Raw genomic sequence first — 288,358 nt, 5'->3', positions numbered from 1 at the left:
TTCTCTTCTTAGGCCATTAGAGTTATGCCTTTGAAGGGGACATGGGATCCAGCCCCTTCCTTTTATTTATTTACTTATTTTGCTCCCCAGCCATGAGGTGATCAATGTTGCCATACATGCCCATCATGATTTGCTGGCTCACCACAGGCTCAGAGTAACAGGACTGCATAGACTTCAATCTCCAAAACTGTGAGCCAAAAGAACCCTTTCCCTTCTATCTCTTGATTATCTCAGGAATTCTTTACAGTAATAGAAAGCTGACAAAAACAAGGAGGTATATCTATGTAGATCTCAGCATTCGGCAATCCCCAAAGAAAGGAATGTGATACAAAAGGAATGGCTTTCAGATAAATGTTTAACATATGGGCAATATAAACTTTCATCATCTAGAATACTAACAATGAAATCTAACCTAGTGGTTTTCAAAAATTCAATTAGAATTGAAAAGATTCAGGATGCTTATACTGTACTCATATAATTCAAATTAATCAAAAAAGATAACTCAAATTCACAACTGGAATAGGAAGGAGAAAACCATATAATGAATTTACAATTATATTTAAAAAACAAAAATCTATATTCTCTTCTGAAGAACAATATCTGCGGTAATCAAGAATGTGATCTTAAAGTAAAAATACCAAAGTAAATTATTGGTTCCCTAGATATACTGAAACTTGCAACTAGTCATGAAATCATCCATTTCTACTCCTATTCATATGAGACATATTTTAATGCAATGGTGGTAATAAATATAATTCATATTATATGTTTATATAGGAGTGAAAACATTTTCCCCTGAATGTTCACTTTTTCTTATGCTATTTATTGATAAGTACTTAACATTTCTAAAGTTCTAGAAATAATTCCTGAAAATTATTTGAGGAGCAAACTTCTAATTAGAACTCATAGATGGCAAAATGAATCCACAAAAAGGAGGTTCAGAACAATCTCTGTGAAATGAAGCCTGTAAGTTTTGCTTAAACTAGTTCAGACAAGGTTCAGATAAAATCTGAGCTCATGGTCTCTAGCCAAACCAAATAAAAGATCAGAATTTTGATGTTTTCAGAATATTCTTAATAATTTCAACATCTGTTGCTCCATACTCTTCTGACTACAAACTATGAGAGAATAATTAATGGTTTCTTACCCCAAGTGCATTGCCTTTGTGATTGTTCCCATGTTTGCTATTCAGAAACTATCAATAATTAATGCCTTTTGAAAATTAAAATTGTTTCACAGAATCAAAATTTATACCCCAAATTCCTTAGTATTCTGGGGGCATAAACATCAGTAATGTTTTCTAAGTTGAAAATACTGAGAAAAAGCATATCTAAAGTACATCTTCCTGGAGTGTAGGTACTTTGCTGTTTTAAAATAAGTCTGGAAATTAACAGGAAGTGGATGACAATCTCACTTTAGCATACTCATAAGAGGGATTATATATAAGGAATTAATTATAGTGGTTTAAATAGTGACTAGAGGAAGTAAAAGGGGTAGTACCAAAGAATGGCTCTAGCAGCAACAGGCTATTAATCTGCAAACCCACGGACAGACTGTTGGAGACTGGCAGGAAGAAGACCTATATAGAGCTGACCTTGTAAAGGGGAGCAATGGTCTTCCTTTCCTAGTCAGTCCTGGTGACATGAGGGGAAACAGAAAATAGATACCTGACTTATCTCTTCTCCAAGTGTATTGATGACTCACTCTCATCATTGACAACACAAAACAAAGGTAGAGGGCCCAGACTACCAGGATGTAATGTACAAATTCCAGTCACCTCCCTGGAGATTCAGTATCATCAGGGGGAGGGTGGATTTCCAGGTGAAATAGGAAACTCAGAAGAACTATAATTTTCTGGATTCAGGAAGATACATTACAGCAACTAAATAAGAGCTAAATGTTAGTTATGTTATGCAAATTTTCTAATTTAAAACAAAATCACAAAAACAAATACACACACAAAAAAAATCACAAATTTTCAAAAGGCAGTCAAATGCCAGTGATAGCCTAGAACATAAGTTAGTTGTCCACTTCCTTCAGTGTGCATGTGTGCATGCATTCATATTTTTCTTCTGAATTTACTCAAATAATGTTAGTAAAATCTTTGAATATATAATAATTTGATACTTATTTAATGTGTAATATTTAATAATATAATTTCAATACTGAAGTATTCTTCTGTTAATAACATTCTATTAATGGACATTTCCCAAATAAAATGAAATGTGACATTTTTTTCTAAATAAATGTCCATAGTTGTTTTATATGTATTTTCCAAAATTTTCCTATTATTTTTGTAATAAAATGTTCAGATAAAAAGCAATTAATATTAAAACCAGAATATAAAAGGCCATTATAAGATGATAAAACTTTATTTCTCCCCTTACAGAGCAAACTAGGACAACTTTTCAAATGATATATTTCCTTGTAATTTCACTTAATAAGTATCCCTTCCTTTTTTGCTAAAAGAGAAGCAAAATCAAAATAAGAGAATTTTGTTTCTTGGTAACATATGACTATGTGGCAAAGTTCCTTGCTTTTATTATTAATTTGGTGTGGCTGTTGAAAAATATTATCTCTCTAAACACAGACTTTGGTATAAATACTGATTATTGCATTTTTTGCTATATAAAGGAAAGATACTTAACCTCCATAAATTTAGCTTCTTCACCTTTTAAATGAATAAATAATGAATATTCACATCAATAACAAAAACAAACTCCCTATCTTATAAATATGTAAAAGAAACCAAAACACCAAAAAAAAATCACACAAGTAGACAGTACTGTTTAAACCCCAATCTCAACAGACATGACAGTTCTTAACAGCTATACATCTAAACAGGGAAAGTTAAGCCGGTAATTTCTTAAAAGAAAACATCCCTAAATTCTTCCTTTGAGATAGATGCTCAGCCTGCCCTTTGAATGGAATATGACACCAGAGCAAAATACTAAGAAAGAATTACATGTTCAGAATATACTTGAAAAAAAGTCATATACAATCAGAATTTATCAAGAGCCCATTATCAGATCATCTGAAATTATTTTTTATGAAGCATAAAGCATATCCAATTTCCACTTCCACCAATGTTATGCTCTTCCAAGGCAAGATCAGTGTTGGAAGAATTATTTCCATGGATGCCTCTATCAATTTATTCACAACACAGCATATGAAGTTTTTCACTTAAATTGTTATGTCAGTCATGTAAGTTCTGTGCTCAAATTCTCAACTAGTTTCCTATCTCACTCTAAGTTAAAGGCTAAATTCTTTACAGTAGCTCTTAAAGACCTGGACTTTATAACTATAAAGATAGAAAATGAATTAGGAGGTATCTATCACTGGGAGGGTAGGGGGATGGCATGTGATAGCTATACCATATTGGGATTCATTTTGGGCTGATAAAATGTTTTAAAATTGATTCAGATAACAGTTTCACAGCTCTGAGTTTCCTCAAATGGTTGAATTAGACATTAAATGAATTCTATCTTAAACCTGTCCCAACCCTGCCATAGCCTCCCTACTGTACTTCAAACAAGTCAGGAAACTTGGAATTGGTTTTTGGTCTAGCCATCTGTCTATGATGGTCTTTCTGATGCTTAAAATTGCTGATGTATAACATTTTAACTTACATACTCAGTGTAAAGAATTTTTCAAAACTGTTAGGCCAGAATTTCACAAAGTATTTTCTGTGGAACCCTAAATCGATGAAATCTTTCTTGAGAATATGTTATTTGGTTCCATATGTTTGAAAATGCTATGTAAAACTTTACCTCTTTTTAAATTCATTAATATAAATGTCTGAAGAAGCCTAGAGAATGATCTAATTTACCTTCAATTCTTCTGTAGTTCCAAAACATATAGTTAGACAAAGGGAGGACATTCATTTCTACATTACATTTCATACAATATGTCCTAAAAATTTCACTTTATAAGAAAATTAGATAAAGCCATTTTCATCCCATTATGCAGAAAATTATTGATAAATCCAACTTTGAAACATGATCAACTACTTTAACTGTCCATCAAACTTTTTTTAGGTAAGTTTAAGGAATGAACTTCATTTAAAACCCTTTGTCTATAAAAGCACAGCTTTTTATTTTTGTTGAAACATTTGTGATGAAAGTGTCAAAGAAACTGTGTAATTCTATAAATGAAACAAACTTTCCTACAGAATTCTTGGGATTGTATTGTGTTGCACTATGGATCATTTGTAAAAACTATTTTCTAGGACAGAAGATGAAATTTAATTTTAATTAAAATTATATCTATCTACCTTAAGAGACACTTTAAAGATATATAATTTTACTGAAGAAATATATTTATTTAGGTACTAAATATTAGCTTATATTAGGTGAGAAAAGAACTATATCCTTACACTGAAAATTTGAGGTTGTGTCAGAGATTGGATAGAAATTTTATTATGAGATATCAGTTCAAATTATTTTATACTTCAAAACAAATATCTGAGTATGAAGCATAGAGAAACAATCTAAAATTTCTATATTTAAGAGTCTTTTATCTTTATTTTTCCTGAATTTAACTACTCTAGCAACTAGTTCTTATCCATATATTTCTACACATTATGCTAGTTTAGAAAATGTACTCATTACATAGGGACTAAAATATCTAGGTTTGGTTGGTAAAGATTTAGAAATATTAATACATCACATACTACTGTCAATTTTCTTTTCTTATACATCCTCATGCTATGGTCTTTTTTTTCTCCTTTTTAAAAATTTATTTATTTATTCTAATTTGTTATAAATGACAGCAGAATTCATTTCAATTCATAATACACATATGGAGCACAATTTTACATTTCTATAATTGTACAAAAAGTAGAGTCACACCATTTGTGTCTTTATACATGTACCTAGGTTAATGATATTCATTTCATTCTACCATTTTTCCTACCCCTCTGCCCACTCCCTTCCCCCACCTCTACTTTGCCCTATCCAAAGTTCCTCCATTCCTTCCATGCCCCCCGCCAACCAATTATGGATCAGCATCCATTTATCAGAGAAAACATTTGGCCTTTGGTTTTTTGGGATTGGCTTACTTCACTTAGCACGATACTTTCCAACTCCATCCATTTACATGCAATGCCATGATTTTATTCTCTTTTAATACTGAGTAATATTCCAGTGTGTGTGTGTGTGTGTGTGTGTGTGTGTGTGTGTGTGTGTCACAGTTTCTTTATCAATTCATCTATTAAAGGGCATCCAGGTTGGTTCCACAATTTATCTATTGTGAATTGTGCTGCGATAAACATTGACGTGGATGCATAACTGTAGTATGCTGTTTTCAAGTCCTTTGAGTATAAACCAAGGAGTGGGATAGCTGGGTCAAATGGTGTTCCATTCCATGTTTTACAAGGAATCTCCATACTGCTTTCCATATTGGTTGCACAAATTTGCAGTCCCACCAGCAATGTATGAGTGTGCCTTTTCCCCTACATACTTGCCAACACTTATTGTTGCTTCTATTCTTAAAAACTGCCATTCTGACTGGAGTGAGATGAAAAATCTTAGTTTTGATTTGCATTTCTCCAATTGCTAGAGATGTTGAACATTTTTTCATATATTTGTTAATTGATTGTATATCATCTTTTGAGAAGTGTCTGTCTCAGTTCCTTAGCCCATTTATAAATTGGGTTATTTGTTATTTTGGTGTTAAGTTTTTTGAGTTCTTTATATATCCTGGATATTACTGCTCTATCTGATGTTCATGTGGTAAAAATTGGTTCTCACTCTGTAGGCTCTCTCTTCACCTCACTGATTGTTTCTTTTACTGAGAAGAAGCTTTTCAGTTTGAATCCATCCCATTTATTGATTCTTGATTTTACTTTTTGTGCAATAGTCTTGTTAAGGAAGTTGGGGCCTAATCCAACATGATGAAGATTTGGGCCTGTTTTTCTTCTATTAGGCCAGGGACACTGGTCTAATGTCTAGGTCCTTGATCCACTTTGAATTGAGTCTTGTGCATGGTGAGAAGTAGGGGCTTAATTTCATTTTGTTGCATATGGATTTCCAGTTTTCCCAGCACCATTTGTTGAAGAGGCTGTCCTTTCTCCAATATGTCTTTCGCACCTTTGTCTAATAGGAGATAATTGTATTTATGTGGGTTTGTCTCAGTGTCCTCTATACAAAACCATTGTTCTACAAGTCTATTTTAGTGCCAATACCATGCTGTTTTTGTTACTGTTGCTCTGTAGTATAGTTTAATGTGTGGAATAGTAATGCCACCTGCTTAACTCTTCTTGCTAAGGATTACTTTTGCTATTCTGGGCCTCTTGTTTTTCCAGATGGATTTTATGACTGCTTTTCTGCTTTTTCTATTTCTATGAGGAATGTCATTGAGATTTAGATTGGAATTGCTTTAAATATATATATATATTGCTTTAGCTAGTATGGTTATTTTGACAACATTAATTCTGTCTATCCAAGAATAAGTGAGATATTTCCATTTTCTAAAGTCTTCCTTAATTTGTTTCTTTAGCGTTCTGTAATTTTCGTTGTAGAGGTCTTTTATCTTTCATTAAGTTGATTCCCAAGTAGTTTTTTTTTGTAGCCATTGTAAATGGGGTAGTTTTTCTAGTTTCTCTTTCACAGGATTTGTTACTGATATACATAAATGCATTTGATTTATGGGTGCTGATTTTATATTCTGCTACTTTGCTGAATTCATTTATTAGTTTTAGACGTTTTCTGGTGGAATTTTTTTGGATCCTCTAAATACAGAATCATGTTGTTGGCAAATAGTGATAGTTTGAGTTCTTCTTTTCCTATTTTTGTTCATTTAATTTCCTTCATCTCTCTAATGGCTCTGCCTAGACTTTCAAGGACTATGTTTAATACAAGTGATGAAAGAGGGCATCCCTGTTTTGTTCCAATTTTTAGAGGGAAGGTTTTCAAACTTTCTCCATTTAGAATCATGTTGGCCTTAGGGTTAGCATAAATAGCTTTTGTGATGTTGAGATATGTTCCTGTTATCCCTAGTTTTTCTAGTGCTTTGAGCATGAAGGGGTGCTGTATTTTGTCCAATGCTTTTTCTGTGTCTATTGAGATGATAATATAATTCTTATCCTTAAGTCTATTGATGTGATGAATTACACTTACTGATTTCCATATGTTGAACCAACCTTGCATCCCTGAGATGAACCCTACTTGATTGTGGTACATAATCTTTTAAATATGTTTTTGTATTTGGTTTTTCAGAATTTTATTGAGAATTTTTGCATCTATGTTTATTAGAGATCTTGGTCTGAAGTTTTCTTTCTTTGATGTATTTTTGTCTGATTTTTGAATCAGGGTGATACTGGCCTCATAGAATAAGCTTGGAAGTGTTCCCACTTTTTTCTATTTCATACAATAATTTGAAGAGTACTGATATTAGTTCTTCTTTGAAGGTCTTGTAGAACTCAGCTGTGAATCCATCTGGTCCTTGGCTTTTCTTGGTTGGTAGACTTTTGAAGGCATCTTCTATTTCATTGCTTGAAATTGATCTGTTTAACTTATGTATATCATCCTTATTCAGTTTGGGTAAATCATATGACTCTAGAAATTTGTCACTCGTCAATATTTTCTATTTTATTGGAGTACAACTTTAATAATAATTAAGTAATTTTAAATTATCTTCTGTATTTACATAGTGTTTGTTGTGATATTTTCTTTTTCATCACGTATATTAATAATTTGAGTTTTCTTTCTTTCTCTTCATTACCATTGTTAAGGGTCTGTCAATTTTATTTATTTTTTTAAAGAAACTTTTTGTTCTATCAATTTTTTCAATTATTTATTTTGTTCCAGTTTCTTTGATTTCAGCTCTGATTTTAATTATTTCCTATCTTCTACGGCTTTTGGTGTTGATTTGTTTTTCTTTTTCTAGGGCTTTGAGATATAATGTTAAGTCATTTATTTGTTGACTTTTTCTTCATTTTGTGAATGAAATCCATGTAATGAACTTTCCTCTAACAACTGCTTTTATAGTGTCCCAGAGATTTTGATATGTTGTATCAGTGTTCTCATTTACATATAAGAATTTTTAATCCATTATCTGTTGTCTTCTGCAATCCTTTTTTCATTCAATAGTATATTATTTAGTCGCCAGGTGTTGGAGTAGATTTTATTCTTATTTTATTATTGATTTCTAATTTCATTTTACTATAATCTGATAGAATGCAGGGTAGTATCTCTACTTTTTTGTACTTGCTAAGAATTGCTTTGTGGCCTAATATGTGGTCTATTTTAGAGAAGGATCCATGTGCTGCTGAGAAGAAAGCATATTCACTCGTTGATGGCTGAAATATTCTATATAAGTCCATTAAGTCTAAGTTATTAATTGTATTATTGAGTTCTATAGTTTCTTTGTTAATCTTTTGTTTGGAAGATCTATCCAGTGGTGAAAGAGGTGTGTTAATATCACCCTTTATTATTGTTTTGTTGTCTATTAGTCTCTTGATTTTGAGAAGAGTTTGTTTAATGAATATAGATGCTCCATTGCTGAGGTACATATATTTATAATTCTAATGTTTTGTTGATGTATGGTTCCCTTAAGCAGTATGCAATCTCATTCTTTATCCCTTTTGATTAACTATGGCTTTAAGTCTACTTAATTTAATATGAATATTGAAACCCCACTAGCTTATGCAGTCCATATGAGTGGTATGTTTTTTCCCAATCTTTCACTTTCAGTCTGTGGATGTCTTTTCCTAATAGATGAGTCTCTTCAAGGCAGCATATTTTGGGATCTTTTTCAATCCAATCTTCCAATCTATTTGTTTTGATTGCTGTGTTTAGGCCACAAATATTCAGGAGCATTATTGAGACATGATTTGTATTCCCAGTTATTTAAGTTTATTTTTGTTTTTTTAAGTTGACTTGGTTATCACTTTGATAGGTTTTAACTTTAGTGTAATAGCTCCCTTTGCTGATTTTCATTGTTGGTTTTCATTTCCTCCTCATGGAGTGTCGGTATTAGTTCTTCTTTGAAGTTCTTGTAGAACTCAGATGTTCTGTAGTGCAGGCTATCTAGTTGTAATTCTTTTAACTTTTGTTTATCATGGGAGGTTTTTATTTTGTCATCAAATCTAAAGCTCAGTTTAGCTAGATATAAAATTCTTGGTTGGCATCCATTTTCTTTCAGAGCTTTGTATATTTGTTTCAGGATCTTTTAGCTTTCAGGGTCTGGGTTGAAAAATCTGCAGATATTCTAATTGATTTTCCTCTATATATAATCTCATTCTTTTCTCTTGTGGCTTTTAAAATTCTCTCCTTATTCTGTATGCTAGGCATTTTCATTATAATGTACCTTGGTTTAGATGTGTTGTGATTTTGTACTTTTGGTGTCCTGTAAGCCTCTCATATTTGATTTTCCATTTCATTCTTCATGTTTGGAAAACTTTCTGATAATATTTCATTGAATAGACTCTTCATTCCATTGGTTTGTAACTCTATGCCTTCCTCTATCCAAATAATTCATAAATTTGGTCTTTTCATATTATCCCATAATTCTTAGATGTTCTGCTCATGATTTCTTACCATCTTCCAAGTATGGTCAACTTATTTTCAAGATTATATATTATGTCTTCATTGTTTGAGGTTCTCTCTTCCCAGTGATCTAATCTGTTGGTGATGCTTTCTATTTAGTTTTTAATTTGGTTTATTGTTTCCTTCATTTCAAGGATTTCTGGGTTTTTTCCTCCTGAATCTCTAGCTCTTTATTGATATAATGTTTTACTGCCTGTATTTGCTTATGTAACTCCTTATCAAAATGATCTTTTGCTTCCCATATTTGCTGTCTTACATAAGTCATCCTTTAATTCACAGAATATTTTAAATATGTACATCCTGAACACCTTCTCTGTCATTTCTTCTGCTGTGCTGGCCATGAATTCTAATAATATAGTATCTTGATTTGTTTTGGGCACTTTCTTCCCGTGTTTTTTTTTTTTTATGTTGTTCATGTGTCTTCCCTTGTAGCACTGCAGATCTGATGAATTACAGTTTTTACCCTATAGTCTGATAGTGTCCCTAAAAGCTTTAATATCTCTCTTTAAAGGATAAATCAGTATTAACAAATCCCAATACAAACAATACAACCTTAAACAAAATAGCTCCTATTAAAATATTTATGGTTTTGTTACACTATATAGAAATGGTGAGCTCAGTTATTATCCATAATATAAACAGTAAGTTTGCAAAAGGATCTACATCTTCTGATGGTGGACAAAGGGAGAACTGGGGCTGGGGTGTAGGATGAGATGTTAAGGAGGAAGGAGGTGAGTATAAAGAGTTATTAGATCTTAGGAAGCATGAAAGAGGAATCAAAGAATTTGGCTAATAGCAGGATAAAAGAAAGAAAGTGATTTCGGGGAGACAAGTAGGTGGAAAGACAATAGAATGAGTACAAAAACTAAACAAACATAAATGTTAAGAAAAATTAAAAATGTAAAAACAGAAGATAAAAGAATATACAACACAACAGTAATTTACTATTTAAACATATCAGACCTCTTGGTTTCACAAATGTTGGGGATGTGAGAGGGTGGGAGAAGAGAGAAAGAGAGAGAGAGAGAGAGAGAGAGAGAGAGAAAAAAGACAAAAGAAAAATTTTGAAGGAAAATTCAAGGATTGTTTTATTAGAGTTCAGCAGCTTTCCTGCTTCCCTTCTCAACAAATAAGTGAGGTTTCCTGTTGCTTGCTGGTATCTCCATCCTCAGGATGGTGAAGGTTATTAGGATGGGAGGGTTGGTCTTGGGGCAGAACTACTGAATGTGGGATAGAGCACTTGCCAGTCCTACTTTGGAGACTGAACCCCAAGGATCTCCTTTGGGGCCCCCTTGTGTGATGTGAGCACCTAGTCTTATCTCCTTATATTCCCTATGGATCTCACAATTCCTTGTCTCCACTTCAGCCACTAAATTGTATCTCACTCACCACCTTCCTTTCTACTTCCCAATCAGGAACCTCTGTCTCTGGAGATCTTCCCAATCAGGAACCTCTGACTCTGGAGGTCTTGTGGGCTGCTCTCTGGGGCCTGTATACCTGTCACAGAGAGGTGAACTATGGACCAGCCCTGAGCTGTAAGCACTGTGCTGGGTTAGTGGCTGTGGGAGAGAGGGGGCAGTTGGGGGACTTTAGGTACCTTGATATTGCTTCTAGGCCCCAGCCAGTATCCCAAGATGGAATTTGCCCCAATGAAAGATGGTGATGGTGGTAGCAAGGATAATTCAAGTTGGTGAAAAAAGTGTTCCAAGATGGAGGCGACTGCTGTCAGAGATGAGGTGTTAGGTCAGGCCAGGCAGTGGCATTGGGCAGCATGTACCAAGATGCAACCCTGTAGCATGCAGTGTTATGGCTGGCAGTTGTCTCAAGACCATGTCCAGTGTCCCTAGGTGCAGGCAACTATGGCAGAGATGTGGATGCCCCAAGATGGAGGTGATCAGAGGTCCACACTGGTAGATGGAATGCCACATGGGAGCAGAAGCTGGGGGTCCTGCATGGTAGTAGGTTTTGGAGGTCCTTTCAAAACTCACAGAGAAATAGTATTCCCATTGCTTGAATCCCAGGTCATGGAGCAACAAGGAATGCAGTATCCCTGTAGCCCAACATCTTGGATCCTTCTTTATTGTCTTCTACCTTTTTTTGTGTGAATTTGAAATTGTATATATTCTTCCAAGTATACATTTTCTCAATATATTCTCTTCAATTAAAAATATTTAGTCATAAAATATAGTTAAATCTAGGCATTTTCCAGATTGCTTCTGATTCTTACTAAAATATAAAAATGGGCAGGAGAAAAACAAATTTTTGCAAATCAGAAGTAATTTGGGTATCAGCTTTTAATATTTTTTAAATTGCAGAATATCAATTTGTAAATATTAAACTAAGGAGCACCCCAATTGTCATTTAGTATAATTTCTTCTAGGAATTTAATAGAACCTAAAAATCATAAAGACCTACTAATTTCTGCCATTAAGAAACTTGGAAAATAGTGAAAATCTACATAATTTTAGATTTTTCTCCTAGCATAAAATGAGTGTTACAAATATGCTACTTTTATGAGAATTGAAGGAAACAGCCTATGCTAGCAATCTACCCCAAACTTCTGGATTCAAATGACAATCTTGTTTTTGTTGTTCTCCCTAATTCTGTGAGTCAGTGATTTGGGCTGAGTTTAACTGAGGCTTTATACTCTGGGCTGGGCTTGTCTAGGTGCCTGCAGACAGCTGATAGACCACTTGGGTCTTTGTGTATCTAGGATGGCTTCACTCACATTATCCAGTGCTTTGCCAGGGTATTTGTCAAATTCTCCTCCATGTTGTCTCTCTAGACAATTTAAATCGATTACAACTTATAGCAGTATTCCAAGAGGAAGACAGGAGTAAACTACAAGTCTTTTTGAGCCCAAAGCTGAAAATATGCATAAGTTATGTACATCATATTCTTTTGGTTAAAGCAAGTTCTTTTCAGCAAGACCAGACTTAAAGGGAAGGGAAAAGACTCCATCCCTTTCTGGGGAATATTGAAATACTGAAATGTCGAAATATTTAGGTGTTTTTAGATCTGACAAAGGTATATCATTAAACTAGCTTTACACCCTCCAATCCTATTGGCTGTAGCTGTCTGACTGAAATCTAATTTATGAAGTGGTATTGGGTGTCTTCAGACTTAGCCAATTAAATATCACGTGGGTAATATCCATATTTTCTCCAGTTCACTTGGATTTCATGGCCTAGGGCATAAAAACCAAATAATGAGGAACAAACTTTACTCAGCCTGAATCTTTGAATGACTGTGTTAAGACAGAGCCTCTCCATCTACTCTCTTCTTTTCTGCCCTCCTAAAATAAGCCTACACTGCATGTGAATACAAAATAAGCTTACTTTATATTATGCTATTTCCTAATATGTTTTTAATAGCTTAATTTATGTAATCAAAACTGGAAATTTACTTATTTTCTTTATATTTGTCATTTGTATTATGAGCATTTGAATATTAGAATTGCTTTTCTTGAAAGGTATTTTTATTGATTCATTTTAATGACACAAGATAATAGAGTTCATTTTTTTTTATAACTGTACAAGCATGGACTATCTTATTCTAGTTAGGGCCCAATTTTGTGGATGTACATGTTGGTGGGATTCGCTATGTTTGTATTCATATAAATTCACAGGAAAATTATTTCAAATTAATTCCACTATCTTTTCTTTTCCTGTTCCCCTTTCCTTTCCTTCCTTCCCCTTTGTTTAATCTACTGAATATCTATCCTTCCCCTCTCCCCCTTATTGTGGATTAGCTTCCATGTATCAGTAAAAACATTAGACTTTTGATTTGGGGTATTTTTCAGAGCAAGAAGTTCTTTGTTAAATAGAAACTTCTACATTTTAACTAAACATAATTTCTTTAGATAAACTTGAAGTCTGTTAAAATTAATGCAGATATGAGAAACAGCTGCAATATTTTCAAATAAGCTACATAGTATTTAAAGCATTTATAGAGTAACTCCTTAAGTTTAGAATTTATTTATGTATGACTCCATCTAATCTGTAGCAGAATCAAGGGATGCTGAAAAATCCTATATGACTTGCATTATGTTTTAATCAAGAAATTCAGAAATAACCATTTCAGGAAAAGATTAATAAAAAAGTTGAGTGAAATAGAATCCTTATAGTATATAAAACTGATTTCTTGCAGAAACTTTTAGTAATCTTTAGAAGAATTCAGATTACCTGGAATTACTATTCCTAAAAGAAAATTTCCCAACACTCTAAGCAATTACATTTTCAGCACTGAATATTTTTGGAAGGACTATTCCAAAAATACTCCCTAGTATTTTTTTTCATGTGTAATGCATTTTAACATAATCATATAGAATAGTGTTAATTAATATATCTACAGATTTTACTTTTAAAGTAGTGCATGGATATGTTAAAATCTATATAGCACAAAGGATAAACTAAAAATCAGGGGCCTTTCTTCTGTATTCCAAAACCATGCATTTCCTCCATTGCTGAAAGCTAATAACTATTCATGAGTTATTTATCCTATAGAAAGTTTTTCTTAGTCTTGTTTTTCATATTACTTTCCTCTCCGAAAAGAACGTTTTAGTTAATATATCTTAGAAATATTTCTACTTAAAATATGTATATATCTTTCTTTTGTACATTTTTCTTATTTTGGTTGGATTTGTTGGCTCTGTATACAAAATATGTAGAAGTTATCATATTTACACATTCCTGTCATTTCCCTTCACCAGCAAGTTTTTATAGTCAGTCTCATTTATGTTATTATTTTTTGTATTGTCAGTATTTAAGACCTTCTGTTGTATACATAACTTCCCAGAAATGTTTATAACTTTAAATTTAAATACCTTTCATGCTTATTCATAATTTTTAGTGTCTTCAAAACTGAATCACTGTTGTTATCACTATCATCATTATTTTGATGCAGTTTTAATTGACTAGATTTCAGCCACAAAGTTTTATTAATTTAAGTTTGAAATGATATAATTAGGCTGGGAATAAAATTTAGTTATATCATCTCTCTCAAACTCATATAGGTCTAACAAATTTATTTTCTACTGTTGATTAATTAGCTGTATGCAAAAGATTTGAAATCGAATTGATGTTTTGTTGTTTTCACTAGTAAGTGAATGGTGTTTTATACTTAGAAATCATAGAATGAAATGAAAAAATTAAGAAAAAATTGATGTCCTGTAGTTGATGATCCTGCATGAGATTTCTTGGAGCTGGCTTTGTATCTTCAGTATAAAGATGCAGATTGCAGAAATACCATAATACACTTATCTCATTTCAAATACCTGTGTCACTTCCCTGTAAACCAACTTGCAGTGCTTTAATTGCAACAATGATTGCTGGAGTCTTTGTTAGAGGGGTGTCACAGGCTACCAGACTCATTTTGCCTGTTTGGAAAGCCAGAAGACCTGGGAATTTATATCCCCACCTGGTCTGGAAGCAGCTTTTAAACAAGGACTGATGCATGCAAGGCATAAATGTTATAGGTCCCTTGCCTCTGCTGGGACAGCTCTCACTCATGAGCCATGCTGTCTCCAGAGCAGTCCTGGGGGAGTAGACTCATGGTTTCTTCAGGTTTCTTTACTAGGTATCATACCATTGTTTGGCTTCCTTCCATTTCTGTTCCCATTTCTCCACTCCCCTGCTGTTTTTACCTAGGAAAATTTCCTAATCCCTTTCTCACATTCTTCATCTTGGAATGTGCTTCTGATGTATTCCTTTATTTCAGAAAAGTTTTCTCTTTTTTATATCAGAGTACCTTTTAATTAATTAATTAATTAAATTTCATTCTAAGAAATATCAATTATGCTTATAAATTTTTTTCTTAATTATCTATCATCATTTCTTAAATGTTGGTCTTTTCCATTTTATTTTCCATTTTGGTTTACATAATTTCTTTAAGCTTATAATACATATTCTGATTTTCATTAAATACCTATTTTAAATTTTATTTTGTCTACTTTAATTTTTAATTCTAAAACAACTTCATTATTATAGTCCATTTATTTTCTAATCTCACCCAAATTACTTTCCATACTACTTTTCATTGGGGGGGGGTGGAACAGGGTCCTTTCTTTCTGTTTCTTCCTCTTTTTAAAATTTATTCTCATTTTATCTGTTCCCTACCTCTTCTTCCTTATTGACATTCTCAGAGCTTATATTCTCTCCATTTCTTTCAAAGTGGGGAATATATTTTTATGTAGTGTTCTTTCCTTCCTAAAGTACTTGATGTTGAATATGGTCATGTGCTTTCTATTTATTGGCTTTTTTCTCCTTTCTAAACATTAGTTTGAAGAGATTCCTACTTATTTAGAAATATCCAGGGTGAATAGATGAATATTTTCAGGTGGATTACAAAATAACGTATTGGTAAATGCTATACATGAAATATTTTACTTGATTTTGTGTGTGTATGTATGTGTATGTATATATATATATATATATATATATATATATATATATAATATCATATAAATCTACTGTTTCCAAATTTATAGATGAGAAAATTAATGTTAATGAGATTATATATATATTGATGTTGAAAATGATTTTCTGAGTATTAGTCATTTTTGTAGATTTATTTTATATTTTTATAAGTTAGATGTTGTGTATTGTACTCATGATCACAAATTATTGTTGACTAAACACAAAAATACTATATTATAAATAAATTATAAAATCTGAAGAGGTCGGAGAGTTTTCCATGACTGAAAATTGTTTTAAAAATCACTTCATGCATATATGTTTCAGAAAGGATTGTTTGGTTCACATCCAAAAAGAAAGAAAGAAAAAAAAAACCTTGGCATATTCATTGATATTTCTATTTTTCACAATATTACTTAGCAAGTTAGAGCACACATAAGAAAAACTGAATATTTTTATTTAGTGTATGTGACATAATTTCATACCAAAAACACCTTGCCAAGCTACCGTGATGCAGAACCCAAAAACTATAAAGTAATTTTTCCTACTATTTAACAATAAAAATATATATTTTATTTATGGCATGTCTGACAGTACAATCAGAAAGTCAATAAGCAATGTTTATAAAAAGAGAAAAAAATATAGAGAACAAAGGGAAGAGGAAAAGAAGGAAGAATAGAAGGAGAAGGGAAGAGAGGAAGAAGGATGGAAGGGCAGAAGAAAAGAAGGAAGGATGGAAGGATAAAATGAGAGGGGAAAAGGAAGAAAAAAGAAAGAAGCAGAAAAGAAAGAGAGGAAGGAAGGAAGAAAAGTGGGAAGGAGAGAAGGAAGGAGGGAAAGAAAGAGGGAGAGGAATGCCGCTCACTTCTTCCAGGAACACAGGAAGCTCCCCATTTGGAAGCTGCTTGTGGCAATATGGTTTACTTTGGCTAATAAATGTGAATTAAAGTGATGTGCACTTCTTAGCTTCTCCTGAGGTACATTGGCATGCAGTAGCAATCAAATAAGATTTGTAATTCTTGGTTCTCTGCCTTGTGCACTGCAAACAATAGAAATATTGTTTTATCTTCTCTTTCAGTAGATCCATCTTGATTTTTTTTGTAAAGCTCACATTTCTAGCTGGATAGTTTTGGGAATTTTTCCCCCAATGAAATTTATTAATGCCACCATCATAAAAATTGTTAGGAATTAGACAAATTTTGTAGAAACGGTGTGCTTTCTTTTCACATTGTTTGGTGTTTTCAACTGTTTGTTGAGTTTTACACTTGGGGTGCACTCCAAGAGGGAAGCTTAAACTGTTCCACAAGGGATGAGAAGATAATATTGGAGCCTGCACTGTTTGTAGTAGAAAACATGGGCTTTTTGTACAGATAACTCTTTTCATATAGCTGAAAAGTAAATTTGTTGGCACTACTTAACCATCCCAGTCAGAATAATAATTCAGGAGAAATAAAATGAAAAATATAAACCACACAATTTCTTTTCAAACACTGTTTCCTCCAACTGCAGTGCAATAATTAACTCCAAAGGATTCATTTCAATCTTAGGCATCTTAAAATTTTGATTTCCAGTCTTGCAAGAACTACTCTAATTATCAGTGGGAGGACATAGTTGAAAATGCAAAATCTCCCCAGGTAAAGTGGTGCACACCTGTAATCCCAGCAGCTCAGGAGGCTGAGGCAGGAGGATTGCAAGTTCAAAGCCAGCCTCAGCAAAAGTGAGGCATTGAGCAACTCAATTAGACTCTGTCTCTAAATAAAGTACAAAATAGGTAGCAGAATGAAATTCAACTCCTTTTTCTTACCCTTCACAAAACTCAACTCAAATTGGATCAAGGATCCAGGCATTAGACCAGAGGCGACCCTGCACCTACTAAAAGAAAATGTACGCCCAACACTCCATCATGTTCGCTTAGGAAGTTATTTCCTCAACAAGACTCCTAAAGTGAAAGAAATAAAATCAAGAATCAATAAATGGGATGGTATCAAACTGCAAAACTTCTTCACAGCAATGGAAACAATCAAAAGTATAAAGAAAGAGCCTGTAGAATGGAATAGATCTTTGCTACCTTCATCTCAGATACAACATTAATCTCCAGTATATAAAGAATTTTCAAAAAATTTAGACTTGAATTTTTGGTATCTCCTGGTTTGCAGGCTTTCAGATTAAGACTGAACTATAGTACATCATCTTGGGTATTCATCTTGGAGACTGCAGTTTATGAGAATTCTTGGCCTCACTAGCTGTATAAATTGATTCCTCATAATAACTATTTCTCATGAATATATAGACTAAAAGACAGATAGATCTATATATCTGATGCTTCTGTTTCTCTGAGTATGCATATGTGCATACTCATACATATATTCATATATCCACACACATGCGCACACACACACACATACACTTACATACACATGCACACCTTGGCAGGCTGCTAAATGACATCACCTAGATACAAAGACCCCTGTCTGATTTTTCTCTTAACTTCTCTTCTTGTGGGTAGTGGCCTCTGCTATGGTCAAAGGCTTGATCTCCAGGGGTCATATTGTGAAATGGTGGAAAATTTAGTAGATAGGATAGTGGAAGGGTTGTATATAATTGGGGTGAGTCCTTGGGATGAATTTTAGGACCCCATTTGTCCCCTGTCTCCTCCACCAGGCTTATGCTGTGAAATGTTTGCCCCATCATACATTTTTAAACATTGCTATCAGGTGATGTTATGGTTTAGATATGAGATAGTCCCCAAAAGCTCATGTGAGACAATGTAAGAAATTTTAGAAATGAGATGACTGAGTTATCAAAGCCTTAACCTTATCAGTGCACTAACCAACCTGAATGGATTAACTGTGGGCAGGTAGGATGTGAGTCATTAGGAGAGCCTTTGTAGTATGTTTTTGTCCTAGTGAGCTGAGCTTAGTCTCTCCCTGTCTCTCTCTCTCTCTCTCTCTCTCTCTCTCTCTCTCTCTCTCTCTCTCTGCTTTCTGATTATCATATCCTGAACTGCTTTCCTTCTTCATACCTTTCTGCCATGAAGTTCTGCCTCACCTTGAGCCCAGGGCAACAGAGTCAGCCATCAATGGACTGAGACTTCTGAAACCTTGAGACCCAAATAAACTTTTTCTCCTCTAAAATTGTTCTTGTCAGGACTTTTGGACATAGCAGCAAAAAGGCTTACTAAGACAGGTGACTTTACCAGAGTTCCTATAAACTGTTTCACACAGTCTTGGGCTACAACCTCTAGAATTGTGAGCTATGTACACTTTTCTCTTGGGCATTTTGGTGTGAGGAATCTCATGCTGTGAGGAACCCATCCGCCTTTCCCCATGGAAACCTGTAAACATGTGGCCTAAATAAAACTCACTGTATACTCCTATCAGTGTGCAGTAATATTTTCCTTTGATTAGCACAAGAATTCCTCAAATTAAGTGTAAAAGTAGAATATAGGGTTTTTGTATGTTTTGGTGGTGCTGGGGATTGAACCCAGGGTCTTGTGCATGTGAGGCAAGCACTAAATGGTAAGGTTACCAGTTATCTTTGCTTAGGAGCTACTTTGAATTCCATACTTACTTCGTAGTGAATATTGTCTGATTTTTACTATATTATAATTGAAAGCCATTTTCTCATCTGAAAGTCAATTTATTCTAAAATGTATAATTTATATCACACAATCACCTAGAATTTATTTCAAAGATGTCTGATGCCTCATGTTAATTCACTATATATTGATTGGATAAACATTTTTCATTTGACATTGGCTTGAATTCCATATTTTTTCAAACTTTGAACAAGAAAGTTAGCTTCTGTAGGATTATTACCTACAGACTGTGTGAAACATAAAATAAGAAAGATTATCTCTGACTTAGACACTTTTAGTGTAGATCAAAACAAGCTAATGCACATTTAAGTAGTATATTACTATATGGCATATATTTTGTTAGTGTTTAAATTTGCCTTACTTTTAAGCCATTATTTTATGCCTTCTACTCTAAGTTATCAATAATGTAAATGAAAAAGTTGTCTACAGATTTTAATTTCAGTAATATAAGAGGATCTACCTTTAATACTGTATAATGAAAAATAATAATAAAATTCAGGATATATTAAATTTTTCTAGTTTTTAATTTGTTCTAATTATTTTTTATTGTTCTAGAAAAACATAACAATTAGCTGTAGGTGATAGAGACAAAAAAAAGGTTTACACAAAATAAAAATAGAAGACTCAAAGTGTTGAGATAAAAGGAGTACCACAAAAAAAGAATCAAAACTTCATTATATTATAACTTCCATGACATATTGCTAAATTAGAAAGAGAAATAAGTCAAAAAATAAATAGTATAAAAATTTATATAAAAAATAACTGAAGAAAATGCATAATATTAACTTTTTTTTTTTTCCCATTTGATTCTAGAGGTTAAAATTCTGGCTTGAGCTCCCTTAATTAAAAAGAAGGAAATTAATTTAAAGCTTATTAAGTTTTTCATATACTAAGTAAACAAATAGCACAGCATCAATGAATATATTTAGAAATACAGACACATGGATTCAGATACTAGCATGCTCTCTCTTACCCCATTACTTTCCTCTCTCTACTGCTATCTGCATATCACTTTCATCCTTTTCTACTTCAAATCACCTGCCAGTTCATAGTTCACATTGTGGCTACCAACAAATTTTATATGACATATATTCCAGAGTTAGGTAAGTCCTTATTTTTCTAAATCCCTTATAAAATGTACTGGCAGTGAGGTTAGGGTAGGAAACATGTTAGTATGCATAGTGCCCTAGGTTCAACTCCCCAGTACTAGAAAAAAAAATAAGTACTAATGAAGAATACTGAAAGTCTCAACTAAGTGTTTGCCTAAAGATCATAAGCTGAGTATGAGAAGGTAGATGAGTCAGTATAGACACGGGCACTGACACATCATTCTTTAATTTTAGGGTGATTCCAAAAAAGTGTGAATCATGACTTGATAGTTTTTCTACAGATATATACAGCTGAGGCATACGAGAGGGAGAAAGGTGGTCAGGGAAATTGTAACAGACAGGACATTTACTTTTATTTACTATCCTTATTAAATTAAGATATTACATATATTATTTGAGGGGGTCACATAGTTTCTCATAAATTATTTTGTGATTGTCTCAAAAGTTAATAACATGCTAGACTCAGGCTGCTTTAATTGACATAGAGTCTCCAACATAATGGAAAGTAATCAATTTTAGATTAGTTAGATGATTTTTAATTAGAAGATATTTGAATGTCACTTTAAGTGCATGTAATCAAACATTGTAAATCTATTGGAAGTGTATCAACAAAGATGAAGTAAAACATCATGAAAAAAAAGGAGTTTCCCATTAGAGGAAGCCAAAGTAAAGGCCATTCATTAAGCTGCTGTAGATGATATTTGTGTATCAGAAAGAGACCTATTAAATCAAATCAATATCTATCAAACTCACAGCTGAGCTGAAATAGCCTCAATAATACCAGCTGTGCTCTTGTCTCTTTATTCACATTTGATATAACAGTAGATCAAATTTGCTTTAAAAGTTTGAAAATTCCATCATCTAAGATTCCAAGTTATTTTTTACTCTCAGATTCAGTTATCATCCCTTTGTGGCAACCATGGCTATAAACAACCTGACTCAGTTCTGAGGAAAAACTAATATGAATAATAATTTAATTTACTGTCACTGTTACCTCATTATGTTCTATGGGTTTATGTTATTTTGTTATGGGTTTGACTTAGTACTGTTATAAGTTGTTTCTTTTTAAAATTATATTATGAGTCTTTGAAGTAATATAACATATTTGTATAGTATGCATAATGAATTATTTGGTTGTATAATTTACCGTCTTTTATTATGGTGGTTTCTTGAAACTGATAACATCCCAATGTCTGATAAGTATGACTTTCGATAAAGTAATGCAAGGTAAAAAGTGAATTTTATCAGTTTCATTTTGCAAAACAAAAAACAAATAAAACATAATATATATAAAATATAGCAATTTTCTATAGCAAAGTGCATCTATAAATGGGAAATTATAAAGGTATTCTCAAAGTTTGTGGCACATTATTTTATATTAAGCACAAAGATAAAATGAAATTTTGCCTACATCTAAGTATCACATATTATTTCACTGTGGGTTATCTTGTAATTTTCACTTAGATAATATCGTTTTGTCTTAAAGAGAAGTAGGAAAACAAAATTAGAGTATTATTATTTGTCAAAGCCATTCCTTATTTTTATTGTGGTATAGATTATTTCGGGCTATGGATTATAGGTAATTTTTGGAGAAGTAATCTGAAAACATACACAAATAAAATAGATTATGTTACAATTAATAGTAAGTTAAAACTCAATAAATTTTGTCAGAACTGTTTTCTTGTCACTGAATGGAAATGATGGAATAAATAGTTTCTAAAAATGTATCACCAACTTCCAAGATGTCACATTTGTCTTTGACTCACATGAGTCAGGTAAACATTTCCATTCCTAGAATTTATTTAAAGTTTATTCCTGCAAATAATAAATATTTAGAAAGAATTCTCTTCTCACTCAGTTTTGTTTCAAGAAAAATGAACAAGAACATTATAAAAAACAGTTATAAGTTAATATCCTTGATGAATATTGATGCAAAGTTACTCAAAATTTATCAGTAAACCAAACTCAATAGTTTATTAAAAAGATGATTCATTATGACTCAGTGAGATACAAAAAACTAGAAGGAAGCAGTTTGAATATTTTCATCATATGGACAAGATTAATATTCGAGGAGACATGTTTAACTTGATTCATTACAAAATGGGTAAATGTATTGAAATATCAGAAGGTACCCATAAATATGTATACTTTTTGTTTGTATTATACAAAAATAAATTTTAAAAAATTAAAACTAAAAATTATTTTTAAGAGGGCTCTGTATGAATCTGTATTCTGTGTTCAGTATTACATACTTATAAATGCCAGCAGCAATAAAAGATTATGAAAATAGCATGTTATTTTGTTTTCATTGACAATGTTAGAAACATTAAAATATTGATTTAACTACTTAAGTGAAGAACAAACATCACAACAACAAAAATTTGACAATAGAATACAAAAGAATATAAGCTTGCCTGAAGACAGTTTGTGAAGATAATCTGGAAATTTAAATAAAGGAAAGAAACACTAAAAATTACAAAAATGAAATAATTGATCTTGTAAATGGTTGCTCTTTCCTTTTGGGGGTAATCTGGGGTAAAAAGAAAGCTCTGAAATTAAAGCAAATGTAAAATGGTCTCCATAGAGATTCCTTCATCAACAAAAATCGTTGTCATGTATGAATTATTTTTTAGAGCAAGAGTCCTAAAGTTGGAGGTTTTGTAGAGTTCAATAAAAGTAGATATCAGATAGCACCATACAAAAAAAAAAAATAAGCATGAACGTATAACCATGAAGACTACTTGACATAAATGTATTTGACATGGGAGAGTCAGAATGATTGTGCAGTGTTCTCCAGATGTCTCCAGGCAGTCCAGAATAAGCAGGTACAAGGCAGATTTTAATTGAACCAAGTTTGCAAGTGAGAAATTCAAGGGAGTTACGAATAAGTGAAGGAAGATTGAACACATAAAACAAATCCATATACTGTATCTAGAAAAGAAGGAAATGATCTTTAAAAATAGTGAAAGAGGTTGGACTAATGGATTTTAGTTCTTAATGCAGTTGAAGAGTTGTTCACATTGGGTGTCCTTGATAGAGTGAGCTAGACTAGTGAACTAGACTGAAAGACTACTCCTATCTCACCACTGACCTAGATCTCTTGCTATTTAAGTAAGTTCTCACTGTCATTACCAGGATATGGAAGGTAGGTTCAGGAATAAAAGGCCTACAACATTTACCTCTACACTCCTTCTGAAACATATCTAGTAACTATTTTTTTAATCATATGGTTAGATATGAAGTAAATGTTTTTTTTTTTTCTTTAGTGGATTTGGAGATTCTGAAGTATAAGGTTACATATGCACCTAGATAAAAGCTGGTAGTAGTTATGGACTTGGTCTAAGGATTCATGGGTGAGAAACCTTTCCTTGTCCAACTCCTGAATTTTAGAACTTGAGTTTTCCACTAACTTCCTGAATCGTCTTTTATCCATCTGTATAATGGAGATATTTGTCTATATTGTTATATTGTTTTAAGTGTTTTTTAAAAATAATTCATGGAACTTAACAGAATGTTATATAATGAGCATTCAACAAATGTCACCTCTTATTCAGATTGCTATATTCATATAGGTTCTCTTTACAAGTATTCCATTTCCAGTGTTCAGACAAAAGTCTAGGGTTCCACTTATAGTTAGAATAGTAACCATGTTTGACCTTTGCCCAAAGACCTACTCAAGTACCCCAAGCTCTTTCATGAGAATTACCTAGAAGTGATTCATGAAAAATGTTGTTTAATTAAAAAAATTATGTTGTTTTTTCCTACCACATCACTTACTTTACCCTCACCCCCACTATGTCCTTATGCATTTATGCTTAACACTTTCATTTCTAAAGCACTAATTAGTTTTCTTATGTGTTGTAGTTATTATCATTTCTCAAATCATTTAGAATGAAAATTTTGTGAAGTAAGAAAATTTCCCCCTTTTTTTTCTTTTGTTTATTGATTTTGCTCTTTGTTTCACTGGTATGTCTCAGCAGGCATGAAATAAATATATTTTGAAATATGTAATGAGTCCAAGAGAAGTTATTTGTTTTTATTCACCCAAGCCCAATATAGATTAGGGAATATAATTTTAAAAATTAAAATAAATTGAAGGTTATTTACCTACTGTTTCAGGCTTAATTTTTTTCTGAGTTTAACTCTTGCATAATTTTGAAATTAAATTTGCCCTTTTTTACTTATAGCTCATTTTATTCCTCAAATAAGTTTTTATAAAATTGAATAAATAAAATATAGAACTTTTATTAGTAATTAGTGATTTTAGAAATTTATTAGAAATTAGTAATTTTTTCAGGGTCTCTTCATGGTGCTATACAGCGTATTCCACTATTCAACAATCATCCATAAGCTATGGCAGTTGAAGGTAACTAAACATAAGTTATAGTCAAAGTCAATGGAGCAAGGAGGATGTCAGCAAGATGGTAGGCCTGGATGCTCTTCACTTTCCCTCTTTTCATGAATGCACCAAATAAACATCTAGGTACAGATCAATTCCTTCTGACAGAATGCCAGAAAAAGGTTGAGAGACTCCTACACAATGGAAAATTGAGAAAATATTCATATCAGAATAGACAGAAAAATATAGGACACAATCATGTACAACCATCATAAACTCAGGAAGCAATTCCCAACTTTTAGGTTCTTTTTGAGAAGTGAAGAGACTGGAACCATATATGGCATGACCTCATATTTATAGAAGATTTCATTCTCAAATCTCCTGGGTATGGGAAGAGACTCAGAATTCATGAAAATCCATAGGCCACAGAGAGGAAAGAGACAACTTAAATGGTATATATGCACTTCTGGTAGCTGTTGCTGCTGTAAACAGTTTCAAGAGAATGGGCTTTAACTCTTCTTGATGGAAGGACCCTGCAACTTTCAAGCTACTATATAAAAGGGTGCTTCTAACTAGTCCGCATCTGGCAGCTGCTGGAGTATATCCTCAGAGCATTTCATGAATCTCTCCTGACTCGCTAAATCAATAAATCCAGGTCTGCAGTTCTCCTAAGAAGTCTCTGAACATATTGAGTCTCCAAACCTTTATATCTAAGGACTGCCTTTTAAATAACCTAGCTCTGGGAATGGAAGGGACTATACATTCCCCAAACTCCCTAGGCCATAGAGAATAAAGATAACCCCCAAGTTCAAATCATGAATTTGAAAAAAAAAGTGCAGGGATTTGCACTGATCCACTCTCTGACCCACTGAAAAGTAATTAGAAAATAAACTCCAGATTTCAAATTTTCCAAAAGGATAGAAAGAACTGGAACACATATCTGATACTCCCCAATTTCTCATATGCACCTGAAAAAGTTGGTGTCTATCTTGCCTATCTTGGGACACTGATTGAATTTGGCATATAGAGCAAATACAACGGTTTGAACAAGCACAAAAATTTGAGAGGGACCTGTATTCTTCTCTTGGGATGATTCTAAATTCCATCTCCTGCAAAAGTTTAGTCTGACAAGGCAGGATCAGGTGTTGCCTTACCTAATATGCAGAAATTAACACAGAGAGTCAAGATAAATGGAGAAAATATATAGAAATAAAAGAAGAAATATCTCCAGAAACTAACTCTAACTTAATGGAAATATGTTATTTACACAAACAGAAACTTAAAAAGAATGACCTTAATATATCAGGAAAGTGATGTAAGGAAAACTTAATTTTAACAAGGAATAATTTTTTTAAAATAGTTCTAAAAGTAGAAACATAAGAAATAGAACTGAAAATGCAATAACAACTTAAAAATACAATAGAAGAGTTCAACATAGTACATCAGGAGAAACAAAGGCTCAGTAATGACAAAAACAGGCCATTGGAAATCATCCAATTTGAGGAGCAAAAATAAAAATGAAAGAAAAGAAAAAAACAGTTAAGATAGCTTAAGAAACTTATGGAACACCATGAAGTAAAACAATATGACCAGAAGGAGAAGAGAGAGGGGGACATAAAGATGTTCTAAAAGATAATGATAGAAAACTTCTCATGTTTTTGGAAGGAAAAAGAAATTCTTTGAGAAGCCCAAAGAAATCCATACAGCGCAATAGAAAAAAACAAAACTTATTCAAAAGTGGACAAAAGATCTGAATCGGCATTTTTTTCCCCAGAGAAGACATAAAAGTGACCAGGAGATACATGAAAAATGTTCACCACCAATAATAAACAGAAAAATATGAATGTTAATCAAAGCCGCAATAAAATACCACTTCAAAACTATTAGGATGCCTTTCATCTTATGATTAATATAAGAGATAATTGTTGGTGAGGGTGTGGAGAAAAAGGAACACCTACACACTGATGATGTAAATGCAAATTGGTGCAGTCATTGTGGAAAACAGTTTCTAGATTCCTCAAATATTTAAAAAAGGGCTACCATATGACCCAGTAATCCTTCTTTTAAGAATATGCATGAAGAACATGAAAATCAGCACCTTGTAGAGACATCTGTTCTCTGCATCTGTTCTCAGCAGCATTATTCATAATAGTCGAGATGTGGAAACAACCTAACTGTCAATAAACTTTTTTGCCATTTGCAATAATCTGGCTGAATCTGGAAAACATCATCGTAAGTGAAATAAGCCAGAAACAGAAAGAAATCTGCAAAATCTCACTTGTATTTGGAATTTGAAAATGGTTGAATACATAAAAATGGAGTAGAATTGTGGTTATTAGAGACAGAGAAGGAAAGAAAGTAGGAAGTTATAGGTTGAAGATATTGTGCTTGTATATATATCTAATTACTGCAGGAATATTAAAGTTAATAATTTTCATTGTTTGTTGAAATTTTACTAAGAGAGTAATTTTCTGTACTCTTACAACACAGAAGTGTGTCAAGTTCCTTTACCTGCCTGTCAGACTCAATTAGTCCATAAAGTGTTTAATGGTAAGAATCATTCATTATTTTTTTTGTTTTATTATGCCTTTTTGATAGTCAAAGAATTAATATACCATGTTATTAAAAATAATTGTTAAGGTTTTTAAATTTCTTCACATTTATTGATTGCATGTTATTAAAAATAATTTTTTAGGTTTTTAAAATTTTCTCACATTTATTGATTGGTGTTCAATGCTGCTATTTTTTAATTGTTGTTGTAATTACTCCATATTAATTGTACAACTTAATGGGTTTATTGCAACATATATACACATGCATGTATTATGCCTTGGTGACATCCACATTCCCTTTTGCCCTCTCTTTCTCTTTCCCTCCTCTCTTCCCACACCCTCTGTCTTTTTTTACTTTCTGTTTAATGTCTGTCTTCTATTTTCTTATCATCTTTATTTTTTTCCACATATGAAATAAAATATGTGATACTTGCCCTTCTGTACTGGGCTTATTTTGCTTATTTGCATCATTTTGATATCTTCTGATTCCATCTGTTTTCCTGCAAATGGCATGTACATGTATACCATATTAATGGATAAATAGATAATTTGCAATGTTAATGAGAAGTCCTAGCTCTAACATTGACCACAGACTTCTTTCAAAATACATTTAAAAAATTTAGTGTAATAAAAGCAAGAATTTTGATTGTCAAGAACTAAAATTCTAAAATTAAATAGAACTGAATTTGCATCTTCATTATGGAATTTATTACAGGAGTTCAATTCAGAGTTCATTTCATTCACTCTTAGGTTCAGTTTTCTCATGCCTAGAAAAAATTGAGAGTACTGTCCTCATGGGATTGTTTCTAGTACTAAATAAAATAACAAATATAAAGCATTTCACAGAGTTTCAAGGTCATAATGAATGTCTATGTGCCCCCCTCCCACACACACATCTTAAGTATTTTGGTTAAATAAAATAACACGCCAGTAACTAACAGAAAGGAAGCATTAAGTTTATTATAGTATGACATTCCTTGGAGATAATTCACAGTAAATAATAAATAAGATGATAAAGATAAAGAAATATGGAATTGAAGAAATGAGAAAAGGATGGAAGAGAAAAGAGAAATGACATAAAAGGAAAGAAAGAAGAAGATAGAAGAAGAGCAGAGGGGGAATAGAGTTTGATCATCACACTTCAAAGATGTGGAAAATGCCAATTTTACATCAAAACCCAGTCTTACTTTCATTTTTTTTTGACTTTTAATTTATTTTCCCTTCATCACCATCTGCACATATACTGCTTAATAGATTTGAATTAAGACTATTCCTTTGGGATGGGGTTGTGGCTAAGTGGTAGAGTGGCCTGCCCAGCACATGTGAGGCACTGGGTTCCATCCTCTCAGCACCATGTAAAAATGAATAAATAAATAAAGTTATTATCTCCATCTGCAACTAAAAATGTTTTTAAAAAGGGTATTCCTTTGATATTATGACCATTAAAGAAACACCAACTTGAAAAAAAAAGGTCAAAGCAAAATAAGGAAATCATAATCAAATGGTAAAATTTAAAGTTACTCTTAGAGTTATATTTTGGAAATCAGGACATCACAACAGGACTAGAAACCCCTAGGTCATGTAGCTACAAAACAGATGTTTAATGTGCAAATTGAGATGAGCCCATATAGTGGCATAATATTATCCCTTATGTTAGATGACTTGTTTTTCCAATTGACTTTTTAATTTAATGATCTTAGTAACCTTGTGCTAGACGTGATAATTTCCTAAACACCGCTTTCTTCATATGTAAAACATGTGTGCCATAATTTCACATTTCCCAACAACACCTTCTTTGTGGCTCTCAGTGAACTTCCCTCTGTTCATAGCACTGTCAGTATTTCCATTCCTCAATGGTCCTCACCTTCTCAGAGCCTTTTAAGTGACAACCTCCACAAATTTATTCACTTCCATTTCTAGAAATGTTTGCATTTCATATCAGTCTTGCTGTGAATGTTTTTGTTTTATAACTCCTCCCATCCTATAATTGAGAAAGATAGGAAAGAGTGGTGAAACAGCAGAAGACATATTCTGGTCATGTTTTTAACATTTGCTGTATGCTAGGCAGTCTGCTAGATACATGAGATTCAAAGAAGGAGAAAGCAAAAATAATCTAAAGGAATAAACAGGCACAGAAAGCATAGACTAGGATAAGATAAAAGTTATGAGAGGCACAAACAGAAATAAATAAAGCTTATCACTGGGGATTTATGATTTCTCTTAGAAGAACAAGCCACATTGTTTGTTCCTGATTTCTAACAATAATAATGTTTGAGCTCAAGGAAGGGAAAAATTAAAACTCTTTTTTCCCAGTATATTCCTTGAATGTTACTGGATGTGTATATTACACACACACACACACACACACACACGCACAGCAAAGTTCTCAATCAAATTTTTATAGCGTGACAGTTCATTTCATAGGCACATTAAATATCCAAAGAGTATCAGAAAAAGTAGAAGAAAACATGACACTTCCTTTCAAGATTGCAATGATTGCTTTATTTTTTAATGTCAGCTTACAGAGCTTACATTTTTCTTATTGAGCAACCATCCCTGATAATTACCTACCTCAACACAAATTTTCTCTCTTGATCACTTTCTTAAAATTTATTCCAAACTGAGGATTTCCAAACTCACATAAATTGTTGTTCATTTTCAAATAATCCACCCTTAGTTATTTTTTCCCCACTAGCTTTGAAACCAGATATTGGTTTCAATTTCAGATTTGTCAGAAGTGTGCTAGGAAAAAATCAAGAAGATGATTAACTATTCTGATTTATAAATACGGGACATTGTATTTGAAATTTAAGCATATGCATGGTGCTTATAATTTCTACTTGATCAATTATAGGTATGTGGTGAGAAAATCATGGAAAACCATCTTGGCGTTCACAACTCACTCAGTCATATCCAATCTATTGTAACACAGGGTTGAGATGAAATTCCTGCCAGGTTATCACTGCTTGCAATGGAAAAATACAGGAAAAATATGCAGTCTGATTCTGCCCTAATTGTGTATTCTTCTAATATTTTCTATATTACATCTGATTCAACTTTTGAAATGAAAAGCCACAAATTTATGGTCATGAACTCATTCTCCTATTTGGGCATTAAAAAATGCCTGTTAGGAAAATGGTGGTTTCCTATGGATGAAATGCAGAAGGATAGAGCATTAAATAATTTTGAGGGCCAGAAAGGTATCAGATAAGCCTTTACCATATGGCCTCTCTTTCCCAAAAGGTCCCTTGCTCTTTCATGGAAAAGTTCTTTAACCCGGCTTACTGCCAGTCCTCTCATGTATTAAACACAAGTCCCGTTTTAGAGTAGTTTTTACATGCATATTTAGAAACTTCTCCCTCCCCCACCAAAAATAAAAAATAAAAAAAGAAGAAGCAAAATTGCACTATTTGTGTGTGACCAAACTGGCCTTTGGCAACTTATCTAAATACCAACTTAATTTTTGGAATTTTTCATTTATGCACAAACTATAAGATCAGAAAAGAAAAGTATAAATGATATTCTGGGTCAAATGAATTTGACCTTGTAAGGTGAAATGAAACCAGCAGAAGGTTTATTACTTAATGTTGCTTAGGATGGAGCATGCCTCCTCAGTCTGAAATGAGATCCAAATATTTTTCCCTGAGACACGATCAAGTAACCTTAGGAATAAGAATAAATATATTATTTTAATATAAGTCCAATTTTATAATTCTTGTGAAGACTATCAAGTTTTATTCATGATATTTTTAAATCTATTTAATAGTCCCAATACTATTTTATATTAGTGCCATAGTTTTACTAGGAATTGAAGTGGGACTCAGGGGAGTATAGTTTCCAAGGGCCTGTTTCATGGACCCTCTCTGGCCTCACTTTATTAGCATTTTTAATATATTGGCTATGTTACACTAAGGCTCACAGTGGACTTCAAGTCTTCTTACAAAAACCCTAAGTTTATATTTACTGCACTGTAAATTACAGTGCCTAAAGCATTTTAAGGGTCTTTGTAGTTCTAATAACAATGGAAGTTATAAAGTTGTTTGAGGAGGAAATGGATATTACTATATTAATTAGCATTAACATATGGACTACATATTTATTTTAAAATTATTTTAGCCTGAGTCCACAATGACTTTTACACATTTCCACATCCAACAAGTTCTGAAACTTAAAGGATTTTCCTTTTAAATTTTTTTGGAAGTTTGATCCCAAATCTTATTTAGCAGTTAAACCTGACACAAATGACAGTAAATCCATGATAGTTTTAATTTCTCTGCTTTGTGTGAACATTCATTTGTTGTGCTGTAGGTATATCACTTTGGTTAGGAAGTGTTTCCCTAGGCTTTGTTGATAATTACATAGTAATTACATAGTAATTTGTCATAGTATATTAAAAGAATTTAATATAGAATAGTATGTGTAAAGAATAATAAAAACAAATATTAGATTTTTAAGACTGCCACAACAAAATACCACAGATTAGGTGGTTTACACAATAGAAATTTATTTTCTCACATTTCTGGAGACTAAAAGTTCAAGACTTAGGCATTGGTAGCTCCAGTTTATTCTAAGGCCTCTCTCCTCGGCTTGAAGATGACTACCTCCCCATCTCCTAACATCATCTTTCTTTTATGTGTGTATGGTCCCAGTGTCTATGTGACCTAATCACCTCTTATTAAAAAAAACCTCAGTCCCACTGGATGAGAGTCTACCTTAGCTTCATCTAAATATTGTTGCATTCTGAGATACTGGGGTACTCACAATGAGTACGAGTCCCCATACTGAGGTACTTTAATTACATGTGAAATTACATATGATTTAACATTTCTTTTTTGAAATTATTAAATGTTCTGAGATTAGATTAAAATGATTGTCTACATCTTTAAATAAACTAGAAAACTTTACATTGTACCCTTTAAGTGGTTGAAATTTATACACGTAAATTATGTCTAAAGAAACCTGTTAAAATTGCTGTCTATAATTATAATTTGCTTTATCAAAAATTGTCTGAATTGTGAAGAACTTATTTCCAAAAGTTTTTAAAAAGGAATTTTAAACCCATATTTATGAAGAAGGAAATATTTTGTGTCTCATATATATGTGTATATACATATATATATATATATGTATATACAGATATATTTTTGTGACATGATGAGGAAATTATTGCTAAAATGCCAATAACAGCAAAAAAGGACAAAAAATAGATAAATAGATATTCTTTCAAGATGCACTGTGATCATATAAATTTGTCTCTTCTTAATTATCCATACTGCTGACCATAATTTTGCTTATGCACTTGTTCCTTTTCATCTGGTAATAACTTCTCATACCTTAATTAAGTAAATTATTTTTGTAAAATGCCAAAAATCTACCTATCAAAGAGCAGGCACTCAATATTGGATTGGAAGTCCTTTGATCTTCTTAAGGAGTAGGTTAGATTAATACACCCCCACTCATGCTTATCACACTGAAGAGGCTATACATCACAGTCTGAAGTGATGAGATTGCTAACCCAAATTATAATTATAATAAATTGTTGATCAATTGTTCATTACTATAATGTGAATATATGTGTATATATTTATACAGAAATTTATCTTTTCAACAGCCTTATAATGTAGCTTTTATTAACCCTAATATTCCTATGAAGAGACCCAAAATCAGAGCTCTAAATTTACGCTCCCATGATTGCAAATTGATTGGAGCACTGAGCCAGGTTTATAGCCTAGATGCACATGGTTCCACAGCTTATTATATTTCCAGCTTTCTACATTGCCCTCTCCCATGAGTTTTGGTATTGCGTAACTGATATATGACCTGGGATATATTCATGTTCCCATTGGACAATATGGGGAGTAAGAAACTTTAAAAATATATATATCTACCCCATTGAGATAATTTATGTAATGACTGAGGTAAGCAAATTGGAGGAAATGAATGTTTTGTTGTTGCTTTCTCACTTATCTCTCTTTTCACCACCCAAAAATGGGTGTTTTTGAAATTTTTACTCTGAATTAATCTCATTATAATGAAAGATTTTCAACTTTTTCCAGAATGAGCTCAGTTATTCATGCATATTTTCCTGTTTTGCAAAGAAAGATACTCGAGAATCAATATAGGAAATCAGAGATGATAGAAAGGAAATAAAAGCCTTTAAATATTATTTTTGTTTTGTATTTTTTGTATTTGTATTTGTAGTTGTTGTTTTGGGTATTGGGGATTGAACACAGGGCGATTAACTGCTGACCTGCATCCCCAGCACGTTTTTACATTTTATTAGAGACAGAGTCTCACTGAGTTGCTTAGGGCCTGGTTAAGTTGCTGAGACTGGCTTTTAATGTATAGTTAATTTTAAGATGTGACATATACATGAAGTAAAATTAGAAAATATTTGTATACAAACACTAAGAAGTCAAGGATAAAATAGACATGCCTACTTTTTCATAATGACTTTTTTCAATGGACAGGATCAATGAAATCAATTTTAATACCAGATTTTAAAATGAAAGAAGAACTGCAAGACTGAAGGACCCATGATTAGACTATACAGCTGATTACTAAGAAAAATTATAGGGTAAGGCAATCTTTTTTTCTAGAAACAATAGTGGTTTTAAGAAAAAGGCTATGGTGGCATCTAAAGAATGCTAATGAATTAATATTGAAGAAAGGTTATGACAATGAGTGAGTTTGACATTTCCCTGTTTGCTTTCAATCCACTCCCTGAACTATTCCTGAGGTAATTTACTTTTATGGAGTTATGAATTCTTCAACTTACCTTTCCAAGGATCCCATGAGAAGAGATTCTCATTGATCTGGTCAATAGAAACACAGTCAAGAGTTTATAGGTTAAAGAAAGAGAAGTAAACACTGTCTTTGTTTCTCTTTCGGTTTTTCAGCTCTCATTAGGTAGCCTTCAGTAGATTTCCAATTTCCATTAATTGGTCCTGATTGTGGTTGCATCATTCTCCTCCTTATCTAAAGATAATAATGTTCTACAGATGTTACTTGTTGTTGGTTGCTTCACCATCCCTTCTTACAATCTCTTTTAAAACAGCATTGCTCTATTGAACCACCTAAAATGGTGACTTTTTTTTTTCTTAAATCATATTAAACAGTCAATACCAGGAATGGTTCCATAAAAGAATTTCAGTACAAGACTCAAGGTTTGTATTACTCTCTTCTTGGAACTTGATCACACAAAGGCTATTTTGCCAAGGAAAAATAAATGTGACACTAGTAATATATGGCACGAAGAGGCATCAGGATTATTCATATTATCACCTTTGGAGTAAAATGCAAATTCAAGAAAAGTTCAAGATGCCAAGTGTTTGCTGGCTGCTTCTCACCATTGTGTAGAGATTGAAAAAAATAAAAGTTAACAAGAGGCTTAGTCTTTTAAATTTTCATCTCAAGAAATCAGAGAATGAGTGAGTTGTCTTTATGACCTTAAATAGCTTTTGAATTTTTGGTAGCTATAAGTAAGAAATGGCTAAAAGTTTGACCTAAATCTGATTAAGTTGGTTGTAAAATTAAAACACAAATATGTAACACTCACTTTTTTTTAATGACATGATTTGGGCATTAGTTTGGGAAGATTTAAAACCTAAGATTGGAATGGAAAAAAAAATGGGAAGACACAGATAGGTCTCTTGAGAATAATATCCTGTAACACTTTTGCAATTTTAAAAGGAAACATCCCATAAGTTTTCCCCAAAGGAATCTGCAATATATATTCGAACATTGTGTGAATTGGTAATCACTGGCTCTGAATTAGCTGTAATCAAAGAAAACACAAATTCAAATATATTCAGACTCAAAGCTTACTGATTTTTAAGTTGGTAAGTATAATTTTGACCCAAGCCTATATCACAGTGGGCCATTGAAACTTCAAGCTCATTTTATAGTTAGACCTCTCACTTCTCAAGGCATAGTTTATTAGATATATTTATCAAATGGAAATATCACCATATTAACTCACTGATCTGTGAACTACATGTTATTTTGACAGGAAAGGCCAAATGGAAGTCTCTGAAAGACCATTTCTCCAGTATCACATACCAAAAGGAATACTGTACCCCTCAGGGAACTGGTGAGATTAGTGTCAACACTGAAGTATTAAAGAATGATGGACCTGAGCAAAAGCCAAATAGATATTGGAGAATGACTAAATATTCTGCAACTTAATTATAAAGTAAATAGCTGCTTTTCTAGATATGGATTCTTTCCTGAAAAAAAAATGTAACTGGACACAAAGCATTTAATATGCATTTATTTATCAGACATAAGTTGTTCATATTTTATTCATTTGTTTATACTATATCAATTAGCAAGGAAAACTATAAACCTCCTTTTAGCTGGCAGGACAGCATTTATACCTACACTGTCACATCTTGTGCCTATGGGAAATGTCCTTATTGCATCATCAAGTTCACAAGTCTTTTAATTATCTTAAAATGCTACAAAAATCAAACATCGTGATCATTCAAAACAGTGAGCAGTAATGAGTACACCTTATGCTTTAACAAGATACATGCACATCTGAAAGTGATAAATACCATGAAAGTTCAAGGCAAAAGTTCTAGAAATTCAGCAGTCTGTGGTATCCCAGGATACCAAAGGGAGAAAAAAATATGCTCTGTCCATCACAATGACGAAGACAAATGTTTGACGGGATTCTTTGGATTTTGGATAGTTTATTTAGATTTCTCCATTTATCTAGGCACTTATTTTCTAGGTTTGAGAAGACAGAGAGCAAGGGAAGGCTCTTTGGCAGGTTTAGGCTATAGTGCTACCTGGTTAATGATTCATTTTTTGTTGCTCCGCGAATCCTACTGTAGCAAATACAAATATTGAAAGGGAGCTTCCATGAGCCACACTATAGTACTACAGGCAATTGATTAGTTTTGGAGAAAGCCCTACTTCAAATTGATAATCATTTTGTTTTCATTAAATATGTTTTGGCTTGTAACTTCACCTTACAAATATAATTTTCATTATTACATTTAATAAATCATTGTAGTGTTTTTACTCATAATTTCCACTTTAAACTTAGGAGTCTGTTAGTTTAGAGAGCCAGGTTTCAAAAAAAATTGCTTCCATCAATCAAAACATTGTTTTCGTTGAATTATATTGAAATTACATCTCCGCTCATGTTGGCTCCTCCCACCACTGATGAGCAGGCTGTGAAGGGGGTTATTTCTTGCCTGGGGAAATTGTTCTTAACTACAGAAGAAAGAATGGAGTGTTGCTAAACAAAGAGAACATGGACACCATTGTCTACAACTCAGGGGATTCATTGGCTGCCTGTTAGTACATCCAATAATAGATGTGAACAAATGAACTCAACAACTTAATAAAAAATGGAGACTTACAGACTGAGATCTTTTAGGACTGTTTTCTTTAATTCAACCAAGCTAATGGTCTGGATCATTCAGTCATATAAATTATGAGATGCTGAATATGATAATGGTGAGCACGGGGAGCAAGGGTAACATGCAATTGGTGGTGGAAGACTAAAACTCATAAATGTCAATCATAGTTCCATGATCTACTGATCATAGAAGATAGAACTGTAACAGGTAGGTAGATAAATAGACTGAATTTTTCTCCCTACTATCCTCTTGTTCTTTTACTATTTTAACTGAGTATTAAACAGGAATATCATGAAGAATCATACTAGGACTTTAAAGATAATAATGTGTTGAGCTTGGAGATTCTGGACTTAAGAAGAATACAGAGATTGTTGGGACACAGTCTCTCTTTTAGGGGATCAATTCACAATATCTTTATATGAAGAACAGTTACATCATGGGAGGCTGAAGTATCACATTACAGTTATGTGAACATTAGTTATAGAGAATGGGTGAGAATGGATACTGAGCTGAAATGGGAGAACTGTGTGTATTCACTTCCTTTCTTTTCAGATTCATTCCCTTCTTCTCTCTGGCTCTATTCTGTATTGCAGGGGACTAATTCCTGGAGGCCCAATTTCCCAGTTTCCCTTACCAATGGCCTAGGAATTGCCAAAGTGAAGGATTAGAGAGAGGCAGCAGAAAATTTGCAAGGTGATCCTCCCATATCACAATTCTAGAGGTTAAGTTCTTCTATGGTTCTAACCACACTGTGGTTCTAGTGTCCATGGCCCTGCCCCAGTACCTGGTGGCTATTACCTCTCCTATTCTGGTTTCTCTAGCACTAAGTGAGTTTATGTTTTCCCATACTTTTTAATAAAAATCTGTTTGACCATCAAATTGTATTTTCAATTCACTCCATATTAGTTGTAACTAGTTTTCCATTCTAAATTATTTCTATTTAGTACCTGGCATGGATTCTGTTTCCCTGTCTAGATCTGACTAATGTTATTTGTGGAAATGATATTAACTGTGACTGAATGACATAAAAAGTAAAAATTTTGATGCTTGTATCCACTGATACATTTATGTGGTTTCCAGTATTGTTAATACAGGATTGTCTATAATTTTTCTATTTAAATAAAATTATTTTCTAGTATTTCATACTAGTTTCTAATTTGAGTTCCTGGTATTTATAACCATGTATGGCAAAAAAAAATAGCTATGCAAAAATGTTTGCCAAGTTAACAAATAGATTATTTTTCAGGGCTTACCGGGAAAGAAACAAATATATTTCATTGGACTATATTATTTTTATTGGCAAATGTCTATTTCATCTTTCTACTCACAAGCCTTCCATTCTTATCCATAACACTCATCATCTTAAATGAATCACCCTGAGTTTTATTATCCTCATCCTCATTTTCACCAGTGTGTCTCTTGCAAAATAACTTATCTGCCTTCCTAAACTTCTGTTTTTTCTGTCCACATCACCAAACTACACTTTAAGTAGAAATGCACAGTTTCTCATTCTTTTAATGGCAATCAAATGAATTTTACACAATTGTAAAGCTGTATGTTTTCATATATTTTAAGGAAGTATTTTCATGCCTGACTTTTCTTAGGGAATTGGGAATAACTTAGAAGGATGAATCTATTTCCAATTGCCTTGGGCCTAATAGAGTGCTCAATAGTCAATGAGCATATGTTGAATTGATGAATGAATGACTTCTTTAACTCTTCTTGGCATAGATACAAAATGAATTTATTTTTTGATGATCTGTAGTATTGATAAATGCAAGTCATCTTGATGCATTTATCGTTAATTTACAGGAAGTATAATTTTCTTGCTCAATGCAAAAATTATTAATCTAAATGTATAACTGTTTGAGTTAAGCTCTTGATTTTACTTGGCATTTAATAAACCTGAATACATCAAAAATTATATTTTTTCTGGAAATTTAAATTATTGTTATAAACATAATCATGAGTCATTATATTAGTTATAATTTATAACATAAAAATAAGGAAACAGGATGAAATATTTTAAAATGGCACACACGATCATTGATCTTTAAAGTATAATTTTCAATAGCATTTCACTTTTTATGTTCCATTAGATTCTGCTTTTATACATTCATGTTATGAAGAAGATGCATATCATTCATTGATGAATGATGCTCTGAAATAACCTACTTACTCCTTAAAAATTCACAAGTTGTTTGTATCTTCCACATTACTCGTCTCACTCTTCAGTAAAGTGAACTTTTATTTTGGCCATTACCTCTGTTTTCTGATAGCTCTAGTTTTTCTCCATCATGGCATATAGTAGGGTTAGGTTTCCTTATCTCTTGAAGACTGTCATGATTATGTAACTTATTTGGGCAATAAAATATCGGCAGAAGTGTCTTGTCATTCCTAGGGGTGAAGACTTAAATCAGCCATGAATGAGTTCACATATATCTTTTTCTCTGAGAGTAAACAGAGATGCTAAAGATAGTCTCCAAATGTGACAAAATGGAGCACCATCCACTGTTAAATATGCAGCACAGTTTAAGTCCCTGAGATTGGCAGTTGTATATTAACTTGCCTTCCTGGATATCTTTGCTGAACTGACTTCTTATTTCAATTTTCCTTTACCAAGTACAGTAGCTTTCAGCTCTATTTTAACTGTGAAATCTTTACTTTTTTTCCAAGTAAAATCCTATGCTAGGTAATAACCCTTGAAATTGAAGCTATTCCAGGGAAGGGACGAAGGTCTCAGTGTCCAGTACACACTGACGCTCCTGCCTCATGTGCTGAGCTGTTTCCAGGCATCTGAGGCTCTACCAAGGCTCAGTTGAGTACAGTTAAAACATTTGGTTGTCAGACAAGAGGTGTTTTTTTTTTTTTAATTTCATAATTGATGATTGATGACTTTTTCTACTCCTTGTCTTCTAAAATATTTTTGAGAGTCTATTTCCTTAAAAAAGAAAAAAATATATACGTACTACAGGCATTATTCCCAAAACATATTTCATGTTTATCATAGAAGAAGATTTGAATCATGGGGCAAAAATAATTGATTTGATTATGTGGGTGTGAGTATGTATGTGTGTTTAAGAAATCCTATAAAACAGTAAAAATATACAGAAGATTGAACCTTTAACTCAGATCAGATGAATTTTCTGAATCATAAAGCACCAGGAGAATATAAAGTGTTATTATTTTAATTAGAAAAATTAATCTGGAGAGAACAAATTCAAACACTATTTTTTTGAGATGATAGCCTCTAATCTGTTAGTTCCAATTCAGGAAAAGAAAACTGTGAATGATTTTTGGCATTTTTCCCATTTAATGTGCACAAAAAGACTAAAAATGCTGGGTAGCATTAGGAAGGGTAGGAAACTAACATGAAACATAAGCTTATCCTACTGTGAAATTATGGTGAGGCCCCATCTGCAATCTTCTGCAGTTTGATTGCTAGTGAAATGAAAGACACAATGTAGATGGAAAAAGCTCAGGAAGGTATAATTTAAATGACCAAGATGACGGAATGCCTCCATGAATAAACCCTAAAGATTAAGGCTCCTCACTCTGAGAAAATGGCTGTGGAGAGGGCCATAATTAAAATCCATACTGTGTCTAAAAAGCCCCTTTTAGTAAAAAACAACAACAAAAACAACTACACACACACACACACACACACACACACACACACACACACACATATATATATACATATATATACACATATAATAAATAACAATGGTAGCTAATATTATTGAACAATAACAATTTATTAGATATTGTCTTGAGGGGTTTATATATATGCTAATTAACTTATCAAAACAGTTGTATGAAGCAGGTGCTATTATTTCCCCACATTGCACAAAAGAAAACTGGAGGTTACTTAATTAACTTATATAATAGCATGTTTAAAAACAATTGGATAGTTACAGTTTACATAATGGAATATTTTTCAAATTGCAATGTGTATAATACTCTTCCATACTATTTGCTAAAACTGTGGATTCCTGACCCCATTCCAAACTATTCTAATTTACTATATTTGGGATGAAATCCAGATACAAATTTTACAAATACCATAGGTACTAAGGCTAGTGTATCCATGTCCCACATTTAAGAAATATCAAGTTGATTAGATAAAATTTCTAGAAATCCAGTCAATAGATCTATGACCTTCACCAAATTATTTAAAAATCTCTAGTTCCTTGATTTCCTAATATGAGAAAGAGATATAGTAACAGGATTGTTAATGTCACTAACTCTCTCAGCATAAAACATTTTATTCATTAACACTGCTAATCATGAATAATTTATAAATATTATTTATTACCTTAAGCAAAGTCTATATGGCTATAGACAAGTCATAATTATTCTACTGTGTAAAACTGCTACTGCTTCTTACATAAAGTTTTCAGAAACATAATCATGTTAATTTTTATCGAATTTGCCAAGCTCACTATATGTCCCATTCTCTAATTAATCTGAGTACTTTTCTGTTCTTATTGTTTAATTGTCTTTGGTTTGGGGGGGCATTTTGCTGTTTTCTTTTTGTTTTTAATGTAGCTTTTTTTTCTCTCCTGTATAAAATTTCCCTTGACTATTCTTATAGTTTTCTCATGATGTGGCTGACCAATTTTAACTTCTGTTTATCAATTTTAGGAGTTGTTACATCTTTATGAGTAAGTACAAAAAACTAATAATATTAGCTTTAACCCTCAGAACTATGTAAATTTGATACATTTATTTACCCAAACTCTAAAGTCACAAAGATTACAGATGCAGGATATGAAAATTTGAGCACTGGTACACGTGGAATCAAAGTCTACTTTTCCTCCCTATTCATTCAAACATTCAGTTATTTCTTCAAAAATTATTTATGGGGTTCTTTGCAGAAGCCAGGGTTTATAAATAGCTTACAATATGCTCATGGACTTTGAAGAAAATCCCCTGCCCTTATAGATATAAAATTCTTTTGAAATGTAGTTTCTCATTCTTTTTTGTTGTTTTTCTTTTTAGATATACATGACAGTATAATGTGTTTTGGCATAACATACATACATGGAGTATAACTTATTCTAATTAGGATCCTATTCTTTTTTTTAAAACTAAAAGCCCTTTTATTTTTATTTTTTTATTAGTTGCTCAAAACATTACAATGATCTTGACATATCATACATTTGATTCAAATGGGGTGTGTAATCTTATTTTTCCATGTGTACAGATTGTAGGATCACATTGGTTATATAGCCACGTTTATACATAGGGCCATACTAGTGTCTATTGTATTCTGCTATCCTTCCTATCCCCCCTCCCCTCCCATCACCTCTTTCTACCCAATCTACTGTGACATGTTTTTCTCTCTCTCTTTTTTCTTCCCCCTCACACCATCTTATATGTAATTTTGCATAACAATGAGGGTCTCCTACCATCTTCCATGCAATTCCCCTTCTTTTGACTTCATTCTGAACTCCTTGAAGGCAGAGGCCAATTTGGTAGATCAACAGAGACAGATGCAGTATTTCTCAAACAGAGCTTCCTAAAGCTTATTTATTGAACTTATTTGCTGAATAATCTCAGAATTGATTAACTCATGTGATTAGAGCACACTACTTATTTGGTTGGGTTAGAAATTAGCTTTACTCCATTCCAGGACTTCAGAATAATCTCTCCTTCCAGATTGCCACAGTACAAGGAGTAATGGACACCTCAGTGTTCTCATAATCGTTTTTAATTGTTAGCAAAATACTTATCCCAAAACATTACAATTGATTGTTTGTTGTCTTTCTTTCTTTATTGTACTTTGAGGTCCTTGAAGAGTAGCTAGGTTCAATTTTCTTTTAAAGTTTTGTATGTGTATTTAATACACATCTGGTAAATAGAAGGAAGTAGAAATATTTCTCTTGAAACAAAGGGAAGATACCTCACACAGTAACATTGTGGACATATGACATTCTCTAAACAAAGAAATACACTGAAGCATGTATATGAATCAATATAAATTGAACAGATCATTTGAGTAGAATAATAAACCATTCAAGACATAAGTAGTCAGAGGCTTCAATTTAAGTTCAATTTCTTATTGCTATTTGATCTGAAAAAAAAAAACTGTCTAAACTTTATATATTCAATTGATTTTCAATACTATATTAGCTAATCCCATATTGTTTTTATACTAAAATGAGTCAATATATGTTTAATTTCATTGTATGTGAAGGTAATAAAATGTAATGATGCCTTTTATTGACATCTCAGTGTATTCTTACATAAAAAATATATATATAATTCTGTGATTTAGAAACTAAACTCCCAAACCCAAGACTAAGATTAAATTTCACCTTTACCAATTTATTGAAGGGTGATTTGAAAATCTTTAAGCCTCAGTTATCTAAATGATAAATGGAAATGTGATTATTTTACCTTATAAGTATATAATGTATTATGAGAGTTAAATGAAAAAATTCATATAAAAGTTTGAGTACAGTGCTTTGAAATTAAGAATCTATGCAAAAAAATTCAATATTTTTAAATATATGAAAGTATAATAGTAAACATATCATATGCTCTGATTTCCTGTTAAAGGAATATAATATTTGTGTGGAAGCCAATGACTAAGATTTTCAACTTCTAATCTTTGATGATTATATGTTATTAATATATAGCTGTTTCTCTATGGGACTTGTATTTGCTTTTTCTGTTTGTTTTAATATGATCAGAATTTTAAAATATAGAATGTAATTACTATTTTAACTTGAAAGTTAATTATTTTCCTCGAATTGTAAAAACTATAAAAAAATAAATATTGATATACTATTTATTCATATTTAGTAATTCGAGCAAAAGTATAATCAAGGTTTTGGATCCAGTGTTTTTCTCACTCCTTCTAAATATGCCAGACCATGCAAAATCTGTATTTGGTTTCCCTTGCACATCTTGAATGTATTTAATGTATTTTTTAAAATGTTTTCTTATGATCTATTTTCTCACCAACCTTCACATGCCTGATGGAAGATGTAAAAAAGTTATTCCATATGCTTTTTGTAAAATATGTTGAATGGAGAAAATTGGGCATGAAACTGTCTACTTAGAGAAAAAAAAAGTGGGCTGAACAATTGCATGGTTTTTTCATCCATAAAGGGAAATTATATTTAGTTGGTGTTTTTGGCTTTAAGTTTCCAAATTTAAAATTCTGGCAATTTAAAATTTAATAAACAATTGCACATTTGCAAAATTGGTGTTTTGCTATTGAGTTATAAAAATAAAATTGTTTTATTAGGAGTATGTACATCTTTAACACTAACAAACCAGCTCTGCAATAGCTTGTTGAAAATTATACAACTAAGTAACTTTCAAGAATTTAAAACAGTTTAAAATAAAATCAGTACATTTAGTATATCCAATAATTATCTGTTAATGAAACAAACCATTCACCAGATTTATCAGAATTGATGATTTAGAAGTAAATTGAGACCTAATCTTTCCATGCAAGAAATTTAGAGAAAATTTAAAATTGAAATAATATATTCTATAACCTACAATGTAATCATTGCTCCCCTGTACTCTGGGCCTCATAGTATTTCATTAGTCCCTCCAGAGTTGAGACAATGGTTAAAAAAAAAATACAGTGGAAAATACAGAATGATTCCATACGATGAGAGAAATAATTTATTTTCAAATGTTTTGTTTTTTAATATGCCCATTTTACTAAAACCAATAAATGATAAATTGTGTTTGAATCACTGATATCACTTTGATATGACTTCGTTAGCTTTTATTTTAATGTTAACCTGATGTTGTTTATAACTTGTGGCCAATCAAAATTTATCATATATTTTTGAATAAGACATAAGAAGATGGAAAGACCTCCCATGTTTGTGTATAGGCAGAATTAGTGTTGTTAAATGGATGTATTACTAAAAGCAATATACAGATTCAATGCAAACCCTATTGAAATACCAAAGACATCCACACAGAACTATAAAAAAAAATGGTCCTGAAATTCATTTGGAAGAATGAAAGACTCAGGAGAGCCAAAGCAATTTCAAGACAAAATAGCAATGCTGGAGGCATCACAATAAATACTTCAGATTATACTATATTTTGGAGGAGAAAGATGGCAGAAATAGAGAAAGGAAGTTCAGCAGTTGGTCAGCATGAGACTTAAAAAAATGGGAAAACTTCCCATCAGCAAGATGAATAACAAAGGAACTTTACAGAAACATAATACCGAACTGTAATTAAAAAAAAAAAAAAAAAAGAAAAGAAAAGAAAAAATTCATAGAGTACAGAGAGGTGGTAACTTGAACATAAGAAATAATGCCTTAGAAACATACCAGCCAGGCGGCCAGGAGAACGGAGAAGGGAATACAGACAAAAGGGACTCATGGCCTGCAAATAAAGAAATTTTTAAAAAATTTAAAAATCAACCTAGGGAAACGTATGGTTTAGGGTGAAAAGTTGACTTTGATGGACACAGAGTTGGTAGAGTAAGAAAACAAATCCAGAGCTGTCTGCGGAGGTGAAAGCCTTCTGGGGGGGGGGGGAGGTGGCGGTGAGCTCCTGACCCCCTTCCCCATGGGCAGCCCTCTGTGATTATGGAACATGCTGGCAGGTAAGGTAAACATTCCCAGGAGCTGAAAACTGTCCTGGTGCAATGTGCATACCTATGAACAGAGATAGGGGAAAAGGAATTCATAACGGAAGTTAAAACAGCTGATAAAAAAAAATAATTCCCAGGCTGTGACTGAACCAAGAGACTGAAACAGGCACAAAGAAGATTTTACATGGAACATTCAGCTTCTGAATCCCAACAGAGAAAATGCCCTAATAGCTGGCATTCCATAAGAGTTCACTGCAGCCATGCAAGCACATTTGTATTCCAAGGTGGACACCCAGATTATACAGCTCATCAGCACTCTCCAGTCAATACTCGGAGATTGGAACCTGAGAGCTACTATACCTGGATGACAGCTAGAGGAGGATCACAGGAAAGTGGCCAAAAATACAGAACCAAAAATAAAAATGTGAAATATCCATCCCTGCCACCACATTTAACTAGCACAATAGAAGCAATTCCTCTTTCATTAAGATTTCTCTTGCCTTTTTTTCTTTTTCCATATTTCCCCATAGTCCCATTTTTTTCTGTTTTTAAATTTCAACAGTTTTTTCCAAAATTTTCAAACCTCATTTTATTGTATTGTACTATTATTCACCTGTTTTCATTATGCATGATTTTGTGTGTGTATGTGTAGTTGTATATGCTCTCACTAGACAGATAGATTTGAATATATAAATATGTATAATATGTGTGTGAATAAGTACAGATATATTCATATGAATGTTACTTAGAAACACATCATATAATGTTACTCAAACATTAATAGCTCTCTTCTGGATATGTTAATTATTTAGCCTAGATTAAACTTAAGTGTGGTGTAATTATATGAGAGTTTCAGTTGTTTCAATCTTAGGCTTGCTGCTTCTTTTTTATACCTACATTCTGGTCTCTCCGATCTCTCCTTCTTTACTGTCTTTCCCCAGTAACAGCCTAAATCCCCTACTCCTACTTTCCTTTTTTTTTCATTTATTTATTTTTTCTAATTAGTTATACATGGCAGCAGAATTCATTTCAACTCATTTTGCACAAATGGAACTCAGATTCTCATTTCTCTGGCTGTACACAATGCAGAGTCACATCGTTTGTGCAATCATACATGTATATAGGGTAATAATGTCAGTCTCATTCCACCGTTCTTCCCTCCTGCACACCCCCTCCCCTCTCCTCTCCCTCTCCCCATGCCCATTCCAATACTTTCCTTTTTTCATTACTTTCAGTTTACTTATTATTACTTCTACTTTATAGCCAATACCTGCTCTCTGTGCCCTGCCATTCCTCTGACTGCTTTTTCAAACACTTCAAACTTTCTCTTGCCTTCTATTATTTTACTTATTTCCTTCTCCTATTTTCTCTTATTTCAGAAACTAATCCCACTCAGAAATAGAAATAATATAGACTATATAATTCCTACCCTATTTAAGTTGTTGCAATTATTAATGTAATGGACATAGACACCTGCTATTAAAAAAAAACAGATCTAGTTCCTGTTTTGTTTTTTTTATTTTTGGTACTGTGGTTAAATGATGATCTCGCCATTTCGTTTTTTTTTTTTTTTTTAAAGAGAGAGGAGAGGGAGAGAGAGAGAGAGAGAGAGAGAGAGAGAGAGAGAGAGAGGGAATTTATTTATTTATTTATTTTAGTTCTCGGCGGACACAACATCTTTGTTTGTATGTGGTGCTGAGGATCAAACCCGGGCCGCACGCATGCCAGGCCAGCGCGCTACCGCTGAGCCACATCCACAGTCCTCTACATTTCTTTATACGTGACAAATAGTGTCATTGATGTCAAAAAATACTGAACATGTACACTAAAGCTGTACATCAAATGCTGACATTAGTGCTATTCTTGGGTTTCTTCTCCCTCTAAGAGGAACTGAAAGAGACTGGGCCTCATCAAAATCAAAGAGTAGAGATACTGCAGCTGAGAAATACATCTCAATCAAGCAACAGTGAATCTTACCTACACACAATCTAACCCTACCTAAGCCTGAACATTACTCCAACTCAGAGAAAAGAAGAGACTAAATCCCCAAATCAACAAAAAGGACCTAAGACAGAACAATTATAGAAGAACTTCAGATCCCACCCTTTGACATCTACTCATATATCAAAAACAGAGAGAAGTCCAGAACAAATAAAGTAATTGCACACTAAAGAACACACATAAAAAGGAGGAAGAGGAATTCATCTCAACTGATACACAAGTCAAAGCCTTCTGAAAACATGAGGAAACAGACTAATAACCACCCCCTCCAAAATTCAAAATACCCCAACAAATTACCCCTCTGATATTGATGTGGATGAAATGTCAAAGAGGCATTATTAAAAACTGATTATTAAATTTTTCAATGGACTAAAAGAAGACCTAAGGAATGAATTAAGAGAGCAAATGCAGAAGATGAGAGACCATTTCAATAAATAAGTAGAAACAATGAAAATAAGATATACATAACTCATAGAAATGAAATATGCAATCAATCAAATAAAAAATTCACTGGAAAGCATTACAAACTGATTAGATTGCAAACTGATTAGGAAATAGAACTTCAGACCATGAAGACAGAACTTCAGGCCTTAAAGGAAGAACATGTAAACTTATAAAAATAAATAAATAAAATAAAGTTACTGTGTCCAACTACAACTAAAATATTTTTAAAAATTACACAAGATGGAAAAAAATATAGAACATGATCAGAATATACAAAAACTCTGGAAAAATATCCAGAGAACAAACCTGAGAATCATTGGGAGAAAAAATATGGAGACACAAGCTAAAGGTGTTAAAAAGGTGTTCAAAATATTTTCAATGAGATAGTCACAGAAAACATTTCTCATATCAGAAATGAGATAGATATCCACATACAGGAGATTTTCAGGACCCAAAATGAATCAAATGAGAAGCTCTCAAAGATATATCAAAATCAAAATGTATAACATAGAAAATAAGGGAAGAATATTAAAAGCTGCAAGAGAGAAACATCAGGTCACATTTATAAACAAACAAATAAGGCTCATTCTGATTTTTCCATTCAGACCCTAAAATCAAAGAAACACCTGGAATGAGATATCACAAGCTCTAAAATAAAACAACTTCCAGTCAATATTACAATACTCAGCAAAGCCCAGTTTTGAATTTGAGAGAATAATAAAAACTTTCCATAATAATAAACTAAAAAAATACATGATCTCAAAACCCACACTACAAAGAATACTCAAAGATAAATGGCACACAGAGAAACTAAAAAACAAATCCTAACACTCCCAAATAGAGGAATATCAATAGAGGGGGAAGACACTAGATAAGAATCAAGATAGTATTAAATATAGCAAAATATTAAAATGGCAGAGAACCACAAAAACATATCCATACTTACACTGAATGTTAATGATATTAATTCCCCAGTTTAAGGATATAGATTATCAAAGTGGATCAAAAAACAGGATATAACTATATGCTATTTACAATTCTTATAGGAAAAGACATCCACAGGCTGAAGGTAAAAGGTTGAAAATACATATATATTCCATTCATATGGACTCTGAAAATAAGCAAGAGTAGCTATCCTCAGATTGAACAAAACAAAAGAGACAAAGAAGGCCACTACATCCTGACAAAGGAAAAAATCCACAAAGATTTAACAATATTAAATAATCATACCCCAAATTTCAGCACACCCAATTACTTTAAAAAATTATTCAATGACATTAAATCCAAGATAGACCCCAACACAATAATACTGATGATTTCAACACATCCTTAACACCAATAGACAGCTCATCAAAACATAAAACCAATAAAGACATCTCCAACCTAAATATTACTATAAATCAAAGAAATCTCACAGAAATCTAAAAAATATTTTACCACAAAGCAGCTTCTTCTCTCAGCAACTCATGGAACTTTTTACAAAACAGAACATATTCTAGGACACCAAGTAATTCTATGCAAATTTTTTTAAAAAAATGATACTATCCCATGCATCTTACCAGGTCATAATGGAATGAAACTAGAAATAAACAATAAGAAAAATAATAGAAATCACATGAGCACACAATGTTTGAAAAATTCTCTCTTAAATAAATAATGGAGCAATAAAAAAATGAGAGTAAAAATCAAGGAATTCTTAGAAATGAAGAAGAACAGAGATACAACATATTAATATTTCTGTGATGATGAGAGCCATAGCCAAGTAGGAATGACGCATGGCATTTTGCTTTGAAAGGTGACCCTGCTCAGGGATTAGGGTGGCTCCAGGTTTAGGGTGGATCCTGCTGGATTAGGGTGGCTCTGGGTTTAGAGTGGTTCCAGGTTTAGGGTGGATCCTGCTGGGAATAGGGCATATCCTGCTGCCTCAAGCGCCCGCTCCTTGAGTTTCCGTTGAGTTCTCTCGGGGTTCTGAGAGAATTGGCACACGGAGCCCGGTGGAGGCAGTGTATTTTCCCAGAACTTGCATGTAGAGTGCAGGTGAAAGTTCAAGAATAAAGAGTTGCTGTTTGAATCTTTTGTGGTGGCTCTGTTATTTTGTGCCCAGCCAGACTGCGGCATGGGATAGTTTGAAGTAGTTAGAAGAAGAAAACGTATAGCATTGAGTGCCTACATTTAAAAAATGGAGATATTCCAAATAAACAAGCTTATGCTCCATCTGATGGTCTTAGAAAGAGAACAAACCAATTCCAAAATCAATAGAAGACAGGAAGTAATTAAGGTCAGAACTGAAATTAATAAAATTGAGAAAAGAATCAATACTAGAGGATCAATGGAACAATGAGTTGCTTCTTTGAAACGGTGAATAAGATTAATAAACTATTAGCCAAACTAACTCAAAGAAGGAGAGAGAAAACACAGATCAATATAATTAGAAATGAAAAGGGAGATATCTTCACAGACCCTATTAAAATTCAGAGAATCATCAGAACCTATTTTGAAAATGTATACTCCAATAAACTGGAATATCTAGAACACACTGACAAATTTCAAAATATGTATAACCTGCCAAAATTGAACTGTAAGAGTATAGAAAACCTAAACAGACCAATATCAAGTGGGAAACCTAAATAGACAAATAACAAGTAATGAAATTTAAACACCAATTATAAGCAATAAGTAGAATGCCATCAAATTAAATACTTCAGCATATCAAAGTAAATGCTTAAGAACCTGAAGATTGAGCCTACAGAATGGGAGACAATCTTGGGAAGTTACTCCTCCAGCAGAGGATTGATATACAGAATATATAAAGAACTCAAAAATGCTAACAGGAAAAAAAAAATCTAATCAATTATTGGGCAAAAGAACTAAACAGAAACTTCTCAGAAGAATAAAAACAAGACCTGCGACCTACCAGCGGAACAGGCCCAGCGGCCTGCTGGCATGGTAGTCACGTCACCCCAACTAGAGTAGTGGCAGAGCAGAGTCGCCGCCCACGCCCACAAGGTAGGCAGACCTGCGACCAACTGGCGGAACAGGCCCAGTAGCCTGCCGGCATGGTAGTCACGTCACCCCAATTGGACTGGAGGGAGAGCAGAGCCTCCGCCCGCACCCAGAACAGGCCCAGTGGCCTGCCAGCGTGATAGTCATGTCACCCCAAATGGAGTAGGGGCAGAGCAGAGCCAACGCCCGCACCTGCAAGGTAGGCAGACCTGAGACCGACCGGCGAAACAGGCCCAGCGACCCGCCGGCATGGTAGACACGTCACCCCAATTGGACTAAGGGCAGAGCAGAGCCACCGCCCGCGCCTGTAAGGTTGGCAGACCTGCGATCGACCAACAGAACAGGCCCAGTGGCCCACCAGCGTGGTAAACAGATCACCCCAATTGGAGGAGGAGTGTGAACGTCTAGAGCGTTCGGATCCCTGGGTAAGGGTCACGAAATAACCAGGACACAGGGGATGCAGAGCCAAGGCAGAAATTGCAACTTCATGCTGAGGTTTATTTGCAAGTTCCTTTTATATTTTTCTTCTAACAAAGCAAGCAATTCTTCAGTAACACTTTACCCGCATTGCCCAAAAATCATGCCTCAGCGGGTACACAGAGCTAAATTCAGATTGTTCCTGTTCATTTGATAAGTACCCTCCCAAACTTCTTTGTAGACATTATCTAATCCCCGAATGTACTGTTCCCAGGTCCAGTATGCAGGAAGCTTCTTCCTCTTGGCCTAACCTTGCAGAACTTGTGACTTGCGATAAGTGGAAGAGAACTTTTCCTCCTCCTAACTGAGGTTTGCCTCAGCTGAACTAAATCACAGCCACAGCTCTTGCAAAAAGTCAGGCCTGAAGGAGCTAAACTCTGCAGACTCAAACCCCAACAGAGGAGCACAACCGCCACCCGCCCCTGCAAGGGAGACTTTTTAACTATACAAGAGCAATATAAATATATAGGGGGAAAATTCAATAACACAACAGTTTCACCAAGCAGAAAGAAACGCGAGCAGTATGAAAAGACAAGGAAAGAAAGGACCACATGCAATGCAGGTCAACTCAACTTTAGAAGAGGTAATAGCTGCAGCAGATGGAATGTCAGATAAAGAATTCAGGAGATACATGCTTCAGATGATCTGGAGTCTCAAGGAAGACATTAGACAGCAAAATCAGACAATGAAAGATCACTTCGACAATGAATTACATAAACAAATCCAAGAAGCAAAAGATCAACTATACAGGGAGATAGAGGTTATTAAAAGCAAACAAACAGAAACCCTAGAAATGCAGGAAGCAATAAACCAACTTAAAAGCTCAATTGAGAATACTACCAGCAGAGTAGAACACTTAGAAGATAGAACATCAGACAATGAAGATAAAGTATTTCAACTTGAAAAGAACAGAGATAGCTCAGCAAGACTGTTAAGAAACCATGAGCAGAATATCCAAGAAATATGGGACAACATAAAGAGACCAAACTTAAGAGTCATTGGAATACATGAAGGTATAGAGGTCCAAACCAAAGTAATGAGCAATCTATTCAATGAAATAATACGAGAAAACTTCCCAGACTTGAAGAATGAGACAGAATCTCAAATCCTAGAAGCCTACAGGACGCCGAATGTGCAAAATCATAAGAGATCCAAACCTAGAAACATTATAATGAAGATGCCCAACATACAGAATAAGGAGAGAAAAGCTACAAGAGAAAGGAAGCAGATTACATCTAGGGGTAAACCAATCAGGATAACAGCTGATCTTTCAACACAGACTCTGAAAGCTAGAAGATCCTGGAATAACATATTTCAAACACTGAAAGAAAATGGGTTCCAACCAAGAATTGTGTATCCAGTGAAATGAAGCTTCAGGATGGAAGATGAAATTAAAACCTTCCATGATAAACAAAAGTTAAAAGAATTTGCAGCTAGAAAACCATCTCTCCAAAAAATCCTTGGCAAAACATTACAGGAAAAGGAAATGGAAAACAACAATGAAAACCAACAGTGGGAGGTAGTACAGTAAAGGGGGGAAAATAATCAAAGAGGAAAACAAACCATGTTTAGTAACATAAATAAACAAATATGGCTGGAAGAACAACCCATATCTCAATAATAACCCTAAATGTTAATGGCTTAAACTCACCAATTAAGAGACACAGGCAAGTAGAATGGATCACAAAACAAGACCCAACAATATGCTGCCTACAGGAGACGCATTTGATAGGAAAAGACATACATAGACTGAAGGTGAAAGGTTGGGAAAAATCATATCACTCATATGGACTTCGGAAACAAGCAGGAGTGTCCATACTCATATCAAATAAAATAGATTTCAAGCCAAAGTTAATCAAAAGGGATAAAGAGGGACACTACATACTGCTCAAGGGAACCATACACCAACAAGACATAACAATCATAAATATATATGCCCCAAACAATGGTGCAGCTAAGTTCATCAAACAAACTCTTCTCAAGTTCAAGAGTCTAATAGACCACCATACAATAATCATGGGAGACTTCAACACACCTCTCTCACCACTGGACAGATCTTCCAAAGAAAAGTTGAATAAAGAAACTATAGAACTCAATAATACAATTAATAACCTAGACTTAATTGACATATATAAAATATACCACCCAACATCAAGCAGTTATACTTTTTTCCCAGCAGCACATGGATCCTTCTCAAAAATAGATCATATATTATGTCACAGGGCAACTCTTAGACAATATAAAGGAGTAGAGATAATACCATGCATCTTATCTGATCATAATGGAATGAAACTGAAAATCAACGATAAAAGAAGGAAGGAAAAATCATGCATCAGTTGGAGAATGAACAATAGGTTACTGAATAATCAATGGGTTATAGAAGACATCAAGGAGGAAATTAAAAAATTCTTGGAGATAAATGAAAACACAGACACAACATATCGGAATCTATGGGACACATTGAAAGCAGTTCTAAGAGGAAAATTCATTGCTTGGAGTTCATTCCTTAAAAAAAGATAAAAAAAACAAATAAATGATCTCATACTTCACCTCAAAATCCTAGAAAAAGAAGAGCAAAACAACAGCAAAAAAGTAGAAGGCAAGAAATAATTAAAATCAGAGCTGAAATTAATGAAATCGAAACAAAAGCAACAATTGAAAAAATTGACAAAACTAAAAGTTGGTTCTTTGAAAAAATAAATAAAATCGACATACCCTTAGCCATGCTAATGAAGAGGAGAAGAGAGAGAACTCAAATTACTAGCATACAGGATGAAAAAGGCAATATCACAACAGACACTTCAGAAATACAGAAGATAATCAGAAATTATTTTGAATACTTATTCGCCAACAAAATAGAAGATAGTGAAGGCATCGATATATTTCTTAAGTCATATGATCTGCCCAGATTGAGTCAGGAGGATATACACAACCTAAACAGACCAATATCAATTGAGGAAATAGAAGAATCCATCAAAAGACTACCTAGTAAGAAAATCCCAGGACTGGATGGGTATACAGCAGAGTTTTACAAAACCTTTAAAGAGAAATTAATACCAATACTTTTCAAGTTATTTCAGGAAATAGAAAAAGAGGGAGAACTTCCAATTCATTCAAGAGGCCAACATCACCCTGATTCCTAAACCAGACAAAGACACTTTAAAGAAAGAAAACTACAGACCAATATCTCTAATGAACCTAGATGCAAAAATCCTCAATAAAATTCTGGCGATTTGGATACAAAATCATATCAAAAAAATTGTGCACCATAATCAAGTAGGATTCATCCCTGGATGCAAGGCTGGTTCAATATACGGAAATCAATAAATGTTATTCACCACATCAATAGACTTAAAAATAAGAACCATATGATCATCTCGATAAATGCAGAAAAAGCATTCGACAAAGTACAGCATCCCTTTATGTTCAAAACTCTAGAAAACTAGGGATAACAGGAACATACCTCAATATTGTAAAAGCAATCTATGCTAAGCCTCAGGCTAGCATCATTCTGAATGGAGAAAAATTGAAGGCATTCCCTCTAAAATCTGGAACAAGACAGGGATGTCCTCTCTTACCACTTATGTTCAACATAGTTCTCGAAACACTGGCCAGAACAATTAGACAGATGAAAGAAATTAAAGGTATAAAAATAGGAAAAGAAGAACTTAAATTATCACTATTTGCAGATGACATAATTCTATACCTAGCAGACCGAAAAGGGTCTACAAAGAAACTATTAGAGCTAATAAATGAATTCAGCAAAGTGGCAGGATATAAAATCAACACGCATAAATCAAAGGCATTCCTGTATATCAGCGACAAATCCTCTGAAATGGAAATGAGGACAACCACTCCATTCACAATATCCTCAAAAAAAAAATAAAATACTTGGGAATCAACCTAACAAAAGAGGTGAAAGATTTATACAATGAAAACTACAGAACCCTTAAAGAGAGAAATAGAAGAAGATCTTAGAAGATGGAAAAATATACCCTGTTCATGGATAGGCAGAACTAACATCATCAAAATGGCGATATTACCAAAAGTTCTCTATAGGTTTAATGCAATGCCAATCAAAATACCAACGGCATTTCTTGTAGAAATAGATAAAGCAATTATGAAATTCATATGGAAAAATAAAAGATCCAGAATAGCAAAAACAATGCTAAGCAGGAAGTGTGAATCAGGTGGTATAGCGATACCAGACCTCAAACTATACTACAGAGCAATAGTAACAAAAACAGCATAGTACTGGTACCAAAACAGATGGGTGGACCAATGACACAGAATAGAGGACACAGAAACCAATCCACAAAACTACAACTATCTTATATTTGATAAAGGGGCTAAAAGCATGCAATGGAGGAAGAATAGCATCTTCAACAAATGGTGCTGGGAAAACTGGAAATCCATATGCAACAAAATGAAACTGAATCCCTTTCTCTCGCCATGCACAAAAGTTAACTCAAAATAGATCAAGGAGCTTGATATCAAATCAGAGACACAGCGTCTGATAGAAGAAAAAGTTGGCTATGATCTACATACTGTGGTGCCGGGCTCCAAATTCCTCAATAGGACACCCATAGCACAAGAGTTAATAACTAGAATCAACAAATGGGACTTACTTAAACTAAAAAGTTTTTTCTCAGCAAAAGAAACAATAAGAGAGGTAAATAGGGAGCCTACATCCTGGGAACAAATCTTTACTCCTCACACTTCAGATAGAGCCCTAATATCCAGAATATACAAAGAACTCAAAAAATTAGACAATAAGATAATAAATAACCCAGTCAACAAATGGGCCAAGGACCTAAACAGACACTTCTCAGAGGAGGACATACAATCAATCAACAAGTACATGAAAAAATGCTCACAATCTCTAGCAGTCAGAGAAATGCAAATCAAAACCACCCTAAGATACCATCTCACTCCAGTAAGATTGGCAGCGATTAGGAAGTCAAACAACAAGTGCTGGCAAGGATGTGGGGAAAAGGGTACTCTTGTACATTGCTGGTGGGACTACAAATTGGTGCAGCCAATTTGGAAAGCAGTATGGAGATTTCTTGGAAAGCTGGGAATGGAACCACCATTTGACCCAACTATTCCCCTTCTTGGTCTATTCCCTAAAGACTTAAAAAGAGCATTCTACAGGGACACTGCTACATAGATGTTCATAGCAGCACAATTCACAATAGCAAGACTGTAAAACCAACCCAGATGCCCTTCAATAGACTAATGGATAAAAAAAAATGTGGCATTTATACACAATGGAGCATTACTCTGCATTAAAAAATGACAAAATCATAGAATTTGCAGGGAAATGGAGGGTATTAGAGCAGATTATGCTAAGTGAAGCTAGCCAATCCCTAAAAAACAAATGCCAAATGTCTTCTTTGATATAAGGAGAGTAACTAAGAACAGAGTAGGGAGGAAGAGCATGAGAAGAAGATTAACATTAAACAGGGATGAGAGGTGGGAGGGAAAGGGTGAGAGAAGGGAAATTGCATGGAAATGGAAGGAAACCCTCAGGGTTTTACAAAATTACATACAAGAGGAAGTGAGGGGAAAGGGAAAAAATACAAGGGGGAGAAATGAATTACAGTAGAGGGGGTAGAGAGAGAAGAAGGGAGGGGAAGGAAGGGGAGGGGGGATAGTAGAGGATAGGAAAGGCAGCAGGATACAACAGACACTAGTATGGCAATATGTAAATCAATGGATGTGTAACCGATGTGATTCTGCAATCTGTATACAGGGTAAAAATGGGAGTTCATAACCCACTTGAATCCAAGTGTGAAGTATGATATATCAAGAACTATGTAATGTTTTGAACAACCAACAATAAAAATTTTAAAAAAATAAGAAAAACAAAGGGCCAAAAAAACGTGAAAAAAATGTTAAAATCTCTGGCAATCAGGAAAATGCAAATCAAACTACACCAGTCAACAAAGGCAGTCTAGGCATAAAACCCCGATATGACCCAGTTATATCTCTCCTTAATATTTATTTAAAGAATTACAGCCATCATAGCATAGTGATACTTGCATATCCATGTTAGTAGCATCACAATTCATAATAACCACACTATGAACAGCCTAGGTGTCCATCAATGGATGATTGGATAAAGAAATTGTGGTACATGTACATAATTGAGCTTTGTATTTTCAGAAAAAATAGATGGAACATGAGATCATTATGTTAAATAAAGTCAGTTAAGGGAAATCAGTGGAATAAACATCAGGGACCAGGGGATAGGAGGAGGAGGGAGGGAGAGATATGCTTGGGAGTGATATTGGCCAAAATATATTGCTATATTCTGTGTATACATAAACATGTAACAACAAATCCCATGATAATGTTAAAATATAATGTAATAATTGAAAATGGTAAAAGTATAATACATTTAATAATATAACAATTATTATGACAAATGGATTTTAATAGCTAGACCACAATTTTCTATCTTAACTGGTATTTTCATTGCAATATTTGTTAATGAATAAGAAAAAAATCACTGAAAGTTTTTGCCTCTTCTATAGATCCTTGACCTCTCCTGTCATTCGCATCTGTGATCTCAGGCATTTCAAAACAACAAGGATTATTGAAGCTCTGTGGAGAGCATATGGGGCAATTTCAGTGCAGTCTAAATTTAAAACATTCCAATAGAAAATGACAGCAATTTCAATTTCTAGCTCATTATCCTGAATAAACACCAAATATCGGAAACTACAAGGAAAAACCCATACTAGATAGAGAGGAATGTGAGAGGCAGAAATGCTGATAGAAAATTGAAGGCAGTCCTACCAATCTAACAGCCACATCTGGTTTCTGCTCCCACTTGTCCTTACATCTCATACAGTCACTGTCTTGGTTCCCACTCTCTCATTGATTACTTGTTAGGTTTTTCTTTTTTTGTTTATGGCAACAAAAGATGATACAGGAAATTTACAGGAATGTGGCAGTCTCCAGACCCCTTCTCTGCATTGATCTCTTTCAGTATAACAAGTACTGAATCACCCTCAAAGTCAGGGAAATTAAAAATCAGCCCGCCTGATGTTAATTTCCCCACCTATGAATATGGTAGTAAATTGTCAAGGTTCACAGAAAACGTTACATGCTTCATAAGAACATAAAACTAGCATCATCCTAGGCCTAGACACATGGTAGATACTTTGTGATGTAGGAAGGGAGAAAATAAGAGACTGGTATAAAATTGGGGTGAAATACAGAAAATAATTTGAAGATATCTTGATGATAGCAATTAGATGATAAAAATATCTGAGAAGTTATTTTCTGGTTGCTTGAATGTCCAAAGAAACCTCCTATATCTGTCTAGAGAATAATTCGAGGTTGTTCTCATGGCAAGAAGACTCCATGGAAACTCACTGATTTTGACCATCATATCTATGAATTCTTTGAATGGGAAATGAGCTGGCTAGAGATCAGTCGAGATATACATTACTATTTACAAAGATGAATCAACCTGAAGTTGATTTTACATGAAGCATTTCTGCCCCCACCTCCAGGACTTCCCCACTGCTCTGATCAGTCCCTTCTCTTTGTCTCAGCTGTCGACCTGCATGGAAGCTAGAGGTGCTTCACTTAAGCACAGGGTCTCAGACTTGTGGCAAGGAGCCTCTGTCTCAATCTGCTTATTTCCACATATTAGGTGATCATGTTTGTAAATCTGAAGTCAAGAGTTTACTAGGAAATCTCCCAGCCTTCTTGAAATTCCTTCCAGAAAGAAAAAAAAAATTATTTAAGCTCATATCCTGAACAGAGAAGTAGAATGTGGTATTATAATAAAGGCCACTGTCTCAATTCATCTAAAGTTAATTTTCTAATAATTTGATTATTTAGCAATATGCCTGCTTTGCCAGATACAATGAATATATATATACCATTTATCAACTGTTCATCTTTTGACCAACTAACATTTATTTATTCATTCAAGAGTAAGTTTTGCTCAATGCCAAACACAGAGGTGAGCACTGGCAGGGAATGGTGAATTTGACTGACATTATTACTTTCCACAGAACTCCTTTGGTAGATCAGATAAAAATATTTTAAACAAATATAATAATCTGAAATTCTTATAAACACTATGAAGGGAACAACAATAAGAAAAAAAGCTAAAATGGAGGATAACTGTAATGACTGAGGCCCTCCTTTTAGATAGAGTATTCCTAATCATTTTCCTGGGAGGCAATGTGTTATCAAGAAGTGAAAGAATGGAGTTCTTGGTTAAGAGTGGAATTGGGAGAAGTACATTCTAATAAGTACTCTGATGTAGTCATGGGAAAGTGCTGTGTCCCACAAAGAGCCAAGAGTCACACATGGAGAAAATTTTGATGGATTTCTCAGTAAAAGAGCCAGGCAAATCTTTTCATGCCACAGATCATTTACCCTGGGGTTTGTAAATGTCCAGTTATTTCCCATCTGACTTGCAGGCCAAAGCCAATTCCCACAATGCCTTGTTTCCAGCCAGCTGTCAATCCAAACTCCAATAGTTTTCAAATAATTCTTACTTAGGAATTAGATAACACTGACCTACCACCTGGGATATTTATTTTAAACGTGAACACAAAGAGACCATAAGTCCATCAAGGTGCAAAGGAGAGAAGCTCTAACAGGTCACCTGGAAAAGGAATGGTTCTGGTAGGTCTCACCCATGCACATTTACAGATGCTAGCTTTACAAATTTTGCCCATTAGAGTCCTTATAAATGGAGACATTTTCACCACAAAGAAAGCAGATAACTTATTATTTATTTTTAAAAAATGTTTTGTCTCTAATGTGAATAAATACACATATACACACACAAACAGTTCAGTGTTCTGTTATGACAAGGTCATGCATGTTAGAATTGTTTCCTTTTAATTTAAGTCAGTTTTAACATTATTAGAGTCATTAAGTTTAAGAACAAAGTTTTTTATTATCTAACATCATTCTCTTTGTTATTTCTCTCACGGAAAATCTAATTCTGAGTGTGCTATTCTGTGGTTATTAGCTCAAGTAGTCAATACTTTGTTTATCTCTGTCAATCCTTGATTTCTGCTAAATGATCAAATGATTTACATTAATACTCAGTAATTCGACACACTGTCCCGTAACCACTTAATTTGTACCAATCTAATGTGACTTATGTCTTAATAAGTAAATACAGGTTTTTGGAATGTGTGTAGTCAGTAGCATTTTGCTTCAATAAAACACTTTAAAACTATTTTTCAAACACTTGGAGTTTGGCAAAACATAAAGTGCCTTGGCCTAGCTCTCTTCCTCCCATTTTTAAACCCAGTGCGTTTTGAGGAGAATTTAATTCATGTGTTTCCAGTACATTTTTACACTTAGCTTATTTAAATGGTGTTTTGCAAGGTCTCTGTGAGTTTTAAGAAGTCAATAACCAGTTTATAAAGTGTTTTAGATTTCCTTTACATTGAACCAGGTGATCAAATTGGATTTACAATAATATAAACAAATGATAATGTAAGAATTTACCTCAAAATGTAATATTTTATAATACCAATTGCATTCAAACTGTGTGAAAGTTACATATTATTGCCAAATAGGGATCAAATACTGGGCATTAGATGCCACCCAAGCATCCCCTGTTAGGGCTGTGCTGGAACACAGCTAAATAACAAACTCTATCAAGATTAATGTAGATGTGTGAAAAACCTGGTCTCTGATTTGTGACCAAGTTCAACACAGAGAGGGGAAACTTGATTTTTCTGGAACTAGCTTGCTCTACTAACTGTATGATAGCTCCCTGGTTAATAACTGTGACTTTGGACAAGTCATTTAATTTCTCCCCTTCACTGTCATTTTCTTTTCACCTCAAAAAAGGTAATAATGTACAACTGATCTTGTAGGGTTGGAGTGAGATATACATAAAATAATAAGGTGAAGATATAAGGCATTCAGCGATGGGTCTACCTACAGTTAGTGCTCGATAAAAAAGATGATAATTATGTACATATATATTGATTACCTATAACAATAACCAGTTAAACTGCTTTTAGTTAGATGTACATTAATTAAAAACCACTTTCATTTATCTTTTTTAATGATTCTTGCTGACATGAAATACCGAATAGAGCAATACAAAATAAGCTACATCAGGGCAAATATGAGAGTTTTATACACACACACACACACACACACACACACACACTTTGGTTGGTGACTGGCATACCAGATTAGGAAGGAGCAAGTCTTCCCATCCTACAACCTGTTAGCTGTGTGACTGGGTGAGTTTCTTAATTCTACTGGGCTCCAGCTTCATCTGCAAATTAAAGTGGCTAAATGAAATGACTTCAGGGTACTGCACACTTTTGAATATAGTGCTTCTATTCTTTACCTCAGAATCAATCCTGAAAATGAACCAGTGATAACCAATATTCTCTAAATATATCCAGGCAGGGCACTACCACTTTACTTAAAATTTAGAAAGATGCCTACTGTTGGAAGATTCAGAGAACATAAACTACATATGCACCTGGTTATCCTTCTACCTTCAAATATTTGCTTACTAATTTATTCATTCAAAAGAATTATTTAATGCCAGGTACAATCATAGGCACTAGAAAAGCAGCTGTCAATTTGTCTGTGAACTTTACTTACATTATCTTTACTTTTTTATTTTTTACTTTCTAAAATATGTTTGGCAGCAAAGTCAAAAGAAAGTGCATATAAACTCATCTATATGTGTCAGTATGCTTTATGTTAAAGATTCTAAACTTTGAAAAGAAAAAAAAACCATAAACAAATATAATTTCAAATATGTGACAAGGAACAGATTTGAAGAAATTAGACCATATTAATTCCTTTTGCTTTTTCTAACTTTGAATTAAGGAAAACTTTTAAAGTAAAGATTCAGTATGGTTTTTGTTATCTGTAAGAGTACAACAATTTCAACCCATACTTTTATCTTCTATTTGGCATTATTTTGTTGCTTATTATAATTTTTCATCACTTCCCCCATATGTAATCTGATCATTTTGCAATTGGAGAGGTATTTTCTGAGTTAGGCCTGTATCATGAAGAAAGTTCAGACCATAGTCAAAATAAGATTTCTAATGCCTCTTCGATATTACCACAACCACTTACCACAACCTATACTGTAGCTAATCATTATTCAAATTAATAATTAATTGTAAATGCCAATGAATAAAATCTTTCATCAGGAGAGCAAGCAGATTTTCAAAAATCTGAGAAGAGTAAGTGCAGACCTAAAACTGTCATGAAATCATCTCTCACTTAATCCAGAAATATTTGCATTTCATCTCAAACATCTGTCTTTTAGGTCAGTCTTTTTTTATTTTTTTTTCTCATAGTACTGCCAAGATGAATTCAGAAGTATACATTCTCTTCCAGATTGAATCAGGCATGTGATTATTTTTAGATTTTAAATTAAAGCACAAATGTCCTTCTTGTCTTGACAAACACTTTCCTACAATTCCCTTCTTGAACATCCATTTCAGGTTAAAGAAATAATCTTATCCTCATGTTCACAATACTTATTTTACCACTGTGTCACTCTTTTAAAATGGATTATCTTATTGTTGCCACCTGAAAGTATAATAATACTTATGTATTGGTCATGTATCTTTAATCTCTCCTTTTTTAGATACTAGGGAAAATAAAAGTATAAGAAATTAATCTGCTTTCTAGATGCTAACTTTCTGGCTGGATGAAGGATACTAACAAACATGATATGCTGAAAAGCAGGCTTCTGATAATACATGCAATCAAGACACAGAGCAAAGAAAGTTTCCTCTGATTTTGAGAAATCAAAATTTGTTTTGGAATTCCCCAAAGAATTCCATGAATTCTGTACTCACAAAATTCTCTGAGACTAATATTTTGGCTCCAATTTTGCCCTGGTATGCTTTATCATTCCCTGGTATTATTGATTCATAACTGCTTCATGCTTGCTAAAGGAACTTCATTACCACCAGAGCTAATCAAAAGAATTCTGACATTCAGGCTATGGTGGCTGGGTTGTATAAGTCACCAAAGTTCTGTTTTATCAGATACTAGAATAATGCTGGTTCACGTGCAAACTAGAAAGAGGAGTTTCTCTATTGTCTCCAAGGTCTCAAAATTCTTCTGTACTCCCCATCAAAAAAAATTTTGAATTCTTTAGTAACTCTGCCTCTAAAGTATCTATCCCTTACTTTAATTCAAAACCAGTACAAGAAAATCTGGTGACAGGCAGATACCATATTATACAAAATATCCTCCCTCCTTCTTCCCCATGTATCAATCTTTCTCTTAACAACAGTACTTTTTTTCTCAAATTCAAGACAAAATGTCCTCCAAATGAATAGGCTTAAAAACCAAGGGGAGAAACTCTTATTGTCATAACCAGTAGTCTTCCAAAAATCATGAGGTTATTCAAATACAGCTTTGAAATTGAGATTTGGTGACTTCCAGAAAATCACATGAGCTAAGGAATAAAACAATGTTTAAAATCAAGTACAATTAACTATAGTGAATACCAGCCTCCCTGAATAAATTAGAAGGAATTTTTCAAAATGGTGGCTGTTAATGCCTGATAGAGGGTTATTACTTTCATATTGTACTTGGATATTTGGGATTCAATCAATTCTTTTGGATTATATTCAGATATATAATTATTAAATCTTATGATGATGCTGCTTTTAATTTTTAGATATCTCATTGTTGCCAATGTCTTGGCTTGGCACAAGATCACGAGCCACCACACAGCTTTGTGGATTCAAACAGCAATTCTTTATTCCCCAACTCACACCGGCCTCTACGCACACGTTCTCGGGAAATCCCAGTTCTGCTGCCCAATTCACCTACTCCACGAGGCTCTCTTCCCAAAATCCTTTCTGAATCTCACGAGAACTCAACGGGAGCTCAGGCAGCAGGAACACCCTAATCCCAGCAGCAATAATCCTCAACCTCCAACTTCCCTAAAACCCCTATTGTCTTAAACCGGGAACGCCCTAAACTTGTTTTAAACCGGGAACGCCTTAAACTCAAGGAGCGGGATACTTCCTCAAACCTGATCAGCTCTAAACCCGGATCCGCCTTGATCCTTGAGCAAGGTCACCTACATGCAATGTCAACAGTGAAATCCATTTAACATGGGGTACGCTAGCAAGGAAATTTTGATGCGTCATTCCTACTTGGCAATGGCCCTCAGCACATTGTAGTTTTGATTTGAGTTTCCCAGATGTTAGTAAGTTGAACATCTTTACATAAACAAATTGGGCATTTGTAAGACTGTTCAGAGAGCAGTCTGTTCAAGTAATTTTCCTGTTTTCTTTTATTGGATTTTCTTCTTTACTGCTGATTTGTAGGAATTTATGTGTTTGTGGGGTTGTAATGAGATATGTTATAACTATTAGAATTATATATATATATATATATATATATATATATATATATATATATATATATATATCAAACAAGATAAATCAGTGTTGATGATGATGTAGGGAAATCCAAATCAGTATTTGGAAGCAGAGAACTTCTTAGAAATTTCATCAAAGATAGTACCAACCTAAATATTATTTCTTTTGTTATTATATTGATAACATTGCTTATTTTATATTCATGTTCCAAATTACACATTTTTAAAATTTTGAGAACAAGTCTTATTTCAGCAGATAATTTTTGTTAGCTTGTACATGGATGCATATTCCATGTACAAACTAACTAAAATATTTTAAATTAAAACCTTTTGGGGGGTAATACATTCTAAACCTCAGCTTTATTATCTATAAATAAATAAATTTCTTTAGATGAACTCTAAGAACTCTACCATTCTATTAAAAAAAACTTCCTTAAAGTAAGACATACATATATGCATATATAAAAATAAAAATGTACAATGAACTATATATTGTAGATGTTTAACTATGCAACTTATTCCTTCTAAATCTCTAACAAATCACATTTTAACACACAAAAAATTTGCTACCAGAAAAAATTAAAATAACAATATATAGGAGAGAAAGATATAATTTCAGCTTTATAGAACATTTAAACCATGATTTTGGAAATTTGCCTATCTTCAAAATTATTCAATTTAAAATTCTGAAAATGAGTTGGGTTTTAAAATATAATCAGTTTTAAAAAAAATTGTGTCTAGGGACTGGGTATATAGCTCAGTTGTTAGAGTACTTGCCTTACATGCACAAGGTCCTGGATTCAATCCCCAGAACCAAAAACAACAACAACAACAAGAAAACACTCCATTAACATAATAATCACTAGAACAGAATATAATAGTGATAAAATTCAATTTTTATTTTATTTTCAAATACTCTGTGATGCTATAAATTAGTTATCTTTGACAGATGCATTTAGTTTTGGTACATTAGTGAAATATTAACTTAAGGTGAATTGTAAAATATTGCTAATACATACTCAGAAAAACACATATATGTCCTCCCTGGGAAAAGTATAAAGCTTTGATTTAAGTATTATATTTCATTTAGGATTCATGCTTTTGCAGAATGTCTCAGATGCTGCATTTAAAGGAAGAAGCAGAACAAAGAAGAGTTTGGCTCCATGATGGGTTATTACTTTCATATTGTACTTGGGAATTTTAATGCACCCACCCTAATATTTCTCCCTTGGTTTCCTTTAAATATTATCAGTATCTATTCTTTTTTCCTACTTCTTTAACATTTCACACATGAAAAAGATTAACACAGCATCTCATGTCAGTCTTTTGTATGTCATCCTTTCTATTTTTGATTCCTTTTTTCAAAAATCTCCAAAAGCATTTTAAAATATATGGTTTTAGAAAGGTCTGGGTGAGAAATTCTAGGCTGTGAGTGATCTTCTGAAATAATTTTGACTTATTTCTAAAAGCAATTTATCCTGCCTCACAAGTATCTGGTTATAAAGTATAATCTGGACGCTGTATGGTTTTAACCAGTCTTCAGTGTTCGTTGTGGAAATTTAATTTATCAATTTTTGAATAAACATATCTTTGTACAAGTTTGATTCAATCCAGTAACCACTATGTCAGAGAAGGCATTGTGGACACAAACCATAAATTCTAATCTCAAAATATTAAAAATTAAGCATAAGTAAATAGAAATGGAGCCTGTCATGCACCCCTGTAGTCCCAGAGCCTCGGGAGGCTGAGGCAGGAGGATTACAAGTTCAAAGCCAGCCTCAGAAAAAGATAGGTGCTAAGCAACTCCGTTTGATCCTGTCTCTAAATAAAATAGGGCTGGGGATATGATTCAGTGGTTGAGTGCACTTATGTTCAAAGCCTAGTACCAAAAACAACAACAAAACAAAAACAGAAATAGAAGTAACAATTAATTCTCTCTTCTTCATCTTTCCCATGGCTTCATTTCTTTTTACAAAACCATAAAATCCAGCAGGACAGCCCTCTTTTGCTAACATTCAATATCTTTTTGTTCTTACCTTTGTATTCATAAGAGTGTACACTTTCTAATTTCTATGATTCTATCCCTTGTGCTCCTAAATCTAGGCTTCTGAATGATATCACAGGACAGCAAATAATCCTAGAGAATAGTAGACCACAGTCCCCAAGTCTCTGACTCTTAGCCAACACAGGGATTTCTCAAATACTTGATTTCAAGTTTCTTTACCCCGCTGACACTTAAAAATATATCTTTTTAAAAACATACATTTTATGTCTCTACATAAAACTTTTCTGTTTTCTATGCTGACTTTCTTCTTAAAACTGATTACATTCTACATCACTGAAATTCTCATGGCTGTCCAAATCAAACTCATTTAAAGTGCTGCCGTCCACAGTTGAACTGATAGCAGACTTTTCTCCAACTTCAGAAGACTAGGTGCCTCTCCTTTCATACGGTTGACATTTTCCCCTCTACTTTCTGTGCCATACACTCCCAATTCTTTTCAGTTGTCTCTTGGCAACTTTCTAAATTCTTAGGGACAAAGGCATATTTGGGTCATGATAAATGGACAAAATCGAGTTCAACCACCATTCTACTCTGGCCCTTGTGAGTTTGATTCTTCTTGATTCTACATATTGGTGAGATCATGTGGGACTTGTCTTTCTGTGCTTGTATTATTAAACTTAGCATAATATACTCCACGTCAACCCATGTAGTCACAGATAAGGATTCCTTCTTTTTTAAAGGCTGTGTTAGGGGGTGGGGAAATTGGTGATATGTCAGTCAAAGAATACAAAATTTCAGTTAGGAGGAATTAGTTCAAGAGATCTCTAGAGACTATATTCAATATTAATATATTGTATACTAATATACTGTTGAGAGAATAGATTTTTAGTGTTCTCATTATACACAAAAAATAAGTATGCGAGGTAATGCATACATTAAATAGTTTAATTCCTTCTATAATATATAGATATATCAAAACATCATGTTGTACACCATAAATAAAATAGTTTAAAAATAGATTGCTTTGCCCACCTAGTGTCATAGGTAAAATTTAGAAAAGCAACAGTACAAAATACTAGAGAAGAAATGGAACAGATTTTATTCATGGTTTACATATAAAGTATACGGCTTCTAATAATGTTCAGAATACATATGAAGCTGTCTACTATTAAGTACTTATACAAGATAAAAAGAAACATCTGCACACAAAATCTTGTACATGAATGTTCTTTGCAGTTTTATGTATAATACTCATAAGATGCAAATAATTCATTTTTTTTTTGAATCAGTTTTTCTTTTTTTTTTTTTATTGGTTGTTCAAAACATTACAAAGCTCTTGACATAGCATATTTCTTACATAAGCTTTGAGTGAGTTATGAGCTCCCATTTTTACCCCCAACGCAGATTTCAAAATCATATCAGTTACATATCCCCATTTTTACAAAATGCCATATTAGTAACTGTTGTATTCTGCTACCTTTCCTATCCTATACTATCCCCCCTCCCCTCCCCTCCCCTCCCATCCTCTCTATCTACCCCATCCACTGTAATTTATTTCTCTCCTTATTTATTTTCCCATTCCCCTCACAGCCTCTTATATGTATTTTTGTATAACAATGCGGCTCTCCCTCCATTTCCATGTAATTCCCATTTTCTTTCCCTTTCCCTCCCCCTTCATGTCTCTGTTTATTGCTAGTCTTTTCTTCCTGCTCTTCCTCCCTTCTCTAATCTTAATAGATGCAAATAATTCAAATATCCAACAGGTGAGTGAATAAACAAACTGTGATACATCTACAGAACCCAGACAATGGAATACTATCCAGCCATTACCAGTACAGGATAATAGCCACAGCACATGTAGGTAAACCACAAAAAATGTATTCTACTGAGCAAATTCAGTCGAGAGAAAGTGCATGCTATATGAGTTCAATCACATAAAACTAGAAAATACAAATTAAAAAATAGTGACAGAGGAACAGTAGTCTCCTGAGGATAAAGGGACAGGATGGAAGTTGGGAAGGGATTTTACACCTCAGCTACTAGAAGCCTGCACTGCCCATCAGAAATTCAAACCATCCCGTGAAGTATGGGAACTAAAAGAACTCCTCATCAGACGGGACATCAGAGCCAAGCTCAATCACAAAATCTGGGCTTGGTTCCACCCTTCTTCACAGAAAGAAAGCTAAAATATAATCTCCAGTTAGAAGACTGGAACTTTTTCAGCTAAGACACTATCAAGAAAATATTTGAATATCATGATTCATTTCATTAGGAAAAAATTACAGTATATGTAATTAAATTTAAAGTATATGTTACTACTATGCATGAAACTATGCATGAGTCTAGAGGACATAAAAATCTTAACTAATAAACTTAAAAATTATAAAATATTTAGAAGACTGTAAATACTTCAAAAAATAAAACTTTGAGTATTCAGGGGAAAAGGCTTTTCATAAAAAGGCATATGTCATAATAATTAATTATGTGTACTACTAAAGTCTGTAAAAGTAAATTTTGAAAATTAAAAAAAGAAATAGTAAAGATAAAAAGTGAAACAATGTAAAAATAAATTAAAGAATGCCTAAAAATTTAATATCAAAATTTGCTCATTTAGAGAGGAAAAAAAATAATAAAGAGCCAGACTGCTAGCCAAAAGAGAAACAATAACAAAAATCAAAAACTTAGGAATTAAAAAGGGAAAATGATCTAAAGATTGACACCAGAAAATGAGTGAAAGACTATAGTTTAGATCAAGAAGACATTAGATAATTGTGTGAAATGCATAAAATTATGACTCTTGATAAAATACATTATTTACTAAAACCTTAAATAAGCAACATTGGTTAAAACTGATGTAAAAAACTATAAATAAAGCAATAAGCATTTAAAAAATCGAATCCATATATATATATACACATTTTTCTATGCTTCCTTCTCCCTAAAAGAAAATGAGCCCGGACAACTTTGTAAAAGAGTTTCACTACCATCAAGGAATAGAAAATCCAATTTAGATATGTTTGTCTCCGGAAAATAGGAAAATAAATTGTTCTAACCAATTTTACAAGTTACAAAACAAACAATGGGTAACAACAAACAATTGTTAACAAACAATGGATAAAAAAAAACAATGGGAAAAATATATTGTAGACCAATCCTAGTAAACATTTAAAACTAGCTGAGGAAGAAAATTTAAGTAAGCTGTTAAGAAACTTCATGTAGGAACAATTTTTTTAAAAAGTACCATAATCAAGAAATGTTAATAGTGAACAATATCAAGTATTTTAATACGAAAAAATAAAATATTCACCAGATGCAGTTGATCATGTCTGTAATTCAAGCAACTCAGGAGGCTAAGGCAGGAGAATTGTGAGTTTGAGGCCAGCATTAGCAACTTAGTAAGCCCACAGGAAATATAGCAAGATCCTGTGTTAAAATGAAAACGAAAAAGACCTGTAGAGGTAACTTAGCTGCTACATGCCCCTGGATTCAATCCCCAGGACCAAATTTGTATATATAGTGTCTAAGTGTGTGTATATGTACACACACGTACATACAAAGTGGGAAGATCAATCCATAGATAGAGAGGGTTTTTCTCATCCATGTCCCACACAGGCAATGGAAATGAGGTCCCTGATGGTGGAATGGGCTGGCTGAGAAGTAAAAGCTATGAAAAATAGAATGCCAAAAATCCACGGGACACAGAAAGTAGTTTCAAAAGCAGGGGCAGGATGGGCAAGCCAATCAGATGGATTGAGCTTCCAGACCATGACAAAATGGAGCCCACACATGCTTTATTTATATCAGGAAACATCAAAGGCCTTCCATAGAATTTTTTTTTTTATCAAAAAGGGTTAAAGGTGAGCTTTCCAGTTCCCAACAGGTCATGCCCATCTTTGGAGCTACTATGAGGTATCTTCCTAGCAGAGCATAGATAAAGGTCACATGCATTGGGTAATCTATTGTTGCAGGAGTGCCACAGATAGTTTGTAATGCCAAACCAAAATCTACCTGGCTACCATACTGAGTGAAGACCCTCAAGTAATTCATGGATGGACTCCTGCAATATCCAGTAATTCAACATTGGATATTCATAACTGGATACATTATAATGATATTCCACACAACCAATAACACACACACACACACACACACACACACAAAATTTAAATACTAACATATTCTTCAAAGGAGTGATAATTGGACAGACAACTTATTTGTCAACAGCAGTAAGAAAAGCCAGAATTCAATAAATGGTCTCTTTAATAAGCTTCAAAGAAATAAGTGCCAACCTCAAAATATATAGAAAGAGACTACAAAAAGAAGTTGATGAAGAGTATTAGTTAGTAAGTACCTTTTAATCACTAGAGATGAATTGCCAGAAGTGATCTGTATAAAAAGTGATTAGGAATATTGTGAAACACACACACACACACACACACACACACACACACACACACACACACACACACTTTTGAAATAAAAGCAATGCATTGAATTAGAATTAGGCAACCTCAACTGTGTCCACAAGAAAGTATCACCTTCTTGAGGAAGTTTCTAAAAAAATGCAGATTCTTTTTTGTTCTATAATGTATTTTTTCCTTCTTACTACCACAAAACAAAAAAAAAAAAAATAGAAGCTTGATCAGAGTTTGTAAATAGTTTTCTCAGAGAAGAATGCCTGAGTCCATTTGGTTGAAGAACATTAGTAATAAGTAAAAGCAGATGCTTGAACCTTTTACTCAAAGTGTACTTTAGCCATAGCACATGTCTTTCTTTTCCTCAAGGGAATAGACATAGAGATTGTAATTAAAATAAATGCATGTATATACATTTAAAATTTCCCATTAACAGTGAAGGCAAAGGACATTATCATGATAGAAGCTTTAAATTGGATTGGATGTTAGCCACTGTAACAGCCTATCATCAGGAAATTTTTATTCCATTATGAGAACTATGATGAGGAGTGAACAGATAAAACACAAATTTATGATTCATGGAATTTGGGACAGTGTTCAGGATATAAATATCCAAAAAGACACAGTAATCTCCTCATTCACTTTAGGGATGGCACTAAGAGAGTGCCTCTATAATCATGGTGCATAAAGTGCTTCATAAGAGAGCTATTGCTGCATTACAAACCACGCCAAAACTTGATGACTTAAAATAATATCTGTTCCTCACTACTTACAAGCCTCCACTGTGGCTGGCAATTCTGGTCTTGCCTGGGTTTCATCTTACATCTGCAGTTAAGTGTGGAACAGGTAGACAACTACTAATTTTGTCTGGATCACTCACATATTTGGGGCCAGTATATCATTGACCCATGTGTTATTAGCCCCGCCATGTGTGTTGTCATTTTCCAGTAGGCTGGCTAGGCTTGTTCTCCTTTCAAATACAGAAGAGTGAGACAGAGAGAGAACAGAGGTATACAAGAAAACTTGCACTTCAGGATTTGAACTGGCACATTGTCATTTCTGCCATGTTTTAACTGCTAAAAGAAGTTATAGACCAAATTCAAAGACTGGGGAAACAAATTCCCAATTCATAATGAAGAAAACTGTAAAGTCACATTGCAAAATAAGCAAACGCAGGTAGGGCTGGAAATTTTGTATCATTACTGTAATCACTCTGCTGAACAGAACCCAGCTGTGATAATGGATATGAAAGGTCTTTGAATTTTGTTTAAAAGAGGAAATATAATTTATAGGAACCTACACAGTCCATCACACACAAACACAAATACTTATTCCTCCTAAAATTGTTGCCATTTACTATAGCTCCAAAAAGCAAATGAGAAAAATCTTTAGCTAAAAGTTACTTTGAATTCAATATCAAGGGGAAATAAAAGAGTAGTCAGAGATCAGTTATGATGCTTCATATGTACCAAGTTTGCAAAAATGGAACATTAACTATGACAGACAGCATTTCATAGCAAAAGAAAATGCTATAATAGGATGGCCAGGGAAGAAACTGAAAGCCTATTCAGAAATCTAACAACTCTTAAAGTTCAGGTCTGTATCATAAACAGACTAGATACAAACACCAGGAAGTAGTGTGTCATTTTTAGGGCACATAATCTTATAGTAGGTGTCTTTTTATTAGATAAAGGTGTTTGGTGGTTATTTAGAGGAGTAGCAAGTTTCAGATATTCAAATTCCACTTTGTTTTCCTTGATTCAACAAATTTAAGCTAGAGAGTTGTTAAGCATTAGCTTGTGTTTCATTGACTGAACTATTATAAATAATTAGTTAAATATTTTTCTGGGGTTATAATTTATTAAGAATGTTTGCTAGAGATCCACAGGTGTCTACATTGGTTTTTTAATTGTTCTGACAATTTACCAACACCTAATTAAGGTAATGTTACCATCATATACACCATCCATCTTTCAAAACATGGGGGCATATTTATTTTCCCTAATGCACCCCTGAATTCCAGCTTTTCTCTAACATAAACAATCACTATGCCCTGTCTACTTAATAGTTTTGTGCTAATCTTCTCATTCCTAATATCAGAAATTCAATAAAACAAACAGTTCTATTGTCCAGAAATCTTCCTAATTTTTCCTACCTATCTACATTATTTTATCCACACACATTTTCTAGTACACAATTATAAACTTCCCTAATACCCTTGAACGCAGTGAGAAAAATAAAATCACTCTTAAGACATCAAAAGTTTCCATACCCTATTCCTGGCCTACTTTCTCCATCAGAATTCAAATCCTTGGACAACTATAAAATCTTTTTACAGTATTCCCTATGTTTCAGTGACCAGTTATTTTACTGATTAACTCCATTTTATTCTTCCCATTTAATTTTCAAAATCACCTCTTGAAAGAACTTTTGCCTGACTCAGTCTACATTTGAATTCTTCTGTTTTAGATAATAAGTGCCATACATCTGCCTCACTCACCAATTTATTTTGCAAATTTATGAAAGGTTTATTGTTGTGTTTGGGTATTTGTGTGTGCATGTGCACATTTATGTGGTTTAATAAATATTTGCAAAATGGTATCATTTTACCAAGAGAAAACAGATACCAGAATAAAAAATTTCCCTTACCTTATATTTTGCAATAATAAATACATTTTTAAATCTCAAATACACAAAATAGCTCAATTAAACTTTATTCTAAAAATGTTTAGTTTAAAAAATGATAACTATCAAAAATTGTATGTTTCTAAAGCTAGATAACATTATTATGAATTTAAAATAGTAACCAAGGGTTGTAGAAAACACAAAGTCATCTCGCTTAATCCTGTATACTGCAATAATGTCATTAGTAATATCTATTTTGAAATCTTTTTTAGTTCTGTTTCATAAAGAACCATTTAGAATGTTGCACATTATACCTCTTTACTAGAAAGTTGTTCTTACACTATAGTACATACAATTTATAGAACCTCCCTTCAAGTTGATATTTCTTTGTTAACTTCACTAAAAACAACAAAACCCCGGATTGTCCTGAGTAAGCAAGCTTTTGCTGTCTATTTAACAGATTGCAAAATGTCTTCAAAATGGATTTTTATTAACAGGAAAGAAAGGATTAGCCATTTGAAGGTAATGAAAAAGAAATAAAACGATGAACAAGTCAAATAGCCTCTATTTTTTTCAGTATTATAAAAACTCATCTGTTTACTACTTAGTTTAGTTAGAATGTTATAAATTGAATTATAGCCTTAATCCATTTAACATTATGTTGATTTCCATAGTGATTCAGTCAGAGACCAAAAGTAGAAGCTGTTCAATATTTCATCACCCTAGAAATCTATCAAAACAGACAGTATTGAAACATAAAATACTAGTGCATATAAAATAATAATTGTTCTCTTTGTCATTAAAACAATATATCTTAGGAGATATTTCAATAAAAGTTAATCTACTGTAATTCACTGACTCTGAACTGGGATTTTTTATTTTACTTTTTCCCTATATGTATATTGCAATTTTTAATGTTTGAGTCAGTTTGGACAACTGTAATAGAGTACTATAGATTGGTTAACTTCTAACTAACAGAAATTTATTTCTCACAGCTTTGAAGATATAAAGTCTAATCATTCAGTCTTCAAAGCTGTGAGAAATGGTGCAAGTATGGTTACATTTGGAAAGTACCTCTTCTGGGATATAGATTAATATCTTTTCTTTTCTTTTAATTTTTAATTAGTTCTAATTAATTATACATGACAGTAGAATGCATTTTGAAACCTTGTATACTGTATATGAATGTGGCACAAATTCTCATTCCTCTGGCTCTATATGGTGCAGATTTACACCAGTAGTATAATCATACATATATATATATAGGATAATAATGTCTGTCTCATTCTACCGTCCTTTCCATCCCACAGTCCCTCCCCTTACTCCCCTCTGTGCAATCCCAAATTCCTCATTCTTCCCTATCCATGCCCCCACTATGGATCAACATCTGCTTATCAGAGAAAACATTTGGCCTTTGTGTTTTTGATATTGACTTATTTAACTTAGCATGATATTCAAGACTACTATCTTTTTATTGTACCTTCACATTTTAGAAAAAAAGGTAAGAGAGTTCTGTGGATCCCTTTTACAAGGTCATTAATCCAGTTAATGAGTGTTTCACCCTCATGAAATCATTACCTTTCAAAGGTTCCAGATCCTAATGCCATCACATTATGGAGGTGGGGCGCTTAGGATTTCAATATATGAATTGGGGGGGGGGGCACACAAACATTCAAACCATTGCACTAGGCAATTTGTTATTCTGTTTTATTTGTTTGTCTTGTTTCCTTCTGGAAGTCATTCTTATCAAGGTTTTTGGTCATAGTCTGTCTCTACTGGCACTAACAGTAAGTGACTCTAGAGATTGTGACATCAGTAAGTTGTATCATATAACTTTAGAGAATTTACGTGGGAAAAAATCAAATCTACAATCATGAAAAATAGAAGAAAAGAGGGAACAATCAGAATATAACCAAAAACTGAAGTTTAGGTTGGATTGTGGATGGCACATTTACAGCACTAATTAACTATACAAGCATGCTAGGCAGGTACACTAGTGAGAATGAAGTGAACCCTGAAATATGAGATTGGGATGTTTTGTGTACATGGAAGAGCTTGAGAACTCTGAATGTCTAAACTCCCTTGACTCCTGATGAATAAGACAAATGTTGCCCTCTCCAAGGAACTAGGTCTTCTTTGCATAAAATCCTTTCTATAGGACTGGGGTTGTGGCTTAGCTGTAGAGCATTTGCCTAGTACATGCGAGGTCCTAGGTTCGATACTTAGCACCAAATAAAAAAATAAATAAGTAAAATAAAGGTATTGCATCCAACTACAACTAAAAAAAAATAAATATTAATTTTTTTTCCATAACTAACACTGAGAAAATTATCTCATAAACTAATGCTAATTCCCATCAATCCCAATCTATTTCCATGCTATACTTCTTCCAGATCTTTATATAGATTTATAATTCTACTTGAAGCAAACAAATCAAATACTGATTATCTCTATAAAAAAGCTGCTTTTATACACTGAAAATAGTCTAAGATTATCAGCAGCATCCTGAGGAGTAATTGTGATATGTATTCTAAAGTGTTGCCCCATGTGGGAGAAGAGATACACGATTTAATCAGGCTGAATTCATTAGCAAGAGATCATCACCACAAATTTGAGTTCTAATGTGTTGACTTCAGGACTTGTGATTGGTATTACTAATAATAATCTGTTAGAGGACTGTTCAAAACCTAGACTCAACAATTCCTTACAAACAATGAAGTTGAAACACAGCATCTTCAAAGGCACAGAATAGAGAAATAAGTTCATAGGTGACTGGAATGGTTATGTTGGATTGGATCTGTTAGCAGCAATCTGTTCCTATAAACCAAGGAGTGTCCAAAAAGCACTTACTTCCTATTAGCATTTTTTTTAAAAATACCTTAAGGAAAAGGAAGAGCACCAGAATACTTTAATAACAATGTTAATTCTATTGAGCAAGCTATGGGGAGAGTGGGAAATCGTGAAATGGATTGAATTCCCTATCTCAAGAGGAAAAGGGGGAGATTCTCTGAAGGGTAGAAATCAAATGGACTCATTGAACTATCACAGACAAGATGAGATATGTGCCCTATAAAAACAGAGACAAATGGATAATACAGTGGTTTCCAAAATTTGTTGCATGTTGGAATCTTCTGGAGAAATAAAAGAATTACTGGTACTCCAACCACAGTCTCTAAAAGTAAGTTACCAAATTGTGTGTGGGAACCAACCTTGATATATTTAAAGATTTTCCAAGTGATAACAATTTTAAGCAGAGTTTGGAAAATGATGGGTTAATCAGTATTTTGACCCTAGAGATATGTTACAATTACCAATTTATCACCATTTTGCTTAAAGTTAAAATTAAATAGGAACCCTACTAAGATCTAACATGCTGTACTGAAAGAAAAGTTTGGAGAATTCTGGGCTGAATTTTACCAAATTATCATCATCATAATAAAGAGCTAAGGAAAATATTAAGGATCTTCCTTGTCCATGTATCCGCCATGACCTTTGTATATTCTTGATAGAACACCTGAAAAATGCAGACTAATTTGTATCTTTGGTTTATTCACGGGAACTCAGAGATGTTCACTTATCTCAAGGCAAAAACTCCTTCCTTCCCTGAGGGATCTGGCCTGTCCTTGGAAGTATGGTGTGTCCTTGAGAGGTTCACTATCTCATGCAGGTTGTTAGAATAAAGTTTTTCCTGTTCTAAATTGAATTTAAGTAGTCTCATGGGGGACAGGCTTGGTAGCACACGCTTGTAATCCCAGTGACTCAGGAAGCTAAAGCAGGAGGTTTACAAATTCAAGGCCAGCCTCAGAAATGTAGTGAGGCCCTAAGCAACTTAGTGAGCCCCTCAAGACTGGAATCCTACTTATAATTTATAAGATATACTTCATGTTTGTATAAATATGTCAAAATAGACTCAATTGTCATGTATAACTTAGAACAAATAAATTTAAATAAATACATAGATATTAAATAAATAAATCGATAGGTAAATAAAAGGGCTCTGTGGTTAAGCACCTCTGGGTTCAATCCCTTTAACATTACACATAGTGACTCATTGTGCATTTAAAAGAAGGATGTGGGGCTGGGACTGTGGCTCAGTAATAGACTGCTTGACTCATACACATCATATGTGTGTGTGTGTGTGTGTGTGTGTGTGTGTGTAGGTTGTTAAGTTTCTCTGTGCTTGCACAATTTCTGAAATTCCTCTCATTGATTTATACTTTTATTTCATTGGGGTAGAAAAAAAGTAGAGGATATGGTTTAAAATTTGGGGGATTGTTGAAATTTGTTTTCTATTCCACATATGGATACTCCTGGAGAATGGTTCTTGTGCTGAGAAGAAAAATGTACATTTTGTAGCTAATGTATGAAATGTTCTACAAATGGATATTAAGTTCATTTGGATTTTAGAATATTTTCCTGTCTAATATTAGTTTCTTTGTTGATTTTGTTGTCTGAATGATCTCTTCACTGATGAAAGTGGGGTCTTGGAGTCTCCAACTATCATTATTTTGGAGATTTTCTCTCCTTTTAGATATAATAATATTTGATTTACAAAGCTGCATGTTCCAGTGTTAGGGATATAGATGATTACAATTATTTTATCATGTTATTAAATTGATCCTTTAGTCCGTACATTGTGATGCTTTTCTTTCTATGTTTTTTTTTCTTAAAGTCTATTTTATATGACAGATGTGTAGTGACTCCAGTGTGCTTTTGGTTCTCATTTTCATGTAATACCTTTTTTTCATACCTTCCCTGCCAGTCTGTGTCTTTATTGATGAAGTGCATTTATTGTAGGTGACATGTCATTTGGTCTTGGTTTTTTAATCCACTCATCTAGTCTAATTAGGGAATTTAGTATATTTCCAGTCTGTAAAGATACACCTCTGCCATTTAGAAATATTTCTTCTGGTTGTATTAACTTCATTTATTTCTCTTTTTTTCCTCTCTCTTTCATTTAATTTTGTAATCTGGTCATTTCTGTCAATACAGTATCTTCCTCTTTCTCTTTTGTGTATCTGTATCTGCTTTTCTAGACCATTTTATGTGTCCTGTTTTTCTTATATAATTAGTGTATCTTCCTTTCATTTCTAGATGTAGAACTCCCTTAAGCATCTCTTGTGAGGCTTTTCAGATGATAATGAACACCCTCAGTTTTTGCTTGCCTTGTAAAGTTTTCATTTCTTCAACATTTATGAATTCTGGTTTTACTGGATATACCCTTCTTGGTTAGTAGTTTTTTTCTTTCAGAACTTTGAATACATCATCTATTCCCTCTGGACCTATAAAATTTCTTCTGAAAAATCTGCTCTTAGTCTAATGATGTATCCCTTAACTGTGAATTGGCACTATTTTTCATTTGATTTATTGACTTCTTCAACATCAAAATTTCTATTGGATTCTTTTTTTTATGATGTCAATCTCTTTGCTGAACTCTTGATTCAGATCTAGAGTGAATTTCTTAATTTCATTTTATAGAATTTTCTGTCTGTATTCTCTTCTGAGTTCCCTCTTAAAATCTTTTTTTTTTCTTTTTTTTTTTTTTTGGTACTGAGGATTGAACTCAGCAGTATTTAACCACTGAGCCACATCCATAGCCCTTTTTGTTTTTCTTTTTTTTTTGAGATAGGGTCTCCTTAAGCTGCTTAGGGCCCTACTCAGTTGGCCGAGTCTAGTTTTGAACTTGCTATCCTCCTGCTCAACCTTCTGAACCACTGTGATTATAGGCAGGCACCACCACATACAGCTATTTTTTTTAACTCTTTTGGGAGCATTTTGTCTATTTACTTTTCTTTGGTCTCTAGAAGTTTTTTTTTTTGTTAGTTAATTAGTTTGTTTGTTTTGGTTTCTTTGGTGGTTTCATGCTTAGGCCTATAAAAAGCAATACATCATGACAAGTGTATATGGTGGAGCAAAACTGCTCACCTCATAACTGGGAAGAAAAAATAAATAACATAAACCAGAGAGAGCCCCCAACAGTCCCCTTCCAGATATTGCCCTCAAGGACCACTAGATCCCACCTCCTAAAGGCTCTACCACTTCCCATGAAACTGTGGAGGACATTTAAGACCCAACTTATATCATGCTGTCAATGAGGACTTTGATTTCATTTGGGTTAAATAATATATATTGTGTTTATACATACAATACATATGAATAGCCTTTTCAGTTGTAGTCAATGGTTTTATGACCAATGGTATGCACTATTGGGGATGGGGAGCTTGTCAGACTTCATGGGCTACATAATGGTAGAGAAATTTCAGGCAACTTTGGTGGGTGTGGCACAGCATATGTAGTACTGGATGCAGAGTGCTTTTCAGTCTCTGTGGGCCTCAGACCAGGAGAATCTTGGGAGGTGTTGCACATGACAGTAGGGCCAAGGCACAGTTGAGTTTGGTCTCAAAACGGCACCATGTAGCAACAGTCTGGGTATGAAAGGATACAAATGAACTGGGTTCCCCTCTGGAATTGCATAAGAATGAGCACTCCCTAATAGCTCCCCACAACAGGGCTCAGGGTCCACAAGTGCTACAGGACTCCCTAGTAGCAAAAACCTCAGGTGTCCTTGTGGTTGATGGGGGCTGTTAGAGTCCTCCCTTTGAACTTTTCCTGATCATAGGATGACTTTCTTGGGTTCAACTTGGTCCCAAATGAAGCAACAGTTCAGTTGAGGCAAGCCATTTTGTTTCTTTTACAGTCCATCAATCTCCATATTCCATAGTTTCTCCATTTTATCTGCACTGCATTCTATCTCTCTCCCTTGAATATTCTATGTGAATAGTAGCTACTTAGTATTTGTTTTGGACCCATCTTAATATAAAGAAAACAAATCCAGTTCCTCTAGTCAGCTATTTTGCCAGAAGTCCACAGGATCTTTTATGATACTTCATATAAACACAACAATTTTGAATGAGGTGGTTGTTGTAGCTGCAAATTTCCTATTCAAAAACAACAACAAAAACATTTCCTGTTCAAAAACAAGATGATGTTTATTTTTATTCTCTGATTTCAGTGACTCAGTCATGTGATATTGCCCCTCAAAATGTTTCTCTTAATCTCCCTCTTTCTTTTCACTCCCTATGATGCCATTCCTTTAATCTCTTGTGGGAATTAATACAATGACCTATTTACTGATCTTGTCTTCCTCACTTCATTTTTACAACATGGCCACTTGAATAATCTTTCTGAAACACTGACATTATTAAAGTATGCCTCTGTGCACAGAAATGCTCTTGGCATAATATTTGAAGTTAGTAATTATGGTTTCAGAGACCTTCCTAATCTAAGTCCCTCCATGTACCCCCCCCCACCAACTTTATCTAATCACTGTTGCATAAAAATATTTTACAGTCATTTTAGTCTCATTTAGTATCTTTGTTCTGTTATGGAGACTATTTCTTTGATAACTGTTCCATGTACTATTATATCATATTTACTGTCCAATAATTTTAAATCATGATTTATCAAGATTAAGAAATAAATTGTTACTAAGCCACAGACTAAACAACTATACTTATAAATACCTTATTTTGTAAGCATTGAAAATATTGATGATTCATTGCTGATTTTTATGTATAAAATATAAATTTTATATGTAGTCATATATATTATACTATATGTGGTAACTGTATTAGTATATATTTATATACCTAAATATAGATATTTGCTATTAAAATTGAGATTATAAATAACTAATTTCATTTCTTATGCATTACTGTAATTTCAGAATTTTCTCCAAAACATAAGTGATTCTAATAATAATAATAATAATAATAATTAAAAAAACAGCTGGGCACAATGGTGCATGTCTGCAATCCCAGCAACTTGGGAGGCTGAGGCAGGAAGATCATGAATTCCAAGCCAGCCTCTAATGGTGAGGCACTAAGCAACTCAGTGAGACCCTGTCTCTTGATAAAATAAAAAATGGGGCTGGGGATGTGGTTCAGTGGCTTATTGCCCCTGAGTTCAATCCCCTGCACCCTAAAACAAAACAAAACAAAACAAAAACAAAAAACAGACTTAGGAGTAATTAAAACATTAGTAATATAGATTGCATATTTTATATGCAAATTTATATCATATAAAATTTCATTTTTTTTTACAATTCCATCATTTTTTATTAAAGCTACTCTATGCTCTCTCTATACAAGTATTAATGAGTCCTAGCTTGGTGGTTTCCATTCTGAGGTTTGGTCCTGGCGATGTAATCAAATTCTGGCATCAAAATAGGTATTATGTGGAATGTTATCAAAGATATTCTACCTTCTGCTTTAAGCATTCTAGGCTACTGTGTCAATATTCTTGAGTATGCTGCTTCTTAAAATTTTTCTGCCAATGGATTCTGGGTCTTGATTACTAATAAATTGATCATCAATTGTTGGGGTACAAAAAGAAGAAAGCAGATATTTTGCCCTTCCATGGTTACTTTGATGAAATGAAAAAGCTGGTTGTTAACACTTTTATTGAATCTTTAAAATCTGCATTCTGCTTAATACATGAAGTGACTGAGAAAGAAACAGGCCTAAAGGACCGTACAATTTACTGTTACAAGCAAATTTCATTATTCATATTGACCCAATGTAGGCAATTTAGCTGAAAAGGAGTCAGCAAGGAGGAGGAAGACAGATGCACACTGTGAACCTAATGAACTAAAAGATAATTTTGAACACATATTATATATGCAGCTAGGAATATTTTACCCTATTTATACTGATAGGAACATTTCTCATTTTATTTAATTTCTTGGGAAATAAAATATCTGAACTGATTTTAAATCCTTCAATAATATATGATAGTGTCAGTCTCATGTTAAATAATGCTATTTTCCCCAACTACATTTTTGACAAATGCAAAATATATTTCCCTGCTCTGTATTTTACATAGAGATCCATATTTCAAAGTATTTGGATGTCCTTAAGCCACTTCAGCTTTATATAAACTAAACTGAACTTATTACCACCCTTAGAAAGTTTATGTCTTTCCTGTTTTCTATCTTTATGACTAATGTCAGAACTTCCTTGTTCCCCAAGCTTCATGCTTCAAACTCACCCTCAAACATAATCTCACCAAGGTCATCAATCATGTCTTATTAATTTTATATTATCAGTGTTTTTCATATATCTTTTTTCTCCAACCAATGTAACTATTTTGTATCTTTTATATATTCTCGGCTAGTACATTACAACAGCATCCTATAAGTTCTCCATTATCTTTCTCTTCCTCTTTTATCCAGTTACTAAAATGACATTCATAATGAAGCAAGAAAAAAATTTAAAATTTATCTCTTAGTTACTATCATTTATCACCACCCAATTATTATTAAGAGACTAATACTTACACAAGAAGATACTACAGTTCTCTACAATCTGATTTTTTCAGATTAGATTTCTCATCTACCTATATTACTTTTAGAACCATACCTGAATGCCTATCAAAATCTAACACCAACTGTGAATTACATTAGTCATCATGACAATTCCAGCCCCAGCCAAGCCTCTCGATGCGGGCAGCACAGCCAGCATTACAAGCAGCAGAAGAGCCTAGTGAACCCAGGCCCAGTCAGACCCTGGAAACTGCAACAGACAATAAGTGGAAATTGTTTTTTTAAGGGACTGAGATTTTGTGATTTGTATGCATCAATAGACAACTGAACAAGTTAATGAGGATTCATGAAATATCTATTTAGGTATAATATCTGTTCTATACAAGCAATCTTCTAATTCATGAGCATCCTCTACCACGCGGCCTGCGCAGTGGTTTCATTAATGAGGTTCTGGCATTCAGTTAGTTAGAAGAGATCAAAATAAAACACACAGACAGTACCTTATTTTAATGCTAGGTCCGAGACGGCTCGGTCTCCCTGTTTCCCTGCCTCCAGCCGCTCAGCAGGGCAGCGAGGATTACTCTGGGCTAGCAGGAGAGAGAGAGAGCGAACACGCCGGGGATCAGCCTTTTATTTGGGGGAAACAAGAGATTCAGGGGAGAATTCCATCCAATGAAGGTTGAGGGGGGGCTGTACTCCAAGGTCAGGGTCAGTGATTGGGTCTCCAGGGTCAGTGGTTACGCACACCCCCACACGGATGGGCTCTCTCATCAGGAAAGGGTCGGGATAACTCCGACACAGCCAGAGTGCCTCAGGCCCTTAACGGGAGTCACCCAATCACGTGTCAGAATGGCTCCCCACATATTCCCCCTTTTTATTCTTAACAATGAGGCGGCGGTTCACTCTCTGGAGTCCCCGGATTCTTGATTGGAGGACTCGCCATCCTATAGTTACAATACAAAAGAGAATTAACAGCAAAGAGAATAATCCAATAATGTACCAAGCGGAGTGTTTAAGAATATTTCCAGGGTTGAATCCATTTAACTCCTTCAATATTTGGTTAGCCAAAGAAGAAGGATCTGAAAAATCAGCTCTATTATTTTGAATGTCTTGGATATGGTGATGAAGTTCCAGAATATCCAAGCTATTATTACTATTTTGCCAAATACCTAATAAATGGTTTTTAACCTTTTCCCAATCCCAGAGAGAAGCATTGTACTTGGCAGCTGTAACACATACATACTTATAATTAGCATGGCATTTAAGCCTTTCCTTAAATTTTAAGGCTGAAAGTTCATTACCAATGTTAATAACAGTCGCCTCTAAGGCGTTTAACTTAGTCTCAATCCTTTCATCAATATTTACTTGATTACGCAGAGCCTTGGAAGTATTTTGAGCTAAATTATTAAGAAATTTTGCATGCTGAATATTCTGAGACAATGTCAGAGATGCAGAGACGGTTGAGGCAATAAATGAGACCAGTGCTAAGACACCAACAATTATGACTCCAATAGCACGTTTAGGTCTTGTTAGCTGGGCATGAATTTGCTGCAGGGCTTGTAAACCAGCATCAGCATACCATGGCTCTGAAATATTAGCAGGTAATAAAACAAAAGAGGGCTGATGAAGTATCAGCACTCCTTTTCCTCCATTATACCTAGAAATACAATTGGTTAGGTTGCACTTATTACAAGTAACAAAATATCTATCATCTATCCATCTAACTTTTACATTTCCAATAATTAAAACATAAGGAGATTGGACACAGGCTCTTAGGCCATAGCAAGATCCCTCTTTACAGTTCTTGCCAACAAATTTTGGTAAAGGTTTATCTGTAAAATGTAAATACTCTGAGGCAGCAATTAAACGCCAAATATCTCTTTGAATGCCTCCTTCACTATAAGTCAAAATATTACTAACAAATCCTGCAGGTGTCATAGCAGAATTTCTTCGTAATTGTCTCTCATCAATTTTTGGAGACCAGTCTAAAATATACCCACTAGCTTTAGACACCTTATGTCGTACAGGAAAGGTATTTACACAATCCATCCATTTAGGAAAGGTGCCAATTTCAATTATAGAACTATTTGGACAGTGGGGTACCGGTGGAGGTTTTGCAGAAATGACTGGCTTGTTATGGGAAAGTCCCATCTTAATTACTGATCTAGTATTAGGTTTTAAGTCTCCATAAATAGAATTATTTGTCAGTCTAGGTTTACCAATCGCTGTCTTTTCTTCAAATGATACTTTCAGACAGCCAGCATGTTTATCATGTGACCAACATAAAGGTAATTGGGCACTGTAGCCAGAATAATTAAATCTAGTCACATGATTGGGAGTAATATGAGCATCTGTAAATCCTCCCATCATGAATGAGTCATTAGTAAATACTGGAATAGATTCTCCAGTCCACACAGCTGGGTGTACCAGGGGTGGATCTGGGAAATATGTCCAATAAGTGTCTACTTGATTCCCTTTTACCTGACAGCCCAGTAGGGCAATTACTGTCGCTACCATCAAGACTGGTGTCCTGTTCTTTCCTAGGCGTCGAAGTATTTGGGAAGCCTGGGTTGTCAATTTCTTCACATCTTTCCACGAAATCAGCTTCTCGGCTGGTTCAATCTGGTCTTTCTTCATCTTTTTCCGATATCTCCTCCTTCTGGGTTGTGGCTCCTCCGTGTCTATCCTCAGTCGCTTGAGTCTGGGTTCTATCTCCTCCATGTCTGATAGCACGTTCAGGCACCCAGATAGGACGAAAAGCACCTTCTGGAAAAATACAAGCATGCCCTCGGCCCCATGATATTACCGGATCTGGGCCCTTCCACTGACCAGTCTGTAAATCTTTCCACAGAACTCTGCCTAAAGGGCCTGTCACCGAGGGAGACATTTGCCTCTCAGCAGCAGTGTGACCTTCTGTGTCACAGTTTAAAAAATTTAAAACAAATAAGGCATGATTAAGGCTATTTTGGGGAGTCATTATCTTATTCCCCCTTTTTAATTTTTGTAATTGAAGTTTAATAGATAAATGAGCTCGTTCTACAATGGCTTGACCTTGGGGGTTATAAGGAATTCCTGTTTTATGATTAATTTGAAACTCTTGGCAAAATTGTTGAAAAGCAGAGCTTACATAAGCTGGAGCATTATCTGTTTTAATCTGCATAGGACACCCTAAAACGGAAAAAGCTGCTAAGCAATGAGAAATTACATGTTGAGTATTTTCCTTAGTACGTGCTGTGGCAAAAATAAATCTAGAATAAGTGTCCACTATGACATGCACATAACATTGCTTACCAAATTGAGGAATATGAGTTACATCCATTTGCCATATTTGATTTGGTTTTAAACCACGGGGATTTACCCCTGATGGCAGAGATGGAGTGTAAATAACACACTTAGGGCATTGGCTTACAATCTGACGAGCCTGTTCTCTGGTAATACTGAATTTTTTACGTAAGCTAGAAGCATTTTGATGATGCAAGGAATGGGAAGCTAGGGCACAGTCATATGAAGACATCTGTTGACAAAAAGCTACTAATTTATCAATATTATCATTACCTGCAACCAAGGGTCCAGGGAGGCTAGAATGTGCTCGGATATGTCCAATAAAATATGGGTACTTCCTCATTAGCACTGTCTTTTGTAAATTATGAAATAATTCAAATAACTCCTGTGATGAAGTAAACCCAATAACTGAGGTTTCAATATTTTTGGTAACTCTGACTGCATATAAGCTGTCAGAATAGATATTAATAGGCTCATTTGAAAAATAATTTAAGGCCAAAATCAGGGCTTGAAGTTCTGCCCTTTGAGCTGAAGTATAAGAAGTTTGTATTACCTCTGTATGAACACGGCTGAAGAAACCTGCCTTACCAGAGCTGGAACCATCTGTGAACACCGATAAAGCTCCCTCTATTGGATGGGAAAGTACAATCTTTGGAAAAATAAGTGATGTTAATGATGCAAATTGTACAATCTTATCACGAGGATAATGGCTATCTATCTGGCCAGGGAAATCTGCAAAAGCTATCTGCCATGAACTAGAAGTTTGAAAAAGCCAATTAGTCTGTTGAACAGAAAATGGAATAATTATGATATCAGGCTCAGATCCAATTAATTGTAAAATCCTAGTTCTACCCTTAATCACTAATTGAGCTGTAGAATCATGAAAGGGAATTAATGTCTTTTGAGGGGAATGAGATAAGTAAATCCATTCAATAACTCCTAATTTTTGCCATATGGCTCCTGTTGGGGTATGTTCAGTTGGAAATATTAATAAATATATTATTTCTTTAGGATCTATTCTAGTAAGCTGTGCATTTTTAATTGCAATTTCCACTTTCCTTAAGGCTGCTTTGGCCTCCAAAGTTAGTTGACGTGGAGAGGTTGGAGAAGGATTTCCTTGTAATATCTGAAATAAAGGACTTAACTCAGAAGTAGTTAACTTTAAGGATGGTCTTAGCCAGTTAATATCTCCTAATAGTTTTTGAAAATCATTAAGGGTACGTAACTCCTTAACTCTTATCTGAAGATTTTGAGGACGGATTGTACTCCCTTGAATTATCTGACCTAGATATTGAAAAGGAGATACCTTTTGAATTTTTTGAGGAGCTACACTTAAACCCATAGTTGTAAGTGAGGTCTCTAACTGAGTAAAAATTTCTGAAAGTACTTCTGAATTAGCATGGGCCAATAATATATCATCCATAAAATGAATAATGTATGCATCAGGGAAGCTATTTCTAATGGGATCTATTGCCTGATCAACATATTTTTGACACAGGGTAGGGCTATTACGCATTCCCTGAGGGAGGACTTTCCAGCAGTATCTTTTAACAGGTTCCTTAAAATTAACTGCTGCAACAGTGAAAGCAAATTTTTCACAATCTTCAGGATGTAACCTTATACAGAAAAAACAGTCTTTTAAATCTATTACCATCAAGCTATAATCTAAAGGAATGGCTGTGGGGGAGGGAAGTCCTGGCTGTAATGATCCCATAGGCCGAATTGCCTGGTTTATTGCCCTTAAATCCTGTAATAATCTCCAATTTCCTGACTTTTTCTTAATAACAAAAATAGGTGTATTCCAAGGGCTAAGTGTTGGTTCAATATGACCAGCTTGAAGTTGTTCCTCAACTAATCTATGAATTATTTTAAGTTTTTCCCCTGAGATGGGCCACTGAGAAATCCAAATAGGCTCTTCTGTGAGCCACGTAATTTTTTCAGCTGTTTTAAGGATCGGGGAAGTACTCAGTGCCCCTAATAAAAATTTTGTCCTGAAGTATTTACTAATCCTTGTCGTGGAGACTGGCTTGTAAACAGATATTCTTCCTGAAAGGTATCCCTATCATCTCCAGGAAAATACCTCTGATTAATTTCTTCAACTGACCTTATAGAATTTGGGGTGACTAGTAGCAGTCCCATTTTGGCTAGTATATCTCTTCCCCATAGATTAGCTGGTAAAGACTCTAACACATAAGGCTTAAATATTCCACTGTTCCCATCAGAATCTTCCCAACGGAGATAGTTGGCACTTTGAGCAGGCTGTGAAATTTTTCCTATTCCTTCTAGATTAGCTGAGGCTGTATGTAGAGGCCATGTCCTGGGCCAAAATCGGCTGGACAATATTGAACTATCAGCCCCTGTGTCAATTATTCCTAGGAAATTTTTATTATTAATTCTAAGTTTTAATAAAGGGCGTTCTTGTCGCACTAACTGGGACCAATATACTCTGTCCGGCGGTTTAGAAACTGAATCTGCCGGCAGGTGCCTTTCTGAGACACAAGGCAATAATATTAATTGAGCAAAAATATCCTTTGGGGTGAGTCTTAGGGCATAATTGGATCTTACAGTAACATATAATTGCCCTTTAAATTCTGAATCTATCACACCAGGTATTACTTCAATAGCTCCCTTTAAATTATTACGCCCCAAAATTAAACCTACAGTATTTTCAGGAAGCGGCCCGAAAATCCCAGTAGGGATTTGTGTTGGTCCCGTTTCAGGATCTAATTCAACTGTCTCTGAAGGTCCTAAGAAAACTGTCTGTGATCCATGTCTCTGCTCCGGTAAAAATCGCGGACTGTCCTGGTCGGCGCCGCTAGTGACGTCACACTGTGCGACGTCTCCCCATATTGTTTCTGGGCCCGGGGAGGGGCCGAACGGAAGTTTTTTGTCCCCTCGCTAGGAGGAAATACTTGTGGCGAGAAGGCGGGCTCATCCGCGCCACCCGAATCAACCACGTGGCGCCGAGTCCTGCAATATCTATTATCGCCAGTAGATGGAGCCCTAAACCTAAATTTGCGTTGGCGACATTCGTAGGCGAAATGACCGGGTTTTCCGCAAACGTAACACTTGCTGCGGGACTTCTGAACTGAATTTTGTGGCCCCAAAGTTTCCTTTAATACTGTTGCTAAGGCTACCGTTTGCAACTGAGTGGAATCTAAGTCAGAACACAAGCGAATATACTCAGAAATTGTTCCTTTCTTACGATGGGGGCGGAGAACATTTTGGCAAATTTTGTTTGCGTTCTCAAAAGCCAATTGTCTAACAATAAATTCGCTAGCTCCTGGGTCTCCGATGGACCTGTTCGCAGCCTGATATAGTCGGGCTACGAAATCTGAATAAGTCTCATTGGCACCTTGTCTGATTTTGGTAAGAACTAAATTGGACTGGTCCTTGGGGACAATTTGCCTCCAGGCACGTTTTGCACAATCAGTTATTTGATTGTACACTACAAAATCATAATTTAACTGTCTTTCTAAATCAGCAAAATCTTCAGTCCCTAAAAACATCGTTACTGGCGTTTCTATGCCCTGTCTTCTGTTTCTTTCTGCCTGTTCATTACAAAAATCAGTCCAGTAAGTTTTCCAAAGTAAGTAATCTCCCCCGCTCAAACAAGATCTGGCTAAAAAAACCCAGTCACTAGGAGGAAGGGGTTGTGAGCAGATATTTTCTATCAGACTCTGAACAAAAGGCGAATTTGGGCCGTACGTTTCACATGCATTTTTTAATTCCTTGATAGTTTTAAATGGAATTACAGCATGAATTCTAACTCTCTGATTTTGTTCATCAGTTTGCTCAAAAACTGGAAAGAGGTGAAAACCAGTAGTATCCTCCCCCATTTCTTGAGCCTTCTTAATACCTTGCTGAACTGGGGTAAGAAAAGTCATCTTTAATTCAGCACACCTGTTAAATTTGGTTCTTCTAGCAGGTATCGGCTGAATTTTAAAGGCTTGGGCAGGTGGTGCTAAATGCAATCTATTAAAATTTCTCTCTAAGTCCTGAGTTTCTATGTCTAATTCTTCTTCCTCAGACTGCGAGCTGCTATCAGACTCTGTACTATCGCCATTTGGAATTTGGGTTTCTAACTCACGTGGCTGAGAAGAAACCTGAGCCCCGCTAGGAGTTTCCTTTGTATTTTCCTCTCCAGGAAGATTGGTTACCACTTCTGGAGGGCTCTCCAAGATTAGAGATGCTTCTTCTTTATCATGCTGTTCTGTATAATCTGTCTGCGGGCTAGCTTGCACATTTCTAACCTTTGTTTTAGCTCCTAGCGCTTTTGTTTTAAAACGGCTCAAAGGAAAGGAAATTAACTTAGCCTCAGGCTGATTTTCCATTTGAATAGACCTAATGGCTCTTTGAATACCTCTCAGAAGCTCTTCTGGTGGCCATGGACTCTGGTCCATGTATTCAAAGAGACAAATTTCTAGGGCCGTCCAAGTTTTCTGTATATTCTCTATGCCTCCAGGTATTTCAGTAGAAAGACAAACTCTCTGTAACTTTCTTCCTAATTTCTCCCAAGTAAGTAAATTTGGAGACTCTTGGTCACAAAACCAAGGACAATATTCACCTACAATCTTTAAGAATTGCAATAACTGAGTTTTCTTTATCTGTTTTCCTTTCTGATTAATTATACTGTCTAAAATAGTTAGATACATTTCCTTATCCGAAGAAGTAGAATTTCCCATTTTAAGTAAATTAACGTCTCTTTCCTTCAATATTTCCCGGTACTTTTGTGACTCAAATGTCACTTTTTCCTTTCTCTTATCTTATTTCTATTTTCTTTATCCTCTTTATTACTTTTGTGACCCAAATGTCACCTCTTTCTTTTCTTTATTTTTTATTCCTTACTTTCCTTTATTTTCTCTTTATTTCTTTATTTCTATTTCCTTATCTTCCTTTCTCTTTATTTCTTTCCCTTAATCTTTTTAGCGCGCGCTCCCACTCAATCTAACTAATTCAGAATGCCCCCCTCTTGGGCGCCAATTCTACCACGCGGCCTGCGCAGTGGTTTCATTAATGAGGTTCTGGCATTCAGTTAGTTAGAAGAGATCAAAATAAAACACACAGACAGTACCTTATTTTAATGCTAGGTCCGAGACGGCTCGGTCTCCCTGTTTCCCTGCCTCCAGCCGCTCAGCAGGGCAGCGAGGATTACTCTGGGCTAGCAGGAGAGAGAGAGAGCGAACACGCCGGGGATCAGCCTTTTATTTGGGGGAAACAAGAGATTCAGGGGAGAATTCCATCCAATGAAGGTTGAGGGGGGGCTGTACTCCAAGGTCAGGGTCAGTGATTGGGTCTCCAGGGTCAGTGGTTACGCACACCCCCACACGGATGGGCTCTCTCATCAGGAAAGGGTCGGGATAACTCCGACACAGCCAGAGTGCCTCAGGCCCTTAACGGGAGTCACCCAATCACGTGTCAGAATGGCTCCCCACAGCATCCTAATCACATATCCCTAAAGATCTTCTTATTTTATATTTTAATTAGAATGACAGTGCTTTAATCAGATTTTTTGCTGCTGTAACTAAAAAGACCTAACCAGAACAACTGTAAAGGAGAAAAGGTTTATTTAGCGACTCACAGTTTCAGAGGTGTCAATGCACAGTAGACAGCAGGCTCCATTCCTCAGGGCTCAATATAAAGCAGGATATCATGGTAGAAGAGCGTGGCAGAGGAAAACAGCTCATATGATGATCAGAGAGCAGAGAGAGAGGTCTTCACTTGCTGGTTACAAATATATACCCCAAAGCCAGACCCCCAACACCCCACCTGCTCCAACCACACCTGACCTGACTCTAGTTACCCCATCAGGGAGTAATTCACTGATTACTATAAGGCTCTCACAACCTCATCATTTCCCCTCTGAACACTCTCGCATCATCTCACACATGAGTTTTTGGGGGACACTTCATATACAGAACATAAGAGACAGGAAAATTTTCTACACTCTTTGCCTAGGAATATTGAAATTTGAAATTTAAATTTGTATCAGAACCAAGACTAATTTTGACAGGGGAAACAAAATTGTTAATACCACAAAATAACCCGCATTTTTGTTATTCAATTTTATTTTAACAATAAAAGAAAAAAATAAACCACTATAAGTAAACAAGAAGATAATTCCAAGGAACACTCATTCTAGATGAAATTTGGGATACAGAAGCAAACAATTAGAGTACAGCATCACTTATGTGGTAGAAATACACATGGGGCCAAGCCTAATGGGGCACACCTCTAATCCCAGCAACTTGGGAGACTGAGGCAGGAGAATCACAGGTTCAAGGCCATCCTCCAGAATTGAATAAGGTCCTAGGAATTTAGTGATACCATCTCAAAAAAGTCAGGGCTGGGAATGTGTCCAAGTGGAAAAGTATCCCTGGCTTAAATCCCTGGTACCAAAAAATAAAAATTAAAAAAAAAAATCCACATGGGATGCTACAGGAATAAATTTAGGAGTAAATTTGGAAATACTTCAGTGCTAAAGGGAGGGGCAGCAATGAGAATAATTTTATTCGAAGACAAACCTGTTAGGAAACATTAGGAAGAACTGGAGAGAGGTAGAGAGGAAGAAAGGAAATAATATTTCTTGACATAGGGACTATTACATAGAACATAAGAATTCAATCTGTGATGGCTAATTTTATGTGTCAGATTGACTGGGCTAATGGATATCCAGATTGCTGGTAAAACATTTCTGGAGATAGGGTGAGTAAAGAAAATTATCCTCATCAAAGTGTGTGTGGGGGGGCATTGAAGGACAGAATAGTATGGAAATATGAAAGAAGTACAAATTTGTGATTTCACTTCTTATCTGGGACATTCATCTTCTGTCCTCAGATATCAGTATTTTCAGTTCTCTGGCCTTTGAACAATGACTGCATTATACTATTAGCACTGCACATTCTTCCAGCTTTCAGAGTTCAAGTTGTGTGATTCCCTGGCCTCCATCAGTAAATGAGCCAATTCCTATAATAACCATGAGAAAGACTATTTCAAGATTTTCTGGAGAATTTGACCAATAAGATGCATATATGTTCTATCTATATTTAAGGTACATAGGTTAATTGTAATTTACACTACATATACATTTACCCTATGTAGTTATACCAGATTAATTTATACAATACTTAACATACTACATTAATTATATATACAACTCATATATATGTAGTTATATATAGTTTACATCATACAGTATTACATGTTTGTACACTATTTTACATATATGTAGTCATATAGGTACATACATATATACAGATGTATACTTCCTAGTGTTTTTCTCTGGAGCCCAGAAGAATAAACAATCAACCAAACATTTCAGTACAACTTAAATAAATTCATGGTGGATGTTTTTCCATGACAAGGGTCAAATGCAGACAATAAGCAGAGTTAAGACTATATATTTTATCTTAAGGAGTTTCAAAGGCATCCTGCAGAGATGAGGGACAGTAAAAACATTATGTTCATTATTATTTCTACCAGTGTTTATTTTGCCAAGATCTCAGTGGAAACAGATTTTGAAATTGACATGAGGGTAGTTGAAATGGAGGTTGGCATAACAGCTAGGTAAATAATGCTGTAAGCAGATGTATGTCTGAACAGTGACATTGGGCATGCAGATAAAAGAACATACATATATCAGTTATTTTGGAGGCAGAATTTAAAGTGCTTGGTAATTAAAGTGTGAGAAGCTAGAAATGACTCTTAAGTACCTATTGAGCATGTTGAAGGAAATAGTGAAACATTACCCCCCAAAATTATATTTACACGAAAGAGAAACATGAAAAAGGTGAAAATAATGAGTCTGAAGTGCTTGTAAGGGATCTATGTATAGAATTTAGAATAAACAAAATTTCTACTCTACCAGTTTGGATTTTTCACCTTTGTTATTTCATTATAATCAATTAAATGAAGTATTATATTATTCATTTTTTCTTGTTATAACCAAATACCTGAGTCTAAATACTTTATAATGAAAGGGGTTTTAGCTCACAATTTAGGAAGTTGAAGAACATGGTATCAGCATGTGCTGAGCTTAATTTGGAAGTCTTTACCTACATCACAGAATGACAGATGGCATCATGGAGGGAAGGTGTGTAAGAGGGAAGGATTACATGGTAAAAGAAGAAGTCAAAGAAAGACCAGGGAGTAGCCATATTTGGTAATTTCATAACAACTCACTTTCATGCAAACTAACCAGTGTCTCATGAAAACTACATTTTCTGTTGTTAGTCTTATCTGAGGGTGATGACCAAATCATTTCCCACTAGGCTCTACTTGTTGTATGCTCCAAAACTTTCAAATGTTGCCATGCTGAAAAGCAGCTTTCAGCACATGGAAAAACTTGGGGGTCATGCTCCATCTGTATATAAATGGTAGCAATTATTTAATGTTTTCTAGATGAAGTATAGGTTCTGTTTGGGTTAGAAAATTAATTATATACTTACTCCTGCCTTGAAGAATCATGTTCTAAACCTCTTGTCCACCCCTATATGGTCTAAGATTTTTTTCAAGAAATTTTATTAGCCATAGATGGGTTTTTGCTTTGCTTTCTTTTTTCTTTCCGAGTGATTTTATTGATAAAATGAATACAACTAAATATTTCAGAATTGGATCAGATTGCCTGTCTCCATTTAACACATGCAATTTAAGGCATTAGTGAATTTAATACAGTATATATTAGGTCTCAGGGAGAAGGAACATGACTTTCCTTTATAAATGGAAAATATCTATTTAAAATTCTGCTCTTCATGGACTGAATTGCATTCCCCTATCTTCATATATCCAAGTCTTATCAGAGGAGTAAAATATGATTGTATTTGGAGATAGGGCCTTTAAAGTAAGTTGAATGAAGCATTAGGATGTGACCTAGTCCAAACTAACTGTTCAGAAGAGGAGAGTTTCTGGATGTGCAAGCAGAGAGCAACAGCCATGTGAGGACAAAACACTAAAGCAATCATCTATAATAAAAGGAGAGAGACCTCAGAAGAAACAAAATCTGCCACCACTTTGATCTTGGACCTCTATACTCCAGAAATGTGAGGAAATGAATTTATATGTTGTTTGAACCATCTAGTCTGTGACATTCTTTTATGACAGCATTATCAAATTAAGACATTCACTTTCTATTTGTTGGAATAACTGACAGACTTTTATTTTTCTATCCACTCTTATGTTTATTACCCATTACCACCTCTATCCTATAGGTTATAAATCAATAAATCTTTTTATCCTGAATTTCAATGCACTTGTCATTATATATTGTGCTAGAATGCCAGATCACTGTAGTTAAAGCCACTGTTCATACACTATGTTGTTTTCTTTGACATTTAAAAAAAATTCCTTGTATATTAGCACATATATCTGATCCCTAGTGAAATCATACTTAGTCATGCTGCTGTTCAGAAAAAAAGAAATGCATTAAAGTTCATCACTAAGATGCACTTATTTTTCTCATTTTTTAAAAGCCTAAGTTAGAAATCTTTAATTAGGCCTCTCATCTGGACTGTTTCATCCCATGTAAACACTGTCAGGGAATTTGCAGTTGGAATATTAGATATTGGAAAGTCTCTTGGTGATTTTTAAAAGCATCATCTCATTTGCTTCACGTTTGCTTTTTGACTTATGGATGCTTGAAAGAAGAGAAATAAGACATAACACCTAAACTCAAATAAATTATCTCTACTGCATAAAAATAGCTATCACGTTTCCTATTACAGCTATCAGAAAAAAAAGTACCTAAAAGTCAGCATCAACTTTCCATGTACTTATGAATAAATAAAACTGCATCACTTCAAAGAATTTGGTATATATATATATACACATACATACACACACACACACACATATATACACACACACATACATATACATATATATGCAGATAACTTATATATACATATATATGTATGTATATATATATATATATGTATATATATAATATGCATATAACTTCAAAATGCTTAAAATTAAGCTTTTTTAAAACTGAAATATCAAAAAGAATTTTTTAATATGGTCAAGTATAATAATATTCAAGTCACTCACCAGAAAATTTTTCTATTACATTAATGGTGATATTTTGTAAAATTTAAAGAGTCATAAATTGAAATACAGTATGACCTCCAAATGTAGGCTCCAAAATCAGAATGGATTGATTTGGAATTCCATAGATCAAACTATTGTTGTTTTATTTAAGTAAAGAATAAGTATGTTTAATGAACAATAAAAATATTACATTATTCAATTTTAGAGTTCCTAAATATAAAATATGTTTGTATCAATTTTAATGAAACTGTAAGGAAAAAGTACTCTCATAACCTAAAATAAGTTTAAAATGATATAGAGAACCTAAAAGTAATTTATCATATAATCTTTTATCTAACATGGTGAACTTTTCTGGAGTAAGGAAGAAAAATTACATTTTCCATTTTAAGAAAGAATTCCATTAGAGAATAACACTTGAATTATTTTTAGGTAAGTGCATTTTTATTGTATCTATTCCTTTTAATTTAAAATGCTTGACCTTGACTTCTTGCTAAATATAGTGATTGTAAACATACACTTAATCCATCTCTTGGCAAACCCCCCCAAAATGACAGCTAGTGATTTTTTTATTAACCCATACAGAATAATGGATCTTAAGATAGAACAAAAATAAAATAATTGCCCAGCAGTTGAGCATGAGAAGAATTCTGAGTTGCTGGTTATATTCTGTTTCATCACTTCGAGGATACAAGGATATGTTAGTTTTACAGTAGAATACTAAGATCTATAATTATATTTTTTTTGCAAAAGTCCTTGTCAAATTTTTTTCTGACAAAATCTGAACAATCCTTTTCTTTTTGAATGGCATAATTTAAAAGAAATGTATAGTTGTTTTATCTATTTCATAAAATGCTGCTGTGGTCAACCATGTCAAATACGGTGAATATGAAAAGTTAGTCAAGGATGTTCGATGAACTTTGTAATAAGGCGACAAAAACACCAATTATTCTTATCTTGGAAAAAAACATTTCATAGTATGGTGAAAATAAAAATCTACAGACCTGGATTAAAGAGAGAATGTGAAGTTAGAAAGTGGAAATAGTAATTATAGCCAGATCTCCCATGAAGGTTGTACTGCAAAGGGGACAATTTGAACAATAATTCTAATGATGCCATATTTCCGTTTCTGATGCTTCTGACTCACTTCCCCTTGGAGAACCCTTGTTCCTGCATTGGACCAACCCAGATAATCCACGTCAATCCCTTTTTTTTTTTTTTTTGGCCTGCTCTTTAGTGACTGTAATTTCCCTTGCTGTGTAACAACATTTCCACAGGTCCTGTGAATTTGGACACATTGTTTTTGGAGAAGTGATTATTTTATCCAGCACAACACCATTTATGACATAATTGAATGTAGTTCTGGGAATGTGATAGAAATATAAACCAGATGACATTGTGTTTAGGTACGGTTGAATAGTTAGGAAGGGAAGACAATCTCACTTTTAAGAAATATCATGAATAAAAACATAAAATGGGGGAAATAGTTTTAAAAAGTAACTTCCTGTATGTCATGTGTTATTGAGATTAATGATACCTGAAGATGGCCATGGTGCAGTGGGTAGTGGTTTTCAGAGGTCTAATAAATAATAACATTCAAAATCTTAACTAAGAGGTTAGATTTTTCAAATCAGAGCAAGAATCAATATATGTATCATATAGCATATCAACCAGTTTCCTTGTCATGATTTTTAATCATGTGTCTTTGCTTTTAATAGATAAGAAATGAAAGTGGCAAAGATATAAAATTATGATATGTTGAGCATGAGAAAAACAATGTCATACCACAACAATTACAAAAATCAGTGCAGCAATTTGATTCTAATTAACACTTAATATGCATTAACATTAAAAAGATTGATAAAAATCAACTGTTGGTATATGTGTGGAGCTACTGAACTTTCATACACTGCTGATGGAAGACTCTATTGGTACAACCATATTTGAAAACAAGTTGGGACTCTTACAAACCATTTGGAAAACTGATTCCTGAACAAATTTACAACCTATGATACATTTCACTCCTAGGAATAAACCAACAAAAATCTATATAGATGTCAACCAAAAACATAGTTGATAGTTTTATTAAGATTTGTGATTTCCCTTTTGGAAGTAATCATAATATCCATAAAAAAGGATAACTTGTTTTAGAATCATACAGTGAAAGGAATGGAATGAAATTTTCAGAATTACTGTTATGCTCAATGTGAATAAACCTGAAAAATATAATATAATATTGAGTGAATGTAACTGTTGTACCATTCCATTTAAATAGAGCTAAGTCAAACCAATCAATCTAGATTTTAGAAGTCTATATAGTGATAAATTTGGAGAAGGTGTGGAATAGTGACTGGGATAATGTGTAAGGTAGCTTCCACAAAGAAGCCAAGTTCTAATTTTTTCTTTCTTTTTCTTTTTCTTTCTTTCTTTCTTTTCATTTTTTGGTTCCAGGAATTGAACTCAGGGACACTTAACAACTGAGCTGCATCCCCAGCCCCTCTGTTATTTTACTTTTTTATTTTGAGACAGGGCCTCACTAAGTTACTTAAGCTGGCTTTGAATTTATGATCCTCCTGTCTTAGCCTCCCAAGCCACTGGGATTACAGGAGTGTGTCACTCTGCTCAGCTCAAGTTCTATTTCTTAATATGGATGTTAATTGTCCTAATGTTTTCACTTTGTCAAAATCTATCAAGGTGGGGCTTGGGTTCTGGCTGTTTAGAATACTTGCCTAGCACGTGTGGGGCATTGGGTTCAATCCTCAGCACCACATAAAAATAAAATAAAGGTATTGTGTCCACCTACAACTAAAAAACAAAAATATTTTTTAAAAATCTGTCAAGGTATGCACTTAAGATTTGTGCACTTTTCTACGTTTATTACAGGAATAAATCAGAAAAGTGACATGAAATATAATAAGCAAATTCAGAACAGTGAGCCATTTAAAAAAGAAAGTCACAAATGAATAAGATTGTTAACATTAATACTAAAAACAATTGCCAAGCGTGGGGTATGATAGAAGCTCAATGAACAGTGAGTGGTTTCTCTCCCAAACTTGTCTTGCTTAGCAGGGCATGGTGGTGCACACCTGTAATCCCAGTGCCTCCAGAAACTGAAGCAGGAGGATTGCAAGTTCAAGGCCATCCTTAGCAACCTAGCAAGAGCTTGTCTCAAAATAAAAAGGGCTGGTAATATAGCTCATTGGTAAAGCATCCCTGAATTTAATCCCTATTACCAACAAAAAAAAAAAAAAAAAAGAAAGAAAAGAAAAAAAAAAGAAAGAAAAAGAAAAAATAAAGCATTGGCTAAGAACAATTGAAAACATTCAAAAAATTTTCAAAATCAATCTGTAGCTGATTGCTCACATACTTTATTGAAATGGGAGAATACAAATGAGAAAACCAATTTGCTTAGAAAGTGTTATTTTAGCCCATGAACTCACAAAATTTCAAAATGGTCATTAGAATTCCAAAAAAGTTTCAGGGAAACTAAATATAAATTGTCATATGCACAGATGTTCTACAGTTTACCCTATATTAACTATAATTTTAGCTCATGATATTTCTCCTCTTCAAGAAAAGCTATGATCCCAAATGAAATGCCAGATGGCAAAAAAAAAAAAAATGGTTGTATCATACACTCTGGAAATCAGATCCAAAAACTTCGAGAGATTTGTTCAATGGGCTATTGTTATATTTGGCCTGGATTATTTATATATTAAGCAGAATGTAAAGCCCAGACAAGAATAATGTTAAAAATCATCTTACTTTATATACTGCATAATTTCTAAATAGACAATCATTTTTCCAATTTCCCAGGTTGTTTTCCTTTTAATTTACTGTGATTGCTACATAATCTTTCATTTCAGCCCTTTCTGCAGACTGAAATGCCGAAATATACACCAAGATAAGCCTTGTCTCATTCCATAATGTCCACCTTTGGACCTCCAACTAGCTCTAGTAAGTAGTTTTAAGTATATTTTGTTAAGGAATTTGGCAGCTGAAAAACATCAAAATTTTAATGGCAGACCTATGTAAGGCCAGTTTGTAGCTCGGCCAAATAAAAAAAAAAGGATGAATTTAGAAATTTAAATGTCTCCAATTTAAAATAATAAATCCTTTCTACCTCCTAGCAGGGGGGAACTGACCATTTACAAAGAATTTTGATAACTGAGAACATATCCAAATGGAGTAGGTTTACTGCAAACTGGAGTGCTTATTTTTATTGAAGGTATATCACAAAAACCACCCCAAATGACATCGTCTCCTCTAGAAGTAAAAATAAACTCAATCGTAAATATTTTGCTTCTAAAATTGTTTGTTTTCTAAAAATAAACACGAAAAGTAACAAAGCTGCTTCCAATCAAAGATCAGTTCATTATTTAGGAATCTATGATTCCTATCGAAGAAAATAAGTTTGTATATAAAAGAAAAAATATCAGAAAATTTGAGACCTGATCTTTAGTTTATCACTGATTAAGGCACACTTCCTATGTTTAGTACAAAGTCTCCTCTTTGCACTTAACAACTTGCCATATTGGATAGAGACTCACTCTACTTCAATATAGTCTTCTCTTAATTATTTATATTGTGACCATTCTGTTTCCAAATAATGTCACATTTTGAGATACAGAGGGTTGGAACTTCTACATATAAATATTGAAAGAACACACAACACATCGCATGGGTTAAATTTCAGACAAAATATAGCACTGATAGGATTATTAGAGACAGTTGCAGAAGATTCTATGGCATTTATCTTCCTGGTAGTCCTCTTCTGGCTTGTATTCACAAACCACAAAGTGAAAATACAGTGTAGTGAGCTAGGGATCAGAAAAAAACTAAAAGTAGGACTCAGACCAGGAGTGTCTAGTCCATTCTAGAAAAATATTCAGCCCAACAGGAAGGCAAGTATTACCCAATAAAAAAGAAGCTGGAAAACATTCCATTGTAAACATACCATTTATAAGCCCACAAGGGTTTGAGCAGGGAGGTCACCACGTATTGGCTGTGGGACCACAGTGGAACTCTCCAGAAGAAAAAGTAACCTGAGACCACTAGTGAAGCCAACTGTCAAAGAAAAGTTTAAACTTAAGAACCTAGCCAACTAACAAAAAGAAACTGGAGGAACTTAACTCTTTACAAAGTACTAAGTAAACTAAGATTTGCAATGATTATGAGAAGGGTAATTCAAATGAGATAGAGAATCTTTCATGATAAGGGTAGAAAAAATATTGTAGTTTAGTATTCAGATTCTGAGAACACACACAAAAAAATATAACTGCACTACAGAAACATAAAAAAGCAAGAGTTCCGACAAATAGTCTGCAACCAGAAATGAAACTGAACAATTGGAAAAATGACGAACTCATTTGTCATTTATAATAAGCTCACAGTGAGATCCACTTAACAATTGAAATTGTCTGTTTAGTTCAACTTCCATTAATTGATTATATTCACATATTTTTATATTTCCAAGTGATTTAATAGTCATTAATATTTTTGGTTTCTCAACACTGAGGGTATGACAGTGATAATGATGAATGCTGAAATGCAAAAAAAAAATGAATAAAATAGAGTTCCTGTTATCAATAGAGGATAGAAATGTGAGGGGTTAAGTGCTGAGACCAAGGAATGAAAAAAGGATTTCAGGAGACATAGGAAACCCTGCTTAAAGAGTAGATTTCATTAAGAATACCTAAAGATCCAATCAAATAAAAATTAATAGACGAGCAAGAAGAAGTCTAGTAGAGTAGAGGAAGGAGAAGTGGCGGGGAAGACAAAGGTGGGGAAAGGGGAAGGGAAAATGGTGGATCATAGACTGAAATCAATTTCCATGCATGTCTAAGTTTGTCAGGATGAACTCAGCTACTATTTATAACCATAAAAATCTAATAATAATAATAACAACAACAATAATAATAAATTAGATCTCATTTAGTTTTGCCCAGAACAGGTAAATTATTCAGGTCAAAAGAAGGAAGAAAAGACTTGAGCTGATGAAAAACAAACATGGTATAGATGCTCTTCCTGTGCATGCTAATGAGATCAACAGCTGACAACATACTTCTGCAGATACATTATGTTGCCCAGTCTGACAAAGTATGGCTCACTTACTCAGTGTCCAGAAAAACATCGAGCCTCAGTTAGAAATGGCAATTTATAAGACATTTAAAGGCTACTTGGGGTATATTAATGATATGCGACTGGTTTCATTTTTGTTACATAAGAAAACTATTTCATTCAGAAATTTCAAGTAAATATTTGTATCGATCTAATAACCCTCAAAATAGGCAACATGCTGTATTCTCCCAGATGAGAAAGCAACATACAACATGCACTTAGATGAATTGAATATGCTATGGCAATATTCTTATAAGTCTGTGCTTTCTTTTATAATATAATTCTGACTGGCTCTTTCTTTCCTATTTTCCTTAAATGCAAATGTCTTGGAAGGCCATCAAAGGAAATGCAGCTGTGAGAACTCCTGGAGGCTGAATATTCAAATGGTATTTCAGACTGATTTCTTGGCTTAACAACATTCTTATTTCTGCATTCATCTATAAAATGGGAATAATGGTAATAATAATAATAATAATAATAATAATACTTAATAATACTGCAAGACCAAGTGTTATTGGGAACCTTCAATGAAACGATATATTTAAAGTTCTTAGAATAGTGCCTGGCATAAAGGAAGCCTACAGAAGTATTAACTTTTATTGTTCTTTAAATTGCTCAATAAATTAAATGACTTCCTCACCCTATAATTAATGTCAAAGATCAAATCCTGACTTCCCATGATTATTAAATTCAAAAAGGTCATATTAAAAGTGATACCCAATACAAGAACATTGAAATTTTATTTCAGCTAATTAACACATGATTACAAGTTCATGTCAATTGGTCAACGAATCTTAGTCTAGATATATAAATGGATATTTAAATGGTAGTCATGAGTATATTATAGCATCTGAAAGAGATTAATAATTCTAACTAAAATAAATTAGGATATTTTTAGATATAATAAAATCAGGAGTTGTTGAGGTAAAAAAGTAAAAACATGGCCATAAGTGATTCAACTTCCCTGAGACATCTATTTCTTTAAGTTGTCAGTGCATGGTTTTATGAAACAAATAGCACTGACTTCATAAAAACACTCAGGTTAAAAATGAACACAACTTGATTAACACATCAAATATATATATATATATATATATATATATATATATTCAGAACTAAGGAGGTAACTTGATGTTATATGTAGTTTTTAAAAAGTACAGTTTCTATTGTGAAGAGCTTTGGTTAAAATTTACCTCTTGTTAATTTTTTAGCATTAGAAAGTTACTTCTTTGAAATTAAGGTTTTTGCAACAATAATTGCTATCCTCATGGATTTTACAAAAGCATTGTAAGAGAAGTGGCTTTCTCCCCTCACAAAAGAAATAGTCATATTTACATAATTTAGATAAGTACATAAAAGTTTAATAGGGTTCAGATTACAAAATTTTTTCTAAGCATTAGTTTTGAAATATACAATGAACTTGTGCTTAGAAACACACATTTCAAAATACAGTATTTTCTATTTGTCCTTTAATTAATTTTCAAATAGTTTTTGCCTCCTAAGTTTGAAGAGAAAAAAAGAGATAAATATTAGAAAAACAAAATAAGATTATCTATATGAGAAATTTTCGTGTACACAGTAGTTGATATTCTTTTATTAAAAAACCATGAGCTATTTTATTACTGAAGCTCTTTAGGATCTTTGTCTTAGGTTTCATCTAAAAGACAGATGATAGAATTAATTATCACAAATAAAAGAGGTAATTAAATTACTTTTATAATACAGCACTTTAAATACAATCAAAATCAAAGATAAAAATATTCAATTTTACATCTAAGATATACAAATATGACTGTTTATTAAACCGATCTGATTATTTTATCAGGTAATTTAGAAGGAATTAAATTTTTGCTCAAATACTGTAGTATGGTTATTTCACTTCATAACTCACCTTTTGAAAAGTCAGGCATCTACCCTAGTTTTTGATATTTTCTTAAAATTTATAAGGTATTGAGAACACTTATCAGTGTAAGGCTGTTGTGTGCTGAAGGTTTTGTTTTCCTTTTCCTGTGAACTGGAAACAGTAGAGCACTTGCTTCAGCTTATATGATGACTTTAACTTAATAAACATCATCTGGAGAAATAGAAACCTGAACATTTGCATACATGTGGGCATAAATAGCATGTTGCTAAAAACTGATTAATAATTATATTTAGAAGGCCACGATTAGCTATATTTATATCTTGATACCAGTGGGAACAGAATAAGATGAATACTTACCATTCTTCTCTTGCCTTAATTTGAAAAGGCAGCTAACCAATGTTGTAACCTACATGGGCAGTATTTATTAAAACTTTAATGTAAAAAAAAAATGAATGCTTTCCTTCTATTAGTGTTTGTGGTAAAGGGCACATAGCATACTAGATGGTTTATTTTAAGAAAAATTATTTTAAGTTTAAATTTAGATTTTTACTTATATTTTAACAAAAAGAAAAGAAACACTTTCTATGGAATAATGAGAACACATGTTTCCTAAACATCTACAGAACCCTGAGAATATTTTGAACCTCAAGTATGCTTTGGAAATAAAATTGTATATTGTTTTTTTGTAATTCTATCCAAGTCTAAACAAATTGTGGATACTTTGATTAAATAATTTATATGCAAAAGAATGGTGGGAAGAAACTTTTGATTCTACACATCTGACAAAATAAAGAAATGATAAGATGATTCTTTTTAAACAACTAAAGGTAGCATTTTAAGGAACAATATAAATCTCTCTCTCTATCTTCCCCCCACATCCTTCTTTGCCTCCTCCTACTTTTTCACACACACACACACACACACACACCAAAATATCAAGTTGTGTAATTTCAATGCAAATAATGAAATATTAAGTAAGAAAATACTTTTGAGCATATCTAATCCTACAATAATACCGTTTTTTTCTCTACCCATATTCCTTTCAGTGTAATAAGAAAGAATAGCACGGAGGATATAATATATGTAAATATAGTTGTGCTTTACAGGTACCACCAGTACTTCTCAAAATTTAATACACAGAGAAAACACCCGAGGTCTTATAAAAACAAAATTTTTGATTCTGCAGGCCTGGAGGGAGCTCACATTCCTTCCTAGCAAGCTTTCAATGTTTCAGATGTTGTGATTTAAGGATCCCTTTTTTATTAGTGAAGTACCAAGCCATTTCCTCCTCTCCATATTTCCATATTACTGAAACCTCAAGCACAGAGTGTGTCAGTATTTTCCCAGGAAATAAAATTAAACCAAGTTACATAAAAAATTAGTAAGACCTGAAAAGTATATTCACATCCAGAAAGATAATCTAGCCCTACACTTCTCATTCCAACTCCATTGTGACTGGCAATTAACTGAGTCTGGGGATCAAGAAGTATGCACAAGTAGATAAGGGGAAAAGAGGGGGCATGGGATATAGGCACAGAAGGGAGGAGGGTAGTAACAGAGAGAGAAGGAAAGGAGGGGACAAAGCAGGGAAAAGCCAAGGACAAATTTTAAAATAAAATGTGTACTAATTATCTCTATTCCTTAAGAAGTCAAAGTCTTAAATTATCACTATTTGCAGATGACATGATTCTATACCTAGAAGACCCAAAAGAGTCTACAAAGAAACTACTAGAACTAATAAATGAATTCAGCAAAGTGTCAGGATATAAAATCAACACGCATAAATCAAAGGCATTTCTGTATATCAGCGACAAATCTTCGGAAACGGAAATGAGGAAAAACACTCCATTCAAGATATCCTCAAAAAAAAATAAAATACTTGGGAATTAACCTAACAAAAGAGGTGAAAGATTTATATAATGAAAACTACAGAACCTTAAAGAGAGAAGTTGATGAAGATCTTAGAAGATGGAAAAACATACCCTGTTCATGGATAGGCAGAACTAACATCATCAAAATGGCGATATTACCAAAAGTTCTCTATAGGTTTAATGCAATGCCAATCAAAATCCCAACGGCATATCTTGTAGAAATTGACAAAGCAATCATGAAATTCATATGGAAAAATAAAAGACCCAGAATAGCAAAAGCAATTCTAAACAGGAAGTGTGATCAGGCGGTATAGCGATACCAGATTTCAAACTATATTACAAAGCAATAGTGACAAAAACAGCATGGTACTGGTACCAAAACAGGCGGGTGGACCAATGGTTTAGAATAGAGGACACAGAGACTGATCCACAAAGTTACAACTATCTTATATTTGATAAAGGGGCTAAAAGCATGCAATGGAGGAAGGATAGCATCTTCAACAAATGGTGTTGGGAAAACTGGAAATCCATATGCAACAAAATGAAACTGAACCCCTTTCTCTCGCCATGCACAAAAGTTAACTCAAAATGGATCAAGGAACTTGATATCAAACCAGAGACTCTGCATCTGATAGAAGACAAAGTTGGATCCGATCTACAAATTGTGGGGTCGGGCTCCAAATTCCTTAATAGGACACCCATAGCACAAGAGTTAACAACAAGAATCAACAAATGGGACTTAATTAAACTTAAAAGTTTTTTTCTCAGCAAGAGAAACAATAAGAGAGGTAAACAGGGAGCCTACATCCTGGGAACAAATCTTTACTCCTCACACTTCAGATAGAGCCCTAATATCCAGAGTATACAAAGAACTCAAAAAATTAGACAATAAGACAACAAATAACCCAATCAACAAATGGGCCAAGGACCTGAACAGACACTTCTCAGAGGAGGATATACAATCAATCAATAAGTACATGAAAAAATGCTCACCATCTCTAGCAGTCAGAGAAATGCAAATCAAAACCACCCTAAGATACCATTTCACTCCAGTAAGATTGGCAGCCACTATGAAGTCAAACAACAATAAGTGCTGGAGAGGCTGTGGAGAAAAGGGTACACTTGTACATTGCTGGTGGGACTGCAAATTGGTGCGGCCAATTTGGAAAGCAGTTTGGAGATTCCTGGGAAAGATGGGAATGGAACCACCATTTGACCCTGCTATTGCCCTTCTTGGACTATTCCCTGAAGACCTTAAAAGAGCATGCTACAGGGATACTGCCACATCGATGTTCATAGCAGCACAATTCACAATTGCTAGACTGTGGAACCAACCCAGATGCCCCTCAGTAGATGAATGGATAAAAAAAATGTGGCATCTATACACAATGGAGTACTATACAGCAATAAAAATGACAAAATCATAGAATTTTCAGGGAAATGGATGGCACTAGAGCAGATTATGCTTAGTGAAGCTAGCCAATACCTAAAAAACAAATACCAAATGTCGTCTTTGATATAATGAGAGCAACTATGAACAGAGCAGGGAGGAAGAGTAGGAAGAAAAGATTAACATTAAACAGAGACATGAGATGGGAGGGAAAGGGTGAGAAAAGGGAAATTGCATGGAAATGAAGGGAGACCCTCATTGCTATACAAAATTACATACAAGAGGTTGTGAGGGAATGGGAAAATAAACAAGGAGAGAAATGAATTACAGTAGATGGGGTAGAGAGAGAAGCTGGGAGGGGAGGGGAGGGGGGATAGTAGGGGATAGGAAAGGTAGCAGAATACAACAATTACCAATAGGACATTATGTAAAAATGTGGAGGTGTAACCGATGTGACTCTGCAAGCTGCATTTGGGGTAAAATTGGGGGTTCATAACCCACTTCAGTCCAATGTATGAAGTGGGTTATGTCAAGAGCTTTGTAATGTTGTGAACAACCAATAAAAAAAAAAAAAGGAAATATATACAAAGAAAATTGTTTGATAATCTTGAGAGGCAATGACTAATAACAAATTTCTCTCAATTAGGTTTCTCCTACTTCTGTTCCCTGAAGGAAATTATTTATTGACTCCCGCTTACAGATATTGAACTTCATTTGAGCATAACTGGAAGCAAAACTCCAGGAATATAAAGAACACATTTCGGGGAGAGTTCAATACCTATGGTAGTTGACTCACCACCTCTTTGGTTACACCATCTTGGAGTTCATATTTACTTCCTTTTTTAAATTATAATAATTTTGTGTTTCAGTTGTGGTTCAGACTCAAACTTTTTAAAATTTGATGTTGCAATTATATAGATATTGAATTATTTTAAAGATTCAACAAACATGTAATGATATAGGGGCCTAGGTATTAAAATTTCCACAGGGTCCATGGTCAAGTTCTTTCTGTGTTCTAAGAAAAAATATAAATGTATGTTGGGTGTACAGTTGGGAAAGAGAAAAAGAAATCTTGCCTAATGGTGCTTATATTATAGTAGGAGGGCATACAACAACCCAGTATTACATCAAGTAATGATGTATGCTTGGAAAAATTGAAAATACAAGGTTAAAAACCGACAGGAGAGAACATACCCTTTTAGACAGAGTGGTTAGGGAGACTCTTCAGAAAAGGGGCATTTGAGCAGGGGCCTGATGCTGTGGAGGAGGCCATATAAATATCTGAAGAAAAAGAATTGTGGGTCTATGGATCCAAGAGGTAAGCACTAACATGGGAAAGAGTTTAGTGCCTCTGAAGAACAGCAAGGTGGTCTGTATGGCTGGGAGGAAAGAATGATGACAGAAAGGTGGGAAGTACAGTATTAAGGGGGCTGCAGTAAAGATCAGAGCACTGTGAACTGCTCTAACCTCACCGTCTGACTGAAGAAGTCCACTAAGGCAGTGGTTTTGATTCTTTTTTTTTTTTCTTTTTTTCTAATCACTTTCATCTCTATGGGTGTGAAAGCAGAATAAGCAGATAAGTGAATTTAATCAGGTAGGATTATTGTTTAATCTTTTAAGATTCACACACGCACATACAAAAACACACAAGATTTTATAACTGCTTATTTCCAGAGAAATGCCAAAGAAAATACTTTGTTTTTGACAAAATTTAAATTTTGATTTATAAAATTATTCATTTACTTATTCATTTACAAAAAAAAAAAAAAATGTTAAGTCTTTTCTATGTGCCAGGAATGTGGTTTTGATGTTAGGGATATAGCAATAGACAAACCAAAAATTTGCTTTTATATATATTTATCTTTGAATTAATATATATATGATCCAATTATAACAGTAACAAGAAAGTAACATTATGATAAAAAGATAGGTTATAATAAATGTTATTAAATACAAGTAAATAAAATGATGAGGTTAGTTACCTAGAAAAATTAAACAGGGATTGGGAGGGGGTAAATATTGAAATCATTGATGAAATTTAAGAACTACATTAAAAATTATAAAGATGATTAAACAAGATAGAATTTAAAATACTTAAAAGAAGAAAACAAGGGCTAAAGCAAATAAGAATGTGAAGAATAGAGAAAATCAATCAGGTACATTTTGGATGAATCCCAAGCAACTAAATACTTGCTGTTTTAATTAGCTTTTTCACTGACAGGACTAAAAGACCCAGCCAGAACAATTGCAGAGGAGGAAAAGTTTATTTAAGGGGTCAGAGTTTCAGAGGTTTCAACCCATAGACAGCCAGCTCCATTCCTATGGGGGGCCAAGGGTGCTCCAGGTGGGGCAGGAACAAAGTGACAGAGGAGTGTGGCAGAAAAAAACAGCTCACATGATTATCAGGAAGCAGAGAGAGACTCCATGCTCCAAGTATAAAATATATCCCCCATAACCACACACTCAAGGAACCACTTCCTCCAGGCACACCCCACCCACCTCTAGTCAGGAGCTATTTAATCCCATCAGGGAACAATTCACTGAATGGATTAAGGCTGTGCCCCAATCATTTCTGCTCCAAACCGTCTTGCATTGTCTCACATGAGCTTTTGCAGACACCACATCTAAACTATAACACTTGCTTACCACTTCTTTACCTTACCTTTTTTTCTCTCTCTTGCTTATTTACAAATATCATCCTCTACCACAGGGTCAGTACTTAGAGGTAAAACCTCTATTTTTCTCAAAAAAAAAAAGTTCACATTAATGTGTTTCTTTTTGATAAATATGAGTGCCTCTAAAGTAAGTGTACTCAAAGCAAGATTACTCACAACTAAGAAGGCAACATATTCATATACATAGCTTAAAATAAGATAAATGAAGTAATGCAAAAATTATAAAAGTCATATAATTTTTTTTCTGTTAGAGGTACTTGGTTGAACACAGCAACCAACAGAGATGAAATCTTGGGAATGAGAATAATGCCTACAATGGGGAGGGGCATAGTTCTCCTTTTATTGTAACCATAACTGCATGACGAAACTCGAAAAACTCAAATACTGAGATTATATATCCTGGTGATGGCTTCAGTTCACAATTTAAATATTTAAATTTTGGTTGCTCTGACCAGTTACTTTTATATGCATTAAAATGAATAAAATTAGCAAAGATTAAAGAAAGAAGGAAAACATTTAAAGAAATCTGTATATATCATCAGCACAAATCAGAAGCTGTAGATGCATTTTCACAATGATTAACTTTTCTATTCCAGATAATTAATGCTATGGTTTAGATATGAGGTGACCCCCAAAGCTCATGTGTAAGACAATGCAAGAAAATTCAGAACTGAAATGATTGGTTTATGAGTGCCTTAACTAATCAGAGCATTAAACCTCTGATAGAGATTACTGGGTCATAACTGTAGGCAGGTAGGGTGTGGCTGGAAGAGGGGGGTTATATTTTGGCATAGATGATTGAATCAATCTCTCTCTCTCTCTCTCTCTCTCTCTCTCTCTCTCTCTCTCTCTCTCTCTCTCTCTTTCCTGATACCATATCCTGACTTGCTTTCCTCTACCATATTTTTCTACCTAATCTTGGGCCCCAAAGAATGGAGTCAATGAAATTGTGATTGCCCAAAATAAACATTTTCTCTTCTAAAATTTTGGTTAAAATGGTGTAAAAGCTCACTAAAACATTTAATTTTATATTGCTAGTTTTGAATAACCCCATTATCTTAAAATAGTGCTTTAGTGGTACCCGTTGAGTAAATTCTTTGCTTATATTAAATTTTTGTTTATCTGGCCATGTACAAGAACAGAATATTAAATATGTTTCTTAAAAGATGACTGTGTATTTTTTATAATGAACAATTAATGAACATCACTAACTGGTCTTCCCTTGGATTGCTGAAATATATGAACATGAAAATTTAAAGATGAATTAATCAGCTCATCATTGCTGAAAGACTAGAAGACAACTAAATCACTAAAATCTCAAAATCTGGGAAAATGGCCAATGTTAATGGCAGAAAGAATTTACTGTGGTCAATGTAAAAGTCCAAAGGGAGATTACCCTTCTAAAACTTGGCCCTGTGAACCACATTGTGTGTTGTAATTTTAACACAATACAGAAGAAGGGTATATAATAGAGTCATTAGCACTTAAATTTGGAAATCCAAAAGACTCAATGTAACTCATTGGAAATTTAATCATGTATGTTTTTCCAAAACATTTTTTTTCTATTACAATTGGTACTAACTTTGAACACAAACCCTATTAAATAATGCTTGCATATGTTGTTTTTCCCTTAAAATGAGTGTGGAACTTTGGCATTATATTCATCAAAGAATACTTGAAAATGTTCCAAATGTTTGAAAATATTGATGGCACTTCAGTCTCCATGTTCTTGTTAAAGATAGTTTTGGCAAGGAATTTTTACATTCTATGAATCATATATTTATTTTTGTTTGATGTGTTGTAGAAATATATTTTCAGAAGAATTTCATAGTCTATAAATATTTATGACCAATAAAGAAATTCTTGTTAGGTTATAGCAAGCAATGCTAAATAGCCTCCTTTTTTATAATGCAATGGATGCATGCAACAATTTTTTAGATGCAGATGCTTTCTATAAACTCAAAAATTGATTATTGAATTATCCCAAATTCTTTAAGGGTCATATAGAAAAAGAAATTTTGAGTCACAAGGAGATACCACAATTCCCCTACTATGAATTTTATTTATTTACTCTTTTAAATGCTCATTTTGTTTTAAGCCAACCCTAACAAAAATTAATTAATGTGAGCTGAATATAAAAATAACTACAAATGTTGCTAAATAAGGTTACTCTATAGTAATGGTTTACATCTCTAGAAGTTTTCAAGTGAAAGTCTTTTTCGTACATTTATACCTTCAATTTAATCACAGAAGGATAGAATAAAACATTCTGAATGGTACAAAAGAAAAAGATTTAACCTTTTAATTCTTAAATGATCTAAATTTAAACCATTTCAAGATCTCCTACTGCTTTAAAAATGTTTGTTTCTATGTTTTTTATGGCAGTAAGCGATAGTAGTACCAGTAGAAAAACATTATGAGTTGGTTAAACAATGATTTCTTTTCAAATAATTATGAAATCTCAAATAGATAAAATTTGTCATATTCAATTTTCAACAATCTATAGTGGTGATGTAACCTACCAGGAATGTTCCAAAGTAAATTAGTCATTATAATTGACTCAGTCTCAGCCTTGCACAGTGGTGCACCCCTCTTTTCCCAGCTACTTGGAAGGCTAAAGCAGAAGAATCACAAGTTGGAGGCCAGCCTGGTCTAGCAAAACCCCGTCTCAAAGCAATAATAATTTTGAAAAAGACTGGGGATGCAGCTCAGTGTTAGAGTGCTTGTGTAGGATGTGTGAGGCCCTGGGTTCAATCCCTAGTACTGCAAAAATATTGATTGTTGACTCAGCTTCAATGTCTTAATTACTTTCAAAAGGCTAGTATCAACCAATTAATCCTATTTTTTCCTTGACTCCTAACTACTTTATAAGAATTATAGATCCTAGATTTCTTATTTCAGAAATTTTAATTTGTTTTTTTAATTGTTCCCAATTTTATTGCTACATCTCAGATATTTCTCCTGGCTAGTTGATTACATCCAATTTTTGTTGCTGAAGACTTAAATGGTTTTTGCTTATAAGAACAACTGGACACTCTTACTTTGTCTTTTTCAGAGCAGTGGATACAAAATTCACAAATGACACTCTTTCACCACCACACTAACCAATACTAATGCCATGACTTCTTTACTTTCTGCAGAATGCTTTCAGTTAACTAATGCCAGAAATTTGTTCTCTTTCTTGTGGAGACAGTAAATCTCCTTACAACTCAGCGTTAGTCTTGAGTGAAGATAAATAAGAATTGTCAGATGCATGTCAGAATCTCATCAATTCAGCAAGTTGTTCACCTGCCCTTATAAAGATTACAATTTAGTTTGGTACAGGATGCTAAATGAGTATATATATATATATATAAATGTTTACCATAGCCAAGTATGAGAATGAAAAGTAAGTGGTACCTGTATAAAATCAAACGTGAATGCACTGATGAAGCAATGTATTTTCTAGTTTTTTTAGTCCTGAGTGGTACAAAAGAGAAAGTTTTAACCTTTTAATTCTTCCAGTGCCAACTGGAAGATAAGTAGAGGCCAACCAAAAAAAGAAGAGCACAGAGAAGCTGAGCAAAGATTCCCAGTAAGAGACAAAGAAATTAATCAATAAAGTAGAAGTCAGAGTGATAATTTCTAAGTTTATTGTTTCATATGTACCCTATTGCCCTGTAATAGTTTACAAATGATGGCAAACATTCAAAAGAAAAAGCTTTATATCATAAAACAGTTAGCTGCATGTTTTTTATTAGTTTTTTTTTTTAAAGTAAAGGTGCTACATTACATTTTGCACTAGACTTTGCAAATTATGTGGCCTGTTCTGATTCCAAAAGCCATGTAAAATGAGTAACAAAAATCAGTAGGACAAATTATAAATGTAGAAATAGAAAAAAATATTCCCAACCCCTCAAGTTCCATCTTTCCAGAAGAAGATTGGAACTGTTACTCTCTCATTCCTTCACTTCTTATCTCCCAGAGAAAATGCATATTAACAAGGCCTTTCAGTTCTAATACACTAAGATTTCAAATACACCCATTTTTCTGTGGGTGTGCTCAGTTATTTGTATAATAATTCTTGAAGCTAATATTTTGAAATAATATTTCTTACAAATTTTTAAATAGTTCTCAAATTTTATTTAAAAAACATCATATCATTCAGACTGACAACAACTGAGTTGAATTTTAAAATTAATGAGAAGGCATATGTTAAAGGATTATGGAAGAAGTTTATGATATGGAAATAAATTCCACATGTGCACAAACCTCTGTTGAATTTTATTTACGTATTAAAAGGCTAGAGAAACAAGGTTGAAAACCAGAAGGTGATACTAGCTTGAGTGATGATTCTAGGTTTGCAAAATTTATTTATTTATTTATTTTTTTTTTTAAAAGAGGGAGAGAGAGAGAGAGAGAGAGAGAGAGAGAGAGAGAGAGAGAGAGAGAGAGAATTTTTAATATTTATTTTTAGTTATCGGCGGACACAACATCTTTGTTGGTATGTGGTGCTGAGGATCGAACCCGGGCCGCACGCATGCTAGGTGAGCGCGCTACCGCTTGAGCCACATCCCCAGACCGGTTTGCAAAATTTAAAAAAAAAGTCTCAAGATGAATATTAGGAAAGCTGATCTATTTGACAAATATCTTTCTATGGATCTCTTTTTCTCCATGTAGCGAGAAAAGAAAAATGTGTTTGTAGGCTTCAAAAGATGGATATTTTGGCATCTCTTATAAACTAATGCTTGGCATATTTTATAAATTGCCTGAGGATCTGCAGTCTAAAATCAAATAAGAATATTTTTAATTAAACATGCATTTGTTTTACTCCAGATCTTCTCTAAGTCTATAAATATTGAGAATTACATAATAAAATGCATTACTCTTCCAACAAGTCTTTTTCTAAATAACAATTGCATGCTAAATTATGTACCACAGAGCAAGGCACAACATATGCAGGATGTATTATAAATTGACTTTCATGGAAAGTGTCAATTTTCTATTCCAATTTCAAAAGACAAGGTATGGCCTCCCTCTGCTTTTTCCTCTTCAACTAACAGAACAAAATTCACAAGATAATACTTATGTTGTGATCGAGATTCAAGAAAATAAGTACTACATCAAGGATAATACAGTATAAATTTTAAAAATGGAGGAAATACTACTGGAAGAAAGAATAACAAAATACGAAAAAAATCTACCACAGCATTTTAAAGTTTTTTTCTTTGCTTGATCAGCAATTCTTCAGAACTTATATTGTCACACCTTCATTAGGCACTTATGAAACTAGCCCAAATAACAAATTGATCCTGCCCTTAAGTGTACTACTATAGTTGGAAGATTGTGGGAGAGCTTTCACAATACCTTTTGAAAAGTAGCACAAATCACCCAGAAGGCTATCAATCATCCCACAAACATTTTTCCATATAAGAGGCAAGAAGTAACGATAATTAAATACAATTCATTTATTTAAAACCTAATTTTAGTCTAAATGATAAGAATAAAAATTTTAAAGTAATTTCTTTATTCAAGAGGCTTTTAATAATACAAGCATCAGGATTTTAGATCATAAAAATTTCAGTACAGAAGTCCCACTTTTAACCCATTTTATTGATGCACTGTATTGACTAACACCCACAGTTTCTTCTGTAAAACATACTGTGCCTTCCACGCCCTAAGCAGGTAAATGCTACCAAAAAAATACTATCCATGCTCCTCAAACTGTGCTATCTTAGATAAACTTGTTTTATTTATATAATACAAATATTAATTAAACTGAAAAGTAAAATGTATCTTCTTTGTAGATATCTAAGTTGAATGTTTTTAATGGGTTAATTAAAAGTTAACTACTTAAAAAGTTAGTAATCAGGTGTGGAGGCAATGACAGTAAAATTTGGAGAAAAAATAAAATATTTAAATAATTTTCCATGCAAGTTGTTTCACACTCTGTTACTAGTCTACTGCAAAAAAAAAAAAAAATCAAAGCAAAGTGCTTTATAAACCAATGACGAAATAGAATTTATCAATGGACTGATATTAAAATATTGTCTCATTCCTCATAAACAAGTGACAATTAAAATGTGCATACTGTATTTTAAATTAAAATGGAATAGCTGATTGATCATAAATCTCTTTTAATCCCACATTTTAATCTACTTTTTAAATGAATATCTTATTCTTTCATTCTAATAGGATCAGGGAAGAGAATATTTTAATAGGTTTGCTTTTAGTTTTAGACTCACATATAGTAAAAAAGAAATATTACAGATAGGAAATATACTAGAATTCAAGTGTTTTCTTGTCTAAAATTAAATAATGCATAAAAATATTGAAGAAAGCTTTCTTTGCTCTTTAGCACTGAATGTCTATTTACACAAATTCAGGAAGATGTAGATATTAAATAACTGAAAGAAACAGAAAACATTTTTCAAAACTTATCTCCCATTTGTGATCTGAGATAATATAAGAACCAGTAAACATGTCAGATACCTCTTATTGGTATAAATTATCTGCTACTATAGTAAGATTTCCCATGAATAGATGTAATGTAATATATAAAATAAATGCATTATTAGTGTTCAAAATTCACTCTTTCATATGAAAATATATAATGCAGACATTCTTTTAAATTCAACTTAATAACTATAAAGATTTAAACTACTAACTATATAATAAGATATTCTTTGTCTTTCCAAAGAATAAGAAAATTCTTTCTTTTTTCATTTATATATATCTGTGTTAGTCAGCTTTTCATTGCTGTAACAAAATACCTGAGAAAATAAAATTAAAGAGGGAAAGATTTATGTTGGTCTGCAGTTGCAAATGTTTAAGTCTGTGGTGGGCTGGTTCTAAGGCTATGGGCACATGAGGTGGCAGAGCATTGTGGCAGGAGCAGAGCTGCTCTCCTTATTGCAGCCAGGAAGCAGAGAAACAGAGAAGAAGTTCCAGGGACAAATATACCCTTTGAGGACATGCCCTGATGACCAACCTCTCCCAACTGGGCACCACCTCCTAAATTTTGCACCATCTCTCAGTAGTACCACCAGCTGGTACCAAGCCTTTAACACATAAGCCTTTGAGGAACATTCTGAATCCACACTGTAACAGTATCCTAATCAATTTTGCATGCAATTTCGACTCTGAAAACTTTTTAATCTCTTCAGTATATCTCCTCTCCTACAACCATTCCCTTATCTTTGCTCAACATAAGCCTGAATATGGAATAACACTTTAGTTTACATTAACACTACCTGGAGGGATCCTTAAAGCAGTCTCTTAGGCCCTAACCCCAGAGTTTCTGATTCAGTAGGCCTGATAATTCCTTTTTCTAACAAGTTCCCAGGTAATGAAGATGATGCTATTTGTCAAATACTGTTTCACAAACATTTTGAGAATAACTGAACTAAAACCTCTCTTCCTTGATTTTTCCCCAAATATAATTTTGGCATACTCATTAAAAAATGAAGCAAAAATAGTTGACATTGCATCAGCATGAGTGAATTTATTCTGACAATGGAGTGTAGGGATTATTACAGATCATATGGTCATATTATATAAATAATTTCTTATTAACCCACGTTCTTCTTAGGCTCCAGATTCTGTACCTTTGGGAATTTCTTTTCTTGTATGTTCTCTTCTCCCCACATCACAGTTTTACTCAGCATGAAAATACTTAAAATTTTTATTAATCCTTTATAAAGAGCATTATAACATTATTCAGAAATCACTTTACAAATCATCATTAAAACTAACAATAAAAATTTTTTTAAAAAGATCAGTTTCAGTCAAAAAGGAAAAATATCCCCAAAGAATGCATTATTATTTTTACTATCCTTTCCTCTAATTTCATAGACATAGATCTGCAGATCAGTACTTTTTACTTAAACATATCTCCTCACTAGAGGGGGTAAACCTGGAAATTGCTCTACAATATATTTCTGAAGTTCTAGCTCCTCTTAGATGTTTTCTCAACTCTCCTCTTTCTGAAAGTATGTAACATCTCCACCCTTAACTCTTTTAGCATTTATCCATATTAATACCATTACTTTCATGTGTATATATAAAAGATATTCTAGATTGATCTCTTATATGTATGCTGTTAAATGTCATAGCCCTTAGGCATTTGTGCCCATTGAATGCTTGAAATATGAGTTGTCCAAATTGAAGCATGCTGTAAGACTTGGTATGAAAAGATTGTAAAATATTCCATTAATAAGTTTATGTTGATTGCATGTTGAAATGATAGTACTTGGATTCAATGGGTCAAATAGATTATTAAAATTAAAAAAATCTCTGCATTCAAAAATTGACTTTTGAGGTGTTTTGGGGGGGAGAAGAAGCTTGCAAAAATTTGATAACAGTTATTTTAATAACATCTATCACTTTTTATATGTTTTTTTTTTTCTTCTTCAGTTGGAATATCACTTCGTAAAATTATAGACTGAGACAATAGAAAAGTAGCACTTGCGTCACCTTTCAACATAAACTTAGGTCTAACAGGAATAACCCATTCCCAAGTGAATGAAAAGGAGAAGTGTGTGTGTGTGTGTGTGTGTGTGTGTGTGTGTGTGTGTGTGTTGACAGTTATTATAGCAGTGGCAAAGCAGGTAGTAGACTGAATGCAACTGGGTCACTATGGGATTCATTAATACCAACATATTCATAAAACAGGGACAGAAGCAAAAATGTACAATGTCAATCCTGCATAAAAATGAATCAAGGGAAGAGTAACCTGCAAAAATTATGAACCACTTGTCACTAAGCTGAATTCTCAGTATTTGTACGTTAGAGTTAGGCTCCCTCTGATCAACTAATTTACACCTCTAGGAATTTACAAATGGTCACACTTAAAAATATTTTTTGTGTGTAGTACTGGGGATTGAAAGTGGGGGTGAGGGTTGTTACCACTGAGCCACATCCCAGCTCTATTTTTATTTAACTTTAAGTGTCTTACATAGTTGTTTGGGCTTACTTAAACTTCCAATCCTCCTATCTCAGCCTCCTAGCTTACTGGGATTATAAGCATGCACCATTGTGCTGGGCCACACTTGAAAATTTGTTATAAATTAATCATAATCCCATTTCCTAAATAAGATAGAATTTTTTTCTGAAAATTAATTTATAAAAGGGTAGGTCAGTTTGGGGGTGGGCTCCTATTATGTTAGCAGCAAAAATTTTTATTTTCTATTAAAACATTTTAAATAATATTATGAAATGTTTCAAAGTATTTTAGATGGTATTATAAATATGTGACCCAATACCTCTTCTGTTTCTACCAAGTTCCTCTGAGGCAGAAGCAAATGAACTAGTGCAGTAAGGCAGGTGTTCAAAGGCAAAATCCAAGACATCAGTAAGCATGACATTCTCTTGAAATACCATAATATATCTGATAATTTGGTATTTTTCTGCCTAATATATTTTGACCTAATATTAATATACCCAGCAACAGAGAGACTCGTTTGCTCTCCCCTTGATATTAATCTTGAAACTGAGTTTCATTAAAAGAAAAAAAAAGCACTTATCAGTCACTTTTTTTTCTGAATGTGAGTTCCTGATTTTTTTAAAGTTGTTGATAGGCCTTTATTTTATTTATTTATATGTGGTGCTGAGAATCGAACCCAGTGCCTCACAAATGCTAGGCAAGTGTGCTACCACTGAGCCATAGTCCCAGCTGGACCTATCACTTACTTTAATGAACAGTTCAATTGCTACTGAACAGCAACAATTAAAAAAAAAAAAAAGCAAACAATCTAAATTGAAAAGGGACAAAGGACGTGAAGAGATATTTTATCAAAGAAGACATCCAAATGGCCAATAGGCATTTGAAAAAGTGCTAAAAATCACTAATCACCAAGGAAATGCAAATAATGTCACATGACAATTTTCATAAAGTCTTTAAAATTGCTGTTGCCTCAGCATCCATTTTTAGGTCTGTTACAAACCGTTTGAAATTCAGGGTCATTTTTGACCTAGCTAAAATGACACCTCCCCATGTAATTGTTTGTGAAAGAGCCTGCTTATTTCTCATTTCACTAAGCCAAAGCCCCAAATGGCCCATAGCTGCTGACCACATAAAAACTAATGATCAACACCAGAGTCTTGTAAAAAATGGTCTACCTTTTGCATATGATGTCTTTACAGTAGCCAATCCACAACCCACATAGAAAAGCCTAAAAGATGACACCAGACACCTTAATAAAAAGTCAAAGTCCCACAGGGCCACTCTGTTAGTCCCTATTCACTGGTTGAGCTCCTAGTCACCTTGCCTCTGGACTCCCCCTGTACCCACTTCTGCAGACTTCCCTACCCTCTCCAAAATATGTAAGTAATGTATTTCTTCTGTTTCATGCATTTTGGTTTTATGGCTCATCATGTCTCACCTGACTGAGGCAACTGAACCTAGATTTCCCCAGTTACATACTAAAAAGTGGTTACATTGGTTATGTCTACTCTCGAGACAGACTCAAGATCAAATTAGAAAACACACAATAGAAATCAATATAATACTTATAATACTTATAAAATTAAGATAAATTAATGATCAAGAGTAAATATAACTTAGATTGTATTTTTTAAATGCATGTTGAGTTAACTGCTATTTAGTTAGCATAATTTCCATAAGTTTCTTCTAATGACTGATGATTCTACTTTCCAGCTTGCTAGTATATAGTCATTTATTTGCAAACTTAGCATCAGTAGAATCACGCAAAGGGATTGTTGAAACACAGATCTCTGGGCTCCCCACCCAGCTTTCCTGATTCAGAGTGCCTGTATTGAAGTTTTAATAAGTACCCAGGTGATTCTGCTGCTGCTGGTTTGGAGAATACGTTTGAGTATCATTGATATGAAGGATAATGATTTACAATGATGGTTCAAAACACCAAGGAATGGTTATATAATGCTATAAAAACTCTCACATCAATGCTCAGCTTATGTGCATTGTGGTCTTGATAGAGGTGTATAGTATATATTGCTTAACCATCTCAACAGTATAATACATATGTATTATTATTTCCAAGAAGTACAGTTTATTGTGACTGTGATGTTACTTATTAAATGGAAACCACGAGTACAAGCTGCTGAGAATATTTCTGGAAATGAAAAACAAAAGCTGACTTTGCTTTGCACACTCCTTTTAAAAATATTTTATTTCCTATGTTACAATTTCATAACTCAGTGACATAGGGATCAAAAGTACTATTATTCTAAGCTTATACTTTGATGTAAGTTTGGGTATAGAAGCAAGTACTATGAGAAAGATGCCTAAAAATACAGTAATGTTAAAAAAACCTACAAGCTTATTTCTCTTTTAATTCAGAATCATCCAAATGTAGGAAGACAGACTTTGGTATACACTCTCTTTTTAGGCCAGCCAACTCTGCACAAACAGTAACTTTCATTTCTGTATTTAAGCTTGCTTCTACTGATGTGATTCTCAGGCAAGAATAAAAAAGAGGATAAAGTAGAAAGTCACCATACATAACTTTAAGTTGAAAATGAACCAGAAATCATACACCTCACTATTGTTTATATCATGTTGGCAAGAATTTAATTGCATAGATAAACCTGACCGCAAAGGAAACTGGGAAACATGCCCAGCTAAACCCAGAGAAGCTGGAGAGTATGGAAGGAGGAACAGAACATACAATCTACTACTAAAAGGAGAATGGATCCTTGGAGACAATTCAACAGTAGTACTACAGGTGGGGGTGTACCTGGTGAAAGAAAGCAGTTCCAACTTCAGAGCACATAAGAAGCCTGATGTGTTCTTTAAGGAATTTCTGAGGGAGGTTACTTGGATAAAGAGGTATTGCAGTATTTTATACTTAACATTCCATATATTAATTAATGGTCCAGTTTATTTTAAAAGAAAACCTCTTAATTTAAAAGGAGAGTGAAATACTTTCCCTGGGTATACAGGTATGTGTTCAGAGCAGAAAGGTACAGATACTGTTAAATAGTATTTTCCATTTTATTTAGGACATGACAATTAATTCACCTCATAATAAAAATAAACTTTTTTATTATATTTGATCATGGATAACTGGAAACTGACATTGCAGTAGAATTCTAAGAGTCTTTCTTTTTCCTATGTATTTAAATTCATGTTGAGAGACTGAGGAGCAATCAAGCATTGTTGCAGGTCTAGTGCTTTCACATTAAAAAGCCTAATCACCCCCACTTTAGTTTAAGCAAATATCCTGTACAGCAGTTATATTTATTACATCTTTTTACTTCTGTTTCCTTCATATTCTTACTCAGGCCTTTCAATCTTGCCCATCTGAAAAAATTGCAATTTTAAAAATACAATTAAAAACCTCTTATTGATGTGCTCTCCTAAGGCAAAATAGGTTGGTATTTTCAGGCATGTTGAACACTTTTGCATTGAGAAAATAAGGAATCATGTTAATAAATCAAGTGTCTAAAATAAAGAAAGGACTATTCAGAAAATCATTTGGTTATAAGAGTGGGACATATTTGAATGTGTTATAGCTGCTGTGAAATTTACAAGACATTTGTAAACCAAAATAATAACACTTGTCTTAATTTTTATGACTTTTGTACAACTCATAGATAAGCTCCTTCCAGGTGTATAAACTTCCTACTGTGAAACTTGACACTTTATATAGTGTTTTAACACCTTAAAACTCCAGAGGCAGTGATGGTTTACTTACATACAGTATTCCATTGGCAAGATCTTGCTCCATATATATAAAAAAATCGTGAAATGTAAGTTGGAACACCAAGGCAAGATTCAATTCACAATGTACTCCAAGTTGAATGACAGATTGGGAACAGTCATGAGATATATGTTTTATCACATAAAAAGCTGGAAACTTTACTACAGTGACTCTGATAGCATTACCCTGCTCTCAATTGCTAGCAAAATTCTAGCTGAATTCCTTCTGTAAAAATTAGAACAAAATATCATCAACCACCCCCCTTTAAATCATGCTAAGAGTTTTAAATTCAAAACCAGCATAGCAGATACCTTTGGAATAGATTCTGCATTTACTCCAGGCAGGAGCTAAAATAAATGGCCAACTCAAATATTTGACAACCTCAGAAAATTTCAACTGCCACAAATCCCTTTCTAAATCTAGATGTAGAAATAGAAATGAAAACCCAATAGCCAGTCACAAGAACAAGGGAGAAAATATTTGATTTTGCTTATGTGGAAATATTGCTGATGATGTGGTAAAATGTTATAATAAACTATGCAGTATTAATTACAATTCATAACCAAGCTTATGGCATTTCTACAACAATGATAACTTCTAATTAAGTACCAGGCCCTGAGAGATTGCATTTATATAATACACCAACAAACCTCAGGTGCATTGTGGGGGCAAAGAACATCCAATCTTCAAATGCAATAATAAATTCATATTAATTATAATTTCACAATTTCATGTCTGATTGGAACTATAAATCGACTCTTTTAAAACCAAAAATTATTTTAAAATATCAGGTATTATAACTGCAAAAATCATAGTTTAATTGTCTATTAAGTAGGTATTTCATAAAATTTAGGACACTACAGTTATGAATATTGTTTTCAGCCTTTAAATAATAATTGTTTTTAATATATGATCGTTCAAGGTAATGCTGCCTACATTAAAAGATGTTTTAAACAAGAGAAATAGTGATATTCAATGCTGAAACAAACAAAAAAATATTTTAATGGTAAAGCATAAAAAAATGGCATCAATATTTTGACATAATTTATTTTCATATATTACCATCCTAGAATTTATTTCTAAATTAGAAGGCACCAGAGAATATTCTCTTCTGTGATTGTTGCAACATAGGAAGTTGAAGAAGGAAAAGGAAGAGAAAGAGAAGAAAACATCAACTTAAAGAAAATAGAGTACACAGATTTTTAAAATATGGAAGCTCTAGAGTCACAGAAATAGGTGGAAAAAAAGCCACAGAGATGAAAGAAGTCAATAAATGTCTACATGTATCTGATCCAGTGAAGTGAAACCTGTTTAACAGTATATATGTCAAGAACCTTGGAATGAATTTGAATTATTGCCCTGGGAAAATCCAGGAAGCATTGTGGTATTGTATTCAAGCACTTAGCAAATGCAGCAAACTTGTAGCTGACCCAAGAAGTATAAGCAAAGTTAAAAACTCTTTAACATTTAGTGAGCATTTTCTGTGTTCCTGTCTTTGTGATAAGTGTTTTAAGAGTATTGTCTCTTTTAGTTCTCATAAAACCTTTTGGTTATAAAGTGGGAAAGAAGCAAGAGAGGGAAAAGGTATACGTGTACAAAAAAGTGGAAGTTAATTTTGTAGTCCAGTTGAGAATGTGTGGTAGAATAAGTGAGGGTAGAGGGGACACACAGGGGCCTATTGGTGATATATTTAACTGATTAACAAAAGCACTCGGTAATGGACCAAATACAGGAAAAGATGGAGCAGGTAGATTCAGGACTGAGTACTAAGCTTCTGGTATAGGTTCTAGGCTGCTTATATGAAAAGGGCTTTGGCTGAATTAGAGAACACTGAAGTTGGATACATTGGAGGGTAGTATTATGAATCAGTTTTGGATAGACTGACGTCAATAACTTTTTGAATCATCAAAGTAGAAGTGGAGGCAATTGATTATTCTATAATGGATAGTTAAGGAAACATCAGGGCTAGAGAAATAAATTATGATTTATCAGCATATAGGTGGTAATTGATTCCTTCGGGATTATATACTCTAAGGAAAAAAATAATGTGTGAGAATGGAACATCACTAAGGATATGGATACCTAAAGAACCTTTGTCCTCAAAACCTTGGCCTGCTATATTACCAGACTATAAGAAACTCTAGTTTTGTTCTGATTCATTGTTTGCATCCCTTTTTCAAGCCATCAGAAAAAAAAAATTGTCTTCACAAAAATCTTAAAGAATACACTTTCATAGGTTTATAGACTTACTTAATGTCCCAGTGTCTATTTCTACTTTATTAAAATGCAAACATTTCTGCTTTGGTTAATTTATGTGAGGATTTTCTCACATATTTCTGCCTTTGTGTTCTAACTTTTGACTCTGTATTGCTTGTCTACATTGCAAAACTGAAATTTAGTCCCTTTCCTGTTAATGAACTTCTTAGTCCATGAAATCGTTAGCATTAATATGCCCGACATTTATGTTTAATATTCATAAAATAGCACCTATCTGGGCATCAAGGTATTTCACCAATTAAAAATACACTTGAGGAGAACTAATTATTCATCTATGTGAACTTTGAAGTTAGGCAATATATTAAAAGGTAATAATATCAAATTAGAAACACAGCATGGGTAAAGTAAGAGAATGAAAATGGCTATAAAAAGTCTATAGGGGAATGAGGAAAACAGCCAGAATCACATAGGGAAAGGAAATAATCGCCAAGAGAAAGGGGGAAAAAAGGACCTTGATGAAATATGATAGAAAAAAGACTGAAGTTGTAATGTCAAAGGACTGGATAGTCAATTCATCTCTTCACACCATCAATCCATTCTACACCTATTCTTAAAATTAAACCTGTTCATTGAATTTTCCAATTTTTCAGCTGTACCTAATATGAACTAAAAGTGACAAGGAATTTGGAGAACACAAAAAAAAATGTGACTAACAAAATAGAGCAAATGATAAATAAAATGACTATATTTGTTGATATTGTGTTTGGGAGTGGTTGGAGATATAAGAGCTGCTAAGTGGGAAAATGTTGAAGCAAAATTTGCATGATACAAGTATCTGCTAAAGAAAAATGTAACCCAACATTAAGTTCTGTGATTAAAATGATGATGATATCAATGAAGGAGAGAAGAGAGTATACTTACCAAATACAAAGACAAAAATTCTAAAAGGATACCATTTTCACCACCAACTCTCAGTTCTCACTATCAGTAATCTGCATTATCTAGTAAAGTAACTTATAAAACACAAACTTTAATGTTCATAAAGAATCAGCTAGAGGGCTTATTAAAATGCATATTATGATTCAGCAAGTATTAGGGAAAGCCATCACAGTTATCTCTGACAAGCTCTCAAGTGACACTAATGCTGTTGTCCAATTAAATTTATATTTATATTATATATTTATATTTATACTAAGTATAGTATAAATATAATATATACAAATAGTATAAATATAAATATATAGTACAAATATAAATTTAGTATAGTAACTATATATTACAATTTCCCTGGTGACATTAAAATAGTATAATGCAACCCATGGTTTTATTCTGAGTTCTGGATCCTGGATGGAAAAAGGTAGAAATAAGAAGAATTTTAACCAACATCACTCTCTTCTGAGGGTCAACCTGTAGCAAAAGAATGTAAGAACAACAGGACAGAGAAGAGCAGTATTGCTTCCATTTACTTCACCTGCTTATTAAGAGACAATGGTAGAGAGATTTTGAAGTTTATAGGTTCCATGGTTTGGATCTGGAATGACTCCCCACCCCAAAACTCATGTAATAAAAGAATGATTTCCAATGCAGCAAATTCTAGAGGTGGGCTTTAAGCAATGATTGGATCATAAGGCCTATAACCTTACCAGTGGATTAATTCACTTAATTGATTAGTAATTTGAATGGACTACCAGGTGATAACTATAGCAAGGTGGCATGGTTGGAGGAAGCAGGTCCTAAGAAGAATTACTTTGTAGACTGTATATGTCCCTGGCTCCTCCTTGTCTTGCTCTCTCTGCTTTCTGGCTGCAATTACATGAAAGCTTTCTTCCACCAAGCCTTTTCACCATGATGTTTCTGCCTTAAAGCCTGTAGAGGCATCTGAAAGTGAGCCAAAATAAACTTTCTACTCTGAAATTGTTCTTATAAGGTATTTTGTTAATAGCAACAAAAAGCTAACACAATAATATAGTGAATTTTTTAAATACTCCATTTTTAGTTTTAGTTGTGTCAAATTTAGAAGATAATCAAATTAAGAATTTATAGCTTAACAAAATTAACAAGCATTAATATTTACTGATAATTTGGTATGTGCAGGATATAAAACTTAATGTGTCATGTTGATGGTTCCCTTTCTTGATGGCAACCTCATGGGGTAACTTCAATTCTTATACTTGTTATAATGTTGAGGAAATAGCCACTAAGGTTAGGTCACCTGTTTAATGTTACACAGTGGAGCATTAAATTTCACCTTCTGATAAGTTATAAATATTTATAATAGTTGTTTTCTAAGGTATTTTCAGCTTACATAGAGTTAAAATTCTTGTACCCATTGTCCCTAAATTCATGTCACTGTGGGGGAGGGGGTTATGGCACTATTCTCAAAATTCCACATCAAATTCTTGCTAAAATATATCTACCATAGAAGAGAATGGAAATTTAAATGGGACATAGGGCAGGCTGAAAAAGTATATTGGAGTTCATAGAAGTTATTTTGGAAATTTAATTACACAAGGATTTTTTTAAATTTTTTTTTCTAAATTTTAATTTTTTAGTCATTTTATGTTTTGTCTAGGTTTATTATATGCATCTTTTAAAATAGTGATGTAGGAAAACTTCTCAAAAAAGACAGAATACACCAAAATGCAAAAGCAAAGAAAGTACATTTTGCTCATACAAAATGAGCAATTTATTAGGAAATCACAGGACTGCAAAAAGTCATTCACTGAATTAAAACTGTAATAGTGTTTCTTGCCCATGTTCTAGACTTGCTATTTTGTTTCAAGATAACCACCAAAGTACACAGGAACTGATGTAATGGAATGTTGGATGTTATCATAGGTCTTTGCACATTTTACTTGACAGTATCTCCCACAATCTGATTAAATCAAAGACCAGTTCCTTGTGTGTCTCACTTGAATAGGTGAGGAGAAGAACATTTGATCTTTGTTCTTCAAAGTCCACCTTAGGTCCCATCACTCTGGCCTGGTTTGATACCTTCCCTTCTCCCCTTACCTAATATACTGAATGTGTCATGTATTAAGGCACCTGATGCTAGACTACCTTTCATTGTCTTTCTTTGTCTTCAGCATCTCTTTCTCTACAGGCTGCTTATAAATTCAATAAGGAACATTTATGTCATAGCTGCCTTAATTTACCTCATACCATGATAGTGGGACTACCACTTGCTTGGGATGCAAATCAATATTCCTTACTCTCTTATTCAAATGTTTTAGTGTAGCCTTTTAAAAACACAATTTTAAGAGTATGTTGTAGAATAAAAATGATTATCCTTCTCATTTGAATTTAAAAACCCATAAACTCTGGGTTTAGAAAAATGATATTATCATAAATTTTACACTCAAAAAGGAATAGGCTAATTTGGTCACTCATTTCAATTTACATAATTTGAATTTAGTTCATTTCTCTTCAAATGTAAACCAAAAAATATCAAATTTATTATCTTAATATAGTAGATAAATGTTTTAGTGAAGCTTTTAAAACTATGCAGCATTAATATGACATTAAATAAGTACAAACATTTTAGCTGCAAAAGTGATCACGTTCATTATCTAAGAAATATAACTAAATTTTATTTTATATTTTACTAACTAAAATTACTTAAGGTGATCAATGTAAAAATATTTCATTAGGAAATTAAAAATTTCCAGAAAACTAGTGTTTACTATGCAAATAGAGTTATTTATAAATTTGGTTATATATAACCAAATTTATACATATATATATATATATATATATATATATATATATATATATATATATTTAAGGTAAGTTCTATATTACTATTACTATTATAACATTTTTGAAGGAATAGTGGCTCATTTGCAAGCAAGTATTTCACTTCCTATATGCATGCAATTGCTAAAAGAGCACTGAAAATAGCTACTATTATTGTCTTTAGGAAGTGATACTTCAGCTTCATCCTCTGCCTCTTAATGGCTTGGGCACTATTCTGAAATCTCAAAATACATGATGAGCTGCAGAGTATAATAGTTCCTGGTTTACATCTGGGTCTTCAGACTTCATTTAGCACCATATTTTCAGAACATCATAAGTTTTAAACTTATTTCCATGCTGACAGTTTAATGTTCAAATAAGCAAGGGGTTAACTTACTTTTAACTTCTAAACCTTAGGACCTCTCTCTTAGAGCTATAAAATTGACATTTCAGCATGGATTCTGTTTTTGTGATATATCTTTCAAACTTACACATGTTACAATCTTTAAAACAGCTGTCCATGTTTACATTAAAGTCCTTTCAAAATATTTTTTTTCTTTAGGATGCCATTTGTGCAGAAAGAAAAATAAGCAAATTGACAGCTTTTTTTCCTTCTGTTCCTTCTCCTTCTGTTTCTCCTTTTGTGTTTCTGATTTTCCTTTTTCTTCCTTTTTTAATTTTTCTTTCTCCTTCTAAAGTATTTCAAAGTAACTTTATCCATTATTCAAGCAATGGTTTAAATCTGCATTCTGACTTTTATTCTACTTAGGTTTTCACATGCATATATCAGAGATGAAATGTTCTATATATCATGCTTAACCAACTAGAGGTCAAAGACCTAAATCATTGCACTCATGAAAGTAAAATGTTGTGCTTTCCAATTGGCATCACCCTGGGAGACCTCCAATTACCAAAGTGACCTTCAAATCTGAATTGGCCACTTTACAGTAAAATTTATTACAATAGTAACACTACAAGTCAGAATAAGAAATGGCATAGGTAAAATATCTGAAGACAGAAAACTGATTTGTTTTAGCCTCAAATTTTATATTTAATCGTTACTTGGTTCACTTTTTCCTAATTCTTTGTTACCTTTGCCAACATACTGTTTAGCATTCTGTTTATAATATTATACCACTGTTTAAATGTGTAAACATTTTGAAATACTTAATACAGTCACAGATGCCTAAGGATTCCAGAAAAATGTTCTTTATGATATATTAATATGCAACATTTTATTAATTTGGGGAAGAAGAACACTTGAAAAATCTATTACACCATGAAATCTTAGTGTTCTAAAATGCTAATAATTGCTGGGTTCATACTATCCATTAGGAAATAAAAATAATAATAGAATATGCTATAGAACACTACTTATTTAAGTCCTTCATAAGTGCTTTACTATTTACATCTCAGAATAACCCAGGTTTTATTAAAAAAAAAAAAAAGAAAACAAACATGTTCCGGAGAAATTCTGTAACATCAAATCACATATCTAGGAAGGGGCAGAGGTGAAAATATTGGGCTGCCTGGCTTCCAAATGTTTCCACTGTTATATATTTATGGTTTATTAGGTGCCTTAAAACCATCCTACTCTGGTTTACTGCTTTTATTTGCAGAAAAGGAAAATAAGGCCCACGTAAGTAATAAGACTTGACAAAAAGGTCAAAAAGAATCATCTCCTTTCCTGATCTCTTCACTACTCCACTCTTTCTTCCCGTATCACATTTACTACAAGTTATTCATTTACTTAATGAAAACAAGAAGTCACACACAGGCCAGGGCAGTTCTGGGGCCCTTATGTCCAACAAAGTCAACTTTCATAGGAAACACTCAATACTACTTTGAGAAGCATAGTGTAAAAAACTAAATGCTTTTCCTGAGTGGTTTGGCTACACAAATGATATTTGCCCTGTTAAGCACACAAGAAAATGGAAAATAAGGTAACGTTAAAGAGATAGTCTAAAGTATTAGAGTGAAAAATAATTTCTATTTGTTTCTCTATGCCTTTTTGAGATTATTTTTTAGCAGAATTGCTGCAGTTCTAATTTCAAAAAGATGATATAAATATAGGATTATTATAGTTAAAAAAATAATCAAACCAAGCACAAATAAAGAAAATTTTGAAACCCCTCTTTAGGTGTTCAACTCTTGTTCTATTCTCCTGGTTAACCACTGTTTAAAATTTTGTATCTTTATGGATTGTTTGCTATCTGGGAGGGGCCAATAGAAACAAAAATGTTAGACTTAAATGCAAATATAGTAATTATATTAAGTGTGGATGGCCTATGCTTTGTTGTTAAATATAAGATTTGTTAGACTAGTAAAAACTAAATTTTCCTATGTGCTGTTTTAAAGAGTAATAACTACAAAGGACATAAGAGTTTGAGCATTAAAATATTGAAAAAACAGAATTAAAACATGAATAGAGAGTATATTGTTTTGTAGATGAAGAACATTTACACTTTTAGGCAACTAAATTATTAGAAATAAAGAGGGCCATGTTACGGTGATGAAGTGTTCAATTCTCCAGAAAGATGTACTACATTTAAGTTGGTATTCATATCACAACATACCTTCTGAAGAAAAAAATCTTTAAATATAAAGGAAAATAAACTTAAAACCAAGTGGAAATCTCATACTCACTAATAAATGAAAGTGAAAGAAGGGGAAAAATCTTCAGGGAAGACATAAAATGTTTAATTGATCAGATTAAGACAAGAACGATTGAAGATTTTTAGAATTCTTCCATCAAAAACTCTATAACAGCATTTTCCCCCCAAGGAAATACAAAACACACTCGCAAAAAATGACTATCCCTTGACAAATGTTTAATTTGTGCTAAGGTTATCTCTGTCTTTTGATTCTTATTTAAAGTGTAATCTAAATTAGTAAACCTAAACAAACTAAAACGTAATTTAGAAGTATGTGTATGCTGTTTGTTATAAAAAGCTAGATCTTAGCTGTTCACAGGCAGCCAACTGCTCAGACTGTGTCCAAAACAAGGCAAAGGCCTACCTGTGACTGTTCAAGCTGTGTTGTGCTGTACTTCTGCTATCTCTCTGTAAATATTGCTTGTGTTGCAAAGTGGAGTTCACCTCTGGTTCCAAGAAATACCCAGTTACAAAGTTTTCTTTGCTCAAATAAACTCTGATTAGTTATTTTGTCTAAAGTTTTTACACCATAAAATTTCAACAAACTTTACAATACTATGAAAGTATACACATTGTGTTTACAAACTATGAAATTATTATTAGAAATATACAATACATATATACACTATTGGTTAAAAAATTATACACCTAAGCAACCCATAAATCACAGGAGAAAGCATAATGAAAACTAGAAATAATTTGAAAAGAATTATAATAAAAATGCAACACTTTTTTTGAGTTTGTACCTAAAATTATATCTAAAAATAAAGTTATATTTTTAAAATTAAAATTAGAATGAAGCTGAAAGGAAAAAGAAAAAATAACTAACATAAGAGGTGGGAAATTAGAGTCTAATAAACACATAGAGGAAGAAAATTAAAACCTAACTGTAGAATACAAAAAAAAAGTAAATACAAAAAAAAAAGCAAAAATTAATTATGTTAAAGGCTATCAATTTTCCAAACATCCGGCAAACACAAAAACAAAACAAAAATCAAGAGTTAAAAGTGATTATAATAGATCTTGCAGACATTAAATAGATAAATGCTTTTTGCTATTTCATAACTAATAATTGTCTTAAAAATGTATTAAGAAAATGTGATATAAGTGTAGACTTTAATAATAAACCAATTTAACATTATAGAGAGGTTTCACACATCTGTCAATGTATGACAGATGATAGACTGAAACAGTAAGGAATATTCCATGAATTATGGTGATAAAAAGTAATAATTGGTAGTTAATTAAAAAAACTAAAGTGTTGTTTTTTTTTTGTTTTTTTTTTTTTAACCTTTGCAGACGACCTCCATGGTATGTTAGGAAGAAAACCAGGTGCAGGTGCATGTCAATAGGTACAGAATGCTGCATTAACATAAAAGCATCTTGAGGGAGGAGTGTTTTTATTTATTCCTTTGTATATTAAATTTGTATCTGGAAGAATATGCATAAATTAAACTTCAAGGTTATATATTGAGGCAGAAAGACAATGATGTTCAAGATATTAATATACTAAGAATTGAAAATCTGCATGGCAGAACAGGATGTCCATATTGGAAAACAATGAATCCAAACCCTTAACTCACCAAACTTAATTCCCCAAAAAATAAAGGTCTATTTGTGAAAGGCAATACCATAAATCTTTTAAGAACTGCCAAGAGAATGTTTTAATTTCCTTGGTTTTAAAAAATTTTTGAATTAAAACATTTAATTAAAGTTCTTAATTAAAAAGAGTAATGACCATGAGAGAAAAATGTTAATAAATTAGGAAACACCAAAATTAATAGGCCCCTCCCACTTAAATAATGGATAAAACAAGCCATAGAACAAACTAGAATATATATATATATATATATATATATATATATATATATATATATATATATTAACTAAAAATTAATATCACAAGTATATAAAGAATTGCTAACTTTTTAAAAAATTAGTTAAATAATAGTTGCAATAATAAAGGTTAACAGAATTTTCAAAAGAAAATTTACAACACTCAAACATGTAAAGATACTCTCACTTATAAGATAGAAAATTAAATTTCATCAGAATGAAATCAAACAGGTAGTACAAACTGGGGAAAATTTAAGTTAATATCAAATAAGAATGGGGAACAATGTAAATGTTTATGACCACAAACATAATCACCCACTTCCTTAAACAATTAAAAATTTTTGTTTTAATATTCAAGTGCCCATGTTTTATGACCAGCCATTTCAACTTTAGATGTTTAGCTGAAAAATTACTATAATTATACACCAGACACATATACATCTATTTACAATTATAACATAAAATGAAAAACACAAAAAATAAGTAAAATGTGCCACTTATCCAATGTTCAAAATGGTCTAATCTAAACAACGTATTTTAAGGACTTAAAGAGTTGTACAGAATACAATAACTACTGTACTTCAGAATGCCATTGCCTCCATTAATGCTGGGTGCCAGTGTATGAGCTCACTGTGGAGTAAGCCTACGAATTTACCCACAATGCTCCTGATCTTCCAGTGTTTCTACCTCTGAGTAGAAACATATCACGTATGACTGAGCTATGTGACCAATAAAATATAGCCAACATGAGTGTATGAATCTTTAGAGGTTAGATCACAAAAGACTTTGACAGGAAACTAACCATCATGACATAAGGACAATAAAACAGCCCCATTATGAGCCCAGTTGGGAGGAAGAGAGATGTGCTACCAATAACCAGCCTCATCTCACTGCTTTTCTGAATCATACAATTTTGGAAAGGATATTTCAGGTTTGTGCAGCCTTCATCCTACTTAGCTTTGTTCAACACCTAAGTTTCATGAAAAACCCTGAATAGAACCACACAGCTAAGATACTCCCAAATTTCTGACCCATCAAATATTAAGTAAAAGAACTGTTTTTTTTTAATTTATTTTTTAGTTGGACACAATATCTTTATTTTATTTATTTATTTATTTATTTATTTATTTATTTATTTATTTATTTAATGTGGTGCTGAGGATCGAACCCAGGACCTTGCACATGCTAGGTGAGCCTCTACCGCTGAGCCACAATCCCGGCCCCAGAACTGTTGTTTTAAGCAACTAAATTTTAGAATGGTTTATAATATGGTAACAATCACTAGTGCTTTATACCTATCACTTTGAATGTCAGAAGTGAAAATTAAAAATAAGATAATTATGAAAATAAATTTATCACTGAAAAAGACAGAAAAACATTTTGGAGACCTTGAAAATCTGCAAACCAAATGCTAAGAAATTCTTCTCTGATACAATAATGATTAGTATTTTTATTATGTGGATACTACAACGTATGAAAAGATTCTTCAGTTGATAGACTTTTATGATTGTTCCAATATTCTTCCAGAGATATGTTATATTTTTAAATAATCATGACATAAATTCAACAAAATATTCAACTTGAAGTTTCATAACTTCTTGGTAATACATAAAAGTAATAACTGCCACAGATTTGCATATCATTTGCACTAACTATTAAACATTGAATCAATAACAGAGAGAGGAAACATACTATGCTAATTCAGCTACTGATAACAGGTGTTCAAATTCTGCTGGCTGGGTTTATTGGTTGTTCAATTTGAACAAATTTCTCTAAATTTCCTTTGTCCCATCTGTAAAATAGTAATTCTACCTAGCCTGCACTGCTACCTGTGTAAATAAGCTAACATATATATAAGCTACTGTGGAAACACAGAAATAATAACTATGTATAAATTGTCTCATTAATCTTCATACAAGTATGTATAATATAAATCTTTATTTCTAGTTTTATACCTAGCATGTATCCTGACTGGTTCTCAATTAAGACTCTGGTAGTTTTATTAACAAGCCAATAGACTGGCACCATTGGGAATCAATTCATTTTAACTGATTATTTCATATATGTATGTGGTATCAGTGTATATATGTGAATATGTATGTATGTGTGTGTGTGTATATATATGAAGGACCACAAAGAGAAGAAAGGTAAAACATAGAGTAATGGGGAGAAAACAGGAATTAGAGCTACAAAGGGTACCAACAGGAATCTCACCAAGGTCATGTCATTTGCAATGATATTTATTTGTGAAAAGGCTGAAGGGCAAGGAACATCTGAATTCTCTTTGTAAACACATTTTGAAATATTCTCAAAAAAAAAAAAAAAACTGAGGGTAAACCTTAAAAAGAAACTAGACATTCTGCAGTGTTAGGAGTGGACTGTTAGCCAGCCAGCAAATGTAAAGGAAATGCAGATACCCACACATTAGAAACAGCAGCTCTGTGGCAGTTTGGTGCATGCTTCTAGTTGGGAGACTGAGGTAGAAGATCACTAGTTTGAATCAGACCCCTGGCTCGAAAAAAAAAGAATTAAAAAGAACTGATGCTATATCTCAGTGATAGTGTCCTTGTGTTCAATCCCCAGTATCACAATAAAAACGAAGAAAAAGAAAGGAAAAAAAAGTGTCTCGGCAGAAAAATAATTTTGCCAGGTTTGTATAGTGGAAGTTTTTCAATTTCAGGTCCTTCTGTGTCCAAAGTCTATGCTGTTAAAATCTACGCCAAAAAAACAACCTTGACTTGCTCAATTATCTGCTAGAACATTATTCTATAATATATTTTTTCAGTTGAGTACTGGCTTTTTTTTTTTTTTTTTGAAGATTTTGTTTTCAGGTAAGAATTTCATTCTCAAGAAATTTTCTCTAGGATTACATCAGCATCTCATTCTCCTCTACATATAATTGCCCTTGGCTTTACAGCTTTATAGTGGCATGATTTTCATCTCAAAGTACTAGTATCATTTTAAGAGGTATCTCCCCAGACTACTTGGATTTACCCTCCATTTTCTGGCAGAAAAAAATAAACAAGAACAAGCTCATATAACATTAATTAAAATGGAATTATTGGGATTTCCATCAAAGTGACTTCAGGCCTAAACTAATTAATCAAATCCAAGGTAAGATTTGATTAGCAAGTTGATATTGATAAATGTTGTGGTTTGGATATGTGGTGTGTCCAAAATCTCACATGTGAGAAAATGCAGGAACATTCAGAGGCAAAATGGTTAGAAATGGAAGTTGTAATTTAATCAATGGATTGATCTACTGATATGGATTAGCTGGGTGCTAACCATAGGTAGGTAGACTATGAATGGAGGAGGTGGGTCACTGCAGGTGATCCTTTGTAGTTGTATTTTGTCCCTGGTGAGCAGAGCATTCTTTCTCTCTCTCTCTCTCTCTCTCTCTCTCTCTCTCTCTCTCTCTCTCTCTCTCTCCCCCCTCCCTCCCTCTGTTTGTTGCCTTGTCCTGACCTGTTTTTTCCTCCATGCCTTCCACCATGATGTTCTTTCTCACTGGAGCCTCAAGACAATGGAGTTGGCTATCTATGGGACTGAGACCTCTGCAATTTGAGCCCCTTTTGGTCATAACAATGAAACATCTGACTAAAGCAATGATAGAGATAAAATGTCATGAAATTTTGAACTCAAAAGAATAAAGTCTCATGTAAAATCAATTATACATATTTCTTATTCTGGATAATAATATTAATTTTACATGCAAAATGATGTTTTAATATTTGGAATCAAGCCTGTTTTATTAAATCAAGAGCTTTGAAAATTTAAGCAATCTTTCAAATAAACAAATTACCTTCAATTATTAAGTTTTCACTTTATTTGGAAATTGGTGTTATAGCAAAAAGTAAATGTCTTTGTTAATTATCTGTTCTAGACAGGAAATTGATTTTTGCACAGTTCTAAACTATTTGCTAGTAACCAAAATATATTTTGCTGTATTTTCCATTTAAAAATGAAAATAACACAAAAGGGCAGAGAGTTTTAAAACCAATGACCTTTATTATAATGTGTCTTGTACTGACTTCCAAATAGAACCTGCTGGTTGAACAGCAAAGAATGACTGTCATCAAAACACAGGATTCACTGAGGCATAATGTCAACTTAGTAATGAAAATGCTTCCTTACTGTCTTGTCAATTGACAGGCTGTCATTACATATTAAAAACTGACAATTCATTGATGAATTGGATAGTTTTCATACTGTCCAGTGCAACTAAACTTCAAAAAAAGCAGAGAGCACATTGCTTTTTAGGTAAAAGTGCAGGGTTTTTTGCTTTTTACTTTAGTAATCATTTTTAAAAGAACATATTTATATGAACTTGTAGCTTAAATAGATACAGAAAACAGTAGTACATTATAATTTTAAAGCATTTAAATACTAATGAGCGGAACTGAACACATACCATGTGTATTGGAGAATATATGCATTAATAAAATTCATTCATTTTAGGTATACATGTCTGTACATTTTGACAAATATAAAAAAATTTGAAACTATAACAATCAAATTATGGAATAATTTCATCATTCCAAAAAGCTCCTGCATATCCCCTTTTATTCATTTGCTATTTCCCATTAAAGGTCTTGGCAACCACTAATGTATTTTTTTTATTTTTTGTCTTTATAAACGTGAGTGTTCTAGACACTGACTATAAATGGAATAATAGAATATACAGCCTTTTGTTCCCAACTTTTTTTCACTTAGACTAATTATTTTTTGATTCAGAAATGATGTACATGTTTCAGTTCTTCATATCTATGTTTGCTGTGTAAAATTTCTTTATGTACTACATGTTTCATTTATTTGAAGTTAATGGACATTTTAATTATTTTTAGTGTGGGACAATTAGGAACAAAACCGCTATAAACATTCCAATATAGGCTCTGTGCGAACATTTGTCTTGAACAAATATCTATCAGTGGAATAGCAGGTCATAGATAATTCTATGTTTGACTTTACAAGAAATGGTTCAATGATTTTCCAATCTGTAAATCTGTATTCTCAACAGCAGTGTATTAATTAGAGTCAATATACTTGCTCCACGTATTTGCTAAAATTTAGTCTTTTCAATTTTATCTTTATTTCATTTCTTTTGTTTGTCTTATTTTAGTTTTGGATGTAGTCATTCTAGTGGGTGTATAGTAGTATCACACCATGGTTTTAATTGGCACTTCTATAATAATCTACAATATGACATATCCGTCCATTCCTTTACATTTATTTGCCATCCTTGTATCTATGGTGAAGAATCTTTTCAAAGATTCCACCCTTTTAAAATTAAATTGTTTTCTTATGATTGAATTTTGAGGATTTTTCTATATTGTGGAAGTAAGAAATTAATTATAGTTTTTATAAAATTTATCTATAGTTTGTATGGAATTTTCTAGCAATTTTTTCAAAGACCAGAAGTTTCTAATTATGATGGTTTTTGTTCTATCAAATGTTGCTTAATTCAAAGTTTCAAAAATATCCTCCTGTGTGTTTTTTTAGAATGTTTATGTTTTACCTTTAGATCTATAATTCAGTTAAAATTAGCTATTGACAGTCAATGAACAACCTTTTGACTTCATTGATCCTTTTTCAATATGCATTTTTTTCTCAATTTCATCACTTTCGCTTTAAGTATTATTTTATTTGTGTTCTTGCATATTTTTATAGGTTATGTTTTGATTTTTAGTCAATTCAAAATAGGTTTAAAATTTACTTTTGACTTCACTTTGATTCATGAATTATTTAGAAATGTGTCATTTAACTCCAAATATTTGGTCAGTTTTCACATATCTTCCTGTTATTGATTTACAGTTTAACTCAATGTTGATTAGAGAAAAGTTTATATAACTTCAATTGTTTTAAATTTATCAGGCTTGTTTTTATTACAGACTATTGTCTACTTGGTAATATATAGACTATGTACACTTAAATGTGTATTCTGCTTTTCTAAGGTAGAGTGTACTATATCAATGTCAATTTGATATGTTTTTTCTAGTCATATATGTAACATATATTAATATATGTTATATTTTGTATATCATTTTATCTACTCCTTCTTAGTGATTTCTGAGAAAGAAATGTTAAAATCTCCAACTATTATTGTAAATTTACCCATTTCTTCTTTTAATGATACAGTTTGCACCACATGAATTTTGAAGCCCTGTTGTTAGGAACATATACATTTAAGATCATAATGCCTTCTTGAAGAAGTGACCCCACTATTGCATATAATGCCCCTTTATATCCTTTAATAAGTATTCATTGTTGTATGTTTCACTTAGCCATTCCAGCTACATTTTTCAACAATATATTGAATATTTTCTTAGTCATATTAGGTGAATAAAGTACCTGAAAACACATTCCTATCCTCTAGCAGTTCACCATCATTTCTAATGGAAGCCAGGCTTTGAAAAGTGTTATAGTCATAATATACTATGCATAGACACACAAAAGTATACAATTCATTCTTTGCAGGGGAATCTAAGAAGATGGCACAGATAGACGATGTTTGAGTTAGACCAAGAAAGAGAACCACTACATTCCATAGAAGGACATGTAGATGTGAAAGCAGAAATGATTCAGTGGTTCAGTATAACATTCCCTGAAGTCCATGGTGGAGTGACATGAAATCATGAAGTAGGCCTGAAATGCTATGTTTATGGAGCCAAATAATGAGTATTCAAAGTCTTACAAAAATGTCTGTTTGTGTCTATTCCATGGCAATATGAAGAATGGATTTAATCATCACAATGTTTTGTCCAATCATCACCAGATATGTTTAGTGATGATATTATATGTTTTCATTCAGACACCACAAATTTCTTAAAAATTATTTTGTGGTTATCCATGTTTAAAAGCTTTAAAATGCTTAAGAATCTCTTGAGTAAAAGTCATAAAGATTAAGTTTTATAAAATTCTCAAATTTCATAACATTGTATAGAAGCAACCTCAATATGCTGTTCTGTTAGTTTGTTTAAAGTAGTAAAATAAGTGGAGACAAAAAAGAGCAATATTTATAAATGTGGTGAGGAGTATAATAAACTTCTTGTAGACTGAGGTTTCAGAAGTTTTGTGGGCTTGTTTATTTGTGTAAAATTATTCAAAGTCAGTCATTGGAAAAATGCTATCTTGGAATCTTATTACAAAGAAGCTAAACAAATTTCTTTTGCTAGAAGACTTTGCAAAAAAGGACATTAAACATTAACTGTTGATGAAGTTGAATTTTCCAAGGTAGTTGAAAGTTGAATTTCCCATGTAAGCATCTATTTTTCTCTGTGGGTAGGAACCCTACCCTGCATTCTACTGCAGTATTCTCTTTCTTGTACAATAATCTCTAAATAGTGGAGGTTCTATTTCCACAAATATGTTATTGTTTCATCTTAATGACTCCAAGGGAGCAGAGCACCCAACTTCAGAAATTTTATAGATTTTTTTATAGACTCATTCTTCCTTATAGCTAGTAACATCTCCATTAAAGGGAGGCTCCATGTTCTACTCTTTCAAAATATTAATTAACTAAGGTTTTAGAAGGTGATAACATGTCATGATTAAAGTTTATATTAAAATTTTTATTATTTTGTAGGACTGGATTTCTACTTTAAAATCTTATTTTCTGCTTAAACTTATTTTTCCTTAGGTTCTTTGAATGTATACATCATTTCTAGAATCACACTAAAATATGCCTTAATAATATGATGATTGCAAATACAAATAATTGTTACTTATACAATCTTCAAATTCAACAATTCAGTACAATATATCAGATATATAAATGTATTACAAATTATAATTTGTAATATATACTTTTTCAAATATCTGAAGAAATAATTCTATATCGTTTTGAAGCATCAGTATATCCTAAATCACCAAATCTTAAAGCAATAACATTTATATATTCAGAGAAAGGCAGTACCACTTGGGATTTCACAAGATGACTTGAAGCTATTCATACACTTCTCTAAATAATATTGTTTCATATAGTAGGAAATTTTTCTTAATTTTCTACTAATATTTTGATTCTGCAAAGAACAAATTTCAGTTTGGTGTTATTAATGTCTTTAATGCTTTTAGTTACCCATTTTACAGATAACAGAACAATGGAAATGACCAAATTAATTGTCAAAGGCTAGATCAACCAATGAGCTATCAGAGAACTGACTGGAATCTGGGTCTCTTTGACTTCAAAGCTACAATCAGTTGCTATATTTTCATTATATTTAAGTTTATGACTACTATCAATTTATGACCATGATTCTAGTTTCTTCTCAGGTAATGAAAAAAAATACTTTCTTTATAAAAAAATACAGAGCTTTATTTAAATATAATTTATAATTTCTGTATAAAAAATATAGAGCTTGGGGCTGGGATTGTGGTTCAGTGGTAGAGCACTCGTCTAGCACGTGCGAGGCCCTGGGTTTGATCCTCAGCACCACAGAAAAATAAATAAATAAAATAAAGATATTGTGTCCAGTTACAACTAAAAAATAAATATTAAAAAATAGAGAGCTTTATTTAAATATAATTCTCATTCAACTAGAAAAAAAGATTAAGTGAATAAAATTAGTTGACCTACATCTGATTGCCATAGCTTCCACTGCCATCTCCACATGCTCATCTTGTGTTACAGTGAGCTGCCCCTGCACCTCTACCCTGGTTTTCCTCCTCAGTGGGCTTCTAGCTAGCTTTGGCCAGTGAGATCTAGTGCTGGGAGAGAGGAAGGAATACAATGGAACTTCCTGTTTATTTACTTATTTATTTACTTACTTACTTATTTTGGAATCAGGAATTAAACGCACATGTGCTTAACCACTAAGCCACATTCCCAGTTTTTTTTTTTTTTTATTTTTCATTTTCAGACAGGGCCTTGGTAAATTGCTTAGGGCATCCCTAAATTACTAAAACTAGCTTTGCATTTGAAATCCTCCTGTCTCAGCTTCCCTAGCTGCTGGTATTAGAGGCATGTGCCACCAAACCCTGTGGAATTTACACTTTCTCTGACTCAGAGGATAACCCTAATTTTAATTGTTTCTTTCATGGTTCCCACAGATCAGACTCTCCCTGTTTATAGCTTTCTTTAGGTCCTACTCTTAATGACCCTTGGATTGGTAACATGGTCTTCTCCCTTTCCTCTACTGACTTTCTTCTGCTGCCAATCTCTGGACAGACTATTTTTTTTTTTTTTTTCTGCTGTTGCTAATCCCCGGTTCTACTCTTTACCTCTTCAGCCCTTTCTTCATACAGGTAACCGATCCTGGGTTTATATTTACATCTTTCACAAGCATAATGTTGTTTTATTGCCCTGGTTACAACCAAATGACAAGGAGCATGATAGCAGTTACAGTCTGAGAAACCCTATCTTAATTGATAAATATAAACTTAGCAAACAGTAATCTTTGAATTCAATTTTGATTCCCTCACATCCTAACTTTGGAATCGCTTAGACATTATTAAACATGATTAAGGTTTATTTTCTTTCTCTGCAAGATACAAATAACAACATATTTTTATGTAGTTGTAAAGATTCTGGAAGAATAAAGGATGTTTATAACAAAGTTACAGAGCCTGGTGTTAAAATTGTATGATATTTGGTTTTGGGGACCTTTGTTATTGTCATTAATGTTCCTGGTGGGACTTTTTCCAATATGAATTATTATATTTTCTTAATAGAAATGAAAAAATATCAAAGATTTTCTTTATATTTCCAAATTGAATAGTAACTAATTCCCATAGAGCATACACAGTGAGCTAGATACTGTTTTAAGTGCTTTGTGTATTTTAATTATTTAATCATCATTATGATTCAATGCAGTAGCTACCATTGTTATCAAAAAGATCTCTGTTTTTCACAGGAGCAAACACAGACTTTAACAATTCTAAGTAACCCTATCATACTTCACAGTAAGTTGCAGAGCATGGTTTTGAACTCTTGAAATCTAGGTGGAGGGTTCAAATGAAACTCTAATCAACTGATAAAATGGTCTAATATAACTTTACTTTGTATTCAAAATTGTCTTTTGGTCCTCTTTTCCAAACTTAAGCTCTAAAGAAAAGATGTTTACAATTCTTTTTCTTTCTTAAACTCATAATTTTTTCCTTTGGAAACAGGTCTTATCACAAGTTCATCTCAAGGTGAAGTAGGAGAAATACTAATTCTTTTTTTTTTTTTATTGGATGTTCACAACTTTACAAAGCTCATGACAAATCATATTTCATAAATTAGAATCAATTGGGTTATGAACTCCCATTTTTTCCCAAATACAGATTGCAGAATCACATCGGTTACACATCACATTTTTACATACTGCCATATTAGTGACTGTTGTATTCTGCTACTTTTCCTATCCTCTACTATCCCCCCTCCCCTCCCCTCCCATCTTCTCTCTCTACCCCATCTACTGTAATTCATTTCCCTCCATGTTTATTATCCCATTCCCCTCGTAAACTCTTAAATGTAATTTTGTATAACAATGAGGGTCTCCCTCCATTTCCATGTGATTTCCCTTTTTTTTCTCCCTTTCCCTCCCGCCTCATGTCTCTGTTTAATGTTAATCTTTTCTTCCTGCTCATCCTCCCTGTTCTGTTCTTAGTTGCTCTCATTATATCAAGGAAGACATTTGGTATTTGTTTTTTAGGGATTGGCTAGCTTCACTAAGCATAATCTGCTCTAGTGCCATCCATTTCCCTGCAAATTCCGTGATTTTGTCATTTTTTAGTGCTGCGTAATACTCCATGGTGTATAAATGCCACATTTTTTTTATCCATTCATCTATTGAAGGGCATCTGGGTTGATTCCACAGTCTAGCAATTGTGTATTGTGCTGCTATGAACATCGATGTGGCAGTATCCCTGTAGTGTGCTCTTTTAAGGTCTTCAGGAAATAGTCCGAGTAGGGCAATAGCTGGGTCAAATGGTGGTTCCATTCCCAGCTTTCCCAGGAATCTCCATACTGCTTTCCAAATTGGCCGCACCCGTTTGCAGTCTGCTCTAGAGAGGATCTCTGGTTTGGATGTACATGTAATCTACACTTTTCCTGTGGCTTATTATGTTTGTAGGCCATCCACAACCTCCAGGAAATGAACCTATCATCCATTCTCCCAATGAAACTAAGAGTGATTTCTAAGATCCTGAAACACAAATTGCTATAAAGTGAATTTTTGTGTATAAATAGTATTAATGTGACATCTATTTGGCTTTGTTTAATAATACCTCAGTAATGTTGGAATGTGAAAACACAACCCCATGATTATTCCCAAATCATTCTTTTTTCTCCAAAAACTCCCAATCTTTAACAAAAATGGATGGTTTACATCACAAACCCTGCATTCTATTATTTTTCTGCCACATTATCAAATACCATTTTCAAAAAGAAATTCATCTGAAATTATTGTCAAATTTAATTCTGATCTTACAAAATAGTCTTTAATAAATTTATAGATTATCATGCATTGTAAATTTTTATCTAATATTAAGTAGAATATTATAGTTATTTTAAAATACAAAAACAAGATGAAGTTTTTACTTCATAATATTTTTTCCTTCATGAACAATGGATTCTACCTACATACATCATCATTTTTCTATGCTAAGCTTCTTTACAAGCCTGGTCCAAGGAAAAGGAAATAAGTTGAGACAATTAAAGAACAAAAGTTCTTGGTGATCAAATGCTGATGACTCTTTTAAATTAGAGACTCTCCTATTAAAGTATGACTTTCAGAAGCCTATTTATGTTTTTTTTAACACTGTACTAATTTTAAATTCATTTAATGAAGATAAGGGAGTAGGAACAGGCTTTTTTGCTGCTTTTGTGACCTCAAGTAACAATTTAGAATGCTTAAAAGGGGGAAAAATGGAGGACATCAGTAAAGTTTTGTCCAAATACTGATTAAAGTATGCTTCATGTCAGAAAGATGACTGCTTTCCAATCCTTAGAGAGGAGATAGCATAGTTATTTCTAAATTGATGATTCTGATTTCAAAAGCACATGTGTCACAATCTTTAGCCATCCTCACTCATTTGGCACAGGAGGGGGTAATAATAATTATTTCTACAATCAACAATACTTGTTTTTGTCTTAACCACTTATAGAACACTTGCTGTATACCAGACATAGAACTAAAACTCTGAATTGTATTACCTTATTTAACCTCAGGGGACAACTGGTAGAGCAGATGATGCTATTGTATTCCTTTGGTATAGATTGGATATAGATGAACCTGCTGAGGTTTTCTCCTAGGTAAGTGTGAAGCTTAGATTCCAACTGTACTTTCTCTTTTTCTCTGACCTTCCATGACCAGATATAACCTCACAAGGCAGGTGCTCAGTAAACATCCACTGCACAACTGCACATAAGAAATATGAATTCTTTTTTTGACTGCTGCAAAGAAGAACATATATGCTCTTTATTGACTAATCAAGAAACTGTCCCTAATGTCTTCAGATACAGAAAAATAGAGAGTAGAATATGATATGTATATGATTTACTACTACTCTGTACAAGAGAGAAAAAGAACACATAATTTTTCATTCTTTATGTGAATAGAAAGTCTTCTTACTAATGGAGAACAAGGAAAGAAGCCTCACTTTTTTTGTTCTTTGAACTATGTGAGCATATATATTTACAAATTAATACTACTTTTCAGTCTTTGAGGGAAAAAAAGGAGAATATACAGAGACCATCATTAGTAGAAATTCTCCTACAGACCAGTCAGATATGATCACTTCACCTACAATTTTTCTCATTCACTTCTTATAGTTACAAGGTTCCTTTCAATTTCCCCTTTTACAGAAAGAATAAAATGGGGTAAGACTAAATTATCTAAGATCAAATAACCAGTAAATGATAGAGAACAATCTGGAATCTGGGTCTGTTGACAATAAAGGTTTATGCTCTCACACCTTAGTTTATCATATGAAGCTGTGTTTCAAAGCATGATTATTATGAACATTAGATTTTGTTAGTAACCTGAACAAAATTATCTTATTTAAGAAATAAACTGACAAATAGTTATATTGAATTAACCAATTCAAGCAAAATACGTGACCAAGATTCATGGGCCCATTTTCCCAGTAGAAAAGCAACTCTTTGAAAGGTGAAATAAAATAAAATTAGGATTTACTGTAGTCTATATAACGTGAAACATATTTACTTCATTGTTTCTAAATTGTATAAGAACTTTAGGCTAAAAGTTACTTTAAAATGATAACTAGTCTCAATTTATGCTGATTTTCAAGTTTACTTTTTATAGCTTTTTACTGTAGTTTATCTTTATTCTACATGGAATACAAATTTTTCTTCCAAAGACTACTTTTTAACCTTATACAACACTTTTCTTCTATTCCAATATTTCCCCTTATTTCTTTGGGGAAAAAAGTATAAGTCTCTATCATTAGATTTTTACAAAGACAAATTCTAATTATTATTTTTTTCCAAGATGCAGCTCTCCACTCCTGATTTTTGTTAAGGTATGTGTGTACTTTTTTGGATTATCCCTACCTACAAACTGAAATATTTTTAATCTAATGAGGAAGAAGACAAAGCAGACAGTTTTCAGTTTTTATTATCTAATTATTATAAATGCTTTTTTTTTCCCTGCACGGGAAAAGAAAGTTTATGCTTATGAAGACTTAATGTTAACAAAATATTAGACCAACGAAATTGAGGATAGAAAGGGGTAGAGCTGAGGCAAAGAAAACCTTTAAAAATGTGACTTGCTTGTTAGATTAGAGGTAAAGAATGTATATTAACTCTCTCTCCCTGTATTGCTCACTCTTTCTCAATAAGCTCGTGTTGCATTTTTTGAGACCTGGCTGTTTCATTTTGTTTCATTTCATTTCATTTCATTTCGTTTTGTTTTCTCAGAGCCAAACAAACAGTTCTACCAGTTTCTGGGTAGACAAAAGATATGGATTATTTTCTGTTAAGGATATTTGAACATGGTTCTTCCAAAGTAGAATAAGAAGTCAGAAACTTAAGAAAATAAAAGAATTACATTTTTTTTCAAATTCAGTGAGTGTTAGTTACAGCAGCATCTTTATGATTTTACTTAAAGTATCTGTTCTTTGATGAAAGGGAATCTTTCAAAGTTAACATTTTGTTTGTTTTCTTTTGCTTAGGGAAAAAACAACAATAGTTGTGATATAATGACATTCAACACAAACCAATACTAAAATTAGATCAGCCAAAAACAGTCTAAAGAATTTTTTTTGGGGGAAAATGTAATTTATATTAATTCAGTATATCTTCATTTTTTATATTCTCACACTTCTTTCAATCTACTTATATAATTTGTCAAGAGATTTCATAATTGAGTTTCTCTCATCTACCTTACATGTACTCAATGTGAAACAAGATTTTTTGCTTAAGTACTTCAATGGCATTTAGACCTTGTTGAAAAACTTTACTAAGTAATTTAGTGTCATTTAAAACCCTGAAGAAATATTCATTATCCCTAAAATTTAACTTTCATTACCATCTAACTTTATGAATTTTGTCTGTTTTTTTTTTTTGGTGAGACGTGTAATGAAAAAGTGAAATTTTGAATATGCTGCCAAATATTAGTTAGCTAGAACCAGTGTTTTTTTCAGTTATTTCCTTTTTTAATTCATTTTATTAAGTTATTTTTCAAATACAAAGTGATTTAGGAAAATTCATCCTAAATATTTTTAAAACATTACAAAGAAAGCTAACCCTTTTGATATTCATGTCTTATCCCAGTCCATCTCTGCCTCCTCTTGGCATAAATGCAGGTGCACATATATCTATGCATTTATATGTGTTCATTTGTGCACACCAATATAAGACTGATTCATTCCTTTCTCATCCAGCTTGTTGGCAGAATTTAATTTCAGAGATTCTTGTTTTCTTGCTGACTGTAAGCACCAAGCCATCCCTGCCTTCCAATTTCTGCTTATAGTCTTTGGCTCTCGACTCCCTTTCTGTACCCTAAAACTCAGAAAAGTAGATCAAGTTCTATTCAGTCTTCTAATTGGTTGCTTCCAGTTCCAGCAGTCATGAATAAGGCCTGCCATAAATATTCACATGCAGATATTTTGGTTGAATACCAAAGAGTGTGGATCATACTTAAGAATATGTTTGGTTTTAGAAGAAATTGCCAAACTGTCTTCCAAGTGAGTGTACCATTTTACATTCCCACCAGTAATGAGTCATCTTACAATTATTCGAGAAAGGGAATGAGATTATTTCTCAGATTTTCAACAAATTAACATTTTCCAAACAATTAATTAATTAAGCAATTAAAAAGTTTAACAATTAAACTTTTTCAGAAGGAAAAGTTTATCAAACTAAAGCTTTGTTCCTATAGATACTGGTCACTTAAATAACAAGGATAAGGATGTAATAATATTTGTAGCTGACTTAATGGTGACTTAGAAATAAGAGATTTTCTTAATTAGATAAAGAAAAACTCAAACTTCAATGAAATTGCTCATAATAAGTAATAATTAGTGTAACTCCAATCATACTTTGTTCCTTTACAAAGTGCATATGCCTATGTGGTGATTCTCGGTATTTGTTATAGTGACAAAAAGATAACATACTTTAAGAAATTCATTTCTTGGGCTGGGGATGTGGCTCAAGCAGTTTCGCGTTCGCCTGGCATGTGTGGGGCGCTGGGTTTGATCCTCAGCACCACATCAAAATAAAATAAAGATGTTGTGTCCACCAAAAACTAAAAAATAAATATTTAAAAAATTCTCTCTCTCTCTCTCTCTCTCTCTCTCTCTCTCTCTCTCTCTCTCTCTTTAAAAAAAAGAAAAGAAATCCATTTCTAAAAGATTGCCAAGTTCCATTTATTTTCCTCAACTCTATAATGTGAACCCATCCCTCAGAGATTTCCTGTGACCATAGATTGTTGTGGAATACTATCTTCTAGGTGGCACAATAAGGGTATAGTAAGGCTGACTGCTCTTACTATAATTATGGCAGTGTCTGTCACATAGCACAGAGTAGATGCATGAACAAAGGAACATATGGAAAGAAGAAGAAACAGAATTATTATTATAAAAATGTCTTTGCTGTATTTGAATAAAAACACCCTACTAAAAGATTTTCTTTGATCTTCTGCTTTCCAAAGGAAATGAATAGACAGAACTGGTAGTTTTTATCTGACGGAAAATATCCTCGCTATGACTTCATCAATTTTCCTCCAAAAACCATCACTCTATATACGTATTTCAGAGAGTTCCCTACGCTCGTTTCCTGTTGCTTCCTTCACACATTGGAACATTTGAGTAAACCCAGACAAACTGGGCCCACATAAAATATTGACGAAAACTACATTAAAAGTGCAATTTAATTCTTGAATTGGGCATGTAAAATATATCCTCATATCCCACATAAAAGTTTTGAAACTGTTGACCATCTTCTTTGATGGCAAGAAACCCCCTGTCATTCACCCATACCACATATTGAACCTCATTTGCAGGGAGGAAAATAAGTTCCAATTGTTCCATATCCCAAATTTCCGATCCTTTGAGGGCCCTGGCAAAAGAGATTTTTATCCTTTGCTGCTCATGTGATAATACTTCATGATTTCATTGAAGTTACCTCATAAAATATAATGATAAACAGAAGGGTTACCCTTTTTTTCTGGTGGGAATGCTTTATAAAAAGAAGTATAATTTCCCTTGTGGTTTGGAAAACCATATGACATTTTCCTACTGGTTTTATATATTTTTAAGACAATAAATGTTAGATTTATACTTTAAGATTTAAGAGACCCCAAAACTTATCACAGCTTTCATCATCTGTAAACAACACATAGCTAATATAATGCACCAACTTTGAGGAAAGCTAAGATAAAATTGCAGTGTTAACAGGATCTAAGTGCTGTCATGTGCACTAAATCAGGGTGTGGGTTATTCAACATCACATTTTTGTTTTATTTTTCTTAAGTACAATTTTCAACTATGATAAATTGAGCTACTTATACAATATTTGAAAGGGCATACTTGTATGACTGTATTTTCAAAAACCTCAAAATGCCAGATCAAAGCATCCCAGTTATTATCAACATGAAAACATACTGGCTTTTCTGGATCATCTTATTTGTATTCAAAAGAAATATTTTCCCTACAATTTTTAAAACAAGATTTAGATGGAGTGTCCATGTACACACTAGGCGATAATGTCTACTTAAACTTTTAAAACAAATCTGCTTTGATTTTGTGATAACACACTCTTACCTTTACTACATTGATTTATCTTTGAAGTTCATTGAATGCTTACTATTCAAACCTAAGGTAGCTAAGCCTGGAGGCCTCATATATTCATATCAAGATAACATGATGGTGTGGAGATGAAAGGCTAAGTTGCAACATCTTATTTCACACATCAAATACCTGGGGCAGTCTGCCCTATCTTTGCCTCATTGTATATTAATAGATTCAATTCTCTATCGCACAAAGTTCTGTCCATGCCTGTTCACCTCATGTCAGTTCTTTCCTGAACTCTACTTTTCTTGCCATATTCTTGCCTTTTTATGTTTTTGATTCAGCTTTGGCTCTAAACATCACCCATTAAATCTTAAAAGACCCTTAAAAGATATCCATTTGTCATTACCAAATTTTCAAAAAATTATGGACTATACTTCTTCAATAAATAAAGAGAAAATGACTATACCTCTTCTCTTGGTAGGTCCGTAGACTCCAAGTCAGAGCCAGTACAAGAGAGCAGTATGGTACAGAAATTTTGTGTTTTTGTCTATTTTAATATTTTGTTTTTTCTATGTTTCTTTAATTAGCAACAACATGGAAGCAAAACACCAAGAGTTATAAATTTATTGAGGAAACTTTTGAAATATTTGAAGGTTCCAATAAATAAAATTACCAACTATTTTTGTGTAATTTTTAATCCCATATAATTACTATTTCATTACTCTCTGAAGTGTTCTTATTGAGCATGTTTATATTTATTTCATACAATATTATTCTGACGTCACTTACTTTCAATTTTAAGTCAAATATTTTAAAGTAAACATGATCCAAAATATACATATAAGGTAAATTTTTATAAAAAGTGTATGTGTATGTGTGCATATGTATTTCTATGTATCCTACATATCCCCATTCTAACAATATGAACATATCCCCATTCTAACAATATGTGTCCCATTTCTATTCTAACTCCTATATTTCATTATCCCCATGTTGGATGTTAAATTAACAAAATATTTAGATTCTGTTCCCTACATATAATATTTATTGTTAAAGAATTTTTTCTTGATCAAATAAAACTGCCCAAGCAAAACATTGGCTTAGGAATAGAATATATTAAAAGAAACCAATGAATACTTAAAATTAATTATTGTACAAGTTTTTTGTATGTATATCATGCAATATACATGAGCTCTGTTCATATGACTTTAATGAAGTAATATAACAAATGATAAAAAACTTAAAGGAAAATGGGATGATAAGAAACAAACAATGACAGAAAAAAAAACCTATTAGAATTATTTATTCCCTCATTATTTAGATTAGACATTAAAATAAATAAAACATTTAATATTTTTGTTTTTAAATTTTAACATTTAAGAAAATTTTCATCATACCAATATTTATTACATCTATTTTAAATGTTCATTAAATACCTATTGTAAATACTGAACTATACTCACCACAGTATGTGTGTGTGTGTATATATATATATATATATATATATATATATATATATATTACATAATCTAAAATGTCTTTAGACTTTTAACATGTAATTAAAATATATGTGCAATATATTACATAGTATCATATAATGCATTATGTAATATAATATATTTAATGTTATATTTATTCCAGATTAGCCCACATTTGTAGAGGACCATTTATTTTCTCCCTTTGGATTTTAAATTTCTTATACATAAAAGAATAAAATGTATTACATGACTTACAAGTAATTTCCATCTTTACTCTTATTCTAGGCCTCTATTTTTTTTTTTCTCTAAGAAAGAAATTTCTCAGCCAATGCATATCCCAGACTTTCTCCTTAGAGTTCCATGGACCTAGAAAGAATAAGAGTCTTTGATTTCATGCAAATAATACTGAAGTATTGGACTTTACTTAATAGGGAAATATTAAATGATTTAGGAATTGTGGTGCTACTGACTTAATTTCAAACAAATCACTCAATTATGGTCAGCTAAGAAAGATAAATGTGTGTGTATTTGTGTGTGTGTGCTATCATAGAAGTATGAATGGAGTATAGTAGGATCACAAAAAAAAAAAGAGAGAGGTCAACTCTAGATATCAACAAAGTCTTCCTCAATTATCTTTTATTGTTTTGAAAAGTGAGAAAGGATGGTGGAAAAATTAAAGGATGGTCAACTGCAGTAAGAGTCTCCATTTTACATGGAATCTAATGTATTTTAGCAGCAAGAAGGGTGTCATTTGGGCAGCAGGGTATCAAGTACCAGAACTATAGCAATATAGAAATGTTGGAGAAAAATATAGTAGGATACCAAATAAACATTTTGCTCTTTTTGGAGAAGATTTTTTTTTCAAATATTGGGTACTATAGCATGAGGAGGTGCTTGTTTTTCTTTTTTATTAAAAACAAATCACATTTTAAAAAATATAATGCAAGATTATCAGAGTATTTGCTCTAAGTATTTCTTTTTTGGAAAAGACAAAGAATTGCAGCGATGAGCCACATGCAGGAGAGATACCAATTCTTAGCACAAAGGAACTGGCAGTCAAACAGGATTGGTCCAGTACATTAGATACTTAGTTAATTTATATGAATACATTTACTAAAAAACATATTAATATAGGATTTTTCCATCACATTATTTTGGGTTTTGCCTTATTTTTGATGACTCAATTTGATGAATTCATCAGATATTTTAAACCAAAACAATTAAATTTAATACAGCAAACATAGAGAATTTTTCCTGTTTGGAAATTTCAGTCAAGTTCCAAAACCAAAATCAATAGTCACAAAATAACTCCACAGAGTGGTGAGGATCTGTCAGAATATTTCTACTAGAATTACTAAAAAGTAGCCAATCTAGGTTCTCATACATCACCCCATCAATTACCTACCTTCAAGCTATGCAAAGAAGAGACTAAGCAAGACAGATTCTAAATGAAAACAGAGTGTGGTGTTACACATGCGTTTATATGCACTGGCAGGACCAAGGCTCTGAAGCCACAGTTAACTTACTGCCAAGGGCTGATATCTATACCTTGTCAGAACTCTGCAGAGGCTTAGTCATCAGTTTCAGAATATAGACTGGGAAATGGCTATAGGCGAACAAAGATAGACACCGAATAATAGAATCTATAGGCAAGGAGATTCAGAATTAGAAGACAACAATATCATTTTCATCTAAAGGTTCCATGAAGAGCAACCATGATGGCAAAGTAGGGGATATGATACTCCTAATGGAAAAAGTCCTTCCATGGTTTCTTAATTCCTCTCTAGGTACCACAGATTGCAGTTTTATTTTTATTTAATCTGACAAAAAGTTACTTACTGGGAGTCTTACATCCAGCCATAACAGGCCAGGTTGTTTAACATCAAAGCTTTTGCTGAGAACAATTCAATAAACTGAACAATTTCTTCTCATTTGTATTTGGAAAGCTTTTTAGAAAATCACCAACTTAGGGAGAATACATTGGGCAGAGAAGAAAAGATATGAAAGATTATCTCAAAGTCCATGGCCATTCTTTCCCCTTAAACAAATGTTGATTCCAAAAGTGAAATTCATAACAGAAAAGATAATTGGTATTTTAGTCGTCCCATAAAGACAGGGAAAAAAGTTAGGAGTCTGAGAAGGGACCTCTGATTAAAAAACAAAACAAAACAAAAAATCTGTAGGCTTCTGGTGGGAGCCCTAAAGCACTCCAGCCCAGCTAAAGTGATTTATAGTCATAGGAATAGAACAAGTATCTAAAGTAGATTGAGGATAATTTGACTCCAAAGGAGTTTCAAGCTATAAACAAAAGTCTGTCTTCTCTAAGAGACAATAATATCATCAATTTTATTACTATATCCTTTGTCTTTCAGAATTTGTTTCCTGGCTTGCTTACCTTTACTTATTTAGATATTTAGCATTTTTTTCTTGTTTAATTTTCCTGGGATTTTTCCACCCTTACCTTCTTGAGATACACGCTTAGATCACTGATATTTCTTAAGTCTTTTGTTGTTGTTGTTGCTGTTATTATTTATATATGCATGAAAGGCCAAAATTTACCCTTGAAATATAATTTGAGCCTAAATTTTCTGAAAGTTTGAGTTTATGCATTTTAATATTTGTATTAAATCATCTTTACTAATTATAGAAGTCTAAGTCTTCATAATAATTTTGATTTGATACGTAGTTGATCTGACAAATTCCTCTGGACCTCTGATTTCTCTTTTGTATCATATAGTTTTTGTTTTGCACATTTTGCTGTAGAATTCCTCTTTCAAACACTTTCTTGGGAACTATATTGTACATTTTCCCGAATGTCATAATTAAAATGGCCTTCTTTGCTTCCTCTATTAGGTTGTGCCTTGACAGCAAAAGTTTTAATATAAATATCACAGCTTCTACTTTCTAATATTAAAACACTTGCTTATACATTGATGAAGTCTCCTGCATTTGCTTGTCCTCAACAAATAAGTTTAACCAGTTGAAGAATAAAAGAACATTTGTTAGCCCAAAAAATGGTAGAACTCCCAAGATAAAGGAAGCAGCTTGTAACAGTGTGGCCTTGGTGACCAAATTAAGATTCCACTTAGCATTTTCTTATATCCAACTTCAATAAATCCTTCAATTTTCCTAAAGTCAGCAGAAGGCCCTCCTGACCTAAGTAAAATAGAACACCCAATCGTCACTCTGAAGCCTGAACCCCAGAGGCAATGCCCCTAACTCTAGACTGATAATGAAAGGGCAGCAGACTCCAGGTCTACCTCATATTGATGCACCACCCCACATATATGAGCATTTAGGCTGAGGGTAGAGGGAAAATGGTGAAGCTTGCTCAGCAGTTAAAGATTATAAAACCCACAATGTCTGGCATTGGTTTCCCCACATTTCCCTTCAACTCTTAGATCTTTTGGTTTTGGGTGTGTCGCTGGAACAGTAGCATGCATTTGGTTTTGTTTCATGTAACCCAATTGAAAAATCTGTTCTTCTTATTTTAAGATGTGACCTTATCTCATTTGATCTTTCATTTATTTTTTTCATATATCATATTTTATATATATATATATATATATATATATATATATATTTCAAACCCAGAGCCTTGTGCATGCCAGTATTTCAGTAATATTTATAACTTCTAAAAATAAAAAAGGCCTTTATAGTTACACATACTTGTGGGGTTTATTTTAAAATATTCATGAATGCATATAATATAGTTTTGTTCATTTTACCCCCAGCTAGCTCCTTCTCTCACCTTCTCCCTCCTCTTGATCATCTTCCTTTACCCTACTGGTCTATCTTCTGTTTCTTTACTTATTTACTTTTTTTAAAAATTGATCCATTATAATTTAAAAACCATTATGGTTACTTATTTACTTTTTAAAAATTAAGTGAAATATAAATAATTATAATTAATATGAAATATAATAATTATAAAATATAATTAATTAAATATAATATATATTAATGTGTATATATTAGACCTAATATAATTTGGTAAATTTCACTCCCTAGTTCTTCTCTTTTCACTCTTTTTCTCCTTCTCCTTTGTTCCTCTGCTTCTACTCTGCTGATCTCCTTTCAATTCAAGGGAATCATGAGATTCACTTTTTTTATTCCTTTTTCCTCTTTAGCTTTTGCATTTGAGAGAAAACACTTGACTTCAAGTCTGACTCATTTCATTTAACATGATATTCTCCAGGTCCATTCATTTGCCAGCAGATGACATAATTTCATTCTTCTTAAGTAGAACTTCAGTGTGTGTGTGTGTGTGTGTGTGTGTGTGTGTGTGTGTGTAGCCATTCTTCTATCGATGGGCACCTAGATTGGTTCCATAACTTGGCTGTTGTGGATTGTGTTGTTATAAACATTGGTATGTAAACATCATTATATTATGCTCTTTTGGATAAATACCAAGAAGTGGGATAGCTGGGCATTGATGGTTCCATACTAGTCTTTTGAAGACACTCTATACTGGTTTCCATAGTGTCATCTTTCACTTTAGGAGGGTATTTACCTTCATTCTCTCTCCATTTTAATGTTATATATAAATTTTTTAGCATTACTTTTTCTGCAGCTTCTCTTTTGCCTGTCCCATATTTTGTATTTTCTGATTTTTTTTTCATGTTCCTCTTCTTTTCTCTGTGGAAAGTACATACTTTTTAAGTTTGTAAAATAGGAGACATTTCTATCTTTAAAAAACATGCTTGGATCCATATTTCCCAATTCATACATCTCAGAAGTTAACCAATGTTTTGTGTCACCTCCTATAAAGAAATGATCCTGCTAATTTTACTTTCACTTTTATCCTCATTTAACTTATTTTTTAAAACCTCACTGAAATGCCGTTAAGTGAAGAGATAATTCAAAACTATTTCCAATTCCTGGAATATTTCCTGAAACACAATAAATATTAAATATATGTATAAATTTGTGCATACACACCCATGCACCCATACAGTCTCAGAAGTGCCTGTGAAGATAGTGTAAAATTGTTGATATGACAACAAAGGATTTAGAATGCTGCCTAACTTAGCTAATAGAAAAGTGGCAGGGTTTAAGAGGAACAACTCCAATTTGAAAGAACTTCTGTGAGTGATATTCCATCAAACAGCATAAGATGCTACAGAGAAATCTCTCATAAAATGAAGAATCACTGCAGCAAACTTCATTGTTACCTTACTTTATTTCCATAGCCACCCCAGTGGTCAGCAATACCACGTGATCAATCAGCACACATTAATATCAAGGCAAGCCTCTCTACTAACAAAAATATTTACTCATTAGAGGTTTATATGATTATTAACATTTTAGCAATAAAAGATATTTAAATAAGTTATGTACATTTTTGTAGGTGCATTTTAATTATATAGAATAATGGGCTCATTGTTTTAATGTAGTGGGGTTTGTTAGACATAATGCTAGTTCATGCTTTACAGACAACAGTAATAGTGAAAACATAGATTTTTTATATGCACTAGGGAACCAAATAATTCACATAATTGACTTTATTGTGATATTTGCTTTGTTGCAGTGATCTAGAACCCAACCTATAATATCTCTGAGGGTCTGAATTTCATTAAGATACAGGTACCTATTAAGTTCCTTGGCCCATCTTTAAAAATGGGATGTTTGCTATCATAATATTGAGTGGTAAGGTTCTTTGTATTTGAAAAGTCTTTTGCAAGTATTGTCACCCTGTTTTTACTTGTTGTTTCCTTCCCAATGTTTTTTACATACTTTCCATTTTCAATTCTAATAAAATCTAGCTCATCAATTCTTTCTTTCATGGATATTCCATTGGTATTGTATTTTTAAAAATCAGAGCATTACCAAAATTAATTTAGGTCTTCTCCTATGTTACCTCTGAGGAGTTTTATTGTTTGGAGTGTTCATTTAAGTCTACAATCCCTTCTGAATTAGTTTTTGTGAAGTGTGTAAGGTCTATGTCCAGATTCCTATGCTTGCATGTGGATGTTTAGTCGTTCGAGTGTTGATTGTTGAAAATTGTCTTTGTTCCATTAAAATTGCCTTTGTTCCTTATCAAAAATCAATTAAAATATTTGTGTGGATCTATTTGTGGCCTCAGTTCTGTTCCATTGATGTATTTGCCTATTATTTTGATATTATACTGTCTTAATTAGAATAGCTTTCTAGTAATTCTTAAAGTCAAATAGTGTCAGTATTTCAACATTATTTTCTCCTTAAATGTTTTTCAGACTGTCTTGGATCTTTTAAACCTTTCGATAAACTTTAGGATCAATTTGTTATATCCACAAAATGATTTTCCACAATTTTGATTGGTATTGCATTGAAACTAAATTTCAAAATAAGCATAACATCATGACAATATTGTCTTCCTATCTGTAAACAGGAATGTCTGTCTGTTTGTTTGTTTACTTACTTAATTACTTATCAGAACCAGGGAATAAACTCATGGGCACTGGAACACTGAGCCACTTCCCTAGTCCTATGTTGTATTTTATCTAGAGACAAGGGTTTCACTGAGTTGCTTAGCATCTCATTTTTGCTGAGGCTGGATTTGAACTAGTGGTCTTCCTGCCGCAGCCTCCTGAGCCCCTGGGATTATAGGAGTGCACCACCTCGCCTGGCTCCATTTATTAATTCTTTGATTTTGTTCACCTGAAATGTAGTTTTCCTCATATAGATCTTGAATGTATGTGCATGTGTATATTAGATTTGCACAAAAGTGTTTTATTTTTTTGGGGGGGAGTGCCAAAATTAGGTGGTATTTTGCTTTCAATTACAAATTTTACTTGTTCATTTGTTCATTGCTGGTATATAAGAAAATTATTATCTTTTGCAAATTAACTTTCTTCCATAAAAACTTATTATAATCTGCTATTAGATACAGGAGTTTTTCTGTTGGATTTCTTTCAGTGATTCATACTTGAGATTCTCACTATTAAGTATTATGTTAGCTATAGACATATTTTTAATCTGTTGTGGACCCCCTCCCCATTCCTAGTTTACTGAAAGTTCTTATTATGATAGAGTGTTGAATTCTGTTAAATGCTTTTTGTCTTTCTTCATTAAATTCAAAATATTTTCAACTTTCTCTTGATGTCTTCTTTGACCCAGGTGTTATTTGTAAAAAGGTTGTTTAATCTTCATGCATTTGTGAATTCTCTGGTTCTCTTTTTTGTATTGATTTCTAGTTTAATTCTACTGTCATATGTGAAAAGACATTATATAATCTCTATTCTTTTAAATTGGTTAAACTGTGTTTTGTGGCCTGGAATATGGTCTATCTTCATTAATGTTCCATGTGAGTTTGAAAATAAAGTGCATTTTACTGCTTTGGGATAAAATTGTCTACACATATTGATCATATCCAGTTGATTGATGCTATTGTTGAATTCAACTATGTCCTTACTGATTACCTGACTGCTGGATATGTCTTTCTCCTATAGAGGGGTATTGAAGTTTCTAACTATGAGAGTGGATTCATCTATTAATCCTTGCAGTTCTATTAGTTTTTGTCTTACATAGTTTGATGCTCTGTTGTTGGACACACAATCATTAATGACTAGTAGGTGTTCTTGGAGAATTTACCTCTTTATCACAATGCAGTCCTCTACTTTATCCCTGGAAACTCTCCCTGATTTAAACTTTGGTCTGTCTGAAATTAATATAGATACTACTACTGTCTGCTTTTTTATTATTATTAAATTATTTATTTATTCTAATCTGTTATACATGATGGCAGAATGCAATTCACTTCATATTACACATATAGAGTACAATTTTTCAAGTCACTGGTTGTACACAAAGTATTTTCACACCATTCGTGTCTTCATACGTGTTCGTAGGGTAATGATGTCTAATTCATTCCACTGTCATCTCTACCCCCTTTGCTCCCGTGTTATCTTCTTTTTAGTATTAGTGTAGTGTGTTTGTCTCCATCTGACTGGGGGAGGTGGTAGAAACTAGGAGCTGGGCCTCCTTGGAGGAAACAGGTCAATGGAAAAAGCCTGAAAGTATATAGCTGGTTCTTGGCCTCTTCCTTGTGTGTCCATGTTCTCTCCCTCTCTCTCTCTCCTCCCTTCTCCTCCCCCCTCTCCTCCCTGGCTACCATGAAATGAGCAGCTGACTTCTGCCTGGCCCTTCTACCTTAATGTTGTACCTCATCACAGGTCCAGAAACAGAAGAACAAGCCAACCACCATGAATTGAAATCATGGACCAAAATAAAACTTTCCTCCTCTAAATTGTTTTGCTCAGGTATTTTGTCATGGCAATGGAAAACTGACAAACATATTATCATTATTATTCTTATTTTGGTCTTCCACTCTTTTATCTGCCATTTATGGCTCCAATGTAGCATTTCATATGATTCTATTTCCTCCACTTCATAGCAACTAAATTATATTTCTTATTTCAAACATTTTTAGCAGTCACCTTAGAGTTTGTATTACATATATACAAGTAATCAAACACCATTTTCAAGGAGCACTATACCATATCAGGGATGTTATAAGCACCTTTTAATAACAAAATAATCTGAATTCCTCTCTCCTTCTCCTTACATTTAGCCTATTTATCATACTTATTTTAAAATCATGGTCTGGTAATTTCTACATTTCTTGCCATGTCTGTTTGACATACTTGCTCTGTCTCTTCAAATTTTGAGGGCCTTTGTTATTATTGTTAGTTCTTTCTGCCTGTAAGTGCTGCAATTTATTTCATTCACATCCTCATATGTGTTTGTTATACATATATAAAATATACAAAGAGTACTTAGTCAACTTTATTATTTTGATTAGACTGTTACCTGTTAGACAAACTAATAAGCAAAAAGAAAACATTTTATACTACTTGTTCTTTCTTTGAGTTTCCTTGTGTGTGTGTGTGTGTGTGTGTGTGTGTGTGTGTGTGTGTATAGACTGTGTTTCTGACCTGTATCATTTTCTTTCTCTCTAAAGAACTTCTTTTAATATTTTTTGCAAGCTGTGTCTACTGCAGCAAATTCTCTCACTTTTTGTTTGTCTGAGAAACAAATTTTTTCCTATTATACTTATTATATTTAAATAACTAAAAGGTACAGAAGTCAAAGTTGGTGGGGTTTTTGTCTCAATATATTAAATAATTGACTCCACTTCTTTGTGTTTTCATTGTTTTTGAGAAGTCAGATGTAATTCTTATCTTTGTTATTCTGTAGGCTAAGATGTTTTTCTTTTGCTTCTTTGGAAATTTTTCTTTTTGTCTTTGATTTTCTGTAGTTTGAAACTAATGTGCCTAGGTTTAGCTTTTTTTGTTGTGTTTGTTTATTTGGAATTTAAACTGTTTAATTATCTCTGATATTCCTGGATCTGTGGCTTGTTTTTCTGCATTAATTTGGGGGGAATTCTGTCCATGCAGTGTTTCATTATTTTTTCGGTTCCTTTAAACCCCCTTCTGGTATTCCCACTAAGTGTATGCTACACCTTTTATAGTTGTCCAACAGTTATTAAATATCCCATACTTTTTTTCCCATCTTTGCTTTCTTTCCGTTGTTAAACTAAATTTGGCCTGGGGATGTCTCTGTGCTTTTGGTCTTTATATAATGAACTGCATCCTAATAGAGTATGTAAACTAATTGAAAACCTAATTAAGGAGTATGCTTTCATAAGAAATAGCTGGGCCTCAGCCAACTATAGCAGCTGAGCTTCAAAAAGCAGCTGAGCTTCAGTGAATTTCAGGCAGCCAACTGATCAGGCCATATTTGACCACATTCAAAAAGGCAAACACCATACTGTAATCAATCAGGCTATGTCTGCACCTCATTTCTGCTTTTCATCCATAAGTGCTTTCTGCCTAAATTACAAAGTGGTGCTCTCTGAACCTTTTCTGATTTTGAGGACTACCCAATTCGTAATTGTTCTTTACTCATTAAACTCTGCTCAATATAGTTTGTTGAAAGTTTTTATTTGGTTTTTCAGTTTTCGAAGTTTCTGTTGGCTTATCATCAAACTTAGTGATTCTTTTTCTTAGCTGTGTCCAGTCTACTAATGAGTCATCAAGACTTCTACATTCCTTATTTTTCTCCTCTAGCTATTTGTTTTGATTATTTGTTAGGATTTGCATCTCCCTGCTTACATTTATCATTTTCATACTTTATACATTAGAACATTTATCCTATTTATCATACTTCTTTTAAAATCTGGTAATTTCTACATTTCTTGCCATGTCTGTTTGATACACTTGCTCTGTCTCTTCAAATTTTAAGGGCCTTTGTTGTTATTGTCAGTTCTTTTTGCCTTTTGATTTTCCTGATGTCCTTGTTAGCCAGGCATGATATACTAGAAATAATCCTTTATTCCTATGGTGGTAAGTTTGGGGAAGGAGAAGTAGCCTATAGTCCTATGATTAGGTCTCAGTCTTGTAAGTAAGCCTCTGTGTGGTGAACTTCACAAATATTTTTCAGTTATTTTTTTCCCATTATATAGTAGAGCATGTGAATAGGGTGGGTTAGAGTTGTGTGTCTTCCTTATACCCAGATCAGTTAGGCTCTGATAATACCCGACATGTTTAGGTTCTAGTTAACCAGTTTCTTCTGAGGGCAGGCCTTGTTAAGAACAGAGTGCTCTTGCATGTATCAGGGTGGGTTCCTTTTCTCCTTCCCCAGCTAGCAGCAGACAGGGATTTTCTTTTTCTCTGATCCTGACTGTGGGAACCTAATCAAGCTCTCAGTGGTAAATTTCATAATATTTTGATGTCCTTCTATGAATGGGTCCTTCCGGAGTTTTAAGTCTGAAATTTGTCTGCATTGAGCCTCCAGCGATTCATCAATTACGGTTCCTGTTTTTTCTTCCCTGGCACTGATTCCTGTGGATGTTTCGACTTGGGAGTCTCTGTTCCTGTAAGCACTGTGTGTTCCCTTGTCTATTTCTCCAATCTTGAGGGAAGCAGTTTGGCCTGTCTCCTCCTCCCTCTTACAGATCCAGTAAGAGTTATTGATTTTGCAATCTGTTCAGCTGTTTACATGTTGTTAGGACAAGGTCGTCCTTCCAAGCTCCTTACATACACAACAGGAAACCTATGTTTCCTTAATATTTCACATTAGTATATAACCTATTCTTTTTTCTTGTTTATTTATTGTTTTCAGTTGTTTTTATTTTAGTGTTGAGGAATGTCAAGAGGATTCTCTCGGGTTTGTGGTTGACTTTGCCTTTTATTTATTTTTTTTTATACACTATAGACCCTATCAATCTACTGGAACACCATCAATTTCTTTCTCTTTTTCTCTCCCCCCCTTCCCCCTCCCTCTCTCACACTATTCCTCTCTCATTGCATGAAAACTTTCTTACCCTAAAATCTTTCTTATGTCTATCTTTGTCATATTTTATTCTTATTCTTAAATATACATATTTTATGCATTAAAATTTCATTTCAATGCCTGCCTTCCCTATACAACATTTAACACTTTCTCTGTGATTTCTGTATTTATTTATTGACTTCTGACAGTTTCTTAAATCCTGTCAAAAACAAACATGTCGGCAGCTTAAATTTTAAAGGTACAAGTATATTTTATTAGCAATTCTTGAACAGGGCAAAAACCAGTCTACAAGAAAGATAAGGCTGAAGAAAAAGCAGAAACAAAATTAGATTGGTTGTCTCCAAGTTACTTTCTTTGAAACCTTATTGGCCTTAGGAGGTTTGGCTGTCACCTCCCTCCTGATTTTTTGGAAGGTCAGATGTTATAAGGGAATAGTGTATGATTTTATTTGGTGACATGGGACTTCAGCAGGAGTTCTCTATTCAAAATTGATCTGGGGGTGTAGTGCAAAAGCTCAGTCCAAATCATTAGATGCTCAGAAAATTTATTTAAGAATTCTTTTCCATTTTATTAAATTTTTTCTTCCGTGACACATTATTGTGATGTTGTGAGTCTACATTTCGCTACTTTTTTTTAAAGTTTATAGAATGGTTTTTATATTTCAGAAGGTACAGAAGGTATTAATGATGTTTGATTTGTACTATTGGTTATTTAATTTTCTATTTTCTTTCCATATACTTACATTTTCATAGTTTTGTTTAGATAATCTGTATTAAATTTCTTTTCGAAAGTTAAAATATTTTAATCTAATGTTCTCAAAATTTCTAGACAAATTGTTATTGGAGGACTTTGGTGTCTTATGTCTTTCTCCTGTTTAGTTTGTGTGTGTGTGTGTTTGTGTGCGTGTGTGTATGTGAGAGAAAAAGAGAGAAAGAGAGAGAGAGAGAGAGAGAGAGAGAGAGAGAGAGAGAGAATATTGTTAATATATAGGGCCTCTTTTATTTATGAGCATTGATTTGCTTTTAATGGAGGTGGTTATAACCAGACATGTTCTTTCTGTAATAAAACAGGTGTGTTTTTTTATTAAGTCCCATCTACATTTACGAAAATATTCTCTCAATTTTAAACCAAGAACTTGAGCAGGAAGGTGAACAGTTTTTTAATCAGTTATCTAATCCTTCAGTATTGGGGTTGTTGAGAAAAAAAATTGGATGAGTTAAAGTGAAGAAGCACCTAGAATAAATATGATACTTTTATGGTTTTCAGAGGTGCATGATAATTATACATAATAGTGTGATTTAATGTGACATATTCGTTTATGCACAAAACATCATTTGATCAGTCTCATTCCCTAGTACCTCCATTGTCCCTTCCCTCTCTTCTTTCCCTAATCCTCTTCCCCTACTATACTGGTCTCCCATCTATTATTTTCTAATTAGTGCATTGTAATTATACATATCAATGGGATTCATTGTGGTATATTTGTACAGGGATATAGCATAAGTAGATTGATTTTGTTCCCCAGTATATACCCCGGCTTTTCCTTCCTACCTCCATCTCCATCCCCTTCTACTCTATTGGTCTCCCTTCTATTTTTATGAGACTCTTTTCTATTTCTTTTTTCTCTTTCTCTAGCTTCAACATATGAGAGGCATTTGAGCTTGTGTCCTTCTATAACACAGTACTAAATCTAGCTGTCAAATATGCTGAGTCCTATAATTCTTTAATGAGGGAGACTGTTCATGGGGACTCTGTAATAACTCCCACGTTTTAGCAATTAATTTAATTTAATTCATCCTGTTCGTTCTTCATAATACGATCTGAATCTTTTCGAGAGCAAGAAACTTGCAATTGCTAAAATGTTTTCTTTTTACCTAAATTTATTTTTGAGGAAAGTATTTAGAACCTCAGATTCAGCTGTCCTCTTTATAGTGTTGTTTGTGATTGTTGTTTTACTATTCTTATGCTACTGTTTACTGCTTCACCATCTGAAAGCAGGAAGACCACCAATACAGGTCTAATGACTTAAACCAATGTAAAATATTAAAGGAATAGACACTATGATACTGAGAATATTTAATATATAACTAACTTTGCCAGTTCCAAAGCCAGATCTGAAGGGGTCTAGTGCTTTCTATATTCTTTCTTAGAATCTAGTCTCTTACATAGAGCAATAAGAACAAATCCAGACTTTCCCCCTAGAGAATAAGATGAATCAATCAGAGAGGATCATAGCAACTCATTTTGTCAATCTCCACAGACTTGTGATGGAAGACAGTGTTAGGTAAACCAACCCATATCAGCACAATCACACAGCTGACTCGGAAGCAATAACACATACTGTTTTCTTTTACTTTTAAAGTTTCTTTTCTCTGTCTTGTTAATGTTGTTTCTACTTGGTATTTTTATGCTTTAATTTTTACTGATTATTTTTTGCATTGTTCTTTATTTGTATGTTTATATTTTAATATTATTTTACTAATTTTGATTTTTTAATTATTTATTTTCTAAGTCATGTGCCAGCTTTCTAATGTTTTGAAAAAAAAATCTGAGAAAATTAAGGAGGAAATATTACTTTGGATCATGGTTTCAGAGGATTTGGTCCATGGTCACTTAGTATTGTTGCTTTTAGGCCTTGTGGCAAGTCAGAACATCTTAGTGGGAAGCACATAATAAACTAAAGCTCCACATTTCATGACAGTTGTGAAGTTAAGAGGGGAGAAAGACTCAGAGACAACATATAGCCTTCAAAGTCATATTTCACCTACTTTCCCCAAATAGACAGCATCTCCTATAATCCTACCACCTCTCAATGCCTAAATTTTACCAATTCATAAATGAATTAACAATCCATGAGGTCAGAGGGCTCATAATCCAATCATATCCCCAAGTCTCCAGCTCTGAACACTGCCACATTGGGGACCAAGCCTGCAACATATGAGGTTATGGGGGAAATTTCAGGTCCAATAAATATATATAGCTAACTGATACAATCAAGAACTGTTTGAAAAACATCACATTATATAAGCAATTAACATTTTCATGAATTATAAATCAAACTAACTAGGGATATGTTTTAATACTGAGTATTTAAAAAGAATTGCACAACAATTATCAGTGTATCATTCCAGAAATAAATATCCAAAGAGTCGATGATATAAATAACCTAACACACCATGAATTTCCACCTGTTCTTTAAGTAGTGATTAATTGATTATATTCATTTGAATAACAAAACTTCCTATTACTGTCTAAAAATATAGATAAACATGATGGGAGCAAGTTGAGTTGAAATATTTGAACTTCAGATATAATTGGGGTTGTTGTAAGCAGTAATTTAAACTTTGACACCAAGAAGAAAATGACACATTATTCCCTTTGAGAAACTGAGGGTTTTCATATGTTTCTTAGCATGGTGGAACAACATAATAACATTGGAATTCTATGTTTATACTTTCTTAGTTATGAACTTTACTGCAAGGCACTTACAAAAAGAAAGAGAATAATAAGCATAATAATAGGAATGAGGTGATCCAAGGACAAGTTCATTTCTGCAACAATCAATCTGTGGGATTTGGCATGTCACATTGCTTAATCCAAGACTCAGTTTTCTCATTATGTTAAAATTTTCCAATGCTATCCTTTATAATCTAGGATGTCTTTGTATGAAAGTGATCTTAGAATACTCTCATATTGTCTTCAAAATCAGAAGTTTTATTCTCTCATATAACATGAAGTCCATGGGAAGAAAATATTTCAGATTGTATTTCTTCCTCCTATGAGTCTACTGACTCTTCTTTCCTTTATGTATTGGCTTCATTCTCATGTGGACAGTAAATTATCTCCAGCCATTTTGAATCGCATTCCACATATAATGCCTTCCAGAAAAAGGGAAAAGAGAGGGTATAATGTAAGCTCAGCATTCCAATCAAGCATCTTTAATCTTATTAAATCACTTTGGTTACATTCCGCAACTGAACCAGTGATCTGGACCAAAGTAATGCAATAGTTGAATGGGTGAAACCATCCAAGAATCATCTCTGGGATTCACTTCCTTGAGTAAAATTAGTTATTTTCTAGAATAGAATTCCAGAGAGAATCCTTCATCCTAGGAGAACCTTGAAAAGCTCATGTTTGCTGACCCAGAATGACCACAGTTTTTGGCTTATGTAATTAACACATTTTTTCAATAAAATATCTATGATAGACTTTACTATGGAGTATTATGAATATAACCTTCATGTTTTGAAAAATGACTCAGTTTTAAAGGAGTTGTTAAATAATGGAAGAATATAATCAGTGGTTTTTATGTCACTATTTCCTTAGGATATAAAAATAAATGGCTTTTTCAAACTCTGACCAACTTTAATACTGGATTTTTCCATTCCTCCTTTTCTATAAAATGGCTTTGAAGAATAGACTTAAGAGATACATGTGAAGAAGAGGAGTAAAAGGTAGGAAAAAACACAAATAATGGAAAAAACTTTCTTTAATAGATAACACGTTTAAAGTGGAATCAATATTAGAGAAAAATAGAATTATAGAAATTCTTCTGTTTTTCTACCTTCTAGTCACTCTGTATATAATTATTTTAATTTGTACAGATTATGAATTTGAGAAACAGAGATCTCAAAATTTTCCCATTCACCCATGATTCTGGGAAATGTTATAAGTATATGATATACCACCCTTATTCTTGATCCTTTTTACACCATGTTTAAAATTTAACACAAAACAGGTATTATATATCTCAAAAATATAGAAGTGGAGAAATTAATGTTTATTCCCATTAAAAATGATAAATGTTTTAGGAAATAATAACGTTTAAATTAGTTTAAACATATCTAATATATATGAATATATATACAATTTGAATGTTTTATGTTTAAGTTTAAAATACATTTAATCTTTAAAATGAACAAAATAATCCATGTAAAAATTTTTAATGTTTTCTACCAAATTTGAAGTTTTAGGAGTTTTTCTTCTTTCTGGAAGATATATGTTTTTATATTTTAAGAAAGAATCATAGGCTCTTCAAGGTATGTTCTTGAAGGAAAAATTTTAAGCAACACATCCACCTAAATATTTCATAGGTAAAGACAGCTGCTTGATACAGTGCAACATAATGTAGTTGTATGTTCACAAGGTCACTTTAATTGGCAATTTAAAAATCAATTTTCTGAAATTTTTAGTTTTAAAAAGATATATACAAAGCTCTGAAATGTTCTGTTGAAGGGAGTGGAATTCCAATGTTTTGCCACGTGAAAATAGATTTTGTATTTCAGAGTGTGTTCATAGCCCCTTCAATTCCTTCTACTATTACAGTCAAGACTTTTTCTTGTGAAGACTCTCTCTTGTTCCTTAATGCTTTAAAATATACAGTCTTGTGCCCCACCTATTCTCAATATCTATGCTCCTGTAACATGTATTTTCTTCATTAAACAGTTCATTCATTCAACAAGGACATTTTAATTTTTTAAACAAGAAAAGTATGATAGCTAATCAAAAAGTGGACAGTTAGGGAAGACTTTGCATGAGACATACTAGAACTGAGAATGAAAAATGAATAGAAAAAAATGGATCAGAGACTGAAAGGGGCTTAGAAAATGAGTTAACTGACTGCATACAAAGCATATTCACACCAAATTGTGTCTTTAAACATGTACCTTGGATAATAATGTCCATCACATTCAACCATCATTTATACCCCATGCCCCCTCTCTTCCCCTCCCACCCCCCTGACCTATCTAGAGTTCATCTATTCCTCCCACAGTCCCCCTCCCTACCCCACTATGAATCAGTCTCCTTATATCAGAGAAAGCATTCAGCATTTGGTTTTGGGGGATTGGTTAATTTTACTTTAGCATTATCTTTTCTAACTCTATCCATTTACCTACAAATGCCAGATTTTATTCTCTTTGATTGCTGAGTAATATTCCATTGTGTATATATGCCACAATTTTTTTATCCATTTATCTATTGAAAGACATCTAGATTGGTTCCATGGTTCAGCTATTGTGAATTGTGCTGCTATAGATATTGGTGTGATGTCTCTGTAGTATGCTGTTTTTAAGTCCTTTGGGTATAGACCGAGGGGAAGGATAGCTGGGTCAAATGGTGGTTCCATTCTCAATTTTCCAAGAAATCTTTACACTGCTTTCCATATTGGCTATACCAATTTGCAGTCCCACCAGCAGTGTGCCTTTTTCCCTACATCCTCACCAACACTTATTGTTGATTGTCTTCATAATATCTGCCATTCTGACTGGAGTGAGATGAAATCTTAGAGAAGTTTTGATTTACATTTCTCTAATTGCTAGTGATGATGAACATTTTTTTATTATTTGTTGATTGATTGTATATCCTCTTCTGAAAAGTGTCTGTTCAGGTCCTTGGCCCATTTATTGATTCGATTATTTGTTTTTGTATACAACTAGAGATATGAAAAATTGTGCTCTATATTTGTGATAAGAATTGCAATGCATTCCACTATCAAAAATAAATTAAAAATAAAAAAAATATTTAAAAGATTAAAAATATTCATCTTTTTCTATGCTTTAGACCCTAGAAGCCAGCACTCACACTCCTGTCTCCATAGCTCTTCCTTTTCCAGTGTTTCATTATCTGGAATTATGCAGTGTATGTATGGCTTTTCAGATTGGCTTTTTTTCAGTTGATAAGATAGACTTAAAGGCCTGAATATCACTCCATTGTGTAAACGTTTGTTTATCCACTCACTTACTAAAGGAAAATTTGGTTGGTCTCAAGTACGAGTAATTATGAATAAAACTGCCATAAACATCTTTGTGCAGATTTTTGCATGAATATACTTTTCAGTGCTCTGGGGAATACCACAAGTGGGTTGTATGGTAAGAGTAGGTTTACTTTTGTAAGAAATGAGCTGACTGTCCTTCAAACTGGCTGTACTGTTTTCTAGTCCCACCAGCAATAAATATTGAGAGTTCCAGTTGCTTCACAATCTCAGAAAAAGAAAATGAGTTAACTGAAAAGTTTGTATGTTTGAATCAAATACAGAAAAACATATCATTAATGAGGTTAAAGAAGAAGGAGGAGAATTATGCTTCAGGTTTCCTGGTCCTTTCCAGATAAATGCAAGATATCTTAAACTGGTGGAAAATGATCCTTGCTATTTCCCCTTTGCCCTTTCTTTCAACCCACATGCCCATCAATGGATGAATTGATTAAGAAATTTGTGGTTAATATATACAGTGGAGTTCACTCAGTCATAAAAAGGATTCAAATTATGGCATTTGCAGGTAAATGGATGGAAATGGAAACTATCATGCTAAGTAATATAAGCCAAATTCAGAAACTCAAAAGTCATATGTGGACGCTAGCATAAAATAAAGGGGGAAAGAAGGATAGGGTAATATAAAGAAACAATCAAATACAGATTAATAAATGAGAAAAAGAAAGTCAATTAGAATAGAGGAAACATGGGGGAGGGGAAGGAGGATGAAAAGGAAAAGTGTGGAGGAAAAGGGAAAGGAAAAATGGGGATCATGAACAGAAATTGATTTACATGCATGTATGAGTTGTCCAGATGAACCCAACTAGTAGGTATAATTATAAAGCTAGAAAAATAGAAAACAAGGAAGGAAGGAATGGGGGAAGGAAGGATGAAAAAGCAGAGGTAAGGAGGTATGGCAAAACAAATATGGAGAATCTAGTAGACATAAAATTCAGTTACAATTTCAACATATTCTATGTAATTGGGGGCAAGTTAGTTTACCTCCTTAATAGCTAGCAAGTTACTTTACTATCAGATTCTTAATTGTAAAATGAAATTAATAATATCTTGGAAAGCAGATACGAATATGAATTAATTTAGCAAAGGTAAGGTGTTGGTCTTTTATTGGTAAATAGAATATAATACATAAAATTGGCTTTAAAAATCTATCATAGATGAAACTCAATAGGAATAACATTATTTTTACTCTATTTTCATTTAGCATAAGAATTCCAGAAAGCAATTTTAAAAGTAACTCATGGTGTTACAGTTGGTGTGAACAAAAAAAAGGATCTTTGATACTGACATTTAGATTCTATTCCTGATCTGAGAAATTTAATTTAAGAGATTATAGTCATCATTAAAACTCTGTTAACCCATAATTTAGCAGTTTTCAAAAAAGGAATTAATTGCATTCTCAAGTGAATTTTTTAGTGTACTCTTAAACATTTTCAAAAAGAAGCAATGCTGCAATAATTACCACCAATATCCAAATACAAAATAGCCTTGGAGAGCTTAGTTTATTAAAAGATGCTATTTGATGTCAAGGTTTTTCATAACCCTGTCTTAAGCTTCCCATTTAAAATTTTCTAAATAACCATAATAATTATCTAGAAACCAAGAATTTAGGAAAATTCTATTTCTGTCACTTAAACAATTTACTGAATATCAATTGGCTAAAATTAATTATAGCTCCATCAACTCTTCTGTATTTATTTGCAGTGTCCAACATGCAAGCCATTTAATAAGCTATTTATTTAAAACATTATTCAGAGCATGTGGTAAAAGGCTGAACAATACAACTAATGTTGCTGAGTGAAGGCCTGGATGGGAGGAAGCCATTCGATTAAGGAAGGCCTGCCATCTGGCTAGGTTGTGCTTCACAGGGTGGCATTAACTTGATGAAACCATTAGATCAAATCCTGTTCTCACCAAGCAACACCCAGAAACATGGATTAATACAAACAAAACTACAAACAACTACCACAAACCAAAGCAAAACAATCAAGTGATTAAACAGAAAGTAAACCTAAAACAGATCATTGGCACTTTGAACATTTCCTTCCAGTGTGAGTTATTTGCAGCTACTTTTCCAAATACACGTTCTAGGAATATAACATTTGTAAAGGCAAGTGTATTTGATGGCCAGCACCAGGTATAAGAAAATAGCTAAAATATTCAAATAACAGAAATGACAAGGATAATCAACTATTGATAGCACTGCATTGATACATACATGCATCAGAAATTGTTCATCTGAATACTACAAAGTGGACTCTAAAAGTTTTTTTCTCTATCTCTAACTCCCACAAAAGCAAGGACTCTGCTTTAATCATCTTTTTTTTTTTCCTTTGGTACTTAATCTATTACTGACAAAAAGAACTTTTTGCTTTTTTTGTAACAGGATCAAACCCAAAGGTATTTTACTACTAAGCCACATCCCCACCCTTTTTAAAATTTGTTGTTTTAAGCCTGGATCTTGCTAATTTGCTTAGGGTATCATTTGCTGAGGCTGGCTTTGAACTTACAATTCTCCTGCTTCAGCCTCTCAAAACACTGAGATTGCAGGCACGAACCACTGTGCCTGGTTCAATATTTTTAATTCAACTTTTCACTTTCTTTTTTTCTTTTCTTCCTTCCCTCCCTCCCTTCCTTCCTTCCTTCCTTCCTTCCTTCCTTCCTTCCTTCCTTCCTTCCTTCCTTCTTTCTTCTTATTTCTATAATGACAGATTCTCCTGTAGAGCAGTCTTTTAACTTTATTAATGCTACCAGTTTGGTTAATAATAAAGTAACTCTCAATTACTCTAACAGATAAAACTTAAAATCTCAGGGGTATAGCAAAATGTCCTTTCTCATCAGGGGTAGTCTAATGCTGGTTTTGCTAGAGAAGAGCTGTCTTACAAGTAGTAATTCAGAGATCCCAGGTCTTTTGACCCACCACGGCTTGTCACCTTCAACAGACATTTCTAAGTTTGATATGGGGTCGTCTGCTTTCTAAACAGGAAGAATACATAGAGGAAGCAAAATTTTACCTCTCCAGAGTTTTTGGATGGGGTTAAGAAATAAAATTACATAAAACAGATTAACTGGAGAAAAGCATACAAATTGAAGTGTATATAAATTTGGATAAAATGAGTTTTACATGAAACAGGAGCCCCCAGAAGGAAAAGCCTAAATACTTTTATATTATGTTGAATGAAGAGGTAACTTTGGGAAAGTAATTAACTATGTGGGAGCCTGAAGGAAGAAAATTATTTTAAGAAGGTCTGTTTGTGCAGAATTATCTCATGACATCAGTAGAAGGAAGCTTCTTTTCTCCTGGTACAGGGAAGAAACTTTCACATGGGGGTGTTTATCTCCAACCTTCAAGAAGTGAAGGGGGGATTAGAATGTTTTGTATCTGCTGTTTGTCCAGATGCCTTTAGCTCACTATTTGCCAAAGTGGCATATTGTGGGTTAGCACATTCTGACAACTGTAAGGGCCTGAAAAAAAGAAAAAAAGTAAGGCTCTCAAGTGGGAGTTTACAGGACAAGCTTTAAAAATGACCTTTTCCCCTCTATTCCATCAAGCAAGAACCAGTCACGTGACCACAGGTACCTGATTACAAAAAGATAGATGCATTTACTCTGTAGGCACTGATGACCTTCCAGCCAATTTTTCTACAATTTGTAATTGTTTCTGCCTGTGTTGTATTATTTTACTTAGGAAGATTTTAGTGGTTATCTCATCAAACATGTATGCTATGAATTCTCAGAAATTATTTACTGGGCTCTCTATGTATGTGACTGCATTTATTTTGTTAGTATTCCTCAAATACATGGTTTGCTCCCTACTATTCAGGCCTCTGAAGACATGGTATCATCTCAGTGACGCTCTATAGATGTCCTAACCTGAAATAATAAGCCTTGCTTATTCCCATCATTCTCTACTTTTCCACTTTAATTTTTTATCAGAGCATTCTTTATTAAATGACTTGTATTATTTCTTTATTTGTAAAGTAGTTCACTTTCTTTTCTCTAACTATAATGTGGACACCATAAGCATATAATTTGTTGCTCTTTTGACTGTTGAGTATCCCCAATCTTGAGAAATTTCAGTTCTCATTAAATATTTTAGTCAAGTATTTGTCTTTCTGGAGAGCAAGCCTAATGACATCACTGGGAGATAAATTATAAAAAGAAGAAAAAAAGTTTGATAAGATGTAATTCATCTAATAGATATTCTTAAAATCATGCCATTAGAATATCATTACAATTTTGATAATGTTAAAGATAAAAGCAATTAAAACAGCATTTGATGGCAGTATCTTCTATACAGTGACTCATTAAATAAGGTATTTTAAATTCATTTTTATAACTTACTGATATATATTTATTATAGAATCAAGTTGCTGAAAGAGTGTTAGTATTACACTCTACCATTTAGACATACACTCAACACATTTCCTTTATATTATTAACAATTGTCAGAGATCCCAACCTTGAAAGACATTCGCCTTTTCATTTTCCTTAATGTAGTTACTCTTCTCAATAATATTTCGGTCCCCATATTTTTGGAATGAACTGTTTTTCTTTTTAAGTGATACAAAAATGCAAAGTGGGATAGTAGCTATCACAAGATTTTCCAATGTGCTGTACTTTACAAAGTCATTAGGACATTAATATTCTTTAAAAAAAAAACTTTTTATTTTCAATTTTGGTTGCCCATTTTAATAATGCAAGGGAGGCTTTTCACAAAGCCTATTTTTCAAGTCTATTAGTCTTCAGAGAACAAAATAAGATAAGGCTTTAATTTGCTTCCTATGGGGCAGATTAAATTGGTTTACTTTATTTCTTATTTCATTATTGACACCTTTTGTTAAGCAGAAGCATTATTTTAATGCAAATCTCAAGATGTGAAAGAATACTTGGTTGAATTTACACTGAAGTCTTTCTGAAGAAATCATAATTAGTTTTTTCCTTAAGATTTTAATTACTTTTCTGGAACTGGCACAGCAGTAACCTTTGCCAAGAATTTGAATTCTCACAAAACATGCTGGAAAATATCTTTTTTGAGATTAACAACCACATTTTCTCCTCAGATGCATGTGCACCTCACTTAATAGCTTCAGCAGTCAAGTCCAAGTGTGTAAGACAATGAGAATGGCATCAAGGCTCATATGTGTACCACTTGTTCATACACAAAAGGAGGCAGAGAGGAAATGTCATGTATGGATTATCTCTTGAATTGGTATTAAAAACAGAGGAAATACCTTCCCGTGAGGCTTCTGTGTCAGAGGGTACTGAGGAGTGACTATCAGATTAAGCATGCTTGAAAACTTGAATGGAATCTTAATAATCCCAGAAGAAGATAGCTATGAAACAGGAAAAATTATATGTACTAGGAAATTTATGCAGCACTATGATACCTTGGTGACTAAAGTTAAAGGACCCACAAAAGCATCAGCTGACTTGTCATTTATTTTTGACTTCTCATTTGACTCACATATACTAATTGACTTTTATTAATGGGACATAACTTTCATACTTTTTGAAAAAGAATCCTATAGATAATCTAATTCTAGCAACCTTGTTTATAAAGACAATATTTCTAAGAAGACTATCATGTCTAATATTCTTTCACATTTGCTTCAGCACAGAGCACAAAGCATGTGGGAGAAAAGAGACCTCAAAGATACCTCACAAGATGATATTAAAATAAAAAAGACATGTAGTTATGACTCATTATGGTTTGTACTTAGAATATTACAAAAAGACAAATATCAAAATAATGCTTTACAGGCTTGGAGGAACAAATGATTGTGTGCTAGGATTAGTTGAAATGTGGAATCAAATGACAAGTTAGCTGGGCTGTAGGATATATGAAGCATTTGACTGACAAATGTGAAAAGAACTATAGAGGAGGAAAATATAAAGCATCTTATAAAAATAAAAGGCTTAAGAAATCAGCTTTATACACAAGATGGTCTATAATGTTGCAGAAAGCCAAACATATGTATGTTGACATATTTTAAAAAGGAACTGTTTCTAGAAAATATATGTATGTATGCATAGGTATGTAAACATACATAGTGTGTATGCAATTATTTTAGTCTCTCACACACATACACAAACTCATTGATGAAATTTACCACTATGTTTTAGCAGAAATTAATTCAGTCTCAATAATATTTAAAATGATTTGGCCAAGCTTGAGCAAAAGGAGTATTACTCAAAAAGTATCTCCACTGGTCAGCCTCCTAGGGAGACTCTGATAACCACTCTGGGATGGTGACAATCTACCCTGTCTGTCCAGATACATGCCCATCTTGTCTGTACATTCTCAGGATCTCTCTCCTTCCATGAAGCACTCCCTCTCCCCACTCTCCTTTCTCTGTTCCTAGAAATGGAATCTTCTTTCCTGCATAAACCACAGAGCCCTGGATGGGTGCTGCTAAAGTCTGAGAGGACAGAAGGTCACCAAATAAGTAAAGGATAAGGAAGAGAAAAGGGAAGACAGGAAGGATAAAAGGGTGTGGGGAAGTATACTTCAGTTTCTGACTCAATCCTTCTCATTCTTAAGACAAAATATTCTCTCCTTCAATATTCTCTAATTGTAAGCAAATTTTTATGAGCATGTGTATATTTGAGGAAGTATAGTTTCCTTCTCTGCACAAACTGGCTGGATCTTATATTTGACTTGTATATAAATAGATGGATAGGTTAAATCAGGTAAAATAGGTAGATCAGGTGAACAGTGGCCAGGCAGCTAAATTAGATAGAACTAGACAGAGAAATAATTTAGATGAAGCCTGCACTCTCCAAAAACATGTGTGTTACAACACTACGATATGATACTAGTCCATAAGGTTATACTATGTCCATTTTATGCTTTAAAATGCTTGTTTGGGACTAATAATCTACATAGTTTAATTTTGGCAAAAAAATCCAAATATCTAAAAAGTAGCTGGACATAATGGTACACATCTGTAATCTAGGTGACTCAAGAGACTGAGGAAAGAGGATCACAATTTTGAGGCCAGTCTTTGTGATTTGGTGAGAGCCTCTCTCAAAATAAACAAAGGACTGAAGATGCAGCTCAGGGGTGAAGTATCCCTGGGGTCAATCCCCTACCCCCAGAAAGATTTCTAACCCCAATTGCTTTGTCTTTCTGAGTTTTTATACCACTCTGCAACTTCTTCAAATCAGATTTTTTTTTCATTTTTGTTTTTCTTTATTAAAATTTCATATAGAAGTCTATATTAAAGCTACTTAAATATGCATTTATCTAGTTAGGACAACAAGTGAAAGTGAGCAGAAGAGTCTTTCTTCTATTGTGTTCTTACAAACATTTTGGAAATCCAGTCTAAAAAAAAATCTCTAGAACCAGGAAAAACAAATACAAAAAACAAACAAACAAAAAAATCCCCAAGAATATTACCATCCTAAATAACAGGAACTGACTGATAAATAATGTTTTTTAAAAACAAGTCAAAATCATTATGCAACAACTGAATTTACACAAAGAGCGGTTCTAACTTGAAAAAGATCTAAACACTTTTTTACTTTAATGTGAACGTTCAATATATAAAGTCAAGGACTACAATTGTGTTACTTATCAACAGTTACACATTCTGAGATGTGCCCTTAGGTGTTTTTATTTTACAAACATTAGAATAGATTTTTCCCAAACCGAGGATGGTACAGTTTACTACACATCCAGGGTGTATGGTATATAGCCTAAGAATACATAATATTGTTCTCAGGCAACCAACCTGAACAGCAGGTTGCTGTCCTGAATACACAAGGCAGCTTGAGCGTAATGGTATTTGTATACCTACAGAAAGTAGTACAGATAAAAATACAATAGGAAAAAAAATGGGACAGCTGTATAATGGAATTTACCATGAATAGATAGAGCATGCAGGATTGGAAGTTGTTCTGATGAGTCAGTGAGTGAATGTTTAGGCAAATGTGAAGGTTGACACTAAGGTGGACTCTGAAACTATACACTGAGGCTATACTAAATTTATTTAAAATTATTTTCTTAATTAATTAGCTCTATTTTAATTCTGTAAACTTGATTCTTTCTTTTATTTTTTTGTAATTCTTGGCTTAAAATATACATTGTACCGCTACAAATGCATTGTCTTTTGTTATCTTTATTCTATAGGGATTATTTTTGTTGTTGTTAAATTCTTTTTAAAAATTAAGACACAAACATGGATATTAGCCTAGGTCCTATAGAGGGTCAGAATCATCAATATCAGTGTTTTCCACTTATATGTCTTGTCCCCCTAGAAGACTTCAGGGTCAAAAACCCAAGTGAAGCTGGAGTGTCATCTTCTGGAATGACTTGTAAAGAACGTGCCTGATGTGTTTTTCAGTTCTCATTTATATAAGTAGGAGGAGTCCGTTTAAAATAATCATTAAAAGTACAGTATAGCAAATATGTAAACCAGTAGCATAGATGTTTATCACTATCACATATTTATGTTGCATAGTAGTATAAATCATACTTATACACAACTGGCAGTGCAACAGTTTGCTTACACCAGCATCATCATAAATATATGAATAATACATTGTGCTACAATGTTATAATAGCTATGAAGTCACTAGCCCACATGAGTTTCTTCTCATTTCCATTATAATCTTGTGAGATTACCATCATTTATGTGGCCTGTTGTTGACCAAAAGCATCATTATGTAGTGTATGACTGTTCTGAACAACCAATTTTACCAACATCACATTTTAAAGGAGGATCTTATGATATCAAGCTGGAAGAATGCAATGTGAACAAGTTTGGGGGAGGGGGGACTTGAACATCAGTTTAAGACATTTTCAGTAAGTGAGCAATACAGTACAGAGGAAATTCAGAAACTATCATGGATTTAATCTTTTCAATATGGCTATCACTGTCTTTCCACTTATCTATACATCACAAGAAATATATGAATTTACCTTTTTATCCCATCATGCAACTAAGAAGTCCAAAACCAAAAAAAGTTAACTAATTTTAGAGATACACAACTAACAAGTGGCTGAATCAGGGTTTCTCCTCAAGTATATTCATCTTCAATCCTAGGATTGTTTCTATGCTGGTAAAATTTAGACTCATAGAACCCAATTCTTATCACTATGCATACTCTTGTGGAGTACATTTTGCACCTGCATTACCTAAGATTTCCTTGATCCACACATTTTTTTTCCTCCTTCAATTCTTATTGTAACTTTTAATATCCATCCCATAAGGAAATTTTGTTTTTGTTTTTGTTTGATAACAGTAAAGTATCCAGAGTCTTAAAATATAACTGGAAAATATATTAAATTTATCATGAGTGATCTTGGTCACCTTTGCATGTTGCATTACCTCTATATTTAAGGTTATTTTATTGTTTTCAAATTTTTCTACTATTCATTAGGTTGCTTACATATTTTGAGTAATAGACTCAATATTCTCCATATTGATTGTGCTTGTGGGTTTTTGAGTTGGTCCTAAAAAAATATGAATCAAAACCTTCCACTTCATTTCCCCCTCCAGTGTAATTTGGCTGTTTGTACTTTAAAATAAACAGCCACAGGCTGGTTATAAATCATTCTACCTATCTTTCTACTGACAGTCTACAACCAGGTTGGTAGATTTCCCCAAGGGAAAGGGAAGCAGGGCAACTATGGGTCAGGATGTGCATTCCAACTATAAGAGCTTACATCTGGAATGTGCCTGCCTTTTACCTAAGGGAGGGAAATATCCACAGAGAGCTATTGCGAAAGACACAATTCAATTTCAAATGTATTCATTTGTTTTTGCTTAGGGATTTTAAATTAAATTGCCATTTAATGCTAACATAGATGTCTTGTTGATGGCATTAAGATCATCAGCATTTGAATGTTTAAAGATTAGGCCAACAATGCTTAAGCAGAAAAGTAGTGCATATAATTGTGATTGTGAAAAATGTGTCTATCACATCTCACTTGCTGAAAGTATTTAATCCCCAAATGAGAGCAATATATGATGATACAAACCTATTCTGTAGATTATAAATTTTAATATGTATTATGCAATTCAAATGCACTGTCCTACAGACATATTAAAACTGCATAGAGTTTTTAAATTTTTCTAAGTAGTTTTCTAGTACCATTACAAGTACTCAGGTTGTTTTATCAGTGAAATGTACTTTTTTTTAAATATGTCAATGGACCTTTTTATTTATTTATATGTGGTGCTGAGAATTGAACCCAGTGCCTCCCACGTGCTAGGCAAGTGCTCTACCATTGAGCCACCATCCCAGCCCCTGTAGTGTACTTTTTTAACCCAATAATTCCTTCCCAAGATCCTACCTATAACATGTAATTTTCTAATAGGGGTACAATCTTTCCTTGAATGTTTTCTTCTGGAGAAGCTAATGAGAAAAGATCTTTTCTACCTTTATTTCAATATTGTCATGTTTTGAGTAATCTATTCTTACTGTATAATCTGTTGTAATGGAAATATGGGCATTTATCTATTTATGAAAGGCTAAGACATTTCAGAAAATCAGCTTTCATGAGAAAATGGATAAAACCTCAATATACAAATCAGCAAAGATTATGATAAACTGATTCTGACTACCTTGAGTCTAGTTTGTGCTCTGATACTTATTGTCTAATATAAGTCTGAGCAAATGTTTTTATTCCTGAAATATAAACTCATGTATGTTTAAAATGAAGATTAAAATTGTGCCTACCTTGGTTGGTGTGTGGTTGTCCAGAATAAACATGTAAATATAAAGCACTTGGAATTTGGCACATAGTGCTCAATAAATGTTCTACCGCCAGTAAATTTCCACATTAGATTTGAAGAGAATTAAAGTGAAAATAACACTGGTCCATTATTTTTTGTTTGTTTTACATAAGGTTTATTTTACTCTCTTATTTAAGGAAGGCTTGTGACTGTCAAAGGCTATCATGTGGATGCTTAGTATCAAAGTTCCCTAGACTGTTGTCTTTCTCAAAGGCAGATGGTAAATCTGTCAGCAGTAGCATTTAGAACAGCAACCCAGATGCTTTTAAGCTCAGTGTGTGAAGCTGCTCCTCCCACCAAGAGTACCATTGGGCAAGATGCCAAAGGAAGGTCCCTGAGGCAATTAGCTGCTTCTGAATTCAACTCTGCCTGTCTAGGAAGTCAAATGAATGCAGCCTGCTTGGCCATATACCATTTAATGCAAAGAGCATGCTCCTTATTTATAATAAAGCCAAGCTTCCATATTGCAACCTGGCTGCCTTCTAACAAAAAAATGTGTATGATCTTTATTGTTCATTAAAAAAAGTTATATTACTTTATTCATTTCCTCTGTCAATAGTATAAAACTATTAGATTTAATGATCATTTATCTGTAATTATTTTGCACATGCACAGTTACTTTTAGTAATATATAATAAACCCAATATTTATGAGTCCCTAGATGTAATTTGAACTATGATGACTAAAGTGAACATAGACATCCTGCTTTTAATGTTTGGTAAAGTCATGAGGCCGTGGCTCAGTATGATTCAAATGATCTATAAAAATGATAAAGGAAGTAGAAAATAGTGTTATACAATAAAAATAAAGTAATATTCATATTTATAAAAAATATCTCCCATATTTGCTATGTTTTATATGGATTAGTCAAGAGTTCCCTATAGTATCTAATAAAATTCAATAGAATTGAAATATTCATTGTGTGTTTATTATATATCAAACACTGCTCAAGTCACTTTGTATTCATTTTCTGTAAACATCAAAATTAAGCTTCAAATAGACTTATTATTGCTTTGTAAAGGAGAAGGGTCTTGACCTTGGCCACAGAGCTTAATGGGTGCTAGAGCGGACATTTAAATGCTAGAATGGTTAAGGTCCCAGCATTCTTTTCATCGTATCATGGAAGAGGAAACAAGGGATACTTTAACTTCTGGAGTCATGAGTTCCTCATATTTGAAGCAAAGATTTGTTTTGTTGTTGTTGTTGTTGTTGTTGTTGTTTTGGTTTTGGTTTTGTTTATTTGTTTGTTTGTTTTCTTGAACATTCAAGACAACTACCCTCATGCTGAATATGTGAGGAAAAAGTTTTAAGGTTTCAGCTTCAGGGCTAGAGAACACTGATTTTCATCACTGGCTGTATGAAGAGATGAATGCTTACTGTAGGAGGGAGCAGCAGGGAATTAAAAGCATAATTAAGGGTTACATGGTACCAGGAACACACAGATTTAAAAGGAAAGTTCAGAAAATTTAAATAACTCAGTTGGGGTCATATGAATAGATAATAGAACTGCCTTCTAACACATATCTTTCAGATGCCTTCAAACTGAGAAAACACAGAAGCTAATCATAGATCATAAAACTCGAACAACATTATAAACAGGTTAGATATTATTCACTATCATAGCATGAACATATTGTTAAAAATAAAGCAGACAATATCTCCCAGATTACTTAATAATTTTTAATGATGATATCTCTTAGGCTGTGTGTGTGTGCTATCATAAGTAATAGAAGAAGAAAGGAAGCTTGGAAAGTCATACCACATTATAGCTTTTATTTCATCTATATTTTGTATTTATTTTTACATAGTGAAGATATATTGCTTGGATGTTTTATCCAAGGAACAGGATATGAGGTAATTACATTCTAAGTCTCAATTTTATTTTTTCTAAATATGTTTTCTCATTATAATCTTCTAATTTTATCTTGAAAACTCAAATGTTCTTAAACTGGTAATTTATATTTCAAGCTTATTGTTCTGCCTATGGTCATCATTTACCAAAAAGAAGCTGAAGTGTTACATAGGAATAGCTCCTGCCATTTGTCAAGGAGATAACTGAGTTGAGAAATTAGTTATAAAAATAAATGTTGTCTTATACATGCATTAATCCTCCAACTAAATTTACCATACTTATAATTTCTTTAATATAGTATATAAAACCAGATTTTTAAAAATCTGTTCTCAAGAGATTTGATGTAATTAGTTTCAGGTGTATTTCAAAATTTGCACTTTTAAAAGCCTCCCAGGTGATTTAGTAAAAGGCTATTCAGGTGTCTCCCTGAAATTTCATCCCATAACAATTGACCCTTTCACTATAAAGACATTTAAATTTAACATAATGCTGCAGTCATGTATTGGACACAAATAGTTGCTATTCCACAGGAAACACAGATAACTGAAGAAAAAGGATAAAATTATTTTTTTTCAAGCACAAGTCCTTGTATCAATTTACATAGACTTGATTAATATGTAGTATGTCCAATATTTTTGTTCACTTTATAGGCACAACAGAGCAGTATTAGAGCTACACTTGGAATCAAAGGCTTAGACTGATGGAAGTTTCTAGAATCCCCTCATCAGTGAGAAAAGAACATAGGAGACCACATATGGCTTTCAAACCTTTATTTCAGAGAGGGAAACTTTACTTCTATTTATATTTTACATCACAGGAAATTATAAATCTATGCTAAAATCAAATAGGATGTGAAATTCAATTAGACCATGTGACCAAAAGAAAGATGATCAGAACGGTAACGATTTTAATGACTACCTCACCTGCTAAACTCAAAGTAGTTATGACAGAGTGTAGAAGAAAAGTCTGAAAGCTCAGGTTTAAATATTAGTAGTACTACTCACTAGTTCTTTGACTCTAGACACATTATTAAATCTCTGCAACCCTCAGTGTTCTTATCACATTGAATGCCCCAGGTCTATTTTCATGACTGAATGGAATATTGTATATAAAATGTGTTGCTACTATCTGACATGTAGTATGAGCTCATGATCATTCATATTTTTCACAACTGAGAAATTATAGTTGATATTCCAAACTATTTATATCCTCAAACATGTAGATTAATACAAAAAGGTAAGGGATATTCTTTATCATTGATTCAATACATATTTATTTAGCTGTTAGTACTTTTAAGATATTTGGTTAGGAAGAATGAAGGCTATAGAAAAGAATGAAATATAATCAATCTATAATGAAATATGAATCTTACAATTCCTTTGGGAGTTAGGCAATTAGGCAATAAACACTAAACAGATAAGTCCAATATAAGATATAATAGGAACTTGGGAGAGTTATAGAAAGATAAGGTCTGGCTTGAGGAAATGGTAAACATTTTCTAGAAGAGGTAGCATTTCAGTCAGTGCTATGTACCAAAAAAAAATTAATTAACATGAATATGTACCTGGTAGAGATAAATGAAAAAACAGAGGTTTTATAGGAAGTGTTTCTAAGAGATAGAAATAGATAAATAAATGGGTGAAATGGATGGATATTCTGCAGGGCAGACCCTCTTATTTGAGACAACATTTTGCTCAATTGTGAACATGTTCAAGAAAGGATCACTCTCACAATTTGGTAGAATATGGGGCAAAACTCACTCATAGAAGCAGTGTAGGCTGTGTTTCTATATGCATCTTTGTCTGAATATAAGTTGATAGGTGTTGCCAGTGTCATCCCTTTCTAATCCAATTTTCTAAACTCAATTTGTATGCCAACTGGCTTTTTGTGCATTCAGACCCCATTCCCAAACTTATAGCCTCTTCCTGCTGTATCTACAGCACCAGGTTTGAGATAAAGAAGTGCTGTGGAGGAGTGAAGGGTATAGCTCAGTGTCTCTGAGTTTCAGGCAGACAACAATTTCCATAATATCAGGCATAGCATTTTGCCACAAGGAGAAACAAGGTCATTGGGTAAAACATAACAAGGATTGTGGTTCTCAGACTGTGAGCAGAAAACTTAGTACTCCTCTGATTTAACCAATCATTCTTCCTGTCTTCCTAGGGCTTCATATTCAGTCATTGCTGAGCTCTATAAAGTCTTTTGAATACACAGAAATTAAGATAGACATCTCTTTTATTAAATTGAAAGATAGAAATCATTCGAAATTTTACTTACAAATGGCTGCTAGCTATGGAGCTTTTTAACTTGATATATAACTTAAGTGGGCCCAGACACCATCAGATAGGAGATTGAGGCCTCCAAGCTATCTAACGCAAGAGAAATTCTCTCTTTTCAATAGGTATGGTATTAAATCAAAAAACCTTTATTTTCAATTATGGCACTTGAGTTTCTGATTGAAGCCTTTCTATTGCTGCCTAGGAGGCATGCCAACCTTTCTTGTAGTATAAATCAATCAATTATACTACATTTTAATGAAGCCTTTTATTTTCATGATTCTCAGGGTTTCTTAACAACTCTCACATTAAAAGATCAGATATTCAAAGAATGGACATTAAAAAAATAAGCAAAGTGAACATTTTGATTTAAAAGATGAAATAAAATGAGGTACACAAAACCTAATAATTATGAAAAAACGTTTGTAAAAAAAAATTCACCATTTTTCCATACTTAGTATTCAGTTTTCTTGTACACCTATAAGTACTCTCAATAGAATAAAGCCTATTAATATTTTTTTTAATGCAACCATCAGTTCCTACAGTGTACATGAAGGAGTATCAGGTCTAGAAAATGAGCTCAACTGAAATAATCATGGCTGTTCTTAAACTTCTATATTGCAATATTGTGTATACATAAACATAAATACTAAATGTATCTGTAGTATCAGAATTGAGATAAATTGGATAAATATTATCAAAATGATTTCAACTTCACTATAGATTTTAGGTGACCTAAGGGTTTCTAACGCATTAGAAGAGTTCCTGGCCCAAATGTCTTCCCCCAAACTCAGATTTCCACCCTTGTTTATATCTTTATATTTAAAATTTGATGCAATCAAATGAAATAACTAGCACATTATTCAATAATATTTTCACAAAGATTTTCTGATTCCTTCCTTTAAAAGTCGTAAGAGGAAACAAAGATGAAGATGATATAATACACTTTAGTTTACATCCTGGGAGTTCAGATGAAAGTGAACATCTCTGACTAAAATAGAATCTGTGGAAGGTTCAATGGTTAAATGTCATGACTATCATATTCAGAAGCACCACTCAAACCATGCCTTAAATGTGGCTGCTTTTCTTTTGAAAATTTTGAGCCTCAATAAATCTATTCCTTAGCTCAAATCCCCGATAGTTTAAACTGAAATGATCAATATACAAGGATAATCATGAAAGAAAGAACAGAAAGCAACTCATTCTTAAGCCACTGTGCTTAATGATAAAAGAGTTAATATTGCCAGAAAGTAAGGAATCCCAAGAGACCTAAAGTATGTTCATCATTTAAGTTGGAGGATATGGACATATGGCAATCAAATTCCTGATCAAAATGTTTGGAGGCACTTTAATGCCAAAAATACTCTTTTGAGCATCATCTATTTAGACATTCATATGCCTCCAGAACATATTGGCCAATGAAACATATTTCCATTTATGTCCTGCCAAGTCTCACTCATTAGCTAAAAATTCTCATTTTGCAGCTTTTATAAAAATAGCTTTGGCTTAACTGTACCATGTTTCAAAGTTAAGGTTTTTCTAATTTGTTTTAATTTGCAGTATTACCAAAGTACTGCAACTTAATTTTTAGACATTAACTTCATCCTTATTCGTGACTAAGTCTTTGATTACATGTGCATATAACTTTTTAAAGATATTCATTTGGAATGTTTTCTAGAATCTTTCTGGCAATGAAATAATCGAAATTCAAAAATAAATGAGAAAAAAGCAGTGCAGGGTTATAAAACAAATCAATCTGAATTGTCCACTTACAAGTTAACTATAATGGAATTCAAATGTATTTGAAAAGTGTAAATAACATTCATATATTTACATTAGTTTCAATCTTATCCTATATTTTTAGGATAACAGTTTTTGAAATGTTGATTGAAAGAGGAAATTAAATGTCTTCAATTGTAAAGTGAGTAAGTGAACCAATAGAAGACTCCTTTTTAAGTTTCTAGGGGGTTACACATATCTAAGAGGATAGATTCCAAGCCTGTATTCTCTCCTTTACTGTATATAAATATTATTTATATTTCTGTGGTTTAGATATGGAAATTATTAAAGACACCATATTCATTTTCTATTGCCAAGTAAAAGTGAATTCACACAATACCCATTCATTTTCTCATGTTTCCTGTAGGTCAACAGTGCAAGCCTGGTGTATTTAGGTTCTCTTTCAAGGCTTCACAGGAATGGTATCAGTGTCAGTTTAGCTCTGCTGCTCTTTTGAGCTTGACATCAATTTCTAAGTTTGTTGGTTGTTTGCAGAATTCAGATCCATGTGGTAGATGTCTGAGGTCTTGTCTTTCTTTCTAGGTATTAACAAGCAGTAATCCTGAGGTCCTAGAAGTCCTACCACATAAACTATCCATGACGCAGCAGTTTGCTCCTTTAAGGCCCACAGGAAACTCTCATGTTGAACCCTTATCATGCCTAAGGAATGATCTTAGGAATGATTGGGTAAGATGACTGAATAGTCTCCCTTTTAATTAACTCCATCAAGGAATTTCTTAAAACCTTAATCACATCTGTAAAAATCCCTTCTTCTCTATAACTTAACATAAGCACCAGTGATTTTTGACCACATGGATAAGGCCTGCTGACACTCAGGAAGATATTGCCCAAATGTAGGAGTCTTGGGAACATCTTAGAATAGGATGTTTAATTTACCTTAACTGTCTTTGGGGGCTCCGTGCAGTAGTTAAGATCTTTTCTCTTAATTACTTCTGATCCAGATAAAATAGAACATTAATATCTATATCTGGATCTAAATTAGCCTCAGTTTGCAAATGTGCATATAGCAAAATTGTCGGATAATCACTGTGACTGAAATTATCACGGTGTGCGAGACAGAGACTGTACGGGCTCAACAACACATTTCAGCTGTCATAAGATTGTACTTGGAAATATTGCACAATGGTTTTATCACACTATCTAGAGAAACAGCATCAACTAAATCAATTATTATTTATGTTTAAAAGACAACATACCCTTCATTTGAAGGCTTGTATTATCAGAAGCTGAAAAGGCTCATAGGAGCAATGAACACGCTGACAACAATAAGACATGTAGGGCAAAAATAAAACTTTAATCAGACAGTTTTAAAAGAAGTAGACAAATCCAACTTCATATGAAAGATGAAAGTTTAATAGTTAGATTTGCAGTTAAGCAGGATCAATGAGGCAGCAAAAACCACATTTCCCATAAGAGTTAATTCTCTAAATATGTGAAATAAAAGTAATGTTTGTGAATCATCTGGAATTCCTTAACAAAACATGTTACATAAGAACCAAAATTGAGTCCTGACTCAGTCCATGTTTGTTATGGAGTATGGTGTGTTTACAGTTTTCAAAATTAAAACAATGATTACATGCTCAGTCTAGAAAATAGGAATCATCTCATAAGCTGAAGTTACATAGAAAGGTAGGGGATAGAATTTGTTTTTACATATTGTTGATTCTATCCCTAATCCTAAATTGAGATTTATGCCGATCCAAACTTTATGAAATAAGTTCCTCCACCTTCCTCATAACACTGTTATGTATATTATCAGAATAGCACTGTGAAAAGATAAATAGTAATAACTACAGGCAAAGTATGACAATATATAATATTTATGTTTTATTTCACATGCCTTGTCACCTTTGACATCAGATTTAGAAATAAATATTGGTAATCACATATATTTATATATTCCACAAATGATTAGTGGGATTCTAGTATAGGGCAGAATTTATGGTAGGATATAGACATATAGTAGCAAAAGATAAAACCACTGCAAAACAAGAAATAAAGTATGATGATTTTTAGACAAAGTACTGGGCCTCTGCCATGGCTTTGTTTTATCCTGTATGAACTCCTCTATATCCTCCTCATCCCAAGATTCACAATCTCTTTCCCTTGCATTTAATTTTACGTTACCATTTATATTTGTTTTTCTTTTATTTTTCTGAAAACCAAAATAAATTTGTTTCTTAATTATCTTGGTGCTTATTTTTTTTTCTGATAAGACTGTATTTTTCCTTCAAAAACCATGTTAGCAACATTTGATTCTAAGTTTTTCAAGCAAAAGATGAAGATTGTACTCAGTTTGTAAATAATGAAACTAAGTCCCAAAGAATTAAGTAGCAAAGCTGGAATGAAAATTCTGATATACATACTGAAATCTTTTTTTTTTTCTGGTATCTTGTGCTGTTTGGATAAACTCCTTTAGAGTAATTGTTCTTAACTGGAGGTGGTTTTGCATATGCACGCATATATATACACACTCAAGAACATTTAGGAGTGTCTGGAGGCTTATTAAGTTGTTAGGACAGTCTTTGGGTGGGCAAGGGAACAGTCATATTAGTATCTGATTAATACAAAACCTGGATGCTTCTAAACATTCTGCAATTCTTAGCACAACCCCACAACAAAAACTCAACCAGCCCCAAATAGTAATCTGTCCAAAGCCCTTTGTGGACCTTGTATGGACCAAACTGGCATTATAGACAGTAAATAGGAAAATCTGGTATCTGGAAACTTCCAGTGAAATCCTGCTGTAAGACCGTCCAGATACATGTGAGTTCTATTCAGCTCTGTCCGGTTCCACACAGCACCAGAAATGGGGTGACCTGCTGCAGCCACCAAGCCACACAGACTCCCAGAGAAGAATGCAGCTTCCCAAAATGCCAATCAACCTATTGACTGCGAGATACCATGAAGCAAGCTTCTACCCACTGAAACCTTATCGCTGCCTTTGATAGTCTCCCTTAAATAAAGAATCAGAGCCATTTTCTAACTGTTCTGTTCCAGCTCCTACCAGGACTAGAAGAACGTATCAGGCACTCCCTTAAAACTAATTATGACTTTGTCTCTTATTTCTGCATTAATTACTTCAGACTTTAATTTTCTCAGGTGGTTTATCCCCTACTACACAGGAAGAATTGCTCTGGCAATGTGCTGGCCACCTTGCTATATTTATCATGTTTCTATTAGGACATTCAATCTTAAAATATTGAAAAGAAAAAAAATTTAAAAATACTCATTTGTATCATTGGGTGTTTTTGACATACTAATGGTATAAAGATAGTACACAAGTTCTTTCTATTACTTTGCATGGACTAATCTACTCTTATTATTTTATATGAATTAACATCAACAAAATAAATTACAATCATAAATAGAATTCCTTGAAATTAAATTCATGGTGTGATTTGACAAATATATATTATCTACCATGTGTCAAGAGCTGTGGAAGACATATGAGCATTTTTTTCCACTTTCCTAAAGAATTTTTCTGAATCTCTCTTGGCGTTTTATGAGCTCTCTAAATTCACAGCCAAGATCTTTATAAGGAGACACAGGCTAAAAATGAAATTGTCAGTCTTCATATCCTTGAAAGTATATAGTGCAAACTGTATTTTATAAGCAATCATCCAATATAAACTATCCCACACAAATCTCACACATTCCAAGCCAATGGAACAACCCAGAAACAATTGTCTCTTTTGTAGTATTTATGAATAAGTGACCAAGTCATGTAAAAAATAGATGAAATGTTTTACTCAGAACAGATAGAAGGTTATTTGGTGTAGGATATTTCCTCTGACTTCTGAAATGTATAGTGGCTATGTGTAGGCAAAGTATGGTACAATACAGACAGCCTGCAGGTAGCAAGAGCAGAAAGGTAGTCCTGCAAATGTCATTGGCACCACGGGCATACCCAAAAAGGTTAAAGATTAATAGAGTTCAAGAGCAGAAGGGCATAACCAGCAGCTTCTCCACCATCATTCTGCACTAGTCAAGCACAGCTCTCTGTTCTTAGCAAGAAAAGACTGATTTGTACATTTTCCTTTGTACATTCTCCTTAGTTATAGGTTTCTTCTACAACCTCTCAAGCTCAGCCATCAAAATGATGAGGAAATCAACTAACAGAGTTATTTGAGAACATGGCAATCCCTTCCTCAAAATAAGTATCTTCTATGAGCAAAAGTGCTTATGTTACTGAATTGAGTCAAAACAATTAGCACATACATGTACTGCCACAGAAAGTTTTTATTAACTTTTTGATCTATTTGATTTTTTCACTAGAATAATGATGGGTTCATGATATTATTTTGCTTCTATTTTTGGTATTTTGAGTAAAAGCATGGAATTTGTCTTGTCCAATACTGTGTGCTTGCACCTGGAAGAATCTTGACCACATCCCACATGGGCAAGGGAGTGGGTACCTCTCAGAGGGATGGGCTGGCTGTGAAATAAAAGCTATTAATGTAATATATCAAGAAATAAAGACAAAAAGGCAAGAATTATATACTTTCAAAGCAGGGGCATGACCAGTTGAGCCGACCAGAGGGGTTTGACTTGTAACAAAGAAAAACCCTGTGCTTCCTTTATTTATATTGGTACAGATCAAAGGGGATGGGTATGTATAAGGTTTCAGTGTTGCAGGGGATCTTGAGAAAACATGTTGTTTGGTGCTTGGCTGCCACAATCCGGCTAGGCACAAAATCGCGAGCCACCACACACCTTGTAGATTCAAAGAGCAACTCTTTATTCCCGAACTCACATCGGCACTCTACATGCACGTTCTGGGGAAATCCACACTTCCAATGGGCATCCCAAAATACTCCCTGAATCCCAGGAGAACTCAATGGGAACTCAAGGAGCGGGTGCCTGGAGGTAGCAGGATACGCCCTATTCCCAGCAGGATACATCTTAAACCCCCTAACCGCCCTAAAGCCCTAAACCCGATCCACCGCTGATCCACCGCCCTAAACCCAGATCCGCCCTGGCCATTGAACAAGGTCACCTTTCATGCAATATCACTGCAAATGACCTGGGTCATGCCATGTGTCATTCTTACTTAGCTATGGCTCTCAGCACTTGGCAGGCATAGAGTTAATATGCCCATCTCCAGGGGCTATGTTTGAATTTAGAGCTATGAGCTAGGTCAGGGCGCCTGCATGATCTGGGCTTTCTCCATCCTGGGCATTTCACCCAGGAGTTCCCAGAAGAGCAGCTTCCCTGCCTTAATGGCTCTAACAAGTGTCCATAGTTCACAAAGGGCTCCCGACAGAAGAATACACAAGAATCTGCCATATATATGTACTCAATAAATATTTGTAAACAGATAGATAAATTGAAAGATGTGATGTATCAAGTGTATTAAGTCTGGTATGGCTGCCATAACAAGTACCCAAAACAAGGTAGTTTAAACAAAATTTATTTTCTCCTCATCCTGGAGGCTAGAAGTCCTAGATCAAGGCATGGGCAGGGTTCTTTTTGCCAAGGCTTCTCTCCTTGCTTGGCACATGGCAAGATTGTAGTTTGCTCCATTAAGTCCCACACGAGAATCTCAATTTGAAATCCTGATGGTGTTTAAGAGCTAACCTGATTGGGTCAGGTGACTTATTTTTGGGGGGTGGGGGGCACAATTCACACCTAAACAAAATCCATTGCAAAGGGAAGGTAATTGCATTCAGTTCTTTTTGTTTTGTTTTGCAAATGTGTGCTGCTCTCATTCATGTGGTTGGATAGTGCAGATAATTTTATTGCTGAGATTTTATAGACTAAATTTTTTAATATACACTATCAGTCTGATAACAAGTGGTTAATCCTTCTGTTTACAGGTTCCATGCCATAAATTGCTTATTAAATGAGCTTTAAGCTAGACAAAAATTACAAATTAGACTTCTCACAATGTGGGTATTCTAAAATTCACTGGATATTTTTAGTTTATCAATTTGAGAGCAATCACATTTGTACATATGTGTGTGGATATATATATATATATATATATATATATATATATATATATATATATATATAGTAGTGTAAGAAATTCTGAAATACATTGCCTAGAATAAATAAAGATGGTGACTTATACAAACCTGTATAGCTAGGATTAAATTTAAAATATTAGAGATAATTTTTGAGATATTTGCAGCAATGGTTTATCCACTCATAATTAAATTTTCTACAAAAATAAAATGTTTTACCTCATTATAAAAGTTCTCAATGGTCACAAGCTTAGATAGTTTTGCTATTAAGCAATCACAGATATTAAATATTTTAAAGTATTTCCTTATTTAAAATAAATTGCACTATTTTCACAATAAAAATGTATGAAACTTTAATTGGAAATACAATGATAAATTATATCAGATAATATAGAGATGACTTACAAATTAATAATAAAACTATGTTTTATATGTAAAGCATTAGTATATACATTTCCCATAGGAAAAAAATGGAATAAAACAATATGTTTTACATATATCTCACAAGAACACAAAGAACTCAACCTGGTTTAAGTGGAAATTATACATGCACCATTTTACAGTTTACAAGAACTTTCTGTACCTGAAAACATTCATTGTTATATGGACCATTCATCTACATGCTTTTAAGAACCTCCTTACAAAGGCCCTGAAGATGTTCAGTTGAAATTATCAGTGTGGCCTAAATTCAGTTTCTTTTATTTGAAGATCTTATAAAAGTATTAAAAGATTGAGGATATAAATGGACTGGATTTTACCTTCCAAAAATTTATATGTTGGAGTCCTAGCCAGCTAGTACCTCAGAATGTGACTATATGGGGAAGATAGAGACTTTAAAAAGGTAACTAAAATGAGGTCCTTCCTGAGACCTATGATCTGTCTTTTGTAAGAAAAAGAAGACTGGGACAAACAAAAGCAAACAGGGAAAAATATGTGAAGATACAGGGAGGAGATGGCCATCTGCAAGGCAAGAAGAGAGGCCTCAAAAAAGCAAAGACGTGGTAAAAAGTGAATTTCTGTTTTTTTAAGCCACGTAGTCTATGGCATTTTGTTATGGCAGCCCTAGGAAGCTAATACAAGGACATATGAACTCACTATAAATTTATATATATATACACATATATATATGTATACACACACACACACACAAATACATACATATACACATATATGTGTATGTATACAACTTATTTTACAGTGGTGGAGACTGACCCCAAGGTCTTGTGCATACCAGCCAAGCCCTCTACTACTACAAGCCCAGCCCCCAATACATATACTTAAATATATGACAAATGCATGAAATTTTATAGGCAAGGTAAAAATAATGCCTAATGTCCTGATATTAAAATCTAATTCCTTCCTTCTGAAGACTTGTGAAAATGGTTAGCTATGTAATATCTCCACATCTTTGTCTTATCAGGTTTTCCTTTTTACTATTTTGACATGCGTGGATTTATGTCAGCATTGTTTACTTTCACTCTACATCATAATGACTTCCTAAAAAAATTCAGATTGTATTACTACATTTATATCAAATTCTAGAAAATTCAAATTAATAGTGACATAAAATCAGTTATTGGCTTGGAATAGGAAGGAAAGAAAAGTCAAGAAGAAGAAAGTTATAAAATAGCTCTAGTGTGAAAAGAAATTTTTCTTTTACTGTAATATAAGTACTTTGATTTGGGCTTTTAAACTGATCCTTGATTCAGTATTTCTCTATTTATAATGTATTCATTGTTCATATGAATAGTTCATATTTATAATGTATTCATAGTTCTCTCCCTCCTCTCTCCCTCTCACATACATGCACAATTTCTTTTAAAGGGTGGGTTATAGCTTTTTACTCTATAATAGGATTTTTATTTAAAACCAGTTCTACATATCTTTGAATGTATTTTGGAGGAAATCGTTTTATAGTACATGCTTTAGTTTTCATTTGGGGGAGGTTATTTGGTACCTGTCTTTTTAATATTTTTATGTTTTCAGTAATCAAAGAATTTAATTGAAGGCATTCCTATTATAACTAATATTGCTTATATTTAACGTACATAACTTGAGTTTGATTCTGTGCATTTACACATGAAACCATGATCATGATTAAGAAAATGGATAAGTCCCTTGCCTCTTAGAATTTCTTTGTTTGTTTGTTTCTTTCTTTTTAACATTGTTGTAAGAAAACCTGAGATCTAATCTAACAAAATTTTAAGTTGCAAAATATAGCATTATTAACTAGAGGCACTGTGTTATACAACAGTTATATTTAGAACTGATTTCTGTTGTGAATCCTTATAAAATAAAGACTTAAATATAAAACCCAACACTGTGTAACACCTAGGAAAAAGCATAAGGTAAAAGCTTTTTGACACTGGCCTCGGCAGTCATTTCCTGGAGTTGATCCCAAAAACATAGGAAACAGAAACCAAAATACGTAAGTAGGAATCTATCAAACTAAGATGTTTCTGTGCAGCAGTCAGCAGGGTGAAAAAGAAACCTCCAGAAAGGGAGAAAATATCTGTAGGCCAGATATCTGATATGGGCCAAGTATCCAAATATAGGAGAGAGTTCCTGCAACTCAGTAGCAAAATAATGACAATCTGATTGTAAATGGACTAAGGAATAGATATTTCTCCAAATAAGGCAAATAACCAACAGGTATATGATGCTTAAAATCATTAATCATCAGGAAATTGCAGACCAAAATCACATGAGGTATCACACTTGTCAGAATCACTATTATTAAAAAATAAGTATCACTACAGATACAGAGAAACTGGAACTCTTGTATACTTGGTGAGAATGTAAATTGGTACAGCAGATTCTTGCAAAACTCAAAACAGAACTATCATATGATTTAGAAATTCCACTTCTGGGTATGTGGCCAAAATTGTTGAAATCAGGCTCCTGTGTTCACTGCAGCATTATTCCCAAAATATGTAAATAACTTAAAAATCCGTGGAAAGATGAATGGATAAAGAAAAATGTGGTATATTCATAATAGGAATATTATTCAGCCTTAAAGATGAAGAAAATTTTGCCATTTGCAACAACATGGATGAACCTGAAACATATTTACTTAATGATATAAGCCAGGAACCAGAAAGACAACTACTACATCATTCCACTACTATAATGTACCTAAAATAGTTACTCCTATGACTATATTTTGGTTTTATAGGACAAAACAATAATTTGCAAGTTGAGAACAACTGCCAATATTTCTGGCAGGACTTGGAAAGTCATGCCATTGAACAAAAAGTCCTCGAGTTATTTGTACCTAATGATGAAACACACTCTGAGAATAAAATTCACTGGACTTGTGCCTAATTACTTTAGGTTTCTTTCTCATGAGCTACATTTGCATTATTTCATTCATCCATACACTAGTTTGGTAAAATGACATTTACTATCCCATTCATACTCTTCTGGAAGATGTTCTTAGAGGTTGTGATTTGTCATCATTGAGTTGGGAAGGAATTATAGCACTTTTATTTCTTATGAAATACCTTTATATTTTCATTAGTATGTTTATAACCTGTTTATAATGTCCTTTAAGAAATTTTCTACTTCCCGTTCCAATATTAAAGTCACTAATAAATGCACACAAAGAAAAATTAAAAACCTCATTCAGATGTCTTCAAAGGCCGTATTTAGCATCAAATAATCATACAATAATCATATAATTTACATAGTATCTATCACACCCTTGAATGTATTTTTTATCCATAAGCACTGAGCTTTCATTACTTACAAAGAGAATTTATTATTCAACAAGGCTCATGAGTCTATAACTTGTATTTTGACTTCATAAATCTATAAATTCCCCAAATAACTTCACAGACTTCACAAAATTAACAATATAAAAAATTAACAATCTCTAAAATGATCTTTTACTACAGCATTATATTTCTATAGAGTTATCAACACTTTATTCATTTCTAAGAGAAAGATTGTTTTGTTTGCTGTCTTTTCTACGTATTTTCAATAACATATTTTGTTTTGTTTTGTTTACTGTCTGAGCAATAAACCTGGACAAGTTACCTTCTAGGCAGAAGCCTTACTTCATTTATAGTTTAAAATTGCATTTCTTATATTGATCCATACTTTATACTATACCTCCAAGGGCTGAGTTCTTAAAAAGAAACAGTCTTAGGAAAAAATAGACTCAATTATTAATCATGCCTCATCTATAGTTCATAGTCGATTTGGGCCATCACATATTCAAAAACTGCAAGTGCTTCTTTTTCTTTTCAAGAACATTGCATTCCAATTGCAATTCTAAGAATTTTGTTTTAAAATATCACAACATTCATGAAATAAACTGTTTTAACATCATGCCTTATAAATATATATTGTCAGAATCCATAAATATGTGATTTAAAATAATTTTTTTTGAATTCATAACCACAGAATTCTTCCCACCTGATTTCAGACAAGCATCATTTGTTTCCCTTTGGATTATAATAAATCTGAGTTACACTATTATTAAAGTTTCTCTTACACATGTGCCTACTGATAGGGGAATGCTGGTCCCACAGGCTCACCTTTGGTAGATATGGGATCCAAAGATGGCTGAGTCAAATTGAAGGGCATAAAGGAAAAGGCTGTATGTCCACTGCCAAAAGGCAATGCCAAGTCCTCTGGGCCCTTTCCTCATCTTCACATTAAAGTGGCACCTCACTGGTAAGGTGAGGTAGAAAATCTGTATGAAAGCTCTCAACGATGTTTGGAACAAACTAATGTAGAATGGGCATGCCAATACTCAAACATGGGAGGAGAGGAAATTAAACTTCAGGGATTTTGATCTTTTTAGATTTTAACATTCAGGAGTATGGCATTTGGGATTGTGTCTTTCAGGATTATGATCAGCACCACATTTGATATCTCCTTGTCTATTATTTACTGTCAAGGAGTGGAATCTTAAGGAAAAAAAAATGAGCTTCAAAGTGTATTGATTTGACATTCAGCTTTTGCAGATTTGAGCCTTTATGACTAAGGCCTCGAGGAACAACATTCAGTATAGAAATAGCTCGTGAATTGTGGATAGTTATTACTATGGGAATGTGAACTATACTTAAGACTGCCGCTGTAAGCGAAAAGGGGGCTCACTGTTGTCATGGAAGCACAGTTTCATTAATTCATGACTTTTGACAGATAAAATAAACTAATTCCCTGTAATTGTCAACATAAAAACATTATTTGTGTATCTAATATTTTAACAGTAATAGAGTACAGTATAAACTTTTTACAGAATAAAGTACCTCAAAGCTAATAGTTTTGAGATACAAACATGAGTCAATTTCCTGATGGTTGTGAATCATAGCTTACTAAATACCATAGTGGAGTGTGCATGTATTATGAAAATAGAAGAATATTAAGAAGTTAAGGTGAGGCAGCAGCAAGCTATAACCAAAGAAAAAGTAAAATAATTTGTCAGCTTAACATTTTTTCCTTACATAAGGAAAGACAGACAAACCTTATTATATTTGGCAGGCTAGAAATCTGGATTTCTTAATACTTGAACTTTGAACCCTTAAGTACTTCTCTGCTTAACTAGTTATCTGTGTCATTTATTTGTCTGAAACACATGGATATTTATAAACATCTCAACTGATATACTGAATTTCATCTCTTAAGTTTTATGTATTCCACTGTAAAATAACTACTGTTTTGATTCATGTTTCCCTCTACTATTGTAGGAAAGTTCCCTATTCCCAAACGATTCTGCAGGTTGTTGGTTCTCAATGCCTACTGGGTAACAGTTAGCAATTTCTGGAGGTATATTTGATTGTTGCAACTGGGTGTAACTAATATCTTTGAGCAAAGACCAGGGAGGGATGTTATTGAACGTCCTACAATCAATAGAACTACCTCCCACAATAAACAATTGCTTGGCTCCAAATATTAATGGTGTCCAACTTAAAAACCCTGCCACAAAATAAACAACTAAAATTGAAAATGGCAATGTCAACAACAAAATAAATTCCCACTCCCCAGCTTTGGTATGAAGAATAGAATGAACAGGTTATCTTTTAAGTTAAATGATAATCATGTTGCACCAAATTTTAGGGAAAGCCGTGGTAAGATTTTTTCCTTATGGTAAGATTTTTTAAATATTGAAAAGAAAAACATTCACTATCAAAAGAAATGAATACAAACGAGGCATTGAGAAATGACCAGGACAGAACTAAACATGGCAATGTATGGCATAAAAAGAGCCTTCAATATACTTTTCATAAGCGTATCAAAATCTAGCATTATTTTGGCAGCTTAGTTGGGGTTTGATTTTCTTTACATTTACAAGTTGAAATCTGAAGATTACTAAAGATTCACAAGTCTGTGGAAATTAGCTTGCTCCTTTTTTAATCCTCTGCAGAATCTATAGCTGCAAAATCCAATCTTCATCAGCACCAGTGTTTAAAGGTTTTACCATTTTTATACAATGTTTAGATGCAGTAGCCCATGTAAATCATTACATTTTCCTGCACAACCACACTGACATTTATTTAACATGGGTATCAGCTTTTAAAATTTATATTATCATATATGCTAACAACTCCCAACATTATAAAACCTCTTGTATAAATCTCAAAGCAGGATATATTAAACATAAATATTAGTTTTAGAATAATAACACTAATGCCAATATGCTTGGGTGAAAAACTGGCTAGGAATTTGCTTTAATGTATTTTTGAGAATTTGAAGATATATTTTTAGAAACTGTAAAAAGTGAGGAGAAAATTGTTGCCAGACACAGAAACAGAATAAAAGGACAAAAATCACTACTTTGAAAGGATGTCATTGATAGTCACATATAAAAAAGTTCAAAAGTGTGACCCACCTCTAAAATTATTCTAAGTTCAAAAATGTTACAAATCAATTCTTCCTTGGTTTTAACACAAATGTGAATATTTTCTGCTTATATGATACTATGGTAGTTTCATGTTCTTCTACATATATTCATTAAATCTAAAGCTTCATATATAAGAGAGATATAACTGTTTTTAAAGCACTTTAGATACTTTGAGCAATGCTTTTTCTTCAAAACATGATACTCTCCCATCTGTGAATTCTATAAAGCTTATTTATATAGATGTGGAGAAAATACATAACAAATTAATATAAGAAAGACCAAAGGTATAGCAGTTATAAATTATAATAAATAAAAATTAATTTTTTAAGTCTAGTCATATTCAAAATGCTCTAATTCTAGTCTAAATGATACACTTGATTTACAGAAAAATGTAAAAGACATATCCTAGGTACTTTGGGACTGTCTTCAAGTGCTGCTTACATGAATTAATATCTTCCTAAAAATGAGACTAAAATGTCTTAGGGGTAAAATGGCTGTCTTATAAGGTTGTCTTTGTGCTGGAATTCATGAATTATCACACAAAACCTTTTCTTAGTATGGCTTCCCAATTATAAGAAATATCATATTTCACTATTGTTTATGACATCCAGATGAAATTTTGTGATATGAAGCAAAAAGACAAATAATAAGTAGTTAATTGGTAATAGGAGAGAACAAAAATAATCATTTTAATCCAAATCTTATTATCAAAGCCCTAATTCTAGGGCTCTAGCAAACTTTGTGAATGGTTAACATACATGATTATGTACATGTAAAGAACTGAAGCAAATTCCACATCAGTGTCATGGAGTAGTGGTATATTGTTAGAGGAAGACTTTTTAAAAATTCTTTTCCTGGAATAAAAACATCAGTGCAGTCCTTAGGCACTTTTATTGAGCGGTATAGCTTTGAGAATATTAAGGTCTAACAACTATATTGCAGAACCAGAATTTTTTGCTGATCTTTCATTTCTTTAGCTCAAAATAAAATCATTCACTGGAGGAACTGTAAATAGAATGTTCAAGGCAATATTTCAAACTTTATCTTCCTTTCAAAGTACTCAGTGATCTATTTTTCTTAAGTCACAGCAGAGCTTATCCTATCCTACCTCAACTTGCACATATTTTATCTCACTTTTCAAGAAACTGAAACAGCCATATTGAGTCAAAATAAGACTAGGTTAACACAATTTTGAAGAAAAATAAAATTTCTGTTGCCAGAAATTTTGTATGTGGCAGAAAATTTTTCACAAACCTTTCCCATACTTTTCAGAGAAAAAGAATAATACTTTTTATGGTTGTTGAAGAGCAAAATACCATGCACTTTTGTCAGTGGTGGGAGGCAGGGGTTTAAGCTACATAGAAAATAGCAAAGACAACTACTTAGACAAACACCAGAAACAGACATCCACACCCTTCTACCCATTTCCTTCTGCACTGGAGTTGCCAAGGAAAATTCAACACAATCACTGGATGAAACAAGAATTTACTCACAGAGTGAAGAGACCATGCAAGATCAGCTCCAACAGTGAGCAATGGTCCCTCCTGCAGCCAAGCCAGGCCATGATTTCCAAGCACCTCTTCCTTACTTCAATAGAAGTCTTAAATAGCATTCACATGCAAACCCAGAGTCCAAAATACTGAAAACTTGGTATCTGTGTGCCTAAGGGCCATTAACATACATGTTTAAACAAAACAAAATGAAAATAATTAGTCTGCTACAGAAAGATATACTCATAAATGTTGATAAACCCACCACAGGCTGTCCGGGCTCTCTATCTTTCAGAAGAAGTGTTCCAGGCCCAAGGCCTATTCTTATGTGCATAGGCAGGGGTCCAAAGACTGCACTCATATGACTGCCTTGCCAACAGTGATGAGCGTCGTCATCTTTGGAAAAAAAAATTCTAATTGTTTTCTACATGTTTATGAAGTATTACTTGACCCGATGATTGATGCATTTGAAGTCTAGCTCAATTTGTTGTTCTAAAACCCTGGTTTTCTTGGCTCATATGAATTGGCATAGTTGCATCTTCCAAAGGTTCAATTTCTCCGGAGATGTTTGTCACTCAAAATGATCTCTTCGAGTGACACACATCACTCCCATTATAAATGTCATTGCCTGCAAATTAAACTGAATCAAATGTGGGAAAATGACACCTCTCACCCCATTCTATTTGGGTAAGTGACCTGCTTGTATATCATTTACTTCCAATTATCTCTTTTCTTTCCTCCATTAGTTATGCTACAGCAGATGGCATCCTACAAGTGTGACTATTTGCTATTGGCAAATGCTACATTCCCTTCTGATGACCAGATGTGGCTCTGGGCTTCAGTTTGCAGAGGTCTGCATGTTTTTATTATTGTTCCCTATATATTCAATAGGTCAAGAGGTCAAAAATACAAAATTAGCAAGAGTACTTTCCCTTTTTTGGGAGGAGGAGAGCTCATTATGGAAAATAACACACTACAGAGTAAATATCCAGATAGCTGAGATTTCTGTTGAACTATTCAATGTATGTCAGCAAATTTTTTGATGTTTTAGTCTATTATTATTTTCTCCTATCCCATGAAACTTTTATTCCAACCTAAAAAACAATGTTTATTTCACCAGAGAAAAGTGTAAAATCTGAGAATTAAAATAGAAAAACCTACATTTGTCAAAACAGTTAAAAAATTTCCAGTAGGATTTACCTAATATGGACATAATAATGAAGAAGTCTTATACTCAGAAGCTACTTAGTTGTGTGCACAAGTTTTCCCATGAACAATTTTAGAAAGATAAGTTGTACATAGTATGTGGAAAATTGACCTTGTCTCTTCAATAGTGACTTAACATTTTTAGAAGTCAAATCATGATACTTTAAAGGTTTTATCAAATATAAAGAGCAGGAGCAACAGGTACCTCTGGACTGGAAACTGCTTTATACAGCTCACTCAAGGTTCTTGTTCCTAACTTTGCTTTATGTAAATGAATCAAATATGTGCTGTGAATTTTTTGGAGAAGAATATAAGTTCCAAAGATAGTCTTTGTGAATAATAAGAGCAATAACAATAGTTTATGTTCCTATAAAATTATTATATAGAAAAATTTGGATGATTTGAGTGAGGCAGGGCAAATCACTCAAAAGATGTTCCTGAATAGGCAAGAAGGTTCTGTCCATTGTGGAGGGCTTAGTGTTAGGTAGGAGAATGGAGAAATCATCCATTCTGGAAGCATAGGATGAAAGATAAAAAGATGCACTCTAAGGAAACAGATTGGTAGATGTGGGGGGAAGTACACAGAAGTTTTTTTTCTGACTTACTTTTTCAGTGAAGGAGAAAGTATAGTTATCTGATGACATGAATAGGGAATATAAGACTGGATGTTGGAAGAGAGAGAAGCAGTTATTTAGAAGAGCAGCAGAGTAAATAGATAAGGAAATGTGATAGGACTCCTGGAAAGTACCAAGACCTGAATTGAGGATTGTCACAACACACAACAAAACCAGTCAGGTAACTTCAAGTGAATTTGGGGACTAAATAAAGACACAGACACAGAAAGCATCTTTTCTTTGGGTTCAGTGACTGCTCTTTAGCCACAGCTCCCACAAGGGGGGTAAGACAGGCAAGAAAGAGAAGGAGCATGCCTCAAACCTGGGTTTTATTGGGGGAGAAACCATTCGAATGAGGCAAGGGGTAGGGTTACAATAAACAAGTGGGTGTAATCCAACCCCACTGAGTAACACCCATTCCTGGAGCTTCACCTCTTTATCTGAGTGGAGGTAAACTCCAAATTTTATTGTGGGGTACAATACTTGTTCAGTACTTCTTTACTCAAGACTTAACCATGTGTACATAGCTCCTGTCCAGAGCTGCTCCCAACAGAGGATAATGAGCCTAAATTGAAAATACCTGTCATAGTTGGATGGTGTTCTTTCAATAACCACACTCAAAGTATGATGGATTATAATTTAGATAAGAAAGACTGCAGAATTCCAATAGGAAGACTCATGCTCAAAACGAAGGCTTTTGCCTTAACTCAAAGTAGTCATTATTAAATGTCCATGGATATGTTTTAATTTAAATATAGATACATTATTTTCAATATTTCTTGCTTCCACTGTATTTTTCAATTAGTGACTATATGCAATTAAGAATTTCCTTGAAAAACTTCAGAAAAATTTAATATATATGTTTAAAATTTTATATATATATATATGGAGTTTGGTTAGGCATTGGCAACAATGTTACTTCTTACCTACTTTAAATCATGAGTACCAAAACAAGAAGACAGTTTAACTTACCAGTCTATATCAGAATCTCTATAAAGAATATTGTAATTTGAAGATAATAAAATATCTCAGGAAGAAAGGCAGAATAAGGAGCCTGTATTCCCACCCCTAAGGGACCCTCAACATCCAATTAAACTATCTTTCACTAGGATGATAAAGATATAAAACAAAGGAACACTGTCTGGTCTATATAAATTACAGTCAAATGTTAACAAATGCTCAATAGCCAGAAAACTTTTCCAGATAAAATATGAGCACAATATAATGCCATATGGCAAATGTACTTTACTGCACAGATGGCTCATAGAAACTTAATGAAGATGGTTTGGAGATTTACTATACACACATAAGTTAGGATCTTTAAAAGGAGACAAGAGAGGAAGCTAAAAATCAAATGAATAAAATGAGTCTACAAGAATGTGCTATCATAAAAGAGATGAGATTAGATGTGAACTGGGAGAAAAATATAAAAATCTAAAAACATTTTTTTATATAATGGCAATCCATATTATTCTGACTTAAAGTAGAGAATATTAAGGGCATCAAAAATGGATGAGAGAAAATGAAGATTAAGAAGAAAGTAATCAGTTTTGATTATCTAATTAATAAATTGCTACAACATTGTGTGATCAATAATAGTTAAAGGGTGATGCTGAATTATTTTAATAATATTGGCTATATAATTTAAACATATAATTAAAGTTTTAAACACTTTGAAAATTTTTCTATTCACTGGAAATTATATTGTGTATACACACACTCAGCTAAATCATTAGATAGATATGTAATTCTAAATTGAAGTATTGTATCAAATTACATGGTTTAACCATAATTGGTTTAACCAATTTTAAGAATAGGAATTTAAATAGTCCAGTTTTTTGCTATTATATATAATGCTGCAATGATCATCTCCATATAAATATCTTTGGGTTATTGTATGGCTCTATCTGTAAAGTGTTAAAATGGAATGTTTTCCTCTAATATTAGGTCCTTATAAGCCTATATTGTGCCAAAGTGTCTACCAAATGACTAATTCTCATTTTTCCAGACTCACGTATCTCTCTTGTTCACATCCGATTAACATTGGCTACATTGGTGATACTGGTTTTGGAGATCAGGAACGGATCCTTGTCCACTGCCGCCCCCCCCCCCAATGTTGAAGATTAAACACCCAAGAAATGCTGAGGCAAGTGTATAAAGCAAGTTTTATTTAAGACAGAAACAGCAGACTTCTCTGAAAAGAAGAAGAGCAGATCTAGGAACCTGCCAAAATGAGTGTGTCTTGCTCTTTTATAAACCCAGAACCCCCCTTTTAATCTCTGTGTATGTTCCTAAAAGCAAGAAGGAACAGGAACATAGTAGATAATCATTAGCAACCCACTGTCTTTTCTTTGATAACCAGTCCTCATCCTCTTGACCTCCATCATTCATTATCTACACTCATTGCCAGACCTTGGACCCCTGCCTCAGTTTGTTGAGGAAGGTGACACATCTTGTCCCTTGAGACCAGGTAGGGTTACAGGCAGATTGCTTTTTGGCAAAGAAAGAATGTGGGAAGTCAGTACAGTGGGCTCATTTTATAGAATTGTTCTCTTAACCTTATGTTCCCACCATCCTCATCTATATGTCCCCTTATTTGGAACATCATGGTAATGTTAATATATAGATCTAAAAATGCTCAAAATATTTCAATAATTTCCTATGTATAAACTGTCTTTTTAGTCAGCTTTTTGACCACTTTGACCAAAAGACCTGACAAGAACAATTTTAGAGGTAGGAAAGTATATTTGTCACTCAATGTTTTAGAGCTCTCAGTCTATAGAGAGCTGAGCCCATTGCTCTGGGCCCAAGGTGAGGGAGAACATCATAATGAAAGGGTGTGGTAGAGGAAAACAACTCAGGACAAACTGCCAAATCAAGAAGCAGATAAAGCACTCCACTCACCAGTGACAAAATATAAACCCTAAAGTCCAGCCCTCTGTGACCTACCTCCTCCAGTCACACTCTACCCAACCACAGTTACCACCCAGCTAATCCATATCAATGGGTTAATTTACCTCTGAACCTTCCTGAATTATCTCACATGTAAGTTTTGGAGATATATCTCATATCTAAATCATACATTGAACAACAGGAAATTATTTTCTCACAATTCTAGAGGCTGGAAATGTAAAATGTCCAAGAGATCTTTGATAATTTTGTAATTTTTCATAAGAAAACCTGCTCTATAAAATTAGGGATGCACCCTTAAGATTTAATTTAACCTTAGTGACCTCCTTAGAGGCCTGTCCCCAACTACTATCCCATTAGAGGTTAGGGATTCTATGCAAGAATTTTAGGGGGATGTGATTTAGTTATTCTTCTTCATACTTTAGCAGTAAAGATTTACAAACTTCTTTCTCTTCTCTCTACATGCTTTTCCCCTAATTAGACCTTTTCAAGGGCTTCTTTCTCCATGGTTCCTTTCAGTTCATCCTTCAAGCCTCACATTAAATGAAGCTTCTCAGAGTAGATTTGTCAAACCATTCTAGGTAGGTAGCTCTCTTTTTTCCACTGCCTGTCATTTAAAAATAATTCATTTATTTTTATGTAGTAATCACTCTATTTTTTCTAAATTCCACTATGTACTATTTATTCCATAATGATTTTCCACTAACTTTACAAACTTAAAGCAATGCAAGTTTATCTGACAGTTTCAGAAATCTGAATTCAACAAGAGTCATATGAGACTAAATTTAAGACATCTTCATCTTCCTGGAGTGAATGTGTTGCACTGGTTTATCAGTTTCTGAAGAACACTTTACTCATTGGCCCATGGATTCTTTCTCCATCTTTAACCTCATCACAAGAAATGAGCTGTTTTTTTCTCAAACTCTGATCCTTCTATCTCCTTCATATAAGGACTCTTATGAGTACATCACACTTATCTAGATAATCCAGGATAATACCACCAACTCAAGATCATTAACTTATTCACATGTGCAATGTCCCTTTTACTATGGAGACTAGCATATTCATAGGTTCCAGGGATTAAGACATTTATATCTTTGGGGAGCCATTATTCAGCCTATCATACTCTCCTAGATAAAAATTTCCTTTATAGACTGGTTCACAATTATATTCTCTGAACAATTTTGTGGAATAACTAATTGAATATATTAATTCTTGGAATATTGGATTACATACATTTTTGACAATATGAATAATAAAAAATAATATATAAATATGTTTTAGCTTCATTAGTTTTATTACTAATGAGAAAAGAGAGCATTTCTCACTTTTTACTATATATACACTGCAGTTTTTATTTCTGTGAGGCATTGTCCAAATTCTTTGCTTTAATATCCTTGTGCTTATTGTAATTTTTAGTTATTTTAACAGCTTGTTCTATATTAAGAAATTGTGTTCTTTTCAAAAAATTTTTTATAGTGGGGTAGTGTCATTTTCCCATAGTAGTATCCCAGAGCTGTTTTTCATTGCTAAACTTTAATTATCTAAGAGGTTCAGAAGGGTAGTGATTCTTCATTCCCCAGAATTGTGCTGTGAGCTCTAGTGGCCAAGAATCCCATCAAGTACCACATATGTGCTTACAGTTTGAAGTTGGACAGAAGTATTAATCCTGGTTCAATTAAGGCCAGCAATTTCTGTGAAGAGTGATTTTAGTAATAACATTTCCTTTTGTGGGCTAACCACCCCCACAGTCATCCAATCTATATTCATGACTTTTTTTTTTTTTCCCAAATCATCACTTCGGTTCAGAGTTTGCTTTCCCCTACTTAAAGTCACCCTACTGAGTGCCCACACTTGGAATTGCTTTAACAAGCAATTTATACAATAGAAAATTGTAGTTATAAATTATTTTCTTATTAGACTTTGTCCTGTAGAATTAATTAAGCCCTTCTATAGAACTTCATTCATTCATCTATGGATGTATTCATTCAATAAATATTTCTTGGGTGTCTGTAATGTTCACCATGTCACTCATATTGTGAAGGTTAAATAAGTATAGGGTTAATCAATGAATAAATACCAGTTTACTGTTGCTGAGCATCTAAATGACAAAAAAAAATGGATTTTAGGGAGATTGTAATTTAATGTGGAAAGAAAACAAATATCAAACTACTTATAACTGTATAATTAATATTTTATATAATATATTTGATAATTACATTCAAATTATTTAGACAAAAGAACTAGTATAAAAATACCAGGAAAAACATAATGTGCTGAGAGTATTTAAAAGAGGGACCTGACCTAGTCGGCGGAGTGAGGACAGCTCTCCTTGAGTAAGTATCATTTTACTTATTTTTTTTTCCTATTGAGACTTATTTGTACATCTTTCTGGGCTATATTGTAAAATACCATACAAGTATATAATATGTGGTAAACAAGATTCATTTCTATCTTTCCAAATGTTAATCATTTTTATGTTTGGGAATTTCATGCTTTTCTTTTCTAGTCATTTTGAAAGTTAGATTGTAATAAACGGGAGAGGACAAATATCTTTTTTGTATAATGATTTTGCCTCCCCTAAATATATACAACCAGTAGTGGAATTGCTGAATGATGTGGTAGTTTTAGTTCTTTTTAAATTTTTTTTGAGAAATATCCACACTGTTTTCCATAACGAATTCTTGTTTCTCAGAATTCTCATCAGCATTTTTCATTTTAAATATTTTTGATGATAGCCATTCCCACTTGGGTGAAATGATATCTCATTTTGGTTTTATTTACATTTTCTTGACAATTAGTGAATTTGAGCATTTTTTCTATGCTTCATAGCTATATATATATATATGTCTTGTTTGAGAAATATCTATTGAAATATTTAGCCCATTTGTAATTAGTTTATTGCTATTTTATTTTGGTGCTAAGTTTTTTGAGTGTCATATAGTTTAGATATTAGTTCCTTGTTATATGAGTACATAGAAAATATTTCCTTCCTCTGTGTAGGTTGTCACTTAACTTTGTTCATTATTTCCTTTGCTATGTAGAGCTTCATAGTTTGATATAATCCCAATTATCAATTTTTACTTTTGTTGCCTGTGCTTTTAGAGGTCCTATATCAAAAGTCATTGCCAACACCAATGTTTTGAAGTGTTTCTCTTATGTTTTTCTGTAGTTATTTCATACTTTTAGGTTTTATATTTAGGTCTTGGATCCATTTTGAGTTGATTTTTGTGTACAGTGAAAGGAAAGGATCTATATTCCTTATTCTGTGCATGTATATCTGTCGCGACCCCCTTGCCCGCAAGGAAGACGCAACACCGGGAATCTTCTTACAGCTGTTTATTCAAGCTCTCGAGAGTTCTTCTAATCTTCCAGAAGCCCCTCCCAGCCTTAATAAAGTATCCAAACACCCAATGCGAAGCTGCCACGTGGAGCTTTCTCGTAGGGTGTCAAAGAACCATGTGCCAACTCTCCCAAAGAAGGAGTTGTTTATCACAGACCACCACAAGGCCAGCGCCATCTTGTAATGGCGACCACAGTCCGCAGAAGCGGCTCGCCACAGTTCCCCCTTTCGTTTACTAAAAACAAAACAGGCAAGAGTAGAGGTGAATCGCCATTACTCATACGAAGCCTTCAACCAGGAACCTCATCAGACCCAAGCAGGTCAGGACGTTCCCACATGACCGTTATTGGCTGAATATGAAAACAGACACCACAAAGCTGTTAAGGCCCTGTGAGCTGGCCTCCTTGACGTGCATACAAATCAGGGCTGGATCCAAGCCCTGGGGGCCGGGGGGAATCCACTGCCAGCAGTTTTTTCCTTCTGTTTATAGCACGTCAAAGGGAATCAAGTAGCCCCTGTCTTAGGTCGTTCACTGCCCTTACATTGCTTACCCGTCTTTGGGGAGGCCCCATTCCCCTGTCTTAGGTTGCAGTGCAAGCGTGAAAGTTGCCCGTCTCTGGGTACTACAAGATCAGCTCGTTGTTGCCAAGGCGTTTAATGGTATCTACTCAGCCAGTCATGATTAGGTCTCTGAGGCTGAACTGTGGCTGTATAGAAATACAACGACAAACAAGTTGGCAACACCCTAAAAGAAAGGCACGGGTCATAGAGCGATAGAAAAGTACTAGCGTGGAAATCCATCTGTGTGCAATGGCAGTAAAGCCGGTAGAGTGCAAGGGCTTTCCAACACTAGGAGAATAACAAGGAAGGACATGTCGTTCCCAGTGCAATGTCCGTAAAACTTGGGGTGCAACGACCATGTCAAAGGTTTACTGTTTAATTTGTGCAAGCCAAACTTGAGGTGAGTTGCCAGTTTCCAAAGCTGCAAGTGCTTGTATAATCATAGCTTTATCGCGAGCATTGCGGGCCTTAAGGCGGCAGAGAAACCACAAACAGAGAACCATACCGAAGCAACACATTGCGCCAAAAATGCCTACCCCCACCCACTCTTTAAAAAAGGAAAAGGCAGAAGATATCCAATCAGTGAATTGACCCAACGTTATGGGATCAACGTGGGTACTATTCAAGACAGCTATCTGGGTTAGTTGAGACTGGATCATGTCTTCCGCTGCCATGGACCAATTTCCGGCCAAGTATTCTCCGATGATACGGGAGGCATTCCTGGAATCATTAAATCTGACAGAGGTTATGCATAAATGTGCACGTTGATCAACACAGCCCAAAAGCACCAAATCAGCCAATTCTTCTACCTGAGCTTGGAGTAAATCTATTCTTTGGTTGGCAGCTAAGATCCCTGACAAAATATGTTGATTAATTGCATTTTGGGACTCAAGTATCATAGAAGTTTGTTGAACAACTTGATTAACGGAGGCAGCAGTCTGCACTTGATTGGCCATGGCCACTCCGGCCGCGACCGCTGCAGCAGCAGATACCGCCACGGCTGTCACTATAGCAGCTGTGATTCCAAAATCCCTGCGGACTCTAAGTAGCTCAACAATGGGGAATTTATCAGGGTCCGCAATAACTGGGATTGGAACAAAGGTTGGAATTTTCATAACCACTGCTACAGCCGAAGAACCATCCCAACATTCAGATAAGAAACAATTAACATTAAAACAATCCAGCATTTCTGACGAGGTGTCATTAGCCAAAAGGAGTAAGAACGGAGATTGAACACAAACCGCTGCAGGGGGCAATGTGGCATTATCCAACAGAGAGTTGAACGAAACAGATGTGAGTCTACTACCTCGCTCACTCTCGTAAACAGTGCCAGAAACATTAGCCAACCAACTTTTGGCTCCCAGCAATTGAGCCAGTGCAGAAATATCAGCTGAAGCCCCCTTTGTGTTGGAAATCAGCCATTGAAACCAGGACCAACCCACTCCTGTAGAGGAGTTGGCACTGTTGCTAAAGTCATAAACATACCTCTTAAGAGAGGGGGAAAGGGAGAAACCTTTAGCAACTTGACGTTTCTCCCAAGAATAATCCTGACAAGGCGTGAATGTTGGGGGGAAACCAAGATTAGGGGTACAGTAAGGAGAAGCCTTAAAATGAGTGGCATAAGGAAGTCCACTAGAATATGGGGGCATTGGAATTAGTACCTCGGAGATACTAGCCAAGGTAGTTGTGGTTAAAGCAGAGCTATTTACGGAGGTTCCTGAGCCTGATTGTTCCCCTGAGACTACTTGGCCCAATACAGTACTGAGAATGCTCCCTGAGACTTGACTGGACTGCAATGGATTGTCCCAGTTAGTCAAATTCTTGGTCTTAAGACGGATACAATGAGCGTTCCCAAGGCCAAAACAAAACACTCCTGTGAGATTAACTTGAGATTGATTGTAAATGCGTTCCACGTCCCCTCTAGGAGAGGCACAGGGCGCAGACATCTCACACGAGGTAGAGAAAAGAGTGGGAAGGACACTGGAATTACCGTGAACCGGCATCGGCATTGGCCAAGCCCGTGCCACCGCCCACCATTGCATTGGTGTCGTCTGTGTCATCGGCATCAGCACCAGAGCCAGAGCACTCAGCAGAATGAAGATCCTCATCACGGGATTGCTGTGGTAATTCTTGTTGCTGAGTAGCTGGCGTCAGGACTCTTCTTGTCAGGCGTTCAGGGACCCACAATGGTTCCGTGCGATCCTGGGGAAAAACACATACGGATCCTCGTGCCCATGTCAGCACGGGGTCGGGGCCGTTCCATTGGCCCGTAAGAACATCTTTCCACTTAACATAGCCAATCACAGAGGGCTGAGGGAACACATGTCTATCGGCCGCAGAGCGACCATGAATATCCAAATTCAAAAAATTAATAGTAAAGAGAGCTAAGGACAAGCATTCTTTAGGAGTATGTCCAGCTCCTATTCCCCCTTTTTGTTTTTGTAAAGTTTCCTTTAAGGTGCGATGAGCACGCTCAACAATGCCTTGTCCTTGAGGATTGTAAGGCAGACCATGAGTAAGTTGCACTCCCATAGTAGAACAAAAGGACGTGAATTGTCTGCCAGTATAAGCAGGTCCATTGTCAGTCTTAAGGGACGTGGGCGCACCCCACGCCGCCCAGGCTTCCAGGCAATGAGTGATGACATTACGTGCCTTTTCTCCTGATAACGCAGAAGCATGAATAACTCCAGAGCACGTATCAACAGAAACATGGACATACTTGAGGTTACCAAAGTCAGGTATATGTGTCACATCCATTTGCCAGACAACCAGTGGCTTCAACCCCCGTGGGTTCACTCCATAAGTAGGGGGATGAAGAAATGTGACACAATGGGGACAGTGCAATACTATCTGCCGAGCATCTGCTCTAGAAATGGAAAAACGCCTGCGCAGTGTTAAAGCATTAACATGGAAATTTTGGTGAAACAATTTAGCCTCTTCTAAGGAGGAAGCCAAACAGATCAACTGACCTCGAGTGGCTGAGTCCGCACAGGCATTACCCTGTGATAATGGACCAGGGAGAGAGGTGTGAGCCCGGATGTGCATTGGATAAAAGGGAGCAGTGCGGCTACAGATAAGCTGTCGAAGCTGATTAAAGTAAGCAGATACATTACGGGCATCACTAATAGCTCCCACAGCCTCTAGGATTTTTAGTGCTTGCACCACATAGATGGAGTCCGAAATGAGATTAAAAGGAAAAGAACACTGTTTAAACACCTCAATAACAATTTGCAGTTCTACCCATTGTGGATTTCCAGGAGCAAATTGATGCTGGACAGGGGGAGAATCATTAATGACATAAGCTCCCATTCCAGACTTGGAACCATCAGTAAAAATATTAACAGCCCCCGGAATTGGACTGGATGAAGTTACTTTAGGGAAAATAATAGGATGTTCCTTAACAAAATGGAGTAACGGATGAGAAGGGTAATGATTATCAATATCCCCTTGAAACGAACAACATAGAATAGCCCAGTTATCTAGAGTAGCACACAAAACATTAAGTTGAGCTTTAGTATAGGGTATAATAAGAGAAGAAGGTGATTGTCCGAAAAATTGAATGCTTTGTTGAATCCCTTTAAGTGCTAATGCTGCAACAGCATCAGGATAATATTCTAAGGATTTTCCTGGGGATACATGTGGGTGTATCCATAGCAAAGGTCCATCTTGCCATAGTACTCCAGTAGGCTGCCGCATAGTGGCAAGCACACATAATTGAAAAGGTTTATCACTCTGGAGCCTGCATAAAGTGGCATGTTGTATAGCTTCTTCTACTGTCATAAGGGCCGCTCTAGCCTCTTTGGTGAGGCTACGAGGGGTAGTAAGATCTGGATCACCTTTAAGAGTAGCATACAAAGGCTGTAGTACAACATTAGAAATATGTAAATATCCTCGTATCCAATTAATATCTCCCAGCAGTTTCTGAAAATCATTTAGAGTTTGAAGATCCTGAGTTCGTATGGTGATTTTTTGTGGTTGTAATTTGTCATACCCAATTGTTGCTCCCAAATACTTAATAGAATCTCCTGTTTGAACCTTTTCAGGTGCTATATGCAGCCCACATTGTGCTAACAACTTCACGAGGTCGTCATAGGCCTCATGAACTGTTTGTTCTGATTTAGCAGCCAATAATACATCATCCATATAATGAATGATCTTGATGGAGGAGTACTTTTGTCTGAGGGGCACAAGTGTCTTCCCTACATACATCTGACACATTGTGGGACTATTAGCCATTCCCTGCAGCAACACTATCCACTCAAACCTTTGATCTGGTTCCTCGTGGTTACACGAGGGAAGGGTAAAGGCAAAACGCTGCGAGTCTTTAGGATGTAAAGGAATAGAAAAGAAACAGTCTTTAATGTCAATAACAATAATGTGCCAGCCTTGAGGAACAGAAGAGAGCAGAGGCAGCCCTCTCTGAATGGGCCCCATAGGTTGCATTTGAGCATTAACCGCTCGTAGATCATGCAGTAGGCGCCACTTCCCTGATTTTTTCCTAATGACAAATATGGGAGTATTCCATGGAGAAGTAGAGGGTTGGATGTGACCCAAGTCAAGTTGTTCTTTAACTAGAGCATGGGCTGCTGCCAGTTTAACCGAGGGAAGAGGCCACTGAGGCACCCAAACAGGCTCCTCGGTGAGCCATGTTATGGGTATTTGAGCCTCAGCGGCCCCTAGGAAAAACCCAGACCAAATCTGTCAAGCTTTTGATGACCTTGTACAGGATGCTTACGTCCCTGTAAATGTTTTCCTAGTCCTAAACCTGGCCTATACCCCATATTGTGCATAATTTGTTGGGACACTGGGGAATAGTCATTACTAAGAGTGAACCCCATGTCTTTCATCAGGTCACGGCCCCATAAAGAGATAGGTAAATTAAGTACATAAGGCTGAAAAGTACCATGATGTCCTTCCGGGTCCTTCCAGGAAAGATGTCTACAGCTAACCTGAGGAGCCTGGGCATATCCAAGTCCTCTCAGAGATTGATCAGAAGTCTGCACTGGCCATCCCTTAGACCAGTCCTTAAGTGCAATGATGCTACGATCTGCACCTGTATCAAGTAAGCCCACAATTGATTTACCTTCTATGCTTAATTCCAAAGTAGGGCGATTACTCATATCTAGTGACAAATAAGCACAATTCCCTCCGGTGGTACCAATCTCATTCCCTGTCCGTGACTTTGAGTCTGCAGGGAAATGATCATGTAAACTAGGCAAAACCAGTAATTGAGCAATCCGATCTCCTGGGGAGATGGACACAATGCCTTTTGGAGCTTCCACCATAACCTTTACTATCCCTACAGTATCAGGACTTATGACTCCAGGGAAAACATGAAGACCTTGCAAAATGGAAGATGCACGTCCAATTAGCAAACCTACAGTGCCAGGTGGTAGAGGCCCTTTGAACTCAGTTTCCACCAATTGGACTCCCATCTTAGGTGTTAACACGAGTCTGGAGGTGGAACAGAGGTCCAATCCCGCGGCACCTGTAGTGGCTCTCCGCGTTTCATGGGATGGCGTAGAGATGGCCATGTCTCGGGTTCGGGTGTGACATTCTCCACTGCCCCATATATTTGCGGGCCCTGGGGTCGGGGGCCCCGTCGGCCGTTTTTTGGCCCAGCTGAAATAAGCTGTCCATGGATGTCCCTCACTGATGTACACTCTTTTGCCCAATGCTTCCCCCTTTTGCACCTTGGACACAATCCCGGTGATCGAAGGCCAGTGGAAGGGCCACCGTGAGGAGGTCCAGTAAAATTGACATTTTTGGGACACTCACGTCTGATATGACCGGGTTGACCACAATGGAAGCATGTTCTGGCGGCAGGATTGCCCCCTTTTGCAATCCGAAGGACAGCAGCTGCAAGACCTGCATTAGTTAAAGGCCCTCCAATCTCTCTACACACTTTCATCCATACTTCTATGCCTTTGTTCTTATAAGGAGCGATTGCTGCTTTACATTCCTTGGTGCATTGCTCAAAGACCAATTGCTTAACAAGGGGCATGGCTCTATCAGGATCCCCAAAAATCTTTCCAGCAGCATCCACCATCCTTGCTACGAAATCTGAAAAGGGTTCTGTAGGGCCTTGTAAAATCTTGGTCAAATTACCAGACACTTCTCCTCTATTTGGAAGTGACTTCCATGCCCGAATGCAAATGTTATTAATTTGATCATATACCTCAGGAGGGAATCCTGTCTGTTGATTAGCAAATCTACCTTGCCCCAAAAGCATGTCCTTATCCCAATGAGGATGTCCTGCTGCATGGTTTTGGGCGGCCTGCTCTATTGCGCCCTCTAGCATAAATGCTCTCCAGTCCAAATACTTGCCCGGAGAAACACAAGCCCGAACAAGGCTAGCCCAATCAGAGGGAGTCATACAGAATCTAGACAGACTCTCCACCTGAGTTAATGTGAAGGCGGCATCCACCCCATAAGTGCGTACAGACTCTGCCAGGGTCTTCACAATTTTGAAATCTAAAGGCTCCGAAAATCTTCCCCTATTCTCATCCTGAAAAACTGGATAAGCAAGACCCATCTCAGCGTTAACAGCCTTCCATGTTTGAGCATGGAAAGCTCTCCCCGAAACACCCCCACCATACGGCGGTGGGTCCGGAGGATCACATTTCTTGAGCCCCGGTCTATCTTCGTTCCCTTCTCCAGCAGCTAAACTCCCTAGCTGGCGAGACAGCCTCCCAAGCTCCTCCTCCTCATCCTCCTCTTCTTCTGACCCGCTTCCACATGGGGGTGTGCGCAGCGCACTGAGATCTGGATACAAGCGTTTCCTCCCCTGCTTCTCGCTCCGCACGCTCCCATCCTCCCGAGATACCTCACCTTTTGTCAGAGATAATCGTCTCCTCCCCTGTTTCACGCTCCGCACACTCCCATCCTCCTGAGATATCTCACTGCCTGCTGTCTCCGATTTCTCCTCATGTAACTTTTCTAAAACCTCCTGTCCTTTAGCAAGTGCGTCATGACATCTGCCATCTGTGAGGCAACTACGGACTATCTTCCAAAGGGGAATCACCCCACCCTCCAATATGCCCTGCTCACAAGCAAAGTCAAGATCCTTGCCCAATTTATCCCAACAAGGCATAGTAAGGCTGCCCGAATATGCAAACCACGGTGCAGCAACATCTACTTTCTGCAAAAATCTCTGTAAGATACTATGTTTCACTTTCAGGCCTTTGGAACGTAACAGGCCGTCTAGTGCCAGAAGAAGCGGGCTTGAAGATGTGACACCCATGACACAGCAACAGAACAGATACAGAGGACAAAACGAAAGTACACAGAAACAAAAGAAAAGTACACAGTGCAGCTGCAATAAAATATGAGGCTCTCTCTGTCTTTGTAGAGGAGCTGACTCCGCTTTGATTGCGGGTCCCACTAACCGGGACTATCAGGTCCCGCCCACCGGGACTATCGTGTCCCACTCACCGGGACTGTCGGGTCCCACCCACGGGGACTATGGGGTCCCACTTACCGGGACTGTTCAGTGCACCACCTCTGACGACTTGCAAGTTTTGATTTTCCCGGGTCTCGGCACCACTTGTCGCGACCCCCTTGCCCGCAAGGAAGACGCAACACCGGGAATCTTCTTACAGCTGTTTATTCAAGCTCTCGAGAGTTCTTCTAATCTTCCAGAAGCCCCTCCCAGCCTTAATAAAGTATCCAAACACCCAATGCGAAGCTGCCACGTGGAGCTTTCTCGTAGGGTGTCAAAGAACCATGTGCCAACTCTCCCAAAGAAGGAGTTGTTTATCACAGACCACCACAAGGCCAGCGCCATCTTGTAATGGCGACCACAGTCCGCAGAAGCGGCTCGCCACATATATCCAGTTTTTCTCACACCACTTAACACAGAGACTGCCTTTTTTCCACTGATCCATTTTCATTAAAGGTTATTATTGATAGGTATCAACTTCCTCCTGTCATTTTGAAAATTGTTTTGTGTTTGTTTTTCATACTCTTTTTTTCCTGTCCACCTTTTATTGATTTTTGTGACTTTAAAGTTTTCTTTCATCATAAGGTATCTCTTCCTCTTTCATTTATCTATTGTTATAGTGAGTATTGTATAACCATGTGTTTTCACAATGGTGGTTATCATCCCTTTGTTTTGGACTAGTGTAGTGGTTATCGTCCTTTTGTTTCTAGTGTAGGACTCTCATAAACTTTTGTTGTAGAGCTGGTATGGTGGTAAAGGATTCCCTCAGTTATTACTTATCTGGTAAAAACAATATTTCCCCTCATTTATGATAGATAGTTTTGATGGATGTTTTATTCTTACATGGACACTTTTTCTTTTAGGATTTTGAATATTTGATCTCATTTTGTTCTGACCTTCTGAGAAATCTGATATATATATATATATGTGTGTGTGTGTGTGTGTGTGTGTGTGTGTGTGTGTGTAAACATACATATATGGACATACATTTTATGTGATTTGCCACTATTTTGCTGTTTTCTAGAATCTTCTTTGTCTTGTACTTTTGACATTTAGACTATAATACACCTTGGTGAAGGTATTTTTAAGATGAATCAAGTTGGAATCTTTTGAATTTTTTGCATTTTAATGCTCATTTCTCTTTAAATTTTGGTAATTTTTCAACTATTAATGATATTGTTTTTTTTCCTCCTACTGAAATTCCCAAAATGTGAATATTTGTTTGATTTGTTTGCTCAATGATATCTCATGAGTCTTGTAGGATTTCTTTCACTCTTTTAAAATTTTTCTTCTCCTTTTCCTTTTTCTTCACTAAAAGGGAGGGTCTGGCTAGATTAATTAAAAAGACCTGTCTTCAAGTTCAGAAATTCCTTTTATATTTGTTCTAGTCTGTTGTGGAAGCTGTATATTATATCTATTTTTATTCTATTGTTTGAAATTTTTATTTTCAATATTCTGATTCATTCTTTTTAATGATTTGTATCTCATTGGTTAATTTCTCATGTATACCCTGAATCGTTTTCCCTCGTTTATTTGTATTGTTTATGTGTATTATCTTGTATCTCACTGAGTTTCCTTAGAATCATTACTTTGAGTTGTTTTTCAGTAATTTTATAGATTTCCTACAAATTGCAATTTATTTCTGGGGAAATGTTTTCCTTTGGAGGTGTCATGTTTCCTATTCTGTTCCTATGTTGATGTCTACATAATAGTCACCTCTTCCAATGTTCTGGAGTAACTTTTATCAGAAAAGATTTTATTTTTTTATTTCAGTTGGGTAAGTGCTTTGGCTTTTGTTGTAGGTGAGCCCCAAAGTGTATCCTCTGTGTGATTTCTTCAGTTTGGGTGGATGTCAGCACTGTCAAGAAGTGCCTCAGTAGTATAGAGTGTAGTGGTTCATTAAGGTAGCTGAACAACCTTGTAATGGATATAGGCTTCCAAAAGTGTATGTCCACAAGTCCCACAAAATCAAACACTGATGACACTTGTGGGCTTGTGGTCTAGCTTCCATGGTCTCAGTTGTATTGGATATGAAGAGGACTGTTGTCAAGCCTCTTGGACCAATTACAGTTTATACCAAGTGTTGTGGTGCTAGAGGGCATGATCTCCAAGCTACATAATATGAAGGAAACCTTTCTCAGGTCTCTTGAAATGTATATGAACATGAATGTCTACCAAAATGAATATTAATAGGAATAATGCCTGAATCTGTTGAAGCAGGAACCAAAGCTTTGGAGTCACAGGACCATAGGATAGGATGGAACATTCCTCAGGTCTTTTATTTTGGGGGTGGGGGGGTACCAGGGATTAAACCCAGGGTCACTCAACCACTGAGCCATATCCCCAGCCCTATTTTGTATTTTATTTAGAGACAGGTTCTCACTGAGTTGCTTAGTGCCTTGCTTTTTCTGAGACTGGCTTTGAATTCTCGATCCTCCTGCCTCAGCCTCCAGAGCCACCTGGATTACAAGAATGCACCACCACATCCAGTCATTCCTCAGGTCTTGAGGGATGAGGACATGTCATGCTGGGGTCTGTGTTACCAGTAATTATGGACTCAAAGTTGTAGGGATGCAAAGGTGACTTTCTCCACATCTTTGAGGTAAATGTTGATGAGACTGGGACTTGAAGCACTGACAATTATTTTCCTGTAGTTGCAGTACCTAGACGTTAACTTTCTCAGGTCACAAGGGACAAATACAAGTGATGCCAGGTTCTTGGCCCCAGTAGATGTAGCTCCAGATCTGTTGGCTATGAAGAAGAACTTCCCTAGGTCCTATGAGATGTGTGTAGGTAAATTTGGACTTATGATACTGGTATGCATGTTCCTGGAAGTGTAAAACATGGAGAAGACCTCCCTTATCTCCTGTGGGTCAATTTAGGTATATATCCAAGGCATGTAATTTGTGATCACAGAGCTGAAGGACATAGAAGAGAATTTCCCTCAGTCACACAAGGCAAATATTGATGGCACTGAAGCTCATGGCATTGATAGCCATGGTCCTGGAGCTGCAGGACATAAATGGGAACTTCACCTTATCTATATGGCGAAGTCTGGATGGGATGCCAGGTTTTCTGCACCAACAGCTGCAGTCCCAAGGTTGTGAGCTAAAAGAAGACTTTCCCATAGTTACCATGAGGTGAATACATTTAATGCTATGTTCAAGCTGAAAGTAACTTCATTCCTAGAACTGTAGAAAGGAGCTTGAACTATCCCCAGATTCTAACAGTCAGATGAAGCCAAGACTCTACACCAGCAGTTGCACTCCTGAGGGTGTTGGATGGTATGGAGACATTCCCTACATCTGTGGGAGAAGCATGGGTGGGGTCAGATTTGTAATCATGCCAGTGGCTGATTCTACAGCTGCAAGATATGACAGGAACTATCTTCCACCTTGTGAGGCATGTGTAGGCCCAAGGTTTCTGGTAGCATCAGAGGATCTGGGTGCTGTCCCCTGAAATAAGATTGCATCTAGCTTTGATTGTTGTAGCAGCTTGGGTTCTTGCATCCAGGGATGACTTTCTTTAGAGCAGAGCAATCACTCTTAGAACAGCCAGCTCTCCAAAAAGTTTTAAAGCCTATGAGGTATATAGCACTCTCCTATAATTAGGACTGTTGGTCTGCAGCTCTGATTGGGGTTTCTGGCATTTTCTTGCTTACTTTTTCCGGGAAATGTTTAATAACCTACTTGACAAGGAACCCAAGGTTGAAGCTGCAATTTGCTTTGTTCTTTTCTCTGTTTCCTCTCCAATTTTCTTCTGCTTAGGTTTTTCATCACTTCCTTGCTGATTTCCAGAGTTCTTCCCCAATTCTTCAGCTCAAAATATAGTTTTTCCAGTCAGGCATGGTGGTGCATACCTATAGTCCCAGAAACCCAGGAGGCTGAGGCATGAGGGTTGGAATTACAAGTTTAAGGCCCACCTAAGAAATCTAATAAGACCTTAACTCAAAATAAAAAGTAAAGACTAGGGATATGGCTTGGTGATAATGTATCCCTAAATTAATTTTCCAGTACTGCCAAAAAAAAATATATATATATATATAAATATATAAATATGTTTGTATATGTATATATACATATACATACACATTGTATGTATACATATATTGCATGTATAAATATATATATGTACATATTTATATACATATGTATGTGCAATATATTCATATATACAATATATTTATATATACATATAAACACCTATACATATTTATATCTATACACACATAAATATGTTTATGTATATCATATATATATGTACATAGATCACTCATATATATACACACACACACACACACACACACACACACACACATCGTTTTTCTTTGTTTCCCTGATTCTTCACTGTGACAGAATCACTCACAGACAATCTCTATTCAGCTTTCTTGAATCCTTCTCTTTCAATTTTTAAAGGTTATATTTTGAGTGAGAAACATTGTATATTTATAATAAAATACTTTTGAAATTTATGACCTCTCTATTGTGTTTGTTGAGACTATTCTAAATCCTGTATCTTTTCTTGCATATTTTTCATTTTTACTTTTACTTGTTCTATCAAGAGTATTTTTTGTTTGCTTATAAAAAACAAAGAGTTACAAATAGAAACATATTTTCCTTAAATGAGAGGTCGATTGTTACAATACTATTTTGTAAAATATTTTTTAGTTTTCAAATGGACCTTCATTTTATTTATTTATATTTGGTGTTGAGAATTGAACTCAGTGCCTCACACATGCTAGGCAAGCACTCTACCACTGAGCACAACCCCAGCCCCACAGTACTATTTTTGAAAATCCCTTTTTTTCTTCACTGTTAAATGGTACCCCTTCATACAGTGAAACCCCATATGTAGCTAAGTATTATTTATATAGATTTTAGTGTTTTTAATATTGTCTTTGTCTGATTTTAGTTTCAGTAAAATGATGGTTTCTTAGAATTTCAAAGCTTTCCTTATTTATATTTACTAAAAGCTTCAGTGTTTTCAGAAGTAAATTATACCAATATATCTGAGCAAATATTTGAGTCTATTATAATCCTGGTCTAGTGAAATGTATAGAACTTAATTAGTATATTACATGTCATTTTGCTGATTGAGATAATCTTTCTCATATCAATTCAATTATGTTAAATTATAATTGAATTAAGATTCATCCAATTTAGCCAGGAGCAAGGGTACATGCCTATAATCCCAGTGGCTCAGGAGGCTGAGGCAGGAGGATTCCCTGGTCAAAGCCAGATTCTGAAACTTATCGAGGCCCTAAGCAACTTAGAGATACTCTGTCTCAAAATAAAAAGGGCTGGGGATATGGTTCAGTGGTTAAGCACCCCTGGGTTCAATTCCTGATACCAAAAATAAAAATAAAAAAGTCATCCAATTTAATGAAGTTTTGGAATTTATTCTGATAATTTGGAATATTCTCTATAATTTTTTACTTTCCTAAGTATCCGTTAATTTTCCCTTAGTATTTTGAGAATCCTCCCTTATATGGTGATTAGGTCACTTAGAGTTTTACCCTTCATAATATCATGCTAGTTTCAGGTTTCTTTATTACCATGAATAAGTTTTTGAACTTATCCATTATATTTTTTTTCAATTTTCAAACTTATTACTTTGTAGTTTAATATTTTTGCTACTTTCTACTATTTTCCTTAATTTTTCTCTTCTAATTAAAAATGATTGCAAAATATTGTTGATTTTTAATATGTGCCTAAATGTGTGATTTTTTTCCCTCAGCACATATCCTTAGCTAAATATCTTAGATTTGGGTCCATAAATATATATTATACTCCCTTTTCTGAGGTTTCATTAGCTTTTAAATTAAACATACTGAATTGAACATATAGAACGTTTTGTAAACTTTTTTATATATAGTAATTCAGTAGACTTTTTTCCTTTTTCTTAGGAACGCTGTAGAACAATAGCTATAAAATAATTTGCTTTACACTCTCAAAATGTATTGAGGAACCTAAACAACACTAGATTATGTACTCTTTATACTTAAATTTACCTAGTTAAATTAGTTAAATTTAAAGATTTAACTAAATTTTTATTGCAAAATAATAGGCCTATTACATATTAGCATAAACATTATATTATATTAAAATAACTGTATTTTTCTAAACAAAAAAATAATGGCATTGCTTTTCATTCTTGAAAATATTTAATGTCCAGCTTAACAGAACATGAACGTACTCTCCTTCATCAACGTCTTTAATATCACACATCATATATTCACATATCATATATTCTTTAGGAAACTTCCACAGATAAAAAAATGGTAAAACAACAAATGATATCTCAGTGTTTTTATAAAATGAGATTTGACCTTATGAGCCAAGTGAAAGTTTGCAATGATCCATTAGTAATCCAGACTGCACTTTGAAGATTATGTCTGTAATAGATATTTTAAATCATATTTTGACACTTGATTGCTTGTGGCTGTGGCCACCATGATTTTTCTTCCTGTAGCTGATTTTTTTCTTTTCTAACTAAATGCTTACAAGGTTATATTTGTCCTTGAATTTTAATAAATTCACCATGATTTGCTTTGCTTTTTCTTAATGAGTTTATCATTAACTAAGCCCCACCCTTTTAGGTTAAAATCAAAGACCATCTTTACTCAAAACAAAATATTCTTTAATCTTTAAATAATATTCCTGTTTCATTGTATTTTTAAAAATAATTCCACCATTTTATTTTTTAATCCTTATTTTATGTATTTATTTATTTTTATGTGGTGCTGAGGATTGAACCCAGGGCCTCACATGTGCTAGGCGAGTGCACTACCACTGAGCCACAGCCACAGCCCCTCCATTGGATTTTTTAAAGTAACAATTAGATGTAGGTTGGACCTTTTGTCTTTCATAGCTATTCTTATTTATTTCCAATCATGTCTATTTATCTTTTAAATTTGCTTTCTTATATTCTTTGCCTCAAGTATTTCATTTTAATTGATTTTATCTGCGATTCAATTTTGGTGATAATGTTTACATAATCTCCCATTTCTTTAAGCACTGGTTTCTGTTCACATTGTGCATCATTCTGTTGCATTGAGTTTGTTGCATTGAGCCTTCTCTGAACAACATATTTTTTTGAATCCAGGGGTATTTATTTCAATGATTCTAAAGACATAGAATCTTTTTTTTTTAATGTCTGTGCATAGAGTGATTTTCTTACGTCCCCTCCACAAACACACACCTGCTGCCCCATAGCCCTTTATTTACTCATTTCCTCTTTTTTATTTTATTGATTTAGTTGCTAGAATAGAGGAATTGATATCCCTTGAGCTTAAAACAAATATACAAACAGATTATTTAAAAGAACAGTTTTATATAGTCTGGTCTGGAAAATGGAACCAAGTCAGTTTCAATTTAAATTTGTGATATTACAGAGCATTTTTCTCCCCAGAAATGTCTTATTTTCTACCTTAGGAAGGATTCAGGACTATGTCTTAGTGAACACTGCATGATGACTCATTACCCAGGCAGTAGGGCATTATAACTATGATAGATTGATAAGGGCTCCTAAAAATATGCCCACAGCCTGATCACTAGAATCTGCAAATATTACCTTATTTAAAAGAGAGAACTTGGGGCTGGGGATGTGGCTCAAGCGGTAGCGCGCTCGCCTGGAATGCATGCGGCCCGGGTTCGATCCTCAGCACCACATACAAACAAAGATGTGTCTGCCGAGAACTGAAAAATAAATATTTAAAAAAATTCTCTCTCTCTCTCTCTCTCTCTCTCTCTCTCTCTCTCTCTCTCTCTCTCTCCCCCCCCTCCCTCTCCTCTTTCTTAAAAAAAAAAAAAAAAACAGAGAGAACTTTGCAGATGTAATCAAAGGTATTGAGATGAAATTTTCTGTAATTATGTGTATGGGTACTAACAGCTTTCATGTGTCCTTATAAGAGGTGTGTGTGTGCACACATTTAAAATGGAAGCAGAGAGTGACTTTGTACAGTATATGTCAAGGAAAGCTGGCAACCAGCAGAAGCTGCAAAAGTTAAGGAACAAATTCACACCTAAATCCTATAAAGGGAGTATAACCCAGTAAACTCCTTGATTTTTGATAACTAGATTTTAGAACTCTGAGAGAATAAATTTCTATTATCTTAAACCATTCTTATTGTAGTAATTTCTTAGTCATAGAAACAAATACAGTACTCTACCTCAGAATGACTTTTGGTGATTCAATATGCATATTTCTCTGATCAGCTGACTTGCAAGCTGATTGCAAGTTGTAATATACTTTTGTTTTTGTAACTAAACACCTGAGAAAAAGCAACTTACTAGAAGAAAATATATATTTTGACTCATTGTTTCAGAGGATTAACACCAGTCATCTGGATCTATTGTTTCTAGGCCCAGGGTGAACATGAATACCATGACATAAGGATATCCTGAACACAGTTGACACTGCATCCTCATGGCAGCTAGAAGAAGGGAAAGAGAGAGTGGTTGAAGATAAAGCAGATGCTTTAAATTATGTTCCTGTGATCTACTTTCCCAAGTAAGTCCCATCTCATAATAGCACACCATCTGGGGATCAAGTCTTCAACATATTCTAGATCCAAACTATAATACTAGTTGTTCTGTTTTGTAATCCTTCAACTATTTCTTGAAAATAACCACTTGAAGAAGGGAAAATAATGTTAGTATATCTGTAAAATTCATTTTTCTCAATTTAGGCTGTTTTGCCAGTAACTGTCTACATTTCACATAGAAAGTAGTTTCTTAGAACTTTCAGAACTTTATTACTTTTGTAAAAATCTCTAGTTTTCCAGAAATCAAGGTAAGATAAATTATCTTATATTACTAAAATTAAGTAAACTATCTGTAAATATTGTTTAGGCAAAAGAAAAGTCTCACAATACTGTGTCATGAGTGCAAGGAATATAAACACTTGGAGTCTTTTAGAACTACAATTACTAAAGCACATTATTCATTGTCATCTAGTAATGTGTCTCCTAGGGACATTGCCAATGAGAAAATTACCAGTCTACAAAAGGAGTTGGCAAACTATGGCTTGTAGACCAAAAGCACAACACTGTCTAGTTTTGAAATAAAGTTTTCTTGGTATAGAGCTATATACATTTGTTTACACATTGTCTATGGCTGCTTTTATTCTACAAAAACAGAAATAGTAATTGTTGTATAGAACCAATAGCCCACAAAGGCTATGCTATTCATTATCTGAATCTTCACAAAAACGTGCTGATCCTTGAGCTACAAAAAGGTGGTAAATGGAAACATGATAGAGATTATTCAAAGACTCTTTTCTTGCTCTATTGAGCAAGAAAAAGTAATTGTTCTATTGAGCTCAAAAATTCATAGATCTAAGAAAGGGAAGAGCTCTAGGTTTGAAAGAACGGATTATTAATTCTTTTTCTAAATGTATTACAATATTCACTGTGTCTAGGCTTCATCATTGGAGACACATTTTTATAATGAAAGAATTTTGTGCAAAAGTAATAAGTGTGCAAGTGTGTAATTGAATGTCAAGTGTGTATCTGTCATCTAATTGATTCAGTGAGTTCTGAAACATCAACCAAAATATTTCTCTGAACAACAACAATAACAAAAAATAGAAATAACAGGATAAAAAATCTCAGGCATCACACAAATACAACCAAATATCTGACATTTGTTTAAGCTCCTAGGTATTTCTAACAAACAAAAGTAAATCCTATTTCAGATGAAACAAACTATTTTCCAAAAATAAATGATAGAATTATTCACCAAAATAGTGACTAGAAGTAACAAAAATAAGCTTGCTACTAAAGATAGAAAATTTATTTCTGTGCTCTTCAGAGATGAAATTTATATTTGCTTTCCTACATGTCTTTACATGAAAAAACGTAAAATGTGCATGTATTTTATCACTAGGTAGTCATGTACTAGCTGCACAGTTTATAAGGCCAAAACAAAATATCAAAAAGAACTCCAAAACATAGATTTGTTTCTAATGTAAAAGAGGATTTTGAGTTCCTTGGAGAGATTTTATATGTGATTTGTTATCAAAATATGCAATCTTAGATTGTTAATACATACTTGGGCATATTTATCCTTACTATAACAATGTTATGACCAGAAATTTCAAGTATAGAAAATATTAGAGTTAAATGTTTGCAAATCTATTCAATACCATATAAAGAAATAAAAATAATCATTTACCTATGTGTTACTAAGGATACACAATTCTGCTAAAAAGCACAAAAATCCAACTCAAACTGCTTCAAGTCACATTGCCTTAAGTTATATGTCAGGAATTCACTGACACATGAATAAAATGACCTGGATTATTAATTACTCAATGTAATATAAAAGTAATAGGATTTCTGGTTTAGATTTTTCTTCAAATTCTCTCTTCTCCAATTAGCCACAAATAGAGTCCTTTGCCATTATAGGTCATTGCATCCTAGCTGTATACAGTTTAAGAGATTGTATTCCCAGTAGTTCTAGAAAAAGTTGCTTGATTGCTGTAATTATATTAAAATTCTAAGTTTAAACATTAAAATGCTCATTTCTGGCTAAAGCCCAATAAATTTCAGCATTAGTGATAATGAAAATCAATAGAATGCTTTTAGAAAACAATTCATTGACATTTGAAAGGGAGGCAGAATAAGATGAGCAAATCTTTTGAAATCAGATGGCATCTCATAGGAATCTGGGGCCAAAATATCTAATTTCTGGAACATAATCTAAGGTTATAATCAGAATAGGAAAATTTTATTCATTAAAAATTAATCAAAATTTTATACTTCAAAAATTTAAAACCACTTAAATATTTGATAATAAGAACACTTTAAGTTATACCATGCTCCCCAAAATAGTTATTAGTATTAAATATTTTCCAAGTTTTTAATCTTACCTTTTATCTATCTATGTATTATCTTATTACATTTTTCCAAATGTGTGGCATTATACATTTAATTATTACCTCTTCATGCTTACAAATTTCTTTTCTACTGAATTCATCAAATGGACATCTAAAAACTCTTGTATTTCAGGGTAGATTATACTAATGTGATTTCTTCCTTTGAGTTTATGAAGTGCTTTTTTTTAAAGAGAGAGAGAGAGAATTTTAATATTTATTTTTTAATTATCGGCGGACACGCCATCTTTGTATGTGGTGCTGAGGATCAAACCCGGGCCGCATGCATGCCAGGCGAGCGCGCTACCACTTGAGCCACATCCCCAGCCCTATGAAGTGCTTTTTTAACATTGTACCTCATAATCTACAGCACATTTCACTCATGAGCCCTGTGTTTTGTGTTACTTTTTCTATTTACTTATCATCAGTCAAGAAAACTATCTAGAAATACTCTTGGCCAACACAAAACACTGAATTTATTTTTCTTGATCTCAATATTTCTACATTCATATAGCATCTTCTCACTGATGAGCTAGAATAAAAATTGATATCCCCCAACTCAGTCCAATTCTTTCACTAGATTTAATTATTTTTATCTCTATTACAGTGACAGCTTTTACTCCTGTCATATGATTTTCTACACTGATAGATATAAAATATGACAAATTATTATTCTTAGCACACACTGTTAGCAAAATCTCCATGTTATGGTTTATCTGAAGTCATATGTTTAGGTATACATATATCTCTTAGAATATCCAAATCTACCCAACAGTCCTTTTCAACAATTAAAAGAGTTTTTCTATGTTGTTTTGTGTACTTGAGGTCTCTGCCTGGATGTAATAATGAGGGCTGAAAAGGATAGGGTAAAGAGTACTATATCCTCTGCATCAAGGAAATACTCCATTTTCCTCCATCAGAAGTTGCTTGGCAGTCTTGTGCCTTATTTCCAGGCAATCTCTGTCCATTAGTCTCTATTTCCCATAAAACAACAAAACCACTATCTCAGTGACTTAAATGAACATCAATTTTTGCTTGCTCCTTTTTCTGTTGGTCAGCTGGGGTGCCTTTGCTTGAGGTTTGATCCGTGCATTTCCAACCCGCCTTGAAACTTGGACATGTCATGGTGGTGGGTAGGAGTTTTATGATCAGCAAATGGGAAGCAGAGTAGACTTTTTAAGATCTTGAGTTAGAAGTTCTGCACTGTCCTATCTGTCCATATTCTAATGTTCAAGGCAAATTACATAGGCCAAGTACAAAACAAATGAGGCAGGAAATATACTCTGCCCATACTAGTAAAAGTCCCCTACTGAAAAGTCAAATGGGAAAATAAACCAATAATTCTATTATACAAAGGGAATGTAGAATGGGTAACATCTACCACATGATTTCATGAAGCAAAACCAAGTTTCATCTGTGTTAAAATATAAGCAAACTTTATTGTTAACAATTCCAGACTATTTTCTTCTAGAGACTCATTAAATTGTGTGTTGATGTGTGTGCTTTCTTCTACTCTGTTCCATTGGTCTTTGTGTCTATTTTGATAAGAATGACATGTTGTTTTTATTACTACACCTCTAATAGAATTTCGGACCAGGTATTATGATGCTTACTGCTTCGCTTTTCTTGCTTAGTGTTTCTTTGAATATTCTGGGTCTCTTATTCCTCCCAAAGAATTTAAGAATCACTTGTTCTAATCCCATAAAGAATGTTATTGGTATTTTGATGAGGATTCACTGAATGTCTGTATTGCTTTTGGTAGTACGGGAGTTTTGACAATATTGATTCTGTGTATCCAAGACCATGAGATGTCTTCTGTCTTCTAAGGTCTTCTTCAATTTATTTCTTCAGTGTTCTACAATTTTAATTGTAGAGCTATTTTCAATGTTCTACAATTGCCACTATAGAATTCATTTATTGTCTTGGTTAGATAAATGGAACAAAGTAGGGGACACAGAGATAAATCTATGTACCTATAGCTCTCTGATATTTGACAGAGGAGTCAAAAATATTTGTCAGAGAGAAAAACAGCCTTTTTAACAAATGGTGCTAGAAAAACTGAATAGCTATATATTGAAAAATGAACTTAGACCCCTATCACTCACCCTGAACAAAACTCAAAACAAAATTGATTAAAGGATAAGAAATTAGATGAGAAGCTTTAGAACTGCTAGAAGAAAACATCAGGGCCAACACTCCTTCATATAGATGCAGGCACTGACTTCCTTAACAAGACCCCCAAAGTGCAATAAATAAAACCAAGAATCAATAAGTGGGATGCCATCAAAGTAAAAAGCTTCTGTGCAGCAAAGGAAATGAGTAAGAACATGAAGAGAGAGTCTAAAGAAAGGGAGAAAATCTTGACCTGGCACTGCTCTGAAAAAGGATTAATATCCAGAAAATACAAAGAACTCAAAAAAAAAAAAGTTAACATCCAAAAAGAAAGAAAGATAAAAAGAAAACCCAATAAATGGGCAAAGGAATTAAACAGAAACACAAATGGCCAACATTATATGAGAAACATCTCTAGCAATTAGGTAAATGCAAATCAAAACTACACTAAGATTTCACCTCTCTTCAGTCAGAATGGCAATGATCAAGAATAAATGGTGAAAAGGTTGTGGGGTAAAACAGACACTTGTACATTGTTGGTGGGACAGTAGACTAGCACAACCACTCTAGAATGTGGTATAGAGATTCCTCAAAAAACTAGGGATGGAACCACCATATGATCCAGATATCCCACTCTTTGGTATTTTCCCCAAAGATCTAAAATCAGCATAATACAGCGATACAGCCAAATCAATGTTTATAGCACAATAATTCACAATAGCTGAATTATGAATTCAACTAAGGTGGCCATTAATAAATGAATGGAATAAAAAATTGGACACACACACACACACACACACACACACACACACACACTGGAGTTCTACTTAGCCATAAAAGAAAATAATGAAATTATGGAATTTACCAGTAAAAGGATGGAAATGAAGAATATTCTGCTAAGTAAAATTAGCCAAACTGAGAAACTCAAATTTCTAAAATTTTTTCACATATACAAAAGCTAGAGGAAAAACAAAGGAAAGGGTGAGGGAAGGATAGGATACCATAAAGAACCAATCATGGATAAATCAATAGACAAACAAAAGGAGGTCTAATAGAGTAGAAGGAGAATGGGAGAGAGAAAGGAGGATGAGAGGGAAAGTGGGGAAAGAAAGTAGGGATTATGAACTAAAATCAATTTCCACACCTGTATGTGATATTGTTGGGATGAGCCCAATTACTATGTGTATATATATATATAAAGCTTGAATAAAACATAATCTTAGCTTTCTGTAAATTTTGATATTTTTCCTGCTGTCTTGATTGATATGTCAATGAAAGACTGAATAAGACTGTGTTAGAGATTGTAAGACAGAAATCAGTGTGAATCAATGACCTGCTTACTGTTTTGTTTTGATTTTTAAAACTAGAACTGACATAGATTTCTTTAAGAGGGATATGTGAACAACTTTCAAGTTGTTATGTATGGAAATCCATAACTTCTAATCCTATTGGCAGTACAAGCAACTTTGTAAACTAAGATAAGCTTGGATTCTTCCTCAGTTTCAATAGTCTTATTCAGAAAGAAAAAGAATTAGTTATTGAAGTAAAAACCTTGTGTAAAGGCATATTCCTCAGAAACACAGCACATGGAATTATTTTGTGTTTTCCAATCACTTTTCTTAATCATCTTTTCTTTCTTTTTTTATTTGTTTAAATTAGTTACACATGACAGTACAATGACCTTGACATATCATACATTTGAATCACTTGGGATACAATATCTCATTTTTCTGAGTATACGGATTGCAGAATCACATTGGTCATTAAGGGGCTGGGATGCAGCTCAGCTGGTAGAGTGCTTGCCTAGCATGCAGAAGGCCCTGGATTCAATCCCCAGCAAGTAGAAGAAGAAGGAGGAGGAGGAGGAGGAGGAGGAGGAGGAGGAGGAGGAGGAGGAGGAGGAGGAGGAAGGGGAGGAGGAGGAAGAAGAAGGGGGAGGGGGAGGGGGAAGGTGCTTATCTTTTCTTTCTAAACTTTATCTAGGAAAAATATAATTTAATAATCAGTATTAAAATGCATATGAGTATAATTTAAAATTATCTCCTCTGAGAAGTGAATCTACATTCCATACTCTAGTGAGAAAGCAAAAATTAAATGCATTGTTGGAATAATTGATGAAATTCTCATATGGACCATGGAGAAGAAAATAATATTGAACCAATTTTAAACTGCCTGCTTTTTATAGTTGTAGAGTCATCGGTTTTGTTTTTAGGTGATACAAGCTGAAGGATTTAGGAGCAAGAAAATTTATCTCCAATCTCCACAGACTCTTATCCCTCCACCTTTGGTAAGACTTTTGGTTCAAGGGACTTGAAGTCAGAACTGGAAGATCATTTACACATCCATCCTCATTTTCTCTACAGCCAGCAAGGAATGGTCAGAATGAGGGACTTGATAGTATTTGGCTAAATGTTATGTGTGGCAAGTTTTATTTTTAATAGCCTTTATCAAATCCTTAAAAATACTTATGTCTCAAATTAATTTTACTCTTTTAGAATCTCTGTTTCCAGATATTAAGAAGAAATAGGAAAAGTCCTATTTGGCTTTCTATGATATTAGCTTACATTTTTAACATTCAAAACTCTGGGCAAACTATATATTCTTATATTACACTCTTACATGTATATGATAAAATTGTTATCCTTGATAAAAAAGTCATGATATCTAGTTTATATAAATATAGAAATATTAAGTTATATAAAAAATTTTCAATCTTACCAATATATATCCAGATCTTGTATCTCTAAGCCAATTAACTCCGTTGCTAGAAATCTTTAAAATTGTCAAGCCAAGTCTCTGCTGTTCTACAGACCAGTTAAATTTCCCAGATACTCTCATAGTCTTTGGAGAGCCACTAGCAAAAAGTATTTCTAAGTAGGAAGAAAACTTAAGGAGTCATTCAACTGTAGTGTCAGAGAACTCTAGATAAACAAGAAAAACAAAGATTTATAGAGTAACTGTGAGAAGAGAATATGTGGGTGTAAAAAATAAAATTGGCTCCTGAGGTTTCACTACAAATATATTGTCATCAATTTTCTGGCGAGGAGGCAGAAAATTGCCTGATGACATTAAAACAAGTGCAGACTGAAGCAGAGAACATGTAGGAGACATGAATGATACAAAAATGAAACTTGGCCTCATTCACAATGTTTACATCTATGAACTGTGGATCAGCAACCAACTTGCCAACTGCATTTCCTTTTGCAGCCAGATGATGTTTTTCATATTGACATCAAATTCCTCCCAGAATTAGGATATGGGACTTCATAAGCACTAATATTATAGAACAGAAAAGGTAATGTTTGGCTTATATACAAAGTATTGTTATATTGATATAAAGTATTGATATTGTTATATTGATATAAAGTATTGTTCCTCTGAAAAGTCATATAATCATCCAATACATTATATACAAAGGCTGTCCAGAGGAGAATGTATGCTGGAATAAATTTGAAATAACTACTGAGCCATGTAAATCATATTCTGTTTTATGCTTGACCATTCAGAATTCCAAGACCATAAACAATCTTTCTGATTTAAAATAAGACAATTTTCAGGGTCATTTCTTTAATATATCTAAACTTCTGATTCAAAATACACATAGAAAAATATCTTTCAGATTTTTTACTCCAGAGAGAAAAATGGTCAATTTTTAACTGTGGATATCAACAATAGCTTGTTTTCCTTAGCATATTACAACAAAAAATTGATATGCTTAAAACAAAGGTCATATGCAAAGTTCTCATCACATGAATCTGGAAAGATGATGCTTGTCTTTCTCACAAATCCACTTTCTCTTACTGTTTTTATACCAAGACTGGAAGTAAGTCTCAGCATGGTCTCACCAGGAAAATATTATCCCTTATTTTTTTCTCTTAAGAAAGTCTATAAGCAATTACACACCAGTAACAAGGAGAACATTTGGAGGTCAAATATTTGTTTCTATAAAACCTCTTTCACTAAAGGAACTAAGGCTTCTTAAGTAAAAGGCTAATTTTAGGACTAAGAAAGGTAGATGATAATGGAATACTTTGTCATTGTAGAAATGCTCAAGGAACAACATAGGAACATCAAAGAGATAAACAGATCATTATAAGAGGCTCATACTAATCAACTTAAGTCACTTTGAGCATCAAGATATGGAATGAGGCTGGGCATAACGGCACACGCCTGTAATCCCAGTGGTGTTTGTTTATGAGGCTGAGACAGGAGGATTGAAAGTTCAAGACCAGCCTTAGCATCTTAGCAAGGCCCTAAGAAACTTAGTGAGTAGTGAGACTGTCTTAAAATACAACATAAAAAAGGGGTAGGGATGTAGCTCCGTGGTAAACAAATTTTGGGTTAAATCTCCAGTACAAAAAAAGTAATATTAATCATCTTAACTCATTGAAGAAATAAGTTCATGAATTCATAGTGATATATATATATATATATATATATATATATATATATATATATATATATGAATGTAGTTTTTCATTATAGTTGAATGACAAAAAATATAGAAAAGAATGATGATATTAGAAAATTGTCAGTGGAATTAACATAAGGTGAAAGGAGAAGAAGAAGGAGAAGGAGAAGGAGAAGGAGAAGAAGAGGAGGAGGAGAAAAACCATTATCTGAGATTTAAAAGGAAACATCAGAAAAGCCCACATTGAGGGGGATTTTGCAAATTAATTGTCTTTAACTCTTCATAAAAGGGAAGTCCAAAAAAGACAATAAAAACCTATATAGAAAGGTTTCAGAGTAAGAGACACTAAAGGAACAGAATACCTAAGTGCAGTGTATGTTTCTGAATTATTTCCTAGATTGGAAAATACATCAACTGTGAAAGACATTATTGAGACCTCTCATAAAATATGAAATGGACTCTGAATTAAATAACAAGATTATATCAAGGTCATGGTTTTGTTTTGATAATTGTGCTGTGGCTATTAAGAGACTATACCAGTTCTTAAGAAACACATAATAAGATGTTCAGAGTAAAAGGGGCATGTCATCTGCAAATTACTTTGACATGATTTATAAAAAATATAATCACATGCACACATAAAGGAAATACAATAAAAACAAGTCAAGGAAAAATATAAACAATTGGCAAATCTAATTAAGGAGTATAATCAAGTGCCTTTACTATTCTTGCAGCCTTTTCAAAGTTTAAACACATGTCAAAATAAAAATTTATACGTTCACGTTCAATGCAGCATTATTCTCAAAAGCCAAGATGTGCATACAACTTAACTGCTCTTTGACAGATAAATGGATAAAGAAAATTGGTCATATCAGACACACACAAACAGAAATATCATTTGAAGCTTATAAAAGGAAACTCTGCCAATTGTATCAACATGGTTAAAACTCAAGGCCATTATTCTAGATGAAATAAGTCCCAAACAGAAACACAGGTACTTCATGATTTCCTTTATATGTGGAATTTAAGATAGTCAACTTTATATAAGTGAAACTAGAGTGGTGGTTGCAAAGGAGAGGTAGATAAGGAGTTTTAGTTTTTATGGTTCAGATGAGAGTTGTCTCCCAAAAGCTCATGTGTGAGACAATGCAAGCAGACTTAGAGGTAAAATTATTGGGTTATAAAAAGGGTTATAATAGATTTAACCTAATTAGTGCACGAATCCCCTAACAGAGATTAGCTGGGTAGTAACTGTAAGCAGATAGGGTGTGGGTCCCTGGAAGCATGCCTTTGGGGTTTATAGTTTGTGAGCTGAGCTCAGTTTTCTTTTTCTCCTTCCTGGGCCATGTCCCTAGAGGCTTTCCTCTGCCACACATTTTTTTTTAATTTTTTTTATTGGTTGTTCAAAACATTACATAGTTCTTGATATATCATATTTCACACTTTGATTCAAGTGGGTTATGAACTCCCATTTTTACACCGTATACAGATTGCAGAGTCACATCAGTTACACTTCCACTGATTTACATATTGACATACTCATGTCTGTTTTATTCTGCTGCCTTTCCTATCCTCTACTATTCCCCCTCCCCTCCCCTCCCCTCTTCTCTCTCTACCCCCTCTACTGTAATTCATTTCTCTCCCTTGTATTATTTTTCCCTTTCCCCTCACTTCCTCTTGTATGTAATTTTGTATAACCCTATGGAAGGAGACATTTTTTTTGCCATAATATCTTGTCTCATTTCAGGCTGTCTATGGATTGAGCCCTCTGAAACTGTGAGCCCCAACATAAACTTTTCCTCCTCTATTTGTTCTTGTCAGGTCTTTTTGGTCACAGCAGAAAAAAAAAGGCAGAAAAAAACATTAGTCAATCATGAAGAAGTTAAAAATATACTACTCAGGCATATTGACTACGTTGAATTAAAGACACTTGAAAAACAGCAGGTGTAAGAAAAACATTCTGACCTTTTGTTTCTTAAAAGCAGGATATGTGAAAGGTGACCTCCTTATACTAAAAGGAAAGAGACATTCTTATTAACAACACAAAATCAAACCTGACAATGCTATACAAACATTCCTAAAATAATGCTTATCTGCTAAGCCTGCCCTATAATTTAGCTGCTTTTTCACTGTTTACTATTCTTTCTCCAATTCAATGTATAAATAATGCTTGTTTGGTTTTTCATTTGTTTCTGAAATCTCCCTTTGCACATACAACACACATTAAATAAATTTGGATGCTTTTCTCCTATTGATCTAATTCTCAGATCCAACCAAAAAGAAACTCCAAAGGCGAAGAGTTCAAAATCCACCTCAATTGCCCAGGAAGGTTACAAAATTCCAGTTATGCAAGATGGAAAGTTCGCAAATCTAGTGTACAGCATGGTGACCAGAATTACCAAATTTCAGGTGTCCAGTACAATACTGTTAAGAATACATCTTAAGTATTTTCACCACCAAAGAAAAAACAGTAACTGTGTGAGGTGACAGATATTTTAATTAGCTTGTCTGTGTTGATCATTTCACAATGTGGGTGTATAGATCAAATCTTTGAGTTGTGCATGTTAAGTATATACAGTTCTTATTGTCAACTGTATCTCAATTAAATTTAAATTATCAGAATTTAAATTAAAAAATTAGGGAGCAAAGGGATGATATCAACTGTTACCAAGTTATAGAAATATAACTAATATTCACCCCCCATAATTAATTGTCATCGTTCCCATTTTTTTGTTGTTGTTGTTGTTGGGAACTTTTGTTCCCAAGAGGTGAATGCAACCTCTTGAGGAAGGTCCCTGCAACATCCAGCAAGTATACAAAGTACTGATGACTTCAACATTTCTCCAAAAGAATCTGTGGCAACTTGCAAGAGTAACTTTCTGTAAAAAGAAGAATGATCAGATCATCTATACCCAAAAGCAACTGCCCTTGAAAGAACTGGTTATCAATATGGGATTGATATATTAAAGGAACCAAATGCCACCATGGCTTCTACATGCATTTATGGCATATGAAGGCCATGTACCTCTTATGACTATATATTATATATATATATGTATGTATACATATACATACACACACATATATGTGTGTATATATATATATATATATATATATATTTAATGTCATTTGAATACATATATATATATATATATATATATATATATATATATATATATATATATAATGTTCAATTTACCTATAGACTTTTCCTGCATGTATTTCCCACTCTATTGATTGCTAAATTGGTATACATGCAGTAAGAAGCTCTTGGAATTGTTGCTATAATTCCCTGAGCTGTGGATTAAGAGCTTTTATGATAACAAACGCCTAGTGGAAAAGCCCTAAAAGCACACATCCTTCTTGTCAAATAGGGAGTAAAAAGAACTACCTATTACAGGTGAAGTACCATATGTTAGTGTCACATTAAGGGCTAATAAAAATTAAAGTGTGCATGTATGCTTGTCTCTATCATGTTCTTTCTAATTTACCAGTATAAACCCTACAAAAGATAGAAAAACTAATGGTGGTAATGATAAATCTGTTAAGCATTCACTGCTGGAAAAAAAAATTAGCACAAACTTGGTAACTGAAAAGATGATACATTTATTATACACAGTGTTATGGTTTGGATGTGAGGCATTCCTCACATGTGAGACAATGCTAGGAGGTTCAGAGAAGAAATGATTGGGTTACAAGAGCCTTAACCCAATCAGTAAGTTAATCACCTAGTGGGATTAATTGAGTGGTAACTGAAGGCAGAGGAGATAACTATGTAGTAACTGTGTGGCTGGAGGAGGAGGGACATTGGAGACGTGGCTTTGGAGTATATATTTTGTATCTGGTGAGTGGAGTATTTCTCTCTGCTTTCTGATCATCATGTGAGCTGCTTCCCTCTGCCACACTCTTCCACCATGATGGTCTGTCCCACAACAAGCCCTGAGGAATGGAGCCTGCTGTCTATGGACTGAAACCTCTGAAACCATGAGTCCCTAACTAAACTTTTTCTCCTCTACAATTTGACTGGCCAGATCTTGCAGTCACGGCAGCAAAAATAGCTGAGTAAAAAACCCAGTTTCCATAACTCAGTAATCTGGACATGGTTTAATTTGATTTCCAAGATTCCATGAGGCTGCATGCACATATAGGTTGGGGCTGAAGTCTTATCATAGTAAATTAAATTTTCTGCTTCCATGCTCCTTCAGATTGTTGGTAGAATTCAGTTCCCGATTGTTGAATTTTAGATTTTAGTTTCTTGTGACAGAATGCTCTTACACAGTCAGCCTACAGTTCCTTGCTACATGGACTTCTCTAACATGGCCTTTTTCCTTCACACCAGCTTGCCTCTTCAAGTCCAGTGAGGATAACCCACTCTAGCATGTCAACTTGCAAGATGGAGGTCATATGTAGCCTATGTCATAGCCACGCATCTTGGGTGGTTCTATTTAATACATTATATCTGGGATGACATTTTCCCTTTGGTTATGTCAAAGAAGAATCTTAGACTATGTCAAAGAAGAATCTTAGACATTATTGGATGCTCAAATAATATGTTCTGGTAGCATTCTCACAAGACAGATAGAACAGGCTGGTGCCTTGTTCTGGATACAACCAGGGGATCAGATGACTGCCTAGTAGGGAGACCTCTGTTGGGAAACCATACTCAGTTTGAGACATTCTTCCTCCTTTCTTTACCTTTATGCAATCCAGATGAGTTAGCAGGTGTTTCGTTGACAAAGGGTAAGCTTTGTTCTAAGGTTATGAGATTTGCTTCTATGCTATAGTGATCTTCACTCCTGGACATCCTTGGTCCAGCTTGCATCATACTGCTAAGTGACAGAGTGTCAACACTGAAAGATGTTAGAATGGACTTGTGGCTATCACTAATCATATAGTCATGCTGTGTCACTTATATTACATCTTAACATAATTATAGTAGTGACACCTTAATACCTTAGTCATGTTCCATGGGTTAGAAGAAAATCGAGAAAAGAGATTATACAAGATTATTCATTTTATATGAATTCCAGAAGGCAGGAGTCATTGGGGGTTAACTTAATATCATCCGTCACAGTGGATTTCTGTAAAGTTGTCAATCAGAGCTGCTGTCATACCAGGTATACTATAATTACCTGAATTGAGAGGGAAAACTCATAATTGTAAAAGGGTTCATCTTTTGTACTTTAAACAAGTTCCTGAAAACCTATTTAAAATAGAGTTATGCATGTGTACATTGACAGAAGTGAGAGCACAAGTACTGACTTGGTATAAAACAGAATTCCACACAAAAATATACGTAGTGAATTGCTAAAAATATAAACTACTATGAATAGTTGTCCTGTGTGTCAACCACCAGCTAAGAGTACACAAAGAACAAGACAAATATAAAATCTAATTATGAAGGCCTTAACATATTATTAAAATTTTGGTTTAACCATAAAAAATGGCAAATGTTTCTTCAGATATTTTTAAGCAAAAAATTCATATACGGGAAAGAGGCTACAATAAAAAACAAAATAAATAATTATAAAATATTTAATGTCAAAGGCAATACAAGATTTTACCAATACTTTTAGAGCCTCAGAAATATTAAGAACTTCACTTGCCTCTAGTATATTAACTTGCAAGGTGGGGCTCATATGTATACTATGTTAAATATTAAAAACTTCACATTTTAAAGCTAGAGGATATGTACAATTGTATATCTTCCATTGAATATAATGAATATGGAATTTGATCTTATAGTAGAACCATGAAGAATATTTCTGTAAAGTCCGTCATTTAAAAATTTAATATGGAACCCAAGAGAAATTTTTAAAAATTTCCATTCATAGAAAGATACTTATTGTTACTAGTTTATTCAACTGCAAGCCTTTCAAAGGCAAAGATGGTGGCTTCTCTATTAATAGTAATCACAATGTAATACACTAATGAATTATGTTATTTAGCTTTGATCTCCTTACTATATGACTTAAAACTATAAAAGAGTCATTCTAGATCCATTATTTGCTTGAGATTGGGAAGTAGAAACAAGAAAGAGGAGGAGAAATACAGGGAGAGTTAAGAGTGCCACATGAACTAATTCTAGTAAGTGCTCCACTCTGGAGTACTTACACTCTTGCAGATACCATGCAAAGCAGTTTTTATATATTAAAATAATTATGACCTCTGTGGAACAGGAGGCTACCATAAGACTATAAGGTACAAATAAATATGTGAAAAGTGTAAAATACCACTAGCAATGTAAGAATAAATAAATAACACTATTTACCTATATATTGAAAATATTTAAAGGTTAAAACTCAGTGTTGGTGAACATGGAGAAAACAGACACTTTCAGACATTCCTAGTGGTAAGTTATTATTTTTTATGCTTTTGGATGACAATTTATAAATTGCATTGAACTTCTTTAAAACTCTCATTCTTTGATCCAGCATTTCTACTTATTAGGCCATATTTTTAAAAACCAATCAGTTACAAGCCATGATTTATATATAATGAAATGTTACTATACAAATTTTTACAGAGCCAAAAAAAATCAACCTACATTAAAAAAATAACAAATTTTTCCTGTAGACATGGTGCAGAATTATCAACTTTTGAAAGGTTTAAGTCATGAAATTTTAACAATATAGTATAGCAATAAAATAGAATACAAAAGTATACTATTATTTGGAGGAGTATAGCATAATAAACACTTGACTATTTTTTAACCTACAAAAAAAATAATTTCAAATGATTCAACCTAATATATCTGTGCTATTGCTATATGATGAGACAAGGGACAATATTAATTTCTTTAAATCTAACAATATTTTCTGACTTCTGATAAGCAAATTTTGTCTACAGGAGCAAAATCAGCAAAAAGAAAAATGTCCAAATTGGGACATGACAGAAAGATTAGAAATATGTGATATTGTATGATATGAATAAAATCATTTCTAAGTCAATATTATGACACAAGAAGTCTTATTTATCTTGAAATGAGAAAGTTATATTCTAGCAGCTAATTTATAAAAGACCTTATTTGCCAATTAATAAAGTAGCCTGCTCAAGATATATTAGCATTATTAATAGATTGTTCTTTAATAATAAAAATTTTATCATCCATTTGTATAGTTACTATATACAAATATAGTAACTATAGTATCTATCTATCTGTCTCTCTAGTAACTATAGTATAGATACTACAGTATCTGAGGAATTGTTCATTCAATACCTTTAGTTAGCTATTAATCAGAGATTGGGGTATGCTACTTAATTCTATTTCTGCTGTAAAATTGTCAAGTCAGCAGAATTAGATTTATGTCAGCCAGGATGTACCTTTATGCTTCCTCTGGGAACAGAAATGAAGACATCAAGATCTAGCATGCTCTTCATGGATCTTAAATAGCACTTAGACTGAGTTCCTTTGGCTACACTCAGTGGCTCGTTCAAGGAAAAAAAATATATGATATATAGTTGCTCAAAATGTAAATGAATTACTCATGTTCTTCTCTCATTCCATCACCTCAAAGTCAAAAGATATGGAGTCAATAATAACATAATGAAATCAACTGCAAAAAAAAAAAACTCAAAGGAAAAATTTGATTTATATGCTTTAAGCAATATTCTTTATTTTGGAGTACATCAGACTTACTAGCCAAAGTAACAATATTGATAATTTCTAATATTTGAGTGCCTACTCCCTTTTAGACATGACTATAAGACTCAGTACATATTTTTATTCAATTCTTAGAAAATAAATAAAGGCGTAAGGAAGTCATAGGAACCTACGCAACCCTACAGAGTTTCAACCCTGGAGCAGACTCACTTGAAAGTTGGTAGTAAGAATGGAAATCCTAATAACATGAATTTATAAGGTTGGTCAAAGTTAGAAGTGGAGTAAGATATGTTGATTTATTGTTTTCTCCTTAATTATAGTGATGTTTTTATGGTAGAGTGGATTAAAAAGGGATAAGAAAGGGGGTTGAATCTTAATTATGGTGAACTGATTATGTATTCTAGAAAACAAAAGGGACCATGACCAATTTTCCAGCACAGAAATAGCAAAATCAAAGTGATGCCTTAAGGAAAAAGAAGATTAATGGTCTATGTTAATTCAATTTTTAAACTACTGTTAAACTATAACCTTGGCATCATTTTATATGTGGGAGTATTGAGTTTGTTTTTAAAAAATAACTTTGCTTCACAGATTTATAATGAGTAAAGTTTCACTTTCTGGTATCTGTTAGATGTTTTGTGAATGATCTGGTACTGTATAAATACTTGGATAGACTTCATGATAAATGAAGAATATAAATACAAAATTAATATCCATTACATATTGATCAGATTTTTAATATTCCTAAATTTAAAACAAATTCTAAAACACCCATCATCTTCATTCCCATGTCACCAACCTAATTGCAGCCACATTACCTTGTTCCCAGAACACTACACTAGCCTCCTCAGGATCTCTAAACTTGAGGCTTTTCCCTTCTCATGTACAGTTTGTCTTTCAATAATTGTGATCACATTGCTTTCCACAATTTTTTCAATGACTCTCAATAACCTATTAAAATAATTTCATACATCTTAACATAACATTTAAGACTTCCCAAAATTTTAATCCACAGACTACTTAATATCTCCCAATTGCTATGTCATTACCAAGTAATTTACAAGATGATTATCTTGCTCCTTGTCCCTGTGAAGGTCAAGCCTAGCATAACAGAAAAAGACTAAGCTTTGGGAAAGTACATAAGTTTTATCCTCCTCCTCCTCCTCCTCCTCCTCCTCCTCCTCCTCCTCCTCCTCCTCCTCCTCCTTCTCCTCCTCCTCCTTCTCCTCCTCCTCCTCCTTCTCCCCCTCCTCCTCCTCCTCCTTCTTCTTCCATCCGTTTCTATTATGTTAAGACAGAATTTTCATGCCTCCCTCACAAGGCTTACTTGGGTTCCATCCAGGACCTGTATGAGGCACTGTGGCTACAATCAGAAAGATTTCAGAGACCAGGATATAATCAAGTATGAGCTAATGTTGGAACTTGAAAGACTCCAACAAAGAATGCCTACTTCCCTCTCCTAAATACAGAACTGCCTCAGAAGGTGGGTGGGGCATGCAAAAATAGCAATTTTGTTACTGCATAAAAAGTCCAATGGTTCCAAAAACCTGTGCTTTATCTTACTCTGCACCTGTAAGCGAGGAATAACCATCCAGACACCTATACTGTCTGAAGGATGTTTGGGATCTGAAAAGCAGACACACATGCCCCAAAATCTGCCTCCTATATTCTGTAGTGCATTATCTGGCCCTAGTGGGTATCAATCATAGTCTTGGTCTTTAGGCAAGGTCATTTTATTACATGGTGTTTAAATTCATAGTAGAATCCAATAAAAAGAAACAGTGGTAGATATTTCTTAGTTGGCCTAAGCAGTACCTAATTGATATGGCCTTATCCTGGTCTATTCTTTTTTCTTCAGAGAAGAGTTTGTACCCAGATATTACCTATCTCTTCCCCCATTTACTTCCAAACAACCATCTTTAAGTCCTCAAGAGAGTCTATTTCCTAATCTTTGTCTTCTGTTGTGGACATTAATAAAAATCTTTTCATTTGTTTTTATATCTGTCATGGTCTTGTTCTTTACATCTGTTAAAGTTTCATGAAGGTACCCTAAAATTTGGAAATAATTATATCCTTTGCATAACTTTTCCCAAAATTTATTTCTATACTTCTCTCTTTTAGAATTATAGAACAAATTTTATTTGTTATATCTCAATCCTTTTCTCAAGATCCAACATTTTATAAAACTCTATAGTTACTATGGAAGCAGTCTCATTTGATAATCTCTTTGATTCCTCTACAATTTTATGGCCATATGATTTGTCTTCCAAAAGGGATCCTTCTAGGAGTGAAACATAATCATACAGCAACAAAACGTAACATAAAATAGTCCCAGGCAAATTAATATATATGATCATCTAATCTTAAATTGATGGTAAGTTTTTAAAGTCCCACTTGGATCAAATGAGGTACAGAAGCAAAGGCTATCAGTTCTTTTTGTATATATCCATCTCAGTTTCTGCTCTGTGTGATGTTCTGTTTGTTACCATTTATCAGAGAGTCCCCCTAAGACTTCCACTTATACAGAGGATGATCAACTATCTAAATGTGTACCCAGGCATTTATTTCTCTGTGTAGTATTCATCTGAATTTTTTTCTAACTTCCCAGGAATCTAACAACAGTAAAATGTCATAATTCACCCTTTCTCATTTTATCTGTTGTTTAAATCTATGGTGTTTCTTAATTCAATCAAACTCCTAAAACTTATTAAACTAAGAAGATCTCACAAAAGTACTTTCTCTACATTCAGATTTAAACTTATCTTTTAAGCTTTATAACCTCAGAATTCACAACCTTCCAATTTTTGGGTCTTAGGACAAATGCAGTCAATCTTAGAATATAAAACTCCAATTTTAATAATGAAGTTCCAGGGACACAAGGTGCCCACCATCCCTGAAAATAAGGTAAAAACCCTCGTCCTGGCAATGTGCCAGTATCACAGAACTGTTCTGCTTTCCCTCCCACAGAATTATCTGTTTTCCCATTTGGACTTTTAACTAGTACTAAAACTTCTGATTTTTCCTAGGATAGAGTGATATGTATTAATAGCAGATCCTCCTGAGAGCAATGTTCACAACTTTTTAATGTGGGTAACCCCCACTCATTTTCTGCCCATACAGTGCTCTGACCTCATGGCTGTCTTCAGTTTCCAAAAGACAATGAGTTCCACTGATTTTATAGTATTAATTAATGTATTTCCTTTGAAGAAATGCTTGTCTTTGTGGTCTCTCCGATGTATATTTCTTCTGCTATTTAGAATCTTGGCAATAATAGTATCCTTAATTTCTATTTATCATCCCCAAAATGTGTAAGTCTAGTAAAGTTCTCTAAGTTTAACCATGTGGAATTATGGATAAGTAAATGATGTAAAATTTATATGTTCTGTGTCATCTGAGTATTTTGATCAAGTTAAAAAGATTGACAACTCAAAATTGGCTTAAGTTGCTTTCACTTGGTTAACTACTGAATCATCAAAAGCAATGCACAGTACATAAGAATATTAATTACAGTTTCCAGTATTCCCCTAGATCCTTATAAGAATAAAAACGATGTTTAATAGTAAATATAACTTGCTTTCAGTAAACAGATCAGAATTATGAAAAAAAAAAACACAGATCCCTACTTTTTACACTATTTGACTATGTAAATGGTCTCAGCATTGTTATGTACCTCTATTACAATTACTGTGGTATATTTCTTATGCACTGTCAGGTCTACCATGGGTCTGGCCATGAAATGCACCGCTCATTTTTCAAAATGATCTTATCACTCCTGAGCTAGCTCATCTAGAAGAAGTTCCCTCATTCTAGTATTTAACCCAGGATTTGTTTTACTCCTTGTGGTCTTGCTTGTTTCTACTATAGTTTTATCTCATGCTCCTGCCACATCTCTTACATTTCTAATTCCATAAATTCTTAGACACTTCCCTCAGAGTTAAATCAATATTTCTACTTAAATAATTGTGTCACCTTGAAATGTATTCATAATACTTTCAGTATTTTAGGCTGTGCACATTTTTGGTATTAATAATCTAGAGCTGTCCCAATCTTTAAGAGTGGCTTTCCAACTGATTTGCTTACAAATGTTTTTGTTCACAATTTGAAAGGGTAAACAAAAAGTATGTGTATGTATATATGTGTATATACACACCCCACCCATATGTAGTGAATCTGGGTTTTCATTCTAGGCTTCCAGTGGGATCTCACCATTTCATATTATGTTTCATCTCTTTTAGTTTTCACAGATTTCTATAACCTCGTAAACATTGAAACTTCTTTTTCTTTAGCATTATTTTTAAAAGAAATTATATCTCAATATATTTTTAAAAGAATATACCCTCCCCCACACACATGTATATATATGCATATATGTTAAACACTGGATTAATTGGCTTTCAAACCTGACATCTCCAATGAAGTCCATCTAAATGTATTCCCTATTATTTAAGAACAAAAGTTTTTGTTTGTTTGTTTGTTTTTACCCTAGCAACCATCCTCTTTCATTAAAAGGAATGTTCCTAAACCTAGGGAGGTAATAGAAATGTAGCAGCCTCTTATGATTGTCACAATGACTGAGCACATTTGGCATCTAGAAGGTTGGGGATGGAGTTTCAAATATAATGTCATAAATAGGATAATCCTCCACATGGAAGTGTTGTGCTTGAAAAACCAAAAATGAACCCATAGAAAACACTAAAGAATACTCTGTTGTAGCTTCTAATATAAGTACTTTCATTGATGCAATGACAGCTAAATTCTCAAACTGAGATATCCCAGATATGGGCACATTTTAGTTATTTGTTTTATATTTTTGTTTGTAATAATTAAAGATTTCTTTCTACCACTGTTTTAATGAGAAAATATTTCCAAAGATATAGAGTCCAAGTATAGTTCCATTTGTTGTTAATAAAACTCTCACTATATGGGTAAATCTACAATCTGTCCTCCAAGTTTCACCACCAAAACTTATAAATTGTGAAGAGTAAGACCTCAGAATAGAGGCCTATTCTATAATTTCTATATTAATCCATTAGTTCTACCTGAAGTTATCACTTAACTAAAACTATACTGGAATGAGCTAGAGTTGAGACTGAAAAATACAACCATAGAAACCAAATGATTCCATAAACAAAATTACTATATACCTGTGTTCAAAGGCTATTTTTTAAAAATAGCTTTGGAAAAGGACATTCAAAGTCAAAGAAATATATCAAACCATATCCATCCATCAAAATTCACCTGACATGGCACTAGACAAAGCATCACTCTCTAAGGGTTACTTGGTCTCCAAATTATATTTCTTTTATATTTTTTAAATGTTAAAACAAATGCACCACAATGTGAGTATAACAGGTCACATCCTTTGCAGAATCCACTGAGAGAGCAATAAATTAAAATCAACATATTTTCTTTTTTACTATAAAGTTGTTGAAGAATATTAATACTTTGAGACTCGCAGGGGTTTTCTGACTTATTTTACAACCCCCATCAATCTTGAACTTGCTCACTCACATAAAATGTTGGCTATGTAGTGCACACAAAACTACCTAGAGTGAATACTCACATAGATCTGGGATAAAAAAGGAACTCAGACTGAATATATAGTGGTTACAGATTTTACAGATTGGTGGCACCTAACTGAGTAATATATAGGAGTGCATACCATTTAACAACTAGGGAAGGCATCCTCCAGGAAAAATAGTCAAAAAGGGGACAAGAGGCTACTCTGATAAAGGGTCCTTTGCATGGCCTCAGTGGACAAACTTTTCCACCTTAATAGTTATTAAAGAACAGTGGGTATAGAAAAGTTTTGATACAAAGTTGGTAATAATAAATTCTTGATGGAAAGCCCTCCAGAAAGCAGACAAAAAATGTATGCTTCTCATTGTTAAATTAGTAGTAGGGATTCATCAGGTGTACAAGGGTAAAAAGGGTCCTTCAAGAAAAAAAATGACATTTACAAAATGCAAAAGCATAAAAATAGCTTTGTAATTTACTTTTTTATGGATTTACTTTGTAAATCCATCCATGTATGTTAGATACTATAGTGTTTTGGCATAATTGGTGAATTAGGGTTAGAAGAAGGAACTATTTGGTAGAAATGCCTAAAGGCATTCAGAAAGAAGCCAGATCATTGAAGGTTTTTCATGACAGCTCAGACATTTAACATTATTGCAACAATTACAAGCAACGATTGAGGCTTCACAAATCTTGTAAACAGATTTCACTATTAGAAAAGTTGTTTTGATTTCATTATGGAAAAGGGATATAAGATTTGGAGGACTTCAGGCCTCATAATGAAAGATATTGCCATCGCCCAAACGAGAGGTGACCAGAGCCTAGAACAAGTCAATGAGCCTCTTGATAAGAAGTTATATTTGAGATCTCTTTGGGAGGTAACACAGAATTGAACAACCACTTGAATAAGTGACTCAAAAGCAGGAGTCTTGGCTAACCTCTAGATTTCATGACAGTGTTTGATTAGACAGCCATGGTGTAAGCACAATAAGGAGAAATGAACAAATTGAGGAAAAAAAAAAAACAACAATTAGTTTCTGAATAAAAATATTGAATTTTAAATACTTCATAAATGCCAAAAAGGAGAGAGATTCCATTTGTTTGAATATACCATTTGGGGTCTCAAGAAATGAGATCCAGATGGAAATAGAGATTTATGAGTTATCAGCACATAGGGTTTATGGATAGCTAATTTAGAGAAAACATGTGGAACAAGAAAAGAAGTGAACCAAGGAAAGGTTAGCACTTAAGAATGTGGTTAGCTACAAATACCCAGAAAAATACCCAATTAATAATAGATTTTTAAAAAGGTTTTGTTTTCTCATGTGACTAGAAAACCAGAGGGGATTACTCTGAAGCTTTGCAATTGTTTAACTCTACTTTCACAGACATATATATATATATATATATATATTTTTTTTTTTCTGTTTCTTATCTGAATCTATTAATTTGTTGTATTTCTTGTTGATACTTGACACTTCATAGTTACAAAATGTACAAAATGGTGCTGCACATCTATCTCATAACCATATTCTAGGCAGAAGAGAGAGAGAGAGAGAGAGAGAGAGAGAGAGAGAGAGAGAGAAAAGATAAAAAGATCAGTTTCAACATTAGGAAAAAAATTTTTTTCAGAAATCCCAGACTATACCTTATTGGCAAAAAGATTCACATGAATATCACTTACTGAAAGTGTATTGTCATCTCAGCACATTGCTATCTTAAGCAAACAAATTTCTATTAGTAAGAAAAAAAGTATGCAATACTAATAATGATAGGCACCTAGTGAAGTCTCCCCTAAAATAGGAGAACTGTGCTGTCAGCATTGTCAGAATTGGCTGCCCTTCTGAAAGACCTTGAGAAAGAGCTATGTAAAAGGGCATGAAATACAGGGAGAGAACTATAATAATATGTAATTCAAACAAGTAGGAACTGAGCAGAAGCCACACATATGAGTAAAGAATTAGGAAAATGTTACGTTGAAAGATTGGGAAATAGTAGCATGTTGTCTTCCTGATGGCCCTGTTCCTTTGCACATGGACTCTTCTCTATTTTTAAAACTTCCCTTTATCTCTTTGGTTAAAATCTTGCATAATTCCCAGGCTGTACTCTACTCACGTCTCCGACTTCTATGATGAGCTTTTCTTCTCTAATTTCTTAGTAAAGTAATTATATTGAATCATCAGGATCATTACAATAATTTGTTAGAGTTTGGAAACTCTTTAGTAATTTCTTTGCATCATCTTACTTGGAAAATTGGAACATAAAGATATTTTGGAGGCTCTTAATACTAAAATACTTATTTCTCCAGATATTATATAAGCAGGAAGCAGACACCCTGGGGTTGAGGTACACGTAATACTGCCTTTATCTAAACATTGCCTCCTCTACCAATGACACATACTTTGCTTGATGCATATTATAAATATTTCCCTTATCGTGGCCCAAATTTTGGACAACTCTACAGTACTGTCTTAGTTCCACAGCTGTTCTAAGGATCACAGACTAACTTTTCCTTGACCTAATTCTGATTTTTTCTCTTGCTTTGCAGGAGTTTATCCTAAGAGTATACCTGAATAAACTTTTTCATCATTAATCTTCATCTCAGATTCTGCTTCCTGGAAACTCAATTTTAAAAGTAGATATTTAATTAACTTTGAAAATATGGACTATTGACTAATTCATTCCAGCATTCATTCAATACACATATCTGTGAACTGGATACAGACACTTTTCTTTTGCAACAAAGAGAATAAAACTAATAATATCTCTATACCGTGATGCTTACATTTTAGTGGTAGAATACAGATAGCAAATAAATGAATATCTAGATTGTCGGATCATAAAACATGTTTTAGATGCCCCTACAATGCATTGAACACCTACTAGGTATCCCCAGTATAGAAGTTGCAGAGGCAGCTATATAAACAAATCTGGGGCTCAGAGTGAAATCTTGATTGGAGATATGGATTTAGGTGTCACCAGCAGCACATGAATAGCATGAAAATCCCAAAGACTGCGATCATCTAAAAAGTAAATATTAATAGAGGTCTAAAGATTGAGTCTTAGGCTACCACCATATGTACAGACCACAGAGATGAACAGACAGCAAGAGACACTCAGAAGAATGGTCAGAAAGACAGAAGGAGTGCCAAGGGAGAATCTTTCCCCCCAAATGTTTACTCTGTTAGTGAAATGTGAAACAAAAGATTGAGGAGAGTCTTCATTCTCAAGCAACAGGCTGTTGGAGAAAGAGGAGAATAAGTAGAAATGGAAAAGATGTGAGAAACATTTTTCATAAGAAAATGGATGTAGGTTAAAGCTGATTATATTTTAGAGAAAGGAAAATAACAAAAAAAGATGTCCGTGAGGATTTGAATCTTCATAATTAAGAAATAATTAACCCAAGTAGGAGGATTATAGGTGGAGCTGTTTGAAGACAAAAATTCAACAAGTATTCCTTCCTAAAGTACAGAGAATGCAAAGGACAGTATGCTAAACAGAAGTTCACATAAAGAAAATTAAGCCTAAACACTTCTCATCATATAACGTCAAGATATATATTTATCATATTAAAATATCTCCAGTGCAAAGTGAAATCCAACAAATAACTTATAGTAGAAGTCAATTATATTCAGACTATTGAGCATATTTTATAAACTGATTATTTTTTAAGGAAGACAAGATAAACAAGGTAAACTATCATCAATGGAATTCCAATTCACATGCAAAAGGGAGAGTGATTATAACAATCCTGACAGTGTCATGAAGGTGACATGAAGATGGCAGCGTTCTGTACAGCACTGGCCATTAGTTTCACAGGGTAAACACTCCACTCTTGTTCCTACAGCAACATGAAAAACTGGAGTATAAAATACTTAAGATGTTAAATAATTGTGTAAATATTTGAACCCAAATCTATCTGACCTTGACTTTTCACTATGCCACATGCTTCTTTAATCAGGATGAGATTCTGTACATTTGGAAAGGAGGTGGACTGGGGATTGAATTCAGGGGTGCTTAACCACTGTGTCACAGTTCTTTTTATTTTTTGAGACCTAGCCTTGCTGAGTAGCCAGGGCTGGCCTTGAACTTGCAATCTTCCTGCTTCAGCCTCCCAAGCTACTGGGATTACAGGCATGTGCCCAGCATACCTGGCCGATTCTGTGTGATTTCAAGAGGAAGAGATGACATTCAGTAGTGTTAAATTGGGGGTGATTTATGAATTAATAAAGTGTCAGTTATTATAATTATTGTATACTTATTTTTACATTTTTAAAATATAGAAACATATGCATTTAAAAATATAGAAATATACACATTTTTTAAATTGACAGTTTAATAAGTATGGAATTTTAGTCTTATCATACAAGCAGGTATCCAGTGAGTAGTATGATGTCTCACTGAATTTCTCTTTATCCGTGGGTTTCATTTCTTTTTTTTTTTTTTATTGATTGTTCACAACATTACAAAGCTCTTGACATATCATATTTCATACATTAGATTGAAGTGTGTTATGAACCCCCAGAAAATTCAAGCAGCGAAAGAACACATTAAGAATGAATTACATAAACAGATAAAAGAAGAAGTTAAGCATCTTTATCAGGAGATAGAGATTATAAAAAATAATCAAACAATAATTCTAGAAATGAAGGAAACGATAAACCAAATTAAAAACTCAATTGAGAGTATCACTAACAGAGTGGAGCAAGTAGAAGCCAGAACGTCAGATAATGAAGACAAAATATATCATCTTGAAAAGAGTCTAGCCAACTCAGAAAGGCTGGTAAAAAATCACGAGAAAAACATCCAAGAATTATGGGATAACATAAAAAATCCAAACTTACGAGTCATCGGGATAGAAGGTACAGAGATCCAAACCAAGGGAATGAGTAACCTGCTGAATGAAATAATTACAGAAAACTTTCCAGAAATAAAAAAGGAAACAGATATACAAATTGAAGATGCATACAGGACACCGAGCACACAAAATCACAGTAGACCAACGCCAAGACACATTGTTATGAAGATATCCAATATACAGAACAAAGAGAAAATATTAAAAGCTACAAGAGAAAGGAGACAGATTACATTCAGGGGTAAACCAATAAGGTTAACAACGGATTTTTCATTACAGACACTGAAAGCAAGAAGGTCATGGAACAATGTATTTCAAACACTAAAAGACAATGGATGCCAACCAAGAATTCTGTATCCAGCAAAATTAAGCTTCAGGTATGAAAACGAAATAAAAATCTTTCATGATAAACAAAAGTTAAAAGAATTTTCAGCCAGAAAACCAGCATTGCAAAGCATTTTGAGCAAAACACTACACGAGGAAGAAATGAAAAACAATAACCAAAACCATCAGTAGGAAGTGCCTCGGTAAAGACAGAGGGCGAGGGGAAGGATAATCATGGAGAAACAAACTAAATTTTTTAAAAAAAGGATAAATAATCAAACATGGATGGAAGTACAAACCATATATCAATAGTAACTCTGCATGTTAATGGCTTAAACTCTCCAATAAAGCGACATAGGCTGGTATCATGGATTAAAAAAACAAATCCAACAATATGCTGCCTCCAGGAGACACATCTGATTGGAAAAGACATACACAGGCTGAAGGTGAAAGGATGGGAAAAAATATACCATGCACACGGTCCTCGTAAGTAAGCAGGGGTGGCCATCCTCATATCGAATAAAATCGACTTCAAGACTAAGTTAATCAAAAGGGATAAAGAAGGACATTATATACTGTTAAAAGGAACCATTCACCAACAAGACATAACAATTATCAATATTTATGCACCAAATAATGGTGCTGCGACATTCATAAAACAAATTCTCCTCAAGTTCGAGAATCAAATAGACCACAACACAATAATTATGGGTGACTTCAACACACCTCTCTCACCATTGGACAGATCCTCCAAACAAAAGTTGAATAAAGAAACTATAGAACTCAATATCACAATCAATAACCTAGACTTAACTGACATATAGAGAATATATCAACCATCATCAAATGGATACACTTTTTTCTCAGCAGCACATGGGTTTCATTTCCATCAGGGGTGGTAGTCATAGTGCCTTGCAAAGTTCAAGGTGTCAGAATTTGATTAAACTTCAAATGTTTATCTGACATGAACCACAAATTCACTGTTGTCATCTAAATGTGGGTTGTATAAAATACTAATTGAAAAGCATGCCAAACATAGATTATTTTTCTGATGTTTATATAACATGATTTTAAAAACCAAGTTGAGGCTTGAACAAAACAATTTATCTGTGATATTTTGATCTTTTTCTGCGTGGGGCTATAAGTTCTGCATATGTGTCTTTTATCCCCTTCCATGTTTCATTAAAAAAAATCCTTTTTATCCTGAATGGAAAAAAAAAGGACTTGGCTAAGAAGGTTTATTTTATTTCTGTCTGAGTTTTGAAGGAGATGTCTAGATGTGTTTATTGTTTCTAAAATTGTTGGCAAGACAAAGAAAAGCCTTTTACTTATAAAAACCATAGGGGGGAATTTAAATTAATAAAAAGAGAATGAGAACAAGTTTAGGCCAGTCCTTTGAAACTAGCTGGGCACCTCAAAGAAAGTCACAGAAAAATGCATCAAAGATTCATTGCCTGGGATGTGCCCCTCCAACAAGTCAGACCTAAATATGCTGGGAGCAAATAATATGTGTAGGTCATGTGCTTAAAATGTTTTAAATTCTCTGAGGTTTCATTTTTTCAATGCCATTTGTCATTTTACTTCCCAGTTGACTTAGTCTTTTACATGTTCCTGTATATTAATACATCCTTCCCCAAATAGCTTCCTTCTCACATATACTACTTCTGATTTAACCTGTAAAATGATATAATTGAGCCTGAAATCATGAAATATGAAAACAGAGATGAGACGAAGTTCTATGAATAACTTGAATCAACTTGAATATTTTTAATGGCCCCAACTAAGGAACCTGAATAGGATACAAAGAAATTGGAAGAAAATCAAAGGGCGTTGTTGTAAGAAATTCAAATGATGAGAAGGTTTTCCATTCATAAAAGTGGAAAATAGAGATGAATGTTGCTGAAAAGCTTAGGTCAACAATTTTCTTTGGAAAATGAGAAGAAAATTGCTGATCCTAAGAAGAGCTGTTTTAGTAGAGATGAGGAACCTGATGCCAGATCAGAATTTGAAGAGTGGGGGATAATTATATCATCACTTTTAAACCTCTCTTTTGAGAAAATTCTAATACAATTTTCATGTTCCATATTTTTGTGAAATTACACCAAAATTCACACCCATACCAGAAACTCATAATTCTAAACTTAGCTCTCTCTTACCAGTCCTTGAAATGGGCAAATTTTGGACCTTAATCACTTGTGACAAAAAACTTCACAGACTACAGTTTGAATTGCTGATCTCTTTCTGGCTAGCTATATAACCATGGGTAAGCTACTTAGCCTTTCAAAGCCCTTATTACCTCATTATAATAAAATCTCTCTCATAGAATTACTTGGGAATTAAGTGAGATTACATATGTAAAGTACCAAGTAAAATGACAGAGAAAGTGAGAAAGTGCATATGAAATGTAACCCATTTTAAGTAGGAAAAATATGCATCTTTGGGCTCCTTTTCCCTCCTATATCAATACTTATGTTTGTGTTCTCCTCAATTTTTGCCTGGTTTACATTCGTTGTCTTTTTTTTTTTTTTTCAGCTGTAAGTGGGCACAATACCTTTATTTTATTTTTATGGGGTTCCGGGGATCGAACCCAGTGCCTCACCCACATTAGGCAAGTGCTCTACCCCTGGGCCACAATTCTGTCCCACCCCCACACCCATCTACCCCCCCAACGGTTGTCTTTTAACCTTTCTTCAATTTCTTTCCTAGACTGCTGCCAGGATGACCTTTCTAAAAAGCAAGCATGATTGTATTACTGCTTTACATATAGCCCTTAAAATATGTCAATAGATCCCCGTAGCTCCTGAATAAAGTTCAGTGTCTTAGATTAATATTCAAAGTTCATCATGTCCTGATGCTTGTCCTAAAATCCTAGCTCTATTTCCTACAATTCTCCCACGGGAACACTTCTAATCAACCCCACAAAACTTTCTTCCTGTCCTCAAACACTCAGATCAGACAATTCCACACACTATCAAGTGATTTTTTACTATCCAGAGAGCTCTTCTTTTTTGTGTGTGTGGTGCTGGGACTGAAGGGCCTTGTGCATGAAAGGCAAGCACTCTACCAACGAAGCTATATCCCCATCCCTAAGAGAGCTCTTCTTATTATTTGCCAAAACCAAACAGCCCCCACTATAAGGATTTTGTGGGACATCAACCTGATTGATAAGGATTTTTTCTATTCCAATAGAATCCTGTGTATTTTAGGTGAAAGCATGGACATTGGAGCAGACTGCCTGGGTTCACATATTAGCTTTGCTATTTATTAGTTGCATACCTTTAAATTCTTACTCTTTCTGTGATTCATGGTTCTCATTTATAAAGTGGAGGCCATAATATAAAAAACTCACATTTTTGAGTTGTTATAAGGGATAAATGAGTTAAAAGAGGTAAAGTTTTTTTTATAATACTTAATTTTTAGTTTTAGGTGGACACAATATCTTTATTTTACATTTACTTGGTTCTGAGGATCAAACCAAGTGCCTCATGCATGGTAGGTGAGCGCTTTACCACTGAGCCACAATCCCAGCCCCAATAAAAGTAAAGTTTTAACATTCAATAAATATTAATTGTTAACATAGTGATAACCCACTCCACTCTACTAAGCACTACTTGAACATCCTAGTTTTTTTTAAAGTTACAATTGATGACGGTTGCAACTCAATATATATTGAATAATGAACAAGTAGATGGACTAAAGAACAAATTTCACCACATTGCATCTGAGGCCTGAAAGCAACAATATGAAAAAAAAATAATAGTTTGGAGATTGATAAAACTTTTTCATTGTATTTTAGTAAGAAACTTTATCATTATGAGGTGGCTCTGTGCCATTATTTATACCCCATTCTTTACTACTGACTGAGGAAATCAAGTATTGTAAATACCAGTATTGAACAGTCCAGGAAGAGATATAAATTATATTTTATGAGAATTTGAGTGTGTCTTTATTGAAATTTTACTTTTATTAACAAGATAACAAGATGGTAATTTTTAAAAACATCAAGCCAGGCATGTTGTGCACTCCCCTAATCCCAGCAGCTTGGGAGGCTGGGACAGGAGGATTGAGAGTTCAAAGCCAGACTCAGCAAAAGCAAGGCTCTAAGCAACTCAGTGAGACCCTCTCTCTAAATAAAATACAAAAACGGGCTGGGGGTGTGGCTCACTGGTTGAGTATCCCTGAGTTAAATCCCTGGTACCCCTCCCCAAAATTATTTAAAAATCTTTAGCTATTTATAAAGTAGATGTATTTAAAAACCTAGCTACAACTTTAAAGCATTTTAAATAAATTTTCTATAGTGATTCAAAATGCCTGAATAGGGGTACACAGCACTCACATACTCCTCAATAAAGAAGAATAAAGTAACAGGTATATAGCTGCATTTTGAGGTGATTAACCATTTGGAGAACAATGAAAATCTGCAAGAGAGAGACTGGAACTTTGAAAGACTCAGACTTGAGAATGACAGCACAGATAGAGAAACAAAACACCTCAACAACTGTCTTCAGACTCCACAACCAGGGGAGGGATAAGGGTGAAGAGAAGTGTTTCAGCAAAATTGATCAGTGTAGATGCTGGCAGACCTATCTACTAGAAATTTACATAGTCCTCACAAGTTTGCAGACCAATTAGATAAGCAACCTGAAATTTACACATTAAACCTGCTCTGGAAAAGAGTTTCATGTTTTCATCCAGTGAACTCCCAGGCTGCTGTAGCTAGGTGTCATCTTGAGAAGTATGTTAGTCAGCTTTCTGTCACTATGACAAAGTACCTGAGAGAAACAACATAAATGAAGAATGATTTATTTTGGCTGGTGCTTTCAGAAATCTTTCAGAGATTTCAGTTCATGGTTGGTTGGCTCTGCAATTTCTAGGTCTGTACTGAGGCAGTACATCATGGCAGGGAAAAGCTATTTACCTTATAGCTGCTCAAAGAAACACAGAGAAAGTGAGAAAAAGGGGGCCAGGGACAAGATATTGTCCCCAAGGGTAACCCCCAAGGACTCATTCTTTTCATCTAGGAACCACTTATACAGTTTCCACCACCTCCCAATAATGTCATCAAATTATGAATATCCACCAATGGATTAATCCACTGATGAGATAAAGGTCCTTATGGTCTAATCACTTCCAAAAATCCCCACTTCTGAACATTGGGGATCAAGGGAGTGCATTTTTCAGATCTAAACCACACAAAAAATAAGCAATTAAATTTGTGCTACTCTAGGAATCAGAAAATACTGAACACTCCTATTTCTGGGACCCCATAAATATTCCATGGCACTGACTCCAGGAGAAACTGCCTTGTAAACCCAGGCTAATCAAGCAGTGTCTATGAACCAAACCCCTCAGTGCACTGCACTGTAGGAAATAGGTATTATGGGACTGAGGAGAATGGAAGGTGCTACCTTGAGAACTAGCAGATCTAGGTACATGTTCTTTGAGATCAAGGGCATGGCTAGCTGCACATGGACTCACACTGGCTTCAGAACTAAAGGTAGCACCCATATGGTTTCTACTCCCCATACAAGCTGCACTCTGGGAGTCTGTTGCTGATAAGGAGGAGAAGCTGAATGTTGCTGACAAGGATGATGCCCCACCCATTGGAGTTCACTGAGGGAGTAACTCCAGGGTTTTAGTCACTGCCCTATCCTAGGCATGCAATGTCACTACAATAGAGTGTGGGGGGAAGCCTTGGTTCTAAGCACTGCCTCACACCTAGACATGCAGTCACTGAAAGAGTCAAGAGGAATGTGGCAATTCCTGCTGCGATCACACCTATGTAGTTCCCACCATCATCTTATGTCTGAATACACACTGCTGTTGTCAGTGTTAGATGTGAGTACCAAGGAGCAAGTGCTCCTACCAGCACCACTCCCATGTAATGTCTGCCCCTGTACCACGGCCTGGTCAGATGTTTCAGGACCCTCACTACTGATGGGCCCTCCAGTGTCAGAGATTCTTGCTAGTATCAAAGCTGGCATCCATAGTATATGAGGAAATCTCCATCATCTGATAGAAGCTACCACCCCCATTGTAGAAGCAGCCACACAGTGAAAACCCCACACCCATGGATGTCTGCACTCTACCTACTTGAGCCAACAGTGTCCCTATCTATGCATGGCCATTGAGCCTCTCCACCTCTTCTATGATGCACTTTGCCAAAGTAGTTAATTACAGCTAAACTATAGGGAAACTAAACTATAGTGCCCGGATGGAAACCAAGCCAATACTGCATACCAAATTGACACCTCAAGACACATACATCTTCAGGAGAAAGCCATTTACTAAGAAGGCCATGTCATAGAAATGGTTAAGACAACCATCTATGAGCTGTGCAGATTTGGGGGAAGGAATACAATAAATATGAAGAAACAAGGAAGTATTGGCATGGCTAGCTGCACATGGATTTACACTGGCTTTAGAACTAAAGGTAGCACTCGTATGGTTTCTACTCCCCATATAAGCTGCACTCTGGGAGTCTGTTGCTGATAAGGATGTGTTCAAAAGGACACAATAAATCAATAGAAACAGATCTTGAATAAATCATTATGGAAAGATACTTGATATAGGATTTAAAACAATAAATATAAAATATTCAGTGAGACTGAAAAGAATACAAATAGTTTAAAAATTAGAATAGTTCAAATATTAATAAGAAAATAAGCAGGGATTTTAAAAAATAACCAAACATAAATTTTGGTAATGAAGATCTCAATAAGACAAAAAGTAGAGTTAAAAGCCTAAACAATAACCCAGGTCAAGCAGGAAAAAAAAAAAAAAAACAACAGAACTGAAGACAGGTCTTTTGAAATATCCCATTCAGGAAAAAGAAAATAATGAGTAAAGAGAAGATGCAAGACTTTATATGACACAGTTAAAAACATATACATCATTTTTGAGTACCCCAAGGAGAAAAAACAGAAGTTAAGGGCATATACAAAACTAATTCAAAACAGAAAACTTCCCTAACTCAGGGAAGATATGGGTATTCCTATACATGATGCTTATAGGATCCCAAATAGACATAAACAGAAATATTCGTAACATATTATAGTATATTACCAAAACAGAAGACAAAGAATTATAAAATTTGCAAGCAAAAAGGACCAAATCGCATGTAAGTGTACCCTTTTTAGACTAACAGCAGATTTCTTAGCAGAAACCTGATGTACCAGAATGGATTGTAATGACAGAATCCAAATCCTAAGAAAAATTTACTGTTAATCCAAGAGTACTACCTATACCTAGTAGAATTATCCTTCAAATTGAAGGAGAAAGAAAGACCTCCCAAAACAAGCAAAACCCAAGGGAATCCATGACCACTAAACTGGACTTTAAAAAGATGCTTAATGGAACCTTACATCCAGATCAAAAGAAAGATAACTACAATCATGAACATATAAATCCATTAGAAAAACAGATATACAAAAGAGAACTAAAAAACAATCAAACCTTATCAAATAACACAGATGAAGAGAGGAAGAACAAAGAATAATCACAATTAGAAGAAAGTCAACAAAATTATAGAAATATTCCCTTACTAATCAATAATTACATAATTACAATAATTACAATAATAGTAAGGAAATTCCTTCAACACCACACTTTCATCATTCATCTAGACAAAAAAATCAACAAACATTGTGTTACATTATAATGTAGATCAAATGGACTTCACAGACTTACATAACGTTTCATCAATAGTTGGAGAATATACACTTTTATTAGTACATGAAACTTTCTTGAGAAAGCACAATACATTAGTCCATAAAATGGGTTGTATCAAATTAAAAAAAAAACCTTGAAATCATATCCTACATCTTTTTTTCCTTACAATGGAGTAAATGTAGAAGTTAAAAACAAAACAAAACAAAAACAAACAAACAAGATCTTAGAAATCATACAAATATGTGAAGATTGAGCAACACGGTTTTGAACAAAAAAAATTGGTTATCAAATAAAATCAAAAGAGAAATTTTAAAATCTATCAAAATAGGTAAAAATGGAAACATTAGTACTAATATACAGACACATGTGATACAGCAATAGTAGTAGTATAGGGGAGGTTTACATAAGTGCCCATATCAAAATATAGAAATATTATAAGTAAATAACCCAATAATATATCTCAAGGACCTGGAGAAGCAAGAACAAAAACAAATAAACCCTAAAGTTACTCAAAGGAAAGAATTTACAAATACCAGACTAGAAACAAATGGAACAGAGACTATATACACACATAAATAAATGAAGACAAAGGATCAGTGAACCAAAGTACTATTTTTTTAGAAAAGATAGTCAATATAAACCTTTTGCTAGACTAACCATTCATGAAAGAGAAAAGAGGGCTAGGAATGTAGCTCAGTGGTAGAGCAATTACCTAGCGTCACACATCAGCCCTGAGTTCAATACCCAGTACTGCCAACAAAACAAAACAAATAAAAAACCCCACAAGAATGAATCAAATAAATAAAATCACGGACGAAAACAAAGAATTTAGAAATTACAGCTGACACCACAGAAATCCGAAGGATCATTAAGGATTGTTTTAAAACTCTACATAGTAATATGTTGGAAAGCCTAGAAGAAATGGATAAATTATTGGATGTGTATGACCTACCAAAATTGAACCATGAGGAATTTTTAAATGAGAATAAAAATATAACACGGAGGCTGAATCAATAAGATACACAAAATTATAAGAGGTTATGAGGGGCAAGGGGGAGGGGGAAAAAAGGGGAGAGAATTGAACAACAGCAGAGGAGGTAGAGAGGGAAGATGGGAGGGGAGGGGATGGGAGGGGAGGGGGGATAGTAGGGGATAGGAAAGGTAGCAGAATACAACAGTCACTAATATGCCATTATGTAATAATGTGAGTATGTAACAGATGTGATTCTGCAATCTGTATTTGGGGTAAAAATGGGAGTTCAAAACCCAATTGAGTCTAATGTATGAAAGATGATATATCATGAGCTCTGTAATGTTTTGAACAATCAATAAAAAAAATAACACTCAATCTCCCAACAAATAAAAGCCCAAGACTAGATGGCTTCACTGCTGATTTTAGCAAACCATTAAAGATAAATTAATGCCAATACTTCCCAGAATTGAGAAGGACAGACCCCGGTAAACATATTCTATGATGTTGGCATTACAGAATTACCAAAACCTGACAAGGATACAAAAATAACATTGCAAAAAGAAAACTACAGAAAAATATTTCTAAAGAACATATATACAAAAGTTTTCAATAAAATACTAATTGAATCCAACAGCACATCAGAAAAGACTACTCACCATAATTAAGTTTTCCTCCCAGGGACCAAGGATGGTCAAGATAGGCAAATTAATACATCTAATATATCACATCAACAAGATGACAAAAATCATCTTAATACATGCAGAGAAGGAATATTAAAAATTTCAGCACTCCTTCATAATAGATGCAGAACACAAATTAATATTGGAAGGATAATACTTTGACATGATAAAAGCAACAGATTACAAATCTATAGCCAACACAGAGAATGATCAAAGCTGAAAACCTTTCCACTAAGATCAGGAATACATGAATATCTACTATTTTCACTATTATTCAATAGAGTACAAAAAGTTTTAGAGTAATAAGTCAAGATACAGAAGAGTTATACAAAAAGAAGAAATTCAAATTATCCACATTTGCAGATGTTATTCTATGCAGAAAACCTAGATTCCACCACAGATTATTAGAATCGATAAATTCAGTGAAGTTGTAGGATAAAAAAATCAACATACAAAATGAGTAAATATCTTTTGTGCACCAATTAAAAAAACTGCTGAGAAAGAAAGCATGAAAATAATCTTATTCCCAATAACTACTAAAAATGAAATAATTCATACATAAATAAATTTAACCAAATACTTGAAAGACTTCTAAAATAAAAAAATAGCAAACAAGAAAACAATGAAGATAGAAAATGTGGAAGAACTTCCAATGTTCATGTACTAAAAGAATTAATTTTGTTAAAAAATCCATTTTTTAACAAAAATTGATTTATAGATTCAGTACCATCCACATCAAAACACCAATGACATTTTTAACCAAACTTGAAAAAAAGCTAAGGCAAGCAATCTTAAGCAAAAAGAATAACACTGGAGGAAATGTGATCACACCTGATTTTAAGTTACACTACAGAGCCATGTTACTATGGTATTGCCATAAAATACCAGGAATACAGGCATGATATTGACATAAAAACAGACATATAGAAAACTAGAACAGAATAGCATCCCAGAAATAAAACTACATATTTGCATTCAACTGACTCTTGATTATGACAATAGAAACATACATTGGAGAAAAGACAGCCTCTTCAATAAATGGTGCTGAGAAAACTGGATCCCCACATGCAGAAGATTGAAACTTGACACCTACCTGCTATTCAGAGGTGAAATGATTGGATTATGAGAGTTGTTACCTAATCATGGGTTAATCCACTGATATGTATTAGGTGGGAGGTAACTGTAGGTAAATGAAGTAGAGCTGAAGGAGGTAGGTTACCAGGGGCCTTCCTTAGGAGTTTATATTTTGTCCCTAGTGAGAGTAGCTCTGTCTGCTTCCTTGTAGTCCTGGGCTGTTTTCCTTCTCCATGCCCTTCTACCATGATGTTCTGCTTCATCTAGGGACCACTGAAGTCATGAGCCAACACCAACTTTTCCTCCTCTACATTGTCCTTATCAGGTCTTTTGGTCACAGTGACAAAAAAAAAAAAAAAAAAAAAAAAAAAACCCTAATATATTAACTAATATACTAACTCTCCCCATGCACTCAAATCAACACAAACTGTATGAAAAACCTAAATGTAACATCTGAGATCCTGAAACTACTAGAAGAAAACAAATATAGAACACTAAGATATTGACAGAGGCAATTATTATTTTAGGAGGACTCTAAAAACTCATGAAACAAAAGCAAGAATTAACAAATAGGATGACCTCAAGTTACACAAAACAAAACAAAACAAAAACAAAAACAAAAACAAAACTGCTACAGACCAAAGGGAAATAATCAGCAAAGAGCTAATGTACAGAATGGGAAAAAATATTTGTGAAGTATTCATCTGATACAGAGTCAGCATCCAGAATAGATAAGAAACACCAAAGGCTTAGCAAAAATAAAAGTAATCCAGTTTGAAGAATGGGCAAGTGGGCCCGGCATTGTGGTACATGCCTGTAATCCCAGTGGCTGGGAAAGCAGAAGCAGGCAGATGGAGTTCGAAGAGAGCATCAGCAATGACCAGGGACTAAGCAACTCAGTGAGACCCTGTCTCTAAATAAAATACAAAATAGGGCTGGGCATGTGGCTCAATGGTTGAGTACCTTGAGTTCAATCCCCAGTACTGCCCCCCCCCCACCACACACACACACACAAAAAAAAAAAAAGAATGGGAAAATACAAATGATCTTAAATCTAAATCTGAATGGACAATTCTCAAAAGAAGAAACAGATGGTCAAAAATGTATGAAAAAAATGATCAATATTTTGAGCAATCAGGGAAATGCAAATCAAAATTACAAAGAGATGCCATCTCATTTTAAACAAAAAGTAACAAATGCCAGTGAGGCTACGAAGAAAAAGGAACTCTTATACACTGTTGGAATGTAAGTTAGTATAATCATGGAGACAGTATAGTATGGAGACTACTGAAAAACTGAAAGTAAATCTACCTTATGATCCAACTATCCCACCTCTGAGTATGTTTTTAAAAGGAATGAAATTTAAAAACAATTTTAAAAAGGAATGAAATTAGCATACCCAAGAGATACCTGCATGCCTATATATATTGCTGCACTATTCATAATAGCTAAAATATGGAATCATTCCAGGTGCTCATTCACAGATAAATGGAAAAAGAAAATGTGGCATATATACACAATGGAGTATTATTCAGACACAAAAAATAAAATCCTGTAGTTTGCAGAAAAATGGATGGAACCACTGAAGGACATTATGTTAAGTAAAATAAGTCATACACAGAAAGAAAAGTGCCGTATATTCTCTCATATGTGAAGCCAAAAAAAAAAAAAAAAGTTGACCTGAATGTGGAATAGTGATTAATAGCGCTGGAGGGTCTACAAATGGAGATAGGATTTGATCACTATACTCTGTATGCACGTGTGGAATTATTATAATGAACTCTATGAGCATGTACAATTAATACTTGTTTATCAAAATAGACTAATTATTTTTAAAATATTTTATAGTTGTGCTTCGATGAGATCTTCATATATTTTAATATATCACGAATAAACCAAATATTATGCATACTGTGGTCCCAACTTTCAATGAACCAAATTCATTCAATAATATGTCATTAAACATATTAGGGTTAATATTCAGGACCTTAGAATTACTTGTTTTAAAAAGGAAAACGGTAATTTTTCAGTAGCTAGCATAGAATGTTTTCTCTCAAAAAACAAAATTAATGAACTAGTGACCATGAATTGACATTCTGACTCAGTATAAAAAAGACAAAACTCATCAAACAGAATGACAATACTTACTTTGTAGAGCAAATAATTGTGCCTTCTCAGTTCCTAATTCGTAACTTCTCTTGTCATTTGGAAAATATTGCAAAGGAAAAATGTAATTCCAAACCATTAGTAGTTTGGGAAAGAAAGTAAATAAAAGTATGATCCACAAAGACAGAAGAGTAAAACAAACTTTTTAAAGTATATTCACAAATCAAAGAATTTGAGGCCATATGTAGCCTTCTGAAGATTTTTTCTTCAAATACTTTTTCTAACCCAAACCTGCCTATAACTTTTCTGCATAGACCCACACTTCTACATGAGAACCCTTGAAGAATGTTCCTCACATCCTTACCATGCTCACATGTCTTATTGGTGGTCTTATACTCATCTTTTGGAACAGTTGGACAAATCTTCTTTGACACTGATTTTGCTTTCCGATGTCTGATCACTCTGATTCCCTGAACCAGGCCTTTTGTGGTCATTCATCAGTGAGGAGGCCTGGAAGAACCCCACCCAGCCCTAGGAATAAATATGAAATTATTTTTAATGATAAGTAATAGAGCGTTTTGATCCTGCATACATTTCTACAGTCATAAGATGTTGTGTAAATTATTTTTCTCACACTTTGAAACACACTGACTTAAGAATTAATACATAAAGGTCATGTTATATTTTAATATTCATCATGAGTAGCAAAATGCAGGTCTTAAAAATAAATTTACAGAGGTTTGAAGTTTTGAGCATTATCCTAATAGGTATGATCTAAGACTACATAAATATGAATAAAAGGCATTTCACATATTTACTCATTAAATGCAGAATTTGAGCAAATGAAATATTAAGATTGAAATATTATGCCCAAAAATATTTTTAGAAGAGCATCCAATCAATATTTCAGCAATGTCAAGCAGAACAAGCTAGACCTAGCATTTGGGGCCACTTTTATTCAGTTATCTTTTATAACTGCCACCAAATATAATATTCTTGAATAAGAAAAGATAACCATATAAGCCAGTTTTATTTATATTTTTTTTGCAGGTAAGAGTTATTTTTACCACATAAGAACAAGCATTTTAAACTAAAAGTGTAGATATCCAAAATATAAATAAGTATTCTCTAAGAAATTATGCCTATGTAATCATAAATACATGGTATAATGTGAGAAAATTTATTCTGACTCAGGTTTTTAAATATCAATCTCTAAAATTAATAATGAAATTAATAACCATTCACTTCAATTTTTTTCTAAGACAAATCCAACTTTCTTATTACAGCATTTTGAGCTTCAGTATAAATTTTAAAAACATTTAAAATATGCCATAGGCACAATTAACTGTCTGTAGTCATAAGATGAAAATAACTGTTAAGAAACACAATTTAGGGAAAATATTTTTTAATTAATCTTTTTAGTTAACACTACTAGTTGCGTTCTGTTTGAAATAATAATAGGGCTATCATATTAAGCATTTTTTAACTCAAAATCACCTGTGATTTTTGCAGAATTGTCATGAATATTTGTATTTTAAATTAACTTAATTTTAACATGAGTAGCAAGAAACACCATAACAGCTAAAATCAATTGATTATTTGTTCATTTCTATAAGCAAAATCAGATTCAGCATTTCAGGGACAAATAATATATTCTTTTAATTTGGGTATTGGAACAAGGTTGCTCCTGTAACATGATATAAGCAAGCCTATATTTTCAAATGTTAAGTTTCCAGGGGAAACTATTCACTGGATGATTACAAATGTGAGAAAATTTCCATATACAGATACTTAACAACTTTCCATTATCTTTCAATATGATCTTTAGATTAATTTGCAGGCAGAGGAGAAGTTTGAGAACAAGAAAAGAAAGAATAAGGAGGCATATGTGTAATCAACAGTGACTCAAATTGAAAAAGAGTGAATACCACAGAGGAGAAAAATCAATGTCATTCACCTCCAACAATAGCCATCTTGTATAAAAATTTATTTTGGACAATATGTTAGTGAGCCTTTCATCATTGTGACTGATATAGCTGATAATAACTAATTAGAAGAGGACAAGTTTATTTTTGATCATGGTTTCAGAGATTCAGTCCCTAGTTGGCTGACTCCATAGCTCTGGTACCAAAGTAAGACAGAACATCATGGTGGAAGGTCATGGCAGAGGGAAGCTGCTCAGCACAAGACAGATGGGAAGCAGAAAAAGTTTGCATTCAAGTAACCATCATGCCCCTGGTGACCTAATTCCTCTAGCCATGTCCTAGTTACCCACATTTACCACTCATTAATCCATTCATATTATTATTCCCTCAAATGGGCTGCTTCAGCTATAGTCCTAAGAATATAATCATTTCACCTCTGAACATTCCTGCTTTATCTCATACACAAGAGTTTAGAGGATACCTCATATCCAAATCATAACATTCTGTCTTGACCCCCTACAACTTATGCCCATCTCACAATGCAAAATATATTTAATCCATTTCCAAGACAGCCTATATTCTTAAAAGTCTCTGCATTGGCCCAAAGTCCAAGTCCAAAATCTCCTTTGCAACTAAAGGTAAACTATCAGCATGAGCTCCTATAAAAACCAAAATAAAGTTACAAACATACAATATGTGACACAGAGTAAACATTTTTATTCTAAAAAGAACACACAGGGGCATAGAAAGAAGGGATAGGACCAAAGCAGTACCAAAATCCATTTTGGCAAACAAGTCCTGCAGTTCCCCATCCAGTATCTGAGGTGTATGGCATGGTGATGTTCTCTCCAAAGGGCCTGAATAGCTTCGTTTCTATGGTCTTTCTGGTTGCAGCCCACATGACCTCTTTCTTGGCTTACTTTTCCATGATTTCGGTAGCATTTCTTGGCAGACATTCCATGTTATTGGCATCTCTTAGTCTGAGAGGTCTCCATTATAGCTTTGACTTCCTTCTCACCTCTTTATACCTCACCCTCTCAAAGGCTGCCTGCAGAGATTATGACCCTGCTACACTTTTTCTGACCTCCTAGATCTTCCTTTGTAGTCTTGATGGCATCCTCCATGATACCCTAACTCCAGCACCCTAGATTGTAAAACCAGCACCATGTGGAAAATAGCAAGGTCTCCTGCCACCTTAGTGGTACACAGGTCTCCTGGGACCATAGCTGCAGTGACCTCTGAGTTTCTGGGAAGTTCAATAGAGTAAAAATTCCCAGGCACCCCACCTCATCCCATGCAAATTAGTATGGCTGTATGGTCTATTCATAAATCAATTTTTATCTTTATTCCCTTTTACTTGAGATAGGTGTGGTCATGCCAATTCCTGAGATGCCCTCAAGCTGTCTTTCCTACTGTCTCTATGTAAAGTATCTAGGGTCTCTTGAGTGGCTGTAACCTCTTCAACAACCACAACTTCCTTCTTCCTTGGCCTAGTTTTACATGAATTTTTTTTGGCCAAATTCCAAAAAATCTTTCTACTCTGCTTTCTGCTCATGATTATCATAGTAAACTTGACTAAAAGGACTAGTAATATCCATGCCACAACCTGAATGTTGTGATGTCTTAACATTTACTCCATCAGATTAATTAGTCCATCACCTTTAAATTTTATCCTCAAAATTCTCAGGACATGGGAAAATATAGATCTCCTTGCCAGAGCATTACATGAATGGGCTCTAGTTTAATTTCCAATAATGTTCCTCTTTCCCTCTGAAACTAGAATGACTATTTTTACTGCCCACCATCCTACCATCATGTTCTTCTAAGCTCCTAACAGAAACACTCATTAATCTCCACTTACAACATTCTAAGGCTTTTCCAGCCTCCCTTACCAACCTCTTCTAAACTTCTCCCACAAACTTGTTCTAAATGATTCTGAATCATACAGGAAACTTAGTCTTAGCAATAACTACACTCCTGACATCAATTTATATTTCAGTCAGCTTTTCATCAATATGATCAAATACCTGGTAAGAAAAACTTAGAGGAGGAAAAGTTAATTTGGCTCACAATTTCAGAGTATCAGTCCATGTTCAGCTAACTCCATATCTCTGGGCCAGAGATGAGGTTGAACATCATGGCAGAAGTGTGTGGCAGAAGGAAGCTTCTCAGTTTATGACAGTCAGGAAGCAGGAAGAGCTTGTGTTTAAAGAACCATAGATAATGTAATTTCCCCCAAAACATGACCCCAGTGACCTGTATCCTCCATACCCTACCTACCTAAAGTTACTACTCATTAATCTATCCAAATTATTAAATCCTTCAAGTGGACTAATAAACTGATAAGGTTATAGGTCTCATAATTTTATTTCAACCCTGGACATTTCTGCATTTTCTCATACATGAGCTTTTGTTTAAAATCTCATATGCAAATCATAACAGGAAATATGGAACATACCTTCACAAGGACAGATGTTGATATGGTACATTCAGGTATCAGACTAATACATACTCAACTATTAATATATTATCTCAGACACATTATTAAACATCAGTGAGTTTCATTTTCTTTGCCTGACCAATAAACAAAGTTGTCTGAAGATTATGAGATTAATATTAATGCATTTGGTACAATGTCTGATAGAATGGTGTTTTGAATAATTTGAATGGTCTGTCCAAAACTAAAGTTAAATTTAATTGTCATAACAATCTTAAGAAGTGGGGCTTTCATGATTGATGTCATTTATATAAGGACAATTTTATTCTATTTTTGTTTATCTCGCCTTCTCTTTGTCCTGTTTTCCACTTCCTCTCTTTCAAGAAGCTGGCTCCTGAACCTGGATTTTCAGCCTCCAGAACTATGTAAAATACATTTCTGTTCATTATAAATTATTCAGTCTCAGGTATTTTGTTATAGCACCACAAAACATACCAGACAGTGTCTCTTAGATGTGGTTCCTTATTATTAGTGACTCAGCTTAAATATAGGGCTTTGGACAAATTATTTACTGCACCCTCCATGTCAGTCAGATACCAACTACATTATTCAAACAGTTCACAAAATCAGATACATAAATTATACCATTATTTTTCTATAACTTAAACTACAATACTTGAGATCACAAGTTCACAAATGTCAAAAATATTTAATTCTACTAATTTGCAGTAATTGCTTCTTTTTGAAACTCAATTCTTTTAGAATTCTACTTTCCCCACATAGCACCAACACTACTATGAGAATATATAAGCATACATATACAGAAGTGTGATTCTCTAAATTATCTATATTTAGAGTGGATAGTGGCATTATACCTCACATTGACATTAGAAGCACTTCTAGTTATCATACTTTTTGTTTTTGGCTTCTTTGGCTTATACTGAAATGTTGCTCATCTACATTTGATTCACAATGCTACAATTGCCTTTAATGACCAAGTTCATGACCCCATACAGGGCTTTAAATGCCAAAGCCACCCAATTGCCTCTCCTTATTTGTAACCATAAGTTTTATTTTGGTGGTTTGGTCCACTTATCAATTCTGAATCCTTGGACAGGGTTGAGTAATCAGGAATCTTGTTTTTTTCCCCACATTACTGTGGGAGTTCATTACAGTAAGACCGCCCTGATGTCTTGATTTGACTAAGAATATTCTCAGTCACTATTTCTCCATTTCTAGGTGCCTTTTGGACACTGAGTTTTTCCATAAGACCATCACATTCTACCATGGGAAGCCAAGCAATTAGTTTTTACTTCCTCATATTGAGAGTTAGACAAAAACACTTTCCTTTGACTAGAACTTTATTCAGACTACCCAGAGTCCTCTGTTTTACTAGGACTTTCTTTGTTAAGTAAGAATCTTGCATACTTTATAGAAAATCCCCCATTCTTAGTATCTGATCATTTTGCAGTATTTTATCACCCTGTCTTATTTTTCACAATAATCTTAACAAGTAGGTTTGGTCATTAGGCCTTTTATCCATGATGTTTCCCTCAATATTTTTCCATTCACCAACCCTACAACTTGGTTATTAATCCTTATTTGTCTTTATTATAAAGGAGCAACATCTGTCTTATATCTTTAATAATGGGCATTTTTCCCTTGGCTGGGTTTCTATTATCTCGTCCATTCTTTAATGTTTTGTCCAAAAGTAAGGACATCTGACTATTTCCTGGACCATTGTTTCTAGGATCTAGTCACATTCATTGTGTTTTCTCTTCCCTTAAACTAATCTAACAAATCCTTACTTTTTCTTTTTAGGATATCATTTCTAGGTCAAATTTCAATATTTTCTGGCTCTTGACATTTAAAAGGAAGCTTCTGGCATTTAATTGGTAAAACAAGATAAGTAAAACTTAAGTCTCAGCACGATTCTTGCAATTAAAAGTCTGTCTTTTGAAATCTCTGTCTTGGTGGATACCAAATTGGCAGATTAGAGAAGATAACTTTCCTTGTTGCTCCATTGTGTGAAACCAAGAAAGCAGACACATAGCATCTCAGCAAGGTGTGAGTGGGGTGTAGAATTTACTGGAAATTAATTCTGGACATTTGAAGAAGATCAAGGACACAGGAGGTTGAACATAACAAAGAAGAAATCTTTAGCACCTCTGCCACTGGTAGTGGCTTTTGCCAGTATGATCCTCCCCATGTGAAAATAGTGAAGAGATACATCAATTAAAGGAAACTGCATTTTTATGAGGCCTGTCTGGGTATAGAGAAATCAGAGATCAAAGACACTCCCTGACTAACCTGAAAGGTATCCCTCACGAATATAACAGTGCAGGAAAAAAGTTGCATCTCTCCCAGATGCCACAGAGAATTAAGGAAGAAACTGTTTTGCAACTATGGTGAATGGGCTGGCAGATGGGGAAACTGTTAACTGTGACTGGCCCAAAATGCACACTACACAGCATACAGTGTGCCTAAGTGACCAGAAGAAAATCAATGTACAGAGGGGTTTATACAAAGAAATACTGTTTAGGGAAACTGACACAACTTATCCCCTACAGACATGCCACTTGAAAGATCAGCTGGGAGAGACTCACCCATCAGGGAATTTGAAAGGGTGATTGAGTTTGGAGACTGAACCCAAGAGTCCAGAAAACACAAAGTTTATGAATGACTGAGTAGAACACAGACTAACCCTTTCACCCCATGAGTGAAACTCAGGGGTACATCCTGGGGGGGACAGTTTTCCAGAGTGATCCAGCAACTACAGAGATGAAGAGGTGCACTGGATTAAAATCTTCAGACCAATAACCATTCATCAGAGAACCCAGAGCCTACCTAAGCCTAAACCCCATACCCAGGATCCCCAACTGCAGAATTTCCCTTTACACTCTAGCAACCCCACCTAACACAACAGAGAAGAGAGGCTGAGAATATTTTGAACACCAACAGAAACAATTCTTTAAATTTTCATCAAGATATTTTTTCTCTCCTTTATTCTTCTCTCTGCTCATTTGTGACCTGAATGGTTCATGGACACTTAGACATATTCTTAAGTGTTTCTTTTTTTCTCATTCCTAGCATTTTTTGAAGGTGGTTATTTTCTGTGGATCGGTATTTTGATGAATAATGTGTTTGATTAGTATATATTGATTTTGTTCTTGTACGCTTTCATTTTTATTTCATGCATCTTTTGTCTCACTGATCTGTTTCCTTTGATTCTCTATTTTCTTCAGCTAACAGCAATCTCTATTGATCTCTCTTTCCTTCTTCCTTTATTATTTTTACTTCTATTTTCTTTCCTCCTCCCTCATAAGAATCACATTCTACATAACTTCTGTTCTATTCCTGTTCACCACTTAAAATTGTAAACCCTTTTGTAAACTTATCATTTGTACTGTGGGCAATCACTGATTATATAATTTCTGTTTATTGTAAAAATTAACATTGTAGCTACATAGCAGGAACTATTTGGTTTAATGCTGTTATTGTTTGCATTGGTTTCTGTTATTATCTGCCTCCCCCTAAATTGTGAGGTACTGGAAACCTTCAAGGACACCAAGAGTCCACAGAGTATAAAAAAGTTGCATCTCTCCCAGTAGAAACTCTACTGCCTCAAAAACCATACTGTTAAATGAGTAGACACACAAACAACATGAAAAAGCAAGGGAGCAAACTGCCCCAAACAAACCAAAATACTTCAATAACAGCCACAGTGGAAGAAATATCAGAGAAGGAGTTTAGAAAGCTCATACTTAAATTGATCTGTGTAGTAAAAGACAATGTAAAGAGTGAATTCAGGGAGGAAAATACAAAAAGCTAAAGATTACTTTAATAAATATTTAGGGATTCTGAAAAATAATCAGTCATAAATACTCAAAATGAAGGACTGAATCCAGAAAACAAATTAAATATTCATTGGAAATTATTAAAAGAAGCTGGACAATTTGAAAGACACAGTTCCAGGCAATGAAGACAAATATATAATCTTGAAAATAAAGTTGACTATGGATAAAAGATGTTATGAGACCATGAATAGAACTTCCAAAAGATATGGGATAATAGGAAAAAACAAACTTGAAAATTATTCCTGTTATAGTTTGGATGTGAGGTGTTCTGTAAAAGCTCATGTGTGAGACAAGACAAGGAGGATTAGAGAAGAAATTATTGGGTTATGATAGTCTTAATTCAATCTGTGAATTAATATCCTGAGTGGTATATATTTTATATCTTGAGAGTGGAGTATCTCTCTGCTTCCTGATCATCATGTGAAATGATTCCCTCTACTATACTTTTCCACCATGATGCTCTGCCTCGCCTTGAGCCCCAATGAATGGAACCAGCTGTCCATGGACTGATACATCTGAAACTATGAGCCCCCAAATAAACTTTTTCTTCTTTACAATTATTCTTTTCAGGTCTTTTAGTGACATCAGCAAAAGAGCTGACTAAAACAATCAGGATAGATGAATGCTCAGAAATACAAATCAAAGGAATGCACAATCTTTTTAATGAAATAATATCTGAAAAATTCCCAAAATTTAAGAACCAAATAGAAAATAAATACATGAGGTATGCAAAACCCCAAATATACAAAATTACAACAGACCCAAACCAAGGCACACTATTATGAAAATGCCTAACACTCAGAATAATGATAAAATTTTAAAGCTGGCCAGAGAAAAATGACAGGTCACATTTAGAGGTAAACGAATGTGGGTCTCAGCTAATTTTTCAACTCAGAACCTCAAAGCAAGGAGGTCTTGGAAAAACATATACTAAGTTCTGAAAGAAAATGGGTATCAACCAAGAATACTACACCCAGCAAAATTACACGTCAGAATTAATGAAATAAAAACTTTCCATGATAAACAAAAGTTAAAAAAAACTTACAACAAGAAAGCCTACACAAGAAAACACACTCAACAAAATATTTCATAAAGAATAAATGAAAAATAAAAAGGAGAAACAGCAAATGAGAAAATACACAAGAATAGTAGACAATCAACGGAGAAACTAATTCAAATTGAAAACCAGAAATACATCAAAATGACAAGTAATAAAAATCATATATCAATAATAACATTGAATGTAAATAGCCTAAACTCATCAATCAAAAGACAGATTTGTAGATTGAATTTTAACAAGAAGAACCAACAATATGCTGTCTTCAAGAGACTCATGTTATAGGCAAAGACACCCACTGAGGATAAAAGGATGGGAAAAAATGTCATTCACATGGATCATGTAAACAAGCAGGGAATTCTATCCTCATATCAGATAAAGTGGACTTTAAGCTAAAGGTGATCTAAAAGGACAAGGAAAGCCATTACATACTGTTTAAGGGACTTTTACATAAACAAGACATAACATTTGTAAATATCAATAGCACAAACAATGTAGCATCTACATACATCAAACAAACCCTTCTCAATTTTAAGAAACAGTCCACAATTCAGTAATACTGGGTGACTTTAACATGCCTCTTTCATCACTAGATAGATGCACACAAAAAAGAAAAAAAAAACTAAAGAAGCTATAGAACTAAAAAATACAATTCATAATTTAGACTAACAGGCATACAGAATGCTTCATCCATCAATAACTCAATAAACTTTCTTCTCAATAGCACATGGATCCTTCTCTAAAATAGACCATATCTTAGGCCACTAAGAACTCTTAGAAAATACAAAAAAAGATAATATGTTGCATTCTATCAGATTATAATGAAATGAAATTAGAAATCAATGATAAAAAATAGAAGCTACTCCAATACCTGAAGACTAAATATACACTAATGAATGACCAGTAGACAGCTGAAAAAATCAGGATGAAATAAAACATACTTAAATGTAAGTTGGAATAGTGACACTAAATATCAAAATCTCTGGGACACTATGAAGGCAGTCCTTGAGCTCATTTATTGAAAGGATAGAAAATCACCAAATAAATAATCTAACATCTCAAATCCCTAGAAAAATAAGAAAAAAGTCAACATCAAAAGGAGGACAAGATAGGAAATAATTAAAAATCAGAGCTGAAATCGATGAAATTGAAACAAAAAAAAATCAACAAAAAGTTGTTTCTTTGAAAAAATAAATAAAATGGATAAACCTTTAACCAAACTAACAAAAAAGAGAAAAAACCCTCAAATGTCTAAAATTCATGATGAAAAAAAAAATATTACCAGAAACACTACTGAAATATAGATGATAATCAGATACTGTTTTGAAAATTTATACTCTAGTAAGGTAGAAAAACATAAAGACATAGACAAATTTTCAGAGATATATTACCTACCTGAATTGAATCAGGAAGACACAAAAATTTAAAGAGATCAATTTCAAGCAATGAAATTGAATATGCCACCAAAAGTGTACTAACTATGAAAAGCCCAGGACCAAATTCTCAGCCAAGTTCTACCAAACCTACAAAAAAGAACTAACACTCATCTTCCTCAAATTATTCCATTAAATACAAAGGTAGTAACCTTCTAAACTCATTCTATGAAGCTACTATCACCCTAATAACAGACAAAGACACATTAAGACAAGAAAAGTTCAGACCAATATCCCTGATGAACATAGGTGCAAAAATTCTTTAAAAAATCCCGGCAAACCCAACACAAAAGTATATTAAAAAGACAGTGCATTATGATCAAATGGGGCTCATCTCATGAATGCAAAGTTGGTTCAACATGTGGAAGTCAATAAGCATAATTCATCACATCAATAGACTTAAAGCCAAGGATCTCATGATTATCTCAAAAAAAGCACTTGACAAAATAAAGCACCCATTGATGCTCAAAATACTAGAAAAATAGGGGTAGTTGGTACATGACTCAACATTGTAAAAGCTATATGTGCTAAAGCCAAGGTTAACATCATTCAAAATGGAGAAAAATTGAAAACATTCCCTCTAAAAACAGGAACAAAGCGGAGATGCCCTCTTTCACCATTTTTATTCAACATAGTTCTTGAAACCTGAGCTAGAGCAATTAGATAAAGAAAGAAATTAAAAGGCCATGAATAGTAAAAAAAATTAAAAAAATTAAAAAAAACATTATCCCTAGTTATGGACAACATGATTATATATTTAGTATACTTAAAATAAAACTCAACCAAAAAATTTCTTGAACTCATAAATGAATTCAGCAAAGTAGCAGGATATAAAATACACCCTTGAATCAATTGTATTCCCATACATGAATCACCTGAAAGTAAAATCAGAAAAACTATCCCATTAACAATAGACTCAAAAATAACTACAATATGCAATATATAATACTTAGGAATTAACAGGTGAAAGACCTCTACAATGAAAATTACAGAACACTAAATAAAGAAATTGAAGAGGACTTCAGAAGATGAAAAGATCTCTAAATTCTTGGATAGGCAGAATCAATATTGTCAGTATGGCCATACTATCAAAAAGTGCTATTCAGTTCCTATTACAATTCCAATGACATATTTCATAGAAATAGAAAAAGCAGTCATGAAGTTCATTTGGAAAAAAATAAGAGGCTCAGAATAGCCAAAGCAATCCTCAATAAGAAAAGTGAAGCAGGAGGCATCACAATACCAGACTTTAAATTATACTATAGAGCTATAAAAACAAAAATGGCATGGTATTGGCACAAAAACAGGCATGAAGACAATGGAACAGACTATAAGACACAGTGACAAACCCTCAAAAACACAAGTTATTTCCTGTTAGACAAAGGAGCTATAAACATGCATTGGAGAAAAGATAGCCTCTTCAACAAATGGTGCTGGGAAACTAGAAATCTGGGTGTAATAGAATGAAATCGAACCTCTATCTCTCATTAGCACAAAACTCAATTCAAAGTGAATCAATGATTTAGTCATTAGACCAGAAACTCTAAGCTTACTTCAAGAAAAAGTAGTACCAACTTTCTATCATGTTGGCTTAGAAACCAACTTCCTCAATAATAATCCTAAAGCTCAAGAAGTAAAATCAAAAATGAATAAATGGGATGATATCAAACTGAAAAGTTTCTTCACAGCAAAGAAAACAAATCAAGAATATGAATAGAGAGCCTACAAAACGGGAGAAAAAGTTTTGCCACCTTTGCCTCAGGTAGAGCATTAATCTTCATTATATACAAAGAACTCAAAAAATTAACACCAAAAAAATCAAATAACTGAATCAATAAATGGGCTAAGGAGCTGAACAGCACGTCACAGAGGAAGAAATATGAATGGTCAAAAGTATACATAAAATAGTGTTCAACGTCTCTAGAAATTATAGAAATGCAAAATAAAACTACACTGAGTTTCCACCTCACTCCAGTCAGAATGGCAATTATCAAATATAAGCAACACTACTTGTTGGCAAGGATGTAGAGAAGGGTCCACTCATACATTGCTGTAGGATGGCAAATTGGTGTAACTGATATGGAAAGCCAAATGGAAATTACTCAAAATTCTTGGAATGCAACCACTGTTTGACCCAGTTTCCCACTCCTAAGCATATACCCAAAGGATTTAAAATAAGCATATGCTAGTGGCACAGCCACATCAATGTGTATAGTAGCTCAATTCACAATAGCTAAGCTATGGAAACAACCTAGATGCCCTTTGACAGATGAATGGGTAAAGAAAAAGAAAATTTGGTACATACACACACACACACAAACACACACAATGGAATAATAGTCATAAATAAGAATATAATTATGACATTTGCCATAAATGAATGAAACTAGAGGCTATCATGCTAAGTGAAATAAGCCAATCCCTAAAATCTGAAGGCCAAATATTTTCTCTGTTAAGTGCATACTGACACACCATAAGAGGGGCGGGCAGTAGAACTTCATTGGATTATACAAAGGGGAATGAAGGGAAAGGAGAGGGTATGGGAACAGGAAAGACAGTGGATTGAATAGTATATAACTTTCCTATGTTTACATATGAATGCACAACCAGTGAAACTTCACATCATTTACAACCACAAGAATGGTAATCTTAATTAGAATAAGTTATACTCATGTATGTATGTCAAAATACATTCTACTGTCATGTGTATCTAAAAAGAACAAATAAAATTTTAAAAATAAAATAAAATAAAACTACTGTCGCTATTAAAGGTTAACAGACTTTCAGAAATAAAGAACTGAACTCCTTGTATTGTGATCTGTGCATGAGGCATTCCCAAAAGCATTTGTATTAATACAGAAATATTTAGAGATGAAATGATGGTACTATACTGTAAGCTAATCAGTGCATCATAGCTTGAATGGACTCACTCAGTTGTAACTGGAGGCAGGTAGGGCCTATGAGATGAGGTGGGTCACTGGAGCATGTCCCCTCTGCTTCCTTTATGCCATAAATAGAGATGCATTTCCCCATCACAATCTTCTTCCATGATATGCTGCCTCACCTTGGGCTCAGAGCAATGCAGTCAGCCTAACATGGATTAAACTTCTGGAACTATGAGCCAAAATAAAATTTCCTCCAAGTTGTTCTTGTTGGGCATTTTGGTCACAGCAATGAAAATATAACACACCTTGTTCGGGTTTTTTGTTTGTTTGTTTGCTTGTTTGTTTTGTTTTGCATTTATCATCTCTGTTCTGAGAATATGGCTTATAGAAAAACCTCCCTACTGGCTTCTTGCATGACCCCATGTGGAAGGAATTGAACAACATGATTTTGATGTCAAAACATTTCCTAGTGTATTTGCCAGTGCCAAAGAAACATGAGAACAGGCTCAAGAGCATAGGTATTTAATACCTCACTCACATGTACCTTAGCAGTTTTGTTCACGCCGTTGCTTCTTAAAGTTCTTATAACCAATCTGTATGCTCAAATCCAAACTATCTTTCTAGGTTGCTGACTTTTCCACAGATTCCTCCTAGTCAAAGATGATCTCTTCCTCCCTAAAATTAATATGACATCATATCTATACTATTGTCAAGAATTAAAGCAGTTCCCATAATCCTGGAAATGTTTTTGGTATATCTTATTCTTCATGATATTTTAAGTTTCCTAAACATATTTACATTATCTGAGTCCTTATTTATCATAAGAGGTCAGCAAAGTGTCTTGTCCTTACGAAACACTGAAATAAAAAGCCTGTATGATTGCATTCTAAATGAGATATTGCTACAATTTACATCATAAATCAATGAAACCATTTAGCTTTTTCTTGGGTCTGTCAGAATGCATAGCAACTATATTCATTTCCTAGAGCTGCCACTATAAAAGACTACAAATTGAATGGCTTAAAACAAGAGAAATCTTTTCTCTTGCTTTTCTGGAAGCTAAGCGTTATAAAAGCAAAGCTATGCATCCTCTGAAACACGTAACAGTTTCTTCCTGTCTTCAGGTGGTGTCTGTCAGTCTTTCCCATTCCTTGGCTTGCAGCTGCTTTGCTCCAGGCTCTGCTCCTGATATCACATGGCATTCTCCTTTACATTTTCCCCCAGATGTTTCTTCATTGTGCATATATCTATGTCTAATTTTCTCTCTTCTTAAAAGGACAACATCCTACTGACCACATCTTAACTCAATTGCATCTGTTTGTAAATAAAGTCACATTTTCAAGTACCAAAGGTTGGGACTTCAGCTTATTTTGGGAAAGTCCCAATTCAACATGTAACAACAGACAATATAATGCCTGTCACACAGTTGGTATTAATATTTGCCCACTTGAAAACATTCTACATAAGGTATTGTCATGATTTAACAATATCTACTATTTTGTGCATGCTGATTTATCAACACAGCAGCATTCTGTTATATCACTGTCTAGTTCCTTTTCTCCCAACAGTCTTTCATTTTTATTTTAAATCTTTTGATCTGAAGCCAAGTGCTACCGTGACATTCCTGTTAATGGGCCAAGCCAAGTCCATTTAATCAGTAATAGAATTGAGCCCATTAATCTATTTCATTACAAATCACAGAGAATAATCAAACCCCAAAGAATAAAAAATGATGTTGTACAATACATTCACTTGTCTCTTTTAACCTAAGACCTTGGGTCAGCTCTTCAATTTCTTTGCAAATAAATTTAACATAATTCACATTTACCAACCTTCCACTGTGTCTTAGTTATTTTACCAACTTTGCACTGTGTCTTAGTGATTGAAACGTCTCTATAGGATAGTCCACTGTAATAAAATAAAAATTTAGATGTGTTCATGAAAACTGATACAGTCCTGTGTCACAAATGGTATGTGTAATTATTGATAATGAAATAAAAATTCAAGGGTAAGTCATTAATACTGTGGACCAAATGGCATCTGGATTGTGATCACAATCAAAACTGCTTTCATGAAAAGAGTATTATCACACTCCCACTGGAAAATCTTAAACTCCCACAATACTAAATTCTATCCAAATAGTATCATTTATATTGGACATTACTTTTAAAATGTCATTCAAAATACTTTATAACCACTGCCAACATATCCATAATGGCATTTATAACAGAGCAATGCCTAAGACAGCAGCACAGAGATAATGTTTGATATAAATAATTTTGAAAGCATTTCCATCTGCAAGTGTAATATAAGCCTTATAAAATTCCACAAATAGATGTTTCTCAAATTTTCATAATAATGCTACACCTTACTGAGAGAATATTATGTACAAAAGGAAGAATTACACATACATACACTTTAAAACAACTACTTCTTTCACACTACAATACAAAAACAAATAATAACTGACTAAAAGCTTTTCAAGTATTTATTTCATTGCACAAAATATACATTGTTATTCATCATCATAAAATTTGAAACCATAACAATATCTACTACCATAACATCATCTACTGATTTTTTTAAAATGGTAATCTTTTGTTGTGGAAAATGACTGGCTTTGTTCTTCTTTTCATCATGATTTCTATTTTCCTGTTCCTTACTTCTTATACTTACTGCACACCTGCCTTTATGCCTTATTGCTTTTTTCAACCTAAAAATCAATCTATCTAAAATCAATCTATCTATCATCTATCTATCTATAATGAATTGTTGTTGTTTTCTCCTAATACTATATTTTATTGATGGCTCAGATGGTTACTAATATTTTGACATCAGATAGAATATTCTAATTGAATCTGTCACCTCACACATACCACTACAAACTGTGCAAAGATGTTTGAGATGATGTTTGCAGGCTGGCATACAGAGTTTCAAAAACAAATGAGACCCTCTTCTCAGTAACATCTAGAAAAACTTCCAGAAAATTGTCTAAATGTGCTTAACAATTTCCGAAAATTAACAACCATTCTTTTCCCAGCCCAAATCCTGAAGAGCACTAGTCTCACTTTTCCTTACCGGCTGTTTTTCCCTTTTCCAAAGTGACTTCCATGTTTTGACAACCTTCATATACTATCAGCCTAACCTCAAATAATATATTCAATTTCTATTTCTCATACAAAATTGGGTATGAACACATTCTACCTCAGAAATCCATCTGTATTTTCACCCCTCTTCACTCTGTTTCCCCAGTGGACTCTTTCTCCTAGCATAACCTTCCCCTTATACAGCTAATCCCCTCCTCTTATTCAAATCTCTGCTTAAATGTCACTTAGCCTATGAGGTCTATTCCAACCTTCCTATTTAAACTTGAAACCCCTGTCTCATTCATAGTCACCATGATCTGTACTACTCTATCTTCCTTTGTTTCTTAACATCTCTTATGCACAAGAAAACTGTGTTGTTTACTTATTCAGTTTGTTTCGTGTTAGTTATTCCCAGAAAAAAAAGAAGCCCTGCCAGGGATTCTACTACATTTGTTCAGTGAAAAGAGCTGGTAAATATTCATGGGATAAATATGTATTTCTTTTCACCTAACAACCCATCATCTATTTTGAATCTGAGATGAAATTTTAAATGTAATTATCTTATTAAAACCTTAAAATAGAGAAAATACATTTTTAAAAATATGACAAAGTCAAATTATCCCTTTTTGCAGATGATTATATATATAGAAAACAACTAAATAACCCCCAAAACCTTATTAGAACTGATAAATCCAGTAAAATGCAATATACAAAAATCAAAATATGAACATCAATTGCTATTTTATATACCAGTAACAAAGTTGTTTAGAAATAAATCATAATAGTCCATGCACAACAGCTACAAAATAAATAAAACATTTAGGAATAAGTGCAAAGCAAGGAAGACAAAGTCCTCTATAAATTAAAAATAACAAAATACTGATGAAGTAAAGTGAAGAAGGTATATTTTTAAATTTTCAAATTTCTCCCATATGCATGGATTGAAAGAATTAATTTTGTGAAACTAGCCATACTACCCAAGGTGATTTACAAATTCAGTGCCTTCCCTATCAATATACCAATAGCATTCTTCATAGAACTAGGGAAAAAAAAATCCTACAGTGCATATGGAGAAAAGAAAAAAGGAAAAAAAAATTCAAATAGCCAAATCAATTCTGAGCAAAAGAACAGAGCTGAATCACTATACCTGATTTTGCGACATACTACAGAACCAAAATAACCAAAATGGCATGACATTGGCATAAAAATGAACATACATAACAGTGGAATAGAATAAAGATCCCAGAAATAAAACCACACATTTACATCCACCTAATTCTCAACTAAGGCACCAAAAAATTACATTGGAGAAAGAGCAGTCTCTTCAATAAATGATACAAAGAAAACTGGATTCCCATCTAAAACTTACCATGTAACCAAATCAACTATACAAAAAAAAAAACAACCATAAATATGAGATTGAAACCCTGAAACTTCCAGAAGAAGACATGGAGAAACACTTTACAATGTTGATACATGCAATAATTTTTTTAAAGGACTCCAAAATCTAAGAAACAAAAGCAAAAACTGACAAATGAGATGACATCAAGCTAAAAAGCTTCTGCAGAGCAAAGGTAATAAGCAGACAAATAGACAATGTATAAAATGGAAGAAAATATTTAGCAACTATTTATCTGATAAGAGGTCAATATTCAAAATATAAGAAATTCAAGAAACTTAAGAACAAAAGTAATCCAATTTAAAGAATGTTCAATGATTTGAATGGGCACTTCTCCTAAGAAGAAATACACATAGCCAACAAATATATGAAAAAAAAATGCTCACTATCATGAGCCCTCAGAGAGTGCAAATAAAAATTATAACAAGATAATATCTCACCCCAGAGTAAATGACTAGTTTCATATTTTAAAAATATGCTGATGAGTATGCAGAGAAAAAAGGAATTCTCATACACTGGGTATGCAAATCACTATAGCCATTATGGAGACAATAGGAAGGCTCCTCAAAAAATTGAAAACAGATCTACCTTAGATCAGTTATCACACCTTGTATGTATACAAGGAAATGAAATCAGCCTACCAAAGAGTTAGCTGCATTACATTTTATTGCAACAGCATGCAAAATTGTTAGGATACGGAAGCAGTGCCCAACAGAAAATGAGTGAATGAAGAAAATGTGGTATATATACACAGTGAAATATTTTCAATCATAAAGAAAAATGAAATCCTATAATTTGAAGCAAAATGGAAGGAACCAGAAGATATTATATTAGATGAAATGAGTCAAACACAGAAAGACAAGAACCATATATTCTCATTCACAAGTGGAAACTAAAAAGGATCATCCTGAAGTAGAATGATGATTAGTAGATACTGGGAGTGGTAGGTGTTGGGGTGAGATGGATATAATGGGAGGCAGAATGCTTTGTTCAGTGCATTCTGTTTGCATATGTGGAAATAACACACAGAACTCCATTAATATGTGCAATTAGCATATGCTGATCAAAAGAAAAATACAAGTTAAAGAAGACAGGAAGTTAGTAAATAAAAATAGAAATGATTTTCAAAATTATTGAAACAGAAGATCTAATAAGACTATGATGGTTCTTGTTAGGATATATTGAACAGCACTTGAGAAAAGAGAAGATAGAATGTCTTCCCCATGTGTTAATTAAACAATATTCATGACCAGAATCTCAGCTAATCTCTAAATCACAAAATACATATGTTGTATAGATTCTATTATATGATTAAATACAAAGAAAACTAAAAAAATTAAACAACCTAAGGAGAAAACTGAAATACCTTACAGGATAGAAATTAATAAAACCTGTTATAAATAAACATCTATTAAAGAAAATCAAATATTTAAAAACTATATATAAAACACAGCGAAAGCAGTACTAAAAATTTTATAATTTTTTGTATATCATATTTGTGGCATATCAATAAAAGTAGGCTAATTGATTTAAAATGTTAGAAAATAAGTCACAAATTAAGACAAAAAATGAAGGCATAATTATTAATGTAAAAACATAAATTATCTATAAATCTGAATATATATATATATAATAAAACTAAAGTTAGTTTTTTGAAATAACCATGTAGTCAGAGTCAACCTAGTAATAAAAAAAGGAAAAAAGTATACAAAATTTTTAAATGTGGACTAAAAGCATAAAGGAAATTTAAGAATCAAATTCTTGACCCAATAAAACATTAATTTGAATACCTAAACAGAATGAACAATTTTATAGAAAATTGATTCAATTTTTGATAAATCTAAGCAGGTTAATTTCCACAAAAGAAATAATCGTAAAACAACACCAATTCCAGAAGTGCAAGGTGAAAATTTACAAAATCCTCAATAAATAGATTGTCTCAAAGTAATTTAAACTTCTATAGAAGTTATATTTTATATTTAAAAAAATTTTTTTCAATCTAATACAAAAGATATTAAAATCTGTCAATCATCATTTATGATCCACACTGAAATAATACAAAGCAAAATACATGTATACAGAGTTCAACAAATTTTCAAGAAATATTTTCAAGAAATATTTATTCCTGAAATATAAGTAATAATTAAAATTCTTATTGAGTTTATGTTTATAGACCTAAGGAGAAATGTTACGGTAACATATATAAATATGAACACAATATAAATATAAAACACTCAAAATGGAATTGATACTTTCTTAACATGTGTTTTTAAATCAACTTTGTTATTGCTGTGACCAAAAGACATGACAAAAACAATGGAAGGAGGAAAAGTTTATATTTGGGGCTCCCAGTTTCAGAGGTCTCAGTCCACAGACGGCTGGCTCCATTCCTCAGGGCTTGGGTAAGGCAGAACACCACAAGGGGAGAGTGTAGTGGAGGAGAGCGGCTGGGAACATGGTACCAGGAAACAGAGAGAGAAAGAAAGTTCTGCCACCAAGGACAAAATATATACCCCGGAGGCAGGCCCCAGCAACCCACCTCCTCTAGTCACACTCCATCTGCCTAGAGTCACCACTGGGTTAATGACTAACAGGAAATTAAAGTGCTTTTTAGGTTGAGGCTCTCATAATCTGATTATTTTATCTCTAAACTTTTTTGCATTGATTCACACATGAGCTTTTGAGGAAAACATACGTGTAAACCATGACATGTTAAAAATCTATTCAGCTAGGCTCATAAGACAGATTTTAACTCTTTAATGCTATACTTGAGTTAGGGGTCAGAGTAGTTTTACATGAGAAACTGGAGATATAAAATTTTAAAGTAATTTGGCCTCACTCTTTATAGTTGATATGTTTAAATGCCTATAAAACAGAAGAGAATCCACAAAAAATAGTCTATAAGAAATAATCCACATAGTACAGAGTCAATAAATAACTTTCAAATGAAATAGTTTGAACCATATTGAAGGGTCATTATGGTTGGCCAAAAATCAGTAAATATTAGTGAAAAATTAGTAATTTGATTTACTACCACCAACAGGAATTATTATAAAGATATAATGGAAGGAAAATAACCCCATTTAGAAAAGAAGAGAAAAGGTATTTTGTCTGTAAATAAACATAAATAATAGATCTTTCACTACAAGCTTTAAAACACTAATGAAGAAAGAAGTTCAAATAATTTATAATATGATTTCAATAACTATGAAATCTGGATTAGTCTAAAGATCATATGAAAAAAATTAACATGAATAATCAGGAAAACTCTTTACAAGGAAGAATCTTTTAATGAGGATAACTAGCCCCCTGATGTTAAATATACAATAGAGCTTCCATAATTAAAACAAGACAGTGCCTTAATAGAGCAACAGATCACTGAAGTAGAAATAAGGCATCCAGAAATAGATCTTAGATTATGTAACTGACACATTAATATAAATATTGATCTCAAGTTAGTAGAGAAAAATGGCCCATTACATAAAAGATTTTATATAAACCTGGTGACCATCTATTAAAAAATAAATTTGAGCCTAAATCTCATATCATATATAGGAAAATTTCAAAATGAATCAATTATTGAAATGTCCAATTTTAACAATGTCATACAAAGGATCCAGGAAATGGATGACCGTAATTCCCTCTTGCAAAACTAGAATGACTTGGTAATTACAGGATCTAATGTTCTAACTATTAATCTACAGGACATATCTGAACATTTTGTAACTGTTCATTTCAATTAGAGACTCTCCCTAACCTTTGGCTCCAGTGACTTCAGGGTTCAACTGAGGCTGAGGCCTGCCAGAGGGTTAACTTCTTCAGGACATCCATAAAGAACATTTAAAAGGAATTTCTAAGACTTCTCCTAAGGATATAATTATGAAAATAATACCTAAATTGCTCAAGTATGTGGGAAACTCTACCTTAATGTACATTCCAAGGAAAACTACGTTGGTAAATACCATTTTAGGGAGGTAGGTCTTAGTAACTCTAAACATTTGTTTTGCTGAGGACTATGAAGCTGAAGAAATGTTTTCTGCCAACAGTCATCCATGCAAATGTTTAACTTTTTTGAATAAATGAGGAGAAGAATAAGGCTTGAATGGCACTCAGCTATTTATTGGCTTATCCGTGGACATCCATGTCTCTGTGTGTTGTAGACACAAAATCTGATTTCTTTGCTCCTTTGAAAAAATCTTACCTCAGGTCTTAACATTTTCCAAATTGTTATTTTTTTCCAGATGGGTTGACCTTCTGAGATATTACCAATTTGTATAACTTAAAAGTCAAAAATATATATTAATGACTCCTAAACTTATAAAATTGTGCTTTTAGTCTATAAAACTTTTGATTCAAGATCATTCTTACCAATTTCCTATTAAATTGTCTCAAGCCATAGACAATTATATTAGGGCACCTATCTTAGTAGTTAAGAATATATATACTGGGGCTGGAGTAGCTGGGTTCAAATACCAGGTCAGCCAATTACCACCTATGTGAACCTGGACAAGTTGCTTAGTTTTAATGAGCTTTAGTTTTCCTACTAAAGTAAGAAAAGCACCTACCTAATGCAATTTTTAGATAATTAGGTTATTTAGTATTTGCAAAGCATGGAAGACTACAGTATGCACAGAAAAACAGCAATAAATTAAGAAAGTTTGGGGCCAAGTGGAGATGTTAAAAAAAAAAAAAAAAACCTCAAAGAACTTACACACATGCTTCATTAAAAAACCTCTGTCATCCAGTGCTTTTATGGCCTACCAATATTATCCAGGAAAATAC

Source organism: Spermophilus citellus (assembly GCF_964194105.1).
Source record: "Spermophilus citellus genome assembly, chromosome: 10".
Classification (NCBI taxonomy): domain Eukaryota; kingdom Metazoa; phylum Chordata; class Mammalia; order Rodentia; family Sciuridae; genus Spermophilus; species Spermophilus citellus.
Note: the sequence above shows the minus strand (reverse complement) of the source record.